This window comes from Lithobates pipiens, unplaced genomic scaffold, assembly GCF_037356315.1.
Source record: "Lithobates pipiens isolate NorthernLeopardFrog02 unplaced genomic scaffold, aLitPip1_a1.2 Scaffold_1, whole genome shotgun sequence".
In the NCBI taxonomy this organism is placed as follows: domain Eukaryota; kingdom Metazoa; phylum Chordata; class Amphibia; order Anura; family Ranidae; genus Lithobates; species Lithobates pipiens.
In genome coordinates, this window is record NW_027507685.1 from 50,632,795 (window position 1) to 50,921,152 (window position 288,358).

General features: G+C 44.5%; 1 protein-coding gene across 2 annotated transcripts; it reads right to left on the reverse strand.

The window, feature by feature from the left end:
• Positions 1-16,536: 16,536 nt before the first annotated feature.
• On the reverse strand, positions 16,537-196,359 carry STK26 (serine/threonine kinase 26). Of its 2 annotated transcripts, XM_077493977.1 has the most exons (12): positions 196,022-196,306; positions 140,095-140,209; positions 125,316-125,546; positions 90,747-90,803; positions 65,608-65,716; positions 65,360-65,517; positions 58,067-58,252; positions 51,207-51,349; positions 38,389-38,482; positions 35,052-35,114; positions 32,780-32,916; positions 16,537-22,857 (listed from the first exon to the last, which is right to left on the reverse strand). In XM_077493977.1, exons 2-12 carry the CDS (start codon positions 140,155-140,157, stop codon positions 22,836-22,838), a joined length of 1,263 nt encoding a protein of 420 aa, XP_077350103.1. In that variant the 5' UTR covers positions 140,158-140,209; positions 196,022-196,306; the 3' UTR covers positions 16,537-22,835. The 2 variants fall into 2 exon arrangements, with proteins under 2 accessions (XP_077350103.1, XP_077350104.1); XM_077493978.1 differs by lacking the exon at positions 140,095-140,209 and having other exon boundaries at positions 196,022-196,359.
• Positions 196,360-288,358: the final 91,999 nt, after the last annotated feature.

A 288,358-nucleotide genomic window follows, 5' to 3' on the forward strand; every position in this document is an offset into this window, starting at 1 on the left:
GTACTTCAATGTGGTATAGTTTTTACAGTATAAAAAAGTGCCGAAAATAAAATGTGAAAAACACTTTAGCATCAGGCACGAATAATGGCATTGCCATTAATTCAGAGCCAGAAGCATTAAAAAATGCCATATAAAAATGTAACAAAAAGCACTGCTGCTCAACACTGTACAAAAACACATGAAAGACATACAAATATAAAGTACCAAAAAAATAAAAGGTAACACTTTAGGGCATGAGGCATGAAAATGCCATATAAATTCTGCCTAACACTTTGCAAAAGATGCATTCAGAAGGCATTATGTGGTAACCTTACTACTCAACCACATAATGCCTTCAGAATGCATCTTTTGCAAAGTGTTAGGCAGAATTTATGGCATTATGCCTTTTGACCTAAAGTGTTGTTTATAAAGTAACACCACAAAAATGCTGGTCAACATACAACACTATGTATATGTAATCATTACATAGTGTTATTGTAGAATGTTGGTTGAGCAGTATTTTTGTGGTGTGTTACTTGTAATTGTAAGGTAAAACATACCTGTAAGGTAATAGTTTTCAAGGAAGGGAGGAACCAAGCCCAACAAAAGCACTGCTCAACACTGTGCAAAAAACGGCCAATACACTGAAGGCAGCCATCTCAACATAAATACAGCCCAACAAGAACAGGGCATGATTGCAAAAGGTTGGGGGCTTGTGTTACTCCATTGCAATGCTATATTTTAGCATTGCAATGGAGGAAGGTTGGCATATCGACATGCTCTGAAGTTAGGCTTGCTTTTTTTTTTGTCATAATGTTGCCAGCAACTGAGAAAAGCCTTTCAGATGGGGTTGATGTTGCAAGCGCAGACAAGTAACCCTTTCCCAGCATGGCCAAGATGGGAAACCTCTTCATTTTCATTTCAGCGAATTTTCTTCCTTTGGAATAGCCTGCTCACTGAAATACATGTGTATCATTCCTCACAACTTCACTGTGGATTTCTTGATCTTGGATGTGACCAGTCATGTCATCCTCGCCATTACTGTGGTGGTCATCTGAATCTGAAGAACCGAGCAAGTGTCTAACAGACACTTGCCTCTTCTCAGAAAATTTCATGTCTGCACTGGCTGACTGTTCCTCACATCGATCTTCCTCATATCTTTTCACTTCAAGAGCTTGGACCTTGAGGTGAACTTTTTTTTTTTTTTTTCAAATTCTTTTATTGAAAATAATAGGCATTCAAATACAATAATGCTGCATGGTAAAGTAATAATACAAGAAAATGAGCAAAACACAATCTTGACCATTAATTGCATATCACAAGCAGACTAATGGATAATACTGCAAAACAGTTTATGGAACAGCAAGGTAATGAAGATAATAGAGTCATAACTGAATAAAATGGTAGGAAAATGAGACAACGGTAACAGAGAGGGAAATGGTCCTCCATATCCCATAATAAGTCAGGAGAGATAGGAGGTTTTATGGAAGATAGGCTATAAACGATGTATATGTAGGAGAAAAAAAGAGAATGAACTTTTATACTGTCCTCTGCTGGCAGGAATTTTAGTTTGCGGAATCTGGGGTCCAGAGCTGCTGCAATAAGACATTTTCTCCACCATCATCCCTGAATTTAGTTTCCCCACTCCCATCTCGATGTCATCTCCTGTGCAGAAACACTTTGGAAAGCCTTGACTGCTGCTGTCTCGCAAATTGTGCTCTGTATGGATTTCTGGAGGCAATTTACCAGAGGAGGTAGAGCGCAAGCAGTCACATAGCACTCTCCACTCAAGAAAACAGTAGCACACTCAAAAGGCTTCAGGACTTGTTCCACTTCAAGTAAGCTCCACTGATCACGCTTTAAATCCAGAAAGCACTTCCCTCATGGTGTGACATCAGGATCTGAAAGAGTTGCAGGCACAGGCCACCTCTGTTCAAGCAGGCGGCTGATCATGTGTAAAGTACTGTTCCATCTTACGGATACATCATTTATTAGTGCATGCTCAGGGGTACCCATTTGTTGCTGCTTTGCTTTAAGCTTTATAGTGGCCAGCTCACTTTTTTTTTTAAATGTTCCACAAGGCACTTTGCAGCCCTCAGTGTCTTGCTGATCTGGGGATCCCTCAGGGTATGGTTGACAACTGCAATATATGACCAGCACACCTGAGAGAAGAGATGCCATGCTTTTCTTCCAAAATATGCAGAGCAGCGACATGGATAACTACATTTACATTGGCCATGGATATTTCAAACTTTTCAGTTGCTTTTTCCACCCAGTTAGCAATGTCTTCAGCTATGTGCCGATCTTCAAGTGGCATAGTGGTCAGATTGTACGATGTAAGATTCCAGTCTTCATTGATGAAGTGGCATGCGACACCCAAGTATGCCTCTGTGGCAATACTGATCTATGCGTCTGTGGTGAGAGCCATTTGATTTCACATCTTTGAGTGACGCTTTCAATCTTTCAAATTTCTCCTATTTCTTATCCATCAGCTTAGTGAAATGGGACCTGAAGGGAAATGTGTATCCTGGGTAAAATGTGTTGATCATCTCACAAAATCCTTGACCATCTACATTAGAAAGAGGTCTCATATCTTTTACAATCATGTTAAGTATGCTATTGGTATATGCAAACAGTGACATCCTTTTTATGAAAGAAGAGCTTCTGTACACAGCTTTGCCTCTTCCTGAGAAAAAAAAAAAAACACACAATAATAACATTTAGGAACCTGAACCCAATTTAACCAAACATGAAATCAATCTATGAATGCTCAATGCTAATAATGTACTTGTACTGTACTGTGTATTTCAAAGAGGGTACGGTAGTAAATCTCTGCAATAAATTATATTGTTTCCTGCTCTGCGTATTTTGGAAGAAAAGCATGGCATCTCTTCTCAGGTGTGCTGGTCATACATTGCAGTTAGTTGTCAATGTCAACCATGCCCTGAGGGATCCCCAGATCAGCAAGACACTGAGGGCTGCAGTGCAAAGTGCCTTGTGAAACATTTAAAAAAAACATGAGATGGCCACTAAAAAAAAGCAATTAGCAAAGCACAGGTGACAGCACACCAACAAATATGGGTACCCCTGAGCATGTACTAATAAAGATGTATCATCCGTAATTATTTACTAGCAGCCTATATTAATTAACCACAACACAATTGTAATAATAAATTACTCCCATTGTCTCTCAAAACTAAAAAAATACTACTTACAAAGATGGCTCGTCTGTTTGAGGTCGTAGAGTGCCAGGATGTTTTCTTCTGAGGTGCCCGTGCATCGCAGTAGTGCTGCCATGGTATGCCATTTCGGTTTTGCAGAGGGAACAAAGGACCATTTTATCATCTGTTTAAAGAATTCCCATACCTTTGAAAGTCATGGTGTGGCTTTTCGTGCTGCTCCGGAACTTTCCCCATTCCCAGGAGGAGGAGCAGCAGCAGCCGCCATTACCGCAATTTACCCACATCATGAGACGAGAGTGACGCGTCAATGTCTTTCACGCACGTCGACGTATTTTCATAGCAGACGTGGCGTGGCAGCTCTAATGCTGGGCATTTTCAGTTCCTCAGTCTCAATGCACAGAGGGAATGCTGGGCATTGCAGTTCCTCAGGCTTACTGCAAAAAGGGCATGTTGGGCACTGCACTTCCTCAGGCTTACTGCACAAAGGGCATGCTGGGCCTTGCAGTCCTCCAGCTCACTTTTAAAACCAAATGCAATGCCATAATCCAAAGCGGAGTGTCACCACCAAGGTCCCAGTACCACCTCCCACCCGCTCGACCACTAGAGGGATCTATACCCATGGAGCTATCGGGGAAAAGGGAACGTGAATACCCACCCCAGGTTTCCTCACCTTAGTGGCTGGTGCTGGCATTACCAGTAGTCTAGGCATCCTCTGCCCCAGACATCTCCCGCTGGAGGATTGTGGTGGGCCCGCCTTCCTGAGCCGCTTGCTGATGTCCAAAGTGTTTGCAGGCTCACCTGGCCCTCTCAAACTGCTGCTGGAACCAAAGCCGTGGCCCCGGCAGAAGTGCACACCACCACTGGACGTGAAGTCACTACACCCTCTAGTTCAGCTTCAAGCTCCCTCACTGGCCAAACAATGTGGGGAGGAAAGGTGCACCTCCAATGCCCCACCCTGGACAGAATGAAAGCGGGGCCCCTGAAGCTTCTTCCCCACGCTCAGGAGAAGCTGGTGTGGCTAAGCGGTGGACCAAACAGTACCTTCCCTAAGGCTCAGGGCTCTGCCAATGAAAAAATAGAGATAGGTAGAGCTTCTCCCCACAGTAAAAACTGGCTTCAACCTCCCCAGTTGATCAGCCCATCAGAGGAAACACCGAAACTAAGGGCCCAGTGGGGCAGGAGTGGCTTAAATATTGAAGCTAAGGCAGTGTTTCCTGTGAAGGGAGGAGCCAAGGTCTCAAAGGTGGCTGTCCTGAAAGAAGTTTAGGTAAAAGCATAGGAGGCCACTCCCACTATTAAAAATGTAAAAGCGCTAAATACAAATTCTGGGAATCGATCCAAACACTGTAAAAAAAAAATAGGATTTTTAAAACAGCTTACCTGTAAAATCCTTTTCTTTGATGTGCATCAGGGGACACAGAGCCATAATAACTATATGGATTATATCGGCATATCATGTGCTGGACACTGGCAGTCCCCTTAAGGTGTGGACTTCCCCCATATAACCCCTCCCACTACTGGGAGTCCTCAGTTTTGTAGCCAAGCAATATAAGTGTATAAGAAGAAGGGAGGAACCTCTGTGTCCCCTGATGTACATCAAAGAAAATGATTTTACAGGTAAAAGGTTTTAAAAATTCTATTTTCTTTTCTTACATCAGGGGACACAGCCATAGCAATAACTATATGGGATGTCCTATAGCAATGGCAACTGAAGGGGGGGGGGGGAGAACAAAACAAACAAAAAAAAAAAAAAAACAGGAGGCCAGAGTACACAAACTGCAGCATATGCTGTGCCCAAAGGCAATATCCTCATGACCTTTAATATCGATTTGATAAAGTCGGATAAACGTATGAACGGAAGATGAAGTCGCGGCCTTACAGGTCTGAGCCATGGGGGCCTGACATCACCCAAGAGGCACTAATCACCCTGGATGAGTGTGCTCTTAATATAAGAAGAATGGTCTTTAAGCTGAAGCTTGAGCAATCACTTTGACAAATCCATTTGGAAATAGTGGCTCTTGACGCCGCCTGTCCACATCTTTGACCCTCTGGCAGTCCAAACAAACCTGAGCGGTCGCCTTTAAATCGACTAATCGCTCTTACTACATCAAGAGAATGTAGTGCTTTCTCTTCCCCAGATAAGGGCTCTGGGGAGACAGAAGGAAGAATATCTTGGTTTAAATGAAAACCTGTTACCACTTTTGGTAACAATTCAGTATGAGGACATAAAACCACCTCATCCCTATACATGATAAAATATGGCTCTTACAAGACAGAGCCACTATTTCCGATACTCTTGTAGCAGAAGAAATGGCAACCAGAAAAAATTATCTTTCTTGTTAAAAGAATCAAGGGAATTTCTCGTAATGTTCAAACGGCTGATTCAGCAAAGCCAATAAGACCAATCTTAAATCCCCAAGGATTTAGAGGTGCCTTGATAGGGGGAATAAACGTGTTACCCCCTGAATAAGCTACGCACCAAGAGTGGGAAGCAAGAGGCCATAGGAAAAACTCTTACAAAGGGCAGGATCTGGCTCTGAAAGAAGTCAAGACCTGCTTCATTTCAGATCCTATATGCAGGACATCGAGAATCCTGCCTATTGACATACTTCCTGGGGTACCAACCCTCGGATCCACAACAAGAAACCTATGCCTTCTAGACTCTAAAGTAAGTGATTCTGGAAGCCGGCTTCCTGGCATTAGGCAAAGTAGACACTACCAAAGGAGATCACCCACGATCTTTTATAGAGTGGGATTCAACAGTCAAACCTGTTAAATCTTTTGCCCCGTTAGGTAGGATGAAATACCAGACCTTGTACAAGAAGGCCTGGCTATAATGGCAGAGTCTGAAGGACTCCTACTGCCATCTTTATGATCTCAGTAAATTAAGGTCTTCTGGGAAGCGCTGGGGCCACCAGAATGGCCTCCTTTTGTTCTTGCTTAATCCTGCGGAGAAGGAAGTAGAAGTAGCAGAACTGGACTAAATGCATAGATCGGTGAAAACTGATCCCATAGGAAGACTAAAGCATCTGTTCTGCCTGCTAGCGGACCCCTTGTTCGACAAAGTTGTCGACCTCATTAATGAATCTGGATGTGAATGGGTCCATGTCTGGAATACTCCATCTGACATATTGCTAGGAAGATGTCGGGGTGCAGAGATCATTCTCCCAGAACTAATTGTTGGCGTCTCAAGTAGTGCGCCTGAAAAATTAGAATTGCCGATAGGCAAGGAATGTTGCGTTCTGCCAAAGCTAGAACATTATTCACCTCTTTTTGGGCTGAACGACCTCTTGTGCCTCCCCTGGTGATCGATGTAAGCCATGCTGTGGCCTTGTCAGACGGAATCCTGTCAGGACAGTCCTGTAGTCTGACCGCCAAGATTATAGGGCCAGATGTCCTGCCTAAAACTTCCCCAAGAAAAAAACCAAAAAAAAAAACCCCGTTGATTAGGCAAGGTTCTCTAACCTGGACCATCTTCCCTGGACAGAATCTTCTTCCAGGGCAGAACCCCAGCCTAGAAGGCTGGCATCTGTTAACACCTTCCAGAATAAAGATTTTCCCTTTTGCTGGATAAAAAAAAAAAAACAACACCACCAATTTAGGCTCTGACCTATGTCGGGAGCCAAGCATATTGGAAACAAACAAGGCCTGAATCTTCTTTATTTCAGACCGAAAGGATGGTGTCTTGAAGCAGTCTAAGTAAAACTGCGCGTAAGGGACGGTCTTGAAGGAGGCCCCCTAAAAAGCTCCTGCACAGCCGAATGAAGGAATTTTTCTTTGTTTTGATAAGTTGAATTAATCCTACAATGGAAAAGATTCTCGTGTGGGGTAAGAATACCTTCTTCTGTATGGCATCTATAACCAGCACCGCCCCCCCCCCCCCCCCTCCCCAGGTACCATAATCTCCTTGATGGTTTTAAGGAATCTTCCTAGGTTGAGAATCCAACCTAGAGATTCAGATATTTACAGCTGAGATCAGACTCTGGTTTTAGACCTGAGACTGAATGATCTATTAAAACTAGATCTTCTAACAGGCTAGGACCACTATGCCTTGAGCCCTTAACCTGGCTAAAGAAGGTGCCAGAATCTTTCAGATCACTTGTGGTGCTGTGGCTAAGCCAAATGGCAGGCACACAACTGAAAAAAATTATATTTCAAACTGCAGAAATTTCTAGTAAGCGGGAAACTTTGGCACATGGAGATATGCAACGCCCCTCCTTGCAGGATGGACACAGCCGATCTTATTATTATTATTATTATTCAGGATTTATATAGCGCCAACAGTTTGCGCAGCGCTTTACAATATGAGGGCAGACAGTACACTTACAATACAAATCGATACAGGAGGGATCAGAGGGCCCTGCTTGTTAGAGCTTACAATCTAGAAGGGAGGGTCAAGTTGAAACAAAAGGTTTTAACTGTGGGGGATGAGCTGATGGAGAAAATGAAAATACAGTTAGGTGTGGGTGGGGTAGGCTTCTCTGAAGAGAAGTGTTTTCAGGGATCGTCTAAAAGCTAATAAAGTAGGAGATAAGCGGACAGATTGGGGTAGGGCATTCCATAGGATTGGGGAGGCTTTGGAAAAGTCATGGAGGCGAGTATGGGAGGAGGTAACGAGGGAGCTAGAGAGCAGGAGGTCTTGAGAGGAACGAAGAGGACGAGTAGGTTGGTATTTAGAGACTAAGCCAGTGATGTAGCTGGGGGCAGAGTTGTGGATGGCTTTGTATGTAATTGTTAGTATTTTGAATTTAATTCTTTGGCTGAGCGGAAGCCAGTGGAGGGATTGACAGAGAGGAGTAGCAGACAGCGAGCGATTGGTAAGGTGGATAAGTCTGGCAGCAGCATTCATAATGGATTGAAGAGGTGCTAGACTATGTAGAGGTAAGCCAATGAGAAGGGAGTTGCAGTAGTCAAGGCGAGAGATGACCAGCGAGTGAATTAAGAGCTTTGTTGTCTCATTGGTTAGAAAGGGGCATATTTTGGAGATGTTGCGGAGGTTGAGGCGGCAAGATTTGGACAGTGATTGGATGTGTTGCTTGAAGGAGAGTTCAGAGTCCAAGACTACACCTAGAATCTTGGCGTGAGGGGATGGGCTTATGGTTGAGCCATCAATTTTGACAGTGAGATCAGGGGAAGGGGCATATGGGGGAGGAAAAATTATAAGTTCGGTTTTGGATAGATTGATTTTGAGGAAGTGGTGTGACATCCAGACTGATATATCCGATAGTAAATTAGTGATACGTGAAGAGACAGAGGGAGTGAGCTGAGGGGTAGAGAGATAGATTTGGGTGTCGTCAGCATAGAGGTGGTATTGGAAGCCGTGGGAGGCTATCAGTTGACCCAGGGAGGAGGTATAGATTGAAAATAGGAGTGGTCCAAGGACAGAACCTTGGGGGACCCCAACAGAGAAAGGAAGAGGAGAGGAGGAAGTAGAGTTGTAAGAAACGCTAAAGGTGCGGTTGGATAAGTAGGAGGAGAACCATCGTAGAGTAAGGTCACGGAGACCAAAGGTGTGGAGTTTTTTGAGAAGGAGGGGGTGGTCAACTGTATCAAAGGCAGCAGAGAGATCCAGGAGGAGGAGTACAGAATAATGTCGATTGGTTTTGGCCGTTAGTAGATCGTTTGTTAGTTTTAGGAGAGCAGTTTCTGTGGAGTGTTGAGGACGAAATCCAGACTGAAGGGGATCAAGAAGGCTATTATCAGCGAGGTGGTCACTCAGTCGGTTGTAAACCAGACGTTCGAGTAGTTTGGATAAAAAGGGGAGCAAGGAGATGGGGCGTAGGTTGTTAGGATTGGATGGGTCCAGTGAGGGTTTTTTAAGTATGGGTTTGACAAGTGCATGTTTTAGAGAGTTGGGGAAGATGCCAGAAGAGAGGGAAAGATTGAAGATGTGAGTTAGAGAGTGTAGCAGAGTCAGAGGGTGAACGCAGCATTTGCGAGGGAACAGGATCCAGTGGGCAGGTGGTAAGGTGGACATTACCAAGTAGTTTAGCAACTTCGTCTATAGTGGTGGGGTTGAAAGAGGGAAGTAATGATTGTGACTGTGGGCATGATGTGTAAAGCGTGGAGGGTGTCAGAACAGTAGAAATCTCTGCGCGAATTGTATCAATCTTCTGTTTGAAGTGATTAGCAATCTCCTGGGCAGTGAGTGAGTTGGTGGGTGGAGGACGAAGTAGAGAGTTGAAAGTAGAGAAGAGTTGACAGGGACGGGATGATAGGTTGCTGATGAGAGTGATAAAATAGTTCTGCTTGGCAGAGAGGAGGCTAGAATTGTAGTTTTGGAGGGCAGATTTATATTGGTTAAAATCTCTGAGACTTGGTCTTACGCCACAAGCGCTCATGAGCATGACTACGTTTTTTCAGACTTCTAGTGACATCTGTTTGCCAAGGTTGAAGGGGTCGGGGCTTGATTCTGTGTGTAGTGAGGGGGGCCAGAGAGTCCAGAAGTGAAGTGTTGTAGACAGAAGTGGCTAGGTTGGTGCAGGATAGGGGTGAGATTTTGTCGTAGAGGCTGTCAATAGCAGAGTAGAGAAGAGAAGGCTTGAGATGACGTAGGTTTCTGCGGGTAACTTTAATGCGGTTGGAGGGAGAGGAGGTGAAGGAGAGGGAGAGAGTGAAACTAATGAGGTGGTGATCAGAGAGAGGGAATGGATAGTTAGAGAGGTTGCATGGAGTGCAAAGGTGAGAGAAAACGAGGTCAAGGATATTGCCTTCGGAGTGAGTAGGATCATGTATCCACTGTTTCAGGTCAAAGGAGGAGGTTAGGCTGAGAAGTTTGGAAGGAGCAGAGGTGTTAGTATTAATAGGGATGTTGAAGTCCCCGAGAATGATTGTGGGGATTTCAGAAGAAAGAAAGTAGGGTAGCCAGGCAGAGAAGTCATCAAGAAAAGTTGATACTGGTCCAGGGGGCCTGTAGATCACGGCTATTCTTAAAGAAATTGGTGTGAAGAGACGAATGCAGTGTGCTTCGAAAGAGGAGAGTGACAGAGAGGGAGGTGGCTGAAGTACCTGGAAGGTGCTATGTGGGGCTAGAAGGATTCCAACACCTCCTCCCTTATGTCCATTGGATCTGGGGGAGTGAGTCCAAAGAAGACCACCATGGGATAGGGCCGCAGAAGATGCAGTGTCTGATTTGTGGAGCCAGGTTTCAGTGATGGCGAGTAGGTTAAATGAGTTGGTGATAAAGATGTCATGTAGAGAGGTGAGTTTGTTGCAGACAGAGCGGGAGTTCCAAAGGGCACAAGAGAAAGGGAGTCTGGACTTGGGAAGAATAGAAATCGGAATTAAATTGTGTTGATTGCGGCTGCTGCCAGAGGGTGCAGGGTGATGGGTACAGTTTAGTGATGGAGGTCCAGGGTTTGGGGATATATCTCCAGAGTTTAGGAGAAGCAGGAGGCTGAGGGAGGCAATATGGGAGTGTGATTTATATGAAGGGACATGCCCCAGCGTCTTGGAGACTTTTAGTGTGTGTGGGTTTAGAATTAGCAGGAGTTGGTGGGTGCAGTAATAAGGAGAGGACAGAAGTGAGGGTGATACATATATGCTGTGGGGGGGAGAAGTGGGGTGGAGCTGAGATAATTTTAGTATAGAGGACAGAGCTGTCAGAAGGAGTGGTAGAGAATGCATGTTATGAGGAGAAAGTGCTAAAGTGTTAAACAAGGTCACCTGGTGTCTGTGCAGCGTTTTTCAAAGTATTTTCTTGTGTACCTTCGCTTTGTGCATTCGCTGAAGTGCAGAGTCAGAAGTGCTTCCACTTATTGAAATCCCCCACTTGGCGAAAGACCCCCAGTTGCAAAGGTGCCCCCAGCAATAGCTTCCCCCAAAGTAAAGCTTAGATTTATACTGATAGGGGTGGGGTGTGGGTGGATTTCAATTATCAATCAGGAGGCAATAAAGCTTGGATGGTTAACAGGGCTAAATTCTAACTTCAGAAACAGGCTAGCAAGAGGGATCTTATGAAAGGATCGGATGTTTAAGTGCCGATTCAGATCTCCAGAGATCTAGAATGGGTCTTACCTGTTTAGCTCTGGCACAGTAAAAGGTTTGAGCCAAAACCCCCTGTTCCACTAAGGGAATCTCCGATATCAGCAACTGGTAAACAGCTGATCCAGAGGCCAGAACGAGAAACTGCTTTTTCTCTGGATCCTTAGAAACACTCTGAGGAGACGGAAACTGTTGCATAAAGACTGCCGCATCTTGACATTGTTCTCGCCAGATTGAGAATCGCAGGATCTTTCCCCTCACCCAAATGAGTGGTGTTGCTCCTTCATAAGGTGGCTTTAGCATTCTGCTTTATGGGCTCTCTGCCCCCCAAGAACCTGGTGCTGCCCTTGGGAACTCTCTCCTGAACCTGAGGAATGAGACCATCGAAACTACCTAAAGGCAGATGCCCCAGGCATAGGAGAGGCCGCAAGAATAAAAAGGAGACATGTTTACCCTCCTTTTACTGGTAAAGAGAGCTTTACCCTTTTGGATGTACTTACCCACTCTAAATAGCCATACACCAGGAAGGGACACAAACTGGCTAAGGGTTTTCACAGTGCTTCAGCTGATCAATATTTCAGCCATGGACCTCTGCGAGAATGCACTGGTCCAAGTATAAGCCATGAGGCTTAAACAATCAAGTCCTTCATAGCATCTGTGAGACACAGTGCATCAAATACACCAGCCCATTGCCAGGCCTGCTGATCAGACAGAATTTCAGGTATCTCACCACCTGTTCCTTAACCCTTTGGAGTCAACTTTTTTCAATGCATTAGCATGACTCAAAATGTGCTCCACCAAAATAGTGTAGCAGACATTAATGGGTTAATGGACTGAGATACTCCAATTGGAGCAAGAACTACAAAAGACATCCGGTCTTTAAAAGGAAAATCCAACCTTAAATTTGCTGGATCCTTTATCAGTGCATTATCCACTGGACATGCGAGACTCTGCTCACTGAGGTGATTGCAGCATTAATAGCTGGAACCTCCATTTCTTCACAGTAATGTTCCCATTCAGAATACACAAGCTATGCATGAATAGGAAAAAAAGATCCCCAGGTGGGGGAGGCTCAAATGAACCCCATTAGAGGTAGATACCCCAAAAGCAGGCAACAAAAAAAGGGTTAGGTAAGGGAGTATACAAACACTTGACTCCCTACCCGTTAGGATACTCCTAAGAGGAAAGATAAGTATCTCCCACTATTTGGGAAGATCTACCTGATCCCAGCCTCCTGCACCTCAACAAAAGGGCCCTGAGGACTGGATGGGAATCTGCCATGTTTAGTCCTACTATGGAGAGATCTCATAGCCATATTTTTTTTTTTAAATGGTAGAAGAAAAAAAAAAAAAAAGTTTTGTATGATATATACAGGGACAGACGTGTTCTACCCTTGACGGCTCATTTGACTAGTCGTATACCTCTCAGGGGAGAATGACATGCTTTTGGAAGGATTTTTAGCTTGTTGTATATCATTAACCCCTAGAACAGTTCCTGGTCCCTTTGACACTCATAGCTTACAGCACAAAGCAAAGGCACTACCAGCAAAAGAACGTAACACTTGCCAGGCTATAGTACAGTACAAAAACTGCTATTAAGCCTAGCTATACAGTACAATGTTGTCAAAAGGGAAATGCCTGTGTCACCAAACCTGACCAGCCAACCTCTATGCTCTGTCCCTCCAATGCCAGGCAGCAGCTTCTCTCAGTGCACAAAACACTTCCTGCATGTGTGGCCGGTGTCTGAAGCCGTTAGCCATGCCCCCTCTTCCTTTTTAAAAAAAGGAACTGATTTTCCTGCGTGAGAATCCTGCAGCATGGCGGGGGGGGGGGGGGGGATCCTGCAGCATGGCGGGGGGGGGGATCCTCAGCTCTAGCGGCCGCGGTCTGCACAAAAAAAATCTATTTTTTTTTATAAAAAGAATAAGGCAGCTGGTCTGTCATCCAAATAAGAAAAAAATGCCAATCTGGGGGCCCAGGAAGACATCAGACCCCCCCCTCTCTCTTATCAGAGGGTTTGAGTCGGCTTGAAGGAGAGGAGAGAGAAAGCTTCTTCTGTTTCCAGCATCAGAATGGTGAGTGCGCAATACAGCCCCCAGTGGTGACACAGACATGACATCACAATACAAAGGAGAGATTCCTAAGAAAATCGTATCCTCTCAGCAGGGTTTTATCAGAGATAAAAAAAACAACAACAATCTTCACCCTTCACGGTAGGCTCCAAAACCTTAACGGAAACCTTCAGAAACCGGGGAACACTCAGGTTGACCCACTATCCTGGACCTGCGACAGGACCCTGCCAGTAAACTTTTATTGGCCTCGGACCAAAAAGTACTGGATCCCAGGGCCCAGCTCTCAAAGAGAAGCATTCACAAGCAAAACCTTGTTTTTTCGGATTACGAGGCCCGGGTACCATTCATTTAGCCCATTACAAAGACATCGCAATGGATCTGGACAAAATGGCTGGCTCTCATCAAGGATTACTGCCCGTGGAGCTCAGTACAACTCATCCTTACTTGTGCCAAACACCTTAGACGCTGGTGAAAAAACTGAGGACTCCCAGTATTGGGAGGGGTTATATGGGGGAAGTTCACGTCTTAAGGGGCGTGCCAGTGTCCAGCACCTGATACGCCAATATAACCCATATAGTTATTACTATGGCTCTGTGTCCCCTGATGTAAGAAATTTATATATATATATACATATATACATATATATATATATATATACACATACATATATACACACACACACATACTCGCACTGATGGTGTACAAAATAAAGTGAAAAATAAAATGACAAGCGCAGCTGCTGTACACAAGGTGCTATTCACTTGAACTAGTGCAAATAAATTATATATATATATATATATATAATATAGCGCTAGAAAATAATAAGTGAAATTGAAAAAGTTAATTAATAAAAGTGAAAGTCCATATAAAGTAACTGATGTGCTCCAATGTTTTCAAGATGTACCACAACACCCTCTCCTGGTTCCCCACTCCAAAAACACTTCCTGCCTCGAACGAGCATGGTGACATCACAGGGGAGCTCTGAGCTCTGCCCAGCATATTTCTTCACAGCTACTTTTACTTGCTAATCACTGGGGCTGGGCTCTCTTCCTATTTCTACAGTGTGCAATCAGATACAGTGGAAAGGCATCCAACATTTCAAATTTGATGCTTGTTTTTTTTAATTGGTGAAAAGACAATTCACACGGTAGCCCATTTGTAATTTATTGCTTGCATAACCCACATTGGAAGTCACAGCTTTCATTCCATTGGAGACACATAGATCTGTGCAGGGTTTCCCCATGGTAGTGGCTTACCCAGACATTGAACTCTATTCATGCAGGTTGGGGTCTAATCATGGGGTAAGAGTGCATTTGTTTATAACGGTTTATTTCTAATGCACCCAGGTGGCTAGAGGAGAGCGTGTTTACTGAATCAATTCAGAGTCAAACATGGGGAAAAAGAATGTCATAAGTCAGAGCCTTTCCTTGAAAAAGATAAAGTCAATCCATTCCCTGCACAATTTCATGCGGCTGCAAGCAAAATTACTGAGCAATCTGGGGTGGGGTAAAGCATAGACCACCGCCACAGTGGGCTGGGAAAGAAACCTCTGGTTAAGATTCAGCAAGCTGGTTTGGCACTTACATGGTGCTTACTCACTGGTCCCTGCAGCCAGAAAAGCCTGGAACACACTTAAATTATTTTAGTTTAACCTACTGGGTTGAACGGGAAAAAAACCCCCAAAAACAAAACAACTGTCAGCTCCGGTCAGAGCCGCTGTACTAACAATCCAATATTAGTACAGTGATCTCTCAGGAGCCAGCGGTTCTACGTTAGAGCGGCTGGCATACACATGGGCCGAAGGTCCACTGGATTTTATTAAACTGGCCAATGTTAGCCGGCGTTCAAGGATGTAGTGAGAAAAGTTAAGTATGGACTGCTGGGGACAGTAGAGGGCGAGGTGGAAGTGAAAAGAACTCACCATTTCAGGTGTAACCGATACACCCACTGGAACACACCTGAGTACTAGCCCCGGGTCAGCTCTGTGGTAAATTGGCAAAATAAGAAACGGCTGCACCCTCATGTAAAGTTTATTGGAATATCAAAAGATCCAAAATGACACCAGCAGTGGTCAAGGTAGACGCATTTCACACAACAGAAATGTGCTTAATGATTACCGCAGGGGGAGAAGTTTAACCTTTTCCTTTGACCTGCTTGAGTGACAGGAAGGGTCACTTTTAATAGATATTTACCAAATCACAACAAATGTATATCACCCAATTGCTACAATTATTTTTCTTAATATCTGTTTTACCATCTAATTGAAATATTCCAGCTTGAGGTTTACATTATTCAGCAGTGCCACTACTCAGTAGTTATATTACTGTCATGATTAAATGAATATATGTATTGAAATAAATATTTTAAACAATTTGTTAAAGACTGCAAATAAATCAGAAATTGAACCAAAATTTAGAACAAAGACGTGTGGTTAAAACTTGCTGTGCTTTTTCCAGCAGTAGTGTGTAAATGTCATATCCAACAGGGACATGCACCAAGGTAGAATGTAAAAAATAGTGTGACAATGTAACTTTACAAAAATATTTACAACTGGATTTGGTCAGTTCAATATCTACAAAGGAAATCGTTTTTTGGTATGTTATGTGAATAGAAACACAAACCCGAAAGTATTGTTTTCTCAAATGTGTCTGCAGAAGCGTTTTACGGCACCTGGAGCACACATGGCAATAATAATCACATATCCTGTGTTTTAGTAAGAGGACTGGTTGTTTCAAAGCTAAACTCAGTAAAATACATTAGACATTTAAGGCTTTACATAACCATTTGCAGGTCTTTTTGTTTTCTCCTTCTGATGTTCATCAGTCTCAATAGGTAGATGCATAACTATTATAAGGGACCCCATTTTCTAATCTGTCGGCTTCCTCGGCTGGGAGAGCAGCATGGACGTGATGCCTATAGTATGCAGAGAGTGGCACTGGGAGTCCATGATTATACTGCCTACTGCAGGTGGCATGCCCATGCTGTGTACAATGTGCTGCTAAGAGAAAGGTAATTAAAAAAGAAAAAAAAAAAAAGGCAGTGAGTTCCCCTGTAAAACATTCTGATGTTCTTAGGCAGCTTGTGGGGCAGACAGAACAGCAGGAGCCATCACCAGTGGCGGACCCCAGAAGAAGAGTTGGTTTGAGGCCACTCTGCATTACCATTGCACAGAGCTGCCAAATAAAACATGTCTATTTTGACAAAAAAAAATATGGCTTTAGAAAACACTTTAAGCTCAGATCTTTACCAATAAAATATGCAAGTACGTCATGGTAGTAGGCAGATGTTCTGTCCGCCAAGAAGAAAATATGACACAACAACCAGAATTTAAATATTTATTCTTAAACCATTTAAAATCCCCCTGAAATATTGAAATAAGCTTACTCTATTAACAGATTTACAAGAGTAATGACTACGAAGGATATAAGGGTACCACTGGATTTTTTTTTTCTACATTTTTTTCTCTCTGAAGTTCTTATAAAGCTTTCTGAGTGACTGTATTTACAACTTTTACTGCTTATATATTTATAAAAATATTTTATTTTTTAACCATAACATTGTTTTCAAAAACTATTTTCAGACTTTCTCAAGATATAAATTTGAAGCGAGTCTCAGAGAGCAGAAAACGCAAACAGAAAGGTTTCCTTAAAAATGAAAAAGAAAGGAATTAAAAGTGAACTCAATTCTGTAGGCACCACTAAATATGTTGCTTGCTCCTTGGCTTTAGCCAGTTACTAGTTTTCAAGTGTCCCCCTTAAAACAGGAATTCTGTTGAGGGGCATCTACCTACCCTGCAGTGGAAATAAGCATGCTGCAATTTGAAGCTTTTTTTTTCTACCATTACAGTACATCAAGTCTGTGCTTCCATTTCTGTACTGTTTTTATTTGCTAGACACAAGTTTAATAAACCTTACATATCAACGCAAACAAAAACACACAGGAAACCAGATGCTTTTCCTTCCATCCAGTTGCCGATTTAGTATTTCTCTCTTCTAGCTAGGTTGCTGACTGCACCTTAAAAAGAATGTTCTTGGTGCCACTGACAGAACGCTTTCACTGGTCAGCAACTGGCTGCATTAGCTGAAAGTCAACTGAGACAGAAGAACTATGGGGCCCGCATATTTTGAATTCTAAACCTGAACACCTAGATGATGGAAACAAATGGTAATAAGAACACCTCAAACTAGGCCGTGATCGTCTAATTATACAGAATGTTTGAAGCTCAAATCAGTGGGAAATCCATATGCTGCAGCTTTCAGCAAAAAAAAAAAAAAAAAATCATGGATGGATGATTATTGGCTAATTAGTTCTAAAACAATCTCCTCCTCCTGACAATTTGCCTGTAAAAGGAGTTCTGTCATCTGCTTCACAGAAACAGAAGCACCAACACTATTTCGAGATTTTGTTTTTTTTGTAAGCACCTACCCTCCTGCAACAATTTAAGGATGATCTAAGCAATGGTCTAGACAAGGAAATCCAGTCCCAGCATCAGTTCAGAGTAAAGCTCAAGCTACACTGGTAGGTGACAATCCAGGAAAGGCCCCATGGCATCATTGGCAAAAAGCTAAAGTGTGGCTAAGACATTGTGCTACCAGATCTTCACCACAAAAGCAGTCCATACACTGCCAGTTAAATAACCACCTCTTCAAGCAGCTATAAAACAGTCAATGGACACTGCAGCATGCTCATTTGCATCAGATACTGGCGGACGCATCGCTTTAAAACACAAATGTCTATTTTCAATAGAAAACCCTAAACACTGCAATGGCAATTAGATAAAATGTGGAGGTCACGCACCATTACATTATATATATTTGGCAGACAGGTTGGAGTCCATACGGTGCGTGAGAGACTGGCCATACATTACAGCTGAGAAATGGGAGGCCATAGTCTCTGGCACATATAGGTAAAGAGCCCGATCAACAAAAATGACTAAGGTTATTAGAAAAAATATTTAGGGCTCAAATCATAAAAATGCACACAAACATTATAATATTATAATATAACAAGAATACATATTATAATATTATAATTACACCACCTGAAAAGGAACAAAGTACATGCGGAAGCAAACATTTGCACTATTTATAATATATATATATACATACATGTACATGGGGTTTACTGAGGAACACCCCATCAAGCAGTACCATAAATACAGTTATCGACCATTTACAGTTCCGCCGGCTGTTTGGAAAGAGTTTTTCTGCTTTTTACTGCCAAAACATCAAGTCTTTTCATTACTTATAACTTAGTTAACTGTATATTAAATGGTAAATAGACTTAAAATACACTTTCACAGGAGTATAAATACATCATGGTGCTGATGGAGAAGGGTGGAAAAGAACAGGAAAAATGGAATATAATACAGAAGAGCATTGAATGCTGGGGGATGCTGGTGTAAACCATTGTCTATACACTGACAGAGTGAAGATCAGGTTTTAATGATAAATAATGTGGACATGTCACCCTCTAGAACACACAACACTGCAAGGGAAAGAAAAAAAAAAGAAGAAAAAAAAAAAAAAAAAAAAAACAAGTGTTTCGACACAGTCTTCTTTTTTCTGATATTGAGGTCTTGGTGTATTTTCAAGCAAAAGCTCCACCCACTCAATTTTAAATTCTGCAGCATTCCCTATATACCAGTGCAAATCTAGGTTTTCAGACAGATGGGTATGCAACATATATATTAGGAGAGCAATCCTCTTTCAGGGAATGAGTGGCCAATATGCAGTCATTCAGGTCTATAAACATTAGTAAAATCTATACACAACATACACTTACTGAGCTACCATGCCTACCGCCAACAACCCTTTAAAGCCTACTACTACATGCAGCCAAAGTCAATGCTGTATAAACTGTATGAAGCATCGGCTGTGTACAGTATAAAGCACTGTGTTTCGACAGCAGTATGGGAGCTTCCTGTCCCTGGAACAAAATAGAGTTGGGCTGGGTGCTGCTCAAACATTCACAGAAAGCATTGCATTTTATCAATGAATATAAGGCTTCCTCTAAATGGCTGATGTTGAGGTTGTATCATCACCCCGGCCTCTTCACCACCTTCGCCATTTAGAGAAGTCTTGTATTCATTAATAGAAATACAAGTCTTCCTCTGAATGGCTTGGCAGTGCTTTGCTCAACTCAATTTTGTTCTGGCAACAGATGGAAGTCTCCTTATTGCTGCTGGAAAACAGTGCTGTATACTGAATGTAGCTGATGCTAAAGGAAACAGTTCAGCCTAAACAAGTGAAAGCAAAGCTGAAATTAGGCTTTAACCTATGACTACTCTGCTGCTAAGTGCCACACAGCTATCTGTAAAGTAAAAATCCAAGCAGATCAAGGACTATATGTGGCATTCAAAGGCTTTTAGGAACTAGCATTAGAGCCCAAGGCACATTTGCACAAGTGCACTTATACTTTCAAAGCTAAATTTATACCTGGAAACCAATATTTCCGACGTTTACTTGCTGGCATACTGAATTGTGTGGGTGTCTTCGTACATCACGGAAAAAAACCCTCAGAATTTCTATAGCTAACTCTTAAGTCTGTTCTGTCCCTTTGCCCCAGTCTGTAAGCATGCATAGCTGCCAACTTGCCCTACACCCCCAATACTGTGGAAGTCATGTAAGCCCCCATATACCTGGAAGCCTTGCACCATTAGCGAGAGCACAGCAGTGTGAAAAATCCATGAGGGAGAGTGGCTTGGTAAGTATACATACCGGGATTTGGGCTACTATTGACAGTGTCTGACAGTTAAAGTGGTTGTAAAGGAATTTGTTTTTCTTTTTAAACACACATCTCCATACTTGCCTCCTCTTCTCGGGTCCCCCTGCTAGCTCCTCCTCTCTGTCCAGTGCCCTCAACGCCTAAACATTTTTTACCTTAATGGAAGGAAGACATTAAGGTAAAAAATGTTTAGGCTTTAGAACCACTTTAAGCAGAAGGGGCACCAAGATTACCATATGCGGTGTAATGGGAAGGAATTAAAACTGGTGGGATAAACAGTCTAGAAAACAAGTTCCACATTACCTAACCGCTCCCATTCATTCTGTTTCTGCCATCTTCCTAGCATAGTCTTCCGCTGCATAATCCCCCTAGTGCTGACATGGCTAGAAAATAAACTTAGACCAAGTGTTAAACAGGGGAGGGTGGGGGAAAAAAAAAAAAAAAGTCTCGTCGATAAAATCTGTCCTGCAGCATTGTGTCTGCCACAACATGACAAGTCCACTTTACAGCTCCTGCTCTCCTTATTATAGCACATATTATACATTGTCTTTCAACAGGCTGTCTTTCCTTTTTTTTTTTTTATTAAAGAAAAAAAAAAAAAGCCCTACATCACATTGCTGCAATGTACAGCAGGGACACTGTGGAAGCAAGAACTTAAATGTTAGACATCCTTGGTCTAACAGCAAAAAAAAAAAAAAAAAAAAAAAAAAGTACAAATAAAAATGTATTGCTTTCATTCTCTTTAAAGAAAACAGAAGATGCACAAAAAAGACCTTACAAATCAGAAAGTCTTGTCACATATTGGAGCAAAGCTGCTTATTGTACCTCCACTCCAGACAAGCAAATATTGCTGCTTTGCCAGTTACTGATTCCGGTCTCCAAATAGATGGACCAAGGTGGAATTAATCTAAAACAAATGATTTCTTACAAAAAAAAAAAAAAACACAGCAGATCTGCATTCAGATTTCAAGGCTTTGCGTTTGAAGGCGATAAATTCCAGCAAAATGTTTAGCATAAAGTGTATGACACGTAGTCCCGGACATAGCTGCTCAGTTTGTCCAGTGTGGTGATATGTTTTCTGTTTATAGAGGGTACCTGATAGCCACAAACAACGGAGGAAGAAATTGTAATAGCTACACCAAACAAGCATTAGAGAGCAGCATATACATTTACTGGGAACATCCCTGCTGAAGCTGTAAATTTGTTCAAACCTACATTCACACAGGCAACATATTTTTCAGTTTCTAACGAAATAAAATGCATTTTCAGTATAATTAAAGTGCATCTAAACCCAAGAACAAAAATGTAATATATTGCAACTCACTAGTAGATGACAGCTGCATTATTTTTCCCCTTACTCCTTTTCCTTGATGATCCTGCCACTAACACTTCCTGTCCTCCGCATACTATTTATGGTGGAGAAGAGTTGTCACCCTGCCCTCTTGATTTAGACCCACAAGCAACTCTACCTCCAACCTTTCATCATCATTACATGCATAGAGCACTGGAAAACCAACAAGTTTTGAGATTTTAGTTTGGTGTACAGAAGTTTCAAAAACTTGATTTCTATCAGGAACAGGTATTCTCCTGCACTTCCACAGGAAAAAAACAAACAAAAAAAAACTAGATTAAAATAACAAATACACCCATCGCCTTTAAGACTAGTAAGCTGCAATAAATATTAGCATTCATCTGGTTAAGATCATCTGGTTAAGATATACTTCAAGTACATAAAAAGGCTGCTTCCATTTTGTGCAGCTGACAGATACTCTCCATAAGGCATCTTGTACGCTATGGAGACTGTGGAGATGAAGTTCTGTGCCTCATAGCAAGCCGGAGAGAAGTTCTTGGTCATAGCTAGGGTTGAGCCTAGGCATGTTTGGACGCAGAGTTTATCACTGCTCATGTCCACCAGTATACCTTTCCTCTCAGTACAAGAGATTGAGAGAAATATAGCTAAGGGCTATGGACCACAAAGAAGTTTTGAGGCAATCATTTATGTATAGTGAATATTTGGGTCCTCAGTACTCACATCTACGCTAGGGCCTACAAAAAAGCCCCATACTGCCAGCTGTAAATTTGGTTTAATGCTTCAGAGAACTCTAGCAGAATGATTTCAGCAATGGGATGCCAGTGGGCAATTCAGCTAGCCAGCATTGGATCCATGCTTAAAATATAATTGGATGGACATTAGCTTTCAGTGGCACTTGCATCTACATTTCTACAACTTAATGGACAGATGACAGTGCATAGGACAATCTTAGCTGGCAAACACCTTTTGACTGCTGCTCAAAGGGCCATAAAGAACTTCTTCAAAGACTACACAGTGTCATAAGCAAATTGCTAGCTGTAAAGCAGCTCCAATGTGCCTTAGTGAAAGAGACCCGCTGTATACCACAAACATGCTCATCCACCAAGTAATGGCAGAAGTCACACACAAATAAAACAAAACAGACCAGTAGATTCAGTCAGTGAACAGTGCAACACAAACATACAACCACTTGCACATCTTCCTAGCCAAACTGTTACCCAACATGGGAAAAAAAATAAAAAAAAATTTAACAGCATTTCAACATTTACAGGATTAAACAAAAGATTAAAGTAGTAAAAGTTCAGTCTTTACAAAATAATTTCCTGAAAATATAAAAACCCATTTACACCATCACAAAAAAAAGAAATTAACAAAAAAAAGGGAAGAAAAATAGAAAACAAAATTGCTAAATGTTCTTTTCTTTCCAAACTGTCGATCATAGTCACATGGATGTGTATCGTGAAGATCCGAAAGGCACAAGGAGCTGAAAATGCTAAGCATGGCCAGGCGGTGAGTATACTGGGCGGGTGTCCCTCTGCCATTCTCATACAGCAGTGTCATGGTCTTAAAATGAGGATGATACTTAGGAGTCACCAACAGAATACCTAAAGGGGAAAAGGACAAACAAGTCAAATTGATAAAATGTGGGAGAGAGAGGGGGAGAGAGAGGGGGAGAGAGGGGGGGAGAGAGGGGGGGAGAGAGGGGGGGAGAGAGGGGGGAGAGAGGGGGGGAGAGAGGGGGGGAGAGAGGGGGGGAGAGAGGGGGGGAGAGAGGGGGGGAGAGAGGGGGGGAGAGAGGGGGGGAGAGAGGGGGGGAGAGAGGGGGAGAGAGGGGGGAGAGAGGGGGAGAGAGGGGGGGAGAGGGGGGGAGAGGGGGGGAGAGGGGGGGAGAGGGGGGGAGAGAGGGGGGGAGAGGGGGGGAGAGGGGGGAGAGGGGGGGAGAGGGGGAGAGAGGGAGGGGGGGAGAGTAAAGGTTTTAAAGAACCCAAGGAAGGGACCAAACTTTCAGCTGACTGTTAGGGGTAGCATGAAAGTGGAATGAACCATCTCTAAGAGTTTGATTTCGAGGTTGCACAAGGTTCATCAATTATTTCCTCAGCAGAGGAAAAAAAAAACTGCTTATTTTTCTACGTGATCGTCTGAGGTTAATGCCTCATTCTGTACCCACTGTTCCCTTGGTAAAGGGTTTGAGGTGGGGAAGGGGGACTAGTACGCTTCCTATCCCCTTGGATAGAGAATGTGATTAAAGCCGCTAATCTTCCTTTTAAGTCCTGCAGGGCAGAGGAAAATGCATCTTCAGTCACGTATACAGGGGCTGAAGTGTGAAAGCAGTGGTCCCAAAACTCACACTGGTTTGCCATATATCTGGTATCTCCGGAGTGGATGGCAGTACGGAGGAATATCTGGAGTTCCCAGCGCCTTGGGGTGGAACTTTTGGTGCCTTAGTAGTAAACGTGGAAGCCATAGTGCTAAGCACAAAAGCAGAGGTACTCTAATAGAAAGTACTATTTGCATAGTAGAAAAAAAAAAACAATGGCAGCATAAAGATTAATCTGATGCTAAAACACAATGTCTTTTGCTGTACTGGAAATGCCCGTGTACACCTCTCATGTGTTCAGCGCTCCTGTGTCGGACTGCTTATTCAGCTGCTCTGGTAAACACTTCATGATAAGGGTGTCAGCCTTATAGGACCTCTCAGGTGCAAGCCTGGTTGCCTGTGCGCTGTGTGGTTCCAAGAGGATGGAGAGTTCACACAGACTCGGAGGAGAGAAGACTAAAGCTGCCATGCGGCCTTTGTCCTCTCCCTTGAGAGAGGCTGGCTTCGCTGCATTATAAAGCAAGTAAAAAACAAAAGTTTTCTAGAAAAACCGCTCTGCATCCCTCGAGGGGGGTTCTTGTTTTGAGGCTATGTCACACTGCTCAAAGATTCACAGGGTGTGATGTAGCTTTTACTGTACATGCACCCTCAGCTCATCGGTTTCCCCATTTCGGGGGAGAGGAGATAAAAACCCCCTCCTGCTTAGGACACACCACGCTGTTGTAGCTGGACACAGAGCTGCTGAAAGGGTATGTGTATTCTTACTCCTTCTAGAGACTTTAAGGCATTACAATATTAGTATGAAAGAAAAGTCTAGGTGGACTATGCAGTTCCTTAGCCTTTTCTCTTAGCCTTTTCTCTTAGCCTTTTCTCTTAGCCTTTTCTCTTAGCCTTTTCTCTTAGCCTTTTCTCTTAGCCTTTTCTCTTAGCCTTTTCTCTTAGCCTTTTCTCTTAGCCTTTTCTCTTAGCCTTTTCTCTTAGCCTTTTCTCTTAGCCTTTTCTCTTAGGGCCGGTTCACACAGGGGGCGATGCGAGGCGACACGACTTGCCTCGCCGCGACCTCAGCGGCGACTTGCAAATGACTTCTGTATAGAAGTCAATGCAAGTCGCCCCGAGGTCGCCCAAAAGTAGTACAGGAACCTTTTTTGTGAGTCGGAGCGACTCGAGTCGCTCCTCTTAGAACGGTTCCATTGTACAGAACGGGGGCGACTTGTCAGGTCGCGGCACGGCAAGTCATGTCGCCTCGTGTCGCCCCCTGTGTGAACCGGCCCTTAGCCTTTTCTCGCTGCAGGATACTGCTGTAAACAGACAGATCTAAACTTCATCCATCACAGCGGGCAGCGTAGTTAAACCTTCAAAGACCGGGTCCCTTTTAATAGGGGTTCCACGCATTTGGACCTGTATAGCACCCCTCAGGAGAACTTTAGGTAATGCAAGGCCAAAAACAGTCCCGATTCCTAGGGTCCAGCTCTCAAAAAGAGAAGTGTTGCAGGCAAAACCTTGTTCTTCTATGCGAGGCCCAGGTACCATCCTGTGGCCGCAGTGGCCTAGATGGATCTAGTTGTGGAGGCTTTTTAAATCCAGCATGGATCCCTCCTGGAGCTCCTCAGAGCACATCTTCACTTCACCAACAACTTAGAAACTGGCCAAAAAAAGCCAAACAAACTGATGTGCTTCTGGAAGGAGGAGGGGGTTATATAGGGAGATAACTTCCTTGATTGTTCCTGAATGGAGGAGGGGTTGTATAGGGAGCGAACTTTCTTGATTGGGTACACCAGTGTCATTAAAACTTCATCCACCATGGCAGGTGGTAACTAGTGAAACTAAACCCACAAAAAAAACAGCAGTGCGTGGAAAAACCCCCACAAAACCACAAGGTATCCTCAATCCCCAAGTCCGTAGCCAACTGCGGTAGTAATGCAACAGTGTATTAACATAATAGTACTGCGTTTTTCGAAAAAAAAAAAAAAAACAGGAAAAAAAAAATTTTGGTTGCATATTCAATTGCAACTACACGGCTGCCTGCAAAACTTTGCTGCCAAAACAGGCATCAGCCGATGCACTGACGTCTACCTTGTAAAACTTGGTAAACGTATGGACAAACGACCAGGTTGACGCCTTACACACCTGAGCGACAGACGCTTGGTGTCGGACAGCCCAAGACGTTCCGATTGCCATTGTGGAGTGGGCCGTGACTGGAAAAGGGAGCACCTGCCCCCCCTTCAAGGGGTAGGCTTGTACTACTATCCACCTGGAAATGGCCAACGAGACCGACATGCCTTTCTTGGGACCATCTATCGAAATAAACAGTGAGTCTGACTTCCGAAAGGGAGCCGTGGCAGACAAATACACCTTCAGAGCTCTAACCATGTCCAAAGCGGAAAGGGCCACCTCTTTAGGGTGCTTCGGCTTAGGACACAGCGATGTTAATACAATGTCCTTATATATATGAAAAGCCGAGACCACCTTTGGTAGAAAGGACAGTTGCGGACAACGCCACCTTACCCCTGTGGATAACCAGATAGGGCAACTTACAGGACAAGGCTGCAAATTCCAAAACCCTCCTGGCCGAGGTGATGGCCACTAGAAAGACCACTTTCTGGGAAAGAGTCAAAAGGGGAATCTCCCCGACATTCTCAAATGGCAGTTTTTGAAGCGCCAACACCACCAGGTTCAAATCTCATGGGGGTAACTGTGGACGCACCGGAGGGACTACGTGTCGTACCCCCTGAACGAAGGTACTCACCAAGGAGTGTGATGCCAGGGGTCATTGGAAAAAGACAGCTAAAGTTGAGATTTGCCCTTTGATGGTGCTTAACGCCAATCTCTGGTCCACTCCCTGCTGGATAAACAGCAGGATCCTGGATATGGAAAAGGATCACGGATGCCATCCTTTCTCCTCACAGATGGAGATGTAGGCCTTCCAGGTACGATGGTATATTTTCCAAGAAGATTTCCATGCCCGCAACATAGTTGAAATCACCGAGCCAGACAGACCCCGGTTCCTCAACACCTGGCTCTCAATAGCCATGCCGTTAAAGCAAGAGATGGTAAAGCAGGATGGAAAATTGGACTTTGAGATAGGAGGTCCTCTCGCAATGGCAGTTGCCAGGGAGCGTCTGCCACCAGACGCACCAGGTCGGCGTACCAAGGACGCTGAGGCCAATCTGGGGCAACCAGTATTACTGGGATCCCCTCAGCTTCCACTCTGCGAAGCAGACGTGGCAACAGTTTCAGTGGAGGAAAGGCGTAAATCAGCTGGTACTGATCCCACGGAGCCACCAGCGAGTCTGCCCATGGATCTCTTGTCCTGGACACGAATCTTGGCACCTTCCGACTGAGACGGGAGGCCAGTAGATCCACATCTGGTGTTCCCCACTTCAGGCACAGCAGCTTGAATGTCTCCGGATGCAATGCCCAGTCTCCTGGGTCCAGCATCTGTCGACTCAGATAGTCCGCCTGCCAGTTCCCCACCCCCGGGATGTAAATGGCTGACAGGGCCGGTACGTGTTGCTCTGCCCACCGAAGTATGTGAGCAACCTCTCGAGCAGCGACTGAGCTTTTTCCCCCTTGGTGATTTACATACGCCAGTCGTGGCTTTGTCAGACTGTATCCTTATCGGACGCCCTTGAAGAAACTCACCGACCATGTGTGGAGACATAGCATGATTGCTCTCAACTTGAGCAGATTGATCAGCAACTGATTCTTTCGTCGACCAGAGGCCCGGAGCTGACTGAACCCCCATCACTCCACCCCAGCCGGATAGACTGGCGTCCGGAGTGATCACCGTCCATTTCAGAGGAACGAACGATTTTCCGGACTGAATCACTGGGGACCTCAACCACCAGATCAGAGAATACCTGACTGGCTGGCTCACCTGGATCTGTTGATCTAGGGACAACTGAGATTTGTCCCATTTTAACAAAATCTCCTTCAGCAGCACTCTGGTGTGGAACTGGGCCTAGGGAACTGCCTTGATGGAGGCTACCATGAGTCCCGGTACTCGCATGCAAAACCGGAGCGACGACCACTTGCGGTTCATCAGTAGTTTGACTGCGGATCTGAGAGTCTGTAATTTGTCTGAAGGGAGAAAAACTCCCGCTTCCCTGGAGTCCAACAGCAAACCTAGGTACTCCAGACGCTGGGTCGGTAGCCACCCAAATTCTTGCAGGGTCTGCATGGTGATAGCCACATCCTCCTCTAATTCTGAGGCGGAAGAAGCTCTCAGGAGGAGATAGTCTAGGTAGCCCACGATCGCGATCCCACGTGGTCTCAGCAACGCCAATACTGGAGCCAGAACTTTGGTAAAGACTCGGGGGGCTGATGCCAGACCAAAGGGAAGAGCCACAAATTGGTAATGGGCTTCCCCGACTGCAAAACGCAGACATTTTTGATGCTGAAGGCATATGGGTATGTGCAGGTATGCATCCTGGATGTCTAGAGGATGTCAAGGAGTCCCCTTGATGGAGTGCAGCGACTACTGAGCGAACTGATTCCATTCTGAACCTCTGCACTTTTACAAAGTGATTGAGGGCTTCCAAGTCCAAGATCGGACGTACCCCTTCCTTCTTGGGAACCACAGATTTGAGTAGAATCCCTGGAAGCATTCCGATTCCGGGACTGGTACAATCAACCCGTGATTCAGCAAATCCCTTAACGCCCACAACAGGGCCTCCTGGTGAACCGGGGATATGGGTATGCTGGAGGGGAAAAATCTGTTTGGCGGCCAAGAGAAACTATCTTGTAGCCTGTGGAAATCAGATCGCAGACCCATTTTTCAGATAACCGGGAGGACAACCGGGCTGCAAACTCCCAAAGGTGATCCCCCACCCGAGACATGGGCTTCATGCTGTAGCACTTTTATTCGCAGGCTTGCAGTTCCAGGGACGTTTTTAACCATCCGTGGGCATCCTGTCGGGCTGGGGACGTTTCGTCGAAGCTCTGGGCAGACAAAAAAGCCGCTTGTGAGCAGAAAAAAAGAGGGCCCTTGCCTACGGCGTGGCTCCTTAGCTTTCCTGGCCTGTGGTAGTAGTGTACTCTTACCACCAGTGGCATTTTTAATGTCATCCAACGAGGCTCCAAAGAGCCCTGGATAACAGAGGGAGAGTATACAGGGGCGCGTCACAGACGTACTTAAGGCCTTGCACTAGTTGGTCTGATAGTTCCACGCAGACAGGGGAGGCCTGTTGCTCTCCCAATTCGCGGTGCAAAAGTTTTGCCCACTCAGTCCGTGTCTGCAACACCAGTGCGGATGCCAGTACAGGTCGCACGGCTGACCCCACAACCGTAAACAAGGAACGAGCCACCACCTCAGCCTTCTTGTCCGTGGAATCCTTGAATGCAGGCATCCCCTCAAGCGGGATCGTGGTTACTTTATTTAACCTGGATACTGGGGGGTCCACGACCGGAGGAGCCAACTGGGGGGTCCACGACCGGAGGAGCCAACCATTTCTTGAGAAGGCTTTCCTCAAAGGGGTAACACACCGCCATGTATTTGGGGACCGAAAAGGTCTGTTGTGGGCAACCCCATTCCTTGTAAATGAACTTGTCAAAATAAGTCAGATACAGGAATACCTTAGATGAACGTGCTGGCTTGCGGGACCCAAAAGGGACAGGTACATCAGATGGATCCGCTGGCTCCTGGATCTTCAGGGTATCACGCACAGCTGTGATAAGTGCTCCAACAAGCACTTTGTCATGCACGGACCCAGACGTGGACTCATCCGCACTGTCCGAATGGTCTTGATCAGTGTCATCTGACAAGACAGAGCAGGGGTCACCGCCCTCAGCAGGATCCAATTCTGCGTCAGAGCTCTCCCCAGAGAACAGGGGGGGGCATGGGGCAGGGGCCGCTTTTTAGCATCTTTCTTCCCACGCACCACCTCTATCTTGGCAACGAATTGAGGACCGCCGTCAGTGTGTCCATAGGGGTCCGCAGGTGACCCGGTTGTAATTGCTTGGATTTCGGGGGAAGAAACACCAGTTTCTGAAGCCATGCTGACTATCCTGTCTGCCACCTGAAGGGGACTTCGGACAGTGACAGTCCCACCCTCCTCGCTGCCAATGACTGAGGGGTTCTAACCCGCCGGACTCACCACCCTAAGAAGTTCTGCGCTGTTTTACAGCAGTGCCTGTAGATCCCTAGCGCTCCCAGATGCAGAGGGACCAAAGCTGTGTCGGTGGCAGTCCGTCAGCATGATCTGTGAATGATCGCTGAGCGAACTGAAACATGTGCCCAGATTACACAGAAAGCCAGCTCTGTGATGACAAAACAGGAAGCTGAGGGCACAGGAGCTGCTAGAGCACAAAAAACGTGGTCCGGCTTCAAGAAAATGGCCGCCAGTGTTCTGAATAGGGAATCACCGGGAAAATGGCCGCCTTTAGCCCAGAAGCATGCTGTCCCTTGCCCACACTGAAAATGGCCGCCAGCCAGCGCCATGAGAGGCAGAAAGAAAACATGTGGCAGACACAGCGCTGCACCAACACAGGGGGGCAAACCTCACAGGCACCCTCTGGGATTAAAGCACACAGGACCCAGGCACCCCAGCACAGCCAGAACCCAGAGCACACACACACCGCTCAATACATGTACAGCCCCCCCCCCCCGTGAGGGGGGGAAAGGAGGAGAGTTAGGGACAGGGGAGAGAAGAGGGGGTGAAGGGGCCCCCGAATCGACCTACCAGGGAATGCCCAGCTGCTCAACCCTGCAGAGACCGGGAATGCTGTACTTACCAGTCCCGAAGAGCTGGGAGACATTCCATTGTAGCCAACTCCTGATCAGTACAGGAAAGTCTACTGGCCCGGTATACTGTGACACAGACATTAGTAGCCTAGTCATATGTATGCCCCGGAGCTTAAAAGCTCACCGACCACCTCTGGAGCCTAGGTATGTCGTGGCCTGCCGAGCTGTAGCTGCGACCTGCACGCGCTCGATGGCCGGACTGGGGAGACTACAAGGATAAGTGAACCAGCCTGTCACCCAGCCGGCTGTTGATAGAAGATCACAGGATCATTCATCCTGCGCAAAAAGCCAAGCTTCTGCATCAAAAAAACCCCGGACCTATGGGCCCGCAGTTCCTAGGTGCATCTCCTTCACTAGGCAAAATAAAACTGAGGCTGCTAGGGCAGACTGTGGGGATTGTAGCCTAGGGACCGCCCCCTGGGCAGAATTAAAAGTTCTGAAGTGTTGTATTACAACTTTGCCTAGTATTCTCCAGTGATAGTGCTAACAACCCATTTTGTTACAGAGAGGAGCTGTGTCGGTCGGTAAATATAAGAGAAATAACGTTTTTCCTGAAACTTCTCTTAAATTGAAGGTGCGTGTGTTGCACCACAATATGCAGTGCTTACAGAAAAAGTAGATGTACCACAATCAGGTGTCTGACACACTCAGGCACACGCACTGGGAGTAAGAATTTGTTGGTTTGTTTTTTGGAGTCTGAAAAAAAAGATGAACTCTCACAATCTCCATGAAAGCAGTGTCCACAAACAGGTAAGAGTTAGCTGTACAGTAGTTACCAGCCCACACTGAAAATCCAGTATTGTCCAGCTGTGATCTGCTGCTCATGTGCCATACAGCGGGTACTGCCCAGCCATCTTGGTTCTCTTCAGTTTGCTGCCTCCTTTGGCTGCAGACAGCCAGTTCCAGTGATGTGCTGGAACGGTCTATGGCCCCAAGCTCTGATCCCGCAGCCTCAGTGGGAGAAATTATGCAAGTATCTCTGGAGGCTAAAGGCCAGGTGCATGCTTATTCTGGCCTAGGCTGGAATGATGTGGCAAAGGGGGGCAGAACCAAAAGAAAATCAAAACATTTCCAGCAATTCTGCTTTGGGAGGGAGTGTTAAAAAAGAACTATTTAGGAGTTATTGAATTGATAAAAATGCACGACATGGCAATGAAACTACATAATTTCATTTTATCATCTTGAAGTAAGGCTCGGGTCGCACAGCCACGATTTGGGATCCGACTTGCAACACCCCAAGTCGCATGACATGTGAAAATCCACATCAGTCAATGAGAGCTGTCTTAGGCCCCCTTTCACACTGTGGGACCGCTATTTTCAGTGGTGCTTTACTAGTCAATTTTGCAGCGCTATTCAGCTGCTGGTGGGGCGCTTTTACTCCGCTAGCGGCCCAGAAAGGGTTGATTTAATTGGCAGGAGCGGTGTATATGTTGCTCCTTCACTGCTCCAAAGATGCTGCCAGCAGGACTTTTTTTAGCGTCCAGCCAGCGCGCAGTTCCAGTGCGAAAGCCCTCTGGGCTTTCACATTGGAGAGACAGCAGTGGCTCTTTCAGGGCGCTTTGCAGTCGCTATTTTAGCGGTGTAGCAACTGCAAAGCCCCCCAGTGTGAAAGGGGTCTTAATTAGCACTAATAAAGTCGCTCTGACTTTAGAAAAGGTTCTTATACTACTTCAAGGCGACGTCTAACTTGTGCCTAGAGACTTTAATGGAAGTCACCTCCAAGTCAGCTCCTCATCTATATTGATGTGATTTGGATCTGACATAACAGGACGATTACCCAGGCATTCTTGAAAGTCGCTTCAAAGTAGTACTTAAGTCACCAGTAAGTCACCCGACAAAGGTACGACTTTCAGGTCGCAATAGTGTGAACCAGGCCCAACAAAATGCATGAAGTTAAACGCCCTATCACGTTCCCCCCCCCCCCCCCCCATCTCTCCTCATAAACATTAAAGAGGAAGTAAACCCTAGTGTGTTTTGCTTCTTTATTTCCCTGCAAAGGTAAAGCATAATGGGCTACTATGGATTGCATAGTAGACCATTATATGTCACTTACCTGAAACTGAAGCCTGCAATGTCTCCGTTGTCCCCACTAGCAGGGAGTGTCCATCTTCGCCCCTCTTCCTTTTGGGGCCACGAACTACGGCTCTGTGACTGGCTGGAGTCGCAACGCCACTCATAGGCATACGTGGAGGAGCCAGTCACGGCATGACCCCTATTAGAAACAGCACCATATGCCCTTTCTAAAGGGCACATACACCGTAGTCATCAGCGTTTGCCTTTTTAGTAAATATAGTAAACCTCAGCGGTTTAGGAGATATTTCAAGCACTTACAGGTAAGCCTTAATATAGGCTTACCAGTAGGTAAAAGTGGTTGTATAACCACTTTAAGCACACAGATCAGACACATTGATACTGTTACAATTGCTCACATCTGTCTGTTGCTTTAGTTATTTTCAAAAATACTCACTTCTGGAATTTTTCCATAAGTTTCTTTACCATCTTGTCAGTAATTCCAGGATAAGTAGCTTCTGCCTGGTTCATACTCTTTTCTAATTCTTCAATGGCATTTTTCCTCACAACATTATTTCGGTCTTGCTGCTTAAGCTGTAAAAATAACATCCCTGGGTTAGACAAGAGGATTACTTATATTCAAGCAATGGATCATTTTTGCACTCAGGTTAATAATGTTCCCATACAATAGGCTGAGTGGGAAGTGGTTAAACTACAGGTGGCTCATCCCATATTAGTGGAGTTGTTTTAGACCCCCCCAAGAGTAAGTCAAGGCAACAGATAAAAGCCATCAATGAGGGGGGAGAGTTCCATCATAATTTGCAGTCAGATTAAGACTTTCACACAGTACGTTTTTGCGGACTTGAAGCATGTCAGATTATCCTGGGCAACCTCCTTTCTAATGCTCCAATGTGGGCGTGTAAACAAGGCAGCAATGGGCTCAGAGAGAAGAGATGACTCAAAACCAGAGAATGCCTTATTTGACTGGCATGAAGATGGGGACACGAACACCTTAGTGCAGGCTTAACAAACATTTAAGGTCTCTTATGGATCATATTCAATTAGTGAATCCGAGTTTTAGCAGTAAAATTGTTATGACTAACATTCAATGATTATTACTGTGTATAACCAATCTATAATGTACCTTATCATAATTACCTACTTGCCGACCCACTCACGGTAATTATACCGTGATCAGGAGGCAGCTGCAGGCACTGGTGTTACAGTGCCCTTTGGATACAACGGATCACAGCACTCGGCACAGTGGCCGGGGTATTACGTGATCACTGATTGTAATCAAGTTATCGTTGTGACCAAGGTAAACAAAAACAGCCATGAATGACTTCCATGGTTTTGCTTACTATTGTAATGCTGCGATTGGCCCACAGCGGTCACATGGTAACCGGGCCAACCACAGCACGCTTGACCATATGAGGACAATGAATTGCACTGGTGGCAATATGTAAAGTTAAAAAAAAAAAAAAAAAAAAGAACCAAAAAATACTTACTATGCCTTTTACTAAATACCTTAAACAGTCAACTTTACAAAAAGGGGTAATTTACAGAGTATTTGTATTGGCCGGGCATTTTTTTTGTTGTAAACATGTTATGCTTACCTGCTCTGCGCAACACTACTGCACAGAGTGGGCAGATGTTCATCATCTGGGGTAATCTGCAGCACTCCGGGCTACTTCTTTTCGCTGTACCATCATAGGAAAACACTTCCTATGGGGGTGCACCTGCAGGCTCACTAGACACACATACACCCACCATGTCTAGGACTTGCCCCCTGCTCTCAGGATTTGATTGAAAGCAGGAGAAGCCAATGGCTCCTGTTGCTGCCTCTGTTCTGTGAGAGGAAGGCCAGCATTGCTGCAGATGGGCACAGTGCTGAACCAAAATAGCAATCAAGAAAGAGTGGGTGGGGGGTGTGGTGAGGGAGCAATAGTGCCACTGGAATTTTTTTACCCTAAGGCTCCTTTCACATGAGCGCCACCACTAAGGGGAATCTCTCCGCTTTGCAAAGCAGACATGGAAACACAGTCGTGCTCTCCTCTATGGGACAATCGAATGGAAACGGACTGCTTGTCTCTTTCCATCTGATCTGGACAGATAGGGAATAGGACCACGAGCCGTCTGTTTTTGACAGACAGGATCGGATGGCGGCAGGTGCCACTTTTTTTCAAAGCAAAGAGATGAAATTTCCATCAGTTTTTCATCTTTTTTAAAACTGAAGAAAAATAAGGGCATTGATCCATTCCAAAAAATGCATGTTGACGGAAGTAAATGTAAACGGATGTAAATGGGTGATCATCCGTTTTTCCATAAAGATGCATCAATGTCAATTTTTCATCAACAGATGGATGAAAAACGGACCGCAAGTGTGAAAGGGGCCCTAAACTCTTCCCCACTTTAATTGAAACAGAGAAAATACAACTGGCAGGTACTGCTGAATAACGGTTAAATTATTCCATAGCTACAATAAATAGCATATTTATTCCCTCTTTTATTGTACCAAATCCACTATAAAAACCTGCAGTATTTTGTAGAGAATGCCAAAAGGGATTTACAAAAGATATATACACTATGCAGCATAAATGAATACAACTTAAATATATAAGCACGTAGGTGTTTTTATTAAAAAGCAGTGTTAATTGCGGTTGGCTCCCCTGCAGTTTGCATTTAGAATTATTCTTAATATTTTAACAGCCACAATATAAAAACCATACCTCAGCAAACACTGGGGCAATTATTACAGATAAAGAGCTCAGGGTTTTCACAAGTTCTTGATCCTGAAAGGCAAATGAAGAAAGCTTATACATGCATGTTATACAGTCAGATTTTTTTTTATTTTACTTAAGACATGACATGTGAGACACTAATCTTACATGTTGCACAGATTCCAGTAGATTTTTGGTACTTCCCAAAAATACTCTTCTTGGAGTCCATTGAGACAAGAATTCAGAAACGTGGGGTTTACTGCACCCTGCAGGTGGTTAGGACGCTGGCAAACCTTGTAAGCCAGCCCCCATATAACACCTTCTCTACCCAGCAGGCATTAGCAAAAACCCAAAGAAAAATGTTTTTATAGTGAGAAAAACAAACACACTCTCTCATCCATTAGGGGACACAAGAATTCAAAAGGGGGGGGGGGGGGGAGAGAAGGGAGGCGGGGGGTGAAGGAGCTCATCCCTACTTATCACCAAAGTCGAATGACTCTACTCAAAGGAATATAAAGCCTGAATCCGCAAGAGGCCGTGAAACCAAAACAAGTGCAAAATCACAACTACATAAAAAAGGTACAAATACAGCAACAATGTGAAAAAGTTAAGCGAAAAAAAGTCCCCAGAGGGAACTTTGGACAAAAACAGGTCTGCAAGAAAAGACCAGTTGATTTCTGAGTTAAGGCCCAAACCTTATATTGCCAACCTGTAGGATTTAGGGAAAGAGGGTTCCATGATAAAAAGGACTGAGGTTTATGGCCTTGCAAGCTAGAAACCAAGTGAAAATCACCACAGTGTAGATGATTCTATGAAGGACTTTCATCAAGGAACCTGGAACATCCTGCCCGCTGACAAGGAAGGGCATCACCAATGATGCTCTGGTTTATATCTGGTCTGGTCACAGAGAGTGTGCCGTAAATCAGTGACTTCATTCTACAGACCAACAAGGATAACAATACTAATCAAGTAAGGAGATATCTACAAGCAGTGTTCATTTGGGTTTTTATGCTGATTTACATGGGACAAAGTTGTGGGGGAGGGTTTACAACCACTTTAATTTATGATACCTCTTATATTAGGCTCCTGTCCCTTAAGCTATCCATCGATGCATGGGCACCTGGATACCTCCTCAGAATGTGTATAGCTCAAGAGAAAAAACAAAAAAACACAAATATAAAAATTGAAAAGGGGAGGTCTAAGGGGCAAGATTGAAAACAAGGCAGTAGTAGGTGCCTCGTTTACACCACATTGGGGGACAAGTGCAAGCACTACAGCACTGATACAAGTACACAACCCCATTCTGGCTTCCTGATGCACATAACCCTGCAAGGGTCTTCAGGAACAGGGTCTCTGGCACAGACAGAACACAGCAATGAACCTTTAAAGTACCCAGGAGCTACCTCCACCAGCTGCATTATGTGCCAAGGTGAGCACCTATAGCAGGATCCAGTGCATGGCAGCAACACCATAGGCCAGCTCGATATCTGTCAACCGCATGGGTCCAGGTATGGTCCCCAAAAGGCTTTGCCAAGGAGTCGATTTGAAAGCTGCATTAGGAGCCACAGTAGCTATAGCACCACAGGTACTATGGTGCTACTGTAGCTACTTTGCTATATTCTTGATAGAAGAATCATCTTTGTGGAATATCAGAGAGAGAACCCTCTATAGTAAGAAGGTAAACTCAGTAGAGACGAGAGGCATATCACCTAAGGGCACTAGCAAAAAAATAAATAGTTGGGAGTCGGTAGGGGTATATAGAAGTATGCCCCTTCAACTCTTTTTGCCAGTGTTTAATCATTACACCTGTTTTACATGCCCCCACCTTTAGGTGGATAATAGAGCCCATGACTTGTACAAAAAAAAACAACAGAAATAGACCTTTCAGCAAAGCTTAGGAAAGAGAGCTTAACCTAAGATATTAGCCAAATACTGAAGGTGGCAGTAAAACCCTACCGTTTCTGAATTCCTCAGACTCTGTGGATGAGAAAAATGAACTACTGACAAAAAGTAGGGGGATTTTAAAATGAGCAATCAGTAAAACCTTTGCGCAATTTCTCAGAGAATTAAACACCAACGGTGTCACATCATTCAGTATTAGTTTCAACCTGTAAAATGGGCACTGTCACACCAAAAACAGAAACCAGCAAAGTAATCTTAATACTGTATTAAATGTTTATGCAAACAGGTTCTCCTATCTGTGAGGTGAACTTTGGCTTAGAGTTGTACCACCCTGTTCAACTACATAAAAGTATATCTAAAGGAAATTCTAGATAGAAATTACACCACCTGTCGGCTTTTTACTGGCGCCTGTGTTTGTTAGGGAGATTCACCCTCTCTTTGTCCTGTTTACCATTATCATTGAAAATGAAAGGAAAGAAAATCCCAAAATTTGGGCTGTCACAAGAAAAGCAATAGAGGGGAAATCTGCAAATGGGGACACTAGTTCTGGTGACACTGTCCCCTTAAAAAAAAATTAAAAATGAAAAACGTATTTTAAGGAATGTAAACATCCCTTTTAATAGAAAAAAACATAGGACCTCTTTAATGTGAGATCTGGGGTCTAAAAGACCTTAGATCTCACATTTAGACTTACATGTAATAAAAAATAAAAAATAAGAAGTCCAATGGTATGGAGTCGAGTGGGGGGCATCATGCCTCTGAGGGGAAAAGATAGCCTCCGCCACTACCAACGGCTCCAGTAAGTGGCAGAGATGACCGGGACGCGGCGGGAGGGGGTTGGGGCACCTCTCCCGCCGCTGATAAGTGATCGCATGGTGAATACGCCACAGAGACCACTTTTACCTGAAAGCATACCGCCCACCGTTTTTAAAAATACTGGGGTTATGGTAGCTATCTGCTGCCATAACGCTATTCAACGGCAAAGTACTGCCGTATAACGACAGCAGGCGGTCCAGAACAGGTTAAGATCCTCAAAGCACAAGTCGGATCATCATGGTCCGACTTCAAATCAATTGGCTGAAAGTCGGATCAGTTAAGACGGCTCTCATTGGGGAACCTGAGATTTTAAATAGAAGCAGCGAAGCGCTGCTAAAAGCTAGCGCGGATAAACACGCATTAACGCCAATGCAAAAAGTTACTAAAATCTGGTTTTTACAGCTGCTTTTTAGCTAGTTTTTCTAATGCCATGCGTGCATGAGGACAGCTTGCTGGGGAAACATTATATTTGGCTCAAAAAAAAAAAAAAAAAAAACACACACACACACACACACACCAGGCTAAAGGTTTAATGCTACTTTAAATAAAAATCTAGAACACAACGTGTTTTATACATATGGACAACATTAAAGATAAAAAAAAAAAAAAAAAAAGGGATGACACTTACTGTACCATTCTGCAATTTTTTGGCGTCTGGCTTCTTCCGGACTGTGGTGAAGTTCCATTCAGGATGAGAATGGTTCTCTTTGTTGTTGGACTCTCTGCAAAAATCGGGATGGTCATATTTCTATAAAAGTTTCTATAAACAGAGGTACTTTTACATAAGACAATTACCATTTACATTACATTTACATCCTATGCTGAAATGTAGGCATTTCTGGAGATAGACTGAGCATTTCATATTCATGGCCTCTGGGAACCAGGGCAACAACAAAGCAATTATGATGAAAATATGAAACCCTCTCTAATAAAAAGGAAAAGGAGTACTTAAACATCTTATGGGTGAGTGACATAAGATGTTTATAACCAGGAGAACAGGGACAGTAAAACAACTTGGGCCGAACGTAGCAAAAGAAGAAAAAAAATTAAAATACTAATACATAAAAGTAGAACTATAGGCAAAACCTTTTTTTGGAGTAAGGGATGGTTATAACTAGGGTCAAAACGAATCGATTAATCGACAACTAATCGATTATGAAATTAATCGATTACTATTTTCATAATCGATCGGCAAGTAACCTAAAGGGGTTAAAAAAAAAAAAAACGAAAATTAGCCCTTTATAGTACAAAAAGAGCAAATAATCGCTACTGTAAATATTACTTTCACTGTTGCACAGTAAAAAAATGAACCCCTTTCAGTGGCGATTTGCTTTTTCTTGTACTATGAAGGGCCAATTTTTTTTTTTTAACCACATTATGTTACTAAATGTCTTAGATCTGGTTCTCACCCATGTGTTTAATGCTTTTTGCAGAAACGCACTACAGTTCATTTAACGTTCAAATCTTTTTTCAGCTGCTGGAAAGGGTCCAGGACCTTTTTCAATGCAAAACGGTGCTTGTTTGGTTCAATATACTTCAATGGAGAAGCTGTAGAAAAGCATGTAGTGCGTTTTTCCAGCAATTTTTTTTTTTTTTTTTTTTTTAAATCCTCCCAACAACAAATCGGCCAAAAAAAAAAGTTAAAAAAAAAAAAAATAAGCAAATGCAAATCGCAGCCAAATCATGTGTGCAAAAATCAACATGCACAGCAAAAAGCACTGCATAAATTTATCAAAAGCAAACTGCACAGGCGTGTACCGAGCCTTATGCTGGCCACACAGATCAATTTTCAGACAACATTCATGTGAAAAATCTTTGTACATTCGTTGAAAGAATCTATTAACCGATTAATCGAAACAATCGGCCAACTAATCGATTATAAAAATAATCGTTAGTTGCAGCCCTAGTTATATAACCTGTTTTTTTTGGCCATCCGTGTCCCTCTGGTGAGATTTACCTTCATTTCCTGTCCCATAGCCAAAACAGGAAGTGAGAGGAATGTCCTGGAAACTAAGATAACCTCTTGGAGGACAGGGAGAGGCAGTAGGGGCAAGTTAAGTGCAGACCAGAGGGAGAGTGAGGCTGATCAGCTAAGCTGCGGGACTGCTAGTGTCAGATTACAAGGGGAGGCTATGCAGAGTGACAGACACAAACTACAAAACATGACTGACAGTGTATGGGAGTAACTGAGTAGTGTGTGTGCGTGCGTTTGTTGCAGGTGGGCTGCGAATACCTGTGTATTGTATTGAGACCCCAGTTTGAGACCCCTGCTGTAGTGGTTCTAAAAAACTGATTTTTAAATACAGCTTACCTGTAAAATCCTTTTCTTTGAATACATCACAGGACACAGAGCAGTTATTCATGACCATCTTATACGCTACCTCTAGGTGATTGGACACTGGCAACCAATAGCAAGAAGGTTCCTCCCATATAACCCCTCCCATATGGAAATTACCTCAGTTTTGTAGCAAGCAATGAAGAGTCCCAGGAAAGAGGGGAGGGATCTCTGTGTCCCATGATGTATTCAAAGAAAAGTATTTTACAGCAGGGCTCGACAAAACCCGGGCGCCAGGTCGCATTGGCGACTAGAAATAGCGACCTCGCGCCTGGGGCAGCACAGCTGGGGGTATCCTGTCTCTGTGGACCCCCCCAGCGTGATCGCGTCGGGCCGTTCCGCCGGCGGCCGAAAATTTAGGCCGCGGCTTTGAGGCCTTCTGCGGTCCTATGATTCCTTATGGAATCTGGCGCCCTCTTGTGGTCGCCGTTGGTATGACAAACCAGCAATGTTAATGAAGCTTCCTCTGCCTGTTTTATATTACCTGCCTCTTCCCTTTATTTAGAACCCCCTAAACATTATATATATTTTTTATTCTAACACCCTAGAGAATAAAATGGTGGTTGTTGCAATACTGTCACACCGTATTTGTGCAGCGGACTTACAAGCGCACTTTTGTTGGGAAAAATAATTTAGTTAATAAAAAAATAAGACAACAGTAAAGTTAGCCCAATTATTTTTTATATTGTGAAAGATAATGTTACGCCGAGTAAATTGATACCCAACATGTCACGCTTCAAAATTGCACCCGCTCATGGAATGGCGACAAACTTTTACCCTTTAAAATCTCCATAGGCGACGTTTAAAAAAATTCTACAGGTTGCACGTTTTGAGTTACAGAGGAGGTCTGGGGCTAGAATTATTGCTTTCGCTCTACCGATCACGGCGCTACCTCCTATGTGTGGTTCGAACACCGATTTTATATGCGGGCAGGACAGGGCGCGTTTAAAAATTATTATTTTTTCTGCTTATTTTAACTTTTTTTTTCCCCACTGTTCTTTTAAAAAAAATGTTGTGTCACTTTTATTCTTATTACAAGGAATGTAAAAATCCCTTGTAATAGAAAAAGCATGACAGGTCCTCTTAAATATGAGATCTGGGGTCAGAGAGGCCTCGGATCTCATATTTACACTAAAATGCAATTGAAAAAAAAATTGTCATTTGAAAAAAATAAATAAAATGTCCCTCTAAGAGCTATGGGCAATGACTTGGAGACGGGGGGGGGGCGGCGACGGCGCTGCTATCTTCCCCTCACTCGTCTCCATGTCAGGCTAGGGACAGGTCCGGATCGCCGTCACGGACCTGGCTCCTAACTTTTTAAGCTGGCTCCTAGATTCCAAGCAAATTTGTCAACCCCTGTTTTACAGGCAAGATGTATTTAAAACACAGTTTTTCTTTATCATACATCACGGGACACAGAGCAGTTATACATGACTATCTGGGATGTCCTAAAGCAATGCACCTGAGGGGAGGGATACACAGTTTAGATAAGTCCCAACTGTCCTTTGGCTCTATAAGGCCGCCTGCAAAATGCTATGACCAAAGACTGTCTCTTCTCGAGATCGGTAAAATCTGGTGAATGTGTAATCTAAAGACTAAGCGGCTGCCCTGCAGACCTGAGCCATAGACACCGGTCAGTGCACTGCCCATGAAGCACTAACCCCTCTAGTGGAATGTGCTTTCAGGTCTCTCGGTGGAACCCTGTGCCTCAACTCATATGCCTGAATGATTGTTTGGCGAATCCACCTTGATATAGTTGAAGTTGTAGCTGCCTGTCCTTTAGGACCCTCAGGCAGAATAAATATAGAGTCAGTTTTCCTGAAAGGAGCTGACGCCCTTAAGTAGACTTTAATAGCCCGTACCACCATCCAGCGAGTGGAGTAACTTTTCTTTCTTAGACCCGGGATTTGGAAAAAAGGAGGGCAGAAAGATATCCTGATTAAAATGAAAATTGGAAACTACCTTTGGAAAAAAACTCCAGACGGCGCAAGACTGCCCTGTCCTGGTGCAGAATCAAGGTTCTCTGCATGAAAGGGCGTTTAGCGCAGACACTCTTCTCGCTGAAGATATGGCCACTAAGAAGACTAATTTCCTGGTCAATAGGACTAAAGTAATCTGCTTAATAGGCTCAAAAGGGTAGATACTGAAGGCCTGATAGTAACAAATTCAAGTCCCAGGGGCATAAGGGGGACTTAAAATCGGTAGTCTTAGGTGTGTCACTCCCTTAAAAGGTACGCACCAAGGAAAGAGCTGCAATTGGTCTTTGGAAAAAAAAAACAGATACGGCCGAAATCTGACCTTTAATTGTGCCCAATGCCAATCTTAAGCATACTTTTGCCTGAAGGAAAGCAAGGATCTTTCCAATTGTATACTTATGAGGGTTCCAACCTTTCCCTTCGCACCAGGAAATGTACGATTTCCAAACCCTGTAGTAAATGGCCCTGGAAACCGGTTTCCTAGCATTTATCAAAGTGGACAAGGCTGCACCTCTAACCCCGCGGTCCTTTAATATCCTGGCCTCAATAGCCAGGCCGTCAAATTCAGCGACCGTAAAGCAGGATGGAATATTGGTCCTTGGGACAATAGATCCAGGCGTAACGGAAGGAGCAACGGGTCAACTAGTGCCAATTTCACAATTTCCATGTACCAGGACCTCCTGGGCCAGGCTGGGGCCACCAGGATCACTGGTCTTAGTTCCTCCTGTATCCTGCGCAGCAGATAAGGCAGGATTTGGATCGGAGGAAAGGCATACAGCAGGGAATACTGGTGCCAAGGAGTCGCCAATGCATCTGTCCCGACTGGAAGAGGATCGTTGGTTCTGGACACAAATCTGTCCAGTTTGGCATTGAACCTGGATGCTAGGAGATCCACATATGGGGTCCCCCAATGCTGACAAATCTGGAGAAACACCTTGGGATAAAGGGACCATTCCCCTGGCAACAACTTTTGGCAACTTAAATAGTCCACCTTCCAGTTGTCTACCCTCGGTATGAATACCGCCGACAGAAACGGCACACGCCTCTCTGCCCATCTTAATATGTGATCCCCCTCTTTGAGCCGCTACGCTCCTGGTGGCCCCTTGGTGGTTGATATAAACGACCACTGTGGAATTGTCGGTTTGAACTCGGACTGGGGGACCCTGTAGCTTGGTCATCCAGAAATGCAGAGCTAGTCGGGCTGCCTGAATCTCCAAGAGATTGATGGGCCTCTCGGCTTGAGACCACTGTCCCTGGATCGATACTTCCCCCAGCACTGCTCCCCAGGCCAGGCGGCTGGCATCTGTGGTCACAACTTTCCAGGCCACTGGTGGAAAGAATTTTCCGACCTTTAAATTGCTGGTTTTTGACCACCAAGTTAGGCTCTGTAGAGTCTGTTGGGACAAGACCATAGGATGATCCAAAGTTAGATTGGTTTTGTTCCAGGCCCCTAAAATGTTGCTCTGGAACAACCTGGAGTGATATTGAGCATAAGGGACTGTGCTGAAAGATGAAACCATTTTGCCTAATAGCCTCATACAAAGGTGAACAGATGGTTTTTCTTCTCTTTTCACCCTCCGGACAAGCTCCACTATGGAGTTGATCCTTACAGGGAGGCAGAAATACCTTTTCTTGGACAGTGTCCAAGTTTAGGCCCAAGTACATTAATACTTGAGTGGGGTGAAGGTTTGATTGGTTTATATTCAGAATCCAGCCTAGGTGTTGCAAAATTTGTCTTTAAGATGTTTTGGACCAGGACAGGACGAGATCGATCCTTCAAAAAGATGATCGTCCAGATATCCTACCACAGCAATTCCCTGGGATCTTAGGACCGCCAATAAAGGGGCCAGAATTTTTGTGAAGACCCGAGGAGCCGTGGCTAAACCGAATGGCAATGCGACGAATAGAAAATGTCGCCCTTCTACCACGAAACGCAGAAACCGTTGATGCGGCATGCAGATGGGCACATGAAGGTATGCATCCTCGATATCTATGGACGCCAAGTAATCACCTTTAGGGATGTTACCACTAAGCGAGTTGATTTCACACGGAAACTTCGGACACTTAGAATCTTAAAAGGAGATTGAGACAGAGGATTTGACAGGGTTGGAACAACTTTGTACGGCTGACAGAGCAAAGGGTATAATATCAAAGCTATATGGGCTATTGATGCGGACCAGCTGGAAAGATACGCCGCCATATATAAACAAATGGGAAAGGGAATTGGGATCACAAAAAGGTAAAGAAATAATAAATAAAATATTGAAAATGACCCACTGCTCGGCAAGGGATAATAAAACAGCTGAGATGAACTACAAACTTATCTCCCTATGGTATAACACCCCGGATAAGGTATCTAAATACCAGCAAGGCGGGACCGCCGAGTGTTGGCGGGGCTGTGGAAAAACAGGTACCATGACACATATTTGGTGGGAGTGTGCCAAAATTAAACTATATTGGGAAAGGATCCTCCAAATGATCAAGGAAATAACTCAAACAGCATTGAAACCAGACCCCTGGATAGTACTCTTTCATGGCACGGAGGGTGGGGTTAAACAATATCAGGACACAATCATCCCGCATCTATTAAACGCTGCGAAAAAACTGATCCCTAAAAAATGGCGAGAGGTAGAGTGTCCAACAATATGGGAGTGGGTAGATGCGGTAGAAGAAATATACAATATGGAAAGCCTGTGTCTGAGAGAAGAAGAGGAAAGGGTAATATTTCTAAAAAAATGGAGAGGTTGGAAACAATTTAAGCGAGACTGGAGTTTCTCCGCACAATTAAGACCATAAAGACCAGGATATTAGGAGCAGGGATACTACTGACAAGGGGATAGGGGAGGGGGGGGGGGGGGTAGTATAACTTTAATATAATTTTAGTGAAATAATGGGAGTAAGATATAAGAATAGTTTTAAGAACATGAAATAAATGTTGTATAAATATTTTACATTTAATTATACAAGTAACAAGAAAACAGCCACAATGATGTGAGGATTAATTCCAAGAGACAACAATGAACGTCAAGTTGATTTATAGTCTCAGGTAAAGATTCGCTGATGTGGCAATAAAAAAAAAAAAAAAAAAAAAAAAAAAAAGAACAAAACAAAAGGAGATTGAGAGATTTGAGGTCCAAAATGGGCCTTACCACCCCATTTGGTTTCGGTACGGTGAACAGGTTTGAACCTTTCCCCGTGTGGGACCTTGATGATTACTCCCTGCTTTTGCAGATTCTCTAAGGCTAGGAGCAGACATTTCCTTTTCTCTGGTTCCGCCGAAACCCTTGAGCTCAAGAACCGAGTTGGAGGAAACTCCCAAAATTATCTTGTAACCTGACGTTATGAGGGAAATGACCCACTTGTTCTGAACCTGTTTTTCCCAAGCATCCAAAAACAGCCGAAGTCTTCCCCCTACCCGCAAGAGTGGGGGCGCCCCTTCACATGGTAGACTTGGAACTGGACTTGTTTGACCCTGGAATCCAGGGTTCTTTCTGACCCTGTGTTTTTTTAAAACCGTACTGCTGAGGCCATCGATACCGATTGGGAGAAGAACTAGATCCTAGAGCATGGGGAATCTTAAAAGGAGGGTCGCTTATGCTTCCTATTAACAGGGAGCAAAGCGCTTTTCCCACCTGAGATCTTTTGGATATACCTATCCAGATCTTTGCCAAACAGGCGTTTACCATGAAAGGGAAAAGCTGCAAGAAGCTTTTTGCATGGTGTTTCGGCCAACCAGTTTAGCCACAAGACCCTGCGCATATGCACAGACAGAAGTGCACAGCAAGATATCTGCTGGATAGCATCTTTTAATGCGTCTACTGCAAAGCATAAGGTACGAGGGAGCTCCGATAATTCCTCGGTAGCTTCTCCTTGACAAGGAAGGTTCCTGACAAATTTCTTAACATGATTTTTTAAGGACTAGCAGATGCAAATAACTGCCATCGCCGGCTGAACAGCTGAACCAGCTACTGTAAAGGAGGCCTTTAGCAAGGTTTCTAGCTTTTTAATCGTCCGGATCCTTAAATAAATACCTGGGCGTTATCCACCGGGTAGGTCAAATTTTTATTTACTGAAGAAATGGCGCCATCCACCAGAGGTGTACCCCACTTCTTGAATTTCTCCTCCATAGGATACAAGAGGGGAAAACTTTTTGGGGGCAAATATATCCTATCAGGATGATCCCAACCTGCAAAGATCACCTGATCTAGCAACGGATGCATAGGAAATGCCTGGTAACCCTGCTGAGGTCGAAGAGAACCCAAAGTAGAACAGGAGGGTCCAGTTTCCTGGACTGGGGGTAACCCAGCTCAAACCATCTGTCAGAGAATGGACAAACTATTTTTGGGAATGGGAGGCTGAGAATGGCTCGTCCGAGCTAGACTCTCCCGTTGAAGAGTCTTCAGCTTCTCCTTCTTCCCGATCCTTTGCGACCAGATCCTCCTCCCGCTCTGGGACTGGGTCCCCTGGTCCTGCCTGGTTATTAGAGTCCTGATGCTCAGATGACTCACCATCATGATCAGGCTCTGGAGAGGGAGATCTGTTAAGTTTTCTCCCTGCTTGTGTTACAGAGGCAATCATACCCGCTATTTTACCTTCAAGGCCAGATAAGGCAGATGCCAAATCACCAGTTGTGGCCACAATGCCTGACAAATGCAATGGCTCAGCCAAGCCAGAAGCCGCTGGACCTTCAGAGGAAACCCTGTATTGGTCTTGCTCCCTGTTCCTCTTTTCCTGGAAGACATTGCTTACAAGTATGGGAAGACAGCACTCCCTCTGAGCTTCTAAATGTAATCCAGTATACAGCAGCTATTACAGTTTTAACACTGTCCCCTTTAACCAGATGCAGCGGTATCCAAAAACCTGCAGACTCACGTGCCCAACAAGCTCCATGCCTCCACGCATAAACCAGGTAAACTGCCTCTTTTAAAAGGTTCCAAATGGTGCCATTAGATCCAAGCAGAAGGATCGTACAAGGAGAAATCACCTCAACGGCGCACACATACAACAGTACGTGCGCGGAAAATTTAAGAAAGATGAAATTACATATAAAGATATGCCTGACTAGTTTGATATTACACTTGGTCTCCTAATTTAGATTGTAGTTAATTCCTCTTTACTTGTTCCAAATAGATGAAAAGTGTATCGTTGCACGCGCATGCAGAAAACATTTAATCAATGATGGAGGTAAAAGTTCCTGGAAATATTGCAGCTGGAAAACAGTCCATACATCCATGGAAGGCCCAATATAAGTGTGGAGCGGTTAATAAGGTGCTTAATGACAGTTAGCAGGTAATATGTCCTTAATCAGAATAACACAAATGGTGCAAATACTAGTTTCCTTTTACCATTGTAAGCATTGTCACCATTAGCCTTATATCAATCACGTATGGCTATCCCAAATCTGGATAACCAGGGCCACCACAACAGGGCCACCACAACAGGGCCACCACAACAGGGCCACCAACCTGTGCAGTCCAACTATGAGAGACAACATGTGGAAACAAATCCAGACAATCACACTGATTTTTGAAAGAATTCATTTGCAAATTATGGTGTAAAATAAAGCATTTGGTCACCTACAAACAAGAACAATTTCTGTCTCTCACAGACCTACATCATCATCTTTAAGAGGCTCCTCTGTCCTCCACTCATTACCTGTATTAATGGCACCTGTTTGAGGTTTTCGACAGGTGTTTTATACTGATAACAAGTTCAAACAGTCATGCTCCAAACTCCACTATGGTAAAGGCTAAAGAGCCGAAGGACACCAGAAACAAAATTGTAGACCTGTACCAGGCTGGGAAGACTGAATCTGCAATAGGCAAGCAGCTTGGTGTGAAGAAATCAACTGTGAGAGCAATAATTAGAAAATGGAAGTAATAAAAGACCACTGAATCTCCCTCGATCTGGGGCTCCACGCAAGATCTCACCCCATGGTGTCAAAATGATCACAAGAACGGTGAGGAAGAATCCCAGAACCACACGGGGGATCTAGTGAATGACCTGCAGAGAGCTGGGACCAACTTAAAGGCTACCATCAGTAACACACTACACCACCAGGGACTCAGATTCTGCAGTGCCAAACGTGTCCCCCTGCTTAAGCCAGTACATGTCCAGGCCCATCTGAGGTTTGCTAGATGGTATTTGGATGATCCAGAAGAGAATTGGGAGAATGTCATATGGCCAGATGAAACCAAAGTAGAACGTTTGGTAGAAACCTAACTTGTTGTGTTTGGTGGAGAGAGAAAGCTGAGTTGCACCCAAAGAACACCATACCTACCTGTGAAGCATGGGGGTGGCAACATCATGCTTTGGGGCTGTTTCTCTGCAAAGGGAACAGGACGACTGATCAGTGTACATGAAAGAATGAATGGGGCCATGTATCATGAGATTTTGAGTGCAAACCTCCCACCAGCAAGGGCATTGAAGATGAAACATGGCTGGGTCTTTCAGCATGACAACGATCCAAAACACACCGCCCGGGCAACAAAGGAGCGGCTTAGCCAGTCTACAGATCTCAACCCCATAGGAAACCTTTGGAGGGAGTTGAAAGGCTGCGTTGCCCAGCGTCAGCCCCAAAACATCACTACTCTACAGGACAACTGCATGGAGGCAGGGCCGGCGCTACCACTAGGCGGACTAGGCAACCGCCTAGGGCGCACTGCCGCCTAGGGCGCCCGGCCGCTGGGTATTTTATTCCTGGCTGCCTTGCTGCAACTACTATGAATGTCAGTGCCATGTCTAGCAGAGGCGCCATCCGCCCTCCCCCTCGCCCCGCTCTGGCTTTCCACAGTGATCCTACTCTCTTCTGGTATCATCTCGCTCACGCAGTGTATCATCATGTGTCACTATTCAGACCAGTAACATACACCGCACTGCCTCTGTGTCTCAGGCAGAAGCCGCCCCCCTCCTCCCCTCCGCTCTCTGTCAGACTCAGTCCTCGCTCTGTGATGATGACACACACCAGCAGCCGCCCCCCTCCACTTCATTCCGATCATCCGATGGTCTATGAAAATAGTTATGCCACACAGGCAGGCACACTGCAGCCGCTCCCCCTCCCCCACCTGTCAGTCCGTCGGTCTGGGACATTTGCTAATAGCTATGATGAGTCTGCCTGACACACACACAGGCACAGTAGCAGCCGCTCCGCCCCTCCGCTCTCTGTCAGTCCTCCTCTGAAATTACACATGCCCTTTGATAGCACGGAGCCCCTGGTCCCGCCCCCCCGCAACGAATGATGGACAGGGATGGATGCAGGCAGCATGCATGCATCATGGGATACAGGCTACAGCATGACGGCGTCAGCGTGGCACCTGACGGCCGCTCTCTGGGCTTGGGGTCAGGTACGTGCAGCCTGGAACAGGTAGAGAAGAGGCACCGCACCACACGAGGCAGGTACACAGGCTAGCAAATACAGTGGAGTTGGTGCCAGCAACAGGTAAGTAAAAAACTGTTGCTTTCTCTCTGTTAGGGCCGGTTCACACAGCGAGGCGAGGCGACACGGCTCGCCTCGCCTCGCTCCCGCAAGTCGCCCCCGTTCTGTACAATGGAACCGTTCTGAGAGGAGCGACTCGAGTCGCTCCGACTCAGAAAAAAGGTTCCTGTACTACTTCGGGGCGACTTCGGGGGCGACTTGCATTGACTTCTATACAGAAGTCCTCTGCAAGTCGCCGCTGAGCTCCCCGCAGGTCGCGGCGAGGTAAGTCGGAGACGCCTCGCCGCGCCGCGTGAACCGGCCCTTACACCCCTTTCACACTGGGGCGTTTTTCAGGCGCTAGAGCGCTAAAAATAGCGTCTGCGTAGCGCCTGAAAAAAAACGCCCCTTTCACTCCAGTGTGAAAGCCGGAGGGCTTTCACACTGGAGTGGTGCGCTAGCAGGATGGTGAAAAAAGTCCTGCTAGCCACATCTTTGGAGCAGCGAAGGAGCGGTGTATTCACCGCTCCTAAAATGCTCCTACCCATCTAAATCAATGTTGCAGCGCGGCAATACCACCGGCAAAGCGCCACTGCAGCAGCGCTTTGCAGGCGGTTTTAACCCTTTTTCGGCCGCTAGCGGGGCAGTTTTAACCCCCGCATACCGCCGCTAAAACAACAGTAAAGCTCCGCTAAAAATAGCGGCGCTTTGCTGCTGAAGCCCACACCGCCCCAGTGTGAAAGGGGCCTTAATGTGAATGACATTATGTGAATGTGATGACCATGAAATGTAATTTTAAAATGTGAGTGTATATATATATCTATTATATTGACTGATCTGCCAAATGTTCCCCCAAGTCTGTAATTTATGGGCGCTGGTGAGGCGGAATTGTTGAGCGCTGGTGAAACGGTATTCTGGGGGTGGAGTCAGGGGCGGAGCCAATGGGGGCGGCAAAATGAGGTTTCGCCTAGGGTGCCAAAAATCCTTGCACCAGCCCTGCATGGAGGAATGTGCCAACATACCAGCAACAGTGTGCGACAACCTTATGAAGACTTACAGAAAACGTTTGACCTCTGTCATTGCCAACAAAGGATATATAACAAAGTATTGAGATGAACTTTTGATATTGACAAAATACTTATTTTCCACCATAATTTGCAAATCAATTATTTCAAAAATCAATGTGATTGTCTGGATTGGTTTCCACATTTTGTCTCTCATAGTTGAGGTGTACCTATGATGACAATTACAGGCCCCTCATATTTTTAAGTGGGATGCACAATTCGTGGCTGACTAAATACTTTTTTGCCCCACTGTATGTAATGGGGGCACCGACAGCAATAAAAACCTAATCCATCACCACTATATTCAAAAAGTTGTGACTTTATACTTTAAGTACAACGAATGGCAAAACTGGCGAGGGAATAGAACAGCTGTGAGGTTTTTACTGATGTATGTCCCCTGTTTTCCTGTTTATGCTTATCAAAAGGGAAAGTGAAAGAAATTTGTCCTAATAAGAGTAGAAGGGAAACCTAATGGGCACACGTGTTCTGGAGACTCTGGTAACAACCAGGGGATTCTCTCACTTTTGAGGAATTTCCTCTTTCCTGTTTTAACTATGGGACAAAAATGCCCAAAAAAAAAAAAAAAAAAAAAAAACTTTACATGGGTTGCTCTATCAGTTTTAAACAAAAATATATAATTATAGTTGTAATACTTACGTATCAGAATCATCAGAACCAGAATCACTATGACCCTCAGCCTTCCATCGTTTAAATCTGTCAATCAGCTCTGTTAGGTAAGATGTTCTCTTGGCATTTTTAACAATGAATTTGTGCTTAAGAAGTTCTTTGGCTGTAGGTCGCTGATGGAAAGAGAAAATAAAAAAGACTTAACCAATATTTCCTCTGCTACATTAAACAGAAATATGCTCAAAGGACGACAGATTTTGCACATACAATTTGAGTATATGATCACAGTAATTACTGATATACCCGAAAAAAAGTTATTCTTCCAAAATCATCATTCACACCTTGTGGCCAGGAAGCATTGCTCTGCTATAACTTGCATCCATATTTTATATGACTTATTTTAATCTGATGTGTCCCCTTGTGATGCTGGCTTCTGAAAGCTTAGAAATCTTCATCCGTCGCTCTCCCTCCCCACCCCGTAACATTCCTGTGCGTTGGGGTTAACTGAATATAGGGAGCTGTGACAGGCACTTGAGTGTCCAATTATGCCTGCCCAGATCTGCCATGCATAGAGAATGTGCTACAGTTTCATGTATAAAACATCTATGAATTAAAGAGGCAGAACATTCAATCACCCCATCCTTCACCCTTGGATTATTTTTCAGTCATAGAAGCTGTAGTACAGCTTCTATGAATGGCAGAGCTGGGTGGGCATAGTTAGGCACTCGAGTGACAGTCATAGCTCCCTTGGTTCTATTAATGCTTGCTGTGCCGGAAGATTATGCCGGCAGGGGTGTGTTGGATGGGGGGGCTCAGAGAATCCAGGAGCAGCACAAGGGACACAGATTACTAGTAGGTCTTCCTTGTGCCATTTTTTTTATTTTGTATAAACTTAGGCTTTAAAGTTTTACTTAATCCACAACAGTAAAATCAGTCTGTCTATGCAGCATAGCATGCTATACTCACTGTGGAACTCACAGGGTTAATCCTTGGGCATGTGCAGGTCAGTTTCAATGAAACTGTCAATGGGGGCTTCAATGAAAATATACAGAGCATCCAGGTATTCTGGTCAGCTTGGGTGCTTACAGTGAAAACAGGAGGGTTGGGCAATGGCATACTAAGTGGCAATTTTTTTTTTTTACACACATAATTTATTAAAAAGGTAAAAAAAAAAAAAGTAGAAAAAAAACCCTGCAATGGTTGCTCAAAGAGTAACAGCGCTAAAAGCTGAAAATTGGTCTGGGCGAGGGGCTGGGGGTTTAGGCGCCCAATAAGCAAGGTGAATGAGATAACACAAAGGAGGTGTGAGGAAGAAATTTGTGGAGGTGCAGATCCAGAAACCACCTGGAGGTTTAACCCCTGTGAGGTCCATCCAATGTTGAGGTTCTGGCATTTAAAAAAGTGTTAGCGGCCTTAGCAACACATTACTATAGGAAAAATGATCTGATTATCTGATAATGTATGATGCTCTTTAAACGCATCCCAATTTTGTGTTAAACCTTGCATAATCTTTAGTCCATCATATACGAAGCCATCGAAAACAGCAGGATTTAACATTTTTGACAAGCAACCTTTTTACACGCTTTAAAAGTACTTCTGCACAAAGTATTGGCTTGTGTGTGCCCAGTGATCACAAGCTGGGTTTGATGCACTGCTCTCACCTGCCCCCCTCCCTGATCCTTGTTGAGCTTTTCACTATGTTTGACTTGCCTTTAAAATTCTTTAATTGGAGTATAGTACAGGACTCACCATTCCATTAATCAAGGCCTGGGGTTTTATGCTACCATCTTCAGGTGAGGCCACTTACCATGAGCCAATACCATGGAGCAGGGATACATCCCCTCACAATCCCAACAATCCTTAATTTTTTAGCAAACAAGATATGCTATGGCAAACAGGAGGGTGGCTGGTGTCCTTCAATGTAGAGGACTGCACATGTTAATAGTACGGTATAAACACATGCTTCCATCAAAACCTTAAGACATCGCTAACCACAACTAAGGGGTGGATAGCACTGCAGACAATGCCAACAGGCCCAAAAGAAGGGAATCAGAATCCAAAACTCAGAGTGACTTGAGGCACCTTAAGGCCGAAGCGGCCATCAGCAAAGACCTAAACATATACAAGTATTATGGCTCTGCACATCTAATACAGCCCCCAGGAGCAGACACACGCCGACAGGACTCCCAGCGCAAGGGATACAGATGACAGCGAGGGTCTCCCTCCGGTTTGGAATCTTTACATTGCCTGTTAATGTGAGTGTTTTTAACCACCTGTGCATTAAATAAGAATTTTACAGTCTACACTCAGAGGCGCCTCTCTCTCATCTTTAAAGACCTAAACATGCCTTGCTGCACTGTGTAACCAAAAACAAAGGACTTTACAGGTTTATGGGTGGCCAGGGGTCTCTGAAAGACTAGGGCAAAACCTGACCCTTCAGGGTGCCCATAGACCAAGTGCTGATCCAGACAATACTGAGGAAGACAGGATGTGTCTAGGGTGAAAGTTTAACACCTTGCACCATGAGAAGTAGGCCTTCTAAGTATGATGACTGGACTTAAGTTTCAACAGCAAAGTCATCAGAGCTACTGACCATGAAGTAGGTTGGTAGACTGGCCCTTGAGACAGCAGGTCAGGTGTTAAAGGCCCCCCCAGGCGTATCAAGCCCATTTGGTCAAGTTTGGCATCACCGAGAAGTTTTGACCCTCCAAAAGCAGTCGAGGAAGACTGTAGGGAAGGTGTAGATTAGTGGAACCGATACCACAGGGTCACCAGCACATCCACTCCAAAAGGCCCTTGGATCACTGAGCCTGGCAATTAACCTGTCTACCTGTACTGAAAAGCATGTACCAATGGTTTCTTCACCCCCCAGTCAGAATTATGTCTGCTTTTCAAAGGCCCAAGCAGCTTTTGGTGCTGCCCCAAAGATTGATGCAAGTCACAGCTGTGATGTTATCTGATTGAACCCTTGGACATCTCTGAAGCTGGATGGTCCACCACATCAGGGATAGGAGAATGACCCTTAGTTTAAGAACGTTCATGGGAAATCAGCGCTCCCTTCACAGCCACATCCCTTGCACCATTTTCTATCCCAGGACTCCTCCCACAGCCTGACAGGCTGGCAACTGTCCAGGTTAACAGAAGAATTTCCAAATTCCAGCACAGGGCTCGTCAGCCACCAGGTCTGAGATATCCTGGCTTTGCCGACAGGCATATGGGCTGATCCAAGAATTAAGGGCATTTGTCCATTGCAGTAAGCACACTGAGCTGCAGAGGCACGAAGACTGGACGACCACCACCACCTCAAAAAGACTGCATGCACACATTAAAAATCTTCCTTTTTGTCTGATTTTGTGAGTAAAGGGTCCAGAGCATGAGCATGAAGGGTAAAAACCAATTGCTGAGGAAGTAACACTTTAGCCTGGTCTGTGTCCAAAACAAGGCCCAAGCGGTTAGTCAGAACAGAGACTTCTGGAGGTTGTTGGTGCAACTCATGCTCAGTCTAAAAGGAATATCATTTTTCAGTCAATGACACAGAATAGTTAGTAGATTGCTTTTGAATGTCTAATGTCAAGAGGGCCAGCCAACAATAGGCAACAGTAATAATTCTCTTAATACAACTGACAATGGCCACCTGTATTTCCTTACCAAGGCCAGCTTCTGCCAAGGCCTGCACATTCACCTGGTAAAACCTAGTGAATGGGCAGAGGACCAGATGGCCACCTTACGGACCAGGGAAAGCGACTCCTAATGTTGAAAAGACCACAAAGCACAAACACTTCTGGTAGAGTGATCCTTCATGGAAGAGACAGGAACTCTAACCTTTCAGGTCATTCACCAGAGTAACGATCTGCCTAATCGACCTGACATTTGTGAATATGGAGGCTGCCGTCCCTGTTTCAGACAGCATGAACAGGGAATTTGCTTGACAAATCGAGGCTGTGGCTGTAAAGTATACACGCACAGCCCTAACCACAATCAAGCAGTGGTGAGAAACCTCCTTAGGATGTTTTGGAGGCGGGCAAAAGGCAACTATTCCATGGATCAAATGAAACACCAACACCACCTTAAGCAGGAGGGAAATGTGGTCTCAATATAACCATGTCTTTTTGAAGCATTAGAAAAGACATCTTACAGATTAAAACTTCAAGATCAGACACCCCCCCCCAATCAACACGGTAGCCTTAAGAAAGGCAACCTTGTGTGAAAGAGGAAGAAAAATATCTTGAATTGGTTCAAGTGATGGTCAGCCAATGTCATCAGGCTGATTTCCCACAAATGTATTCTTTGTTCAGTCAGGACATTTCATGACCTGACTGAACAGAGAATAAAATCCAACCATGGAGTATTTCTTGGGATAAAGCTTTTCATTCTCACACCAAGCAAAATACACTTTCCAAGGGTGGTGGTAAACCCTAGAAGAGGGCTTTGTGGCTTTCAGTAAAGTGGGAATCATCAAGGGTCTCCCAAGGCCCCTGTCCACCTAGAGGCTTTGGTGTTGCACTAAAGCCTCCTAATAAGGAACTGTGCAACACACGTCCTGCGGCGAAAGGGCTGTACACCAAAATGGCATCCCCACACCAACACCTGCAATCTACCAGTCACATCTGTGCAGCAACATATATGCACAAATGGCACTCGTGCAATGGGCAGCTAGCTGCCCCTGTTCACTGAATCAGTGGAGTCACACCACCCTGTTACCAAAGAGGTTGGCGCATATCTCCAGCACTGACCAAAGAAACCACTGACTGCACCACAGGCAGGGGAAAGCACAATGGGAACCTTTAACAGTACACGTAGCAGAGCTAAAAATCAGCTTAATCTTCACCGCATTCCAATCGGGAATACCTTGCAGGGTCCTCAGGAACTGGGCACTGCGGCTGCACACCACAGCCTAGGACTTGTAAAACACCCCACGAGTTAACTGCTTGGCAAAATGAGCTCCACACATAGGACACAGTGCAAATTGCCCACAAACCTTCCCAGTTCTCCCACCAGGGTCTAGAAAGCAGTTTAAGTAGAAACCCAATGATTCATTCAGGAAAGGCTCTCAGCAGAGAGAGACAGACAGGTCCTACACTTAAGCCTAGTACACACTAATCTCATTTTCCTTCAATCCAGCAGGCTGAAAAAAAAAAAAAAAAAGAAAAAAAAAAAAAAAAAACTAAGCGCTCAGGACTCAGGAGGAGCCGCTGTACTAACAATCCAGTAGTAGTAGTGCTGTTTAGGAGATATTTACTGTATACTATGCCGATATCATTGGTGCATGTGCTCTAAAGAAACAGCCGCCCATGCCATTTCTTCAGGAACGTGTGCCGTGATCGGAGGCTCCCATGTGTGGCAGCAACGTCACACGGCTCCGGCCAGTCACACAGCCGCAGTCTGTGGCACCGAAACGAAGAGTGAAGATGGATGCAGCCTGCAGCGGGGATGACGTGGGCTCTGTTTGCAGGTAAGTGTCACATAATGTGCTAGAATGTGATGCATACTAGCACATTATGCCTTTACTTTGCAGGAAGCAAAAACCCACTAGGGTTTATTTCCTCTTTAAGCAACAGCTAAGAAGAAAGAAAACACACAATATAGTGTATACAATTGCTACACAAGTCATATTGTAATTAAAGGTTAATAAAATGACCTTTCATTTTCAGTCTACAGGGCTGTACATTTTTTTAAAATGCAATAAAGCAACCAGCAAGGGTTCTGTACATTTTTTACCGAATACTCCTGAAAAAACATAATTTATTGCTTGTGTAACAAGCTTACTTATTTTCCCAGAAAGTCTGTACCAAGATAGAAGTCAGATTTTGGACATCCCCTGGGACAAAAAATAATGATTTTTGGTGAGATAGTCCCAAAGGGAAATCACTTCTAAAAAGATTCAGACCCTGTGACTTCCCTCATTAGAGCCCTGCAGATGCAGCAGCTATCAAGTAACTCGTATTCACATTCAATTTGCATATGGACACAAAGGAGCCATTTCTTCAGAATAAATGTCAGTACTCTGGCAAAGTTTGTTAAAAATCCTTGAAACGTACATTGCTCAATTTGGAGGGTAATGTGTTCCTCAAAAGTGGCGTTACTCTATAAGGGTTTAAAATATCAATACCCCTACACTCCTTCATACCAGGAACATTTCATACAAGAAACAGCAGGCAACTGCTTGGGCACAGAAGGGAAGTCAACGTTTGTTTTAGGCAGCTGACAGAAATGGCCAATATCCCTCATGAATGGTGGCATTTTGTTTTTATTCAGCGCTGATAGTATTTGCAGGAACATTAAATATTTATCGTCTCTTCTAAAGTGGTAGAATTTTTTTTTTTTTTAACTTCTTACCATCAGGCTTATCTGTACAATAAATATATCTCTCAAGCATATACAATTTAGGAGATTTTACACATCGGCAATAGCTGATGACATCACCCGCACATGCCCAGTGATGCTCTGCTTGCAGGGCATACATTGTACTGTGAAATGCAGAGCGCCATGTCCTCCACATGCATGCAGCCCTGGCCATTCATACAACCGGAGCCCTTGAACCCGGAAGGCAGACCGGCTGAAGATGGAAGTACCAAGAGCTATGGCAGCGCTGCACTGGAGGGCTCTGTGTGCAGGCAAGTCAGTCATAATGTCCTAGGCATACTAGGACATTATGACTTAAACCAGCAGAGGCCTGACTTTTTTGTAGCGGTTTTATACTGCTTTAAGTGGAAAAGATTTTTTCTAGGAAATGTCACAAGCAGGTATGTTTTGCTCTTAGTGCCTCCTTTTTGACAAAGTATTGCATTAGGTGCAAGACTATTTGAGAGGTCCAACAATTGAACTTACCCCAACAAGTACGACCAGCAAATAATGAATTACTAAAATAAAACTTAAAAAAAAATACTTACAAATGAAGGATCTTTGTTGAGGCAGGAATCGACAAACTCTTTAAATGGTTTGCTAAAATCTCCCAATAAGGTGGGTGGGTTATTTTTAGGGATGAGAAACAGAACCCTCATCGGGTGCATATCGGAGTTTGGTGGTTCACCCTTTGCTAATTCGATTGCTGTTATGCCCAATGACCAAATATCAGCCTAAGAGAAAAATAACACATTTTACATTAGATTACACGCCAAAAAGGGAAAAATATTGTTATAGAGTGCATACGGTACTGTTTACTGCTCATTAAGTGTCCTAGTAACTTTAAAAGGGTGGCAGCTACACGTCCAACAGTTGGCACTGAAAACCGAGGGCCTTTAGACATTTGTTCATAATGCCAGTTTTCACTTAGTTGCCTATATAAGGCAAACACAGCCCCTACTATAGAGCAATATCTAATCATTAAGGATGAGATACTGATCATCATACAGCAGAGGATAGCTGCTGCTATCAGTGTAATCATACAGGTGTTTACTTTGTCAGATTCACTTTAGCTAGATTAACCAGCTCCGATTGTGTGTGAACACACTGAGATTAATATGGAATTTCAGTCAAAAGGATGGGGCAGGAAAGATTAGAACCTTTATTAGGTTTTTATTTCTGTGTGGTTGTTGGAGATGTCTCCTTTCCTCTTCACTGGGACAAAAGGGAAAATATTTGACAGGCATGTAACAGTAAGTCCTCATGCACACGGATTAACAAATGGGCTGTAAAGCTAGTACAGAAGCCAGGAAAAAATCAGCGTTAAAAAACGCGTTTTTAACCGTGTTTTGCATTAAATTCAATGCACGTTAAGCCGCTCTAGCTTTCAGCCGCATTTCTCTGTCTCTATTTAAAAATCAATGATTCCCTATGGGAGCACATTGGATTTGAATAGAAGTTGCACCAGAAGTCGGATTAAGATGATCCGACTTGCGCGCTGAGAATCTTGAAGAGGGAACCCCACAAAAATTTGAAACAAATTTGCATGAGGACCCCCCCCCCCGACAATACCAGACCCTTCGGTCTGGTATGGATCTTAAGGGGAACCCCCACACCGACTAAATCCATACCAGTCCCCCCACCGTCCTGGACCATACCAAGCCACATGCCCTCATCATGGGGGGTTGGTGCTTTGGGGCACAGAGACTGAGAAGACCGGGCCAACGCTAATAAAAGAGCTGGAAGAATATAGCGTTGGAGCCCTGCAGAAGGCACCAGAGAAGGGTCTGGTACCGTCTTGGGGGGGACTCACGCAATTTTTATTTTATTTTTTTCCAATTATTTGCAGGATTCCCCTTCAAGATTGATCTGACTTCTGGTACGACCTCTATTCAAATCAATGGCCCCCATAGGAAACCATTGATATTGAATAGACAAAAACGCCGGACGAGGCTTAACACAGCGTTAAGCCTCATTAATTCACGTTTAACACCTTTTGCTGACGTCTTTACAGCTCTAACGCTGAAGCCTCAGAATGCACCGGTCCTGGGTTTTGTTTACAGCTTAAAAACACCAGGTGGGCATGAAGCAATAGACTAACATGGACAGGTGTTTTTAAGCTGCAAAAATGCTGCAAAAAACGCTCAAAAAGTGGCTGTAAAAACATCCGTGTGCATGAGGCCTTAGCTTAAGAGACATCAACACACGTTACTTCTTCCATAAGAAGGCTAGAAAACAGATTCCTTAGTTGTGGTTGCCTACAATGCTGATCTACGCAGCTACAAAACAGTGACATGCAATGGTCTGCATTACAGTTAATATTTATATAAAAAAAGAGCATCTTTTCATACAATTCTTTCAATGGTGACTGACTGGGAGGAAATCACCTAAGGTCTTTAAAGCGGTTGTATAGTCCAATAAGGCTTAACTGTAGGTAAAAAGAATATCTGCTAAACCTGTACAGTTTAGGAGATATTCCCCATTCGCAATGAGCCACTGACTTCAGCGGCACATGCACACAGGTGATATGTACCATAGCAGCGATTGTCATTCTTTCAGTGCAGAAAAATACCAAACAATGGTCTAGTGTGAACAGGTTCTAACTGTATGAATTTACAGATCTACATAATCAAAAATTTTCAACACAATATCTGACTTCAGTGAAGAAACTTCTGATACATGAAGACTGCTCAGATATCATGTCATTGACCATTTTCTCATGCATGTAGTACCTATACAAATTGATATCCTTATGCAGTGGGGGAAATAGTCTATTATATTTTATTGCCGTCTGAACAGATAAACCACAACTTGAAGTACAGTTCCAATGCACAGAGAGAAGATAGAGCCACAAGCAAAACTGGAGGCTCAGGCCAATAATTAGCAAGATGCCCAGCATATCATTCCAGTGTCCTGAGAGAATTCTGTAATCACACTGCTCCTTCACAGGATGCCTGAAGGCAAGTCTGAAATATCTGTAAATGAGTATAAGACCAACTATAAGGGCTGAGTTATCTACTTTCAGAGTATAAACCATTATATCCAATTTCACAATTGTGTTTTTTGCATCATGTCTGATATTTAGAGCTTAAAATGTAGTAGTGTTTCAGGTCACTAGTATTTAATCTGCCCTTGCACTGACAGATGAGCACAACAATGAATCCATTGGCATGCTAATCTTCCAAGTGTAAGGGCCCATTAAACACATGGAGGGAAAAAAACTAAATAAAGAAAACTACCACAAGTGGCATTTCAGCCGGCCATTTCTCCTGCTCAGAAGGCATGACAGTCTTTGCATTTCTATAGCAATATGGGACAGGAATAGCCACCATTTACCTAGGGTGACCAGATGACAGAGCCTATACAGCAAATTTAAAGTGGAAGCCCACCCCCAATACTTAAATTCTCCCCTGCAATCATTAACGTGAGCCAATTTCAGCCTTATGCCTCAAAATGAAAAAAAAAAATCCCAGTTTTTCAACCTTTATTTTGCAGTATCCAGTTGCTCACATGATTTCAATTCTACTCCCTTTTGAGTCTAAAAGTAGCCAATGGGTGTGGTTACTGAAAGCTAGTGACATAACTTCCAGGGAGGGACAGTGTTCTTGTGTAGCCAGTGGGTGTACACAGGATGGGAGGAGCTGATCATAGGTTACTATCCAGTGTTCTCTCATCAGTAAGGATGCATTGTACATCCCGATTCATGAGAAAAAATAAAGCACCCATCCACACAGGCAGGGAAGGTCCAGTGCACATATAGTATACAGTATAGTATACAGTGTGACTAAGTGTAGCTGGAAGGGCCCTGGGGTCTCAGCTCACAGTTTACAATGATCACTATACACTAAAGGAACAGTGCAGGCAACCGCACTAAGGCTCTGTTTACACTAGTATGACTTGTCATGTGACTTTGGACACAAAGTTCTCCATCTGTCACTTCCAGAATAAAGAGATGGGAAGAACGTGCACTTCTCTCCATCCAAAAGTGACATTGATTGCTGCTTCTGAGATGTCCTGAGCCTCTGGGAACGCTGGGGGCCACCAGTGCAGCCAGACAGACCAGCTACCTCTCCCACCTGCAAGCAGTCAGTCTTCCCCAGGAGTGGATGAACAAACTATAATCCTACATGCGCCAACATATTTTATCCTGCAGGTTCCCATTTGTAATTTCTTTGGAATTAAAGTGCATATATGCTGCACTTAGATGATGCCTTTATTCTAGAGTCTCTTCTAGCTTGTTTTGAGCTGGCAGCCATTCGCAGTCAGCACCCCGAGATCACCAGTAGTCTTTGTCATATGAACTTCTTGGTATGGACCCCTGTGTTACAGAGCTTTAATTGCCCTCCCTCTTGCCAATCAGCTGATAGACAGCACATGACCACATGTATTTTGTCTCATCTAAGAACAACCAAAAACCTTTTCAGGAAGTGAAAGGCAGCGTAACAAATTCAGATAAAGGGAGATGGCATCAGTGAACAGGAAGAAGCCGATTGGGTAGCTTAGAAAGCCTTATTAAAACCAGACAATCAGCTAGCCAGAAAATGAATATCAAAGATCATATTTAACATAATAGGAAAAATATAAATTTTGACTGGACTTCCACTTTAAAGAGATTTGTCACCTGCCCATATCCCCAACTTAAGGTGATACTAACCAATCCATGTTCCAGACTGCCTTAGGCTACTTTCACAGAGGCGGTTTTCAGGCATTTTAGTGCTAGAAATAGCCTCTGAAAAGCACCTGAAAAGCTCCTCCCATTCATTGCAGTGTGTCTTTTCAAACTAGGGCGGCACGCTTGCAGGATGTTACGATAAGTCCTGCAATCAGCATCTTTGGGGCAGATTGGGAGCTCTGTAAATAGAGTTCCCACAACCCCCTCCCCCATAGCAATGAATGGGACACCAAGGAATGCATTAATGTATAAAATAGTTAGGCTTTACAACCACTTAATTACATGAATTACAGTAGTACAGTAGTGCTACACCCACAAAAGGTTGGCCCCGTCTATTAGGACATTCAGAATTTAATGGAAAGCAACATGTAAGGGCTCAAAAAGGAATATTGCATCACATCCAACAGCCAAATAGATTCGTAGTTGCAACTCGGTATTCCCATTCAAAAACAGGGTATCATTTTTGAAGCATCTCAAAATGAAGTATTGCAACCATGACATGTGCACAACCTCGATCAGCTGCCTTTGCAGCCTTAAGTGTTTTGTTATCCCAACACTTCATGTTCCTGCTGTACTTTTAGGAGAACATATCCTGTCCTCTTTGTATTGCTTCCTTTGTGTGAAATCCCTGGTGTCCCTGCCAGCCCCTCTGCTTTCCTTTTAGAAACTGATCACACCAAGTAAAACAAACCGTAGTCAGTTCTCTAGCTGTGCTGGGAACCAAGTCTGCTCTCCTCCAATGATCAGACCTAGCCTGACATGCTTCCCCTGCACAGACTTTCACTGGGAAGCTCAGTGTGCTGCTGCTGTCACCCTCTTCTGGTCTTGTAGCCCATTCCAGCCTTGTGTAGGTCTACAATCTTGTCCCTGACATACTTAGACAGCTCTTTGGTCTTGGCCATGGTGGAGAGTACCGCCGGTAGTAAAATGGCACTATTTTTTAGCGCTGCTTTGCCGTTGTTTTAGCGCCGGTTGTCGGCAGTGGGGGGCATTTTTACCCCCCTGCTAGCGGCCGAGAAAGGGTTAAAACCACCGCAAAGCGCTGCTGCAGCCTCACTTTGCTGGCGGCATAGCCAGGTTGCCCCATTCATTTCAATGGGCAGGAGTGGTATACACAACGCTCCTTAATCGCACCAAAGATGCTGCTAACACAACTTTTTGGCGTCCGGCCAGTGCACTGCTCAGCGGCTCTTTCAGGGCGCTATTTTTAGTGCTGTAGTACCTGCAAAGCGCTCCAGTGTGAAAGGGGTCTAAGTGTTCCTAATTTCAGCTCGTTACCTATATGGATGACACCTGGGAGTCAGAAATCTTGTTGACTGATAGAAGATCAAATACTTATTTTAACCCTTTCATGACTAAGCCTATTTTTGGAATTTGGTGTTTACAAGTTAAAATCCATATTTTTTGCTAGGAAATTACTTGGAACCCCCAAACATTATATATATTTTTTTAGCAGAGGCTCTAGAGAATAAAACGGCGATTGTTGCAATATTTTATGTCACACGGTATTTGCGCAGTGGTGTTTTAAACGCAACTTTTTGGGAAAAGGGACACTTTCATGAATAAAAAAAAAACAAAACAGTAAAATTAGCCCAATTTTTTTGCGAAATGTGAAAGATAATGTTACGCCGAGTAAATAGATACCAAACATGTCACACTTTATAATTGCGCGCACTTGTAGATTGACGACAAAGTACGGTACCTAAAAATCTCAATAGGCGACGCTTTAAAAATTTTTTACGGTTACCAGGTTAGCGTTACAGAGGAGGTCTACTGCTAGAATTATTGCTCTCGCTCTGACGATCGCGGCGATACCTCACATGTGTGACTTGAACACCGTTTACGTACGCGGGCGCGACTTCCGTATGCGTTTTCTTTGCTTCGCGAGCTCGCGGGGACGGCGGGCGCTTTGAAAATTTTTTTTTTATTTTTTTATTTATTTTATTTATTTTTAAATGACTAAATTGTTTAAAAAAAAAAAAAAAAATTTGATCACTTTTATTGCTGTCACAAGGAATGTAAACATCCCTTGTGACAGTAATAGGTGGTGACAGGTCCTCTTTATGGAGGGATCGGGGGTCTAAAAGACCCCCCACCCCTCCTTTACACTTCAATGTATTCAGATCGCCGAAAACGGCGATTCTGAATACCGGATATTTTTTTTAAAACCGGCGCCATTGGCAGCCGAGTAAACGGGAAGTGACGTCATGACGTCGCTTCCGTGTTTACGATGAGGAGACTGGAACGAAGCCGATTACGGCTTCGTTCCAGTTCCTCCCCAGCAGCCAGAGCCGACGGATGTTTAATCGGTGCTCCCGATCGAGCGGGAGCACCGGTAACAGCGGCGAGAGGCGGCGGGAGGGGGGGACGTCCCCTCCCGCTCCTCCGGCATAACAGCCGAGCGGCTTTTAGCCGCATCGGTTGTTATGCCTGGATAGCCAATCGCCTGCTGTAAAAAACGGTACCGGGATGATGCCTGCAGGTGCGGGCATCATCCCAGTATAACCCCCGGAAGCCGAGTACGCAGATGTGCGTACGCTCGGCGGGAAAGGGTTAATCATTAAAATGCAAATTTATAACTTTTTTTGAAATTAGATTTTCTGGGTGTTTGTTATCCCGTCTCACTGTTAAAATAAACCTAACATTAAAATTAGACTGGTCATTTGTCAGTGGATAGATTATATATATATATATATATATATATATATATATATATATATATATATATATATATATATATATATATATAAAAAATAAAAAAATCAGCAGGGTATCAAATACTTTTTTGTATTTACTTTTCTCCCCTCACTTTCTGGTCTCACTGGCTTTGCTGAGGCCACTGGCTACTGCTGCTATCAAAGCCAGTGACAAGTGAATGGAGCCAGGGCCGAGTACCGCTGTCCTTGTCAGAAACAGACAGCGAAGCTTAGGAGCAAGCCTGCATATGAGTCCACATGGAAAGTGGCTATGTGGGCACTCAGTGAAGTGGAAGAGCTAGCGGCAGTGGTGGGTGGCCTGAGAGGAGGTTCGGGGCTGCTCAGACAAGTATACATTTTTTTTTTTTTTTTACATTTACAATCACTGACTGGCCAAACAAGGCAGAACATCCAGTGCAATTATGCAAGGTTATGAAAAACAAATTTGAAGCTTAGGGACACCTCATTCTTACCTTGGAGTCATAAGCAGATTGTTGTATGACTTCAGGTGCCATCCAGAAAGGAGTACCTACAAAGGTGTTTCTTTTGATCTGCGTATCAGTTAGCTGTCCAGCAACACCAAAGTCAGCAAGTTTGACATCCCCTTGCTCAGACAGTAGGACATTGGCAGCTGGAAGATACAAAAGTAAATTAAGCCAGAATGTACCACAGCTGTAGTTAGGGGGTAGGTTGTTAATAAAAAAATGTTACTTGTGCAAACCTTTGATGTCCCTGTGAATTTTATTTTCTGAGTGCAGATAATCAAGACCTTTTAAGATTTCTCTCAACATGGTTGCAATCTGGAGTTCATCAAAAGGACCAACACGTAGCTGAAAGAGAACAGTTCATAAATAAATGTAAAAAAAAAAAAAAATTATATCATATACACACACACACATATATATATATATATATATATATATATACATATACACACACATATACATATATACATACATATATACATACATATACACACACTTTACAACTCAGAACAGCACAGCATTGCAGCCAAGAAGACTTTAGACAGGAGAACCCTTTAAAGTGGTTGTAACCCCAATGGGGGGGGGGGGGGGGGAAACACCCTGCAAGATAAAATGCACAATGAGCTAGTATGCATACTAGCTCATTATGAATTACTTACCTGAGAACGAAGCCCCTCTCGTCTCCCCCTCCGGCCGGCGACATCCATCCTGGAGGTTAGTTTCAGGTATCGCGGCACTGGCGCTGTGATTGGCTGGAGCCGCGATGACACTCCCACGCATGCGTGGGAACGGCACAGCACAACTGAAGTAACGGCACGTACGTGCCATTGCTTCAGCAGGCTTAAGTGTGCATGTGCCGCATTACATCAGCATGTGCAAATACAGCTCCATGCAGGTTTAGGAGAAATCCAGTTTAAAGTGGTTATAAACCCTTTACAACAACTTTAAAGCTAGCCACAGTTGTAACATTCACCTTTCTTAAAAACAAAAACACACAGCCTTTCTTCCTTTGAGACAGTAGGCCAAGGGTGTAGAAATCTGTATGCACCATTTCATAGGAAAGATATTGCTCTGGACATTATAGCAGCTGGCTCACCAACTGCTGCAAATTTTAGATGATGTCCAAACACAAGCCAAGTGGACGTACATAACTATATAAAACCATCGAGTGTAAAATCTTTCAGTGCTTACAGGTCAAATGTGTTCTCTCCATACAGCTATCCTATTAAAGAGGAACTAAAGTCTGCTCACATAATTTGTAATAAAAACCATCTTTGCCATTCTGAAGCTTCCCTCCAACCACTTTGCATATTTTATATATACTGTGATTTTGTACTTGTCAAATTTGATACAGAAATCTCCCTCCACGAGCCTGGCTGCATCCACTTTAACTGTGGGCGGCTGAAGCTGCTGCCTGTTAACTTTCTGGATTTACTCAGAGGCACACCTCCAGCTCTCATTGACCCGTTTGACCCTTGACTCTCATTGACCTCATTGAGTAAAAATGTTTTACTATCCAAAGTTAAAAAAAGGGCAGAAGATTTAATAGATGTTAAGATAAAAAAATAAAATAAAAATAAAAGACTGAAGTGCCACTTTAAATTGGTCATAAATGGATGGAAATTTGGTGGGTTCAGCAGGGAATGGCAGAATTTCGAATGATGTATGAGCAGGCTGGTTTTACTGGCAACAATGATCATTGTATGCGAATGACAGGGAAGGCTCCCCACTATCTGAATACAATACCACAGCGTGAAGGATTCCCCCACCCACCTCAAATGTTTGGATGGGTGAATCGTTCAACCGAAAGAAAAAAAAAATATCCATATATGGGCTGCCTTGGAGGCAAATTTGAACTACTGTACTAATATTCAGTTTTGTGCAACAAAGTACTGGATTTAGGTCTTCATATTTACAATACAGAAGGACATTATAAATGATTTTTACATCATACTTACCTGTACAATCCTTTAGAGTACATCATGGGACAAAGTCAGGCATTACCTGCTGGGTTATACTACATTAGGTGAATGGACCCTGGTAGACCAAAGGTCTTCAGACAGGAAGTATAACCCCTCCCACCAAGTAGGACACAATTGTGAAGTGGAACGAAATCTATTGGATATTTTAAACTTTTTTAGCAAATAAAAAACTGAAAAGTGGTGCGTGCAAAATTATTCAGCCCCTTTACTTTCAGTGCAGCAAACTCACTCCAGAAGTTCAGCGAGGATCTCTGAATGATCCAATGTTGTCCTAAATGACTGATGGTGATAAATAGAATCCACCTGTGTGTAATCAAGTCTCTGTATAAATGCACCTGCTCTGCGATAGTCTCAGACACACCAGGCAGGTCCGTAATACTGTTGTGGAGAAGTTTAAAGCCGATTTGGATACAAAAAGATTTCCCAAGCTTTAAACATCCCAAGGAGCACTGTGCAAGCGATCATTTTGAAATGGAAGGAGTATCAGACCACTGCAAATCTACCAAGACCTGGCCGTCCCTCTAAACTTTCAGCTCAGACAAGGAGAAGACTGATCAGAGATGCAGCCAAGAGGCCCATGATCACTCTGGATGAACTGCAGAGAACTACAGCTGAGGTGGGAGAGTCTGTCCATAGGACAACAATCAGTCGTACACTGCACAAATCTGGCCTTTATGGAAGAGTGGCAAGAAGAAAGCCATTTCTCAAAGATATCCATAAAAAGTCTCGTCTAAAGTTTGCCACAAACCACCTGGCAAACACACCAAACATGTGGAAGAAGGTGCTCTGGTCAGATGAAACCAAAATCAAACTTTTTGCCCACAATGCAAAACGATATGTTTGGCGTAAAAGCAACACAGCTCATCACCCTCAACACACCATCCCCACTGTCAAACATGGTGGTGGCACCATCATGGTTTGGGCCTGCTTTTCTTCAGCAGGGACAGGGAAGATTGCTAAAATTGAGGGGAAGATGGATGCAGCCAAATACAGGACCATTCTGGATGAAAACCTGTTGGAGTCTGCAAAAGACCTGAAACTGGGATGGAGATTTATCTTCCAACAAGACAATGATCCCAAACATACAGCAAAATCTACAAAGGAATGGTTCACAAATAAACGTATCCAGGTGTTAGAATGGCCAAGTCAAAGTCCAGACCTGAATCCAAAAGAGAATCTGTGGAAAGAGCTGAAAACTGCTGTTCACAAAACGCTCTCCATCCAACCTCACTGAGCTCGAGCTGTTTTGCAAGGAAGAATGGGCAAGAATTTCAATCTCTCGATGTGCAAAACTGATAAAGACATACCCCAAGCGACTTGCAGCTGTAATCGCAGCAAAAGGTGACTCTACAAAGTATTAACGCAAGGGGGCCCGAATAATTTTGCACGCCCCACTTTTCATTTTTTTATTAGTTAAAAAAGTTTCAAAAATCCAATAGATTTCATTCCACTTCACAATTGTGTCCCACTTGTTGGTGATTCTTCACAAAAAATAAAATTTTTATATCTTTATATTTGAAGCCTGAAATGTGGCAAAAGGATGAAAAGTTCAAGGGGGCGAATACTTTCGCAAGGCACTGTATGTGGGTTATAGGCCACCTTCAGGTGATGGACACTGGCACGCCCTAAGACAAAAAGTGCACTCCCTATATAACCCCTCCCACTACTGGGTGTACCTCCGTTTTGCAGCCAAGCAATTCACGTGTATACCAAAGGAGGGAGTAACCTCTGTGTCCCGTAATGTACTTCAAAGAAAAGGATTTTAAATGAGCGGTTATAACAATCCTATTTTCTTATCGTACATCACGGGACACAGAGCCATAGTAATTAATACGTGGGATGTCCCACAGCAATGGCAACTGAAGGGAGGGAGACAAAAGTAGGCAATATCCTCATGACCTTTTATATCAATTTGATAGAATCTGGTAAATGTATGGATTGAAGACCAAGTTGCGGCCTTGCAGATCTGAGCCACGGAGGCTTGGTGACGCACTGCCCAAGAAGCACTAACAGCCCTGGTGGAGTGCTCTTTAATATGAAAAAGAGGAATTTTCCCCTTTAAACCATAAACTTGAACAAGCACTTGACCAATTCATTTAGAAATAGTAGATTTTGACGCTGCCTGTTCTCTTTTAGGACCGTCTGGCAACACAAACAAAACATCTGTTTTACAAATCTGAGTGGTCACTTTCAAACAGACCTTGACGGCTCTCACCACATCAAGAGAATGTAGTGACCTCTCTTCCGCAGAACGAGGTTCTGGGAAAAATGAAGGCAGAATTTCCTGGTTTAAATGAAAACCTGACATTACCTTTGGTAGGAATTTAGGATGAGGCCGCAATTCAACCTTAATAATCAAAAGGCTCTTTACAAGAAAGAGCAGCCAACTGATACTCTTCTTGCAGAAGATATGGCAACCAAGAAAATTATTTTCCTCGTCAAGAGGACTAAGGGAATATCTTGTACTGGCTCAAAAGGCTGTTTTTGTAATGCAGACATGACTAAATTTAAGTCCTAAAGGTTCAGGGGTGGCCAAACTGGAGGATTAATCTGTGTAACCCTTTGAATAAAAGCTACGAACCAGAGTGTGAAGCGAGTGGTCATTGAAAAAAAAAACAAAAAAACAAAAACAAAAAACACAGATAAGGCAGACACCTGGCCTTCGATGGTACTCAAGGCCAACTTAATTTCTAATCCCATTTGTAGGAATTCAAGGATCCCGACATATTTCCTGGGGTGCCTTCTAGACTATGACTCTGGAGGCCCGTCTTCCTAGCATTAACCAAAGAAACTACTGAAGCCGACGGCCCACGGTCTTTCAGAATGTGGGTCTCAAACCGTTAAATTTAGCGTTTATAAGGCAAGATGGAATAACGGACCTTGCGAGAGGTCTGGCCTCAGTGGTAGGGTGCCCTACTGCCATCTTTATGATATTGGCAAACCAAGATCTCCTGGGCCACAAGAAACACCTTCTTGCTTGATCCCGCGAAGAAGGCGCAAAAGCAGCAGAAGGGAACAGGAGGGAATGCATAGATCCGTGAAAACTGATCCCATGGAAAAAAAATCAAGGCATCTGTTCTGTATGGCAATGTATCCCTTGTCCTACAAAGTTGTCGACCTGGACGCAAGCATCTGGAAGCCAGCGCCCCATCTTTGACCTATTGACAAAGATGTCAGGGTGAAGGGACCATTCTCCCAGGAACAATTGTTGGCGACTCAAGTAGTCTGCCTGTCAATTCTCTATTCCTGGAATGAAAATTGCAGATAGGCAAGGAATGTTTTCTGACCAAGATAGAATATGATTCACCTCTCTGGGCCGCACGACTTCTCGTGCTCCCTTGGTGATGGATACAGGCCACTGGTGCGGCATTGTCAGATTGGATCCAGACAGGACAATTGCATAGTCTGAGCATCCAGACCTTTAGGGCCAGGCGTACCGCCCAAATCTCTAGAATGATAGGCAAGGTCCTCTCTGATTTGGACCATTTCTCCTGGACAGATAATTCTTCCAGGATTGCTCCCAAGCCTAGGAGGCTGCCATCTGTTGTCGCCACCTTCCACGTGACTGGTGGAAAGGATTTTCCTTTTTTTAGATTCCTGGATATCAACCACCAATTGAGGCTCTGACGCACTTCGGGGGATAAACGCATTGGGAAGTCCAGAGCTTGGACCTTCTTGTTCCAAGTTGACAGAATACTACTCTGCAGCAGTCTTGAAACTGTACATAAGGAACAGCTTTGAAAGAAGCCTCCATCTTTCGTTATAACTTAATGCAAAGTCGAATGTTTTGACCAACTGAATCAGTTCTTTTATGGAACTGATCCTTTCCCGGGGCAAAAACACCTACTTCTGAACTGTATGATCAGCCTCAAGTACTGAAATCCCCTTGATGGTTTTAAGGAGGATTGCACTAGGTTGAAAATCCAACCAAGGTACTCTAGGTAGCTGACCGACTGATCTATCAAGAATAGATTGTCCAAGTAGGCTAGTATCGTTATACCTTGAGCCCTTAACCTGGCTAAAGGAGGAGCCAGAAGCTTTGTAAACATTTAAGGTGCAGTTGCTAGACCGAAAGGCAAAGCTACAAACTGAAAATGAAAACTTATCTGTTGGATCCTTTAACATATGAGCATTGTCTACTGGACAAGTCAGGTTTTTGTTTACAGAGGATATAGCAGCGTCAATTGCTGGAATTCCTCATTTCTTATAGAACCCTTCCTCCATAGGATAAAGTATTGAAAACTATTTTGGAGGGAAAACCTATTTGGGTGCTCCCACTCAGAATACACAAGCTTTTTTTTTTTTGCCATAAATGGATAGGAAAAGCATGAACAGATTGGGGAGGCTTTAGTGAACCCAAACCAGAAGTGGACCAATTCAGTGAGAGATTGTACAAATCACCTTTCCTGTGAACTCAACTCATTCAAGAGACATCAGCCTCTTCCTGGTCCTTTGAAAGAAATTTGTCATCAATTGCCCCTTGTTCCTCAGCATGAGGGTCCTGAGCAATGGACGGGGATCTGGTACGATTAGTCCCACTCTGAGATGCGATTAAAGCATACATTTTTTTTTCTACAAACTTAAAATGGTTGAAGAAAAAAACTCCTTAGTAATATACACAGGGGCTGCAGTGTTGAGAGCAGCTGCAACACTTGCCCCTCCTGATGGCTCACTCTGACCATCTTTTTTTTAGATGGTTCTTTCTAAGCTGCCGAGTGACTATAGTCCTTCTAAAGCCCTTTTTTGAGGTGTTTTTAACCCCCCTTCCGACAATAGCCCGATGCACAAAGCAGAGGTACTACCAGAAGGAATGCATCCACTGATTGAACAATAGTCCAGCTCCGCTGCTGCTATTAATGCTCAGCCTGATGCAGTAGTAGGTGTGTCAAAAGGAATGCCTGTGTTGCCAAAACCTCTTGCATGCCTCCTTTGCTCGTGTCCCTCCGCAGCTTGCAACAGCTACAATGGTGCCTTTAAAAACACCCCTTCTTGCGCTGGACATAAGAGGACGCCAGCGCCCCTGTCTACGGCGCGCTGACCAGTGAGCCATTCACGCTTTTTTTTTTTTCTTTTTAGTGCTCCTTCCTCAAGGAGAGGGGAAGAAAAAAAGCACAGGGGGCATCTGGTGGGGAGGTAAAACTCCCCAGACCTTCTGGAGGTCTGCTGCCAGCCAGAGGAAGAGAAAACCGCTGTTACCTGGACACTCGTGAGCTCTCTGAGAAGCAAGAGATGGTAAGTGCTTTATACAGCCACAGCGATGACATATAGGCATGACAACATTTACAAAATTAAAGGAGACATTCATAAGAAAAATCTTTAAAAATTTCTTCGAAAAATCCACTTTTCCTGCCGCAGGGTTTTCTGTGGTAAACAGACCCAATCTTCACCCTTCACGGTGGGTCCCGATAAACCTTTAGGAGCTGGGGATCCTTGAGGAAACCCACAATCCTGGACCTGCAATAACCCCACCGCCAGTAAAACTTTATGGCCATAATTAGGGGTGCACCGAATGGGTTTTTTGGTGCCCAAACAGATACCGAAAATGAAAAATACACTAGGCCGAAAACCAAAACCGATACCGAAACAGCACCAATACCGAAAATGACTGTTTTTAAAAAATATTTTCATGCCGGAGATGGTCAGAGACTGCAGGCACGGTGCCGGAGATGGTCAGAGACTGCAGGCACGGTGCCGGAGATGGTCAGAGACTGCAGGCACGGTGCCGGAGATGGTCAGAGACTGCCGGCACGGTGCCGGAGATGGTCAGAGACTGCCGGCACGGTGCCGGAGATGGTCAGAGACTGCCGGCACGGTGCCGGAGATGGTCAGAGACTGCCGGCACGGTGCCGGAGATGGTCAGAGACTGCCGGCACGGTGCCGGAGATGGTCAGAGACTGCCGGCACGGTGCCGGAGATGGTCAGAGACTGCCGGCACGGTGCCGGAGATGGTCAGAGACTGCAGGCACGGTGCCGGAGATGGTCAGAGACTGCAGGCACGGTGCCGGAGATGGTCAGAGACTGCAGGCACGGTGCCGGAGATGGTCAGAGACTGCAGGCACGGTGCCGGAGATGGTCAGAGACTGCAGGCACGGTGCCGGAGATGGTCAGAGACTGCAGGCACGGTGCAGGAGATGGTCAGAGACTGCAGGCACGGTGCAGGAGATGGTCAGAGACTGCAGGCACGGTGCAGGAGATGGTCAGAGACTGCAGGTATGGTGCAGGAGATCAAAGCAGCCTCACCAGTTCCCCTCAGATGCAGCCTGCCTGATCAAAAATACATGCACAGTGTTTTCCATGTATTCCAATGGCTGTAGTTCACAATATGCAGTCAGTTTCAGGTGCGGAAACTGACTGCATGGTGTGAACTAGAGCCATTGGAATACATGGAAAACACTGTGCATGCATTTTGTGCAAAAAAAATAAACACACACGGAACTGCATCTGGTGTGAACTGGCCCCAAGCAAGCTACCTGGTTCCGTTCCAACAGACTTCTATTGGGAATGCTCATATCGTTACCTCTACTAGCAATAACTTAACCCTTCCCCATTCTATCACATGGAGATAAAAACCTAGCTGGGTCAAAATCAAGATTTATTTTTTTATATGCTCAATAAAGGGAGTACAGCCTTTGTCCTGTGACCTGGTGTTATATAGCATGGCTACATTCACACAAGTGGCTAGAGGTAGATAGTTTCAGAGGCAAACAAATGACTTTTGGATGCAGCAGCACTGTGGGCACCAAAAACATGTGATTTAGCTGCGGACAAAACTCTGCAATGCTTGCCCTGGGCACACACTTTCCCCCTCATGCAGCTTGCCAGTCTCTAAATGCAGCCTTACCCATGCCCGGATCAGAGCGGTGATCTCCGTGTGTCACGGAGCTGTGCATTGAATTGCCCGGGCGGCTGCAGTAACAATGTCCCGCCTCCTGTAATCACGTCACGCTGATTCAATGTCCCGCCATTGGATCAGTGTACCATCTGTCACAGGAGGCGGGACATCGTTACTGCAGCCGCCCAGGCAATTCAATGCACAGCTCCGTGACACGCGGAGATCACCGCACTGTCGAGCGGGACGAAAGGAGGACAGAGGACTGGGGACGGGCAAGGAAAACGCCCGTGCAATGGGCGGCACCAGGGGACGGAGCCCCGCACAGGCCCCGCCCCCATTTTTGGCCCCATTATCGGCGAGATTTTCCTTTCGGCATTTTGCCGAAAACACCATTTACGGCCGATATGTTTCGGCGGCCGAAATTTCGGTGCATCCCTAGCCATAATACCAAAAAGTACTGGACCCCGAGGTCCAGCTCTCTAAAAAAGAGAAGAGTTTATAGGCAAGACCTCGTTTCTTCAGATAGGAGGCCCTGGTACCATTCAATTCGGCCAAAAAGACACTTTGAATGGATCTGGCTGCATGGCTAGCCCCAGCAAGGATTGCTCCAGTGGAGATAAGCACATCTTTACTCATGACCCACAACTCAGCACAGCACAATCTTTACTCGTGACCAACACCTTAGACACTGGCAAAAAACAAAACAAAAACAAAACAAAAAACTGAGGTACTCGTAGTGGGAGGGGTTATATAGGCAGTGTACTTTTTGTTGTAGGGCGTGCCAGTGTCCATCACCTGAAGGTGGCCTATAACCCACATAGTAACCACTACGGCTCTGTGTCCCCTGATGTACAATAAGCAAAGTCTCCCCTCTGGAGTAAGTCAACTACTACTGAGCAGACAGACTTCACCCGAAAGCATTGCATCAACAGATACTTGTTCAGGGGCCTCAGGTCTACAATGGACCTTGTGTCCCTGTTTGGTTTCTGAACCATAAACTGGTTCGAGTAAAACCCTGTGCCCCTTTTGGGTACCAGAACCTCTACAATCAGTCCTTGATGCACTAGATGTAGTGCCTGAAGCTATAAGTCTTTATGGAGGATCCAGGGAACGCTGGATCTTAGAAACCTCGGGGTGGGGGGGGTGGGGGGGTGCGTAACTCCAGCTTGTAACTGAGAATTGCGGTGACCCACTCGTCCTGAATTTGTTTTCCCAAATTTTAGCAAAGTGCAGAAACCTTCCCTCCACCCGATGGAGTGGAGGCAACCCCCTCAAAAAGGAGGGCCTGGTGCTGAGTTTAGAATTTTGGACCCAGGGCTTTTTCTGGTCCTGGCCTTGTGGCTTGCTCCTGGCTCTAGTGCCGTGTTGGTGGCGGAACCACCCTGACAATGAGACCTTTGAGGAAGCAGTCCCTAGGTTTAACTAGGGACGTTTGGTGCTTTTCTTCACAGGGAGTAGAGAATTCTTCCCTCTGAAAATCTTTGAATATATTTGTTTAAGTGATCACCGAATAAATGTTCCCCCTGAAACAGGAAACCTTCCAATAACTTTTTACAAGGAAGCTCGGCTGTCCAGTTCTTAAGCCATAAAAGTCTTTGCATATGTACATACAAGAGAGCCAGAAAAGAAACCCGCTGTATTGAATCCTTTAAAGCATCTACAGCAAAACAGCGCTCAAGGAATACCTGTCTTGCTTTCAGTTAGACCATCCTCCTGGTTAGGCCTATCAGGCCATTTGACTTGATCCTTTATGGACTGGCAAATACCAATTGCTGCAACAGATGTCTGAATAGCTGAACTGGCCAAAAAAAAAAAAAGGAAGCTTAATTCCAATTTGTCAACAGGGTCTTTGAGGCCCTGTGTGTTATCTACTGCACAAGTTAATTTCTTGTTTTAGAAAGACTGCTGCATCTATAGCTGGCCTGCTCCATTGGTTTACAAACTTTTAATCCATGGGATGTAAAAGGGAAGACCTTTTAGGAGGCAAAAGTGTCCTGTCAGGATGTTCCCAATCAGCATACACCACCTGTTCCAACAGGGGGTGTAGCGGGAAAGTCTGCGACCTGAAAAGGTCTCAGATCCCAAAGAGGAACAGGGGGCTCAGTCACCTCTGCAAGAGGAAACTTAAAGGCAGAACGAACCATTTTGGTCAAAGTCAGGATCAAAAGCCTCTGCAACTGAGAGGCAGACATCGACTGGATATCTTGTCCAGATTGCTCGGAAGCAGACTCATCTGCCGGGCACTCCACCGAATCCTGAGCTTTCAGCTCTTCCCCATCCTCAATCCATTCCTGCTCCAGACTAGGAGATTTCGGGGAGAGGGATCTATTGCGCTTTCTTCCACCCTATGGGATGGAGGCAATCATGCCTGCAATCCTGTGCTCTAACCGGCTAGAGCTGAGGACTGTTCATCCTAAGTGATAAAGGGTGAAGCAGCAGCTGAGTTGACCGCAAGCACAATACCAGATAAGCGCATCGGTTCAGATTGCCCGGCAGCCTTTGGTCTTTCAAGGGATACAACACTAGGGATATGACTAGAGTGTTCATCAGGACCTGAAGACATAAATGTGCCCTTCCCTATGGCGTTAGTCCCACTCCTCTTTTTGGAAGGCATTTAATGACTGCAAACAAAGTACTCGGGTGTAGTTAAAACACCTCAGAAGGGAGACCCTTTAACCACTTCAGCCCTGGCCTATAGTCATGACGCCCACAGATAGGATTTCCCATCCTGGGTGGGCTTCATATGATGTCCTCTGATTCCCGGCCGCCTCTCTCATCTGTGCAAGGTTTAATAAATCTCCAGCATGATGCCCTGCACTGGGGATATATTAACGAACATCTCCCCCTTGAAAAGCACAAGCGAACACTTTGCATAGCTGGTGGCTCTTCACTGAAGCAGTCACTGCATTTGCAGTGCCATCAGCTCAATAGTGTATTTTTAAGATAAAATTTGGGGGGATACAATAGACATGTTTTTCACCATATTGAAAGAAAAAAAGAAAAAGCGTAAAAAGTGAACATGATTTCAGTTTAAGCTGTGTTCCAAAAAAAGCCTTCTATGTAATCAAAATAACCAACACATTCTGACACTGCTGGATTTGGTCCAGGCATCTAGGTAACTATGACCTCTTAACACAAAAAACTAAATCAACCTGAGGCTTCATATTACTTTTCAGGATTTGTAAATTAGAAAACCTGGGTTCCCAGCAGGGTCAATAAAAATCAATGAGGTTAAAAAAAAAAAAAAAAAAAAAACCCACACGATGTTTCCATTTTAATTAATTTTAATCACTTAAGGACCGGAAGGATTTGCCCCCTTCCTGACCAGGGCATTTTTTGCGATATGGCACTGCGTCGCTTAACTGACAATTGCATGGTGATACGATGCTGTACCCAAACAAAATGTATGTCTCTTCCGCACAATAGCAAAATTCTTTTGGTGGTATTTGCTCACTTCTACGGGTTTTTATTATAAAAAAAAAAAAAAAATCGCAATAAGCCTATATCAATTTGTTTGCGCAAAAGTTTTAGCGTCTACAAAATAGGGGATTTATGGCTTTTTTTTACTAGTATTGGCGGTGATCAGCAATTTTTGGCGGCACTGCGACATTACGCCGAATAGATCGGACATTTGACACTTTTCTGGGACCGCCGACATTTATACAGCGATCAGTGTTAAAAATAGCCATGGATTACTGTATGTCACTGGCAGGGAAGGGGTTAACAGTAGGGGGAGATCAAGGGGTTAAGTGTTCCGTAGGGAGGAGTTTCTAACTGGGGGGGGGGACACTGCATGGATGAGCAGTTCCTAAACCATGCATGTTCCTCGCTGTTCCTGATCACCGGGAACAGATCCCTCTGTACTCCCCTGACAGAATAGGGATCTGTGTTTACACTGACAGATCCCCATTCTGTGTCTCTGGAGTGATTGCGGGTGGCCGGCGGACATTGCGGCCACCTATTCCTTATAAAGCGGCCGACATACAATGATGGCAGTTTGTGCAAGGGAGCCAACCTGCTGCAGTGCAACGGCTGGTCCAGAATATTATAGTGCGAGTGTGTGAGTGGCAGTACCAGGCAGATAATGTCTATATTAAGTAGAGGTATAGAAATGATGAGGTCTTTAAAAACTTAGAGCAGCACTCAAAGAGGGGAGCAATCTCTAGTAAAAGACAAAACAGAAGAAAAGCCGCATCTAAGCGCAGAATTAAAAATGTAATATCCCCAAAAAGGATTGACACAGGTTATAGGAATGAAGGGAGCATTTCACATGTTTTTAAGGCAGGTTATGCAACATCAGGAAGGTCCGCGTGTTATAGGTTTCTAGGAGTGTTGATATGCAGCAGCAGAAGATCCCAGGGTGACCAGCAGATGGATGCCACAAGCTCTGGAAGCACTGGTGGAGCAATTGCGCAGTCAGCGTGGAACATGAATCCCGGAAATGACAACCAGCATGGACCCCAAACCGGAAGTAGGTCATCAAAATGGGATGCGTTTCCGAACTGCTGATTGGTTCCTTCTTCAAGCCAATGACTTATAGCGGGAGTGGAGGAGGAGAATAGTGCATTATCCCAGGATTACAATATATTGTGCTTTGTGGACATAGATAGCGGCACAGAGAAGCGCAGGAAAACACAAGATGTACCCTTTACACAGGGAGGGAAAAAGTATAACAAGACAAAGCAGGACATCAGAAAATAGGCACACACACTGGGACCTTCCCGATGTCGGATCATCTGCCTTAAAAACATGTGAAATGCTCCCTTCATTCTTATATCCTGTAAGTGTTTTTAATCCTTATTGGGGATATTAAAAATATTAATTCTGCACTTAGAGGCGCCTTTTCTTCTGTTTGTTGGAAGTTAATAAAATGCTTTTGGAGTAAAAAATCTAAAGACAATTTAATTTTTAAAATACATTAATTTAGTTGATTAGTTATGTAGCATAGCATGAGACTGTACATTCTGCAATATTTACATTTTTGTAAACTCAGTCAATGAATGCAAGCAGAGATAACATGCTCTGCATTGATGCATTCACCCAATTTCACAGTAGCCATGAAGGTAAATCAAAGTTAAGTAATATTCCTTAATCCCATTGCTTTGCAAATCTATGTGCACTACAAACTGACTGAATCAGTTCCAATATCGCTGTTTTACAAACCTGATAGCTTATTCTAAATTGGAAAATTTAATTTTGTTTGCAAATTTTAATGTTTCTAACTACAAGAATGAGTCCTTACATTTAAAGCAGGGGTTGACAAATTTGCTTTGAATTTAGGAGCCAGTTAAAAAAGTTAGGAGCCAGTTTTTTTTTCAGCTCCCGGGGTAGAGGTCGACCGATATATCGGCCGATATTTGCCGTTTTTTAAATAATCGGCATCGGCCGATTTGTGCTGATAAAAAGCCGATTTAGAACTACAGCGGGACTTTGAAATGACTTCTGTATAGAAGTCAGTCTAAGTTGCCTGAGTCGTCATAGCAACCCTTTCCTCCACTCTGGGCAGGCTGCCAAGAAAAGAACAGAAAGATACAATGTTTACACTTGAATGAATTAAGTCATCTCAGTGTGTAGAAGTTCTCAGTTTAACCATTTAAAGACTAAATCTTTTCTGACTTGTTGCTTACAAGTAAAAAATCCTGTATTTTCTGCCAGAAAATCACTTAGACCCCCCCAAAAATGATATATATTTTTTTAGCAGAGATCCTAGGGAATAAAATAGCGGTTGTTGCAATATTTTATGTCACACGGCATTTGCACAGAGGTCTTTCAAATGCATTTTTTTGGGAAAAAAATACACCATTTAAAAAATAAAAATAAAATAAACAGTAAAGTTAGCCCATTTTTTTTTTTGGTCCAAAAGTTTTGACTACCTGTTTTTATTTAATATATATATATATATATATATATATATATATATATATATATATATATATATATATATATATATATATATATATATATATATATATTTTTTTTTTTAAATCTAAATCATACATACAAGTAAACTGATTGGAGGTTTGTTTTGTTTAATAAATGTTTAAGTGTAAGAAAGTTTCTGTATCACGTATGAAGGCCGCTTTCACACTGGAGCGGGCAGGCGTTGATGGTAAAACGCAAGTTTTAGCGGCTCTTTACCATCATTTTAGCGGTGCTATTTGGCTGCTAGTGGGGCACATATAACCCAGCTAGCGGCCAAGGAAGAGGTTAAATGCGCCCATGAAGCACCGCTGCCAAATCTCATTGCATGCGCTTCGGCAGTGGTGCCCATTCATATCAATGGGCAGGAGTGGTGGATGAGCGGTATACACCACTCCAAACGTGCTGCTTGCAGGACTTTTTTTTAAGATCCTGCCAGCGCATCGCCTCAGTGTGAAAGCACTCTGTCTTTCACACAGACTGCAGGGGAGCCATTTTACAGGCACTTTACAGGCGCTATTTTTAGCCCAAAAGCGCCTTAAAATGCCCCAGTGGGAAAGGAGTGTTAGATCAAGGGGGATTAAAAATAAATAAATAAAATAAAATCGGCCTAACATATCGGCCCAAAAAAATCGGCATCGTATATCGGCTATCGGCCGCCATGATTTCTAAATATCGGCATCGGCCAGAGAAAAACCCATATCGGTCGACCTCTATCCCGGGGTAAGGCCACTCATTTTCACCCCCTATCCCTAACTCACAATGGAGCACCCAGTCAATAACTCCATTGAAACGCTGTTACATCAGGGGTATGGGCTGACCAGAAAGAGTAAGGCTAGCAACAGATGGAACTGGCTGGCACTGCCAGGTGGCACTGGTTGCCACTGGAAGGCACGTGGAACTGCCAGATGGCGATGGCAGGTGGCCCTGGTTTGGAGATGGCAGGTGGCCCTGGTTTGGCGATGGCAGGTGGCCCTGGTTTGGCGATGGCAGGTGGCCCTGGTTTGGCGATGGCAGGTGGCCCTGGTTTGGCGACGACACTAGTTGTCACTGGCAGATGGCACTGGTTGGTGGTGGCATTGGTAGGTGGCACTGGTTGGTGGTTGCAGGTGGTATTGATTGGCGGTGGCACTGGTTGGCACTAGTTGGCACTAGCAGGTGGCACTGGTTGGTGGTTGCAGGTGGTATTGATTGGCGGTGGCACTGGTTGGCGGTGGCACTGATTGGCGGTGGCACTGATTGGCGGTGGCACTGATTGGCGGTGGCACTGATTGGCGGTGGCACTGATTGGCGGTGGCACTGATTGGCGGTGGCACTGATTGGCGGTGGCACTGATTGGCGGTGGCACTGATTGGCGGTGGCACTGATTGGCGGTGGCACGTGGCGCTGGCTGGCGGCAGGTGGCGCTGGTTGGCGGCAGGTGGCGCTGGCTGGCGGCAGGTGGCGCTGGTTGGCGGCAGGTGGCGCTGGCTGGCGGCAGGTGGCGCTGGCTGGCGGCAGGTGGCGCTGGCTGGCGGCAGGTGGCGCTGGCTGGCGGCAGGTGGCGCTGGCTGGCGGCAGGTGGCGCTGGCTGGCGGCAGGTGGCGCTGGCTGGCGGCAGGTGGCGCTGGCTGGCGGCAGGTGGAGCTGGCTGGCGGCAGGTGGCGCTGGTTGGCGGCAGGTGGCGCTGGTTGGTGCTGGCAGGTTTCACATGGAGCACTCTGTTACTGAAATGTAACAGAGGAGCTGGCGGGACCCTGCCGGGGTGTGAAACTGACAAGTAACAGAGGTGGATATGTCAGATTTCAGCCTGATGTCGGGGTGGGCGGGACCCGGCCAGGTCCCGCCCACCCCAACATCAGGCTGACAGATCCTCCTCTCTCCATTGCGTGTCAGTTTCACACACAGCGCGGTGCTGCAGAGTGTGAAGGAGGGAGGAGGACGGCAGTCAGTGTTAATGCTGCTGCATGTCTGGGGCATCGATAGTGAGTGGGCTGGTGGCAGCTTAGGCGCCAGGTCGCGATTTCTGGTCGCATTGGCGACCTGGCGCCTGGGGTTTGTCGAGCCCTGATTTAAAGAGCTCCTGTATTTTCAGATCCATCATGGCAGCTCCTGTTAGCGGGCATCCACTCACCTGCTGACACCACATCCCACACCTTGTTGTGTCATCCCATTAAAGTGAATGGGACTGTCTGAGTCAATGGGTCAGAGGAGGAGCCACTGCAGGACAGAGATGACCGTTGCTCTTTAAGTTACTTAAAATAGAGAGTTGATTTAAAACAAGCTTTTTTAACTAGTGATTTAAATCAAATCCACCCTGCCTTCCAGAACTAGTGTCCCCATTGAAAGATTTCCCCTCTATTACTTGTGTGAGGACAACCCAAAATTTGGGATTCTTTTACTTTCAATGATAATGGTACACAGGACAAATAGAGAGGGTGAATCTCCTTAACAGGGACACAGACAGCACTAAAAACTGACAGGTGTTTTAATCCATCTCCCCTTTATCCCAAAACTTTAAAAAAAAATTGCCTTTAGGTATACTTTAAGGACAAAAAAAAAAAAAATTACCAGCTTCAATGCACGATGGGGAACTAAGGCAGATAGAAGGGAAATTATTAAACACAATAGGGAGACCTCACAAATGTGATTGAGACCACAAGTGACCCCCCTGTAAGCAAAATCTCACTTAAATTTACCTAAAACAAAAAAGTTTAGGTGAGCTGCAGAAATAGGCTAACCACGTTGGGAAATGTAGCATGACAGTGATAGTCTTCTATATAAAATATATAGAAAGACTTTTGTTTTGAACTTAGTCTTTCCTGGCTTAGATGAGCACATAAAAAAGCAGGCTTATGTTCAATAAAGATTTCCATACACCAAAGGACTGTAAGGCAGGAAATGACGGCTATCGCCTTTCAAGAAGAAAAACCTGACACATAAAGGCAGTCCTGGTGTGAAAGAGGCTCTTTATTACACACAGGTAGGGCTGGCCTAGCCTCCAAAAATAGACACCCTGTAAACTATAAACCTCAATAAGTTTCCTTTCCAGTCTTTAAACACAGCAACTGGCAAGGCCTTACTGGAAGAAGCATGGAACAAACGCATAATGCTGTCTTACAGCCCTCTTTCAAACCAAACAAGCCTACTTTATGCTCTGACTTTTTAGGTACGGAAAGCAAAAGCTGCAGAAAAGCTGCTTTGTATTGCATTTAAACTGCTTAGCATTTCCTGTTCACAGAGAAGCACTGCTATGGGCTTTGATGAAACGCCATGACTCAGTGCAGCATCAGTTAGAACAGAAGTATTTTGCTATAAACAAGCACATGGTGCGTTCATATAGGTGTCAGCTACGTTATCTGAACAGCCACGTTTCTCCAGTTTAAGCCTCTATACTATAAACACAGAAGGCACACGTGCTAACTACATTACAACGCTAAATAAAGTCCTAAAAACTATAGATTTTGGACAGCAACACCCCATGCTGGAGCCAAAAGTGATTTTACATTATACAAGAGCTTGAAATATTCTCAACTATGTAGATGCTAAACACGTACTTACAAAATGAGGGATTTTTGAGGTGTCAATGTGTGACTACATGCATTACGACCACAATCAATGATCTGAAATTGCATAGCTTATTTATATCCAGAAATGGTGGAAATTCCCTTTTGTACAGAACAGGAAAGGAGGATTAAGGAACATTAGGCCCCGTCCACTTCACATGATGCCCATCACTAGGGATTTGCACAAAGCCATACAATTCAATCTGATATAGAAAAGAGCATTCCTAATCAAACAATCCTCCGAAATGTAGACTAAAGCACCATACAGATGAACCGGTTCAAAAAAGAGGGCCAACATTTGGCCTGTGTGTGTCAGTTTAGCAGGCTTCGGTCGGATGTGCATGCTGGAAAACCAGCAGCCGTCAAATTACCGATCAGCCTTCTCAGCCAATGGCAGAGAGTGCTGACCAGAGTGTTGTCAGAATACAACAGCTCATCGGGGGAGATCGATGTACTAACTTCAGATGGTTAGTACAGCGCCTCCGACTGGAGCCGAGATTTGTTATGTTTTTTTACGGAAAAAAAAGCATGTAGCATGTACCAGGCTTAAAGGAGTTGTAAACACAAGGTTTTTCACCTTAATGCATTGTATGCATGAAGGGGAAAAACCTCCTGTTAAGCAGCAGCCCACTAGAGCCTCCCTTTTTCTTACCAAAACCCGGTCTTTCAAGCGACAGGACGAGCACACCAGCGCCAGTCGTCTCGAGTTCTGATTGGATAGATAGAAGCAGGAGCCATTGGCTGCGCTGCTATCAAATCCAATGATGCGGGAGGTGGGGGGCAGGGCTGAGTCCTGCTGTGTGTCAATGGACTCAGCATGTATAGGGGAATATATCACAGGGCAATGCAGTGTAGCACCTACCAAGCATGACCCATTTAAAGCGGAGGTCCACACTAAAGTGGACCTTCCGCTCATTGGAATCCTCCCCCCCTCCGGCGCCACAATTGGCACCTTTCAGGGGGGAGGGGGGTGCAGGTATCTGTACAGTACAGGTATCTGCACCCACTTCAGGGATAGCTCTCTGCGGAAAGGGGCGTAAATTACGCCCCTTTCCGAAAGTCCCCCGCTGCCTGCTGGGAAACAGATCCCAGAGGCAGCGGGTCCATCCTTATTGCACAGCGCGACTCGCGCATGCGCAGTAGGGAACCAGGAAATGAAGCCGAAAGGCTCCACTTCCTGATTCCCATACCCAAGATGGCTGCGGCAGCACCCGAGAGACGATCGAGAGATCGGCTTCGGGTGCCGACATCGAGGGCGCGCTGGACAGGTAAGTGTCACTATTTTAAAAGTCAGCAGCTGCAGTATTTGAAAAAAAGCTTTAAAAAAATAAAAATAAAACGCGGACTCCCTCTTTAAGTGAATGAAACTGCTCAGCAAATGCCCTGCCACCTTGTGCAGTACATCAAACAAACAGAGTTAAAGCAGGCAGAATTATTTTGCTTCCTCCAACCACCTGCTTTAACCCCTTAGATCACAAAGAAGCATGCAGTTGAAGGGTGCTTGCAGTGGCCGCATTTACTTAAATGGGTTGCTATTGGCAGGTGACAGCACCCAACTAAAGCAACAAAGGAGTTTAAATTCCTGCTGTCTCATGTGTACTCCAGTTGCTGCTGCCTCAGCAGCTGAAGGGGGTATGGATTGGGGGCAATAAAATTGCAAAGAAACCGCAGGGTTTTACTATCCCAAACTTTAAGGGTCAATGAGTCCCAGTGCTCTGTGCGATCTCATGTGAGTCGCACTGCAAATCACATGCAGTATGATGAGATTTCAGCCAGATAGTATGGCTGATTTTGCATTGCATTCAGGCCAAAACTTGCACAGGAGCCTTTTTCTGCTCCGCACCAGAATCGTGTGATCCGATTCATGTCCAAACTGACAGGTCGCACTGCGATATGCAAACGGATTTGGTGGTATCATTATCTTTCTATTGACACTCCTAGCAGGTCGCATAGTGCAGTGCGAACGGCCTTGCGAGCCCGATGCGATGCTGGAACCCGCAATGGATTCACTGCATTGGTGCGAACGGGGCCTTAAAGGTGCTGCTGCCAAATGCAAAAAAAGGGCTCATTCACAAGAGCATAAGGCACTGCTGTCCCCTAAAAGGTGATTAAGGTATTTGACAGGTTAAACAAATGGATTGCCATGCAATGCGAAATGGTAGTACAGAAATTAGAGGTTTAAATCAAGTGTGCAGGAGACACTGTGCCTGGTGATCTTTGACTTCTCCCATATTATTCAGGTAGAGCTCCACCTCTTTAACCACTTGGCGCCCAAGGTAAGTCATCGGCTTTGTGGCGTTATATCTGAATGCCTGAGGCTACAGACATCAGATATCTGCATTTTCAGCAGACGATTCCCTGCACCATAAGAGCGATCATATCGGCTGTTCCGCCGATTGATCATTCTTACGGGGAGGCGGGAGGGGACGCCCCCCCCCCCCTCCAGTGCTTCTACCGACTCACCGCTTCCATCGGTGAGTCGGACATGGAATCCGCCGGCCCCCGGATAATGATCATAGAGATTTCCAGTGGACCAGATGGTCGCTGAGTCTCTATGATCGTTCGGAGGCCCGGCGCGATGTTATGACATCAGGCACGGCCTCTGCATTCAAAATAATGGTGCCGCCTCGGCTGGGAAGCCATGATCTTTTTTTTTTTTCATTTATTTATTTAATTTTAGGCTTCCCAGCCTAGAGGTGAGATGTGAGGTTTTATTGACCCCATATCTCACTGTAAATAGGTCTGATCATGCCATATTCCTATTACAAGGACTTTCTTTTAAAGTGTCAAACTAAAAAAAAATAAAAAAGTAAAATTGACAAAAAATTTTTTTTTAAATTAAAGCACCTCTGTCCCCATGAGCTCGTACGCAGAAGCGAACGCAAGTCCCGCCCACATATAAAAACGGTGTTCAAACCACACATGTGAGGTATCGCCGCAAACGTTACAGCAAGAGCAATAATTCTAGCCCTAGACCTCCTCGGTAACTCAAAACATGTAACCAGTAAAAAAATTGAAAGCGTCGCCTATGGGGATTTTTAAATACCAAAGTTTGGCGCCATGCCACGAGCATGTGCAATTTTGAAGCGTGACATGTTGGGTATTTACTCGGCGTATCTTCATCTTTCACATTATGCAAAAAAATTGGGCTAACTTTACTGTTTTGTTTTTTTTTGAAGCATGAAACTTTTTTCTGAAAATACTGTGCGAGATAAAAAGTTGCAACGACCGCCATTGTATTCTCTAGGGTCTTTGCTAAAAAAACATATATAGTGTTTGGGGGTTCTATGTAATTTTCTAACAAAAAAAATTATGAATTCTACATGTATGAGAGAAATGTCAGAATTGGCCTGGATGCGAAGTGGTTAAAGTTGCCTACTGCCGCAATCATGTGTTTATGTAGAGGGGCAAAGCACACATTTCACATTTATGCAACATGGATATGCAGACAGTACTATGGAAGGAACAGTCATTTTGCTAAACCGATTATCCTTGAAAATGTCAGAATGAAAGCGATTATAGGTACACATAGTGTTGGGTCTACAACAAAAGCCAGCAGCAGCATTTTCAGCAAGAAAAAAAAATGTGTGACTGTTGTATCTAGTACTACACTAACCAAACCATCGTTTAAGCATATCTAAAGACTTTTTTGTTGCTTTGGATAAAGTGTGGAGGAGTTAGAACTCTTGTCAGGTTTGTATCAGTATTTATGACCCTGCTGGGGCAATTCACTTTATTTGTCCTGCTAACCATTGTCAGATACAAAGTGGCGGCTAAAATCCAAAATTTTGACCCGTTACAAGAAAAGGAAATTTACAAAATTTCCCATGATTTACCTGTTCTGTTAACAGAATTTCTCACTTTAGAGGGAGAATAATAATAATAATAATAATAATAATAATAAAACAAAAAAACAAACGCACTACTCTCTGCTTTATCCAATACTGGCTTTATACTTAAGACAACCCTTTGACTTCCTTAAATCCCAACTCCAGGAGCTATAAAATTACCCCTTGCAGTGGGGCTCATTTTAATTCTGAGGAACACAGAAAAGCAGATTTACAAATCCCATTTTTCTCTCCTCCCCTCTGGTAGATTGGTCTCTGCAATGTCTTCTCCCTCATGCTCCACCGGTCTAATGGCACGTTGTCATCAAGGCTATTGCAGGAGCCAATAGCCCTGCATTGAATTGGATTGGCATACGCCCATTGAAATTGATTTTTATAGTTACAGTGTTGGGCTTTAAATTTGCTGGAGGACAACACTAGCTAGGTGATTTGATTGCCCAAGCACAGACCATCATATGCATAATATACCAGAGATCAAGAAAGTATAAAATTTACATATCTAAAGAAAAATCCTCAGCTACACAGCCAGCAGATATGAGATGGCCGTAGGGTTGGTCATGCACACATTTTCTAATTCTAATGAAATCTACTAGATTCTTCCAGCCATGCATGGATAGATAAATCGCCTACTGCGATTACTGTATTCTGACAGCTGGCACTGGCAGAATACCCAAACAGCTATATCTGGACTGGATGTAGCTGCTGTTCAGCTGACAATTTTCTGCACGCCGCCTTCAATTATTCAACTGAAAGAATTTTGCTTGATCCGATTTTGGGTGGAACTCCGCATTAAGAGAGTTCAGACATTGTAACAATATTTTTATCAGATGCAGACAAAGTTGCCACAATATTGATCTGGGTATATCAGGATACTAAAAATGTCCAGTACCAGATGCAAAAAAGCCACAGGTACACATTTAGTGAACATTCAACACAGCAATATTGTCATGATTAACACCACAAAAACACAACTGTCATTGCATTTTTTAAAATAAATTCTAACGGAAACAAAAAAAATAAAAATAAAAGTTTTATACCAACATGTTGGGGCATCAGCATTTCCTGATTTAAAAGCATAAGCTGCTGGTGAAACAAAGTTATGAAGCCACGAGTATGAAACTAACATTTTTAGCCCACCTGTACATTTAGAAGACTGATTAGTAAAGATTAGGAGTTGAAGGAAATGCAGTTCAACCGGAAAGTATCCACAGTGCTTCACTTCTTCCACATTTTGAAAGACGCTTGTTTGAAATCGCTGCAAATTTAATAAAAAAATAAAATAAAATCATAAGAACATAAGTATTCACAGCCTTTGGTCAATACTTTGTTGAAGCACCTTTGGCACCAATTACAACTTCAAGTCTTTTTGAGCATGATGCTACAAGCACACCTATTTTGGGCAGTTTCTCCCATTCTTCTTTGCAGGACCCCTAAAGCTCCATCAGATTGGAAGAGGAATGATGGTGCGCAGCCATTTTTCAGATTTCTCCAGAGATGTTCAATCAGGTTCAAGTCTAGGCCAATCAAGGACATTCACAGAATTGTCTCATAGCCACTCCTTTGTTATTTTGGCTGTGTGCCTAGGGTCCTTGTTCTGTTGGGAGATTAACCTTTGTCCTAGTATGAGGCCCAGAGCGCTCTGGAGCAGGTTTTAATCTTTCCGTCAATCCTGACAAGTCTCCTAGTTCCTGCCACTGAAAAACATCCCCACAGCATGATGCTGCTATAACCATGCTTCATTGTAAGGATGTTATTGGCCAAGTGATGAGCGATGCCTGGTTTCCTCGAGACATGACGCTTGCCATTCAGACCAAAGAGTTCAATCTTGATTTCATCAGACCAGAGAATTTGTTTCTCACATTCTAAGATTCCTTCGGGTGGCTTTTGGCAAACTCCAGGCGGGCTGTCATATACCTTTTACTGAAGAGTGACTTCTGTCTGGCCACTTTACCATACAGGCCGGATTGGTGGAGTGCTGAAGAGATGGTTATTCTTCTGGAAGGTTCTCCCCTCTCCACAGAGAAATGCTGGAGCTCTGTCAGAGTGACCATCAGGTTTTTGGTCACCTCCATGACTAAGGCCCTTTTCCCCCCGATTGCTCAGTTTGGCCGGGCAGCCCACTCTAGGAATAGTCCTGGTGGCTCCAAACCTTTTCCATTTACAGATGGAGGCCACTGTGCACATTGAGACCTACAATGCTGCAGAAATGTTTCCGTACCCTTCCCCAGATTTGTGCCTCAATACAATCCTGTCTCGGAAGCTTACAGACAATTCCTTGGACTTCATAGCTTGGTTTGTGCTCTGACATGCACTGTTAACTGTATAGACAGGTGTGTTGCTTTACAAATCATGTTCAATCAACTGAATTTACCACAGGTGGACTCCAATCAAGTTGTAGAAACATCAAGGATGATCAGTGGAAACAGGATGCACCTGAGCTCAATTTTCAGTGACACGGCAAAGGCTGTGAATACTTATTTTTTTCAAATAAATTTTCAAAGATTTCAAGCAAACTTCTTCCAAGTTGTCATTATGGAGTATTTGTAGAATTTTAATAAAAATGTTATTCATTTTGGAATAAGTCTGTAAGATAACAAAATGTGGACAAAGTAAAGCACTGTGAATACTTTCCAGATGCATTTCTTAAAGTATTTGGACACAAAACTACAAAAACAGTCTAACAAAGCAAAAGTTATTACCAATTAGAATACCAAATTTTCTTTTTAAAAAGAAAGGTTTAGTACCTTTAGCCAAATGGTATATTCTGCAGCCATGTGACTGCACAGCCTCTGTACTTCTCTTCCAACAGCAGGGGGCGCGTATGCATTGTGGGCAGGCAGGGCATGACATCACACAGCTGGAAAGTGTGTTCCTTGTGTGTGCGCTGCAGCTTTGACAGTGAGACTCTAAGGGGAGCGTGGCCGCTAAAATAATTAAGGACGATTCAGGTACAGTGTCCTGCATCTCCCAGCAGTAATTCAAGGGAAATCGGCAGAGCAGGGCTGGGTGGGTCATAGTGCCTGTAGGAGATACAGGCACACCATAAGTTGGCACGATGTCCTGCATCTCTTAGAAGCATTAGAAGATGCAAACTGACCACTCCAGCATTGAAGGGGAACTGAGGATCACCAGGATTATAAACAGATAAAAATAAATACACACTTTATTAGGAACTAGGTGCATATCCTGCACATATGGAAACCTTGCTTTTGTTTAAAGTTTCAATCATTTGATTTCCATTATACTTACCAAGTCTAGCGCAGAGCCTCCACCTAAATATTCCATAATGATCCATAGTTTTGTGCCCTAGAAGAGAAGAACTTGTTAAGTTTCATGTCTGAAAAAAGAAAAAAAAAAAAAAAAAAAAAAAAAACTATTGCATTAAAAAAGTAAATACTTGTGCCAAGTTTTTATTGCTGTCCATGACAGTGTTACAATATTTCACATCACTTCAAGTCTCTGCAACAAGCTTTATATGAAACACAGCAAGAACCTTTTCACAATCAGCTGCAGGGGGCACGTTAGCGGTAAAGCTCGTTATAGGTGCACTTTTCCACCGCTAGCGAGACACTTTCAACCGCTGTTAGCGGCCGAAGGGTTAAAAGTGCCAGTGTTGAGGCTCTGCCGAAGTGCTTTGCAGGCACTTTGGCAGCACTGCCCGTTAATTTCAATGTGCAGGTGTTTTGGGAGCGGTGTATAGACTGCTCTTGCACCACCCCAAAGATGCTGCATGCAGAACTTTTTCTAACGTTCAGCAAGCGAATAGTTTTGTAGTCTGTGTGCCCCAGAGAGATTACTCATCACTTCAGGCATCTGACAGAAAGAACGCTCCCCTTGTGGGGACACAAACAAAAACCTGACAAATGTTCTAACTTCTAACCCTTCCTCACTCTGAAAACTCCAAAAACCGGGTTTGACTTGACCAAAAAAAAAAAAAAAATAGGATTTTTATTACAACTTACCAGTAAAAAATCCTTTTCTTGGAGTACGTCATGGAACACAGAATATTAATTACTTAATGGGTTATAGGCCGCCTTCAGGTGTTGACACTGGTTATACCCAATCAAGGAAGTTCACTCCCTATATAACCCCTCCTTCCTTCCTTCCTTCCAGGAGCACATCAGTTTTTGTAGCAAAGCAATATACTTAATCCCAAAAGAGGGGTGGGACCTCTGTGTCCCATGATTTACTTCAAGAAAAGGTTTTTTTTTTTTTTTACAGGTAATCGGTAATAAAAATCCTATTTTCTTTATCGTACATTTTGGGACAGAGAGCCTTAATTACTTAACGGGACGTCCCATAGCAAGGCTACTTGAGGGGAGTGGGAGACAACCAGCAGGGTACCCACAGACTTGAGGGCTTATACTGCTGCCTGCAGTACACTGTGCCCGAACGCGATATCCTCATACCCAATTACATCCACCTGATAAAATCTTGTGAATGTATGCACTGAAGTTGCAGCCTTGCAGATCTGAGCCATGGAGGCCTGGTGACGCACTGCCCAAGAAGCACTAACCGACCTGGTAGAGTGTGCCTTAACTTGAAACGGGGGAATCTTACCCCTTAAACCATAAGTTTGAACTATCACTTGCTGAATCCATTTAGTGACAGTGGATTTCAATGCTGCCTGTCCTTTCTTAGGACCCTCTGGCAGAATAAACAAGACCTCAGTCTTTCGAATCTGAGCAGTTGTCAGATTTTCACTGCTCTCACTGCTCATTTTCACTGCTCTCACCACATTAGGCCAATGTAGCGACTTCTTCCCTGGAACATGGTTTTGAAAAAAGCGATGGCAGGACAATATCTTGTAGGGGTGCAATGGATCTTCACCGATTCGTGATCCGAAGGGGTCACCCTGCTCGGATCGGCACATGCCGCGATCTCGGCCTTCGGAAAGGCCACGGCTTTGGCCTAGCCCCGAAGCGGCGCCCATCTTTCTACACCCAGGCCGTATACAATATGATCGCTCTGACGGAGCGATCACTTGTAAACAAACTGGTGTCATGACGCCGGTTCCTCTCTCCCCTCTCTGTACTAATCTGTACAGGGGAGAGATCGGATGGAAGCAGCAATTTCCAGCCATACCCTGCGATGCCCATCCATACCCAGCCAATATTACAGTGGGGGAGATTGTGGATATTACAGTGGGGACTATATGGTAGTGGAATTTTCACAGGTTTTTGCAAATTAAATTATTTGCTGATCCGAAAAATGATCTGAGACTCTGATCCGAGGAACGATCCGACCAGTGAGTTTTTTGATCCGTTGCATCCCTAATATCTTGGTTCAGGTAAAACCTGAAACCACTTTTCATAAAGTCTGGATGAGGGCCTACCACTCTGTCCTCATGACAAATCAAATATGGCTCTTTACAAGAAAGAGCAGCCAATTCAGAAACCCTCCTTGCTGAGTATATAGCAACCAAAAATACCAACTTCCTTGTCTGGACTAGGGGAATATGTTGTATTAGTTCAAATGGCTGTTTTTTGTAACAGACAACAGTTCAAGCCCCAAGGGTTCAAGGGAGGGTTGTCGGGCAGAATAAGCCACGTCACCCCTTGTTTAAACCCCCGGACTAAATAACGAGTAGCAAGTGGTCTTTTGACATAAGAGCGATAAAGCTGAGACGTGACCTTTAATAGTACTCAAGGCCAATTTCTAAACCTCTTTGTAGAAAGGCAAGAATTCTGCCTATGATATATCTTCGAGGGTGCCAACCCTTGGATTCACAGCAGGAAACGTAAGCCCTCCAGACTCTAATATTTAGTTCTGGAAGCTGGCTTCCTTGCACTAATCAGGGTAGAGATAACTGACCTGGAAAGCCCACGCCTTCAGAATGTGGGTTTCAATAGCCAAGCCGTTAAATTTAGAGACCGTAAGGTAGGATGGAATATCGGTCCCTGTGAGAGCAGATCTGGCTGTAGTGGGAGGGACCATTGGCCTTCCACTGCCATCTTTACGATTTATGCATGCCTTGACCTTCTGGGCCATGCTGATGCCACCAGAATTAACAACTTTCTTACCAGCTTGATCCTGCAAAGAAGTTAAGGCAGCAACTGCATAGGGGGGAATGCACAGATCAGTGAGAACTGATCCCATGGGGTCACCAACACATCCGTTCCACATGCAAATGGATCCCTTGTTCCGGCCACAAAGTTGACTAACTTCATGTTGAACCTGGACGCTAGAAGATCTACGTGCGGAGTCCCCCATCCTTGGCAAACAGCCTGAAATATGTCAGGGTGAAGAGACCATTCCCCTGGGAATAACTGCTGGCGACTTAAGTAATCCACCTGCCAATTCTCTACTCCAGGAATGAAGACTGACGAAAGGCATGGAACATTCCTTTCTGGCCAAGTTAGAATATGGTTCTCTCTGCGCTCACAGACTTTTTTTGTACTTTTTTTTATTATTCTTCATCACATAAAGGATACACTTGCAAACATAGTACAAAAACAATTTCTTATACATTTATCAAAACATCTCTTATGTCTTTTACTGTAAATGTATCCTCTCTCCTCTCCTCCTCCTATGCTACAAACATTAAACCAATAGTACCGATTTCCATGATGAAGAAAGGTTTTTTTTTATAGTTTCCTGTTCTTAACAACTTTACATAATTACACTTTTGCACAGTCCAAAGTAAGATTCAGAAGCCTAAGCCAGCCTATTTAACCCTTCCCCGGTATCCCATCTGGATAGAGATCTCGGTCCATCCATCTGCCCCATTCTTTTATTTTCTTACATTCTCTCAAATACTCAGCACATCGTTGGGATATTCTCATGTATCCATAAGGTCAGTCCACCTCCTCCAAATCTTCATGAATTTACCCGCACATCCTCTGGCCGCATATGCGAGTTTGTAAACCGGTAATATCTGGTTAGTGTTTTCCACTGGTTCAAAGGAACTGGTGTGGAGTGTATCCACTGCATAACAACCATTATCCTAGCGTAATATAACAAAAGGCGAAGGAATTGTTTGATATGTGCCCAAGTCCACATCCTCAAAGACCGCCAAGATACACCACTTTGGGCTGCAGATATTGGGTAGGTCAAAGTTAGTCCCAATAAATTAAGTTACTTGTGACCAAAATGGTCGTATCCTTTTGCAGGCCCAAAGCATGTGGAGCAAGTCACCTGTATGTCTGTCAGTCTATTACACATTTGTGACAGGTAGGGCTGTTTATTTTCTGCATATGAAGAAGCCGCAGAGGGGTGTAGTAGACTATGAAAGATATGCAGCTGTATCATTTTATATTTAGCAGAGTAGTGACAATGTACGCATTCATAAGTTTCTCCCAGTTAACATCGGAAAGATCCGGTATATCTGACCACCAGTGATTTTTTTTAAAGGCTGTAGCTGACTAGAGTCGTGTTTCCCTAATAATTTATAATACCCAGAGATCAGGCCTGCATGTTCAGGATGTAGTAGTGCTTCCTCTAGTGGAGAGTTTTGAAAAGATACATTTCGCAGTCCCAGCTAAGCCATAGCTGCATGTTTTAAATTGCAGGTATCTGAAGTGCCAAGTGGCTGGCACCCCAAACTCAGCTCGTAGTATTGAAAAAGGATTTAAAATCCCCCTGGTCATATAGCTGGTGTATATATTTCAAATCCTTCAGAGCCCAAGAGGAAGCATCAGGTAGGTCCAAAAAGTGAGGGAGAGTGGGGTTACACCACACGGGGTGATTGGGGGACAGACGGCGTGTTCCCTGCACTCAGCCGGAGACAGCGTCCATATTTCTCTAGAGAAACCTTATGTATGTGCCCTCTACATTCCTAGTTCTTCGAAAGATTAAATTGAGGGCCTCGTAGGAGGAAAGAATAGCTGCTTCTGCAGCAGCGTTTTCAATCTGGCGGAACCACCATCAATGTATGTAGACAAGCTGTGATGCAAAATAATAAAGTCAAGTTTGGCAGCGCCAGTCCCCCCTGAGCTGTAGATAACTGCTGTGTTTTTAAAGCTATTCTGGGGTGCTTGGGAAACCATAAGAAAGTCGATAGTAGAGAGTCAATTTCTTGGAAGATCTTTTTAGTGACATACTGGGCTATTCGCAAGAAAATATAAGAATTTAGGCAAAAAATACCATTTTAACCAGTTCCTGACCAGCGCACGACGATGTACGTCGGCAGAATGGCATGGGCAGGCAAACAGGTACGTCCAGTTGAATTTTCCGCCCTGCCATCGCGTGTGCGCAGCCAGTGGCACATGCCGGTCGGGGCCCCCGTGACTTCCAGTGATTGGAGCAGAGATCAGTGTTCACTAGCACACAGCCCAGTCCCCCACAGTTAGTAACACGCCCCTAGGACACACCTAACCTACACTACCACCCCCTGGTTAACCCCTTCACTGCCAGTGTCATTTACACAGGAATCAGGGCATTTGTATAGCACTGATTGCAATAAAAATCGCTGATTGCCGCCATTACTAGTAAAAAAATTTTTTTTTATAAAAATGCCATAAAACTAGCCCCCATTTTGTAAACGCTATAAATTTTGCGCAAACCAATCAATCATTTATTGCGATTTTTTTACCAAAAATATGTAGAAGAATACGCATCGCCTAAACTGAGGAAAAAATGTTTTATATATATTTTTGGGGGATATTATAGCAAAAAGTAAAAAATAAAGATTTTTTCCAAAATTGTCACTTGTTTATAACGCAAAAAATAAAAACCGCTGGGGTGATCAAATACCACCAAAAGAAAGCTATTTGTGGGGGGTGGGATTACGTCAATTTTGTTTGGGAGCCACGTCGCACGACCGGGCAATTTTCAGTTAAAGCGACGCAGTGCCGAATTGCAAAAAGTGGTCTGGTCATTGGCCTGCAAAATGGACCGGTCTGAAAGTGGTTAAATAAGTTTACCCTACCCATCAGCATCAATGGCAGGTTTGCCAAACTCATTTTGCTTTTAAAGGAGTCTATACACGGTAATAGATTGTTCGCAATATAGGTGGAAATCGGTAATTGTATCACGATTCCTAGATATTTGAACCTAGAGGTCATCTGCAGAGGGCAATCCGAGGGTAGATCAAATGATAGAGCATGGTCAACTGAGCAAACGTTCGATTTAGTCCAATTTATTTTAAGGCCTGAGAATTTACTAAATTCACCAATTATCCGAAGCATAAAAGGGATCGTGACTTGGGGGTTAGATAGATACAACAGCATATCATCCGCATAGAGTGATATGCATTCTTCTAGGGTGCCAATTTTCATACATTGCATATCTAATGATGCTCTGAGTAATCTGGCTATGGGTTCTATAGCGAGCATGAATAATAGTGGTGATAGTGGGCATCCCTGTCGAGTACCTCTGTGTATAGCAAATGATTTAGAGATTATTCCATTAATTCTGATACGGGCAATAGGCTGGTTATACAATATGGTGATCCAAGAAAATGTCTTCCAAATCCGAATTTCTCTAATATATAGAAAAGACAGGGCCATTCAACAGAAACAAATGCTTTGTGAGCATTGAGAGAGACACCACTGCTCTGGGGACTGATAAGTTGTTGGGAGCTTGAAGATTGGTGAACAGTCTACGTATGTTACTATACATAGATCTGCCCGGAATGAAACCGGTCTGATCTGAACTTATCAATGTTGTAATTACAGAGTTTATGCGGGAGGCTAAAATTTGTTAGTACTTTTAAATCTGTATTAATGAGATTGGCCTATAAGATTCACAATAAAGGGGGTCCTTGTTGGGCTTAGGTGATCAATACTATTTAGAGCCTCTTTCATAGAGGGAAGGCTGTTCTGCGTGAAAATAGTGGAATAAAGTTTGTGTAGTCGCGATATCATGGCCTCCATGTTCCATATACCATTCAATAGGGAGACCATCAGGTCCTGGGGTCTTACGTTTACCAAAAGTTTTTATGGCCTATTCTATTTCCTCTGTGGAGCAGTTTCCTCCAGAGCTAGTTGTTCCTCTAGGAGAGTGGGAAAGGTAATAAAATCTACATATTCATACGCGCTGACAGACTTTTGGTGCCCCTTTGGTGATTGCTATAAGCCACAGCTGTGGCATTGCCGGATTGAATCCTGACAGGACAATCCCGCCGTAACCTGAAAGTCCAGGCCTTTAGAGCCAGACGTACTGCCCAAATCTCTAGGATATTGATGGGCAAGATCCTTTTGGTTCTTGACCACTGTCCCTGTACAGTTGTCTTTTCTAGTACTGCTCCCCAGCCTGAAAGGCTGGCATCTGTCGTTACCACTTTCCAGATGACTGGTCTGAAGGATTTTCCTTTCAGCGGTTTCTGGGTTAGTAACCAAGTCAGGCTTTGGGACACTCTTGGGGACTGCTGCATTGGCAAGTCTAAAGCTTGATTTTTTTTTTGTTTCAAGCATACAGGATACGGTTTTGCAACAGTCTTGAATGGAACTGCTTCGAAAGAAGCCACCATGGCTCCTAGCAACCTCATGCAAAGTTGAATGGAGGGATCACAGTTTGACCTGACCATCCGCACCAGCTCTCTCAGCTTTTTTAGCAGTATTAACGAAGATTTCTTTAGGTTGAGAATCCAACCCAACTCTTCAGATAATTGGTTGTAGTGCGTACGATTTGCTCCAAATGAGCCACCGACTGATTAGTAATAGATCATCTAGGTACACTACGACTGTGCTGCCCTGTGCCCTTAACCTGGCTAGAGGTGGAGACAGCACTTTGGTGAACACCTGGGGTGCTGTGGCCAGCCCAAAGGGCAGGGCCACAAATGGGAAATGCTGCTGTTCTAACTCGAACCCGCAGAAACTTATGATGAGCTGGAAATATAGGGACATGCAGATACGAATCCCTGATCTCCATTGATGCCAGTTTCCTCCTAGATGGATAGAAACTACTGACCTGAGTCTCCATGCGAAAGCAGTGGATCTTCAGGAACGTATTTAGATTTCTTAGATCTAGAATGAGTCTGACATCTCCATTTGGTTTCGGTACCATAAAAAATAAATAAAAATAAAGTAAAAGTTTGAATAAAACCCCAAATCTTGCTCTTTTGTGGGGATCTGTATGATCACCCCTTGAGATATTAATCGGTCTAGCGCCCGAAACAGATTGTCTTTTCTCTAGATCCTTGGGAACGCTTGACCTCAGGAAGCAAGACTATGGAAAGTCCCGAAATTCCAGCTTGTACCCCAGAGTTACCGTCGAGAGGACCCATCTGTCCTGAATTTCTTATTTCCAGACTTCTGAAAACTGCAGAATTCTTCCCCCCCATCTTGGTAAGAGGGGTTGCCTCTGTGACGAGGCTTTAGGATTCAACCCCAGGACTGCGTTTCACTGAGATTTTCCTTTTGAGTGATGGCAGAGGCCGTCGCCCCTGCCTAGAGGCATTTGTACTTTCTTTTGACTGATAGAAGTACTTTTCCCACTAGAAATTGTTTGGATATATTTGTCCAAGCCTTCTCCAAATAGTCGCTCCCATGAAAAGGGAGCCCAGTTAGGAAGTCTTTGCAGCTTTGTTCTTCAGCTGACCAAATTTTTTTTACCACAGGATTCTATGCATATGCATAAGCGTAAGGCCTAGTAAATAGAATCTTTAATAGCATCTATGGCAAAGCATAAGGCTTTTGGCAGTTCAGCCAAATCCTGAGCGTGTAGTCCATTATGTGTCACTTACCTGACACAGGAGCCCGCGAAGTCACCGCTGTCCCCTGTAGTCCACCGCATCCATCTTTTCGGGGAGTCTCGCTGCTCCGCCGCTGTCATTTGGCGAAGCCGCAATGATGTCACTGCGGTGCATGTGCACGGGAGACGCCACTGGCGGCATATCGCCGTTGACCGCGATGCGCTCAGCGTGCCGCTGTCTACCGCACATGCGCCGTAGACAGCGGTGCCTGTCTTTCGGCAAATATCTCCTAAACCGTGTAGGTTTAGGAGATATTTCTTGGACCTACAGGCAAGCCTTAATCTAGGCTTACCTGTAGGTCAAAGTGTGTTGTGAGGGTTTACAACCACTTTAATCGCTGAAAAAAGTCATGACATTTAAAGGTCAAATTCAGCCTAGTGCTGGGAAAAGGGTGTCATTCCTGTATCATGAATGCCAGTTTGCAACCCTCACATGTCTCACAGCTCGTATCCTTGTGCTGTAGACTGCTTGTTTTCTCCTCGACAGCCGAGGAGAGAGAGTGTCACAGCTGTGTTGTGTTTGTTTTTAGCCTGCCGTGCATCCTCATGGACGTTCACGGCATCGCGCTTAGGCCCCTCCCTCTGAGAAAAAATTCTGCCCCTCTTTACTTTTAAAAAGTTACCATGCTTGTGCATGGCGTTTTCAGGTCCACCAACCCAACCGGGGGGGGGGGGGGGGGGGGGGGGGGGGTTGGGGTGTAGTGAGCAGGGACCCAGCCAACAGAACAGCAGGCACGGCAGTGAAATCAGCCACAGTTAAAACAATTAGCGGTATTAGTGGGACCTCTGCGGCGGGGGCTTAATGTAAGGGGGGGGGGGTACAACGCTGCTGTCCCCTTAACCCTCTGGTCCCATCAGGGGGAGAAAAAAACATTGCAGATTTCCTTTACCTTGAAAGTCTCCCTCTACAGCTGCTGCACCAGAGAAAGACTGAGCTTTAGAGTTAAGACAACAAAGTATGTGCATCGACTCCCTTGAGTGGAGAAGGCATGACAACATTTTCTCCCTAATGGAAGAAATACATAGGTGTTTTTAAATACCAAAAGTTTCTTTCCTTACCTTATCGCCACAGGATTTTCTGAATTAACAGACAATCCAGTCTTCACCCATCACGGCGGGCTGCGTTTAGCAAAATTTCAAGGCCCGGGTCGCTAAACCGGGGTTCGAATTCCCTTGGACTTGTAAAAACACCCCATCAGGAAGCTTTAGGTAATGTAGCAAGACCTAAGCCCTGGGTTCCTGGGGTCTAGCCCTACAAAGAGGCATTACAGGCAAAACCTTGTGCGGATACAAGGCCCCGGGTACCATCCTTTTAGGCCTTCGTGGCACTTTGGATGGGTATGGTCTTTATGGAGGCTATTTAAATCCAGCATGGATCCCTCCAGTGGAGCTCCTCAGAGCACATCTTGAATCGTGACCAACACCTTAGACACTGGCAAAAAAAAAAAACTGATGGGCTTATATAGAAAGTGAACTTCCTTGATTGGGTATAACCAATGTCAGCACCTGAAGGTGGCCTATAACCCATACATTAAGGCTCTGTGTCCCATGATGTACGATAAAGAAAAAAGGATTTTTGTACCCACAGTAAAATCCATTTCTCCGAGATCGACGGACACAGCACCTCCTTAATCTTGACCATTAGGTTATATTAAACTTGGCTACACCCCATGGGCCATCCTCAGTCAGTATGTAAACCCCTCCCTGCGCCATGTATTCAGTTTAGTAGCAAGCAGTAATATAAGTATCAAAAACTCCATAGAGGGGTGGGTGTTCCATCACTATGACCAAGATTAAGGAGGTGCTATGTCCGTCCATGAACCAAGGAGAATATTGGATTTTTGTACTCACCGTAAAATCAATTTCTCAGAGTTCAACTGACACAGCGCCTCAATCTCGACCATTGGGACGTCCAAAAGCAGTGCCAAAGAAAAATGAGGGGAGGGGAAAACAGCCCAAGGCTAAACACAAGAGCCTTAAGCGGATTTGCTGGAGCCCCATCTGAAAAATAAAAATTTGAAGAAAAAACCCCCCCTCAAGAGGGCACCCCCTCCCCACGAACAGCCTGCAAAACCTTGCACCAAAAAGAAGCATCCGCAGAGGCAAAAATATCTACCTTTATAGAAATTAGTGAAGGTATGCACCCGACGACCAAGTGTCCGCCTTGTAAACCTGTGATATTGATGCTAGATGATGGAAGGCGCAAAAAGTACTAAGCGCTGAGTAGAATGTGCCATTACAGGGAAAAAGGAGGAACCTGACCTTTAATAGAATAGGGGACTTTGCAAGAATTTTATTGGGAAAAGGAGAATTGGGGCCCCCTGAAGCGGATGAACTCTGCCCCCCCCCTTTTGGTACAAAAAGGCTGAATACGTGGATCCACTTGACACTCACAAAGGAGGTCCACGAAGCTGGAAACCAGCAAAGATTGCGCCCCCCACCCCAGTTATGGATGAGGGCAGACCTTCATGCTGAGGGGGTCTTTTCTGCGGGATTGGAGAAGTTAGTGCTAGACTTAGACCAAGATTGCTTGGAACTTCCTAAGGAAGACTTGAGAGATCTGTTTTCCTTGTCCGCAGTCCCGGGAGCCTGGAAGAATGTGTTGGCTGAGAAGGAAGGCTCACGTTTAAAAAGGGGAAGGGGCCTTGTAGACTGTGGCAGGAACGTACTGTTCCCCCTGTGACACCCTTAATGTCATCCAGGGTAGCCCCAAACAAGCGATCACCTTGAAAGGGCAGAGCTTTCTTTGAGGCTTGGTCTGCAGACCAGTTTGACAGCCACAGCACGCATCTAATCACTACCACTGAAGCAGAGAGTCTGGACAGCATGGGAGCCTCCATTTTTAAAGTCTCCTGCACTACAGTAACAGGTGCATTCACCAGCGGTTTTCCCCTTTGCTGCTGCGGCCAGTCGCTATCGGACAGATCAGACTCTGATTAGACAGATGAGACAGACTGAGCAGAAGACAGAGGATGCTTTCTGCCAGGCCTTTGAATGCACGCCACTTGCACCCGAGATACTAGGGACTCTACGGCCACCGTCAGCACAGCAACAGGAAGCTGGGGTTCCGAGTGACCACGCGCCCGCAAGAGGGGATCAGTGGGAGAGATTCAACACAAAGGCTCCATGGAATAAGGGAGGCCATGCAGCACAAAATAACTTTTGGCACTGCTCTAGACCTCCCCCTACTAGGGTGCTTGCTGGTAAACAGAAGGGGGGTCCCCTATATTAGAGATAGAGATATCTATCAGGAGGAAGATCAGGGGACCCCAGAAGTTCTGTAAATCACATGATCCGCTCGGCCTGTCTCTGCACAGCTCTGTCTCCAGCATCGATCCAGACTAAAGGAAAAATGGCTGCCGTGACATCATGAACTGCACCAACATGGCTGCCGGCCAAAGACCAAGCAGACTAATGGAAAATGCCCACCAAATGCTGGCAGATCTCAGAGTCCACAGAAGCCTCCGCTGCGCCCTGTGCATTGGGTCAGCCACCGAAACAAACAGCGAGTCTGACTTCAGAAAGGGAGCAGTGGCAGACAAATACACCTTAAGAGCCCGAAACACGTCCAAAGCGTGAAGGGCCACTCCGTTAGGGTGTTTCGGCTTAGGACACAGATAGCAACACAAAGTCCTCAATAATATGAAAAGCAGAGACCGCTTTTGGCAGACAGTTGCGGACGCAACACCACCTTATCCTTGTGGATAACCAGATAAGGCGACTTGCAAGACAAGGCCGCCAGTTCCAAAACCCTTCTGGCCGGTGTGATGGCCACTAGAAAGGCCACTTTCTGGGAAAGAGTCAACAGGGGACTCTCCCTGATATTTTCAAACTGCGGTTTTTGAAGCGCCGATAACACCAAGTTCAAATCAAAAATGGGTAACAGTGGACGCACTGGAGGGACTACATGTCACACCCCCTGAGCAAAGGTACTCACTAATGAGTGAGACGCCAGAGGTCGCTGAAAAAAAAAAAAAAAAAGGCTGATATTTGCCCCTTAATGGTGCTTCACGCCAATTTCTGGTCTACTCCTTGCTGAAGAAACCGCAAGATCTTGGATATAGAAAAGGAGAGTGGATGCCATCCCTTCTCACACATGGAGATGTAAGCTTTCCAGGTACGAGGATATATCTTCCGAGAAGATGATTTCCGTGACCTCAACATAGTTGGGATCTCCGAGTCCGACAGACCCCAGTTCCTCATCAGCTGGCTCAATAGCCATGCCGTTAAAGCCAGCGATGGTAAAGCAGGATGGAGAATCGGACCTTGGGACAGAAGGTCCTCTCGTAACAGCAGTCGCCATGGGGCGTCAACCAGGTGCACTAGGTCTGCGTACCAAGGACGCTGAGGCCAATCTGGGGCGACCAGAATCACTGGGATCCACTCGACTTTCACTCTGTGGAGTAGACGTGGTAACAATTTCAGTGGAGGAAAGGCATAGATCAGCTGGTACTGATACCACGGAGCCAAAAGCGCGGCTGTCGCGTCTGCCCACGGATCTCTTTCCTGGAAATAAACCTCGGTACCTTCCAATTGAGACGGAAGGCCAGAAGATCCATGTCTGGTGTGCCCCACCTCAGGCACAGTAGCCTGAATACCTCCGGATGCAACACCGATTCTCCTGGGTCCAGCATCTGGCAACACAGATAGCCCACTTGCCTGTTCTCCACTCCCGGGATGTAAGTGGCCGACAAGACCTATGCGTGTTGCTCTGCCCACCGAAGTACGTGAGCGACCTCCCGTGCGATGGCTGAGCTTCTTGTTCCCCTTGGTGATTGACGTATGCCACAGCCGTGGCGTTGTCTGACTGGATCCTGATCGGACGCCCCTGAAGTCTCATCGACCATGTGGAAAGGCACAGCCTTCGCTCTTAGCTCGAGCAGATTGATCAGCAACTTGGATTCTTCCACCGACCAGACACCCTGAGCCGACTGAACCCCCCATCATTCCATCCTAGCCGGATAGGCTGGCGGGCGTTGTGATCACGGTCCACTTCAGAGGTAGGAACGGCTTCCCGGACTGAATAGCCGGGGAACTCAGCCACCAGTTCATATTTATACTCCTAGGGAACAAACGCGAAACTGAAGCATTAAGGTAGTTGGAGGCGTTGAGTATCAGCATGCCAACCAACTGCCCTGCAGGCAGAAGCATAACCCAGTTGTGTCAGAACTTGTTCTGACACAAAGTGGATGCAAAACTAATTCATGAAATTTGAGCTGTGCACATACATCTGTAGTGTTTTTCCTTTCTCGTCAAAGCACTATGTCCTGCTCTGTTCTTCTGTTATCAGCCTGATAACTTTTGACAAGTTCTCCAAGAAGGGAGTGTGCCGGGGAGGTTGCTATAGATTAGCAGACTATTAAACTATTCAGACACGCCCTGCATGTGTGGGGAGGCTGTGTGTGCACCTTTCCTCCAATCAGCTGTCCCACAGTGTATAGCAATAATCCACTCCTACAGATTAATTAGGAAGCGAAAAATCTAACAGGACGTGCACTTTATGAACCGTATACAAAAAGGTGAAGACAGTAGATATACATGTAAAACTTACATAGGGATATTTATTTCATCTCTGTATCATCTGAGGCGGTTCACTTCACTGGGTATATATGTGAGGGTTTACATCCACTTTAATGATTAACCTGTTCCCATCCATAACATGTGCAGTGGCAAAAGGGTGGGCTGCAAGATGCACATATGCGTCACTTGGTAGCTGATGTTTCTCTGCTGAATGGCACTCCCAGCACAAGAGTCCAAGCTGTCCAACATAGCTCAGTCCCCAATAATGATCGACAGCTGGCAGAACCGTCTCCTGATCATGTAACCATTGTGAAAGCCAATCACAGTGGTTATATAATTGTTGATCTTATTCAACCCCAGGCATACAGGCCCTGTTAAGGGATGCTGTCGCTGGGCAGGAAGAGGTTAAAAAAAGTTTTGGCTGCAGTTGGGCCGATTTATAACTTGCTCTGGGATGGCGTCAGAGAGGCACACTGCAAAGACGACTCTTCTGCTTCTGATATACAAAGCGTAGTATACGCAATGCCACATTACAACAGTAAATGGAAAAATACTACCCTTCCCCTCAACTATCTGTCCCAGTGACCATCGCAGAGGCCTGCATCTCTCCACACTGCAAAGGTGAGTGAGAAAATACCATGGACCACGTCTTAAATTTTCTGTCAGCTGTTATAGATGCTGACCACGGTCATTTAGCCCAGAGAACTGCTGCAGAAGCAAGCACATGCTGCCAGCAATGGGTTTGGCCTGGCACTCAGTTCTGTTAGTACACTTTGTATACCAGTGACATTTGTACCCAAGATAAATAAGGAAATATTTTAGACAGAAAAACGTTTCTATATTTAGCAATTTCAACATTTGTCACAATCAAGCCTTTGTAGGAACATGTATTTTTCCAAATTATAGGGCTGTCTGTAGTTGTCCACAAGTGACAGCTAATGAATTTGACGGCTAGTGATTACAAGAGTGTTACGCAGCCCCATCACACTATTTCCAAATACACTACTGCAGAATAGCAGAGCTGGAGAAATCCAAAGTTAGCCATCGCCTAACAGTCATTTAAAGGGATTGTAAAGAGATTTATTATTATTTATTTTTTTAATGTTATACTTACCTCCACTGTGCAGCTCGTTTTGCACAGAGTGGCCCTGAACCTGGTCTTCTGGGGTCCCTCGGTGGCTGTCTCTGCTTCCCCCGCAAGTACTTCTCACGTTCATGCGAGCTCCCTCGCATGGTGAGAAGCTATAGCTGCTCACTATCACTCGGCCCCACCCCCCCGGTGGGCCGCATCGTTGGATGTGATTGACAGCAGCACGAGCCAATGGCTGCGCTGCTTTCAATCCATCCACTCCAGCCAATCAACAGCCAGGCTGAGCAGCGAAGGGGATGTCAGAGGCGAGCGCGGAACTTTTGAGGGGTTAGGTAGAAACGGGGGGAGGGGGGGGCGCCTGCACTGTCAGATGTTTTTTCACCTTAAATTTTTTTTTATTTTTTTTAACCTTCACAACCCCTTTAAGGAAAGCATACACATTTCATTAACCCATAAAAGCTGTTTGGGGGGGGGGGGGGGACATAATGTGAATGTCAGGTGGGCCCATCCATTAATGTTTTTAATTTTAGAGAATGCCAATGGGTAAGGGTTTAGAACTGCAAGGGCACACAAAAAAAAAACAAGTGTTAAATAATTAGAGCAGCAGTGGCTACTTTATTCATTAAACATACTGAGTTACTGAAGTTTTTTTGCTTTGCTTTCAACATACCGTATCTGCAATGAATTGCAGATGGAGACTACCAGGATCTAGATCTTACTCTGAATGGTTTAAGGTTATCAGTGGTGTACCCCAAGGTTCAGTGCTGGGACCATTTATAAATGATATAGGGTCTGGGATCAAAAATAGGATTTTTGTACTCACCGTAAAATCCTTTTCTCTGTAATTCACCAACCAACACAGCTCCTAACAAAATGGGTTGTTAGCCCTATCACTGGAGATTACTAGGCAAAGTAATACAACACTTCAGAACTTTTAGTTCCGCCCAGGGGGCGGACCCTTATGGCAAGCACAAAAATCCTATTTTCTCTTATATTCCCCGACCGACACAGCTCCTCTCTAACAAAATGGGACGTCCCCAAGCAGTGCCAAACGAGGGGTGGGAAAAATAGCATTAAAAACTTCATCCACCATGGCAGGTGGATGAACTAAACCCACAAAAAAAAAAAACAAAAAAAAAAAAAAACAGCAGTGCGTGGAAAAAAAAAACACCACAAAACCACAGGGTATCCTCAACAGGAGTGATCCCCAAGACCGCAGTCAAATGCAACAGTGCAATAACATAACAGTACTGCGTTTTTTCGAAAAACCAGGAAAAATTATCAGCTGCATATTCGATTGCTACTACACGGCCGCCTGCAAAACTTTGCGGCCAAAACAGGCATCAGTCTGTGCACTGACGTCTACCTTGTAAAACTTAGTAAACGTATGGACAGGTGACCAGGTCACCGCCTTACACACCTGAGCGACTGACGCTTGGTGTCGGACGGCCTAAGACGTTCCGATTGCCCTTGTGGAGTGGGCCGTGACCGGAAAGGGGGGCACCTGCCCCTTCAAGGAGTAGGCTTGTACTACGATCTGTCTGATGCACCTGAAAAACGGTGGCCGACGAGACCGCCATGCCTTTGTTGGGACCAGCTACTGAAACAATGAGTGACTTCCGAAAGGGAGCCGTGGCAGACAAATACACCTTCAGAGCCCTAACCACATCCAAAGCGTGAAGGGCCACCTCTTTAGGGTGCTTTGGCTTAGGACACAGTGATGGTAATACAATGTCCTCATTGATATGAAAAGCCGAGACCACCTTCGGTTGAAAGGACGGTTGCGGACGCAACACCACCTTATCCCTGTGGATAACCAGATAGGGCGACTTGCAGGACAAGGCCGCCAATTCCGAAACCCTCCTGGCTGAGGTGATGGCCACTAGAAAGACCACTTTCTGGGAAAGAGTCAAAAGGAGAATCTCCCTGATATTCTCAAACAGCGGTTTTTGAAGCGCCGACAACACCAGGATCAAATTCCATGGGGGTAGTGGTGGACACACGGGAGGGACTACGTGTTGTACCCCCTGAACAAAGGTACTCACTAAGGAGTGCGATGCCAGGGGTCGTTGGAAAAAGACAGTCAAGACTGAGATTTGCCCTTTGATGGTGCTTAATGCCAATCTCTGGTCCACTCCCTGCTGGAGAAACAGCAGGATCCTGGATATGGAAAAGGATCGCAGATGCCATCCTTTCTCCTCACACATGGAGATGTAGGCCTTCCAGGTACGATGGTATATCTTCCGAGAAGATTTCCGTGGATTCAACATAGTTGGAATCACTGAGTCCGACAGACCCCGGTTCCTCAACACCTGGCTCTCAATAGCCATGCCGTTAAAGCCAGCGATGGGAAAGCAGGATGGAAAATTGGACCTTGAAATGGTAGGTCCTCTCGCACCGGCAGTCGCCAGGGAGCGTCTGCCACCAGACGCACCAGGTCTGTGTACCAAGGACGCTGAGGCCAATCTGCAGCAACTAGTATTACTGGGATCCCCTCGGCTTCCACTCTGCGAAGCAGATGTGGCAACAGTTTCAGTGGAGGAAAGGCGTAAATCAGCTAGTACTGATCCCACGGAGCCACCAGCGTATCCGCCCACGGATCTCTTGTCCTGGACACGAATCTTGGCATCTCCAAGCTGCACCTCCAAATACAGAAAGGTTTCTTTGCAGTAAGAGCTGTGAAAAATGTGGAACAGATCCCCACCAGCGGTGGTTCTGGTAAGCTCAGTATATTGCTTTAAGAAAGGCCTGGATTATTCCCTAAATGTGCATAACATTTATAGGTAAAGTTGATCCGGGGAAAATCATGGTTCGGCGGGGGGGGGGGGGGGGGGGGGGATTTGCTGTAGCAAATTGGATCATGCTCTGCTGGGGTTTTTCACCTACCTCTGAATCGACTGTGGGTATAGAATTGGGTATATGGGATTGTATGATTTTTTTTGTGGTTGAACTGGATGGATTTGTGTTTTTTCAACCTATGTAATTACAAGGAGGCTAGGTTTCAGCAGAGCTGAGTGCTCTGACAGAATGGTATTTCTCCTTTCTAAATCTGTCTAGAGTAAAGAATCAAGACTGGTGCTCTGCTTTTGCTCATATGGTTAGCTTGTGAATGGAAGCTGGAGGGTTCATTTTAGTGCACTGCACTCATCTACAATTTATGAGGATCGCACTTCGATTCTGCTACCTGGAAATTATTCCAACACCACAGATGATCACTAAACTAACGTTTTTTTTAAATGAAAGAAACCCAAATAACCAAATCAGCCTTAGAACCTGGCAGACTAACCACTAGCATTGGTGTTCTTTACAATGTACAAATGCCCTGCTACATTCTTACACCAGCAGTGGTGGGGGGACACCAACGGTCCTTTTGCACACATTGCAGACCCATTCACACCTTTGCATGGGTCTGCAGAGTATTCCTTTATTAACACACTAGTCTGCAGAATATAGTTCAAGCTGCCACATAGGAAAAATTATCTATACAGGAAATGGAGAGTTTCATGCAGTAAAATGCATGCATTTTACGGCAGGGAAATTAAAAGGTTAAAATCTGACAGGGTTTATGAAAAAAGCTGCTTGGTCAAAAAATTAAAAAGACGCAATATAAAAAAAAAAACACACAGATGTAGTGCTGTATGGACTCACCTGAGCGTATCGTATTCAGGCAGAAAGTTGCACAATTTTACAGCGATTATGTACAGGTCAAAAGGTCACCAATGTAAAACAGCAGAAAAACACCTGTAATCTGCCTATAAAGAAGCTCATATTCTTTGAGCTTCAGCCATTTTGGTTCAGGTGGCAGAATGCTCAGATGTAAACACGGGCCATTTAAAGCGGTAGTAAACCCGCAAATTTTTTATTTTTTTTTCTTTAAACCTGCAAAGCAAAAGGCATAATGAGCTAGTATGCACCGCATACTAGCTCATTATGAAATACTTACCTTAGAACGAGGCCCCGACATCTGGCCCGATCCACGCCGAGGGAGCTGACATGCTCCCTCGGCGTCTCTTCCGGGTATCGCGGCTCCGGCGCTGTGAGTGGCAGAAGCCGCGATATCGTCACTCCCGCGCTTGCGCACGGGAGATTTCAGTCCGGCCGGACGAGCGCTGCCGGATTTTCATGGCGAGAACCCCCTTGTGCGCATGCGCCGCTGCAGTCAGCTGCGCATACCGAGGGGAATATCTCCTAAACCGTACAGGTTTAGGAGATATTTTTTTTTACCTACAGGTAAGCCTTATTATAGGCTTTCCTGTAGGTAAAAGTTAAAAAATTGACCATACAACCACTTTAAATGAATGAGATTTTTCTTTTCGTGCATTTTGGAACGTTTGAGATGAGCCTTTACGAGCGGAAAACACTCAGGTGTGAATGGGCCCTTAGTCCCGTTCACACTTGGCTATTTGAAATATGACAGAATATCTGCAATTCCGCCTGCAATTCAAAATTGTGCATTTAGGAGCCATTTTTCTTAACCACTTCGCGCCCAGGCCAGTTCTGACATTTCTCTCCTACATGTAAAATTTTTTGCTAGAAAATTACATAGAAGCCCCAAACATATATTTTTTTTTAGCAAAGACCCTAGAGAATACAATGGTGGTCGTTGCAACTTTTTATTTCGCACGGTATTTGCGCAGCAATTTTTCGAACATGTTTTTTTCGGGGGGAAAAGACAGTTTAATGCTATAAAAAAAAAAAAAAAACACGAATCAGTAAAGTTAGCCCATTTTTTTTTTCATAATGTGAAAGAGGAGCATACGCTGAGTAAATAGATACCCAACATGTCATGCTTCAAAATTGCACCAAACTTTGGTATTTAAAAATCCCCATAGGTGACGCTTTACATTTTTTTTACTGGTTACATGTTTTGGGTTACTGAGGAGGCCTAGAGCTAGAATTATTGCTCTCGCTCTAACGTTCGCAGCGATACCTCACGTGTGGTTTGAACACCGTTTTCATATGTGGGCGGGACTTACGTATGCGTTCGCTTCTGTGTACGAGCTCACGGGAACAGGGGCGCTTGACTTTTTTTTTGTTAATTTTTTTTTTTTGTTTGACACTTAAAAAAATAAATTTAAAAAAAAATTGATGACTTTTATTCCTATTACAAGGAATGTAAACATCCCTTGTAATAGGAATATGGCACGATCGGACATATTTACAGTGAGATATGGGGTCAATAAGAACCCATATCTCACCTCTAGGCTGGGAAGAAAAAAAAAAAAAAAAAAAACGATCCTGGCTTCCTAGGCAGATCGGCGCCGTTAATTTGAATACAGAGGCCGGGCGTGACGTCATAACATCGCGCCCGGCCTCCGAACGATCATAGCGACTCCGGGGACAATCAGGTCCGCCGGAAATCTCTATGGTAACTTGCGGGGGCCGGCGGATCCTGTGACCGACTCCCGTTGGAAGCAGTGAGTTGGTACAAGCGTCCCCTCCCGCCGCCCGTAAGAACGATCAAGCAGTGGAACAGCCGCTATGATCGTTCTTATGGTGCAGGGAATCGCCGGCTGAAAACGCAGAATATCTGAATGATGTCCGTGGCCTCAGGCATTCAGATATAACCACCGAAAGCCCATGACGTCAATAGACGTCGTATGGGCGCCAAGTGGTTAAAGGCACCGCAAACAGTGCAATTTTGCAACGATTGATGCATGACGCAGTTGCAGCAGAATGCGCTTTTAGAAAATCATGAAGCTCATCACCCAAAAAAAAAAAAAAAGGAGCTGCTTTTGGGTGATAATGCATATGGCAGCCAACTGAAGTGAACAGGCTGCCCTATGCGCAACATGCGGAAACACATGTAAATCACACTTTAAAAAGTCATAAGCGGGAACGCTAGTTTAATGTCTGTTTTTTCATGCTGTATGCAACCATTTGGTCATGGAAGTCCATATGTTGCCTTCTGAATGCTTTGAAACTATCCATGACGCTCAAGGAAGATAGTCAAAAATTATAGGGCTACTGCAGGTGATACATAGTTTCTCTTTTAAAGGCCAAGACCCCATAAACACTTAGATTTTCTGCAGACTGTCTTCAGATTTACCAAAGCCATATAATATGAGGTCAAACCTTAAAAGTCTCTATTTGTATGCAATCAGGCAGGCCCTTGTACTATATAGTTTTGGTAAATCTAAAAAGACAAAAATCTGCATAAAATCTAAGTGTGTATGGGGCTTAAAGTGGTTGTAAACCCTTACAACCCACTTTGACCTACAGGTAAGCCTAGATTAAGGCTTACCTGTAGGTCCAAGAAATATCTCCTAAACCTATACGGTTTAGGAGATATATTTACCTGAAGACAGACACTGCTGTCTTCAGGTAAATATCGAGTGATGTCATCGCTGCTCCGGTGAATCACAGCGCCGGAGCAGCGAGACCCACCAAGAAGATGGACACTCGGAACTACAGGGGACAGTGGTGACTTCCCTGGCTCCTGTGTCAGGTAAGTGACACATAATGGGCTACTATGCGATGCACAGTAGTCCATTATGCTTTACCTTTGCAGGGAATGAAAGAGGAAGTAAACCCATCAGGGTTTACTTCCTCTTTAAAGTTCATTTCCCCCCCCCCCCCCCCCCCAAAGTACAGCTTCCCCATGTACCAGTACGCCATTAATATACCTCTGAACAGTTCTAAATACTCGCGTGGATAGTAAATACCTGAAATATATACCGTATATACTCGAGTATAGGCCGACCCGAATATAAGCCGAGGCCCCCAATTTACCCCCAAAAAAACTGGCAAACTTATTGACTCGTGTATAAGCCAAGGGTGAGACATGCCTGTCCATCCCTGTGTGTGTGTCCGTCCATCCCTGTGTGTCCGTCCATCCCTGTGTGTCCGTCCATCCATCCCTGTGTGTGTGTGTCTCCATCCATCCATCCATCCCTGTGTGTGTGTGTCTCCATCCATCCATCCATCCCTGTGTGTGTGTGTCTCCATCCATCCATCCCTGTGTGTGTGTGTCTCCATCCGTGTGTGTGTGTGTGTGTGTGTGTGTCTCCATCCGTGTGTGTGTGTGTGTGTGTGTGTGTGTGTGTGTGTGTGTGTGTGTGTGTGTGTGTGTGTGTGTGTGTGTGTGTGTGTGTGTGTGTCCAGCCTACCTTTGTCCCGAGCCTCCGTCCCGTGCCTTGCCTCCTTGCCTCCTTGCCTCCGTCCCGTGCCTTGCCTCCTTGCATCCGTCCCGTGTCGTGCCTTGCCTTGCCCCCGTCCCGTGCCGTGCCGTGCCTTGCCTTGCCTCCGTCCCGTGCCCTCTTCGTCGGCGGCCATTGTAAAGTTCAAAAGCTGCGCCGCCGCCTTCGCCTGTGATAGGCGGAACACTGAATTTCCCAGCAGCCTGTGTTCCGCCTATCACAGACGTCGTATCATCCTCGTCCGTAGTACGAGGATGATACGATGTCCGTGATAGGCGGAACACAGGCTGCTGGGAAATTCAGTGTTCCGCCTATCACAGGCGAAGGCGGAGCCGGAGGCGCGGCTTTTGAATAGAATGGCCGCTGTCTGTCTGCTCGACACGCTGATCGAGCGGGCAGACAGCGATGACTCGAGTATAAGCCGAGGGGGGCACTTTCAGCCTCAAAAAAGAGGCTGAAAATCTCGGCTTATACTCGAGTATATACGGTAATGAAAATTGCAGCTGCTGTACACAAAGCACTCTTCACTTGAAATCATACAACAAAAATTAAAGCGCAAGCAACAGTGCAAAAATATCAAATTATCCAATGTGAAAACAATCAAAGATCATGTTAATGAATATTGCAAAACGTCCCAATAACAGTGTTCTTGTGCTCCAAACTTTCACTCTGTGGTGTGACACACGCCCCTCCTGTGTCCCCACTTACAAGATATAATGGAGCCCTAACTTTTCAGTCTAAAGGTCACACAAGCTGAAATTGGGCAAGGAATGATGGCTCAAAGAGGTCCAATGGAGATCTCCCTCAGCGTGGTTATCAATGGTTGAGATTCACCGAAAATGAAAAAAAGCCATTAGTGACGTTCTATATAACTGGTGTTTTATTATGCAAAAAAATAGTGTTTGTTCTTAAATGACAAGATACCGATGTAAAATAGGCATATATACACAATGCAGGGATTCGCATCCAGTGTTCGTTCCACCAAAACCGGAAGTGACGTAGTTTGGACTTAGCACTGGTGTCTTGTAAGTACAAACTCCTTCTCCACTGAACCTCTTGAGCCGTCATTCCTTGTCATATTTCAGCTTGTATGACCCTTAGACTGAAAAGCTAGGGATCCATTATATCTGGTGAGTAGGAACACAGGAGAGGGGTGTGTGTGTGGTGTGTGTGTGTGTGTGTGTGTGTGTGTGTGTGTGTGTGTGTGTGTGTGTGTGTGTGTGTGTGTGTGTGTGTGTCCACGGAGTGAAAGTTTGGAGCACAAGAGCACTTTTATTGGGACATTTTGCTATATTCATTAACATGATTTTTGATCAATTGTTTTCACGTTGGACAATTTCTATTCAATATTAATTCTTGAACTATTGTGAGCGCTGTAATTATTTTCCCTAATAGTCTCCTCCTCTGGAAACACTGCGCCAGCCCATAAATTCTCACTTCCACTGCCGGACCTCAGTTATTCCAGCGGGGAGACACTGTGCAGGGACCAGGCCGGTCAGTCAGGGAGGCTGTGGCCAATTTTTGTCAAGAATCCTGTTAAAAAAAAAAAAAAAAAAAAAAAAAAAAAGCAGGGGCTTCCTAAGGAGAAAGTGGGTTCAGATTCCTGCATTTAAAAAAAAAAAAGGTCTAGTGCACTCCCAGGGTTGTATCCTGAACTTTGAAGTGACAGTTTTCTTTCCTGTTTTTTTGCTTATACATCAGAAAGCTATAGAAAAAAAACGAAATCTATGCATAGCTCTAAAAAGGAAGTGTGCCTCCTGTAGGGACATATTAGGGGAATCTTGGACAAAGGTGTTGTGCAGAGACTGTATAGACTCCCTTGTTAAGGAAAGGGAATCTGAACAGGAGTCAGGACTAGCAGCTTCAGTCAGAGCTCTCGAAAACCTCCAGATATAAAATTATCCCTGGATGAGGTAGAGGACCTCCTAAAGGCAATTTATACAACCCTTGGTATCCAGGCGGATAAAAAGCCCCTGACCGTTCATGACCAAATGTACTTGGGTTTGGGGGGGGACAAAAGTTTTTCCGGTACATGAGGTATTGATGGAAACAGTTAAAAAGGAGTGGCAAGATCCTGAAAGAAAGCCCTTCTTCTCTAGATCCCTAAAGAAAAGATTCCCATTTACAGAAGACCCGGCATCCATTTGGAATAAAAGACCCAAATTGTATGCCGCCTTCTCCCACGTCTCCAGACACACGGCTCTGGTGTTTGAAGACATGGGGGCCTTGGCAGATGTTATGGACAAAAGGATTGACTGCTTAAAAAAAAAAAAAAACATGGGACTCAGCTATTGGCAATTTAAATCCAGAAATGGTAATTACATTAGTGGCTCACAATTTAGAGGACTGGCTCTCACAGATCCAACATATTGAGGCAGGCACACATAAGGAAACCATTCTGTCTTCCTTCACTACAATGCTGCGAGGTATTGCTTACATAGCAGACACCTCTTCAGAGTCTGTCCGCATGTCAGGCAGAACAGCAGCTCTAGCCAATTCGGCCAGGAGGGCCCTCAGGCTAAAAACCTGGCCAGGGGATAGCGCCTCCAACGTGAAAATTGTGTGGCATACTTTTGACGGGTGACCTACTTTTTGGCCCAGGGCTAGAGACTATTATAGACCGCACAGCGGACAGGAAAAAAAATAAATAAATAAAAACTTTCCTCTTAAGCGGAAAACCCCTGTACAAACAAAAAAGGGTTTTCGTCCGCAAAGGCGCAGGGACACCAAAACCAGGAGGGGAAAAAAATCTGGCCCCAAAAAGGCAGGGGCAGAGGGACGATTTTTCGCCCTCCTGACCAGCCCCATAAAACCCAGTGACATTCCAAGTGGCCTTCCTCCCAAAGTGGGAGGCAATATCCCCCAATCATCTTATTCTAGGGGTAATAAGGCGATACCTCCTGGAATTCTCAAGACCACCACCACAAAGATTCCTCGTCACGCATTTACGTGTCACATGCATGGCAAAGGCCGAGACCTTGCTGGAAGCACTGAGGGAATTAGAAAATCAGGATGTCATTCACAGAGTCCCAAAAGCGGAAGAGGGAAGGGGGTTTTATTCTCATTTTTGTAGTTAAAAAAACCCTCAGGAAAATTCAGATTAATTCTGAATTTAAAGCCCCTGAACAAGTCAGTAGCATACAAAAGATTCCATATGGAGTCAATCTTTACAGTAAGGGCTCTACTAACCAGCAACTGTTTTATGGTATCTTTGGACCTAAGGGACGCGTATTTACACGTCCCTATAGCGGAGGCCTCGCAGAGGTTTCTACTCCTTGCTATAGACCTAGGGGGAGAAACAGTACACCTTCAGTTTCAGGCCCTGCCATTCGGGCTATCCTCGTTACCCCGCATTTTTACCAAGGTCCTGGCAGAAGCCATGGCCTTTCTTCGGCTCCAGGGGATATCAATAATCGCCTACCTGGACGACCTGCTCTTATTTTCAGTGTCGCCAATACAGTTAGCCAAGGATCTCGAACTAACAAAAAGGGTCCTTACAGACCTGGAGTGGCTACTGAATTAGGAGAAGTCCAGCCCGATCCCATCGCAACAGATCACGTATCTAGGATTCCTGTTGGGCTCAAAACTGTTGAGAGTTTTTCTACCAATAGAGAAGGTGCAAAAGCTGGACAGAGCGGTGGCCTCTCAAGATCAACCAGCTGTTTTCCATAAGGTTTTTAATGTCAGTATTGGGTCTACTTACATCTACCCTCCCAGCAGTGCAGAGGGCGGGATTACACTTTCGTCCTCTACAGATCTTCATTCTAGGTGTGTGGGACCACAGTCAAGAGGCTCTAGACACCCTAGTACATGTTCCACACCAAGTAAAGAGATCCCTCTGGTGGAGGAAAGTGACAAACCTGTCGCAAGGACATCTGGGGCTCATCCCAGTTTCTCGGGTAGTTACCATAGATGCAAGTGGCAAGGGCTGGGGAGCACATTTGGGGTCCCTTCTAGCTCAGGGCATATGGAAAGACGGCGAGCTGTCTCGGTCGTCCAATTGGAAAGAACCAAGGGCAGTTGGACTAGCCCTCAGGTCTTTCAAAAAACTCCTGGGCCACAACATTCAGGTGCGGTCGGACAACTTGTCAGCAGTGGCCTACTTAAGCAGGGTGGCACGAGAAGCAGAGCCCTGTTGACTTTAGCAACAGACATCCTGAGCTGGGCCGAGACCTGCACTCTAACTCTCAGCAGTTTTCCTGAGAGGAGAAAAGAACGCGATAGACTTTCTCAGCCGAAAGAGTGAGCGATGGCGACTGGATCCTCAACCAGGAGATCTTCAATCCCATAATAAAGAGATGGGGGTGCTTCCAGAAGTGGATCTTTTCGTGTCCAAAAGCAACGCAAAAACCCCCCGTTTTTTCTCCCTGAGAAAAGGAGAGGGAGCTTTAGGGGTGGGCGCCTTGAACCAGCGGTGTTGTTGCCAGAAGTTCTGAGAGAGTTTCAAATGGAAAACACGTCTCTGATTCTGGTGGCAACGCATTGGCCCAAGAGGGCATGGTTCTCAATACTAAAACAGTTGGCTGTAGAACCTGCCTTATTCTTGACCCCTCGGGAGGATCTCCTCTCTCAGGGGCCAGTCCTCTGTCCACGAGTACACCAGTGGAAGGTAACAGCCTGGCTACTGAGGGGGGTATATTAAAAGCTAAGGGTTTTTCAGAGAGGCTAGTTTCCACCCTCCTTGACAGTAGGAACAAGGAAACACCCAGATCTATGAGGTGGTCTGGCTACGTTTCAATAAATGGTGCATAGAAAGCTCTCAGTACGGAGCTCCTCCACAGTGTTGGAATTTTTGCAGTGTGGGGCAGACAAGGACTTATCCATTAGTACCCACAAAAGGTCAAGCGTCAGCCCTCAGTGTTTATTTAGAAGAACATCTGGCTGCCAACCCGTGGGTAGTCAGATTCTTTAGGGCTCTGGCTAGACAGAGACCGGTCCAGGGTCTACCCTTTCCCAGGTGCGATTTATCTTTAGGATTACAAAGCTTAACGGGAGCCCCCTTTGAGGCTTTAGAATAATGTTTACTAAAGGAGCTTACTTTGAAGACAGTTTTTCTGGTAGCGGTAACAACTGCCAGGAGGATCAGTGAGATTGAGGCATTATCAGTCAGATCACCCTTTTGCGTTATTTTCCCAGACCGGATAGTTTTTTTAAGACCGATTCGGCCTTTTTGCCGAAAGTGGCATCTGGCTTTAATAGAAGCCAGGAAGTAGTCTTACCCTCATTTTGTCCCAATCCCTCCGGAGAGAAGGAATTGAAATTTCATTATTTAGATGTATCCTACACTATCTAGAGCTGACCAAGGCATTTAGAAGGTCAGACTGCTTTGTTTTCCGGGGCCAGAAAAGGATGCAGGGCATCCTGACGCACTATCGCTAGATGGCTCAGAGTAGCCATCGAGCAGGCCTATTCAGTTGCAGGGAAAGAAATCCCAGTGGGTATTAAAGCACACTCTACCAGAGCTATGGCAGCCTCTCAAGCAGAAAGAACGGGAGCAATGCCAGAACAGCAACATGGTCCAGCTACTTTACTTTTGTAAAACACTACAGAGTGGACCAGGTGTCGGCAGATGAGCAGGCCTTTGGGCGAAAGGGTGGAACTACAGCTTGCAAAACCTAACTGGTAAGTGCGCGTTTATCCTCTCATAGTGGCTGTCCTGAAAGACGATTAGGGAAAATTAGTTACGCTTACCGGTAACGTCTTTCCCAGTAGTCTTTCAGGACAGCCCTAGTTACCCACCCAAAAATTGGGGGGTCTTATAAAGGACCAGAACGCAGCAGGATAATGGAATCTGACAGCATGTTATTGTGTTTTTTTGTCTCCCCAGCTGGCCGGAGGTAATAGCGATATAAACTGAGGTTCGGTAGGGGAAGTGAGAATTTATGGGCTGGCGCACTGTTTCTAGAGGAGGAGACTCTTAGTGGTGGTCCTGAAAGACTACTGGAAAAGACATTACCGGTAAGCGTAGCTCTAATTTTTGTTGCTTTAATATACCTCTGTTGCAGAAAAGAAAGTTGGGCCTATATTCTGAAGGTGGCTTCATCTCTGCTTTCTTCTATATCCTTCCTTGTAGGACGGAAGAGCAGATAGTAGGATGAGAAAGATCTTCAGCAGCTGGCCTCATTTAAAAATACCCTGTTTGTGTCCTTCTCCAAGAGATCGTTTCCACCCACTACCTTGGTTCAGCCCAGTGCTTTCTAAAACAAGTAATGAGGGAGGCGTGGTCCTGAGATGTAAAACAAACCCTATTCTGAGATGCAGTAAGGTAGTACATGATGGGATACAAAGTTTCCCGGATTGTCACATGCCACAGGAAGTCAAGGCTCAGAAGGCATATTTGACATTTTGAAGAGAGGGTGTAGATTCAAGGCTGCCATGGGACTAGGTAAGTGAGAGATAAGCACATTAAGATAGCTTGGGCAGAAGAGACATTATAAAGGCTTCTATACAAGTATAAATTGTAATTACATGTATAATATTTATTCTGTGTCAATGTCCTGCATGAGCCTCATATCCCCAGATGACGTTAGAGAGAAATGCGTTTTAGAGGTGCCTTGCTCATGATGTTATTCCGCAAGTCCGCCTGACCGCTTGGACGTGCTGTTTGTAACACATGCTGTGCATTTCCTTAAAGATTGCAAGTGCGATTCTCATTTTATTAAAGTCTTGGTAAAATACTACACTATGTGGATTTTCCGCTGTACTTTAACTTCCTCCATGGCGTCTATCTTGGCTTAGGAGATCGTGGAACCTTTGCATGCAAGATCATGGTGCATATGGCTGCTATGCCGCAAGGCATCTAATGATCTCCTTGTGGGATCAGAGCAGCTGGTAAGGAGTTTGTTTAACCACTTCAGCCCCGGAAGATTTTAACCCCTTCCTGACCAGAGCACTTTTTGCGGTTCAGCACTGCGTCGCTTTAACGGACAATTGTGCAACATTGCGCCCAAACAAAATTGATGTCCTTTCCCCCCGCCCCCACAAATAGGAGCTTTTGTTGGTATTTATTCACCCCTTTTGTTTTTATTTTTTGCATTATAAACCAAAAAAGCTTGACAATTTTGAAAAAGAAAAAGCAATTTTTTTACTTTGCTATAAGAAATATCCCCAAAAATGTATAAAAAAAATAAATTTTTGCCAAGATATATTCTACATATTTGAGAGAATTTTTTTTGTAATAAGCATATATTGGTTTGTGCAAAAGTTATAGCGTCTACAAGATAGGGAATAGGTTTATGGCGTTTTTATTCTTTTTTTTATTTGTAATGGTGGCAAGCTGTGATTTTTATCATGATTGAAACATTATGGCGGACACACCATTTTTGGACCACTGCTATTTATACAGCGATCAGTGCTATAAAAATGCACTGATTACGGTGTAAATGACAATGGCAGGGACGGGATTAAACACTAGGGGGTGATCAAGGGGTTCAGTGTGTCCTAGAGTGTGATTCCAACTGTGGAGGGATGGGCTACCACTCACATGACAGTGATCACTGCTCCCGATGACAGGGAGCAGTGATCTGTCATGTCACTAGTCAGAATCGGGAAATGCCCTGTTTACTGCATCTCCCCGTTCTGTGGCACGATCGTCAGGACTCCAGCAGACTGAGTCCACGGGCCCGGTGTAGCCCATTAAAGGGGACATACAGGTACGCCCATCTGCCCACCACTGCCATTGTGCTGACATATCGGCGTGCAGCTGTCGGCAAGTGGTTAATAGCTTGTGTGGATTTATTTTGGGAGAACTTTCTTCAGTGGTACAAAGTTATCATTCCTTCACAGGGTAAAACTATTCAGATTTAAAAAATTTTTTTTTAAACCTGAGCACTCTGAGATAGATAGAGAATAAAATATATATATATATATATACACACATACACACACACACACACACACACACACACATATATATATACATATATACACACACACACACACATATACATACACACACACATATATATATATATACACACTTTTTGCACAATTTATACATTTATATGGACTTTATTTGCACAGATATGATTTAATTTTTTTATTTTTTGTGATTAACTTATACCTAGCACAAGGATAGCACATTTAATTGGTTGGAGCATCTATTATGAAAAGTGGAATTCTGCTTAAAAAGATTAACTTATCTTTTAAAGTGAAACCGCACTCTACCAATCAAAATTGACTATTTGTAAACCTTATGCTGCTAGCATTAGTAAATAGGAAATTATATCATATTTACTTTTTTTAAACTTTGTTTTTTTACATTTGTTCAGTTACTTCTTGGTTTCTTGCCTAGGCAAGTGTCATACATACGGGAGTCTTCAGGAGAGGAGGATGGATGTTCTCACCTTAGCCCATGCATGCAGGACAGTGCTCTAAGGGCAGATGAATTCCATAAAGTAAAATGCTGCATGGATCATCTTACTCAGGATGGCCATGGCCAGAAATGCTAGGGAGTGTTTTTTGAAGAGATTTCTCAACAAAATAAATCCTAAAGACATGCATGGATGGAGGGGGTTTGCTTTGAATATTAAAAATAAATGAAATGGTGTTTTTGCTTTGTGGTGCTCAGATGCAGTGTAGTTTCACGCTAAACAGGTATTCATGGGCAACTACACAGAGGCTGTTACCACCAGGCAATTCCATCATTCCCAGAAATAGAAATGCAAAAAACAAAAATAAAAAAAAAAACCCTGACAAAATAAAAGTTGCTTAACTCTGAAGAAATGGCTGCACTCCAAGATCCATCAAAATTCTTATTCAATAATGAACATCCCAAGTGTTACAGACAGTTCAAATGTTAGACGGGTTTTACATACCAAGGTAATGAATAAGCGCACCTGCAAGTATGTGAAACGCATCTATCATTTGAACGGTCTAAGACCCCTTTTACACCACACCGCCCATAGCGTCGGCGGTAAAACGCCGCTATTTTTAGCGGTGTTTTACCGCTGGATTTGAGGCGCATTTCTACCGCTAGCGGGGCGCTTTTACCCCCACTAGCAGCAGAGAAAGGGTTAAAACCGCCAGCAATAGCAGCGTTTTGCCGGTGATATTACAGCACTGCCCCATTGATTTCAATGGGGAGCAGCGGTGGAGGAGCGGTTAAAACACCGCTCCTTCACCGGTCCAATGAAGCTGCTGGCAGGACTTTTCCCTGACGTCCTTCCAGCGCAACGCTGTAGTGTTAAAGTCCTCGAGCTTTCACACTACAGACAATGGTGCAGCTTTTTTAGGGTGGAGTGCAGGCGCTATTTCTAACGCTATAGTGCCTGCAAAACGCCCTGGTGTGAAAGGGTCTAACACTTGGGATGCTCATTATTAAATAAGAACTGTGAACTTGGAACTTGGTGCAGCCATTTCTTCGTATGCGGAGGCACTTACGTATAGCATTAGGCTTCCTGTCTCACCTAGAGCAGCGAGTTCTTGTGTTTGGATAAAAGTCACTTAGCCAACACAAGATGCCTAAACAAACCCATTCCCCCTTGATTTTGCGAAGCAAATGGTATCGTCAAACCCCAAGCACAACCTACCTCTGCTACCCCTCCACCAACAATGCAAAGTGCATCCCTTATCAATTTTTTGACTTTAACACTTAAAAGTGGAATGATTGGGGGGGGGGGGGGGGAGGGGTGCGTGTGCCGGAACTGACTTCAAAAACAAGAAGCTGGGTGACAAAATGTAGGAACTGCAGGGCACATGAACCCATTTATTGTAGGGATCAGCCCATCTCAGATCATTACCAACAGACTGACAGCAGCTTGCTACCAAAGGACCATTCTTTCTCCAATAAATTGGACAAATCTTGGGATGAAATGGAATACACCTTAACCACCTTCAGACCGGACCATTTTGCTGGTCAATGACCAGAGGTCTTTTTACAATTTGGCACTGCGCTGCTTTAACTGGTAATTGCGCGGTCATGCAATGTTGTACCCAAACAAAATTTGCGTCCTTTTCTTCCCACAAATAGAGCTTTCTTTTGATGGTATTTGATTGCCTCTGCGATTTTTATTTTTTGCGATATAAACGTAAAAAGACCGCAAATTTTGAAAAAAAAATGATATTTTCTACTTTTTGTTATTAGAAAAATCCAATAAACTCAATTTTAGTCATACATTTAGGCCAAAATGTAGTCAGCCACATGTCTTTGGTAAAAAAAAAAGTCAATAATTGTATATTTATTGGTTTGCGCATAAGTTGTCACATCTACAAACTAAGGTACGTTTTCTGGAATTTACGCAGCTTTTAGTTTACGACTGCCTATCTCATTTCTTGAGGTGCTAAAATGGCAGGGCAGTACAAAACCCCCCCAAATGACCCCATTTTGGAAAGTAGACACCCTAAGGAAATTGATAAGTGGCATGTTGAGCCCATTGAATATTTTATTTTTTTGCCTCAAGCGATTGAATGACAAAAAAAAATTTTTTTTTTTTTTTTTTTACACAAAGTTGTCACTAAATGATATATTGCTCACGCATGCTATGGGCATATGTGAAATGACACCCCAAAATAAATTCTGCTGCTTCTCCTGAGTACGGGGATACCACATATGTGGGACTTTTTGGGAGCCTAGCCGCGTACGGGGCCCCGAAAACCAAGCACCGCCTTCAGGCTTTCTAAGGGCGTTACAGTTTTGAAGGCCATAAAATGCCAAGATGGCACAAACCCCCCCCCAAATGACCCCATTTTGGAAAGTAGACACCCCTAAATTTAGGGGTACACTAGTGAGACTAGGTAATAAATGGCGGGTGCCCTGAAACTATAAAAAAAATAACTAACCAACCAGCGTCACCTGTAACAGTTATATGGTGATCACTGGTGAAAGGGTTAACTAGGGGGCAATCAGGGGGCTTTATGCGGTAGTATATGGGGGTCCCTGGCGCTATAAAAAGCTGCGGCGAACCTAAATACCTACCTGCCTAACTAGCGTCACCTGTGACACTAATACAGTGATCAGAAAAACGATCGCTTATTAGGCTGGGTTCACACTGGAGCGATGCGGGAACGCCACGAATCCGCGGCGGGTTCCCGCATCACATGCCTCCCGGCGGCAGTTCACACTGCCCTATGCGAACTGCTGGGGGTGTCAGTGAAATGTTAATGACACCCCCAGATCAGTTCGCATATCGCAGTGCGATCTGCAAACTCTGATCGCATGGTGTGAACACCCATGCGATCCGATTCTGCTGCGGACCAAAAAAAGGGTCCCGTGCGAGTTTGCGGCGGGTGCGACACGAATTCAGCCATACTATCTGTATGGCTGAACTCGAATCGCACAGAGATCGGATGTGATTTGCACTGCAGTGCGGTGCGAATCACATTCGTTCTCATAAACCGCTGCAATGTGAACCCAGCCTTAGTGACACTGGCGACGGGGGGGTGATCACGGGGTTAAACCTTTATTGGGGGGGTTAGGGGGGCACATTAGAACTAAAGGGGGCTAACCCTAACTGCCCTAACAGTTATTACAGTCACAAATGACACCAATGCAAAAAAAAAAAAAAAAAAAGCAATTGGTGTCACTGTGACTGGGGGGGCAGGGGTAATTGGGGGGTAAAGGGGGGTAAAGGGGGGGTGTGAGTGTGCCTGGCATGTTCTACTGTATGTGTGGTGTGTTGGTGCAACTCACCGAACCTCTCTCCTCGGTGCCGGAACGAAAAATACCGACACGGAGGAGAGAATACATCACTTCCTCTCCTGTGTTTACATTACAGGAGAGGAAGTGATGTCACGGGACATTTTCATTCGTCGGGAGCGATCGCGAGGGGGTGGCAATGAATGAATGGCCGTCCCCTCGTCCGGGATCGCTCCCGAACGAATACCGACCGCCGCAGGCACCGGGCGGGGGCCCGATCGGGCCCCCGACCGGCGGGCAGGCAAGGACGTACATGTAAGCCCTTATGCCTGCCCGTGCCATTCTGTCGACGTACATCGTCGTGCGGCGGTCGGCAAGTGGTTAAGGATGACCACTTACTAAAATGTATTGGCTACAACAGGATGCATTGAGGCCTTTTCTTTGACAGCTAATGAAAATGAAGGTTCATCTTTACAAAATAATCTTGCCATGTTTTATAAATCAGACCCTTTGGACAATTATTCACTTCTAAGAAGTGAGTTTGGTGGGCTCCATGCCGTAGTCACATAGGAAAATTTAGATAGCCTCTTGCTTACAGACATGTAGTAATGTTTAAAAATACCCATGGGAGGCATTTAACCAGATTCCAGGACCCCACTATCACAAGCCGAGAAAGTTGGGCCTCGTGAAATAAACAGCATCAGATGGAAACATTGATTACTTCAAAATTGCACAACTCCTGAGATAAACAGTACCATCTATTATTAGAGATCACAGCACATCACCTATTGTGAGAAGATTGTTAGTCTACTTTGTACTATATAAAAGAGGCACAGTAACCCTTCTGCACCATCATGTACCTTGAGATAGGATCCATAGTACTTTGTCACATAAGGGCTGTCACACTGACTAAGAACGGTTATTTCTTGTTGTATATCTTCTATTTCATCCTCTGCTTCTTCCAGATCTATAATTTTTATAGCAACCACATGCTGAGTCCGGTTATCAATACCCTTAAAAACTTCTCCAAAGGACCCCTTTCCAATGCGTTCCAGTTTTGTGAACAACTCTTCTGGATCAGCCCGGTGGTTCTAGGAGGGGGGGAAACAAAAATCAGAGTTAAAAACGTAAGATTTTTTAATGGGCTCAGATATTACATCACAATTTCTACACAAGTCTAAAGCATAGCATAAGCTGCATCTTGGTTTAGAGAAAATTGCTGTTGTGTTAACAGTCTCCCCCAAGGGCTGAAGGATACTGCAGGCAGCCCAGAGGAACCTTCGAGCAACATATGAATGTGACCCACTAAAACAAATTGGCCTTGGTAAGGGTTAAGGGCCAATCTGTATCCAATCAGGTAGCCTCTTATGTTACATAGCTGTTGACTGGATTTATTGCGCCCCCCCCCTTCAAATAGGTGCAGTATCTCAACCACTACCCTGTGTCACTCTATTCTCCGCCCCCTACCCACCTCCAAGCAATACTGCTGCTCTTTGTCCCTACCCACCTACTAAGAAAAAAATAAAAATCTTGCAGCAACCATATGAAATGAGGTAGTGTGGTATATGGAACTTACAGTATGGTATACAGAATGAGACCGTACACAATAGGGAAGGCACAGCATGGCATATCGGATGAGGTGGTGTGTAATAGGAAGTGTACAGCATTCATAAGGAAGGTGGGCAGTGTGGAATAATGAACAGCATTGGATACTGCGTCTAACACACACTTGTGTCCCTTTAGTTAGGCTTTGTCCCATTCACACCTGCAGTGAAAACACACAGTTGAACACTGCTGTCACTCGCAAACCAGGGCAGTGTCACACTTAAGCTGGATACACACTGCAAGTCTCTCCCCTTGCCAGGATACACTGATCAGCACTCGCAGCCAATGGTCAGATGCTGGTTTTCCACCATGCCACTTAAACAAAAGCTTGTCGTTAGATAGGCATCTGTCAGACAGACTTACAAACTGACCGAAAGTCAGCCAGTTCCAGCTGAAACGGATGATTTTCTGACCGTGTACACTACTGGAATCCTCTGCGGACTTTCTATTTGATGACGTCATCAACCTTATCTGCAATCATCTGTCCCAGTGAATCACCACTGGCTGGAGGTCTGAAAATGGAAAAACTTACCTGGGGGCAAACATTGTCCTTGTGTGGAATTTATAAATAAAATCCAAGCTTCAATTTTTTTTTTTTTTTTTTTTTTTTTTTTTTTAAAGGGGGCGGTTTCCCTGAAATTTTAAGAAGATACAGTACTCTAGTGGCAGCTAGGCAAGGGAATTGACACAGATGCTCAAGGGAGATTCTGAGAAAAGCAAATCTCATAAGAGGTCTTTTCATGACATTCTGAATCTTCAGTGTTCCCCGGATCTTGCCTTTGCATAAGCCCCTTGGGTGGAAGGGGGTGTGTATGGTAGGTACATTATTTTTTATTTTGGGGGTGGGGTATGGATCTTATATGTTGATATAAGGTTGACTTAAAGAGGAATGGAACTTGTGCAACTATGCCAAAAAACAAAAAGGGTGACAGTGTGCAAAGGACTGGCCAACACTATTGGCAGTTAAAGTGATTGTAAAGGTTTTTTTAAACAGGTTATACTTACCTGCTCTCTGTAAGGGTTTTACACAGAACTGCCCCAATCCTCCTTTTCTGGGGTCCCCCGTGGCACTCCAGGCTCCTCCCTGCCCCCACAGACAGTCGCTTCCCATTGGGGGGGGGGGCACTCAAGAGTCCTGCTGCTGCGTCCACTGACATGACAGAATGCATTGAGGCGAAAAACCTTGACACTTTCGAACTCCTTTAACTTTTCCCCATTACTGACCTACCCTGCCAAGAACTTAGAAACTGAAAGTAACCAAGATTGGTTGTCTTGGACAAATGCCATATTTTCTTTTATGCATTTTTAAAGCCTAATAAAGATAATAGATTTGCACTATCATTTCAAAACCTCCGGAATGTTTTAACTTATCCTAAAGTATAGAATTAAAAGAAAAAAATATAATATATAAATTGATGAGTTTGCATGTAAAATATTAAAGCATTTACTTCTGGCTTGCTGAACAGGAAAAAACTGCATTCCATATGCCACCAGACTAATCCCATAATCCTTAGCAACTGATTATCTAAAAGTGACTGCACATGTGAAGCACTGGACCACATATCACTTTTTTCAAAGTATCAAATATTGAAAAAGAGGCCCTATCTCAATAGAAAATATGGTCAAATGCCAGAAGTCTGGTGAATTAATGCCATGGAGATTGATACAAAAGCACAGCGCATAACAGGGTCTGACCCCTGCTGTCAACCACAGAGACAACACAGTATAAAGCTTGTGCAGGTCAAGAGAGGTCAGAAGTAAAGTTGATGAAATGAAAGCACATTTAGCAGCTAATGTCTGCCTTAAAAATACCTTTATAGAGCATATGCAAGGTTTACAGCGGCATGACAAAGGCCACAAACACTTAGGCTCGGTTCACACAGGGGCGACTTGTCCAGGCGACTTCGCCGCCTGACAAGTCGCGCCCCGTTCTGTACTACGGAACCGTTCTAATAGGAGCGACTCAAGTCGCTCCGACTTAGAAAAAAGGTTCCTGTACTACTTTTGCGGCAACTTCGGGCGACTTGCATTGACTTCTATACAGAAGTCGTTTTGCAAGTCGCCGCTGAGGTCGCGGCGCTGCAAGTCGTGCCGCCTACTGTGTGAACCGAGCCTTAGGCCCCTTTCACCAAACCGCGACTTTAAAGTCACACGATTTTGCGGCCGCAATTTCAGGGAATGCCTGTGTAACTCGCATCAAAGTCGGACCAAAGTAGTACAGGGACTACTTTGAAGTCGCACAGATATGAACGGTACTCCTTGGAAAACACAGGGTATGACTTGTCATATGACTTTGCAGTCCCAAGTTGCAGGACAAGTCGCACAAGTGTGAAAGGGGCCTTAATAGATTTATGTATGCTACTCTGTATAAGGAAATATTTTCTCTAAATAAAAAAGGACACAAGCCTGCCTACACAGTTTTATATGTGTAACATCTGCGTTGTGATCTCCAGTTTCTCCTTTATATTTGTTTCTGTACAGGGTTTATTCACACTAGAAGAAACGCTGATCGCACCGCTGCTGGTCAGCGCTGGGAGGATACAGTGTCAAAGCATTGATGCCAGTGTGTCAGTTTACGTTTTTGTTACAACCTTATCAAAATGTTACAAGTGACATTTAATGAATTTCATATTCTCTCCACCGGAGGGGGGGGGGGGGGGGGGGGGGGGGAGGAGGAGAACTTTTCCCCTTTACCTACCAGCACATCTCAACGCAAATGGTGCAAATGAGTCTCAGTTGTGTCCCATCTGCCCAGCTTAAATTTAGACAGACTGGTCGGCAAGCAGTCAACCACTCTACAAGGACTAACCAAGTTGGTCTAAGACAGTGTTGATCAACTTCAGTCCTCAAGGCGCCCCAACAGGTAGGCCCCTTTCACACGGGGGCGGGGGCGGGAGCGACGTCTGCGGTAAAGCGCTGCTATTTTTAGCGGCGGTCTGCGGCCGCTAGCAGGGCTGTTTTAACCCCCGCTAGCAGACGAAAAAGGGTTAAAAACACCCGCAACTTTGCCACACTGCCCCATTGATTTCAATAGGTAGGAGCGGTGAATACAACGCTCCAAAGATACGGCTAGCAGGACTTTTTTCACCGTCCTGCTAGCACACCACTTCAGTGTGAGGGGCCGTTTTCAGGCGCTATTTTTAGCGCTGTAGCGCCTCAAAACCGCCCCAGTGTGAAAGGGGCCGTAATGTTTTCAGGATTTCCCTCAGATAAAACAGCTGTGGTAATTACTAAGGCAGTGAAACTGATCAAATCACCTGTGGAAAATAATGGAAAGCCTGAAAACCTGACCTGCTGGGGCACCTTGAGGACTGGAGTTGAGAAACCCTGGTCTAAGATCAGAAAGTAGCAGTAAAACATGACAATACATCCAGGAGCTATCCTCATATTATACCACACAAACGTACCTACAGGTCCCTATACAGCACATGTATGGCACACTACACTATTTTGTACACAGGAACACCGACACTATACAAAAAGAAACCAGTACAAAATGCACAGGCTTTTATTTTGCCATAATTATTATTACATGTAGATTGGAAAAACAAAAGCAGCATGTGACTGGTTTCATTCAGACTAACAGCTGAACTACCAATAGCTTAGTGTGCCATGATAAAGATGCTCAGTGTCCAGTCCAAAGAAAAAAAGCTGTTGGAATAGCATTTTCTAAATTTCATGAATTACCATACTTGCATGGAATGTCATTACTATTAGCAACTTAAAAAGTGCATCTAAACCCACAAACAAATTAGAACATAATGCAGCTTATCAATCCTTGGATGAGGTGGCTGTATTTAAGGCCTCATTCACATGGGGCAATTACAGCCGTGCCATGTGCAGGGCCAAGTTTTACCACCATGGGGATATAAGGTGTTGTGTGCAAGCCCTGTGCCAGTGTTCTGTCAAAAGAGCCAACTCATCAAAACCTCCAACCACGTCAACAGTGGCAGCATGTACACTACGGTACAGGACAAGTTGCCTGTGTTAACAGACCACCAGGTAAAGCGGAAAAAATTTGGTCAGGTTGTTTGTTATTAGCACAGGCAGACTAACAATATTTACTCATATTGTCTATCGTAGTGTATATGCAATCTGTGTTCTGTCAAAGCAGATAGTCATCGAAATCTGCAATTACTGCTGCTGGAGTCAAGATTTTGGCATAACACTGGCAGTCCCATTGTTGTCTATTGGGACACAGCCGCTGCTCCAAAAGTGTAATATGTGACACTTTAAAAAGCCTTTACAGTTTATCAGTTTAGAGTTAAATGTGAGCTACGGCACCAGAATTGCTCATTCTGATGTTTACACTGCATGTGTGAGATATTGCCACGTTTACATATATACGTGCCAAACCTATGTAAGCTTTTGCAGCACAGGGAGATGGCTGGACCCTGGGGTTTCACATACCTGGTGACTACTACAATGTTGTGGAGGACTCTCTTGCACCTCCTGTCCAACAATCCAGAAGGTAGAGAGAGTGAGGGCACAGAGTGGCTTGAGTGCCAGAGTAGCTAGCTGAAGTCCACTCTTAGGGGGTTGAATCTGGGGTGGGGGGGTCCTAATAAGATACTGAAGCAGCTTGGCACCTGAGCAGGAGATGGTAGCAGAGCCGGTATGCAGGCAGCCGGGTAAACAAGGGACCAAGTCAGCAGACAGAGCAAGTCCAGGAAGCAGGCCAAGGTCATTAACAGTCAGGCAGCACAGCACAGAATCAGCAGGCAAAGAAGAGTCCAGTAAACAGGCCGAGGCCAGAGAGATCATGTGAGCAAGGTTAATGCAGGAGCAAAGGCAGGTTCAATGAATCAGGTTACAGGAATACAGGTACAAGCTGAAGACCATTTGGCAACTGCTCATGGCGACAGGCCAGTTTAAATAGGCAACTGTACGCACGCCGATTCGGATGTGCACATAATGAACTGCATACATCGCCTCTTTGCCTAGAAGTATTAGCATGTGAGCAATGCACACGAATATGAGGATAAGCCCGCACTGGTTTTCTAGTGCTGGCAATCTGGTATACCTTACACAAGGTGAGTTTGGGGACAATCGCACACATCATATTGGGACACAGAAGCTACGCACATGTAGTGTCCCAACTGATGTGAATGGGACTACCCTCATCGGGATGCATGGAACACCTGTGCACTCACGTGCAGGCAGATACGACCCTGATGTGATCGCCCGTGTGAATGAGGCCTTTTCACCTGGTGCTAATGCCATTATGACACTTCCTTTTCCAAGAGCACCATACTGACTGTAATGTGTGCAAAGAGGAAGTGTGAGGACTACACAAAACCACCCCCCCCCCTTTTTTCATTAATTTCCAAAACATGGGCAGTGTTATATAGTCTACAGAGGTAACCTGTAGATGGTTGATAAGACAGCTTCAGCTAAGGCTCCATTAAGGCTGCATTCACACCTGAGCGTAGCTTTTCAAGCATTTTTTGCTGCGTTTTTTACCGCGATTCGCGGCGTTTTTTTTACCGCGTTTTGTCGTGAATTTGTGCAGGGCAAAAGGTCACCAATGTTAAAGAAAAACACCCAAATCAGCCCGATTCGCGCGACAAAAAAGGGTCCGGAAGTTGTTTGAGCTTCAGGCGTAGGGCTTCAGGCGACTTGGAGTGGAGATGTGAACCATCTCCATTGAGAATAATGGATTTTTTTCCCCTCCAGCGTTTTGTAGCTTCAGGCGTCAAGCTACAAAACGCTCAGGTGTGAATGGGGTCTTACACTACATGTAGCAGGAACTAGCGTTCGCACTCACAATTTTATGTGTGCAATTTCACATGTCACGCATGAGCTAGCCCATTGAGTTCAATGGGCTGCCCAAAAGAAGCTGACAATTTTGGGTGAAAAATCTTCGCGATTTTAAAAAGGTGCGATCTGCCACAATAGCAACGAGATTCTGACACGCAACAATCGCAGCAAAATTGCACCACATTTAATAAACCATTTAAAATGAATGGCACCCAAACGTGCATTACACGCTCTTAAGTAATTGCCATGCATTTGGATCCTGTCGACTATTCCAAATCACCGAGTGTGAATGGGGCCTAAAATTGCACATTCCACAGGAAAACAGGAGATCAGTGGATTTTTTTTTACAGAACTTGTATCGATTTGATAGGTGCAAAAAAAAACAAAAAAAAAAACAAAGCACTTTCAAATGGCACATTTAACTGTTTGCCATCTGGGGCAATTTTTTAATTTTCATATACATGTTAACCACTTCTATACAGGGCACTCACACCCTTCCTGTTCAGGCCAATTTTCAGCACTGTTGCACTTTGAATGACAATTGCACTGTCATGCAATGCTGTACCCAAACAAAAATTACTTTTAGACAGTTTACACTTTTTTTCCCTCATTTAACTTTAGTGCTATCAAAAGGCGCAAACAAGACCCTGTGTGATAGCTTTGGACAATGACAGATCTCTAAAGAGTGCATCAGGGGTCTATTAGACCCCCAATATCCCCCCTGCCCTTTAAGACATGATCAGACGCTTCCCTGGCTCTAACGGACAGGGAAACGGCACTGAAACCAGAAGGAACAAAAGCCTCATTGCTTCCAGCTTCAATCACAGAGGAGATAAGGGAATGGATGTTCCATCTCTTCTGGGAAGCGGACCCAACTGCTTACAATGATCACTGGGGTGGCAGCAGGAGGGGATAGACTCCACAGCACTGTAAAAGTGGCAAAGCAGCTGTAAAAGCCCTCTTTTACGTGAAAGCTGATCGCCAGCTCTGGAAAAATAAGGATAGCAGGATCATGGCTGTAGCTCCAACCCTGGTATAACATGCTGTCCAGGACATTTATGTTTGCTGGACAGCAAATAGAGCAAAAAGGAAATGCTCATGGTTGGGGTTTCTTATAGCACAGGGATTAAAAGAAAAACAAACTGCGCCACAAGAGTGAAATCCATCTATAACCTAAAAACATAGCACAAATAAAGGGTGTGTGTGGTGTGTGTGTGTGTGTGTGTGTGGTGTGTGTGTGTGGTGTGTGTGTGTGGTGTGTGTGTGTGGTGTGTGTGTGTGTGTGTGGTGTGTGTGTGTGGTGTGTGTGTGTGGTGTGTGTGTGTGTGGTGTGTGTGTGTGTGGTGTGTGTGTGGTGTGTGTGTGTGGTGTGTGCGTGTGGTGTGTGCGTGTGGTGTGTGCGTGTGGTGTGTGTGTGTGTGTGGTGTGTGTGTGTGTGGTGTGTGTGGTTCTATACCTCAAAAAAAGCTCACACTAGAAAAAAAATACCATAAATAAAAATACAATGCTGTTTTTTTCTTCTTCTGAAAATGTGAGTTGCAACAAGCATGCAAATCAGAAGTTCTGACTTTACTGGCTGTCAAACTGGGAGCAACGGCTGTGTCTGAATGAATGGGACTGCCTGAACACCAATGCAGACCATTTGTGCAGGGAATCACAGCCTTCGAATGGGTATTAATGCAGACTTTTGGGTATTAATGCAGAAAAGTACACTTTTGTCAACAAGGCCCAAGACTGCCCACCACAATCAGTCATGCTTGCTTCATCTATATCAGGGGTGTCCAAACTACGGCCCTCCAGTTGTTCAGGAACTACAATCCCCATCATGCCTAGTCATGTCTTTGAATGTCAGAGTTTTACAATGCCTCATGGGATGTGTAGTTCTGCAACAGCTGGAGGGCCGTAGTTTGGACACCCCTGATCTATATCAAGCATTCTTAAAGTTCTGTAGGCACATTTAAAGCAGAACTCTGGGCAACTTTTTTTGTGCCCATGCATGTGGGGCTGTGCTTGCACTGCATTGGTTAGCGGTTAGTTTTTGTCTAGGGCAGCCTTTCTCAACCTTTTCAACAATGGGGAACCCTTAACATAACTTTTCGGTCTCAGGGAACCCCTGCTAATTACGACTATATCTACAACTCATGATACATTACTGTGATGGTCAGTGGGAAGAATTACCCCCTTACAGATGGTGTCAGTGGGAACTTATCTGAGAAGCATAAACTGCTCATTGCTCAAGAAACCCTTGGCAACCTCTGGAGGAACCCTGGTTGAGAAACCCTGGTCTAGGGGTTCCTAAAACAGAGATACAGTGGGGACAAAGTATTTGGACCCTCTTAAAATTTTTCAGTTATGTTGCAGCCATTTGCTAAAATATCATTTACGTTAATTTTTTTCCTCATTGAAACACTGACACACACACATACACACAGCACCCCATATTGACAGAAAGAAACAGAATTGTTGACATTTTTGCAGATTAAAAAAAAAAAACTGAAATATCACATGGTCCTTAGTATTCAGACCCTTTGCTCAGTATTTAGTAGAACCACCCTTTTGATCTAATACAGCCATGATTCTTTTTGGGAAAGATGCAACAAGTTTTTCAGACCTGATTTGGGAATCCTCTGCCATTCCTCCTTGCATATCCTCTCCAGTTCTGCCAGGTTGGACAGTAAACGTTGGTGGACAGCCATTTTTAGGTCTCTCCAGAGATGCTCAATTGGGTTTAAGTCAGGGCTCTGGCTGGGCCATTCAAGAACAAGCATGGAGTTGTTGTGAAGCCACTCCATTATTTTAGCTGTGTGCTTAGGGTCATTGTCTTGTTGTAAGGTAAACTTTCGGCCCAGTCTAAGGTCCTGAGCACTCTGGAGAAGTTTTTCGTCCAGGAAATCCCTATACTTGGCCACATTCATCTCGTCGTTCTGTCCCTGCACCTGAAAAACACCCCCACAGCATGATGCTGCCACCACCATGCTTCAAAGTTGGGACTGTATTGGACAGGTGATGAGCAGTGCCAAACATACCGCTTAGAATTGAGGTCAAAAAGTTCTATCTTGGTCATCAGACCAGAGATTATTATGTCTCACCATCTTGGAGTCCTTCGGGTGTGCTTTTTTTTTTTTTTTTTTAGTAAGCTCTATGCGGGCTTACATGTGTCTTGCACTGAGAGGCTTCCGTGGGGCCACTCTGCGATAAAGCTCAGACTGGTAGAGGGCTGCAGTGATGGTTGACTTTCTACAACTTTCGCCCATCTCCTGACTGCATCTCTGGAGCTCAGCCATAGTGATCTTTGTGCTCTTCTCCCCCGATAGAGCTGGCCGCCTGGCCAAACTGAGCTAAGAAGGGTTCTGGTCATCTCTAACGTCTTCCATTTAAGGATTATGGAGGCAATTGTGCTCTTAGGAACTTTAAGTGCAACAATCTTTTTTGTAACCTTGGCCAGATCTGTGCCTTGCCACAATTCTGTCTGAGCTCTTCAGGCAGTTCCTTTTACCTCATGATTCTCATTTGCTCACAGTGCATTTGACATGGTCTTGTATAGACGTGCGTGTGGCTTTCCTAATCAAGTCCAATCAGTATAATCAAACAGCTGGACTCAAATGAAGGCGTAGAACCATCTCAAGGATGATCAGAAGAAATGGACAAAACCCGAGTTAAATATACGAGTGTCACAGCAAAGGGTCTGAATACTTAGGACCATGTGATTTTTTTTTTTTTTTAATAAATCTGCAAAAATGTCAACTCTGTTTTTCTGTCAATTTGGGGTGCTGTGTGTACATTAAATGGAGGGAAAAAAAAAGTCAACTCAAATGATTTTAGCAAATGGTTGCAATATAACAAAGTGAAAAATATAAGGGGGCTAAATACTTTCCGTCCCATCTGCCCTGGTCTAGGAGTTCCTAAAGCAGAGATATACTCAAAGCTTCACTACAGGAATGCCTGTCCTCTTCCTGTGTCTAAACCTTGAGCGCTACAATTGTTAAAGTGGAGTTCCACCAGAAAAAAATAAAATAAAAATCAGCAGCTACAAATACTGCAGCTGCTGACTTAATATATGGACAATTACCTGCCCAGGGGGCCTGCGATTTCCTCACCCAAAGCCAATCTGTTCCTCAGCTCCCATGTCTTTGGTAAAGGAATCTGGAAGTGAAGCCTTTGCGGCTTCACAGCCTCGCTTCCCCTACTGCGCAAATCACGCTGCACGATCTCACTGGTATATGCGGTCTTCTGGGATCTGTGCGTATCCCAGAAGATGGGGGGGGGGGGGAGAGGTTGGGGGATTAGGGTCTGGACATTGCATAGATAGCCGCGGATACTGCGGCAATCTATGCCCGGAAGCAAATTCCTGGATTAAACAAATATCTGCATTATCAAAAACAAACTGCATAGGTGTGTACCGAGCCTTAGGTTGGCCACATGGATCCATTTTCCGATGAGAATATTCAGACAAAAAAATCTTTGTATATTTGCTGAATGAATGTTTGAAATGTTCACTTGTTTTTAACATTCTGTTTTTAAAATGAATGTAATTTCTGAATGAAAACCACATAAACTGTCTGAAAATTCCTTTGACCAAGAAGTTTTCTATTTACAAATTTTCCCATCACTGTGGTTGAAAATGAACATAGATTTAACCCCACTAACGATTAGAAAATCAAAAAAGCGTTCTTAAAATTAAATTTTTTTTTTTTGGAGGAAAACGTGGATCAAATTTTTTTTATTAAAATAAAAAAAACAGTCTGATATTTAACAGATTCACCCTTTAAAGTGGTTGTAAACCCTTACAACTCACTTTGACCTACAGGTAAGCCTAGATTAAGGCTTACCTGTAGGTCCAAGAAATATCTCCTAAACCTACACGGTTTAGGAGACATTTGCCGAAAGACAGGCACTGCTGTCTACGGCGCATGCACTGAGCGCGCCGCAGTCAAAAGCCGCGAGTGTCGGCTCCCGTGCGCATGCGCGGGAGTGGCGGCTTCGCCGAATGACAGCGAGACCCACCGAGAAGATGGAGGCTCCGGACTACAGGGGACAGCGGCGACTTCGCTGGCTCCTGTGTCAGGTAAGTGACACATAATGGGCTACTATGCGATGCACAGTAGTCCATTATGCTTTGCCTTTGCAGGGAATGAAAGAGGAAGTAAACTCATCAGGGTTTACTTCCTCTTTAAGTATATACAGTATATCTCTTCTAATAGTATATACAGTACATCTATTTTTTCTCAGCGTGGCTTAGATTTTTTTGCTCCCTAATTAGATCGTTGGTTATTTATATTTACCACTGCATAGAGAGATTTAAGAATAAATGTCTTTTTTTAATTTTACATATTAACTAAATTATACACCACACTAAGATTATTAACCGATTAAACAATCGGCCAACTAATAGACTATGGAAAAAATCGTTAGTTGCAGCCTTAGATCAGACTGCCCCCCCATTCACAAATCATGTTACAGGCAGTGCAATCAATGAAAATAGTAGGGATAACCTCTGCTGGAGATATTTTGTGATGAAAAATGCTTTTCTAGAGTCCAGACAAAACAAGGAATGCTTCAAACGGGTTGCATTGCTGAAAATATATATATATATATATATATATATATATATATATATATATATATATATATATATATATATATATATATATATATATATACACACACACACACACACACACATACATATATACATATACATATATACATACACATACATACATACACACAGGTTCGCAAACGGGCAGAGTTACTTCCTTATATTACCTCTGTTACTCACAAACTATTGCATCACTAACTCTCCAGAGATTTTAGTGTCTTTAAAGCGGCACCATACACAGCAACTGATCAAAAATATTCAAAGTCCCCACCCATATCCCCATACTTTACTGAGAAATCACTTAGAAAGCATCCCTTAACGTTACTTGCCCTGGTCCCCGTTGCGTAAGGGCAGATGATTAATGTAGCGTTTACTACTTGGAATCCACCTGCACTTAGGTCAGGCATGCACGTTGGAGGGTGTGCTTAGCTAAGAAAATCCTTCCTGCTCATCTGAAGATTTTTGGGATGTACAACATCAATTGCCTAGGCCTGGAAACCAGGAAGAAACTAAAGAAACTTTAAAAAGTTTCAACACAAGTAAATGATATAATTTCTTATTTACTAATGCTAGCAGCATAGGATTAAAATAGTTACCTGGCAGACAGATCTAAATCTTGCAAGATAGTAGATCTGGCAAGGCCACATAGCAACCTATCCGTTAAATCTGCAACAGAAAATGACAGCTGGAGCATGGAAGTTCGAATCTAATTGGTTCCTTTGGGACAACAAAGACAACTCATATTTAAGAAAAGTAGATACCACTCTGAATAACTGCTTTGAGATCTGTTTCAAGCAGATTTATAGTACAGTAAAACCTCGGATTGTGAGTAACGCAGTTTACAAGCTTTTGTTTTAATGTAATATTGACTCGATTTGCGAGCGGTCGTCTCACAAGACAAGCAGGATTCACGCCTCTGGGGGTGTGCAGTAACGCATGTGGCCAAAGGTGCAGGGGGCACCGGAAATACTCGGTCTCCTGAAGCGCCTGAAAAGAACTCAACATTTTATCATCAGTTTTCAAGTGCCTCAGTGTGAAAGGGCTCTTGAAGGAATCATACAAAGCCAAAAATTTAAAAAGGACTTTTTTTTAGTCAAAATATTGCATGTTAAAGGAGAACTTAATTTTTTGGACATGATTCATCTCCCGACAGGACAAAGTAAATGTACCCTGCATCTCTGCATCAGAGCCGCTAAACACCACAGTTACCAAGGAGTTGGTTGCTTTGATAATGAACACCTGTAATGCCAACATGCCTCATCTCTCAGTGCCGCTTCACACAGTTGTGTGAACCGGCACTCAGGCAGGGACTGCACGCGAAGGATTAAAACCTTGTTTTTAGTGCAGTCTCAACCCTAGTTTAAATTGTCCTCTCCTTTTTAGATCACCGGGAATTTTGACTGGTTAGCTTGAGATCACTGATTTAAGGACAGGTATTCAGCATATGTGTTAACCACTTGGCGACTGGCTCGTGTCAATATACATCGGCAAAGTGGCATGGGTGCGCAAAATCCCATATGGGTACATCGGCCCTGTAAAAGCCGCCGGTGATCACATGTCCGCTGCATGGCGTGCACGAGCATGTGTGTGTAAAAAACACAAATCCCTGAGCTTTCAGGGTGGAGGAGACATGTCGTTTCTTCCTAATAGGAATAATGACATGTCTCCCCTCTTACTCAGTTCTATCCCCATATAGTTAGAACACACTGAGCGAACACCCATTTAACCCCTTGATCACCCCCTAGCGTTAACTCCTTCCCTACAAGGAACATTTACACCGTAATCAGCGCATTTTTATAGCACTGATCGCTGTATAAATAATGGTCCCAAAAATGTGTAAAAAAATTTTAAAAAAAGTGTCCGATCTGTCCGCCACACTGTCACAAACAAAAAAAATATACGTTTGAGATTTTTTTTTTTTAACCTATATATAGTGGCCTAAACTGATGAAGAAATTTGTTTAAAAACATTTTTGGGGGTATAGCAAAAAGCAAATAGTTTTTTAAAATGCTTTTCCTGTTTATAGCACAAAAAATAAAAGCCACAGGGGTGATCAAATACCACCAAAAAGAAAAGAAAGCCATTTGTGGGGGAAAAAAAACAGTTGCAAATTTTGCTTGGTTACAGCATCGCATGACTGTGCAAGCGATGCAGTGCCAAACTGTAAGAAGTGCTCTGGTCAGGAAAGGGGTAAAACTTTCTGGGGCTGACGTGGTTAAAGTATTTGTTAGCCCAACATTTCACATTCCCGATATGATGAGCCTGCTGTACTGTGTACTTGTATGAGAAAGTATCCTTTTTTGTATTGCTTCCTTGTGTGAAATCCCCGATGTTCCTCCCAGCCCCTCTGATTTCCTATTAAAAACTGACCACACTAAGCAGAAGAACACACTGTGGTCAGCTCTCTAGCAACTGAGTGTGCCCTCCTCCAATAATTATAGTGCATCTCTGAGAATAGAGGGAATGTAAAAATAAATTATATATAATAATTTTTATTTTAAACTGAATGGGTTGTTCTACAAGGTGATCATTTACAATCACTTTAACTTATACTAATCACACGGGGTTGGGTAGAGGACCGCAGTTTTTCTTCTTAAAGAACACACAGCTATGCACATTAAAACTGTTCTGCTGCTAAGGGTGTGTCAGGGTCATACTGGATGTGTTTTATTTACCTTTAGCTTACAGCAGGCATTATCAGTTCTGAACAGACCAGTTTGCTTTGACACACCCTCCATTGCTGACCGCAGAGCCAGAATCGAAGCTTTAAAACGAAAGTCTTGTTCCTATCTAGAAAAATGTAAACATTTGGCATGAGCTTAGATATGACAGGCAGTACCATGTAATGTTGCTGCAGCATTGCAGTAACCACAAAAAAAAAAATAAAAAAAAAAAACAGCAGTCTCTGCTTCATTTTTCAGTACTTTGGTCATTTTAGGTTGGAACCAGAAAGGTAAAAAAATTGTAATAAACCTTTTAACCTCCTTAGCGGTATTCCCGAGTCTGTCTCGGGTTGGAATTTCGGAACCAAAAGCGGTAACCCTGAGCCAGACTCGAGATCGCATCGCAGGATCCAGGAAGAGCTTACTTACCTTGTCCCCTGCATCCTGCGATGTCTCCCTGCAATGTGAGCGGCTCATCCTCTGCTCCATTCATCACGGAGCCAGGCTACGTTCCCTGCAATCATTGCGACGCATGGGGAGGGGGAACGGCGCCAAATTCAAAAAGTGAAAAAACACTATACTGTAATCTTACAGATTACATTACTGTATGAAATTCCACATCCCTTTTGTCCATAGTGGTTTCTTCAGTGTCCTGCATGCAGTTTTAATATTATAAAAACTGTTCTTCCTGCCTGGAAACTGGAGATTGTCCATAGCAACCAAAACTGTCCCTTTACATCAAAAGTGGTTTTAGACCAGCTAGAAAACAGATAATAAATTAGAAATCTCTCGCAGAATTGAGCACGATTTGTGGGGAGATCCGCCATCAAACACTGAAAAGTAACAGTGAATTCTGCAACTGAGCAAATTTCAGTGTTTTTTTATTTGATTACATTGAATATTTTTTTATTCTTATATTTGGTATAAATTATAGTTATCATTTATGATTTCGTTTTTCAAACATTATTACACCCGGGATGTCTACTAGACTCTGGTTTGGACAGATTTTCCTAAGATTTACAGGCCTACAATATAAAACGCCAAATTTCCATACAAAATTGTACCGCTTTCAGCACCAAAAATCGAAAATAATCATACCGCCAGGGAGGTTAAGAGATCTGCTTTCACAATCACCATAGACAAAAACAGGACTTAACAGTTACCAGAGCTGCCCATTTATCAACTGATGTACATAACATATGTATGAACAAAAAAGAAACAGTCGGAAATATATATTGAGCTTTATGGGCTTTGTTCTTGTACAATGAGATAAAGCGGGGTCATACAATGTATACCGTGGCATTCAAAAGGGCTCAAAGCAGGTTGCCTACAGCATGCTATAGCAGACAATTTACAAGTTGCAATTAAACGAGAACCTGACATGCATTCTAAATTTGTCTACATGAAAGCGCTGGCTAAGAGTTGGTACAACATGGTTCTGTTCTTTTGCTAGGCAGAAAAGCTACTTTATCATTAATGGCTCAGCTTTGCTGAATTTGGGGCGAAGCACGAACACTATACAATACCCACCTACCACGTTTCCAAAAAAAAGTTTAGTGCTTGGCTGCAAAAGAGAATGGGAAGGGTCTAAACTAGTGATGGAGATTTCTTTTGAGCCCGAGTGCCCAAACTGCAACACAAAACCAACTTCATTTCCACGTGCCAACACTGCAATTAAACATAGCTGTAATCAGATCACTGCTCCTCATTATGACACAGCCCAATGATTTCTAATGTGTCCCATGTTTACCCCCAGACATCACAGCATACTTTCCTCTTACTGTTCCCGACGCAGACACCCAGCCACCAAGGTGATCGCCCACCCCAGGAGGTATTGTCCGTGTGCCTAGCACACATCTCTTCCTACACATCTGCAGCCACCATCACAGCCTCCTATTGGTTAAATCCCCAACCGGTGTTCAGCCTGCCAAACGTCAGCCAACCCCACAGCACTGCTTTGTTCCATCTAAACCCATCCCTGACCCCAGAGCCATGCAAGAGATGTAGTTCTATTGGGGGAGGTTGTTCAGAACCTTGTACTGAATGAAGCTTAGAAGAGCCATTTTTCAAAATCTTTGAATGCACCCTGGCTATAGTCTGACACAGCATTTTGCCACCTTCCTTAATTCCTTTAGCCTTGGTTCATACCTGCTCAGATTTGAAATCGTGCTACTTCAAGGCCACAGATCTTTGCGATTTAAAGCTACAATTTTATTGCAGCTTCTAAATTTCAATAGGAATCACAGAAAAGTAGTGCAAGAACCTTTCAAAGTCGATGCAATTTGAGTCACAATGATTGCAACAATTCCACTGCCGAAAATGGGGTGTAACTGGTCATGTGATTTTGAACTGTCAAATCGCATTGGTGTGAACGAGGGCTAATGCTGTACTCTTGCCACAGGTTTTAGAATGGGGCTGATGTTTGTATTTGTACGTTCCACAACATGTATGTTTACTACACTTATGTAATTTCATATATGCCAGGCTATGAAGGGAAGCTTTTTTTGTGAAATATCTATACCCCAAACTTTTATAGTTTTGGATAACATGGGGAAAAGGTTAGAGCTTGCTGGGTTTTACTGCCACCTGGGCTTTTTTCTGAGGACAAAAACGTTGAGGCTCCGTTCTCACAAATGTGACTTGTCACGTGAAGTAAAAAACCATGCATTTCAATGGTCACAGTTCTAATTGCTACAAGACTCCAAAAAAGGGTCCTGTACTAGTTTGATGCAACTGAGACTTGATTGACACAGAGTAATGAGTTGCACTAGTGGGAACGGATCCTTACTAGACAGTAAGTGAGGGAAACTCTGCAACAGGTAAAGATATATAGAATATATATATATATATAGAATAGAGCCATTTAAGCATTTAAAGTGTTACTAAACCCACAACAGTAAAATCAGTTTGCATATGCAGTAAAGCATGCTCTTTATACTTACGGTGGAACCTAAGGGGTTAATCCCTCTGCATTGTGTGAAAAGACTGTTTAATCTGGTCAACTCTGATCCTCCCCTTCCTCCACTGTCCCTAATCCAATGCCTGATAAGACAGAGCCTTTTGAGTCACTCTGCACATATGCTCAGTTTGGTGTGTACTGCTAGAGCTTGTTTTCTCAGGAGAGTGCATGTGATCAGCACAGGGCCAATCAGAACTGTCCAGAGGGTCAGAGGTCCTGCAGCCTCATAGGACAGCGAGTAGAAAGAAAAAAACTCCTCCAACAAGCTTTAACCAGATGCCGATAGAAGTCACAAGAGTGCTACATACTGAGAAAATATATTTAGCAGTATATATTTACTAAAATAATTGCATTTACATGGTTCTGTGTACTATGGGAGACCGGATATAGTGAATGCAGGCTATCGGTTTAGTAACACCTTAATTTTGCTTATGTTGCTGTTAAGCTGTTGCTCCTCACTTCCTATCTGATAAAAAGGTCATCACATAACAGAAGTTAAGTAATATCTCCATCCAACAGAGCATCCAACCGCAGTAAAATCTGACAGGGATTTCTGACCATTCCACACTATCCAAAATGTAATAAAATAGCTATAAATGCACTTTTACTTGGTTAAAGTATAACTAAAAAGGCAAAACTTTGTTTAGCTTTGGCTAGAGAGGAAAGGGATTAGAGTGCCTGTCAGGTTTTTATTGTTGTCTGCACTACATTATGGACACTCACCCACTCAATTTGTCCTGTTTACCTTCATCACTGAAAGGTAAAGAAAATCCCAGGTTTTGGCCTGTCCCCAGAACAGCAATAGCGGAAATCTGTGACAAGAGTTCCATTGGCCATGGGTGAAAAAACAGGGATTCCCCTCAGTTTGGAGAGCTTTTTTCCCTCACTTTCCATTTGGCTACGGGACAGAAAGTGAAGGGAAGTCTCACCAATGGGACACAGATGACAAAAAAAAAACTGATAGTGATTATAACCCTGTACAGGTTTTGCCTTTAGTTCTAATTTAGGCTCCATGCACACTGAAGGTGATAAACTGCAGTTTATTGCAGTTTGGGCGTTTTTTGTAAAAGCCCATAAACTCCACTCTATGTTAGCCTATGTGTCCATGCACACATGGACGTTTTTCAGCTTTAATGAGCAGTGGAGTTTATGGGCTTTTTTCTGAACGCCAGAAATTCGCGTTCAAAGTGCCGTTTTTCAGCGGCAAAAAACGACAAACGCTCATTAACGCTCATTAACGCTCATTAGTGTTCGGCATTCTATTTTTCAATGCATTGTGGGATTTTTGGAGTGTCCTCTGTGTATTTTTATAAAAAACGCCCATTAACGCTAACGCTGTAAAACGCTCATTAACGCTAGTATAAAACGCTGTTGAAAGCAGGTTTTTCAACCAGCGTTTTCTGCCAGCAATCTGGCGTCCAGAAATAGCTTTTTTGAGCTTCAGTGTGCATGGAGCCTTAAAGTTCACAGCTAAGCGAGACTGCATTGTTACTAATGCTAGTATGTTGCCCAGAGCCCACAAAAACAATTTTTTTTATGAATCCAAACACACACACACACCAGCAGAGAGCTACATTCACTTTAACCACCTGCTTACTGGGCACTTAAACCCCCCCCCTCTCCCCCCTCCTGTCCAGACCAATTTGCAGCACTGATGCACTTTGAATGACAATTGCGTGGTCATGCTAAACTGTTCCCAAATTAATCTATCATTTTTCCCCACAAATAGAGCTTTCTTTTGGTGGTATTTGATCACCTGTGGTTTTTATTAAAATTTTAAAAAGGTCGAATTTTTAAAAAATAATTTTTTTTTTTTAGATTTTTATAAAGTTTTAAAACTGGTAATTTTCCTCCATTGATGTACGCTGATGAGGCGGCACTGATGGGTACTGATTAGTGGCAGTGATGGGAGGCAATAATGGGCACTGAATGATTACACTGATAAGCAGCACTGCCAAGTGGCACTGATTGGCACCACTGGTGGGCATTGATAGGTGGCACTCATGGGCAATGGCAGGTGGCACTGGCAGGGAGTAGTGGTGGGCACAGATGAGGCAGAAGTGCCTCTTCCTCTACGGGAACGATGTCCCTTGCAGATAAGCCAGTGATCAGCTTTTTTTTTTTAAAAATTGATTACCGAGCTTTTGTTTACATCATGTGATCAGCTGTCATTGGTTGACAACTGATCATGTGGTAAGGGGTCAGGACCGGCCCCTTATTCGGATCAGTGATCACTAAGTCTCAGTGACTCGGTGATCAGAGCGAACGCAGGGAGCGTGCACAGGGGGGGCCGTCTCATGATGGCCTCCTGGAAATTCAGGTCCGCACTGTGGTAGTCATTCGGCTATAGGGGAAGTCAACTGGTTAATGAGTGAACAGTGTTATACCTAGGAGCTCGCATGTTTGTCAGTCTGCCTTTGCCTAGGCCCAATTTTAATCTAGACTAGATGTTTGAGTGCAGTAGACTGCATAATTTATTGCTGGTGGATATGGAATGAACAGGCTTCAATAATATAACGTCAACATAATGTACTGCTAAGTGTTTTGTGTAACGCACTGGGTAGGAGCTGTCAGAATGTTACAGCTGCAGCCTCAAATGTTTGGTGGACTGAAAACTTGCGCAAAAGTAGTGGTAGGTGAGAAAACCTTGAATGATTTCTGAAGAGCTTCCTTGAAAATATGCCACAGTGTTGGGTCTATCCTGTAGTAACGAATAGTTGATCTGGTTTGTTTATGTCACCTAGATAAAAACTAGAAGTGAGCTTCACTGTACACGTTATTAGAGTTAGAAACAGCAAAGAAATGCATCCCTACAAGTCTGAATGAGGTCTGCGCTTCTGTACTGTTAGCATTTGTAGTGACAGTCTGTGCCCAGCGACACAAAGACCCCCATGGTGTCACACATCCCAGGAGGCTGCCTAACCAGTGCAGTGAGAAGCAAACAGTGAGACATTAGGAAATCCCAGCTGGTTCCAAAATCCAAGATGGCAGCACCAGGGATCCAAAGCCCAGTGAAAAATTGCAGGGAAGACAGCACTGGACTCCATGGACTGGTAAGCAACTGTCAAAGTGAGCAGCTACAGTATTTGTATCTGCTGGCTTAACAACCCTAAGTGAAGTTCCTCTTTAGGTTTCATGCATATTGGACATTTTGCTGAATCTCACTTGACACTTGTAAACTTGTGTAAAGCATCTAGGAACGTCATGTGCTAGGGTGTTAATTTATTGGCCAGAATCAATTTTTTGGCCACTGAAATGCACACTTAGGAACATCAAGCGTTTGCCTAAACTAATGCCTAGGACGCACGGGCTGTGGGTTTTTATTCTGCTTCTAAACTCCTGTAAACACCTATTTGTGCATGGACACACAGGCTAACATGAAGCAGTGTTTAAGCGGAGGTCCACCCTAAAGTGGACCTCTGCTCATTGGAACCCTCCCCCCCTCCGGCGCCACAATTGGCACCTTTCGGGGGGTGCAGATACCTGTATAGTACAGGTATTCTGCACCCACTTCCGGGATAGCTCTCTGCGGAAAGGGGCGTATATTACGCCCCTTTCCGCAAGTGTCCCGCTGCCTGCTGGGAAACACAGATCCCAGAGGCAGCGGGGACCGTCCTTATTGCGCAGCGCGATTCGCGCATGCGCAGTAGGGAACCGGGAAATGAAGCCGAAAGGCTCCATTTCCTGATTCCCATACCCAAGATGGCGGCGGCAGCACCAGACATACGATCTACAGATCGGCTTCGGGTGCCGACATCGCGGGCGCGCTGGACAGGTAAGTGTCACTATTTTAAAAGTCAGCAGCTGCAGTATTTGTAGTTGCTGGCCTTAAAAAAAAAAAAAAAAAAAAAAAAAAAAACGCGGAGTCCCGGTGGACTCCCGCTTTAGGAGCAGCAGGGGGAAGAAAAAATAAAATAAACACACCACACAGCATGTACGAGGCCTTAGGCAGACACAAAACTCATTGAAATCATATTCGTCACTCCAGGTACTGAGAGAGTCAGACAGAAGGGTTCTATTGTTATAAATATAGTACAGGATACACCTATGACAAACACAAAAAGGCATGCATGTAACCAGAGAATCAGTTATATCCATTCTGATAATTTCCTGCTACTATGACAAATCCATACAGCCAATACTCCATTTTAAAAATACCTTTAAATGGACCCATGCACCCATACCCATGCAAGTGCACGTTAATGAATTTGACAAATGAAGGTCACAAACCAACAGTTTTAGGCTTTAAAAATAAGAATCAGGCTTGCTGCATCCACGGGCGAGGCTGTTTTGATCTCTTGTATCACGTCTGCTAGAGGTGCACCAAATGGAAATTTTACCAATACTATTAGCAATGTGTTTGGTCAGAGACAGCGGACGCGATACAAGAGCTGGCCAGAGACAGCGGACGCGATACAAGAGCTGGCCAGAGACAGCGGACGCGATACAAGAGCTGGCCAGAGACAGCGGACGCGATACAAGAGCTGGCCAGAGACAGCGGACGCGATACAAGAGCTGGCCAGAGACAGCGGACGCGATACAAGAGCTGGCCAGAGACAGCGGACGCGATACAAGAGCTGGCCAGAGACAGCGGACGCGATACAAGAGCTGGCCAGAGACAGCGGACGCGATACAAGAGCTGGCCAGAGACAGCGGACGCGATACAAGAGCTGGCCAGAGACAGCGGACGCGATACAAGAGCTGGCCAGAGACAGCGGACGCGATACAAGAGCTGGCCAGAGACAGCGGACGCGATACAAGAGCTGGCCAGAGACAGCGGACGCGATACAAGAGCTGGTCAGAGACCATTTTTCCTGACCTTTCTTGCACTAAAGGTGCCAATGGCCAACAATAAAATTCATATTAATTTAAATTGATATTAAAAAGTCGAATTATATATAAAAATAGAGATTTTTTAAAAACGTATTTTTGGTTTTGGCACCAAACTTTCCATTCGGTGTACCCCTAGTTTTAATGTCAAAGCTTGATTAAACAATAAGCTTAGGTTAAAAAAGTTGATTGGTTACTACAGCTGCACTAGATTCTGCATGCGCAGTTTTAGTATATCTCCCCCTTAGGCCGGGTTCACACCGCTGCGATGCGGGAACGCCGCGAATCCGCGGCGTTTTCCCGCATCGCACGACTCCCGCCGGCAGTTCACACTGCCCTATGCGAACGGCTGGGAGTGTCAATGATATGTTAATGACACCCCCAGATCCGATCGCATATCGCAGTGCGATCCGCCGACTCGCACAAGAATCGGATCGCATGGTGTGAACGCCCATGCGATCCGATTCTGTTGCGGACGAAAAAAAGGGTCCCGTGCGAGTTTGCTGCGGGACCGCTGCGAGTTCAGCCATACTATCTGTATGGCTGAACTCGCAGCGCTACGGAGATCGGATGTGATTTGCGGTGCGAATCACATCCGGATCTCCCCCCGCAGCAGTGTGAACCCAGCCTTAGGGTCCAATATGCCATCATGCTTAGAAGAGAGGATAACAACCTTATCAAACTTCTCCTTCACTCTCAAAACACATGGGGGTTAAGTCTTGGATCAGGCTGTGTTGCCCTATCTGCAGTTTAGTATGAGGAGAGACCTGGTTGTGTTGTCTGACTGAACACAAGAATGGCTACACAGAATTACAAATCTCTTGGCAGGTAAGATAGTTCACCTATGTGATTCAGCTGTGTAATTAGCATTCTTTGAGTTCTGCTTTAAAACCAATTTCATTTGGCATTCTTGTATGCACATTTCCATTCAAGATCTAGGGCTATTTTGTTTCCAAATTCTACATCAGCAATGACACTCTAGCTTGCACAATGACTTGGACTTATATGCTGCATACAGGTGTGGCTGTGTCATGTTAAATGGCAAAAAGAATTCGTACAATACAACTGGATAGACAACATTCTACAGTATTGTGTCACTCGCCTTATAATCAGGGCCTGGGCATAAACTTTACAGCAGTAATCAACTGTGTAGTATAAAGTAACACTAGAAATAAAGGCTAGATTTTTCAGGCACAGTGGATTCTGCCTTTATGAGGGTAGATTCAACCCGCCCTCCAAGAACACCAATCACAAAAAACATATCACCTGTGCAATTTTATCATTTTACCCTGGGTCTGTATAATTGTTTATGGTATAAATGACATGTGTAGCTTAAATGTGGGTGTGACTGTGCACACACCGATTATGGAACTTACACATCACCATCTAATGCAGTTTCTTAGGCCATGTTTATTGTAAATTCCACTGAAATTAGTATATAGTAAAGTACCAAGTACTGAATGTCAGTTTATACTGCATATGCATGTCAAGTACAACAAATAAATCATGCCAGAAATACATGTGTAGTAGTAATATTGTGTCACGTAATCTGCAGCTCTGAAAAGTTATGTCTGATTAACTTAAGAAAACAATTGTTCCAATTATAGGTCCCAGCAGGCATCATCAGCAATCACAGTCAAAAGCTCTAACATTCTCCATGCTGTTTGTATCTGTCCCCATCACTCTGATGACAGGAAGGGAGGAGAATCTGTTCAACAGGGACACTCACCACTATTTAAAAAAAAAATAATAATAAAAAAAATAGGATTTTTATAACAGCTTACCTGTAAAAGGCTTTTCTTTGGAAGTACATCACGGGACACACAGCCACAGCAAGTACTATGTGGGCTACAGTCCACCTTCAGGTGCTGGACACTGGTCTTTAAAAAGGAAGTTGCATCCCTATATAACCTCTCCCATACCAGGAGCATCTCAGTTTTGTAGCAAAGAAATACACGTGTATACTAGAAAGAGGGGTGAGACTTCTGTGTCCCATGTTGTACTTAAGAAAAGGATTTTACAAGTAAACTGTTAAAAAAAAAAATCCTATTTTCTTTAATCGTACATCACAAGACACAGAGCCATATTAATTACTGAAAGAAAATGTGGAGAGCTGCGCCAGTAGCACTATGTACTTAAACTAACTGCATAGATAAAAGTGAATGAAGGGTCAAATGGCATTGTTACAAAATAAATGTCTGTTTGCACGATAAGTGATCGCTTTTGGCATATAACAATCACAGAAATATGAGTAGGAAACAATCAATGTGAAATAAAAACTATTTTTGGAAATTAAAAATAAAAAATTAAAGTCCAATAAAATGTTCCAATGTAGCAGCGATTAGCAAGTCACCACCGTGAGTCCACACACAACTGTAGATCTGTGCCCGTCACCAGATAAGTGATGCGCTTACCACATATAAAAACAGTAACAGCCTTATTGGTATTAATCCGAAGCAGAGTGGTAGAACATCAAATCAAGGTTCTTGCATCCAGATAACCCTTAACGTAGGTATATGGCAATACCCCAGCCTTTAGAGCTTCAATGGTCACATGTATCACCGGTAACAATGTTGGCACTTTCCTTTGACTCTGACAACACCTTGCCTTTAGGAACATCCATATTAATTACTATGTGGTATGTCCCAGAGCAATGCCAACTGAGGGGAGGGAGACAACAAGAAGTAGGGCACCATGAGATCAGAGGACTTATACTGCTGCCTGCAGTATACTGCTCCCAAAGTCGACCGCCTCATGTCTTCTTACATCCACCTGATAGAAAGTAAATGTATGGATGGAATATCAAGATGTGGCCTTGCAGAATTGAGCCATGGAGCTCAATTCTGAGCATAAGGAACAAAACGACCTCAAATGAAGCCGCCCTCTTTCCCAACAACCTCATGCAAAGTTGAATAGAAGAATTCATTATTGCTTCGACTACCTAAATCAGTTCCTTTATGGCGCTGATCTTTGCCTGGGGCAAGAATACACTTTCCTGGGTGTACCTATGATCAGACCCAAGTATTTTAGCCTTCCTCATGGTTTTAAAGATTTCTCCCAGGTTGAGAATCCGACCTAGATATTCCAGGTAGTTTAGTGTTGAGAATATTTTTATTTGTACATTTCAAGACAAAACAATAAAACAGTAAACACCATGAGTTAAATGCAAGCAAAGAACAGTAGCAGAAATACATTTACGGGGGGGGGGGGGGTATTCCAGGTAGTTTAATGTGGCGACCATACCTTGGTCTAAGTGTGCTACCGACTGGACTACTAAGAACAGATCGTACAGGTAAACCATAATCATTAAACCATGAGCCCTTAATCTGGCTAGAAGAGGGCCAGAGCCTTTGTAAACACTCAAGGTGCAGTAGCTAGACAGGAAAGCAGAGCTGAAAAAGTAGATATTACTAGTGAGCGAGGAAATATGGCATGCATATGGAGGTATGCATCTTTGATGTCAATTGATGTCAGAAGTTCTCCATCTTGTAGGATGGAGATAAAAAAAAAAAAAAAAAAAAAAAAGTTGTTATATTCAGGAAGTGAACTTAGATTTAACCAAACCCCAACTTCTGCTCTTACATGGGGCCACCATGATCACTTTTTACCAAAAGATGGTTCAATGGTTGAGAGAAAGACTTTTCTCTGGATCCTTAGGAATGTTTGATCTGAGAAAACGAGGAGACTGGAACTCTAGTTTGTATGGGAGCCATTGAGGAAATCCCCCATTCGTCTTGACACTCTTCCTGCCAGATCATTGAGCACTGCAGAAGAATTCCCCCTATTGAGCATGCGGGGGCACCTCATAAGGAGGCTTCAGTATCTTGTAGGTTTCCTCCACCAAGAGCCATTTTGTCCCTGGGGATAATCCTGAGGATTACCTTATGAACCCGACGGCAGAAGCGGTCATGACTGCCTGGAGGCTGATGCCCCTGGCACAGGAGAAGGAGCTTTAAAACTAAAATACATTTACTCCTTTTCTTAAATGGCAAAAAGGGGTACTTTTTCCATTAGAGTTTGGATGTATTATCCAAAACATCCCTAAATAGCTGTTTCACCGCAAAAAGGAAGACTAGCCAGGAGCTTCTGCATGGCACTTAGCAAATGGCGCAAGGCCTGAAGGATAGAATCTCTCATAGCAACTATTGCAAACAAAGTTGCCAGATCCAGGGCCTGCTGAGCAAGATAACCTTGAACACCTGTTTAAACTGGTCTCTCAACGATTAAGCAATTACTGTCAGCGCAGGCTGAGACAAAAGTGTGTTTTTTTTGTTTTGTTTTCCAATAGGAATTCCAAGTTTTTAGCCGTTGGATCCCTAAGCATGTGAGCATTATCTGCCAGACAAGTCAAACTCTTATTCACAGTGAATTTTTTTGCACCATAGGATAAAGTGAAAACTTTTGAGGGAAAATAATGCTCATCTGGGTGATCCTCTCAGATACAAAAAAAAAGATTTTCCAACAACGAATGGACAGGAAAAAAGGCATGCGCTGCTAGAGGCTTTAGTGAACCCAAACACTCAGTTAAGGGTACATAAATGTGGAGCGAACCATTCAAGAAATTGCACCATCAATCCTCAGCATTTGACACCTCAGAAGAGGAGTCATCAACCTCAGCACGGTCCCCTGAGGGAATTCATAGTCTCCTGTCCCTCGTTCCTCGGTTTGAGGGTCCTGGGTAATGGAAGAGAACCTGTCGCATTCTGACCCACACTGGGACCACCTCTGGAGCTGAGGTATCAGTGGCTGGCCTAGCGCGGAGCTGCGACCTGCACACGCTCGATGGCCAGGCTGGAGAGACTACAAGGATAAGGGTATCCAGCCTCTCACCCAGGCGGCTGTTGATAGATCCTGTGATCCATCATCTCGCGCAAAAAGCCAAACTTCTGCAGGAGAAAAAAAAAAAAAAAAAAGAAGACGGACCGATGGGCCTGTCAGGGTTCCTAGGTCCTCCTTCACTAGGCAAAAAAAGAAAGAAAAAAAAAAAAAAAAAACACTGATGACTGCATGGCGGGCTGTGGGGTTGTTACCGAAGGGACTGCCCCTTGGGCGGAACTGGAAAGTTCTGTGTTTTACATAACATGTAATGCCTAGTATTCTCATAAAGGTGGCGTAACAACCCAATGGCTAAGAGAGGAGCTGTGTCGGTCGGTAAATATAAGAGAAAAGATCTTTTTAGTCAAACAGGGGCTACAGTGTTGAAAACAGTTGCAAACATTTCATGACCTGATGCTCACTGACCAGCCAACCCCTCTCAAGGGAGGATGTCATTTGTAGAGATTAGTAGGCTTTCCAGAGCTTGAAGGAGACCCTCTTAGCTCTTTTTTGGGGGTGTTTCAACCCCCCCCCCTTCTGACCTTAGCCCGATTCACAAAGCAGAGGTACTACCAGAAGAAAATCGCATCCACTGCTTGAGCAATAGTTCAGGCACAGCCGCTATTAACGCCTAGCCTGATGCAAATAGAAAATGTGTCAAATAGGAAATGCCCCGTGTAGCCAACCTCTTGCATTCATGCTCCTCTTTGCTCTTATGTCTCTGCGACAATTTTGCAGCCAGCACAAATGGAGTATTTTTTATTTATTGTTAGAAAACACACTCCCACGTTTGAGGAGGCCAATGCCACACACTAAGCCCTGCCCCCACAGTCGCATCACCCCCTCCTTTCTCTTTATAAATAAATGCAAGCTTGTGAGTGAGGTGTGGCGTGGAGGAGACCTGGAAGCCGCCGTCGCCGTGTAGGGGAGGTGAAAGAAAACGGCATTGCCGATAGTTTTTATTTCTCCCTTATACTCATCCTCTTGAAGAGGGGGAGAGTTCAGCCCAGGTGGAGGTGTCTGGAGGAAGCAGCCCCCCAAACCTACTGGAGATCTGCCTGCTAGCTGGAGGGGAAAAGTCTGCTGCTTCTGTGACACAGCGTGATCTCTGAGCAAAGCATGAGAAGGTACGTGTTCTATACAGCCCCCAGTGATGACACTTAGGCATATTTACTTTAAACAGGAGATATTTCATAAGAAAATAAAAAAAAAATCCTTAGAAAACCCCACTTACCCTTTCTCACTGCAGGGTTTTCTGTGGTAAAACCAACAGACCCAATCTTCACCCTTCACGGTGAGTTCTGTTAAACCTTCAGGAACCGGGGACCCTCGGGGAACACACAATCCTGGACCGGTCATCCCGCTAGTAAAACTTTATGGCCTTAATACCAAAAGTCCTGGATCCTGGGGTCCAGATCTCTAAAGAGAAAAAAGAGTTTACAAGCAAAACCTAGTTTCTTCGGATACAAGGCCCGGGCACCATTCAAATTTGGTCTAAAAGACACTGAATGGATCCGGCTGCATAGCTAGCCCCAGCAAGGATTGCTTCAGTGGAGCTCAGCACAGCACATCTTCACTCGTGACCAACACCTTAGACACTGGCTAAAAAACTGAGACGCTCCCAGTATGGGAGGGGTTATATAGGGAGGCAACTTCCTGTTTAGGGTGTGCCAGTGTCCAGCACCTGAAGGTGGACTATAACTCGCATATTAATTACTATTGACTCTGTGTCCTGTGATGTACGATTAAATATCAATTTTTTCCGGACTTCTAAAAGCAGTGGTTCTCAACCCTGTCCTCAAGTCTCCCTCTGTCCCTCCAAGAAATTCCCAAAACATGAGCTGTCAGGTGGAACTTGAGGACAGGGTTGAGAGCCACCATTCTAAAGGACAATTAGTAAAAGTAATGTAGTGTTGATGGTGCAACAAAGAGGAACTTCACTTCCCCTTTACATTCTTCCCTTTTTACCTCGACAGCTGGGTTATCAATGCAGCATTGGCTAGTTATAGGCCATCACCCTGTCTCAGATCTCAGAGTCCCATGCTGCTATCTTTTCCTCTGACATCAGGAAGCCAGCTGTCTCCTCTGTTCATTGAGTAGACTCCCAGCACTTCCCTGGTGCATGCACAGCATGGCATCGATTGACCTGAAGACTACTTGTATCCATAACCTAACTTGTCATGCACAGCTCAGGCTACAAATGGCACCTCTCAGACAAGGGTAGGAAAACAATGCACTGGGCCATATGAGCCCTCTATAAATGTTATATGCACTTTCAAGCCTGGAGATTCCAGGATACAACAGGCAGCTTTACAGTAATAGCTCTGGCAATACTATCTGTAAATATGCAAAGGTTTAGGCTGTATTCACACCTGAGCGTTTGCATGCAGAAAGTCACACGTTAATAGCGATTTTTACCACAATTTTGCACAGGTTAAAAGGTTACCAATGTAAAAGAAAACTGGCTGTAATCTGCCCAAAAAAAAGCTCATGTACTTTGAGCTTCAGCTGTTTTGCATCAGGCTACAAAATGCTCAGATGTGAAAAGAGGTAATTTAAATGAATGGGATTTTTCTTGTTGGGTTTTTTCTGGCGTTTAACAAACTGAAAATGCTCAGGTGTGAATGCAGCCTAAATACACAAAACACGTAAAATTAACAAAGGAAATAAATTATGTAATAACAGCCAAAATAATGTTTTTTTTTTTTTTTACAAACACCAATGTATGAATTATTTTCCTGTTTAAACGTGTTTCTTTCTGTATAATTTAAAACAAATCTATATTACCCTAGGCAGTTTCTTCAGCCTTTCTACAAGCTTATGAATAGTCTATGCAAATCAGCCTCAAGACAACTTTTTCATCCGTGTGCTAGTCCGCAAAAGCTATACTGTAGCTTCAAGCACACTGTTCTAGGACAGTTTTGCAAATGACATACTGTGGTTTTCCCCCGAAAATGAGCCTGGGTCTTATATAAATTTTGGCAACCAAAAAACACCTTATGGCTTATTTTAAGGGTAGGGCTTGCCATTTAATGTTCTCCCCCCCCCCCCCCACCACCGCCTGTCAGAAGTCCCCAGTGTAAACATAGTAAAAGTGGTTGTATAATGCCATTACAGCATTATATAAAAGTTGTGCGTTTCTGTAATCAAATTGTGTCAAATACCCTCTTATAGCGCTTCCGTGACCTGGCTGAGCCGTCTTCCCGATCCGAGCACTGCAGAGGGAGGGAGGACCCCGCCCCCCCCCCCCAAGATCACCCACTGACAGCTGGAAGAGGCGAGCAGCGGGTGATCAGCTGAGCACCACACGGTGCTTCTATGGCCTCTGAGCCGTCTTCCCCGCTTAGAGCGCTGCGGGGGGGGGGGTGTGAAAGCCACCCGTGGACAGCTGGGAGAACAGGAGGAAAGCAGCGAGCACTGCTGTACCACAGGTATCCAACACATTGATTACTGAAACACACACCTTTTACATTACATACTACTGTAAGAGGATTCTAGTAGTTTACAACCACTTAAAAACTGGGGCATATATTACAGCCCACCCTGAATAGCACAGGTGTTATTTTTAGGGTGGGTCTAACTTTTGGGGAAACACTGTACAACATGTAAAAACACAGGAAAACGTTTACCCATCATTTTCACAAAACCAGGACTGTAAACTACTTCCTGCCCAAGGTACATCATACAACGTCCTGGACTTTGTGGGGGTATATCTGAAAGATGCCTGCAGCTACAGGCATAATTCAGATATCGGCTTTTTCAGCCGGTGATTCTGGGACTCGCCCTCTTTATAGTCCGAGGCACAGCAGTGGCGCTATTGGCTCCCACTGCTGTCAAAGTCAGTTAACCAATCAGGAAAGGGGGGGCAGGGCCAAACCGCAGCTCAGCGTCTGAATGGACACAGCTGCAGCTCAGGTACACCCATAACAAGCTGCTTGCTGTGGGTGCACTAAACAAGGGAGGGGCCAGGACTGCCGAAGAGGGAGCCCGGAAGAGTAGGATCTGGGCTGCTCTGTGCTAATCCATTGCAGCAGAGAAGTATACAAAAAATAAAAAAAGTTTACTCTAAAAATACCAAGACTTTACAATCACTTTAAGATTCTCTTCAATTCTAATAAGAGCGGTTTACAATCTTAAACTGCACCTCCCTCCAGGATTCGCCAATCATAATGCAGATACTTTACCACCCCTGTGCTATCAGGCATCTTCCGTCAGCGTAAACAAGGCCAAGGATAAATCCAAGGGGAAAAAACAAGCTTGGCTTACCAACTAGCCCATAGACAACCAATTAAACCTGTCTACCAGGCATTAAAAAGCAGGGGTTTAGTCCCACATTTGCAAATGCATGCGCAAGCCAGAACCTCATCATGTCACCCCAGTACCTGTGGTACCCAACACTAATAAGTGTCCCCACAGTGGAGGCACATGCATTCTGATGGCAAGGTGAGAGCAGGTGGACTGAAGAGGAGCCTTTAAGAGGTGGCTCCCCTTCAGTCCACCTGCTCTCACCTATCAGAATGCATGTGCCTCCACTGTGGGGACACTTATATGTTAGTGTTAGGTTCCACAGATACCAGGGTGCCATGACGAGGCCCTGTGGCTTACGCATGCATTTGCAAAATGTGTGCAGACTAAACCCCTGCTTTTTAATGCCTGGTAGACAGGTTTAATTGGTTGTCTATGGGCTAGTTGGTAAGCCAAGCTTGTTTTTTCCCCTTGGATTTATCCTTGGCCTTGTTTATACCGGTTAGCCTTCCAATGCTTCTTACAGTGATAGCCAGCTATAGATGGGGGCCAGTGGTGTCTTTTTGTATGTTCCATTGGTGGTCTATTTAGAGGCTGCTTTAGAGTAGGCTTGATAGTGGACTCAAACTCTAACACATAGGCATAGAGATAGTTTTTCTAGTGCTTGAGGAAAGTGGTTAAAGATGGGAGTAATGGAGATGGGCTCAGGAGGGGGTGATGGGAAAGGTGTGGAGCTGCAGATAGGAAGGAATTACTCTTGGTGAGATCCAAAAGACCCAGCTGCAGTTGATTACCGTGAACCCACATTAAAGGAGTACAGCTGGGAAACGAGAGCAAAACATATGTTCGGGATCTGCCCCGAACCGTAGACTGGCACTTGGCTCAGCCTCTCAGAGAGCTGCTGAAAGCCTGAGCCAGCCACTCCCCTCTACAGCCCAGGACTCCAGTGAAAGCGCAGGGGGGGCATAGCAGAGAGTGGTGACCAACAGTCATCAGCTCTCTGCACATGGAGCTCTGAAAACAGTGATCAGCGGTGTTTGAGCGCTCAGTTCTCAGTCTTCAAGTCGCAGGGAGACAGATGTAGCAACGGACCAATGCTGCATTCACCCTAGACAAGTAGGTTTTCAGGGGAAAAAATAAAAGATCCCATACTTCTTTTAAAGGAATACTGTCAGAAGAGAAACAGAGGTTTTTCATTACTGACCTATCCATAAACACTTATTACTTGGCTGTCACTGATCCTGCAGTTGAAATCGTTTATCGACCTGGAAAAAGTATGTATAGAAACCTGACTTATGATTTGTACACAAAGCAGAACTTCGCCCTAGGAAGTCCTGCTTTTAGGAAAATGCACATAAAAACTATGAGCAAGCGCAATTGACTGCAGGTGTGTTTTTATGTGCATTGCAATGTGAATGGGACCTGAAGGGGGGGGGGGGGGACGACACCCATCAAGCTCAAACTTTCCCATGATTGCCATTTGTAACAACCTAAAACTGTTCTTGATTATAGCGAACCACAAATACTGTGAAACATATCAAACTTTTTTTTGTTTGCAAAAAAAACATGAAGGGAACATTTCCTTAAAAACAGAAGTGTCAATCTCCAAACGTCAGATGGGTTGAGGAAAGTTTTGGTGGGTTATGCTGCCATACAATACACATGGGTCTACACATCATTGGAACCTCACACTTGTGTGGAGACCTGTGCAGGTGAAAAATGCAACTCTTTGCAAGTGCACACCGAAAACTATTTTTCTATCAGCTCAGTTCTCACTAACACAGCTGTCAGCTGCAGGGCAGTGGTGTGAAAAACTGCAACTTAATTTTTCTGCACTGCTCCACAGATAAAAGCAGTTCGACTCATCAAAAGTGCAAAAAATAAAATAAATAAATCCTAATGCAGCAGGAGGAGAATGAACTACTTCAAGTCCAGGCCAATTTTGACATCTCTCATACATGTAAAAATAGCAATTTATTGGCTAGAAAATTACTTGGAAACCCCAAACAGGCCCCTGAGAATTGCAATATCAAATGCAAATTTTCAGGAAAAAATAAAATAAAAATTACTTTCATGAATTTTAGGGGAAACGAGCAAAACCCAATACCCAGTTTTTTCTTAAAATATAAAAGACAATGTTACGAAGTGTAAATGGTGCTACTTTAAAGGAAAAACTTTGGTTTTGGATAGAGTGGAGCAAGATTAGAACCCCTATCAGATTTTATTGCAGTTTACCATCATCACTGAAAATGTTAAAAAAAATAATAATTTTGGGTAGTCCCCAGAAAATATCATTTTTTTTATACACGATTTATATAGCGCCAACAGTTTACGCAGCGTTTTACAATGTAGAGGGGGAACACCACAATTACAGTACAGTTCAATACAGAAGGGCACTGCTCATAGAGCTTACATTTTAAAAATGGAAGGGTGGGGGTACAAAAAAGGTAATAGATGCGGGGAATGATTTGATGGGGGTGGCTCGGGGACAGTTAGGCTTCCATGAATAAGCGAATTTTTAGGAATCTCCTAAAGGTGGACAGATTAGGGGCTGATCGGACATTCCAGGGCAGGGAGTTCCAGAGGATGGGAGAGGCTCTGGAGAAGTCCTGAAGGCAGGCATGGGTGGTGGTAACAAGAGCAGGAGGTCCTGATTTGGGTGATATCGGCAGATGAGGTTGGTGATGTAGCTGGGGGAGATGGCCTTGTGTGCTATGGTTAGCATTTTGAATTTTATACGGTGGGGTAGGGGAAGCCAGTGAAAGGATTGTCAGAAAGGAGCAGCAGTCACGGATAGGTTAGCGAGGTGTATTAGTCCAATGGGAAATATTTAAATGGGGACACTGGTTCTGCTGACGCAGGAATTCTCTCCTTCCTGTTTGGCTATGGCACAGGAAATGTCTATAAATATATACATACATACACACTTTAAGACTATGTATGCCGTAGAATGGCAACAAACTACAGTACTTAAAAACAGGAGGTCTGGAGCTAGAATTCTCACGACAATGCCTCACATAAGTGGTGGGGATACCACTTACATTTGTGTATGAGTGTGGGGGGGGGGGGGGGTGCTTTAAAAGCTTCCGAACCACCCCACTTATTTACTAGGGTAGGGTGACCCAGGTGCGCAAATTCACGTGTGTACACACATGATTTCGTGCATGCGGTTTAGGGGGCGCCAACACGCCACTACCGCTATGATTGGACACAGAGTCAACAAACAGGTCCAGCGGCCGTCCCGACCCGCCAATCATTCGCAGGACAGACAGAGCGGCCGTGAACCAATGTAAATAAAGTACACCACTGCCATCAGGGAGGAAAAGATAGTTTTTCAGCTAAGCTGAATCACAATCCATTCTCCTCCAGTGAATCCACTTCCCACAGTCAGAACATCCTCCCAGGGAACACAATTAACCCCTGGATCACCCCTGTAATTAACCCCTTCCCTGCTAGTGTATTTATAAATCATTTAGCACTGATCACCATTGGTGTCACTGGTCCCAAAAAGTGTCACTTAGCCCAGGTTCACAGTGAGCTGTGGGAATGAAGCCTTGCAAGTTCAGCTGAACTCACACGATTTCACTCATGCCAATCCCAATTTCGGGAGGGGGAACTGTCAGTTGAAGCGGTGCAGTGCTGAAGTGGTCAAGTTATTTTTCTTAAATTTTATTGGTATCACAAGGGATGAACACCTCATGTGAAAGCAGGGGACGTGACATCGAATCAAAACTGCTGGGGGGAAAAAAGCCAACGGTAACTAAAGACTCGTCGTTTCCAGTTTGTCACAGAGTGGGAAGAACAATGAAGTTCCTCTTACTCTGAGCAGTAGTATCTGACCGGGGGACGGCAGAGCCTGGTTAAAGTGGTGGGCAACAGCCGAACCACCTTCCGCCACTTTCACAAGTGACCAAGCAGCTGATCAATCACTCCAATTGCTTTTACTTTGTAGGGAATCTGGCTGAACAAAATTACATCTCCGTCATTACTGCTGCGATGATCAAGATCCCGCATGAAGACGTATGAATTTCATACTACGGATCAAAATAGGGGGAATAAAATTAAAAAATAAATAAAAAACATAGTGGGAATGCTTCAGCAGTCCCACTATGTTATTCTTTTTACATTTTATTCCGTACATTTATTTTGGCTCTGCGCAACTTCAGCCATACTTTCAGCTATTAAAAACATTAAACTTTTTAAAATGTTCGGCTCTTGTAATAATTGGAGGCTGCTTTGGCAGCTCCAATTACCGGACTTCAAGACCGGGGAGACCCACTGACAGCTCAAAGCCTGAAAGTATCAGTTTCAGGTATTGGTGCATTTACATGAGTACCGATACTTGAGCAAATACTCGGTATCGGCACCAATACTAGTATCGGTGCAACCCTAGTTTTTACCTGTGAACCTGCTCACAATGAGCAAACAGCCCACTTCTGAGCACACACACAGTGTTTGCAAAAGCCTGTAGAAAATAGTGATCCAAATTAGAACCGATCAGCTACATCTTGATAAGGCGCTCTCAAAAGTGGCTTTCCATTTACTCATTAACAGAGGCAGATATTGTTACAATTATTATGTTACCAACCAGAACATATAAAAGCTTGGCCTTGTCACGACAGACTGCAAAATAACGTCAAAGCTATAAAACATAAAAAAAAGTTTGTTTTGCAGGAATAGATTATGTTGGACCTGCAACATAACGTGAACAAACCCTCACTTTATTACTTGGTAATAAAATGAAAGCATTGAGCGAGTTGTCACACCCATGCCTACGATCACTAGGTTTTCTACATACTGGAAAAAAAAAAAAAAAAAAAAAAAGACTCCTGTACGCAGATTCAATCTGTGATTTGTAGGGTATGTCAGGCTAGGTTGGGCACGCAATCGCACTCCAACAAGACATGGTGGGAAAAGTAACTAGTGCTGCAGAAAGCTGTGCAGAACTGCAAGAGTGGTTCTGTTCAACATGGTAAATGAATAGAGGTGAGGCAGGCTAGAATGACAGATTTCCAAACCTGTCTGATCCCTCAAACAGCCTTCAGGCAACGAGAGGGCCCAGAGACATTACAACTGCCATTTAAGACCAAAATAGCAGGATCAGGCAACAGTTCTCATGTATATAGGTAGCCTAAAGTAACAAAAACATATGTAAAATTCTTCATTGACAGCATGCACATGCCAGGGCAACATCACATGCAACAGTGGGGTAAACAGCCAGGGTAAATGAGCAGGACATGCAGCAGAGTGTGAAAAGACCACACTGCGCCTTGGCCAGAAACGCATAGCAGCTAGCCTTATAGTGGTTGTAAACCCTTACAAACCACTTTGACCTACAGGTAAGCCTAGATTAAGGCTTACCTGTAGGTCCAAGCAATATCTCCTAAACCTATATGGTTTAGGAGATATTTGCCCGAAAACGGGCACCGCTGTCTACGGCGCATGCGCCATAGACAGCGGCGCGCAGGCGCACTAAGCGAGGCATTCTCAGCGACGGAGCTGGCGCGCGTGTCGGCTCCCGTGTGCATGCGTGGGAGTGACGTCTTCGCCGAATGACCGCGGCGGAGCTGCGAGACCCCACCAACAAGATGGATGCGGCAGCCTACAGGGGACAGCGGCGACTTCGCTGGCTCCTGTGTCAGGTAAGTGACACATAATGGGCTACTATGCGATGCATAGTAGTCCATTATGCTTTGCAGGGAATGAAAGAGGAAGTAAACTCATCAGGGTTTACTTCCTCTTTATACAGCATCATTGGTCAGATCTGACAGCTGCCTCCAGGCTGCAAACTCCAGATAGATAGCTCTAGTCTGGTTGGATAGCTGGTTCTCTTTCAGTTTGGGACTGTGCTCGGACACTCCGCTGCATGTCCTGCTCACTTACCCTGGCTGTTTACAACCCGTTTCCTATGGCGTTGCCATGCTGTCAAACAGGAATTTTACAAGTGTGCTTTGTTTAACAAAAGGTTTTTTATGTGGTTTCACCAAATCAAGCACCCAGTTTGTTTTCTCACTAATAAAAAAATAAAAAAAATAAAAATATCGTAAACAAAATTCAGTTTATTTCGTTGCCCAATGTTGGCACACAGCCACCAGCCTATGCAAAATAAAATGACAAGCTGAGGGACACTGCAGCTGTATACACATCCAGTTACAAACGTTTGTAGAAACCCAATCTCCACATCTATATAAACTCACTAGATATCTCAAAGCTATAGGCATTAGCATGGACTCAGGGCCGGTACAAGGGGGTCACTGCTCTGGGCGGAGTGGGTAGGGGCGCCAAAACACTGGATCACCCTTTAGCTTAGTGTCGGTGTTGCTAAATTCTGTTCTAAAGCAGAGCTGAGAATGTGCTCATACCTCCTGCAGGCTACCACGCCCATTAAAATGTATAGCTTCGATACGTACACTGGGATTTTCGGGCTCTACATAGATGGGCCATCCGATCTGCCCAGACAGAAGGGGACAGACCCCTATATCCCCCACCCTTTGTCCTTACTCTCGAACCATTTCTTCAGAAACGGAGACTCAACCTGGACATCCACGGCGTACATACACCCAACAAGGAATACAAAATACACCGCCTTTGCGGATGACATCCTACTGTTCTTGACGCAACCATTAGTTACCTTACCCGTCCTATTCTCAGAACTCAAACAGTTCCAATTCGTTTCCAATCTCAAAATCAACTTCTCAAAATCCTTTGCACTTAACATCTCTCTACCTCACCACTTAGTAGACCATTGCAAACAAAAAACTTTCCCTTCAACTGGAAAGCAGGACTCTTACCTATTTAGGCATACAACTCCCCTCCAAGCTTTCAGACCTATACGTCAAAAACTATATATCCATTTTAAACAAATTAATTGATTTCAAACATTGGAATAACCCATCCTTCTCATGGTTTGGCAGGGCTAGGATACTAAAAACGCTTTACAGAGACCACTATATATCCTCCAAACAATCCCAATTCCTTCGTCTTTCTTCAAAACATATCAGCATGCTCCAGGTTACTACGAGGGATACATGAACCCGGAATTAATTTCAAACAACTCACCTTGTCAAAACATCTAGGAGACATAGGGCTCCCGAACCTTTGCAATTACTACAGATAGTGGACTGGAACATCCACTCACGACAAAGAGTGGGTTGCTTTGGAAACATCCTTCAAATCACTTTCCCTGGCCTCACTGCCATGGATGAACCCATACCATGTACCTTCAACTTTACTCACCCATCCACTTATAGGACCCACTCAAATGCTTCTGTAAAGCTTGCTCTCAGCTGAACTTATCTTCCATCCCAAGCCTGTTAACTTTGGTGAAACTAAACCTGGTTCTCCCTCCGGGAATGCTTAAACCCTTTCTTGCTGATAACTTCCCACAAGACCACATAAGAACCCAACAATTTTCACCAAGGGAAAATTCTCACTGCCACCAAAATCTCTACTCAAACAAGCAAACCGCCTATCTCTCCTTGAACATACACGCTACTTGCCCACTATCTGCAATCCTTGGACAAAGACTCCAAATGTTCAAGGCCACTCACTCCTTTCGAATCACTCTGCAACCAAGTAATCTCCCAACCCCACCTACTCTCCACCACACAACCTTTTCACAAACCAAACCTCAGAGCAATCCAGAATCTAGCTTGCCAAAAATGGGCAAAAAAGAGCTTTTCATTTCTCCCTTGGCAATGCAATGGGAGCAATCATTTCTAAATATACACATAGGATCAGGAAATGTCACTACACAAGAAAACTGTTTCAAAATTGCATCACAGTGGTATTGTACGCCAATCCTCTTACATATAAAGAAAAAAAAAAAAATAATCAACCGAGACATCCACAATCTGCTGGAGATGTCATGCAGAAGGAGGCGCTTTACTGCACATTTGGTGGTCATGCACCTCTATACAAACTTTTATGGAAAGAAGTACACAGAATCACTTCCCAAGTCTCCTCATATGACCTAGAATTCTCTTCAGCCCAATTCCTTTTACACCTCTCCCTTACCACACAATTGGGATTCAAGCAGTATATCCCTATCCCCAGTAAAAAGGCGAGGTACAGATTGAAGCTCAACAAGCTCTGTGAAATCTCCCCCGCATATGTGCAGTCATTTTGCGTGTACAAAGGCAAAGACTCCCAGCCCCAAAAATTGTCTGGGAGTTGGCATTCCCACTCCTCCAAAAAGGAGTATCACATTTACATGGACAATTACTATACCAGTTTGCCCCTTTTACGCCACCTATATCTGAAAAATACTTTGGCCTGCAGTACAGCAAGGAAAAACAGAAAGGTCTTCCCACAGAGTCTAGTCCGACAACCTTGGCTGTGAAGTGGAGGGATAGGAAAGATGTGTACATCATGTCCACCATCCATGAGGACACCTCGGTGGAACTTTGCAGAAGACACGGTCCCGTTCGAAAGCCTTCCTGTATCAACGAGTACAATTCATGGGGGTGGTGGAGGACTTAAATGCTCAAATGTTGCAGTTAGAGCTGTAGGATAAATCCTTAAGACTCAAAATCACAATTGTTTACCCTTCCCAACCTTCAAAAACAGCATCTCACAATCTTTCTAAAAAGTGCAGAGCGCTCACAGCTGGAAAAAATCCAGGCAGCCTACCTTTTATTACAACACACTAATAAGTAGAGACAAATTATCTTTTCTTTTATCAAAAGGAAAGGACTTTGGTGTGTAGATGGAGGTTTAACCATTTAAAGATCAAACCTTTTCTGATATTTGTTGCTTACAGATAAAAATTATTTTCTGCTAGAAAATTACTTGGAACACCCAAACATGATTTTTTTTTTTAGCAGAGATCCCAGAGAATAAAATTGTGGTTGTTGCAATATTTTATGTCACACCGTATTTGTGCAGCGGTTTTTCAAAATGTGTTTTTTTTTTTTTTTTTTTAAAACAACCACTTTAATAAAAAATTGAAAGAAACAGTAATGTTACCCCAATCTTTTTTGTATAATGTGAAAGATTTTACACTATGAGCATCATGAGAGAATCGTGATGTATTCCAAGCAAAAAATAAAAAAAAATTGCGATTCTCATTTTAGCCAGAATCGTGCAGCTCTAGTTGCAGCCATATTAACACGAAAATCACTCTTCTGGTATAAAAGTCACCATTTACTTTTTTCATTTGGCCATGTATAATTCTTTCATCATCTACCAAAAATCAACAGAAAAACCCAACACCTTCCTCAAATTTATTGAAGACATAGTCACTGCTCTGGTATCCACCGCAGAAAGCATTCGCTCCAATTGTGTCAGCACATGAGCGCCATTTTCCTGACCATATTCCACCATCAGTATCCGGAAGACGGCAAAAACAGTTAGGTGTGCACCAAAAGAGTTAGGAAAGAATAAAATATATATATATATATATATATATATATATATGCTACGCTTCCAGACTATACACTACGTGTATGTAATAACCAAAGTGCATGAATACATGTGCAAATCATACAGTGGTAAACACTGATGCTACCGAGTATATAAGCGACAGTAGTACAACAAATGTATACAAAATATTATGAAAAATTCCTTATGATAAAAAAACAAGAACAAATAGTTATATAAAGTGCTAACGTGTGGTTAATACTTATACCAGTTGATAGTGTCCATAGGATCATATACAAGAGGTTGATTCCCTGATTAATTTAAAACATAGAAAGTGCTCATGTGAGCACGTGTGACATCCAGTTGTCAGTTTTGAAGTCAATTCAGGAACTGCTGTGAGGGCGATACAAAGCAAGCCACAGTGTTCACACTTAGAGGTGCTCCCCCCTAGGTAATAAACACTCACCTCAGAGCGTGTGACTTTGCATTTTAAGCTTAGTCAATACACCTCTGGGCTCTGCAGTATTACCGGAATCCTGGACCAGTCAGTGCAAAACCTTGGTTTAATGTTGTTTCAACAGTTTATTCATCACAATAAAACCCCCATATGCAGTGATAAATATAAAAAAAATTATATGGTTAGGGAGTAAAATCTTTAATAGTATATACAGTATATCTCTTCTGTCAATTATTCTCAGTGGATTAAAGGGTGAATCTGGTAAATATCAGACTGAGATGGAGATCAAATTTATATTATATTTATATACACAAATATATTTTTATTAAGGGGGAAAAAAAAAAAAACGATGACTGTTTGAAAATCTGCAAACAGTGTGTATGTATGTATGTATGTATGTATGTATGTATGTATGTATGTATGTATGTATGTATGTATGTATGTATGTATGTATGTATGTGTGTACCCACACACTACAAAAAACAATGTCACCCTAAAAAAAAAAAAAGCGATTTGTTCTTTTTGTACTATAAAGGGCTATTTTTTTTTTTTAATCCCAATATGTTACTGGCCGATCATTAAATCAATTACTATTCTCATAGTAGATTGACTGAAGGGATTTCCTCTCACTTCCCGTCTTGAAGAGACAGGAGGTAAAACAGAAATAGTCACAATGAGACACAACTGACAAAAAAAACAAACCACACACGACAAATAAATCCACCCTTACAGAATCCAAAATTTTGATTTTAGTTCTACTTCAATTCTTTCCTGTGAAGACTGACATTTAAAGGAAGCAGTAGAGAGCAGAAGTCAGCAGAACTGAAAGTTGTAAAATGCAAACCCCGAGTTAAGAATTTTAACACACCATTTGAGAAGATTTTGTTTATTGTGCTCAATGAGTTAGATGGGGAGAAAAACCCTCCACGCACACTACTTTAAGGAACCATTCACACCTGTGCAACTTGTCATCTGATTTTAGATATAAAAGTTGCATGACAAGACGCAAAGGTAAAAAAGGCACCTCTAAGTGCAGCGGTTAAAAGATTTATTACTGGCACAATGGTATTAAAAACACTTACAAGATAGTAAGATATCATAGGCCTATAATGATTTGTTCGCATGCGGATCACTGTAATCCTTGTCTGTGTGGGGGCAAGAGTGCCGTCCTGTAGCCGTCACAGTCCTTGGTAACGTGGATTGGCGAGGTGAAGATGTGACGAGGCAGCCCGGCTTCTTGAACTAAGCTGGTATACACGCAGCCGATGTGACATCAGGTGAAGGTGGTGGGTGGCAACATATTTTGGAGCATGCACAGCTTCAGACATTTAGAGGGGTCTTTCTTTTAGGACCCTCCAGAGCTGCTTCTTCTGTACAAAGTGCTGCCTTCAGTGCCATCTCTCCACTGCCAATAAGGACCGGATACCCAGCCTCAGGAGCGGTCTCATCTCTCCTTCCTTTCCGTATGACAAGTCGCAGCCCATTCTTTTAAATGGGACCTGTTCAAATCAGTGCAACTTAAAGTGGCGACTTTGAAAGGGTGCCTGCACTACTTTTATGCAACTTAGAATCAGAGTGAATAAAGTCAGATCAAAGCTGCACTGGAAATCATGCAATTTTGGAGTGGCGCTATTGTTAATGGAGCCTAAGGAAGGGTTAGGACCTCTCAACTTTATGTTGTCACGTTCCCATTTGGGCAATTTTATCCAACATTATATAGGAGGAAAGTTAAAGTGAAAATAGGATTTTTGTACTCACGTAAAATCCTTCTGATGTTCATTGATGGACATAGCATCTTCATCTTGACCTTAGGGTTATATCGCCACCTTTAGCGGCACTCACACTCAAAATGGCACCAAAACAGAGGAAAAAAATAAAAAATAGTGGACCACCAACCGCCCAGCGCAGGACCCAGAGGACCCCCTGGCTAGGTACATGCTTCGCACCCCCATATGCCCAGTCACACAACTGCCCCTTATAATGGGGTGGAGGGGAAGTTGCAGGGAGAGAAGAAAGAGCGACAGAGACCCCCTAATCGACCTCCCAGGGAATGCCCAGCTGCCTAAACAGGTGGAACCATATTTACTACTCCTGCGGGGACTGCTGGACACACTCCACAGAAAGACCCATCACCCGAGCAGTACGGGGTGGCTGTTGGCCACGGCACACTGACTCAGGAGTAGCCTGGTCATATGTGCGCCCTGGAGCATATAACTCACCGGCTGCCCCTGGACCAGAACGGGGCCTGTCGCGGCTGACACAGCGCGTAGCTAAGGTCTGCACGCGCTCGATAGCCATGCTGGGGAGACTACCAGGATCTATATTATCCAGCCCGTCACCCAGCCCGGCTGGTGGTTGTAGATCACAGGAACCAAAAACAGCCAAAAAAATATAAAAAATGCCAAGGACCATTGGTCCCCACAGGGAGCCAGGCCCTTCTAGACTAGGCAGAAAAAAAAAAAACTGAGCTGCTGGAAGCAGAGTGAGGAGTTATAGCCAGTAGGACCACCCCTGGGCTGTGCTTTTTTTTATGTGTTCTGCCTAGTCCTCTCCTGAAGGTGGCGATATAACCCTAAGGTCAAGATTTAAGTACTCTGTCCATCAATGAACGAAAGAAACACACAGTAAATATAATCTGTAATATTACAAAAGTACTGTATCAAATAATCTCATCCCCCTTCTGTCCCCTAAGGCTTTGTCCAATGCCCTGCCTGCAGTTGTATTTTAAAACAAAAGAGAAATACCATGAGAACACATGGGGAGCAACACCACATCCTAGTTGAGTGAGGAAGACTATGGCTCCATGCACACTGAAGCTCAAAAAAGCTTTTTCTGGACGCCAGATTGCTGGCAGAAAACGCTGGTTGAAAAACTTGCTTTCAACAGCGTTTTGTATTAGCGTTTATTAGCGTTTTCAATAAAAAATACACAGAGGACACTCCAAAAATCCCACAGTACATTCTAAACTCCCACAATGCATTGAAGAAATAGAATGCCGAACAATAATTAACGCGCATTTATGAGCGTTTATCAGCGCTTGTCGTTTTTTGGCGGTGAAAAAACGGCACTTTGAACGCGAATTTCTGGCGTTCAGAAAAAGCCCATAAACTCCACTGCTCATTAAAGCTGAAAAACGTCCATGTGTGCATGGACACATAGGCTAACAGAGTGGAGTTTATGGGCTTTTACAAAAAACGCCCAAACTCCAATAAACTGCAGTTTATCAGCTCCAGTGTGCATGGAGCCTTAGCCCTAATCCGGATAGTATTGCTGTCTGCCCATAAGCCAGACTCCCCCATATGGGCTTTACCTAGGTCTAATTTTTCATAAAGTAGCAGACATTAAAATGCATTGAAAAATTAGCCAATATTTATATTCATTTAGGAGGTACCAGCCCTGCACTAAGAATAGAATATGACTACCCTAGCTCAAGGGTGCTTCCTTATTTACCAAAAAATAATAAAAAAAAAAAAAAAAAAAAGTACTCTTAACAGTGAGCAAAGAAAAACACTGGCTTGCAGTATAATCCTAAATCAATCTAAGCAAACATTGGGATGGGGCACACCATCATGGGCAATTTGTAAGCCGCAAAAACACACAGGACCTCTGTCTACAAAAGTCTACATAATGCAACATTCACTTTGGGAAAAGAAAAACCGTACTGAGCAAAAACAGCACTAAAAATAGAAAATCTTTACAATTACAAGGCAAAAAAAAAAAAAAAAAAAAAAGAGAAGGATAGCCAATTATTGGTAGTGTAAGCTCCTGTCTCCTAAAATTTCAACCACATAGTTATAAAAACATAGCACACAGACCTTACTGTGAGGAGAGTAAAGTGTGTATAACACTGATTAAAACTGAAGGAAAATTTTAAATGCATGCATGCATTGTATAAGAAGATAAAAAACCTGTGTGCTTATCCTTATACATGCATACAATACAGAACCAGCATTCATGGCAGTGACCAGACTAGTCAAAAACTTGTGAGAGGGATGGTAACAGGATCAGTCTGAAAATGATAGCGGTTTTCGGGGGACTGGTAATCCCAACCGCAACACGTGGGAGCAAAGGTCCTTCGGTTTAAAAAGGCAAGTATTCCTCCGTATTGGTTCAAGTAAAAATAAAAACGCAACATATTGCGCATTAGCCGAGGTGTGGGGACATTGTGGTCTAAGATGCCAAGTGCTGGGCTTAGGCTCCATGCATACACAAAAAAAAAAAATAAAAAAAAAATAAAAAAATTTTTTTTAAAAAAATCTACACGCGTTTTTTTTTTTCTCCTGCCTCCAGAAGCACTTCTATTGTGTTCTATGTGTCTTTGCACATTATGACTACTACAGTCGTTTTCTGTCAGGGACGTTCAGAGGCAGGAGAAAAAAAAAACCTTCTCCATCGTATTTTCTGGAGAAGTTTAGGAGCTGTAAAAAAGTCACTCTCCTAAACTCCTCTCATCTGAACATCAATTTTCAACTTTTTTTTAGAAAGCGTGTTGTCACTGAACATAATTTCCTGGCTTTTTTTTTTTAGAGGGAAGTGTAGTGCAAAAAACGCCTATGAACAAAATGCTCTTAAACTCTCAGACTCACCTAAACTTTGTACAATATGCTTTCAATGAGTCTTTTATGCCATGTTTTTAAGCTAAAAATGTGCTCCCAATGTGCATGGAGCATTAAAGCAGAGTTCCAGGCTTTTTGTGTTTATTAAAAGTCAGCCGCTACAAAAAAAAAAAATAAATAAAAAAAAAAAAAAAGTATAGTTGCTGACTTTTGACACTTACCTGTTCCACGGTCCAGCGAAATGGGGTGTCGCTCCTCTCCCCCGGCGCCTACATTGCCACTCTGAGCACCCGGCTGTGACAGATTTCAGCTTCACGGCCCGGCATGCAGAAGTTTTTTTTTTTACCTATAGGGGCACGTTATACTATAATTTGCAGCTTGCTATTGGGGCACTCTAAAGGCAGGAGGAGCCAGAAGCATCAGTGGCGGACCCCAGAAGAGAAGAATCAGAGCTGGTCTGTGCAAAACACAGGGGCAGGCAAGTATAAGGCTCGGTTCACACCAGACGCGGCACGACTTGCCGCGCCGCGACCTGCCGCGACCTCAGCGGCGACTTGCAAAATGACTTCTGTATAGAAGTCAATGCAAGTCACCCGAGGTCGCCGCAAAAGTAGTACAGGAACCTTTTTTCTAAGTCGGAGCGACTCGAGTCGCTCCTACTAGAACGGTTCCGTAGTACAGAACGGGGGCGACTTGTCAGGTCGCGGCAAGTCGTGCCGCGTCTGGTGTGAACCGAGCCTAACAGGATTTGTTTAAAAAAAAAAATAATAATAAATTACTTTAAAGACTGTGCAGGGAAGATCAGCATGTGAACCCAGAGAAGGTGGAGGCTGGTAGACTGGAGGTAATATAAAGCTTTCTATTACATTTAAAGTAAACTTTTACATGGAGGCAAGCCACATTACGTGGGGGCAGGGCACATTACATGCGCCCCAGCGTGAAAGGGGGTCTAAATAAAAAATGTGAACAAAATTATCTTTTTTTCCCATATAGAGCTTTCTTTTGGTGGTATTTAATCACCACTGTTTTTTATTTATGCGACATAAGTGGAAAAAAAGAGCGAACATTTTGAAAAAAAAAAAAAAAACCCCACACTTTAAGTTTCTATGATAAAATTTTGCAAACAAGTCATTTTTGTTCATAAATTTGGGCCAAAATTTATACTGCTATATCTCTTTGGTAAAAATAACCCAAATTAGCGGATATTATGTAGTCTCTTTGAAAGTTATACAAGCTATGGTGCAAATCATTGAAAATTGATCACATCTGATCACATCTGATGCACTGACGGCCTATCATTTCTTGCAGCTCTGAAATGTCAGGAAATTTTAAATACCCCCCAAATGACTCCTTTTTGAAAAGTAGACAGTCCAAGGTATTTATGAGGCATGGGGAGTTTTTTGAAGTTGAAAAAGAATTTTTATTTTTTTTTACAAAATTGTCATAAGTCATCTCTCATACACAGCATATGCATACTTCCAATTACACCCCAAAATACATTCTGCAACTCTTCCCCGAGTATGGCGATACCACGCGTGGAACTTTTACACAGGCTGGCCACACAGAGGTCCAACATGCAGGGAGCACCGTCAGGGGTTCTAGAAGCATAAATGACACCTCTAATTTCCTAACGACCCATTACATTTGTAAAGGCCCTGGAGCACCAAGACAGTATAAATTACCCACAAAATGACCCCATTTTGGAAAGCAAACACCCCAACGTATATTCTATGAGGCATGAGTCTTTTGAACAGTTCATTTTTTTTCCCACAAGTCTTCAGAAAACGTGGAAAGAGAATGAAATTTTTTTTATTTATTTTTTTACACACAAAGTGGTCAGTTTATAAGATATTTTTAATTAAAAGCATTTACATAGCAGATGGGCTGGGACAGGTACTCAGATGGGGTACTCAGATGGGGTGGGATGGGTGATGACAGGTCCTCTTTATTGGGGGGGTAATCAGTGTGTGTTTGGTGTACAGTAGGCGGTAACGAGATGTTACTGCAATCAGTGTGTGAGGAGGAGAACACGGTAACATCTCGTTACCGCGGTTTGTATACATTCTGTGACCGGCTGTGATTGGACACAGCCGGTCAGGTGGTAAAGAGCCAATTTCGCCATCACTAATCTATAGCCTTCGTTCCATGGAGACTGAAGGTTTAAAAATTTAACTCAATATACCCCCGCTTTACAAGCAATTATTAGCAGGACATTTTTGGGAATGTATAACTGAATAGGAAGATTAAATTTTATGGTCAATTATTGAATGTACTTATATTTGAGATTTTTTTTTTTGTACTTTAGCTCAGTATGTGTATAGGTCTATTTAAACTGTGGTGACACTGGCTAAATAGGGGTTAACTGCACAGCTTGATCATTTTTAGCCTGTTGATCCTGATGTGTCGATACTATTTGCCTGAGCCACCATGGAAAGATATGGAATGGTTAAAGTTATAGAGTGAGTGTATTTTACAGACACACACATCAACTACTGAAGAGGGTGAGGTGCATCACGGCAGGTGCAAAGCAATCAGGCCTTCACAGGGGCCGTATATAGAAAAGGGATATACATCTGGTTGCCATGTTGTGTAGCCACCCCCTGTGATGAAATCTGAAAGATGCAATACGTCTAGCATGGTTACACTGCAAGCGGAAGTGATGCACTGGAGGTGGCCACGAGTTCCGGTTGTGGTGAGCAATTGAGGCTAGCGCTGTTCACTACTGTCTGTCGACACTTAGAGTGCCTTGCAAAAGTATTCACCCTCTTTAGCCTTTTTCATGTTTTGTTGCCTCACAACCTGGAATTAACATGGATTGAGGATTTTCACCAATTTACAGAACATGCCCACAACTTTGAAGATTTTTTTTTTATTACTACTGTGAAGCAAACAAATAAGACAAAATAACAGAAATAGTCAATGGGCATAACTATGCACTCCCCTAAAGTCAATACTTTGTAGAGCCACCTTTTGCAGCCATCACAGCTCCAATTAACTTTGGATAAGTCTCTATGAGCTTACCACATCTTACCACCAGGATTTTTGCCCACTCTTCCTTACAAAACTGCTCCAGCTCCTTCAAGTTGGATGGTTTGCGCTTGTGAACAGCAATCTTTAAGTCTGACCACAGATTTTCTATTGGATTGAGGTCTGGGCTTTGACAAGACCATTCCAACACATTTACATGTTTCCACTTAAACAACTCAAGTGTTGCTCTAGCAACCGGGCCGACGCCAGTGGGACACTGGCTCCCCCTCCTGCCCGAGGCCCCCTCCCCACGCTGACGCCAGCGGGGATCCCGGAGCAGAAAAGAGGAGTCCAGGCAGATCATGCACCACCCAGGGGAACTGCAAAAAAAAGGTATTTCCCACAAAACAATCACACGGAGACACACTGCACCCCACACTGGCACAATTCCTACAAAACAAATTACATAATTCAATAAGGATGGATTTTAAGATGCTTGTTATGTCAAAACACTGACCCCTGACCTGACGGGGAGGGGGAGAAGACAGAGGACACAGGGGGTGGATAAATGACACAGCAGAAGCACTATGCAATCTATCATGCTTTAAAAAGGAAAAATGATTTTTGTTCTTTTTTTTAGGGTTACAACCACTTTAAGATCATTGTACATATCTTAAATAGACATCCCCAAAAATAAGCCCTAGTGTGTTTTTGGTTGCCAAAATATATACAAGACCCCAGCTCATGTTCAGGGAAACATGGTATGTACAGATCCACAGCAGAGACTGGAGTAACTCCGCAGTTACCCAAGGTCTCTGTGCTGCCTCTCTGATTAATGCCCTCCTTCCTCGGTCTGCGAGTTTTGGTGTACAGCCATCTCTAGGCACGTTTGCTGTTGTGCCATGTCCTTACCATTTGGTTATATTTGATAGTGCTCCTAGGGATCAAAGATTTAATTTTTTTTTATAATAACCTAACCCTGGCTTGTACTTCAACAACATTATCCCTTACTGGTTTGGAGAGTTCCCTGGTCTTTATGGCAGTGTTTGGTTAGTGGTGCCTCTTGCTTAGGTGTTGCAAAAAAAAAAAAAAAAAAAAAAAAAGGGTGTGTATATGTAATGACAGATCATGCGACACTTACACTGCACACAGGTGAACATCATTTCACCAATTATGTAACTTTGGAAGGTAATTGGGGGTGAATACATACGCACGTGCCAATCAGTTTTTTTATTTCTGAAAAATAGTTTTATGTATATTTTTCTAATTTTACATCACCAGCTTAGACTATTGTGTTCTGATCCATCACATTATTTCAGATAAAAAAATAAATAAAATAAAAACACACTGAACTAAAGGCTGTAATGCAACAAAATATGTAAAAAGCCAAGGGGTTGAATATTTTTGCAAGGCACTGTACTTCACAAGATGAGCTTATTCATTTCTTTATTTTGTGAGTGGCATTAATAAAAAGTTGATTTTGCAACACCACTGGAGGCAGTTTTTTTTCTTCCTTTGTGTTATGGTGGTTTATGGGTGAGATGGAGGAGTGACGTAATGTTCTGGTAAGTTTACTTCTTGGAGGGGGTGTCACCTTTTTCACAAGAAGTGATTTATGGAAATACCTTGTGGGCTTTTTTACATTTCGGCACTTTCACCGAGTTTTATAAGGACTTTTTTTCTGGACTCTGCACATCAGTGGTGTTATAGTATCGTGTGTCAGTGCCGCTTTAAAGTGGACTCACTCGTATCTTAAAGTGTTTTTTTAAAAGTATGACTAAAAGGCAAAACTTGGTAGCATTTTCGATACAATGTTGGAGAATTAGGAACACTTGTCAGTTGGGTTGTCCACAGAAAAGTAATAGAGTGGAAATCTTCCAATGGGGACACTAGTTCTGTTGACCTGGGGGGTCCCCAAGCAATTTACTTAATTTGAAGGCATTTCCTCACTTCCTGCTGTTTTGGCTATGTTTGGACAGGAAGTAAACCTGCAAAGCAAAAGGCATAATGAGCTAGTATGCACCGCATACTAGCTCATTATGAAATACTTACCTTAGAACGAGGCCCCGACATCTGGCCCGATCCACGCCGAGGGAGCTGACATGCTGCCTCTGCGTTTCTTCCGGGTATCCGGATATCGCGGCTCCTGCCACTCACAGCGCCGGAGCCGCGATATCGTCACTCCCGCGCGGGAGATTTCATTCCGGCCGGCCACTGACGGATTTTCAGGCCGAGAATCCCCTTGTGCGCATGCGCCGCTGCAGTCAGCGGCGCATACCGAGGGGAATATCTCCTAAACCGTAAAGGTTTAGGAGATATTTTTTTTACCTACAGGTAAGCCTTATTATAGGCTTTCCTGCAGGTAAAAGTTAAAAAAATAGAGTATACCACCACTTTAAAAATAAGTGCCTATTACGGGTTTAAAATCCAGTAATACACGATCTCACCCTGGTCTGCACATGCAGAAGCCAATCTGCTGACAGCCATAAAGCGGAATTGAACCCTCCTTTTGCAAATGTGATCAGGTTATGACTCCAGTCATTAGATGGTTTGCCAGTTTGGTTGAGAAAACAAGCAAAATGTGACAGTTAGCAATCCCAGCATTCCAGGAATGTAACTTTCTTGAAACTGTTAAACTACTGGGTTTAGTTCCACTTTGATTTCATCAGGCATTCAGGATGATCAGGGGCTCTGTGCTTCAGCAAATTGGCAGCTCCAAACAGGAGCATTGCTGGAGGCAATTTACAGTGCACACTAATTTTAATAGTAATCAATGTGCAATGTATGTGAATTGCTAAAGAAAAAAATAAACAAAAAACACAACATTTATCACATTATGGGTAAAGTTGTGCTTTAAAGCTGGCCATACACTAGTAGATTTTCACACACAAAACACAATAATTCTTTGTATATTAGAAGACTTGACAAATGTCATTTAAAAAGTACAACATTTTGTTTGCTTTTAAGATTTGGGTTTTGGAACGAATAAACGTTACCAAACGAAAACCATATACACTTATGCTTTGCATAATCTTACTAATATAAGCCAATGTAATACATATCCATGAAAAAAAATGTAGCAGGGAGGGTAGGAATTATTGCGGTGCCAGAACGGTTCAATGACAAGTAGTTTGAACCAAATTGTATTACAAAATATTATAAAAATAGCACAAAGACAATTCATGTTGAAAATCAAGATACACAGCAAGCACATTAAATATACGAATACGACTGGCCAAGATGGCATTAGCCAAATTAGCGTGCCGGTCAGGTCTTCCCTACACGTTTTGCTAAATGAATTGTTCCCTTGCTTTTTGGCGCAATTCTGATCTTTGTATGATGCCTTTTGTTTGACATTCTCTTGGCCTATTTTCCCTCCCATACCTTTTTGTTCTGGCTTTTCCCCGCCCTCTCATGATCCATTTAACATCCTTAGGATCCACATGAACATATTTTGGGTCAAGTTTCCTTAAAGCGGTTGTATACTCAAATTTTACCTACAGGTAAGCCTATAAGGCGCCTGTACAGTTTAGGAGATATTCCCTATGCATGCAGCTTCTGGACATCAGCAGCATATGTGCTCTGAATGCCCCAGCTGAAGGTCCAGCAGCGTTGCAGGACCTTGCCGGGAAGAAAACTCCTGCGCGCATGCGTGACATCGTGGCTCCAGAGCCGCGAACCCGGGAAAGACGCGCCAAGGGCAAGATGTCAGCTCCCTTGGCGTGGACCGGGCACCAATACGGGGGGCTTCGTTCTGAGGTAAGTATTTGATAATGAGCTAGTATGTGCTGCATACTAGATTATACCTTTGCTGGGTTTTGTTTTTTTTCCCTTTTTTAATCTGCAGGTTCACTATCACTTTAATGCGATTTATGCATGCCATCTCCTTAGCCCCATTGCCCCCCCCCCCCTTTATCCATTCCTGCTGTCCTATTTCCATCTCTCCGCCCTGCGCTCCTGGATGGGGCGATGCGTGGGGGGATTGCCTCTTTGGGTGGCATTCCAGTCACTACCCGTGGCTGTATGGGCAAACTAGGGTTTGCTGCCAATGACACCGGGCCCACCCACTGGCCGCTCCCCGCTGTCCATTTCCAGCCCATGACATCTGCCTATACTCTCTACCCATCCTTTCATGAGGAATTCCTCTGTCCTTTTTCTTCCAATTGGACACTATGTCAGCTTAAATCCGCACTCGTCATTCACAGCGCATGAATCTGTCCGTGCAGTGTCACGCTAGGCGGCTGGCTGGCTTTGGTGGTTGCGCAGGTGCAGTGGCCGTTTATCGTCTGCTCCCGGTTGGTGAAGTCAGACACGGACCAGGTGGGGGGTATTTAAGCAGACCTCACCAGCAATCCATCGTTGGCTTCCACTACAAAGGATGCTCAGAACATTATTCAGTCATTGATATGAGAAATGTGGAGATTCGCACAGATCTACATCAGTAGGCTTTACAATTCCGAAAAACAATGCATTGGAGTACAGGATTAGCCCAAGTGCATTACAAATCCAAAAAAAGTTGGACAACCATGTAAAATCGACATAAAACCAGGATGCAATGATTTGCAAATCTCAAACCCATATTTTAGTCACAATAGAAAATAGAAATATCAAATGTTTAAACTGAAAAAAATGTACCATTTTAAGAAAAAAAAGGTAAATGTGAAATTGATGGCAGCAACACATCTCAAAAAAATTGGGCTATGGCAACAAAAAGCTGGTGGACTAGGTGGTACTAAGTAACCAAGTCGCTTAATTAGCAACAAATCAGTAACATTATTGGGTACAAAGAGCAAAAGCTGCATCTAAAAATGGTCGAACAATTTTGCATTGTTGGTGTCAGTGGGAGGAATAGAGTCTCATCATTGGTGTCAGTAAAGTGCCTAACATATCAGTAAGAATAGGCCACTAAGCAGGGTGAATATTAAAAAAAAAAAAAAAAGAAAACTGACTTAAAATCTGTTTGATTTTTTTTTTTTATCAATTATATTTTAATAAAAATGCCTTTGGAGTAAAAATATAAAGATAGTTTTCCATTTAAGATAATTTTGTTTATTTAGCATGAAATGGAGCTTAGTTATGTAGCATGCGGCTATATAAATTCTGCAAAATGTAAATTTTTAGTAAACTCATTCAATGAATCCAAGCTGAGAACATGCACTGCATTCATACAATTTCACAGTAACCATGAGATAGAAGTTCGGGAAAATTCCTTTATCCCATTGTTTTGCAAATCTATGTACACTACAAATTGTATGATTGAATCGGTTCAGATATCGCTGTTTTGCTAACCTAACAGCTTATTCCAAATGGGAAACATTCATTTTGTTTGCAAATATTAAAAGATTCTATCAACAAGTATAAGTCCTTACATTTAGCACCTGTCAGAGATCCATCATGGAAGCGCAGTTAGCGGGCATCCACTCACCTGCTGCAGCAACATCCCTCACCTTGCTGTGTCACTGCCACATAACCAGCTGCCCCATTAAAGTGAATGGGACTGTCGGCAAGTCAACAGTGGGTCAGAGGAGGAGCTGCTGTGGGACAGAGATGACCGTTGCTCTTCAAAAGTTAGGATTTAAATCTATTTGATTTATATGAAATCCACCCTGCCCCCAAGGGACAGATGAAAGCAAGCAAGGGACATTTGGCCCAGTTTGAAGACAACTGGTAAGGTGCCTTGCAAAAGTATTCACCCCCCTGGCATCAACATGGATTGTTTGAGGATTTGCATAATTTACAGAACAAGCCAACTTTTTTTATTATTGTGAATCAAATAGGACAAAATAGCATAAACCATCAATGTGCACAACTAGAACTGCACAATTAATCGTCAAGAATCGTTATTGAGATCTTGACTAAAGTGTTTCACAATTCTTTCTATGCAAATAATTCTCTCTGCTCTTCTGAAGCCCCAGCCATCAAAAGAAAGGAAGAGAAACAGGGCAGTGTGCCAAGAATCAAAACATTCTTTTTTAGTTGACCTTAAGTATAAACATTGTAACAATTTGTCAATAAAATAGACTGTGGGTAAGTGAAAAAAGTTTAACCACTAAACCTTTTCCAGACATTTGTTGGTTTCAAGTTATTTTTTTTGCTAGAAAATTACTTAGAACCCCCAAGCACATACACCCACTTTTTATTATTTTTTTTTTTTTTTAAAGTAGACACCCTAGAGAATAAAATGGTGGTTGTTGCAATATTTTATGTCACGCTGTATTTGCGCAGCGGTCTTTCAAATGCAACATTCTTAAAAATTACTTGAATATAAAAAAAAAAAAAAAAAAGAAAAAAAAAAAAAACAGACCAGTAAAGTTAGCGCTTTTTTGTATAATATGAAAAAATTTAAGTCGCAAGAATTGAGAGAGAATTGTGATCTTTTTATTCTAAGCAAAAAATAAATAAAAAATGTGTGATTCTCATTTTGGCCAGAATCGTGCAGCTCTACCAGAATGTCAGGAATTTTATTTTCTGCTGAATGAAGATGCACCAACCAGAACCATCAATGTTATATACACCAGGACAAATGCAACCTAAATATAATCAAATACATGAACAAAACGACTAAAGTCAGGCATTTAAAATACTAACAAAAGTAGTAAAAAAAAAAAAAAAAAAAAAAAAAAAAAACAGATATGCACCTCTCCAGGTCTAATGTCCCTGAAATCATGGGAAGCAATGAGAAGCTTAAAGATACGTGGGTGAATCTCACTGAGGAGCAGTGATCAGGGACAGAGCAGTGAATATTTTAGGTCCACGTATTTCAAAATTTTGGGAATTCATCATCAATAGTGACTTCACTGTTTTATAACTAGGGCCCAAAGTGTATAGTTAGTAACCAAGTGTACACTGTGGAACTTGGCAGCGCAACACCTGCCAAGTACTCCCCTTTGAAGCCTATGGATATACAGCCTTCTAGACACTGCTCTATTCTACTGAGAAAACCACAGCAGTCAAAACACTTGTATAAACCATACAGCAGCCATTTAACCACCTCAATACCAGACACTTTCACCCCCTTCCTGCCCAGGTTAATTTTCAGATTTCTGCGATGTCACTTTTAAATTATTCAGTCATGCAACACCGCACCCTGTTTTTAAACAGATCGTGCTTTCTTTTGGTGATATTTAACCTCCACTGGTTTATGCCCCCCCAGCACGTGTCCAGCCCTCCAATCTACATGCGGACGTATGGATTTCAATACCTTTTTTTTCCCCAGCACGCGATTACAGCCAGAGGCAGGACGAGGGCAACCTGACCGGCCGGGGGATGGCTGTGGGTGCACCGTTTGCTGCCCTCCCCAAAAAACACCAACCGCCACTGATAGATTTTGAAGTTGTCATTTTGTCAAAACTATTTTTTTTTTTTTTTTTTTTTTTTTTTTTTACACAAGTTGCCATTTTAACAAGTTATTTCTAACACACAGCATAGTTCGAATCACAAACCAAAATATATTCTGGTACTCCTGAATATAGCGATACCACAAGACTAGTAGAAACACCCACAAAGTGACCACATTTTATAGAGTAGACATCCCAAGGTATTTTTAAGGGGTGTGGCGAGTCTTAACCACTTTCAGACTGGACCATTTTGCTGGCCAAAGACCAGACCACTTTTTGCGATTCGGCACTGCGTTGCTTTAACCGACAATTGCGCGGTCATGCGACGAGGCTCCCAAACAAAATTGACGTTCTTTTTTTTCCCACAAATAGAGCTCACTTTTGATCACCCCTGCGTTTTTTATTTTTTGCGCTATAAAGAAAAATAGAGCGACAGTTTAAAAAAAAAATGCATTATTTTTTACTATAATAAATATCTCCCAAAAATATAAAAAAAAATTCCCTCAGTTTAGGCCGGGGGGGGGGGGGGGGGGGGGGAAATCGCAATAAGCGATTGATTGGTTTGCGCAAAAGTTATTGAGTTTACAAAATAGAGAATAGTTTTATGGCATTTTTATTAATAATTTTTTTTTTACTAGTAATGGCGATCAGCGATTTTTATTGTGACTGCGACATTATGGCGGACACAGCAGACATTTTTGACACATTTTTGGGACCATTGTCATTTATACAGCAATCACTGCTATATAAATGCAGTGATTCCTGTGTAAATTACACTGGCAGTGAAGGTGTTAACCAGTGGGTGGCAGTGTAGGGGTTAAGTGTTCCTATGGGTGTGTTACTAACTGTTGGGGGCTGGGCTTTCATTTAGTGAACACTGATCTCTGCTCCAATCACATGGAGCAGAGATCAACGTCACTAGTTGCTAGGCAGAACGGGGAGATGCTGTTTACAACGGCATCTCTCCGTTCAGCCGCCCGTGAGACGATTGCGGGTATGCCCACGGCAATCGAGTCCGCGGGACCCGCGACCGGACTTGCAGGGATCCCGCCCAGCACGCAAGTGCACCGCCGGCAGCGCGCTCGCGATGGCAGGGCGGCAGTAAAGATATACGTACCTGTACGCCAATATGCCTGCCCGTGCCATTCTGCCAACGTACATTGGCGTGTGCTGGTCGGGAACTGGTTAAAGACTGCATTTTATTGTCACAAGTTTTTTGAAAATTATGAAATGGTCAGCAAACAGGCATAGGATCAGTCCAGGCCACAGGCAGAAATGTGGTCAATATAAACAGGTTAGTACAAGCAGCGGGGACACTAGAGTGACAGCGGTGGTCAGGGACGCAGAGGGAACACAAGAGCGGACACACGAGGAGCAGACAGCAGTGAGCAGTGACACTGACTGGCTTGTACTGGTCTGGCGGTGATCAAAGAAAAAGGCTGGTGGCATTGGCAGTGATATCAGAGCAGCCAGCCATTGTATATGATCACCGCTACAGTAGTACAATGTCAACATAGTGACACTGCACTTGCTCTGGTGACCGTATGTAAACGTGATAAAAATAATACTTTACACAGATTACTTATTACGGTGATGATCATGGTATAGGCAATCAGTAACATTACAGGTTATTCATGAAACATTTGTTTACTACTGTGAATGGTCACAGCTATAACATTACAGGTGCTGTGACCAATCACACAACACCATAGCAAGCAAACCATGAATGAGAGACTTGTTTACTACCTGCAACTGTTTGCCGTGATTGGTCACAGCAATCCCATGGTACCAGGGCTGCTCACAGTGGCCTGTTACTGTAAATAAGGTATCCACTGTGACATAGTAATCACAGATCACGGCCCAAGCTACTGGGATTTACTTAAATTAGATTATATTCTATTCTTTTTCACAATATGCTCAAACATTTTTTTTCATGCGTTAACAGATCTAAATTAAAGTGGTTGTAAACCCTTACAAACCACTTTGACCTACAGGTAAGCCTAGATTAAGGCTTACCTGTAGGTCCAAGCAATATCTCCTAAACCTACACGGTTTAGGAGATATTTGCCCGAAAACGGGCACCGCTGTCTACGGCACATGCGCCGTAGACAGCGGCGCGCAGGCGCACTGAGCGCGTCATTTCCAAGAATGGAGCTGCCGCGCATGTCGACTCCCATGCTCGGGAGTGACGTCATCGAGGCTTCGCCGAATGACAGCGGCGGAGCTGCGAGACGCCACCAGCAAGATGGATGCGGCAGACTACAGGGGACAGCGGCGACTTCGCTGGCTCCTGTGTCAGGTAAGTGACACATAATGGGCTACTATGCGATGCATAGTAGTCCATTATGCTTTGCCTTTGCAGGGAATGAAAGAGGAAGTAAACCCATCAGGGTTTACTTCCTCTTTAAGGACAAATGTACCTTTAGTACCCTCCCCCCAAATACAACCTGCCTGGTAAAATGCTCATCTTCCTTACTGTTGCAGCAATCTTTTTTGTGTGGTCCTGCCCAGCACCCCACAGCCTGCGTGGTGAAGGTGCCCCAGCAAAGATTTCTGCAATGGAGCAGAAAAAGTATTTTACAAGACAGGCTTCATTAAAGGAGTATGGGGGGGTTAAGGGGCACCAGTATTAAAAAGGTGCGTGCGAGAGAGCACAAAGGCAGGGTTGGACCCGGGATCCATGTCTGAATGGACACAGAGCTGCAGCTTGGCTCGGGTGCCTTCCATAGCAGACTGCTTGCTCTGGAGGCACTCAAAAGAAGAGGGGCCAGGAGAGCCAAAGAGGGACCCAAGAAGAGGAGGATCTGGGCTGCTTGTGTAAATCCACTGCACAGAGCAGGAAAGTATAACTTTTTTTTTCCTATAAAAACAAACAAGACTTTACAATCACTGTAAGGCTTTATAACCACTTTAATACTTCCCGTCCTAGAGTGAACATGCTGCTGCAAAGATACAGAAGATACAGAAGAGTGAGTGAGCGTTGCCACCCTAGGAAAGAAGTGTTACCAGCAGTGAAAGAAAGAATAAAAAAAATAAAAAACAAACGCAGGAAAACATCTACATTCTGGCAAGCTGCAATATGTAACATTTTTGTTCTTTGGTTTAAATACGCTTTATCGAGATCCTGTCAAAAAAAAAAAAAAAAAAAAAAATGTATATACATACATACATACATACATACATACATACATACATACATACATACATACATACATACATACATACATACATACATACATACATACATACATACATACATACATACATACATACATACATACATACATACATACATACATACATACATACATACATACATACATACATACATACGTTTTGCGTTTGTGGCTATATGACTGACAGGGAAGAGACATTTAATTTTGGCACACACTGACGTTAACCATATTTTCTAAGTCACATGCTTTATGCGTCTGCAGCATACAAATTCCAACAATATGTTTATCATACAGAACAAAACACTGACATAAGTATTACAAATATGTAAAATTAACACTGATAACAAAAAGGACAAGCAGGACTCTCAAGGGTATTTGCCTGGTAGAGTTAAGAAGATGAATCTTTGTAATGCAGAGCTGTAATACTGCAGTGTTATGAATTTGCCAAGTTATCAGATGTTGAGGAAGCGCGAGAGTTGTGCAGTTCACACCGTGATGCTTTTAGCATGTTACCACAGCACCCTAGTCAGGAAGAACTTTCATTTAATCCCTGGTTTCCACACAAAGGGCAAAGAGCAAAAAGAAGGGAAATAACATTTACAGTAATCAGAGTACATCTCCATGGCAGAAAAGAGGACACAGCCTTGCATTCTTTGAGTTTAGTTCATTTAGAGAGTCAGACATACTTAACCTCTACCAGCAATTGGCATCACAGTCAGAGGTCTTACCAAACCATGGCTGAAACGTTACAGTAGGCTGTGATGAAATCTGATGCTCCCTAACAGTTATAATCTTGATTTAAAAATGAAAAAGGACCATAGACAAAACAATTATGCATTTGTAAACTCCTTATTTATTCATACATCTACACTGCAAATCCAAAAATTGTTTCCACAGTTAAGGTGACAAAAAAAATAAAATAGAGATTAGATATAGATATATCTCCAAAAAGCTGATACTGCAGATGTGCCATTTAATTTCTGAATTATGACCTTGACACACAAGAACAAAATCAGGTAATCCAACCCTGCGGCTGAGCAAACGTTTCTATACCTTCACACTGCAACTATGTAGGCCTGACTGTACATAGAAACAAACTTGCACCCTACATTGCTGTAGTAGAACCAAAAATTAAACTACACCAAGTAATTATACTCAAAGCTTCCAACTTTAAAGGGAATAAAAAAAAAATAAAAAAAAAAAATAAAAAGGAGAGAAAAAAAAGCAACACTTTTTTTTCGCTTAAAACTTCTTCTAGTCAATTTCATAGGACCGGTTCAGGAACTTCCATAAAGGATTAGAAGGCATTTTGCATATTAAAAAAGCATTCAGCACTCAAAACCACCACTCAAGGTTATAAATACAGGGTGGAAAATGACCTTAACACATGCACAAGAACCCAGTAATATAATATTGTGACAAGATTCCACAGGGAGTTGCAAATGAATCTTTTACTAAAGATTTCAGATAACAGAAAAAGCACACGAAGATACTCTTACAGTATTACCACCTACATCAGAAACCTGCAACACTTGCACATGACATACTCTTGGAAATGCAAATTGCCATAACATTTGTCATGAACCTGAAGCAGAAACAAAGTAGTAACTAAAAAAAAAAAAAAAACAACACCTGCAAGGCAATTGCATTCTAGCACTTTTTTTTTTTTTTTTTAAATAAACACAAAGACTAATAAACTTACCTTAGAACAATGCTCCCGCAGTGTGCCCATCACCACTGAGGGAGCTGACATGTTCCTTCTGCGTTTCTTCCTGGATCACTGGCTCCATCGCCGTGATTGGCCGGAGCTACGATGACGTCATTCGCGCAAGAGCCCTTTATTCCAGCAGGATATGCCGGACCTGCAGAGCACGTGCCCCGCTGACGTCAGCAGCTGCATTCAGGGTCATTAAAAATCACCAAGCCAGAAATACAACCGCTTTCAGCCCCAATTCACGCCAGTACAACTTGTCATGCGATTTGACAGTTCCAAATTGCAGAACAAGTCGCACACCATTGCTGGCAATGGAACTGTTCATATTGCTGCAATTCATGTCACAGCAATTATGGGGAAAAAAAAAAAATCCTGCACTACTTTGACGCTTTAATTGCGACTTGCATAGACTTCCGTTAAACGCTTCCCGACCGCTGCATGACAATATATAATCGGCAGAATGGCACAGGTGGGTCCCCTTTGAGAAGTGGTGATGCAGGAGCCGCGTTCTCTACGACCATGGGTCCCGCGGACTCAGTGCCTGCCGGGTGCCCGCGATCGTGTCATGGAGAGGATGCCTTTATAAACAAGGCATTTGTCCATTCTGCCTTGTGACATGACGGATCGCTGCTCCCCGTCATGTGTGTTGAAGCCCAGCCGCCCCCCCATTCAGAATCAGTCCCCAGGACACACTTAACCCCTTCATCACCCTCTAGTAGTTAACCACTTCACTGCCATTTACACAGTAATCAGTGCATTTTTATAGCACTCACTGTATAAAATGACAATGGCCCCAAAATAGTGTCTGATGTGTCTGCCATAATGTCACAGTCACGATCAATATTGCACATTGCCCCCATTACTAATAATAAAAAAATACATAAAAATGCCATAAAACTATCCCCTATTTTGTAGGCGCTATAAATTTTGTGCAAACCAATCAATATACACTTATTGCGATTTTTTTATCAAAAATATATAGAAGAATACATATCAGCTTAAACTGAGGGGAAATAAAATTGTTTTACATAGATATTTTTGGGGGATATAGCAAAAAAAAAAAAAAAAAAGTTTTTTTCAAAATTGTCACCCTTTTGTTTATAGCACAAAAAAAAAAAAAAAAACGCAGAGGTGATCAAATAGCTCTATTTGTGTGGGAAAAGGACATCAACTTTGTTTGGGTTGAACGTCGTACAACAGCGCAATTGTCAGTTAAAGCAATGCAGTGCTGAATCGCAAAAAGTGGTTTGGTGAAGGGGGCAAATCCTTCCGGGGCTGAAGTGGTTAATTTAAGTCACAAGCCCCAAAGTCAGTAGAAATCGCACTGATGAGCGGCTTTGAAAACAAGCTGATGTCGCATGATTTCAAAGCCACACAGGTGTGAACTAGGGCTAAAACATGTAAATATGATATACTTTCCCATCTATTTACTAATGCTAGCCATCTTAGTTCCCTTACACATGAGGTGGGCTCAGTTGGAGTACCTGCTCAGCAGGGAATCTGTTCGCCAATCCCCGCTAAGCAGGGGGATGGCTGGTCTGTACCTGCTCTCTATGGGTGGTCAGGTGGAAAAAGGACCTCCTGCTCATTAATCCCCATTTGCCATCTGATCCACCAGATGGATGGGTAATGGATCCCCGTCTGTTTTTAGCAGACAGGTTAGGACTTGTTTGGGTGTCAGACATGTCTGATGACACCTGACACTCCATAGGAGGAGACTGGAGGGTCCAATCAGGTCCATCTGAAAAACTGACAGGCGGACAAAACCAGTCCACCCATGTGAAGGGGACTTGCAGTCTAATGATTCTTAGGCTGCTTTTACACTGGGGTGTTAGCAATAAAGCAGTGCTACGTTAAGCAGCACTTGTTTTAGCGGCGCTATTCAGTCGGTAGCAGGGTGCTTTTAACCACCGCTAACAGCCGGAAAAGGGTTAAAACCATCCGCAAAGTGCCACTGCTCATTGATTTCAATGGACTGGGGCGCTCCTATAGCATTGCAAAGATGCTGCTTGGAGGACTTTACTGTCTTGCAAGTGCACTACTCCAGTGTGAAAGCACTCAGGCTTTAACACTGGAGTGAGAGGCTCTTTACGTGCACTATTTTTAGTGCTAGAGCACCTCAATGTGAAAGCAGTCTTAGTCTGGCCTCCTGAAAAGCTTGGTTCTGTTGCTTACAGAACAAATAACGAAAACATCCATCTACACATGGCAATATCAGGATTATGGCATCTACAATCAGCCAACTGAAATACAGTTCCCAAATGCAGTTGGTTGCTCGATTAGCCAAAATCAAATTACTGTATAAACACGTGTCTGCAGGGATCATGGATTCTCACAAATATTGTTAAACAGCAAATGTATCCAAACTGCATATTGGGGGATGAGTCTACCTAGCCAACACAAGGATAATACAAACTGGCCAGGGGGTCCAATGCTTCTCCACATTATCCAAAAAAAAAAAAAAAAAAAAGCGGCAGGGAAAAAGAAAAAAGGCGTTGCATACACAAATAACTTACAGTGGAAGTTCACCTTTACAGAAAATCTGGGTGCCCTCCCCATCCCGCAACCCCCCCCCCCCCCCAGTCCCACTGTACTAAAGTCCCATGATTTCCCGGCTGTCAGACACTGGGAAGTCCCTTCATCATTAGGGGATTTGAAATTCCCATGGCTTGCTCTCCTCAGCGCTGTTAGGGCAGCATAGACAAATTCTGATTGACCAGCGTTGTCCATGTGACAGTGCTGGCCAATTAAAATGCTTCTTGTCCATACATGCAGAGCATTACGGATAGGCGATTAGGATTTTAAAATCTCAGACCGGTGAAGTGTCGTCGTGGTGTCTGACAGCAGGGGCTCACGGGACTGTGGTACAGTACGCAAGTTTTGGGGAGTTTTATACACCTTGCGGATTCACGTGCAGAAAAAAAATGCACACAATACTAGTGCTGTGGTGTGAACAGGACACAGGTAAAGCGATTTTCTTTTGTGCGTGTTCATGCAGAATGTGTGCAGAAAAGCTTGCGTCTCTGTACATGGTGTGAATGAGGCCTTAGAGAACAAGCAGCCGTGACAGTCATTCACAACATGCCTTGAACAGAACAGTTTTGGGAAAATAAAATTGATGGATTTAGTTCCCCTTTAACCACTTTCAGACCGGACCATTTTGCTGGTAAATGACCAGAGGTCTTTTTACACTTTGGCACTGCGCTGCTTTAACTGGTAATTGCGCGGTCATGCAATGTTGTACCCAAACAAAATTTGCGTCCTTTTCTTCCCACAAATAGAGCTTTCTTTTGATGGTATTTGATTGCCTCTGCGATTTTTATTTTTTGCGATATAAACGTAAAAAGACCGCAAATTTTGAAAAAAAATGATATTTTCTACTTTTTGTTATTAGAAAAATCCAATAAACTCAATTTTAGTCATACATTTAGGACAAAATGTATTCAGCCACATGTCTTTGGTAAAAAAAAAGTCAATAATTGTATATTTATTGGTTTGCGCAAAAGTTGTCACATCTACAAACTAAGGTACGTTTTCTGGAATTTACGCAGCTTTTAGTTTACGACTGCCTATCTCATTTCTTGAGGTGCTAAAATGACAGGGCAGTACAAAACCCCCCCAAATGACCCCATTTTGGAAAGTAGACCCCCTAAGGAAATTGATAAGAGGCATGTTGAGCCCATTGAATATTTTATTTTTTTGCCTCAAGCGATTGAATAATGACAAAAAAAAAATTTTTTTTTTTTTTTTACACAAAGTTGTCACTAAATGATATATTGCTCACACATGCTATGGGCGTATGTGAAATGACACCCCAAAATAAATTCTGCTGCTTCTCCTGAGTACGGGGATACCACATATGTGGGACTTTTTGGGAGCCTAGCCGCGTACAGGGCCCCGAAAACCAAGCACCGCCTTCAGGCTTTCTAAGGGCGTAAATTTTTGATTTCACGCCTCACTACCTATTACAGTTTTGAAGGCCATAAAATGCCAAGATGGCACAAAACCCCCACAAATGACCCCATTTTAGAAAGTAGACACCCCAAGCTATTTGCTGAGAGGCATGTTGAGTCCATGGAATATTTTATATTTTGCCACAAGTTGCGGGAAAATTACAAACTTTTTTTTTTTTTTTTTTTTTTTCACAAAGTTGTCACTAAATGATATATTGCTCATGCATGCCATGGGCATATGTGAAATGACACCCCAAAATAAATTCTGCTGCTTCTCCTGAGTACGGGGATACCACATATGTGGGACTTTTTGGGAGCCTAGCCGCGTACGGGGCCCCGAAAACCAAGCACCGCCTTCAGGCTTTCTAAGGGCGTAATTTTTTGAGTTCACTTCTCACTACCTATTACAGTTTTGAAGGCCATAAAATGCCAAGATGGCACAAAACCCCCACAAATGACCCCATTTTAGAAAGTAGACACCCCAAGCTATTTGCTGAGAGGCATGTTGAGTCCATGGAATATTTTATATTTTGCCACAAGTTGCGGGAAAATTACAAACTTTTTTTTTTTTTCACAAAGTTGTCACTAAATGATATATTGCTCACGCATGCCATGGGCATATGTGAAATGACACCCCAAAATAAATTCTGCTGCTTCTCCTGAGTACGGGGATACCACATATGTGGGACTTTTTGGGAGCCTAGCCGCGTACGGGGCCCCAAAAACCAAGCACCGCCTTCAGGCTTTCTAAGGGCGTTACAGTTTTGAAGGCCATAAAATGCCAAGATGGCACAAACCCCCCCCCCCAAATGACCCCATTTTAGAAAGTAGACACCCCTAAATTTAGGGGTACACTAGTGAGACTAGGTAATAAATGGCGGGTGCCCTGAAACTATAAAAAAATAACTAACCAACCAGCGTCACCTGTAACAGTTATATGGTGATCACTGGTGAAAGGGTTAACTAGGGGGCAATCAGGGGGCTTTATGCGGTAGTATATGGGGGTCCCTGGCGCTATAAAAAGCTGCGGCGAACCTAAATACCTACCTGCCTAACTAGCGTCACCTGTGACACTAATACAGCGATCAGAAAAACGATCGCTTATTAGGCTGGGTTCACACTGGAGCGATGCGGGAACGCCACGAATGCGCGGCGGGTTCCCGCATCGCATGCCTCCCGGCGGCAGTTCACACTGCCCTATGCGAACTGCTGGGAGTGTCAGTGAAATGTTAATGACACCCCCAGATCAGTTCGCATATCGCAGTGCGATCTGCAAACTTGGATCGCATGGTGTGAACACCCATGCGATCCGATTCTGCTGCGGACCAAAAAAAGGGTCCCGTGCGAGTTTGCGGCGGGTGCGGCGGGTGCGACACGAATTCAGCCATACTATCTGTATAGCTGAACTCGAATCGCACAGAGATCGGATGTGATTTGCACTGCAGTGCGGTGCGAATCACATCCGTTCTCATAAACCGCTGCAATGTGAACCCAGCCTTAGTGACACTGGCGACGGGGGGTGATCACGGGGTTAAACCTTTATTGGGGGGGTTAGGGGGGTACCTTAGAACTAAAGGGGGCTAACCCTAACTGCCCTAACAGTTATTAGTCACAAATGACACCTGCCGGGTGATCAGGGGGTTAAACCTTTATTAGGTAATAAATGGCGGGTGCCCTGAAACTATAAAAAAATAACTAACCAACCAGCGTCACCTGTAACAGTTATATGGTGATCACTGGTGAAAGGGTTAACTAGGGGGCAATCAGGGGGCTTTATGCGGTAGTATATGGGGGTCCCTAGCGCTATAAAAAGCTGCGGCGAACCTAAATACCTACCTGCCTAACTAGCGTCACCTGTGACACTAATACGGCGATCAGAAAAATGATCGCTTATTAGGCTGGGTTCACACTGGAGCGATGCGGAAACGCCGCGAATCCGCGGCGGGTTCCCGCATCGCATGCCTCCCGGCGGCAGTTCACACTGCCCTATGCGAACTGCTGGGAGTGTCAGTGAAATGTTACTGACACCCCCAGATCAGTTCGCATATCGCAGTGCGATCTGCAAACTCGGATCGCATGGTGTGAACACCCATGCGATCCGATTCTGCTGCGGGCCAAAAAAAGGGTCCCGTGCGAATTTGCGGCGGGTGCGGCGGGTGTGGCGGGTGCGGCGGGTGCGGCGAATGGCTGAACTCGAATCGCACAGAGATCGGATGTGATTTGCACTGCAGTGCGGTGCGAATCACATTCGTTCTCATAAACCGCTGCAATGTGAACCCAGCCTTAGTGACACTGGCGACGGGGGGTGATCACGGGGTTAAACCTTTATTGGGGGGGTTAGGGGGGTACATTAGAACTAAAGGGGGCTAACCCTAACTGCCCTAACAGTTATTACAGTCACAAATGACACCAATGCAAAAAAAAAAAAAAAAAAAAAAAAAAATGACATTGGTGTCACTGTGACTGGGGGGCAGGGGTAATTGGGGGGGTGATCGGGGGGTAAAGGGGGGGTGTGAGTGTGCCTGGCATGTTCTACTGTGTGTGGGATGTGTTGGTGCAACTCACTGATCCGCTCTCCTCCGTGTCGGAACGAAAAATACCGACACGGAGGAGAGAATACATCACTTCCTCTCCTGTGTTTACATTACAGGAGAGGAAGTGATGTCACCGGGGATTTCCATTCGTCGGGAGCGATCGCGAGGGGGTGGCCATGAATGAATGGCCGTCCCCTCGTCCGGGATCGCTCCCGAACGAAAACCGACCGCCGCAGGCACCGGGCGGGGGCCCGATCGGGCCCCCGACCCGCGGGAGGCAAAACACGTACATCTACGTGCTTATGCCTGCCCGTGCCATTCTGATGACGTAGATCGGCGTTAGGCGGTCGGCAAGTGGTTAACCCTTCCCTACTCCATCTAAAAACAAAACATTTTGGCTACACATACACTTTAACCATTTGCCGATATACATCAGCAAAGTGGCACAGGTGCATGCTGCCGACGGCACTCCCGCAGACTATGTCCGCCAGTGGCCTGCGATCATGGCACAGAGGCAGAATGGGGAGGTGCCTATGTAAACAAGGCATTTTCCTGTTCTGCTTAGCAACATGACAGGTATCTACTGCTCCCAGTGATCTGTCATGTTCTAGTGAGCCCATCCGCCCCTACAGTTAGAACATGCTGAGGGAACAGTTAACCCCTTGATCACCCCCTAGTGTATAATCCCTTACCTACCAGCGAAAATTACACATAATCAATGCATTTTTGTTTATAGCACTGATCGCTGTATAAATGCCAATGGTTCCAAAAGTGTCCGATCTGTCGACCGCAAGGACGCAGTTATGATATAAAAAAATAAAAAAGCCATAAATCTTTCCCCTATTTTGTGGGCATGATAACTTGCACAAGCCAATCAATATACGCTTATTGCGATTTTTTTTTCCAAAAACATGAATACATATAAACAGTGGAAGAATTTGTTTTTTTCTATTTTTTGGGGGGGATATTTATTGTAGTAAATGTAAAAAAATTACTTTTTTTGACAAATTACTATGTCACTTTTTTTATAGCGAAAAAATAAAAACCGCAGAGGTGATCAAATACCACCGAAAGAAAGCTCTATGGGGGGGTCAATTTGTTTGGGCACAGCGTCGCACGACCGTGCAAATGTCAGTTAAAACGGCGTAGTGTTGTTAAGAAAAAAAAAAAAGGACTTGTCCTTCCGGGGCTGAAGTGGTTAAAGAAGAATTCCGGTCAAAACTTTTTCCCATGCAGTGGGGCTGAGCCTGCACTGCCTGGGTTAACTGCTCATTTTTGCTTAGGGGTGAGGAGAGCGGTGATATACTTACCCAATCCGCCCCCTGAAATAAGTAGAAGACTGACAACCCCATCTGCCACTCTGCTCTCCCCTCCACCATGTAGACACACAAGTCCTGCAACATAACTGACTTGTGCTGCCTCCCCCTCTTCCATTCTGAGCGCTGCTGTAAAAGGGACAGAAAGAGGCCGATACCACATCAAGTACTTAAAAGGGGTTGTAAAACCCTTGTGTTTTTACATCTTAATGCATTCTATGCATTAAGGTGAAAAAAAACACCTGGCAGTCACCCATGCCTTTGGCAGGTATGCGCTGTCCCTCTCTCCACAGGGTCCCGGCTCTTGATTGATAACAGCGCATCCATTGGCTCCCACTGCTGTCAATCAAATCCAATGACACGGGCACAGAGTCCGGCATTCGTGTCTGGACTCGGGCTCGCGCCAGCAAGGTAATCCCCTCAGGAGAGATAGTTTAACCTAGGGGGTTATCTGATGCAGGGAGGAGCCGCCAGGGGACCCCAGAAGAGGATGTTTGGGGCCACTCTGTGCAAAATGAGGCACAGTGGAGAAAAGTATGACTTTTTTTTAAAGCGCAAACGATCCTTTAGGCTGGGTTCACACTGGAACCGGCTGTGGATCGCACAAGAACTATGTACGCTCCTGTTCCCCGTTTCAGGGATGAATCAGGGCCGAATCTATGCCTGAATTTGACCCTGAAACTGAGCCAAAGATGCAGTCACTCTGCAGCGGAGATGTGTGAACCCGCTCCATATGGAGCCAGTCACATTCTCCTGCTATGCGAATTGGATGCGGGGAAACCCCACACCAATAGGTGTGGGCCCGACCTAGTAATCACTTTAAACTCCTTGCAATACATTACAGGTATTTATAAGGTGCAGACCCCTTTGTCCTCAACCAGTTTACAATGTAAGGTCCCTATGGCCAATGTATACATACTAGGGCTAATTTACGAAGGAGCCAAAAAAACAGCATGGAGTGTGGGAGGAAACTCATGCAAGCACAGAGAGAACATGCAGAGCGACAGGCCAGGAGTCCGGGGCAGACCATGGCAGAGTCAGGGGCAGGCTGCGGAGGTGGCAACGGCCTGTGCATTGTGGGTGTATGGGTGCCGATAACCCCACCCCCCCCCCCCCCCCTCCTCGCCACTTTTCGCACCAATGCTCGGAGCCAAGCGGACACAGGAGGCACAACTACAGAAGGGTAGGGGAGCGGAGCAGAGCCCCGCCACACGAGTGGTCAGTGCCGATGGACCGGACGCGCAAGGGTTACTGAAGCGACAGCCAGGGGACACACCTGGCTGCATTTGATGGGCAGTGAGGCTCAGTATTTGTTTGCGCACCGCCAAACATTTTGATCACCAGCCGCCACTGATTGGCAGATTGAGCGACAGGCCAGGAGTCGGTGGCAGGCTGAGGGAGGTGGCACGGTCAGTGGCAGGCTGAGGGAGGTGGCACGGTCAGTGGCAGGCTGAGGGAGGTGGCACGGTCAGTGGCAGGCTGAGGGAGGTGGCACGGTCAGTGGCAGGCTGAGGGAGGTGGCACGGTCAGTGGCAGGCTGAACTCAAGCTAGAAGTGAAGGATCCCTGAGCCCGTACAAAGGTCCCCCTGGCAGTACACACGTATTTCCTCCTTTCCATACACTCACAATGACACACATATCCTGTCACCACACGCACACACTGACATGCCATTACACACAATGCACAGGACACAACAATACAGCAGGCCGCCCACTCACCTGCATCCCGGGCACTTGCACGGCTACCGGGGAATGAGCCATGGCGGCGGTGAGGCCTCCTGCTCCGGTGCTGTGCTGTAGCGGAGGAGGACTGTCCTGGAAAGCTAGGCCCGAGCGGCTGACGAGACGAGGCTGGGCTGCTAGGCTGTCACTATCCGGCTGTGAGCATGTCTCGGTGAGTGTCAGGGACCGGAGGGGCTCGGAGAGCTCAGCAGGCGAGCGGCGCCATATTGGGAGAGGACGGGAGGCTGCGGCAGCTTCTTGTGCGCAGGGTGGAGCCCAACTAAAGCCGGTCACATGGTAGGCCGTTGACGTTCGACGCTCCGCCTTCACCAGGACGGGTCCCGCCCAGTATGTGAGGTAAAGGTGAAGGTGGCGTGAGCGCGCCGTTGCTGGGGCTGGAGGACGTGCTGGGAGTTCAGAGTCTGAGAGGAAAGCCTCCACGCCTGTAATAATGCTGAAACACACCCAAGATAAGGTGTAACTCACAGGAAAAACTTTTCTTTTTCATTTTGGAAGTTAGAACTCCTGTCAGACCAAAACAGGAAATCCCTCCTAATTTTTGGAAACCCGGTGTGTCCCCATTGGAAGATTTTCCCTCCTTTCCTGTTCTGGTGACAACCCAAAACCTAAATTCTTTCACTTTTGGTGATAACAGTAAACAGAGAGGGTGAATCTCCTAACAGGGACACAGAAAGCAATCAAAACCTGATAGGGGGCTCGAATCGGTCTCCACTCCATCCAAAACTAAAACAAATTTACCTCTAGTTGTCCTTCAGATCCTTCACTTCTTGAATTTTGGCCTAAGATCAAGTATAGTATCTGTTCCTATCATTTTTGGCAAGAGAATTCTGGTTCCCCCTCCCAGCTGGGAGTACTGGTTAGTAATTCTCCATGTAATAAGATGGGAGGGATCCTTCTCTTCCCAGGCTGAACTTGGCCTGATTTACACCTTGATGGAACTAAACCCATCAAGTTATGTGGGGGAATTGCCAACTGTCACATTGGTTCTGCTCTCAACCAAACTATCAAATCATCCAATGGCTGGCCTCCTAACTGATCACATGTGTAGCACCATGACAGTTGAAGATTAAACAGAGGCAAAGATGGCCACTTCCATGGCTAAAACCGATAGAAGGCTTTAGTTCCTCTTTAGGCTCAGTGCACACTGCTACAACTTGGGCAGGCGACTTTGAAGCAACTTCAGGGAATGCCTGTGTTATCTTCCTGTAACGTCGGATCCAAATCACATCAATGATGATCCGACTTGGATGCGACTTCCATTTAATTCTATAACCTGAAATCGCACAGAAGTCGGACCAAAGTAGCGCAGGAACCTTTTCCAAAGTCAGACGGATACAAGTATGACCAGTTAAAGTGGTTGTAAAGCCTAAACATTTTTTACCTGAATGGTATTAACCCTTTGGTGCTGGCCACACTCAAATACGTGACCCGTTGGCGCTGAGGGGCCACCTATTTGCGTGAATTACTGTCCATACAGGTGTGCCGAAAGCATGTGCGCTCTCGCCACAGTTACCAGCACCTAACCAGATCGTTTTTGGACCACGTGACAGCCAATCACGGCGGTCACATGCTCTTAAGTCCCGGCCTACCTCCTGGCATCATAAACCTCTTAAAGGGCCGGGGGGCTCTAGCGTTAAGGGATTTAGATGAAAAAGGTTTTGGTGTCAGCGCCCCCCCCCCCCCCCATCCCTTTTACTTACCTGAGCACTGATTCAATCCATCGCCATGCACATCTGCAGCTCCTCTCTCCCCTCACTTCCAGATCTCGCTAGCTTTGCTAGGGCACCAGAGCCATTGGCAACTTTGAAAACTACCCATACATATGTTTAGTTGATACTTTAAAAAAATGTTGTTCATTGTAAACTAGCCATTCCACTATATGAATTGAATCGTGTAACTGCTCTTAATACTTATATAAATAATAATAAATATAAAATGTAGAAGCCTTTTTTTTGCCTTCTCCTCATTATTGAGGATATTATAATTAATTTATTTATTTTATTCTTATATGATTTATATTATTATCATAACCACAATTATAAATTAAAATAATTTTAATAATCTTCTCTCCTACAACTCCTTATTAATAAAATATACTTATATCACTGTCCAGACTCACCTCCATCTGTGCCCCCCTTTGCTGAGCGGCCCACACTGGTTGCGGGGTGACACACACCTCTAACACACTGAGGCGGATGCTTCGTGCATTTGAGGGTTGATCTGGCTAGGGGTAAGCGTTTTTTTTTGGAACTTTTGGATGGAAAAGCTCAATGATATATTATGTACTTTGCAATGGATTGTGTGATATTAATGAATACCACTTATTGTTATTAATTTTTCTTTTTTGATATCATTGTAATTATTAGCTTGTACATCCCCTGAGGAAGCGAATGCGAAACATGTCGGGATGAATTGTTGCAAGTACCTCAACTTTATATATGCAGGACCCCTTAAACAATATGTAAATTGTTAATACTGCACCGTTTGTGCTATTTTAATTGTATTAATAAACTATATTGTTCTTATTAAATACATTTCTTTACATAAATAAATCTTTTTTCTTTGTATAAATTATACAGAAGCACTGTAAAAATCCCATGCCCATATTCTTTTCATTTCTAACAAACTATATATATATACGTCAGATTCTTTCACTACTAGAACCATTTTCTGAATTTTTTGCACGCGTGAAAATGCACATTTTAGGCCAACCTCGCAAACGTTACATATTTTCTAAAAGAAACCCCATAGAATAAAATGGTGGTAGTTGCCATATTTTCAGTACAAAATACACTAAAAGTTACTACAAATACAATTTATTACCCACATTGTAAAATATAAAAGATGAGGTTGTGATTAGGGATGAGCCGAACAGCCCCCCCCCCCCCCCCCCCCCGGTTTGCACCAGAACTTTCGAATGGACCGAAAATTCGTGCGAACTTTATAACCCCATTGAAGTCTATGGGACTCGAACATTCTAAATAAAAAGTGCTAATTTTAATGGCTAATAAGCAAGATGTTGTCATAAAAAGGGTTTGGGGAACCGCCTTCTGCCCCAGGGGAAATGGGTCAAAACTACCGTTTTTTTTGGGAGCACTGAATTTAATGACGATTAAAGTGAAAAAAAAAGTGAAATATTCCTTTAAATATAGTGCCTGGGGGGCGTCTATAGTATGCCTGTGAATTGGCACGTTTCCCGTGTTTAGAACAGTCCCTGCACAAAATGACATTTAACGGAAAATAAGTCATTTAAAACTGCTTGCGGTTTTAATGTCATGTCTGGTTCCAGAAATACGGATGAAAATCATTGAGAAAAAAATGGCATGGGTAGCACCCCCCCCCCCTGACCCACCCATCACCAGCCCCTTTGGGTCTTGTACGGATATTAAGGGGAACACCGTACCTAAATTAATAAAAGGAAAGGCGTGGGGCCCTCAGGCCCTATATACTCAGAACAGCAGTATACAGGCGGTGCAAACAAGACAGGGACTGTGTAGGTTTCTTGTGTTAAGTAGAATCTGTTTGTAATTTTGAACTGGTACATTTTTAATGTGTAGCTCCAATCAAAAAATCTATTTTTAAGCTTTTTGGAAAATACAGGGAAGGGTTATCACCCCTGTGTAATTTTTTTGGCCATCCGTCTTTTTTCATCTCACTTCCTGTTGTCTCCTTCCGTTTGCAAGTAGGAGACGTTTGTAAGTTGGATTTTTGAAAGTAGGGGCCTCCCCTATATGCTCTACAGAAATGTGGGCCTAAGGTGTTGGTGTTGCCACAACACTGTAAGCCCTCAAAGTGACTCTTGGTGGGCGCTGGAGCACCCTGCTGTGAACAATTCTATATCAAGAATTGTAATTACATGCCATTGTTGAACAGTGGTAGAAAAATTAAGGCCTTTGGTGGTTGTGGTGGTGGTGCTGGTGCCACAACACCACTCACAGTTACTCTCGGTGGGCGCAGGAACGGGCCCTGCTCTGAAATATTATATCAAGAATTGTAATTAGATGCCCCTGTTAAACAGGGGCTGAAAAATTGGGCCTTAGGCACTGGTGCTGGTGCCACAACACTGCAACCTCTCCCATATACTCTAGTTGGAGTGCAGGAATGAACCCTGCTGCAAAGCATTGCATCAAAAATTGTATTACATGCCCCTGTTAAACAGGGGCTAAAAAATTTGGCCCTAGACACTAGTGCTGGTGCCACGACACTGCAACCTCTCCCATATACTCTAGTTGGAGTGCAGGAATGACCCCTGCTGCAAAGCATTGCATCCAAAATTGTAATTACACGCCCCTGTTAAACAAGGGCTGAAAAATTGGGCTGGTAGGCGTCACCCAGAACTAAAAATGTTAAAATGTTCTTCCAAGCTATCAGCAGGATCATTGAGGAGGAAGAGGATAGTCAGTCAACATAACAGGACAGTCACTCAGCATCAGCATAGGCAGTCTTGAAGGGATGTGACATTTCAAAAAAAAAATACGGTTACATCAGCTTCAGGTGCTTGGTAGCTGGTGGTGATCCAAGACTTATTCATCTTTATGAAGGTCAGTCGATCAACCGAGTCGGTGGACAGGCACACCCTGTGATCGGTTACAAAGCCTCCAGCAGCACTGAAGGTGCGTTCCGAAAGAAAGCATGTGTTCGACTCGAACACCAAGCTCATCCCTAGTTGTGATGAATGCATACTAGAGCTGCACAATGAATCGTTAAGAATCAAAATCGCAATCTTTTTCTCTTCCCGGTCTTCAAAACAGCATGTCATGATTCTCTCTAACAAGTGCAGAGAGTTCTCACAGCTGCATATGCAGTATAGGTACAAACAATCAATGTAAGTTTACTTCCAGTTTAAAATGACACTAAACGATATTCCCTTTTTTTAAATAATCCAAACACTTCCACTTCTTAAAGAGGAACTGCAGTCTGCTCACATAATTCATAATAAAAAAAACAAGACATTTTTTCATACTTACCGTAATTTTCTTTTCCTGGTGCCTATCCACGGCAGCATACCTGTGACAAGCTCCACCTTGGCTCCTCCCTACGGGCTAGTAAAAATTATTTAGAAAAAAAAAAAGGATTAGTGCACTTCCAGCATTCTATGTAATATAGTATACAGAGGGTGGGATTATATGTTGCCATGGATAGGCACCAAGAAAAGAAAATTACGATAAGTATGAAAAAATTTTCTGTTTTCCTGGTGCCTCCATGGCCGCTAGGGATGAACTGAGCGTTCGAGTCAAGCCCATGTTCCACTCGAACACCGGCTGTTCCACTCAGAACATTACCGTTCACACCAAATTCGAGTGGGGCTCACGGCCCATAATGCACTCCGGCATCGCAGTGCATTGCTGGCTGATGATTGGCCAAGCATGCACTATGACTCGCATGCTTGGCAAATCACAGAGCATCAGTGAAGAGAGCCATAATTGGCCATAGGCAGGATGCTTATAGCCAATTATGGCTCAGGGGGTTTAATACACGCCCACACTATATAAAGCTTGAGTACTGTGTTGCGGCTTATAGAGAGATATAGACCTAGAGACAGTGTCTTAATTTCCTTTGAAGCTATTGCAATTATAATGTATTGTGCCCCCTGCACAGTGTACACCTGAAGCTACCCCAATTGCTGGTGTTGTTCTGGTCCTATACCACAGGCAGCTGCAGCAGTTACAGTCAGTGTATTGTGCCACCTGCACAGTGTACACCTGAAGCTACCCCAATTGCTGGTGTTGTTCTGGTCCTATACCACAGGCAACTGCAGCAGTTACAGTCGGTGTATTGTGCCACTTGCACAGTGTACACCTAAAGCTACCCCAATTGCTGGTGTTCTTGTCCTATACTGCAGGCAGCTGCAGCAGTTACAGTCAGTGTATTGTGCCACCTGCACAGTGTACACCTCAAGCTACCCCAATTGCTCGTGTTGTTCTGGTCCTATACCAACAGGTAGCTGCAGCAGTTACAGTCGGTGTATTGTGCCACCTGCACAGTGTACACCTGAAGCTACCCCAATTGCTGATGTTGTTCTGGTCCTATACCACAGGCAGCTGCAGCAGTTACAGTCGGTGCATTGTGCCACCTGCACAGTGTACACCTGAAGCTACCCCAATTGCTGGTGTTGTTCTGGTCCTATACCACAGGCAGCTGCAGCAGTTACAGTCAGTGTATTGTGCCACCTGCACAGTGTACACCTGAAGCTACCCCAATTACTGATGTTGTTCTGGTCCTATACCACAGGCAGCTGCAGCAGTTACAGTCGGTGTATTGTGCCACCTGCACAGTGTACACCTGAAGCTACCCCAATTGCTCATGTTGTTCTGGTCCTATACCACAGGCAGCTGTAGAAGTTACAGTCGGTGTATTATGCCACTTGCACAGTGTACATCTGAATCTACCCCAATTGCTGGTGTTCTGGTCCTATACCACAGGCAGCTGCAGCAGTTACAGTCGGTGTATTGTGCCACCTGCACAGTGTACACCTGAAGCTACCCCAATTGCTAATGTTGTTCTGGTCCTATACCACAGGCAGCTGCAGCAGTTACAGTCGGTGTATTGTGCCACCTGCACAGTGTATACCTGAAGCTACCCCAATTGCTCGTGTTGTTCTGGTCCTATACTGCAGGCAGCTGCAGCAGTTACAGTCGGTGTATTGTGCCACCTGCACAGTGTGCACCTAAAGCTAACCCAATTGCTGGTGTTCTTCAGATCCTATACCACAGGCAGGTAGCTGCAGTAATTACAGTCGGTGTATTGTGCCACCTATGTTCTGCTGAACCTATACCGCAGGCAGCTCTAGTAATTATAGTTGGTGTATTGTGTCATCTGCACAGTGTACACCTAAATTTACCCCAATTTCTGGTGTTCTTCTGATCCTTTAACGAAGGCAGCTCCAGTAATTACAGTTGGTGTATTGTGTCATCTGCACAGTGTGCACCTAAAGCTACCCCAATTGCTGGTGTTCTGCTGATCCTATACCGCAGGCAGCTTCAGTAGTTACAGTCGGTGTATTGTGCCAGCTGCACAGTGTGCACATAAAGCTACCCCAATTGCTGGTGTTCTGCTGATCCTATACCAACAGGCAGCTGCAGCAGTTACAGTCGGTGTATTGTGCCACCTGCACAGTGTACACCTGAAGCTACCCCAATTGCTGGTGTTGTTCTGGTCCTATACCACAGGCAGCTACAGCAGTTACAGTCGGTGTATTATGCCACTTGCACAGTGTACATCTGAATCTACCCCAATTGCTGGTGTTCTGGTCCTATACCACAGGCAGCTGCAGCAGTTACAGTCGGTGTATTGTGCCACCTGCACAGTGTACACCTGAAGCTACCCCAATTGCTGGTGTTGTTCTGGTCCTATACCACAGGCAGCTGCAGCAGTTACAGTTGGTGTATTGTGCCATCTGCACAGTGTACACCTGAAGCTACCCCAACTGCTCTTGTTGTTCTGGTCCTATACCAACAGGCAGCTGCAGCAGTTACAGTCGGTGTATTGTGCCACCTGCACAGTGTATACCTGAAGCTACCCCAATTGCTCGTGTTGTTCTGGTCCTATACTGCAGGCAGCTGCAGCAGTTACAGTCGGTGTATTGTGCCACCTGCACAGTGTGCACCTAAAGCTAACCCAATTGCTGGTGTTCTTCAGATCCTATACCACAGGCAGGTAGCTGCAGTAATTACAGTCGGTGTATTGTGCCACCTATGTTCTGCTGAACCTATACCGCAGGCAGCTCTAGTAATTATAGTTGGTGTATTGTGTCATCTGCACAGTGTGCACCTAAATTTACCCCAATTTCTGGTGTTCTGCTGATCCTATACCGCAGGCAGCTTCAGTAGTTACAGTCGGTGTATTGTGCCACCTGCACAGTGTGCACATAAAGCTACCCCAATTGCTGGTGTTCTGCTGATCCTATACCACAGGCAGCTGCAGTAATTACAGTCGGTGTACTGTGTCATCTGCTCAGTGTGCATCTAAAGCTACCCCAATTGCTGGTGTTCTTCAGATCCTATACCACAGGCAGGTAGCTGCAGTAATTACAGTCAGTGTTCTGTGTCATCTGCTCAGTGTACACCTAAAGCTACCCCAATTGCTGGTGTTCTCATCTCCCTGCAGGCCATTAGTATGTCTGGTAGGCCAACAAGGAGTGGCAGACAGTCACGAGCCAATAAAAGAGGGCAAGCAGGCTCTGTGTCTAGAGGCAACAGTGCTGGTCGTGGATGCGGTGCATCCTCATCAGCACGTGGCCATGGGACACGCTTGTCCTTATTTTCGGCAGCTGGACGTGTTGAGCCACAACATGCCGAATACTTGGAAGAGTGGATGACCAAGCCATCCTCATCCTCCTCATCCTCTCTCACCCAGGCTCAGGGTACTGGCAAAGCAGCTGCCAACGCGGCCTCTTCCCTCGTCTCAATGGCATCAGTCACTCCTTCCCTAGACCCACCATGTCCTCCTGAAGAGTCCCCTGAACTGTTTGAGCACAGAGTTGGGTACATGCTCCAGGAGGATGCCCAGCGTTTTGAAGGCTCTTACGATGATACCCAGCTAGAGGACATATGTTGACCTGTCATGCAGTTCGTTGGCAAGCATACCTTAAAGACCCACACCGCAGAACAAAGCAGACCTCTCCTTGCTCCTCATCAGCTGGGATCTCCAACCCCACTATACCTTCAGTCCTCTCTGAAACCTGAACTGAGAGGAATGAAGGTGTAGAACTAGGTGTGTCACAGCCAAGTACTTGCGGGCAATCTGCTAGCGGTACAACTACATCCGATTGTACCAGGCAAATTTCTCTGCCCCAGCTGCTGGACCATCGAAAGAAGTTCACTCCCACCCATCCACATGCCCAGCGGTTGAATGCTAGCTTGGCTAAATTGCTAGCACTTCAACCGCTGCCTTTTCATTTGGTAGACTTGGCTCCCTAAGGTGCATATTACCGCTGACTCATGGTCAAGCAGGCATGGACAGGGACATTACCTATCTTTCACAGTGCATTGGGTGACTCTTCTGGCAGCTGGGAAGGATGCAGGACAAGGTGCAGTAGTATTGGAGGTTGTTCCATCACCACACCAAAATGCTACTACTGGTGATTGTGACATACCTCTCTCCTCCACCCCCTCTTCTTCTTCCTCCATGGCCTCTTTCTGTGCTTTGTCCTCGGAACCAGCGGTGCTCCGTAGGCGTTCAAGGGGCTACGCAAGTACACAGGCAAAAAGATGTCAATGCCGTGCTTGCGCTGGTGTGCTTGGGGGACAGGAGCCACACTGGGGCAGATATTTTGCTCTGCAAGGGCAGGCTGAGAGGTGGTTGACACCACGCCAGCTTAAGCCAGGAATGGTGGTTTGCGACAATGGTACCAATCTCCTCTCCACCCTCTGAGAAGGACAGCTGAACCATGTGCCCTGTGTGGCTCACATCCTTAACTTGGTGGTGCAGCAGTTCTTGGGCAGGTACCCAGGCTTACAGGATGTCCTGAGGCAGGCCAGGAAAGTCTGAACGCATTTCCACCAGTCATATATTGCCAGTGCCCGGCTGGCTTACCTCCAAAAGGAATTGAATCTGCCCAAGAACCACCTAATCTGAGACATGCCCACCAGGTGGAACTCAACGTTGGCCATGCTGCAGCGGCTCCACATGCAGCAGAGGGCCATCAATGAGTACCTGTGCGACTACGGCACCAGGACAGAGTCAGGGGAGCTCGGATTTTTCTCACCACTGGCGATGATCAGGGATGCATGCACTGTCCTGTCACCATTTGAGGGGGCCACGAGGATGGTGAGCAGTGACAGTGCATGCATCAGTGACACTGTACCTCTTGTCCATCTGCTGGAGCACACACTGCGTGGAATAATGGACAGGACACTTGAGGCAGGAAGAGGACTTCCTTGCCTCTCAAGGCCCCCTTTATCCAAACAGTGTTCCTGCTGGCCTGCCGATCACACAGGAAGAGGACGAGGAGGAGGAGTATCGTGTCAGCATGGAGGTGGAGCCTGGCACTCAGCAGCAGTCATTTAGGGATGATTTACAGTCCCAAGAAACCTGTGGACTTGTACGTGGCTGGGAGGAGGTGGCTGCGGATCATGTCGTCCTTAGTGACCCAGAGGACTCCGGACCGAATGCCTCAGCTAACCTATGCTGCATGGCCTCCCTGATCCTGCAAAGCCTGCGGAAGGATCCTCATATTCAGTGGATCAAGAAGAGGGATCATTACTGGCTGGCAACTCTCCTTGATCCATGGTACAAGGGTAAGGTTGCGGACCTTATCTTGCCGTCGCAGAGGGAGCAGAGGATGAGACATCTTCGTGAGTTCTTGCAGAAAGGTCTGTGCAACGCGTTCCCAGAGACTGGGAGGTTACAAATTCCTGGTCCTGCACAACGTGTTGCTGAGGCTTTGGTCAGTCACAGAAGGACCGGTGGAGAAGGTCAGACAATTTTTTAGTCTGCAGTCCCAAGGTATGATCGGTTCCAGCAACCATTGCTAGCATCTGATTTACATGGTGCAGGAATACCTAGGGGCAAGATCAGACTTGGACACCTTTCCCACCGAAAATCCATGGGGTTACTGGGTCTTGAGGATGGATCACTGGCCAGAGCTTGCACAGTACAATACAATTGAGCTACTGGCCTGTCCTGCATCCAGTGTTCTTTCGGAATGCACATTCAGTGCTGCTGCTGGAGGCTTTGTAACCGATCCCAGGGTGTGTCTGTCCACCGACTCGGTTGATCAACTGACCTTCATAAAGATGAATCAGTCTTAGATGACCACCAGCTACCAAGAAACCTGAAGCTGATGTAACCAATTTTTTTTTTTAAATGTCACATCCCTTCAAGACTGCCTATGCTGATGTTGAGTGACTATCCTGTTATGCTGACTGACTATCCTTTTCCTCCTCAATGATCCTGCTGTTAGCGTGGAAGAACATTTTTGGTTCTTGGCACCGCCACCAGTGGCTAAAGCCCAATTTTTCAGCCCCTGTTTAACAGGGGCATGTAATTACAATTTTTGATGCAATACTTTGCAGCAGGGTTCATTCCTGCAGTCAAACTAGAGTATCTGTGAGGGGTTGCAGTGTCGTGGCACCAGCACCAGTGCCTAAGGCACAATTTTTCAGCCCCTGCTTAACAGGGGCGTGTAATTAAAATTTTTGATGCAATACTTTGCAGCAGGGCTCATTCCTGCGCTCCAACTAGAGTGTATCTGTGAGGGGTTGCAGTGTCATGGGACCAGCACCAGTGCCTAAGGCACAATTTTTCAGCCCCGTTTAACAGGGGCCTGTAATTACAATTTTTGATCCAATACTTTGCAGCAGGGCTCATTCCTACTCTTCAACTAGAGTTTCTATGAGGTGTTGCAGTGTTGTGGCACCAGTGCCTAAGGCCCAATTTTTCTGCCCCTGTTCAACAGGTGCATGTAATTACAATTCTTGATATAATATTTCAGAGCAGGGCCCATTCCAGCGCCCACCAAGAGTAACTGAGGACTTACAGTGTTATTGCACCAGCACCACCACCACCAAAGACCCAATTTTTCTACCACTGTTCAACAATGGCATGTAATTACAAATCTTGATAGAATCGTTCACAGCAGGGCGTTCCAGCGCCCACCAAGAGTCACTTTGAGGGCTTACAGTGTTGTGGCAACACCAACACCTTAGGCCCACATTTCTGCAGAACATATAGAGCAGGCCCCTACTTTCAAACATCCAACTTACAAACGTCTCCTACTTGCAAATGGAAGGAGACAACAGGAAGTGAGATGAAAAAAGACGGATGGCAAAAAAAAATTATACAGGGGTGATAACCCTTCCCTAAGTTTTCCATAAAGCTTAAACATGGATTTTTTGACTGGAGTTACACTTTAAAAATGTACCAGTTCAAAATTACAAACGGATTCTACTTAACACAAGAAACCTACACAGTCCCTGTCTTGTTTGCACCGTTTGTATACTGCTGTTCTGAGTATATAAGGCCTGGGGGCCCCACGCCTTTCCTTTTTTTAATTTGGGTAGGGGGTTCCCCTTAATATCAAAGGGGCTGGTAATGGGTAGGGGGGCTACCCATGCCATTTTTCTCATTGATTTTCATCCATATTGCCGGAACCTGTCATTACATTAAAACTGCAAGCAGGGGGGCGTGACCGGAAGCCGAGCTGGAAGGAAACTTTGTGTGAGAGCTCTCCTCCAGCCCACCGCTACACAGGCAGAAATAGGGGGATATCACACCGATCCATGTGGAGATTGCGCACCACTAGATCCTCCTTAGCCCGAGGATCATCCCAAGCACCGCCAGGCACCGCTCCGTCCTTCAGGGACTATTTTAAGCCGCCTGGAATGTCACCGGGCGGCCCTGCCTCCCGACACCGTGCCTCCACGCACAAGATGCAGGGAGAACAGGCCGCAGCCCAATCTCTGCCGCAGCACACCCAATGCACAGCAGCCTTCCCCCGGCTGCTGAGAACAGCGTCAGACCCGGGAGTCTTAGATACAGGGTGCTTCTCCCCCTCCCCGTAGATGCTACGGAGGACTTTCCTGCTCTTCCGGACCCTCCACATCACAGGGATGCCCCAGCACCCTCCATGAGCGGGGAGCATTATCAAGCTGCCTGACAGGCCTCGGCCCTCCCCAAAGCCCAAAGGCCATCGTGCTCCAGGGACCTCAGCCTTACCAGGGACCGCACGGCAACCCCCCTCTCCTATGCCCAGGTGAAGCAAGCCCACACACAGCACCTGAGGGACAACTTGCTGCCTTGACCCCTCACCACATTCCCCCCACGCCACCTCCTGGACTGAGCCCTGGGACCCCCGCCATCTTGGCCTCCTTCACATACTCAGGAGCCTCTGAAAAGGGGTTTGGCCCTTACCCACTGCCTTCCCAACTACTTCCAGGACAGAGACCTACCCCCCCGGCAGTCCTAACTACAAGCCATCCCAACAAAGGATGACTTCAAGCAGCTTATAGCTGGTGTGAAGGCCACTTGCCGCGCTGAAATCCAGACCCTGCATGCCGGCCACAAACACCTAGCTGATAGGGTGGAAATGGTGGAGGAATAAATAAAATAGACTAAACTGGCAGTTCATCGCACTCAGATACAGGGCTCGGACCACCGCCTCATGTTACGAGATATGCAGCGCCACGTGGAGGACCTTAACAATAGAGGCCACAGGAATAACATCAGTGTATGAGGTTTACCTGAAAAAGAAGGGGCGGAGGACTTGCAGGCCTCACTACAGACACTGTTCAATAAGATGCTGGGCGAGGACCCGGACAAGCACATAGAGATGAACAGAGCTCACTGCGCCCTCCGACCCAAAGGCTCTGCTTCGAAACCAAGAGACGTCATCTGTAGAGTGCACTCCTACCCGCTCAAAGAGGACATTATGCGTAAATCCCACTCCATTCGCAATCTAGCCTTTGACAACTCCCCAGTACAGGTCTACCCAGACTTATCCTGGATTATGCTCCAAAAGCGTAGACTGCTGCAACCACTCCTACGCACCCTACAGGAAAATAACATGATCTACAGATGGGGTTTCTCCTTCAGCCTGACGGCTAAACCCCCGCGGGAAATCTGCTGTCCTGCGCTATCCGGAAGACTTGGATTCCTTTTGTGACACCTTGGGCATACCTGTCCCCCAACTATCTGAATGGGACCTGGTAGCAACCCCCCCCCCCCCCCACCGCCGGTAGTCTGGCAGAAAATCCCATCCACTAAATGCCACAGGGGGCCGGAGCCTGACCGCAGATCGCCTAAACACAAAATGAACTGATCCCCCCTGTGGATGCCTACTTGGCACCTGTTGGCACTTTACACCCTTTTCCCCCCTTTTTTTTCTCTCTCCCCTTTTGGCTGCAGGCCCGGACGGGCTGTACCACACTTCAACTGATCCCTAAACCGCTTTCACATCCCACTCAGCGGGAATCCTTTTTTTCTGGTCCCCCCCCCCCCCCAGATTGCCTAAGCCTTATTAATGTTCTTTCATCACAGGCTGGCCTAGGTTGAGTCCCCGGACAGATCGGCTCCCAGGTTACTGACCCCCCCCCCCCCCCCCCCCCCCCGTGGTTTACCACCTGTTGGTTCCTCTTTAGATTAGGAGGTTCCAGTGCCTCCCTGACCTGAACTTTCCAGATCACCTGGTCGGGGAGTCCAATAGGAACCGCATAGGCCCAGTGTCCCTTAGGGACATCTGGACCTAGCTGATGTTATTATCAGTTGTTGTATTCAGTTATGTTCACGTTTTCACTTTCTTCCTTCTCTCTAGATCTTCTCCTTCCTCCATGCCTCAGACGGACCTTTGCCAGCGGTCTCCAAGGCCGCCAGCCCTCCTCCCGTGGCTGCCGCACCCCCGGACGCAGATACACCTCCAGCAGACCCAGTATGACTGATGATCACTCCCCACTTGACTATGGCTAAGATTTTTGTCACTGAATGTACACGGACTAAACTCCAACAAAAAAAGGCACTTGGCGCTCCGAGAGTTCAGACAATCAGGGGCGGACATTGTGATGGTGCAGGAAACACACTTCAACAAGGGAGACTCCTTCATGTTCGCTTCCAGACACTTCACCCAGATCTATCAGGCCTTCAACCCACGCAAAAGAGCAGGGGTAGCTATACTCTTTAAAAAGGGAACCCCCTTCACCTGCATTAAAACATACCTAGATCCGCGAGGCCACTTTATTATCCTCCAAGGTCTATGGCAAACACAAGCCATGACCCTATGTGCCCTTTACGCCCCTAACACCCACCAACACTGGTTTCTGACTGGGGTCTTTGCCCGCCTCTTCAAAACATCTCATGAGCTTCTGGCGATGGGGGGGGGGACTTTAACCTTACTCAATCCGCATCCTGTGACCGCCTTGTAGCGAACCCCCAGGCATTGCAAACCAGAGCCCTGCGGGACTCTAAGTTGTTCCGCCAGATCACCAGAAGATATGCCCTTTTTGATGCCTGGCAGACTCTGCACCCGAGGGACCGCCAGTACACTTTCTATTCAGCTCCCCACCACACACATTCGCGTATTGACCATCTCTTTGTAAATAATAACATCTGGTGCATCAGGAGAGCTATGATGTAATCGGTATTGCTGAAACTTGGCTTCATTCCTTACATGACTGGGCTATTAATATTCCTGGCTATGCACTCTTTCGGAAAGACAGAGTAAAAAGGAAAGGTGGAGGGGGTCTGTCTGTATGTGAGAAATGATCTCAAAGCGAGTGAGAAAGAGGACCTGGTGGAGTGGAGTGTGATGAGTCTGAGGCATTATGGGTGGAACTGCATACAGATGTGCATAGTTCAAAGTTAATCATTGGAGTTTGTTATAGACCACCCAATGTTAATGAGGAGGTGGAGACTCAGCTCCTTGCACAGATAGAAAGGGCTGCAAGGGCTGGGACAGTGATAATAATGGGGGATTTTAACTACCCAGAAATAGACTGGGGTAATGGCACTGCTGGGACAGTTAAAGGGCAAAAATTTGTAAACCTATTACAGGACAATTTTATGGTCCAGTTTATTGAGGCCCCAACTAGGAATGATGCTCTGTTGGACCTGGTAATCTCAAACCATGCAGAACATATTACTAATGTTCAGATAAAGGAACATCTGGGTAGCAGTGACCATAACATGATTTCATTTGATGTTAGCTGTAAGCAAAAATCACATACGGGAAAGATAAAAACACTTAATTTCAAGAGTAGCAAATTTTCCAAGGGTGAGGGCTGCTCTCCAGGACTTAGACTGGGAGAGAATATTGGCACCATTGGGCACAGAACAGAAATGGGAATTCTTCAAAAAGACTGTTTGTGATCTCACGGCAAAGTATATTCCCATGGGCAATACGTTTAAAAGGTTAAAAATAAAACCGATGTGGCTCACGGCCAAAGTTAAAAAAGCTATAAACTATAAAAAAGAGCTTTCAAAAAATATAAAAATGAAGGAACGCTAGTGTCATTTAAATGTTACAAGGAATATAACAGAATATGTAAAAAGGAAATCAAGGATGCAAAAATTCAAAATGAAAGACAGATTGCAAAAGATAGTAGGACAAACCCCAAAAAATTCTTCAAATATATTAATAGTAAAAAGGTTAAGTCTGAGCATGTAGGCCCTTTGCAAAATAATCTGGAGTGGGTGACTGGGGACAAAGAGAAGGCTAACTTATTAAATACTTTCTTCAGCTCTGTGTATACAAAGGAGCATGGGAGAGCTCATGTCCATAATGGGGGTGGTACTGAATCCAAATCCACAATGGCTCATAAGTGATATGGTCCAGAAATATTTGGACAGAATAAAGGTGGATAAAGCACCTGGACCTGATGGCATCCACCCACGGATCCTAAAAGAATTGAGCTCTGTAATTTCAAAGCCATTGTATCAAATTTTTAGGGACTCATTAATGACAGGAATAGTACCACTGGATTGGCGCAGGGCCAATGTGGTGCCTATATTTAAAAAGGGAAAAAAGTCTTTACCAAGTAATTATAGACCCGTTAGTTTAACTTCTATAGTTGGAAAGATTCTGGAGGGATTAATAAAAGACCACATAGACGAGTTCTTGCAGGAAAAAAATATTTTGAGCAACAGACAGCATGGATTCATGAAAGACAGAAGTTGTCAGACAAACCTGATTTCTTTTTATGAGGTGGTAAGTAAAACCTTGGACAGAGGGGTGGCGGTGGACGTGATATATTTGGATTTTGCAAAAGCGTTCGATACAGTTCCGCACACACGGCTCATGTGTAAGGTAAAGTCTACAGGTTTGGAAACATCAGTTTGTAGATGGATAGAAAACTGGCTAAAAGGCAGAATTCAGAGAGTAGTGGTTAATGATTCTTACTCTGAATGGTCTAAGGTTATCAGTGGTGTACCCCAAGGTTCAGTGCTGGGACCCTTGCTTTTTAATATCTTTATAAATGATATTGGGTCTGGGATCAAAAGTAACATTTCCGTCTTTGCAGATGACACCAAGCTATGCAGTGAAATAACGTCCTTACAGGATGTCACCAATTTACAAGCCGACCTCAATGCTCTGTCTAATTGGGCGACTGTGGCAGATGAGGTTTAATGTTGAGAAATGTAGAGTTATGCACTTGGGGGCTAAGAATATGCATGCATCATACACGCTAGGGGGAGGACAACTGGGGGAATCCATAGTGGAGAAGGATATGGGGGTTTTGGTAGATCATAAGCTCAATAATAGCATGCAATGCCAAGCTGCGGTTTCCAAAGCGAGCAAAGTCCTTTCCTGTATTAAGAGAGGTATGTACTCCAGAGAGAGAGATATCATTTTGCCCCTGTTCAGATCATTAGTAAGACCTCATCTGGAATATGCCATTTAGTTTTGGGCACCAGTTCTCAAAAAGGATATCGGGGAACTGGAGAAAGTGCAGAGAAGGGCAACCAAACTTATAAGAGGCATGGAGGAACTCAGCTATGAGGAAAGATTAGAGGAACTGAATTTATTCACTCTTGATAAGAGGAGATTAAGGGGGGATTTTATCAACATGTACAAATATATAAGGGGTCCATATAGGGAACTTGGTGTCGAGTTTTTCACTTTACAGTCAACAAAGAGGACAAGGGGGCACTCTTTACGTCTAGAGGAGAAGAGATTTCATCTCCAAATACGGAAAGGTTTCTTCACAGTAAGAGCTGTGAAAATGTGGAATAGACTCCCTGCAGAGGTGGTTATGGCCAGCTCAGTGGATTGCTTTAAGAAAGGCCTGGATTATTTCCTAAAGGTACATAATATAACTGGGTACTAAAATTTATAGGTAAAGTTGATCCGGGAAAAATCTGATTGCCTCTCGGGGGGATCAGGAAGGAATTTTTTCCCCTGCTTTAGCAAATTGGATCATGCTCTGCTGGGGTTTTTTGCCTTCCTCTGGATCAACTGTGGGTATAGAATTGGGTATATGGGCTGGTATGATATTTATTATATATATATTTTTTTTGGGTTGAACTGGATGGACTTGTGTCTTTTTTCAACCTGACTAACTATGTAACTATGTAACATGCTGAGGGCCACCAAATCCGCACAAATACTCCCCATCTCCTGGTCAGACCATGCCCCTATTACTCCGACATTGGACATAGGTCCACCTCTCCGCAGGCCGTGCAGTTGGCGGTTAAACAACTTCCTCCTGCAGCATATCCCTGCCAAAGCGGAATTGGAGTCTACCTTACAATACTACTTTGTTGAAAATGATACCCCAGACATCTCACTCTCCACGTTATGGACATAAAGCGGTCATTCGTGGCTGGTGCCTCGCTCTCTCCCTTTGAGGAGGGATGCCAGGGCCACCAAGTTATTGGCTGAGAAACAGCTGAGGACCCTTGAGGCCCGGCTCAAAAAGTCTCCATCTATACCACTTCTTAAACAAATCATCCAGATACGAACGATGCTTCGGGACCTCGCGCTGGGCTCGGTGGAAAAAGCACTCATCCGCCTAAAACAACTCGATTATGACAAGGGCAATAAATCACAGTCACTGCTGGCCAGGAAGCTGGCAGATCAAGCCCACGCTTCCACTCCGAGCCAAATTAGAAACAGAAGAGGTGACCTTTTATCTCACCCTCAGGACATAGCGAATGCGTTCGCCAACTTTTACACAGACCTGTACAATAAACCGGAAATACCTCACAACCATCCATCCCCTGACCTGGCTGACCGCATAACCCAATACCTAGAAAGAACCGGACTGCCTCGACTACAGGACACGGACCGCCAGGAAATAAACGCCCCTATCACTACGGAAGAACTGTCAGCGACCGTAAAAGCTGCCCCGGCCCACAAATCTCCTGGGCCAGACGGGCTACCATATGAGTACTATAAGGCCCTTTTGCCTCTCCTGAGCCCTCATATGACCAAACTGTTCAACGCCTTTCTCCAACAAACCCCTATTCCGAGCAAGATGCAGGGTTCATTTATATCCCTCATTCCAAAACCAGATAAGGACCTAGCCTCCTGTGCCAGCTACAGGCCTATAGCCCTATTGAACTCGGATTTAAATATATTTACTAAAATCAACCCGACTAAATGCAATCCTTCCCTCCCTGATACACAAGGACCAGGTGGGCTTTGTCCCTATGAGACAAGCAGGAGACAACACCAGAAAAACTATTGACCTCATTGAGGTACCTAACAGAGATAACTTGGAATCTCTGGTTTTGAGCCTAGATGCGGAAAAGGTGTTTGACCGCCTAAGCTGGCCCATTATGACAGCTACTTTACGCCACATGGGCTTTAGGGGACCCTTCTTACGAGCCGTACAGAACCTTTACACCACCTGCTCCTCGCAAGTCAAAAGCCCCTTCGCCACGTCATCAACCTTCCCAATTGCTAATGGCACACGCCAGGGATGTCCACTCTCCCCTCTGCTATTCGCATTGTGTGTAGAACCCCTGGCGGCGGCCATTAGGGGTAACTCGGACATTCAGGGGATCTCGGTCAGGGGCAGGGAATTTTAAATATCTCTATTTGCCGACGACATTATCCTCATCTTGACCCGGCCTAGGATCTCCCTGCCCAATCTCCATGCAGAACTAGATCGTTATGGGGAACTCTCGGGCTATAAAACGAACACATCCAAATCGTGGCCCTCCCGATTAACACAGTAAAAGATGAGCTTAATCATCTGCAATCCACATTCCCCTATAAGTGGGAGAGCACTTCCCTTAAATACTTGGGGGTCTCTAAAACTCCGTCCTTCAATACCCTATACCAAGCCAATTTCCCCCCCTCTATCGGGCGATCAGGGAACTTATTCAAAAATGGAAAGCCCATCATATCTCGCTTTTAGGGCGGATTGCGTCCATTAAAATGGTGGTTCTCCTGAAATTCCTTTATTTGTTCCAGGCGCTGCCCATTCCGATCCCATACACGCACCTACGTAAACTTCAGAGGGACACGTTGAAGTTTGTTTGGAACTTTAAAAAGCATAGGATACCCTGCTCCGTTATGACAGCCTTGCGCTCAGACGGTGGCTTGGCCTTCCCTAACTTTGTTCGGTACTATCAAGCGGCCCAACTGCGCGCAATAGTCTCATGGTTCCCTCAGAGATCTTACAATAAGTGGTCGAAGATATAAAAAATTTGGCTGGCCCCAGTACACCCAAACAGTCTTCTATGGAGTACAAACGTGGAGGTGGACCCACGGCCAGTTATTGGGGTCGATGGCCCAGCTTAGCCAGCTTTGGCGCAAACTCTCCCGTGAGTGTAAGCTTAAATCAGAGTGTTCCCTGATGAATTCCTTTCTTTGCAACCCCAAAATACCTTCTAGTCTAACCCACCAGATGTCCTGGCCCTGGGCCTCACAAAGCTTGTTCCACTTGGGCCACATAGTGGACCCCAGAACGTATAGACTGCTGACTTTCTCAGAGCTCCAAGCCAAGCATGAACTCCCCCGACAGACGTTCTACAGTTACCTACAAATTAGACATTTCGCCCAGACTATAGTTCCACACCTCCAATTCTCCCCACCCTCCCCATTTGAACAGATCATACTAGAGGGGCGTAACCATAGAGGATTGATCTCAGACATATACTGGATCCTAAACGTGCACCAATTCCCTACGAGAGGCAAACATGCATATATGATACGATGGGAGAGAGAGCTGGGAGAGGAGCTTCCACTGGAGGCGTGGCAGGCGGTGTGGAGACAAGCAGCCAAAACCTCCTTGTGTACCCTCTACAAAGAGAACTCATACAAAATTCTCCTCTTTTGGTACCAGACCCCAGCCGTACTCCATAAAATATACCCCTCCACCTCTGATCGATGCTGGTGCTGCCAGCAGGACAGAGGCTCTCTCTTCCATATCTATTGGACATGCCGTCTCATAGCTCCATTCTGGAACCTGACCCAACAGCTACTTACCCGCCTCTTTGGGGTGCCAATACCAATGACCCCTAAATTTTTCTTATTCGGCCTTTCTAAACCATGTAAGAAACTCCTTAGACACGTCCTTACAGCAGCCCGTTGCCTGATAGCTCTTAACTGGAAGAGCCAGTTGACTCCATCCGAAGAGGCCCTATATTCCAGGATTAAGGACGTAGAACTAATGGAAAAAATTACAGCTAGAATACGGGACAGGCTGGAGGAACATGACTTGGTTTGGGAGAGGTGGCAGCGAGGACTAATGGCGAGCCTGTTCTGGAATGGAACCGAAGACCCCTGGCTATCTACTACCTTACTTTTTTCTATCTTTCTTTCTTTCTCTTTTACTACTGCAGACTATCTCTGCATCGCTCTCAGTTTAGCAAACTGGTCATATATATGTATGTATATGGATATGCAAGTGAGTATATGGTTACTGGTTTATAATGCCACCTGTCACGGAATGTACCGTTAGCTAATCTGAGAAAGACATTGGACGAACATTTGAATCGATGTTATATATACCATATCCAATCTTGACCTTGCAATGCATAGAAGGCGTATTGTTCCTGTCTTAATGTACTGTCAATTTTTTTTTTAAATGACCAATAAAAAACGTTAATTGAAAAAAAAAAAAAAACGCAAGCAGTTTTAAATAACTTGAATGTAATTTTGTGCAGGGACTGTTCAAAACACATGCCACTTCACAGGCATACTATAGACACCCTCCAGGCACGATATGTAAATGAATATTTCAGTTTTTTTTTTCACTTTAAGCGTCATTAAAATCAGTGCTCCCGAAAAAACAGCAATTTTTAAAACTTTTTTTTGCATTGATACATGTCCCCTGGGGCAGGAGCCAGGTCCCTAAACCCTTTTTAGGACAATAACTTGCATATTAGCCTTTAAAATTAGCAACAGATAGGATACTAGCAGAGATAGTAGAGGAAGAGGAGAACTTGGGGATGAATCCATGTACCGTTCTAAGTTCCACTCTATCTGAGTACAACAAATAATATTATTATCTTCTGATCCCAGAGCCTTAAAGAGGAGGGCCGGTTATACAAAAAAAAAAAAAAAAGTCAGCAGCTGCAAACACTGCAGCTGCTGACTTAATCAACACACTCACCTGTCCAGGGTGCCCGCGATGTCGGCCGCCCGAGGCCGACCCGTCCCTCGGCTCTCGGGTCCCGGTGCTGCCATTCCTTGTAAGGAAAACAGGCAGTGGAGTCTTACGGCTTCACTGCCCGTTTCCTACTGCGCATGCGCGAGTCCCGCAGCTACTGCGCATGCGCGAGTCCCGCAGCGCTTTCTGAATGGGACGCGCTGTGTTCTGGAACACACAGTTCCCAGAACACAGCGCGACTCATTACCCAGAAGACGCCGCGACGAAGACAGAAGACAGAAGATCTCCGCGGAGGAGGAAGAGGAAGATTAGGAGAAAGTGCCTAGCAACAGGCATTTCTGGTAAGTAAAAAAAAAAAATTTTTTTCCATTTTTTTTTTTTTATATTTTTTTGTAATTTTTTATATTTTTTTTGTTTTCAGGGTGGCCCTCCACTTTAAGTTCTGATACTCGCCAGCCCTATGCCATCGCCACAAAGAAAAATTGTTCCAAAAGGCTGTTTGGATAAGGAATTCCAGAGTGATAGAGAAAAATTTGTTTTAATGGGTGGGCTTATCTTCTTGACTGTCTTAAAGAATTTGATTATTAAAGGATCTTCGGCCCATCTCTTGCTGTCACAGCAGAGATTGCCACCAGCTGTACCTTTAACCACTTCAATACCGAGCACTTAAACACCTTCCTGCCCAGACCAATTTTGAGCTTTCAGCGCTGTCTCACTTTGAATGACAATTGCGCGGTCATGCTACACTTTACCCAAATTAAATTTGTATCATTTTTTTTCCCACAAATAGAGCTTTCTTTTGGTGGTATTTGATCACCTCTACGGTTTTTATTTTTTGCTAAATAAAAAAAGACCGAAAATTTAAAAAAAAAATTTTTTTTGTTTCAGTTTCAAAACTTTGTAAATAAGTAAGTTTTCTCCTTCACTGATGGGCACTGATGGGGCTACACTGACGGGCACTGATGGGCACCGATGAGGTGGCACCAATGAAGTGGCACTGATGAGGTGGCATTGATGGACACTGATATGTGGCACTGATAGGCAACACTGATGGGCACTGATAGGCGGCACTGATAGGTGGCACAAATTGGCACTGATAGCTGGCACGGATTGGCATGGATATGCAGTACATGGATGGGCGGCACAGATGGGCATGGATAGGCGGCACAGATGGGCATGGATGGGCACTGATAGGCGGCAGAGATTAGCAATGATAGGCAGCATTGTATTGTATTAACTGTACTGATGGATGCCAATCAGTGCCAAACAATAATGCATGTCAATCAGTGATGCCCATTGTGGCCACTGATTGGCATCCATTGTGGGCACTGATGAATCCCTGGTGGTCTAGGGTGGCATACCTTTTGCTGGGCATCCCTGGTGGTCTGGTGGCGTCCTTGGTGGTCCAGTGTGGGCATCCTGGCGGGGGGGCTGCACTGATAATTGATCAGCACAGACCCCCCCTGTCAGAGGAGCAGCCGATTGGCTCTCCTCTACTCGCGTCTGACAGACGCGAGTGAGGAAAAGCCGATCACTGGCTCTTCCTATTTACACTGTGATCAGCCGTGATTGGACACGGCTGATCACGTGGTAAAGAGTCTCCGACGGAGACTCTTTACCAAGATCGTAGTTGCCGGGTGTCAGACTGACACCCCGCAACAACGATTGCCGCGATGCGCGCCCCCCGGGGGCATGCAGCGGCTCAAAATCCTGATCACGTCATATGACGTCCGGTCAGGATTTTGAAACCACTTTGCCGCTGTGTTTCTGTTATAGGGCGGGCGGCAAGTGGTTAATTTGCTTAATCCTAATCTTAAATCAAGGTCTACTTGCAGGAAGTCAAGGAGTTGGGAAGAAGAGGGTACATCAGGATTGAAGTTTTGCCCTTCTCAAAAGATTTAAACTCATTCCAAACCTTAAACTTATTCCAAACCTTGTTACACGTATTGTTCATTGAAGGCTCCTGTGCTTTGAGCAGAGTTGAAATAACTCGGGAGGAACATCCTAATGATTGAAGCCTCCGTTTTAACATTCTAATGTAAAGGTTCAATCTGTGAGGATTCTGACGAGTGTGATGCCTCGAGCCAGAAGAAAGGGTATCAGAGGAATATTTACCGGAGGTTGGACACTGGATATTCCAAGTCTCAAGAGAATGAGGTAGGAGACCTAAATTAGATTGCAAGCCCAAGGACTTGACAGGGCATCTACTGCTTCTACCCAAGGGTGAGGTAGATGTGAAATAAACCTCCCCAGCTTGGTATTGCTTGCTGTATCAAAAGGATGCAGTTCAGGAAAGGTCCACTGGCCCAAAATCCAACTGAATAACTTTGTTTGTAGGGACCATTTGTTGGGATCCAGGAATCCTTGGGATAGGTGATCGGTATCTGTGTTTAAGTGGGCTAGAAGATAAACTACACTTAGGTCCTTCAGATCCCCTCTGCCTAAATGAAAATGGGTTCCACTTCCCTTAGTAAGGAACTGTTCTTGGTTTCGCCTTGGTGATGTATGTATGATATTGCAGCTCTGTTGTCTATCTGAATCAGAACTGATTTATCATTGATCCAAGAGAGCAAATGCTGTCGATGCGAGATAAGCCACCTGGATTTCCAGGATATTTGCAATGATGTCTGCTGTATTGAATGTCCATCTCTCTTGAACCAACATCTGATTGCAATGTGTCTCCTAGCCTATTGCATTGGCGTCTGTGGTAACTGTGGTCCAGAAGGCATGCCTTAATGGACGTGGCTTTACGGGCATCTCCCTCTTTGTCCACTAATACAGACCCCTGTGCATCAAACTTGTTTTATATATGGACTGGGATAAACGGTTTGCTACATTGCTTCAGGAATTCTAGCTAAAAGAGGCCTGAGGTATCCATGTGTCCATGGGACCATCTGGATACAAAAAGACAAAAATCCCTATTAAGTTGCGTTAGCTCAAGGCTGTTATGTAGGACCATGCCCTCACTCTCCTTACTTTCTAAATAACTGCCCACACTTTCTGAAGTGGGAGGGACACCATCCCCTTTGCAGTGTTGAATAAGGCGCCTAAACTGGAGAAAGGATGACTGGCTTGATGATTTACCATCCAGCCGTATCTTGATAGTGTAGACCACAGCATCCATCTGTGTTTCACTAGTTGGGCTGGATCTTTTGATAAAAGGAAGATGTCATCTGGTTAGTGATAAGAACTGAGACCCAGTTCTCATAAAGAAGCTTGGATAGTGATCCGAGCCCTTGCGAGGGCTCTGAGGGAAGTGCAGGGCCAAAGGCTCTGGAGATGTAGATGGGCCTGGTCGACTGAAAATCTCAGATACTTCTGTACCAGTTGTAGTATGGGTGTGTGCAAGTAAGCATCCCTGAATCCCCAGGTACACTTAATTCTGCAGTTCCGGGGAATCTAATCTGACTTTCCTCCTGTGCAGGGCCGTCTTTAAGGCAGGGCAAAAGGGACAGCTGCCCTAGGCCCTGTCATTGTTGTGGGGCCCATAGCAGCTGGCTCATACTTGCCAACTATCCCAGTTTAAATTCCCTTGTCCCTTGAAATGTTAGTCCCGTGCTGTGTCTTGATATCTCAGTGTGAATTGCCGCTACTAATGGTGCCCAGCTCTGCCCTATTGTTGTGTAAAGATGATTCACCTGCAGACTGTGTGTTTACACGTAAATAACCGTCATTCATATGTAAATATCAGCAGCATTCATATGTAAATAGCTGCATCTGGATATGTGAATAAAGGTGGCATTCATATGTATATCATGCCCCCTGCAGTGTGGAAATGATATGCTGTAACCTCTAGCAACCAATCAGTGAGCAGTATTACTGTACAGTAATCTCTAGCAACCAATCAACATGCATAAATCGTGCTGTAACATCTAGTAACTACTCAGTAAGTGTAAGCTGTAATGTGTGCTGTAACCTCTACCAACCAGTCAGTAAGCGGTAGTTATACACTGTAATCTCTGGCAACCAATCGCAATCGCTGCCTGATCTGATACAATAAACTGATTTTAAGTCTAGCTGCTAATTATTGTATGTCTCCTAGCAGGTGGAGAGCGAAACTGTATTGGGGGGAAGGGGGGCCACAAGAAAACGTTTACCCAGGGTCCAATCACTATTAAAGACGGCCCTGCTCCTGTGACGTGGGCTTTCTGTAACCTTTCTACAAACAGCGATTTAGGCTGCTTTCACACTGCAGCGGGAGCGGCGTCGGCGGTAAAGTGCCGCTATTTTTAGCGGCGCTTTACTGTCGTTTTAGCGGCGGTGTGCGGGCGCTAGCGGGGTGGTTTTAACCCCGCTAGCGGCCGAAAAGGGGTTAAACCCACCCGCAAAGCGCCGCTGTAGCGGCGCTTTGGCGGCGGTATTGCCGCGGTGTCCCATTGATTTCAATGGGTAGGAGCGGTTTAGGAGCGGTGAATACACCGCTCCTTCACCGCTGCAAAGATGTGGCTAGCAGGACTTTTTTCACCGTCCTGCCAGCGCATCACTCCAGTGTGAAAGCCCTCCGGCTTTCACACTGGAGTTAAAGGGGCCGGTTTTTTTCAGGCGTTACACAGGCGCTATTTTTAGCGCTGTAACGCCTGAATACCGCCCCAGTGTGAAAACAGCCTTACCATCAAAGAAAGGGTATTATATACTAATATTGTTTTGACACAGCGTCAGCTGCCCGTAGTTCTGACCACGATACCCATATGGCAGTGGCGTAACTAGAACCCTCAGGGCCCTGATGCAAGAAACCATGGAGGACCCCCCCCCCCCGACCTCCGGACCAAAGCTCTTTTCGCCGAGCCCGATGGCAGAACACCAGGGCCTGGTCCCAATTGGGTGGCTGCATATAAAAGGAACCGATTTCTCCATTTCCCCCTGCTTCTCTTCCTCTCCCACCCACAGACATTCAGTGGCTACAGGAGGAAAATGGAGAGATCGGTTCCTTTATGTCGGTGTTTCACAATCTTTTTCCAGTCAGGGCACCCTTGAAGTATACCCCTAGGTGAATGGGGCTGCACTGCAACCCCCCCCCCCCCTTCAACTGTGTGCATTGCATGCAGTTGCAGCATAGTGATGATGCATTTAAGGGGTTAAAACAGGTGGTCAGTACGCAACATTTTGCCTCTCTACCGGCTGTCAAATGCCTCTGAAAAGCGATCTGAGCATGGATCGCTTTTTGTAGGAACCGCATACACACACACACACACACACACACACACACACACACACACATACACATACACACATATAAACCAGTGGCAGTGGGTGCTCAAAATTGTTTAGGGGGACACAAGCAAACTTACAAATTCAGAAAAAAAAAACCATCAATTACAGCCACTGTGCCCATCATTTGCAGCCACTGTACCATCAAACGCCACCACTGTGTCATCAAATGCTGCCACTGTGCCCAAACTCTGCCGCTGTGCCCATCAAATGCTGCCACTGTGCCCAAATTCTGCCGCTGTGCCCATCAAATGCTGCCAGTGTGCCCATCAAATCGCGCCAGTGTGCCCATCAAATGCTGCCAGTGTGCCCATCAAGCTCTGCCACTGTACCATCAAATGCCACCACTGTGCCATCAAATGCCACCACTGTGCCATCAAATGCCACCACTGTGCTCATCAAATTCCTCCACTGTGCTCATAAAATGCCGCCACTGTGCTCATCAAATGCCGCTACTGTGCCCATCAAATGCTGCCACTATGAATCCCCACCGCCCGCTCGCCATCTGCCCAGCCCTTACCCTGTCTTCGTGGAGCAGCAGGTGGCGGCCACGAGCGGGGTCCTCCATGTGTCTCCTGCCATCCTCATCTCCCGTCCTCTCCTCCTGATAGGCGTCCAATAGCTGCACCTATCGTTTTAGCCAATCGGGTGACGGGTAATAGACCTACACACCTGATTGGTGGAGAGGCGGTTCAGTGTTAGGGAAGTGAATATTAATTTACTTTTCTAACACACCTGGGTGGACTGTGAGCATCATGCATGGTGCTCGCAGTTCACCTATTTTGAAGCCTATTAGAGCCTATGGCTCTAATCAGGTGCTTCAAAAACACCCCCCCGCCTTTGTAATTCAGGCGCCTCAAAAGGGACCAGACACCTATATATGGTGGTGGCAGTGGTGGTCATGGATAGATTCATGCTATGCTATGCATGAATCTATCCATTGGTCATAGAGGGGGTGGCTGGAGAGAGAGGGGGCAGCACCTGTGCGCCCTTTTGGACGCACCGCCACTGATAAACACATGCACATTCACATACATAAATATGCATACATGCACACTCACACATACATATATGAACACACACACACCCACCCACATGCATGCACACATATAAATACAAATACAGGAGTAGTAAAAAAAAAACGGCAGTGCTTTACCTTGGCTCTTCCTGCCGGGTACTGCACTGTAGGGGGAGACAAAGAGCACACACTGTGCTTTCACTTTAGCCTAATGTGAGGAGCTCCCCGCACAGTGCAGATTACAGTTCGGCTGATGATCGAGGAGCTCCTCTCAGCCTCCCCTCCTATCAAAGAGTACAGGGGCCCTCAAGTGCCCCCTGCAGCAAGGGGGACAGTCACCATGGCGATCTCGGCGACTCCTATAATTCCGCCACTGCCATATGGCTATCAGGAGTAGTGACATTGATCTTGCAAAGTAACGAATTGTATGCATCGCCATCTCACCAGTGAAGTCTGCTGAGAGCCATATTTTGTCCAAAGCCTTGACTATATTTTCCCAAGGAACATTTTGATGAATCACCGTTTCCATGTTTTTGGTCCACGCCCACAGGGCTTTGAATACAAATAAGGCAGTTGCTGATTTCCAGGCGTTTACCTGCCATTTGGAAAGCTCCTTTAGGCTGGGTTCACACTGCTGCGGGGGGGGGGGGGATCCGGATGTGATTCGCACCGCAAATCACATCCGATCTCCGTAGCGATGCGAGTTCAGCCATACAGATAGTATGGCTGAATTCGCAGCGCTCCCGCAGCAAACTCGCACGGGACCCTTTTTTTGGTCCGCAACAGAATCGGATCGCATGGGGGTTCACACCATGCGATCCGATTCCTGTGCGAGTCGGCAGATCGCACTGCGATATGCGGACGGATCTGGGGGTGTCATTAACATAACATTGACACTCCCAGCCGTCCGCATAGGGCAGTGTGAACTGCCGGCGGGAGGTGTGCGATGCGGGAAAACGCCGCGGATTCGCAGCGTTCCCGCATCGCAGCGGTGTGAACCCGGCCTTATGTATCTCAGCCTTGTATGCCAGAAGAAGTCCAAGCGGACATCAAGGCAACATAAACAAACCTATGAAGGCCCCAACCAGGGCACACCATCCATATCAGAATACCATGCAAGCAGTGAGGGTTCATCCGTGAAAAGTCATAGTTCTTCATATTCACCAACTCTCAAATCTCTAAATGCCGAGCATGCAGGGTCATCCCATTACCAGCCAATTGGTCTGCAAAAGCTGTCTATGCAGCAGACAGTCATGGGGTTAACAGGTAAGCTGTCCTACTCAAATATGGATAGGGGATACATAGCATAACTAGAAACAGCAGTTCCATTGCAGCAATTAGCTCACTCTCCTCCAGAGAAGTTAAAGTGGAGGGCCACCCTGAAAACAAAAAAATATTAAAAATTACAAAAAAATATAAAAAACAAATGCGATATGCGGACGGATCTGGGGGTGTCATTAACATAACATTGACACTCCCAGCCGTCCGCATAGGGCAGTGTGAACTGCCGGCGGGAGTAATGCGATGCGGGAAAACGCCGCGGATTCGCGGCGTTCCCGCATCGCAGCGGTGTGAACCCGGCCTTAAGTTGGGCCTATTCATCTGTCTAAAGGATCCTCAGCTGAGGCTGAATTATCGATTGGTGTGATGACATACTTTGTTATAATGAACCACTGCCGCGTGTACTTCTGGCAGAGCGTCTGGCATTGGACAATCTTTTTCTGACTGTGGATAAAGTTTTCCTAGGCAATTGAGAGGAAAAAACATTATTTTTCTTTTTTCCTTTCCTCTTCAACAATGTCTCTGATATCATCCATCAAAGTAAGCCTATATTTCCACTATTGTGACCTGAAAGTCGCACAATTTTGCCACGATTTTGATGCGACTTGAAACAATGCCTGTGTATTCTTGAGGTCTATGGACCTCAAGTCGCATCGAAGTGGGACCAAAGTAGTGCAGGGACTACTCTGAAGTCGCTACAACTTGAAATCGCACAGATAAATGGTACTCATTAGAAATCATGGAGTACAACTTGTCATGCGACTTTGCAGTCCCAAGTCCCATGACAAGTCGCACTAGTGGAAACCGAGCGGAAAGAATTAAACCTGCTTCTTTAGAAATGGGAAGTACATCTTTTGACTACTCAGATGTAGTGTCGTCTTTCTCCCAGAAAATAGCTGGCTTTACAGGCTGGACTAGGAAAAAGTTTAAGTCTGAAGGCCGAGCTCTTCTGAGGTAGCCTCAGATGGCCCCCCATCATCCAGATGTCTAGGAGGGATACTTGCTGCGTGGTGAGAGGATTTTCTCATGGATGGGCCAGGAAGAGTTAAAGAGGAGGGTCGGTTATACGAAAAAAACACTGCAGCTGCTGACTTAATCAACACACTCACCTGTCCAGGGCGCCCGCGATGTCGGCCGCCCGAGGCCGACCCGTCCCTCGGCCCTCGGCTCTCGGGTCCCGGCGCCGCCATTCCTTGGAAGGGAAACAGGCAGTGGAGTCTTACGGCTTCACTGCCCGTTTCCTACTGCGCATGCGCGAGTCCCGCAGCTACTGCGCATGCGCGAGTCCCGCAGCGCTTTCTGAATGGGACGCGCTGTGTTCTGGAACACACAGTTCCCAGAACACAGCGCGACGCCATTACCCAGAAGACGCCGCGACGAAGACAGAAGACAGAAGATCTCCGCGGAGGAGGAAGAGGAAGATTAGGAGAAAGTGCCTAGCAACAGGCATTTCTGGTAAGTAAAAAAAAAAATTTCAAATTTTTGGTTTTTTATATTTTTTTGTAATTTTTAATATTTTTTTGTTTTCAGGGTGGCCCTCCACTTTAACTTCTCTGGAGGAGAGTGAGCTAATTGCTGCAATGGAACTGCTGTTTCTAGTTATGCTATGTATCCCCTATCCATATTTGAGTAGGACAGCTTACCTGTTAACCCCATGACTGTCTGCTGCATAGACAGCTTTTACAGACCAATTGGCTGGTAATGGGATGACCCTGCATGCTCGGCATTTAGAGATTTGAGAGTTGGTGAATATGAAGAACTATGACTTTTCACGGATGAACCCTCACTGCTTGCATGGTATTCTGATATGGATGGTGTGCCCTGGTTGGGGCCTTCATAGGTTTGTTTATGTTGCCTTGATGTCCGCTTGGACTTCTTCTGGCATACAAGGCTGAGATACATAAGGCTGGGTTCACACCGCTGCGATGCGGGAACGCCGCGAATCCGCGGCGTTTTCCCGCATCGCACACCTCCCGCCGGCAGTTCACACTGCCCTATGCGGACGGCTGGGAGTGTCAATGTTATGTTAATGACACCCCCAGATCCGTCCGCATATCGCAGTGCGATCTGCCGACTCGCACAGGAATCGGATCGCATGGTGTGAACCCCCATGCGATCCGATTCTGTTGCGGACCAAAAAAAGGGTCCCGTGCGAGTTTGCTGCGGGAGCGATGCGAATTCAGCCATACTATCTGTATGGCTGAACTCGCATCGCTACGGAGATCGGATGTGATTTGCGGTGCGAATCACATCCGGATCTCCCCCCGCAGCAGTGTGAACCCAGCCTGAATGTACCAGCATAAGTGCTCTTTTTTTTTTTCTCTCACCTGGATGACGGTCCCTACCTTAAATATTGGAGAGGGTCTTGTTCAGGTGCTATACTGCTTATTTTAGGCAACAGACAGAAACAGCAGCTAGAGAAAGATAAAGTAGTTAGTGACTGGTATTTCAGCTCGAGCAAGGGAACATTATTCCCAAGTAAAGAAAAAGAAAGAAAAAAAAATAAAAATAAAAAATTTGCCTCTATTTAAGATGGCCACCACGACCTCAGACCAGACCATGCATGCGCGGCCAGTGGCATTAGGACCTATGCGGCCTGCCCGACTCAACCAAGCCTACTGAGCTGGCTCCTGTTGTCCACGCATGCGCAGAGCAGGCAGGAAAACGCTGAGGGACTCAGAAAAGCCAATGCGAGGTGCGCACCGCCCACTATAGTAACCAGGAATGAAGGTACAATATCACAAGGAGGGGAAGGTGATGGAGGAGGAAGAAAGCAAAAAAGAGATAGAGGAATGCAATGAAAGGAAAGCGAGAGAGAATGGATGACAGGAGGGAGAAATGGAAGGGTAAGGCTAAGACCCTTTTCACACTGAGGTGTTTTTCAGGTGCTTTTGGGCTAAAAATAGCACATGTAAAGCGTCTGAAAACGGCTCCCCTGCAGTCTCAGTGGGAAAGCCGGAAGCAATGCGCTGGCAGGACATTAAGAAAAACGCCTGCAAGCAGCATCTTTGGAGCCGTGAAAGAGCCACTCCTAAACCGCTCCTGCCCATTGAAATCCAAGAAGTCCTCTGGCTAGAAGAGGAGGAATAATGGGCATGTCTTGACCTCTTTGAAGAGAAAAGTGTGAATGCTCACTGAATCCTGTCCACCTGATATCTGTCAGCACTTAATTATCTATTCCCTGCTTGTAACTCCTTATTGGCCTTAGAAAACCTGCTACATGCTGCAATCTTCTCCTCAAAATATTCAGCTAACAGTGAAAGGCCACAGAAACCTCCTCTTTTGCAGAGCTAAAAGAAGTGAAAGTATATCCAATAAATTCAATCACTAAAATCTCATATAAACTTTGTAGCGATATGGACTGTTACCAGAAAGCTTCGTATACACATATGTGATATCGCTGCAAGGAGGTGGAGAATTTATTTTAGGTTGTTCTTTGGGGGTAGGTTATGGTAGTAACAAGAAATATACAGCTAAATTTAAAAAATATATTAGTAGTCAGAGTCTGGATACTGGATTGAACGAGACCCCCCACCCCTAGCGACCTGAGGTGTGCCATGATCGCCCGTGAGAGTATGCTAATAAGAGGGCAAAGAGACACCAACTAGGTACAGTAAGTGACTTTAATGAAAGCAACATGATAACACTAATCCAACAGAATGGTAAAAGCTTGTTTAACCTCCACGTGGGGATCCGGAATGTACCTGCTGTAACAAGATGACTGCCAGCGACCCATGTACTTGATGACATGGGAAGGGACCCCCTGTTTAGATGCCACAGAAGCCGCCCCAATCCTAAAGGAGTGACCCGAGAACTGTCTAGGGTTAAACCCCATCCTACCCAACAAAATCCTGACGTGGGAAATGAACTGACTGGAGGAGAGGCCTAGAGAAGGGAAGGAAAGCAACGGGCCATCGAGAGGGGCTGCCGAGAATAAGCATGTGAGCTGATCCAACACCTCCACCGGACACCAAGCAGTGTTGGTACTGTAGAAATTTATGACAAAACCTTGCCCCACCTGGCGGTTCTTGTTGTTGGGGAGCTGTAAAGAGAAATGGTCTGGAAACCTGGTGAGGTTACCCTTGCGGAGAACTGGAGCGTGGAGTCCGGCTCGGGAGACCTCCCCAGGTCTGAGGAACCCGAAGAAACAGAGGTATACCGCTGCCTTCAGGACCAAACTGGGACCCAACACAAAGGGTGACAGGGATCATAAATCGGCCAGCCCTCGGGAAACATCTGCCTGGAAATAGGCAGGCGCGTGACAGCAGGCCTCCCCTGAGTCTTCTGGATACCCTTAAGCAACGCCCTGATAGGATGAGCCGCAAAAAAAAGACGGTGATTCAGGATGGAGCAGGGAAAAGAAATGCTGGACACCAGAAAGATACAATTTGATGGTGTTGTAGGATAATGCCAACCTGTCATGACAATAAGCCATGAAAGCCAGCATATACTTCCCACTATACCCCCTGGAACAGGGAAAAAGGGATGAAAAGCTACAGAAACACCTCCACGCTGTCATGTATGCCTTGAGCGTGTTCCTGGACAAAGATGCATTGATAAGGCAGGCCGCTTGCGCCTCGAGAGCGTTTAATCCAACTTCAGCTGGGCAAATGGCGGAACTGGCAGGCCCCTCTGATCTGCCTCTGGATGCTGTGAAAAGAAAAGCTGAAAATCAGCTCTGGATAAAGCATCAGCTGCCCAGTTATAGACCCCACTGATGAACTCTCCCTGGAAGTGGAAATTTAACTTGAGATCTAACCATGTCAACCTGCGCATAAATGCCATGATCAAGAGTGACCCAGATCTCCCCCTGTTGATAATCTCAGCGGTGGCCATGTTGTCCGTGAAAAAAATGACAGTCTGCACGGACCATGAGGGTCCCCAGGTGCAAGCCGCTGCCACGACGGGAAAAATCTCAAACAGAGCGGAAGTCCGGTAAAAACCTGGGAATCTCCGACACCTCCAACGGCCAAGGGCCTGCGAGCCATCGGTCCCCGAAAATAACAGAGAAAACTACAGACGTGGCAGCATCTGAAAAAACCCTGTGGGAGGCTGTAGTGGGAGAATGAATGAACATGGAAATCCCATTCCACTCACACAGGAACTGATCCCACATCAGAAGATCCGCCCTGGCATCGGCCTGCAACCGCAGCCCTGAATCAGCATCCTGGAAGAGTGGAAGGAGAGCCAGGAGTCGGGAGACAAAAGACCTGCCCTGAGGAATGACCCTCATGGCGAAATTGAGCATGCCTAACAGAGACTGAAGCACCCTCTTAGAGCACACTGGGGATCTAACCAACTTTTGAATGACCCCGCGGATCCTAACTAATTTGTCCTGTGGCAAACTGGCTATCATGCGGACAGTGTCCAAGGTGATCCCTAGAAAAGTGATCACCGTGGAATTTTTGTGGGTAGCCAAGGGAAAGTTCAGATCTCTGAACAACTCAGAGAGAGTGGCGAGATCTTTGGGTTGCTGCGCCGGGTTCTCTAGTAGCAAGAAGTCATCCAAATAATGGATGACCTTGCCGCACCCCAACTGCGACGAGAGAACCCAATTGAGTGCTGAGGCAAAGGTTAAACAGCCAGGGGCTGCTCTTGGAGCCGAACGTCAGCTTGGTGGCAAAGTAAAACTGATCGCGCCATTTGAACCCATGCCACTGCCAGAGAGATGGTTTGATGGGGAGGAGCTTGAAGGCATCAGATATATCAGCCTTAGACAACCATGCGCCCCTGCCTAACTGTAAAATATGCTGAACAGCCGAATCCACTGAAGCGTATTGCAGACAGAACTCCTCAGAAGGTATAAGTGAATTTAAACTAGGAATAGGCAATGAATGAGGAGCCGACAGATCGTAAATCAACCGGTATTTCTTTGAAAATTTGCCTTTGACCACACCAATGGGGCTCACCCTCCACATGCTGAAAGGTGGGGACAGAAAAGGCCCAATAACAAACCCCTTTGACAGCTCATCTTGTAACAACATATTCACCAAGCCAGCATTGGAGGTAGCAGAGACCAAATTGGCACATAAATGGGAATGCAACGGAAAGGTAATCAGGCCCGTGTGGAAACCCTCCAAAAACCCATCCACCAAAAACCGCTTAAGAACCGGGGAAGGGTGGCGACTTAACCAAAACTCCAACCTGGGGACATTGACCCGGCTCTGTCAGGATGCCTCGGTTGGTTTGATAGGACAAGCGGTTTTGGGATGGGCCCTAAAATAATTGGCACATACATGCAGCAGCCTACATTGGTTGAAATTACAGGTGGTATAGTTGAAATTATTGCAAAGCTGGGCCTTGCCCAGCAAAAGGATAGGTCTGCTGAGTTTGTCAAATAGACCTGAAGGCCCTGAGGAGGGACCGCTGGACCCTGGCCTGTTGGCCCCAGAAGCCCCGGGTGATCCAGGTTGGGACACCAGTTAGCGGTGTGGGCAGCCGATTGACAGTTGGCACATGTTGGAGATTTCTGATTGGCAAAATGCCTGCAGAATAGCTCCGTGTCAAGGTTGCTCCAGCAAGTGACCAACTGGAACTGGGCCCATGTGGCCGCGACTTTAGATGAAAAAGACTTGTGGTAATCGTAAAAGGCGGAACCGCCGTACTTGTGGGCCAAATCTACCACCTTGTGCAGATAAAGGTCCAGCTCCTCCCTCCTGCTAGGACTAACAGCGCAGATGACATCTCTGAAGATACCAAATGCAAAGACAAACTCGGCAACACTTAGCTTGCGGTTAAGCTTGGGATCACGGGTTCTAAGGACCACCGAGACCTCCCCGCAAGCATAAGCTTTGTTCTCCACCACGTCCTGTGATGCAATGAGCAGGGATGCCAGATTAATGTCCTTCCCCTCCAAGCTATCTTTCTTGAGATTGGCTGGAATGAAATGGGCAGGAGAAACCAAAGGCAACATGGCAAATGTAGAAGGAACCATCAGAGGTAATGTCCCACTGGTATTACCTGCAGAGGAACCGGATGGCCCAGGAGCTGAGGCAGCTGCCGGAACTTCCACATTGGCTGGATGGGCCTCCAGCACCTCCATTCTGTCCTGCAGCAGCTGGACAGAAGTAGAGAGGGTATTCAAAACCGCGTGGATCTGCGTCAGCGAGGTGACCAGTGATGCATGTTCTGCACTGGTGACAGGCTGCGAAGGGACTGGAAAGAGGAGTCTGAATAACTCAGCTTTCCTGGCTGTGGGCGGGAAAGGAATGCCCCTACAACAGAGCTCCGCAATGAGCTTGGGTATAGTCCAGTTTCTCAGGGATGGAGTGCTGCCGTGCTCCGAGCCCCTAGCCGGAGTAGATGGAATAAACACACACTCGTCACTCTCCGAGACATGCGACATGATCCAATCTGTGGAAAAAAACAACGATAAGTCAACACTGCCCTGACCCGTACCGCCCTAACCTCTCTAATAACATGGTGAGTGGTGCTGACAATACAAGGACAGACGCATGAGATACTAATGACCGTGACCCCCTGCATGAGTGTAGCGCGAGCCCGAGCAACCTGTGGCGCTGCACAGTAATTAAAAACGAACACTCAGGGCTGATACCTACAGACCGTGGTAGGCAGACAAATAGGAATGTACGTGATGTGCAACGTATGACGTATGAATGTACAGGCGAGAAGATTGCAGATACAATCAATTAAAAATGAAAACCTCAGCCTGTACGGATCCGTAGACGTGACAGATCCTAGCATGTAAACCCCCTAACTAAAGCCTACGAAAGCTAACAGAACCCACCTTGAACGTTCCTGAATGAAGAGGAATCCACCTGTAACACCACAACGAATGCCCTAGATGATAATAACAGATGCAAGCTGGAATCAACCTATGACGTTCTGACCCAAGAAACCACCTGACCAAAGTGGAACGTGCTCTTTAGTGGGAGAACAAAAGGGATGCCCCTATGGAGGGAACCACCCCGAGCACCTGCACCGTGACGTGGAAACAAGTGCTGACCCGTGGTCACCCAGCTGGGACTAACAAACGCTTTACCCCCACAACTCCAGCTCCATGGTGGAGGGTGTGAGGCGAACCTGGCCGTGTGCGCCCTGTCCATCTGCCTGGGAACCAGGACCAAGATTCAGTACCGCAGACCCTATTAGACGCGTGAACCCAGACCACCTAACAGTGTCCGTGACTACCTGAACATGGTCCTCCAGTGAGAGATGAGCGGCAGCCCGAAATGAGGGGCTAGACGTGACCACTCAGCTGAGGAACAACCAGCTTGAGGCAAGTGGTGCTGCCAGTGAGGACCTGCAGCCACTGGCGAGAACTGAGCACAGTACCCCGCCTGGCAGGCCCCGACTCAGGTGCAGTGCCCCCCCTTGACATAACCCAAGTGGGCCATGATGGCAGCCCATGTGCGGCTGAAGTGGCCACCTGGCTGAGGGACTACCTGACGATGACCGTGCGACTACTTGCACCTAGGTGCCCGTGCCCCCCCCCCCCAGTAGAACAATGAAAATAAATTATACGGCTACTGAGCCCCCCCCCACCCTTACGCATCAAACAATACCTACCTGGATGAAAACGCAGCAACCTTGGATAACCTGTAGAGAAAAGAGCACCCTGTGTGTGGGGTGGTGGCAGAAATGAAAACCAAACAGCAAGTTGATGAATGTACAAATAACCAACGAACCCCCCCCTGAAACCCACCAAAGCAGCAACTGCCCCCCCAAATAATACCAACCCCCCCCAGACACCAGCCAAAAGATAAACAATGCCCTGCCATGAGCCACCGCCAGCAACCCCCCCAGAACCTGCCCCAGCCACCCCTGAAAAAAACCCTTGCAAGAAACCCCCCAACCCCAGACCTACCTGACCGAAATGCTGAAAGCACCAAGGCACTCCGACTGGTGCACCAAGGGGAGAAAGGAGCGCCCAGACTGCTGGACACCACGCAAATGAACGGACGACACCGCGGATGCCGATGCAGACAGCGCCCTGACCTAAACCGGAAGTGACCGACCGCCTAACATGTGACCCGGAAATGAAGCCACAACTCGGAACTGCAACTGACGAGCATAGAGGAGGAGGAGATGGAGATTATGAAGCCCCACACTCCTCCTACAAATGCAGGCTGGCCAATAACCAGCCTTCTAACATATTTTTTTATTATTTTATGCAAATTTTCCTTTGATAATAATAAAAAAAAGCAGGAGATATCCATTACTATTTACCACCAAATGAAAGCCCAATTAGTCCTGAAAGATACAAGGTATAATTCACCTGGATGCACAAAGTAGTTGTGATGACATGTGTAGTTTTACTAACACATGTCAAAGTTGCAAAATGGTGCTTCAGCATTAGGTTTGTTTTACCCTTAGGCCCCTTTCACACTGGGGCAGGAGCGTCATCGGCGATAAAGCGGCACTATTTTTAGCGCCGCTTTACCGTCGTTTTAGCGGCGGTATTCGGCTGCTAGCGGGTGGTTTTACCCCTGCTAGTGGTCGAAAAAGGGTTAAAACCGCTTGCAAACGATTTGTGTAGCCATGGTGCCCCATTAATTTCAATGGTAGTAGGAGCTCCTTCTCCACTCCAAAGATGCTGCTAGCAGGACTTTTTTCACCGTCCTGCTAGCACACTGCTCCAGTGTGAAAGCCCTCCGGCTTTCACACTGGAGTGAAAGGGGCCGTTTTTTTTCAGGCGCTATACAGGTGCTATTTTTAGCGCCTGAAAACCACCTCAGTGTGAAAGGGGCCTTAGGCCTAAAGGGGTTAAGGTGACAACCGTCTCCCAGTTGAGGTCCTGTGTTGTTGCTCTGTCACATGTCCCCCTGGTAGAAATTACAAGTGACCATGCTAGTGTACGTTATACAGAGATGGTTCACTGTTGTCACTATGAGCAAACTGGTTCAGAGTAATGATGCTTGGTTGATGTTGTGGCATGTATATGTAAACAGAAAGTGATTAAATGAATCTGGTGGAGACCAGCAGCAATGGGATATTAATTAAGGATGAAAATTGGTGAAAATGTTATTTTGTAGAAAAAACATGGCAACTGCTTATGACAGATAGTGATTTAGAAAACGAAAAGTCTTCCAGATGGGGTTTAGGTCTGCTTCGTCAATTGCCTTTTTTTCTAACCTTAACAATGGCTGACTGTTGGCTCTGTGCATGGGTACTCTGAACTGAAATACAATCATTTCAAATATCATACATGAAAACTAATGGAATATTTCCTAACTGGCTCTTATTTTTTAATGCAACTTGAAAAAAATTGGTTCAACAGAACTCCGCACATTTTGAATTTTCATTTTTTTTTCAGCCTAAACAATAGATTGGAGATGGTGTGGACACCCCTAAGGCATATTATTCTGCGATATATGATGATGATTGCTCAGACCTATGACTATTTCAAATCTTTGTCCATTTACAGGCACAGTCAGACAATCTGAGTGTTTATATTTCTGACAGACAGTACTGGTAGACAGAGATGCCTGAGGGTGGTTGAATCATGTCTGCACGTCTGACGCATTCTCAGGTCTAGGAAAAGTTTCACTGTTGAGATCTTTTCATACATTTCTTTTTATACATCTCTAATGTTTTCCCGTTATTAAAAAAAATAAACACTTCGCATGAATCAATGATACTCACATCAACTTTAGCAAATAGCTTTGCATGGGTGGGGAACATACAGTACATATTTTGGTCAAAATACAAACTAATACCCTCAATTTTTGTGCTGTTGGCTTGTACTGAGGAAACATGAAGATTCCTGCTGCTGACCAATTCATCTAAAAATACTAGCTGCCTGGTATAAATATTGTTTTTGTCACCAATCCTAAACAAGAATGCAAAACAAGAGTACTGCATTTCCTTTAACTTCACATGCTACATGCTTTTTCCTGGTCCATGACGTAAAGTATTAAAGTGGTAGTAAAGGTGTTTTTTATTTTTTTAATTTATACCTACAGGTAAGCCTATAATAAGGCTTAAAGGTAAAAAATAGTGTAGCGCTTCTTAAGTGATAAGTGTCATCAACATGTGTTAAGAAAATGATCATATAACAAAGATCATATAAATAGTGTAAATGGGCAAAATAAAAGTCCAGAAAATGGGTATAGGCTTCCGTAGTAAAGCTGGCACGAAGATGGTTGAACCATATCAAAGTAAGAGGGAAATCCTACTAAACGGATATGTCCATGTACATCAGCTTGTCTGGAAACATTAGGGAAAGTAGATAGATACTTCTTACCAACTCTGTTGGACTCACACAGTCGTATGACAGTTGAGTCAGTAAAGCTTGGGGTCACAATCTGGGACCGAGGGGTGGATCGAGGAAGGTCCGTCAAACTTGTGAGGAAACTCCAAAAGACTGTATGCCAATGATGAATCTCACCGGTAGGACTTCAGGACAGTTTGGCAATCCAGCTCGGATACGGCCACCACACACCGATACTCCAAATACCCCAAGATGGAGGGGAAGAGAATTTGGGGGTTTTAAACCAAAAAAGAAAAAAAGAAAAAGCTCCACATGGTGCGGGTCAGACGGTAAAAAAAGTAATTTATTTAAAAGTCAAAAAAATAACTAATGACTTAGTGATCACAAAGCAATGGAGTAAAAGTAAAAATAAAAGCAATGTAGGGTGCCAACAGCTAGCCCGACGCGTTTCGACACATATGTCTTCAACAGGGCCCCTGTTGAAGACATATGTGTCGAAACGCGTCGGGCTAGCTGTTGGCACCCTACATTGCTTTTATTTTTACTTTTACTCCATTGCTTTGTGATCACTAAGTCATTAGTTATTTTTTTGACTTTTAAATAAATTACTTTTTTTACCGTCTGACCCGCACCATGTGGAGCTTTTTCTTTTTTTCTTTTTTGGTTTAAAACCCCCAAATTCTCTTCCCCTCCATCTTGGGGTATTTGGAGTATCGGTGTGTGGTGGCCGTATCCGAGCTGGATTGCCAAACTGTCCTGAAGTCCTACCGGTGAGATTCATCATTGGCATACAGTCTTTTGGAGTTTCCTCACAAGTTTGACGGACCTTCCTCGATCCACCCCTCGGTCCCAGATTGTGACCCCAAGCTTTACTGACTCAACTGTCATACGACTGTGTGAGTCCAACAGAGTTGGTAAGAAGTATCTATCTACTTTCCCTAATGTTTCCAGACAAGCTGATGTACATGGACATATCCGTTTAGTAGGATTTCCCTCTTACTTTGATATGGTTCAACCATCTTCGTGCCAGCTTTACTACGGAAGCCTATACCCATTTTCTGGACTTTTATTTTGCCCATTTACACTATTTATATGATCTTTGTTATATGATCATTTTCTTAACACATGTTGATGACACTTATCACTTAAGAAGCGCTACACTATTTTTTACCTTTTTGCCTGTTGAACTTTGTTTGTTTTGGTGTTGGCTGCTGTGCTCTTTGTGCATATTTGATTTTTAGCGCAGTGTTTTCCCCCTATTTTTACTATAATAAGGCTTACCTGTAGGTACAGTAAATATCTTCTAAACTTGCACCGTTTAGGAGATATTTACTTTAGCAGTGCCAGCGATTTCATTAGCGCATTCACACTGCGCTCTCAAAGGCCCAGAAATACTCACCTCCATGTTTCAGTGATGAGATGGTTACATCCCTCACTGGCCTCTGTCATCTTATCCTCGACCATTTCCAGGTGTCTGGTTTTCAGCCTCTTTATTGGCCCATGGGAGGAAGACTCTCATTCACTTGCACACATGAGTCACTCCGGTGCATACACAGCTCAGTGTACATTTACCCTAGGTTTACATCTATGCGGCTGTGGTTGATGCATTTTTTCTGGCTCATTTTGCAGTATGTTTTTGCATGCAGTTTTCATGCGTTTTTTCCCTCTTTAACAAATTGTAAATAGCTGGTTGTTAGGAGCGGACCTGGTAGCTGGCCGCCGTGTCCTTAACAGCCAACCCAGCATGCACCGGACGATGATGTCACGGGGGAGGTGTGACGTTGCTGGGTGGCCCCACCCCTTAGCTATTTAAGAACTGTCCAACGGTAAAGCAGGCAGATGGTGGTAGCCTACGGTGCGAGCAAAGCTTTTTTTTTATTTTCTGGGTCGGTGGTGGACATTTTTTCAATTTAAAAAAAAATAAAGGACTTGTGTTGTGTGTTTACTCACTTTTTTGGTGAATGGGTAGGGGTATGTACCCCATACTTATTCGTATAGGGGGGGCCGGGATCTGGGGGCCCCTGGTTAAAGGAGGCTTCCACATTCTAATAATCCCCCTGCCCGAAGACCCCCCACAACCACCGGCCAGGGTTGTAGGGAAGAGACCCTTGTCCCATCAACATGGGGACAAGGTGTTTTGGGGTGTTGAAGGCATGTGCCCTGGTATGGTGCAGGAGGGGGCACTTGCTCAGGATAAGGGTCTGGATTTTGGAGGGGACCCCACACCACACCTGATGGGCCTGGTATGGATTGGGGAGGAACCTGAAGCAGTTTTTTTTTCATTGCCGGCAATTTTTGTTTTTAAATTCAGCTGTCAGCAGGGAACCATGCTGATGGCTGATGACTCATTGGTTGCTATACACAGTTTGTTATGGGGAGGGAGAAAAAAAAGCAAAACACATGTAAAAACGCTTTAAAAAACGCAAAACACTTGTGTTTTTGGTGTTGGTCCATTGAAGTCTATTACATGCAAAACGCAATCTGCTGCAGGAATAAAAGTTCCTGACCCTTTCCACAGACGCAGCGGCTTAACAACACATAGATGTGAGCGTATAACATAGGAAATTATATTAAATGGACTGTGATTTGCTTCTGCAAACTTCAAAAGGCACTAAAAAACACATGGGTGTGAATCTAGGGTTAGTGAAATACTGTGAGCAGACAGTGTTTATTATTTCAAAAGACATATAGCAATAAACAGCTGCCTACTCGCAGTTTTTTAATACTTATGGCCATACACACGATCGGAAATTCCGCCAGCAAAAGTCCGATGTGAGCTTTTGGTCAGAAATTCTGACCATGTGTATGCTCCATCGGACTTTGCTGGCAGAAATTCTGCCAGCAAAAGATTGAGAGCAGGTTCTCAGTTTTTTCGACGGAAAAATTTTCGATCGGAAATTCCAATCGTCTGTAGCAATTTCCGACGCGCAAAATTCCTACACATGCTTGGAAACAATTTAAGGCATGCTCGGAAGCATTGAACTTCATTTTCTCGGCTTGTCGTAGTGTTGTACGTTACCGCGTTCTTGACGGTCCAAAGTTCAGGGAACTTTTGTGTGACTGCATGTATGCAAGCCAAGCTTGAGCGGAATTCTGTCGGAAAACCCATCCACGATCTTTTCCGACTCGTGTGTATGGGCATACGCTTTAGTCTCGTTTTAAGATGCCTACCAGCTTAAAGAGTACAGGAGGCAATACGATGTGTTTCAGCATCATCCAACAATAATTAAGGTGGATCTCCACCCAACCGCCCAACTTTTTTTCTTTTTTTTTTTACCCCTTCTTACTGGGAGGTGGTATCTGCTCATCTCAGGTACTCTCACCCATCCAGAGGATCCAGCATTGTCCCACTGAGATCCTATTATGTCCTGCCACTGTTCTGTCCAACACCACCATGTTCTTTCTGACAACATTGAGAGGCCCATAACTTTTACGGGTTCAGTGGACAATGAGGTGCCTCCTGGGGTATGTGACATGCATATACCAGGAGGCACAGGGGGCGGTGCGCTTGTCATTTACCTAGGCAAATGATGTGCACTGGGGGATGAGGTCAGACAATTTTCCAAAAACAAACAAATAAAAAAACAACACAGCACTATACATTCAGAGGATGGGAGGAAGGGTGTAGTGGAGGGAACTTGTTTAAGTGGGTGAAGATACACTTTAAAGCCTCCCATTTTGTATTTCTTTAATGGGCTGTTTCTGAATTCAGGTATTGGGTTGTAGGTTTGGAACATAAAAAACTGGGAATATAATTTTAGTAAATTAATGCATGCATTTCGATTTATTTATTTTTTAGGGCTCATACAAACAGAACATTTTTACAGCTGCTGACGTTTTTTGTTAACTGCCTCTAAATACCCCTCAATGTTAGCCTATGTGTCCATGCACGCATAAACTGTCAGAGGCGTTTGGAGGCATAAGGGCCAGTTCACACCAGATGCAGTTCCATGCAGTTCCGTGCAGTTCCGTTTTTTCTGCACCAATACAGTCAGTTCCGGTCAGTTTCTGCACCAGAAACTGACCGGAAACTGACTGCATGGTGTGAACTAGAGCCATTGGATTACATGGAAAACACTGTGCATGCATTTTTAGTACAGAAAAAAAAGCACACAGAGCTGCGTCTGGTGTGAACTGGTCCTAAGTGTTTAGGTTTAGGGGTAGTAGAAAAAAAACGACAGCCTGTGCTTCCAGGAGTTGTAAAAACGAGCTGTAAAAGCAAGAAACGCCCCTAAAGGCTGCTAAACACTATAACAAGCTGTTAGCTGCGTTTGGTGTTTTTAGGCATTTTTACATTATAGGGAGTGTTTTTGATGAAAAAACGCCTAAAAGCGCTAACGCCAAACGCCAGAAATACATGTAAAAACAAGGGAAATTTGCAATAACGCTAATGTAAAAACTTTGAAAAATTGGTGTTTTTAGCACTACTGTAGCGCTGACGTTTTTAAAACGTCCGGTGTGCATGAGCCCTTAGGGTTTCACATGCAGATCACAGACCACACTGCTGAAATGATTGCTGTTTATATGTATATACAGACATTCTATTTTATATGGATATCTGTAGTTGTGTGTGTCTTTTTTTTATGTTTTCGGTTTGCATTTCCTCTTCTTGCTGCTGCTAAGAGCACAGCTAACCAACCCCCCTTACTCATATAAGCTGTAACATTGTCATATACTAAAGTATCTGTAGGTCGTTTAAGCTACAATGAAACAGCTGTCACAGTCTGACCAATAGAGACTAATTTTTGCTCAACACCTGTATGCATGTTTACACCAATTATTGCCGAATCAGAGACGAAGACCTCTTTTCACCTTCCTTCCTGTCTCTCACTGACAGTTGGTTCACACTGACATATCATATGCTGTGAGCTCATTTTCTCATTTACTAGCATCAAACTGCTTTTTATGTCTAACCTCAAGATTAAGTGCTAACCTCAGTCTTTGATGCAGACAGTCTCCAGTCTCACCTAATAGCCTGATTTCCTTAGGATTGTTCTACTAGCTTCCCCCTCCCCATAACAAAAACCTATGTTGGTAAGCAACCATTGTTCCGTCAAATTGTAAAATTCACATCTTTACAGCTGAAGTCAAAAGAAGCAATTACGTATTCTTTAGGGGGTTGATGGTTTTTACAGTTGAGCCATCGGTAATGGAGTACTATTAAATATTTACAGTTGCATGTTAAAGGAAAAATGAATAGTAAGTACACTAGCTGAATATAATATCTTTCCCAGATAGCCTTTTGGAAGTACTGCTGTATGGGTTTAGAAAGGTAACTGAATCATTTATAGCACAGATATCAGTGATGTGCCATGTACAAAACACATACCAATTATTACTTTTTACAACACGTTTGCCAGCCTCAGAATCAAAGAGCAGGCTTAAACATGAGCACTTTGTTCTCTACTAGTAAACGAAATTTAGATGCGACTGCGTTATATCAATTTTTTAATTGCTTTAGTACAGCTTTTTATTTTAATTTTTTAATTAGCTTACTCTGACAGTAGCAGATCTATGAGAATTGTGAAATAAAATTAAAGCGGCGTTCCACCAAGAAATGGAACTTCCGCTAATCGGATTCCCTTCGGTGTCACATTTGGCACCTTTCAGGGGGAGGGGGGAGCAGATACCTGTCAAATCCAGGTATTTGCTCCCACTTCTGATGAAAGAGCACCGCACATTGTGCGGTGAACTATGTTATGTCCACCCCCCGCTGTCTTCTGGGAGACACACAGGTCCCAGAAGACAGTAGGGACCATTCAGAGCATGCAGTGCGACTCACGAATGCGCAGTAGGGAGCCAGGAGTGAAGCCAAAAGTCTTCACTGCCTGGTTCCCTTACCAGGAATGGAGGCAGCAGCACCCATGAGTCAATTCGAAGATAGGCTTCGGGTGCTGACACGAGACGCTGTTAAACATGTGTTCAGAGACAGTTGGACACTTTTTTCAACTGCCCCTGAACTCATTCAATGTTATCCTATGTGTCCATGTACACAGTCTAGTTTTTTGGCGTTTTTAGGCAGTTGCGTTTAAGCTTGTTTTTCCAGAAGCAAAGAAAAATGAGTTCAGACACAAAAGTTTTCCACGTTTCAGACGCCAAAAACGCGGCTAAATGCGGCACTGGAGTTTTAGTTTAGAAGCGTTTTTAAAGGTGCCCTATTTTTTTTACATTAAAAATCTCAAAAGTGATGGCAAATGATGAAAAACCATTGAATAAATATTTTAAACAATTGTAATTGCTTGCAATGATTCATAGACCATTTATATACCCTAATGAGCCCATGATCCAATTCAATACACCACTAGCAAATCTGAAGTATAATTGGAATTTGACCCATATGTTGTTAGATTTGAACAAGCAACTTTTGGCAGGTGACGTGGCAAATGGACAATCCACAACTTGTGACAGGTGACATGGCAAGTGGACAATCCACAACTTGTGGCAGGTGATGTGGCAAGCGGACAATCCACAACTTGTGGCAGGTGACGTGGCAAACGGACAATCCACAACTTGTGGCAGGTGACGTGGCAAGTGACGTGGCAAATGACAATCCACAACTTGTGGCAAGTGACGTGGCAGGTGACTTGGCAAGTGGCATGGCAAGTGGACAATCCACAACTTGTTGCAAGTGACGTGGCAGGTGATGTGGCAAGTGACATGGCAAGTGGACAATCCACAAGTTGTGGCAGGTGACATAGTTACATAGTTACATAGTCAGGTTGAAAAAAGACACAAATCCATCCAGTTCAACCACAAAAAATAAAAATAAAAAAAATAATATCATGCAATCCCATATACCCAATTCTATACCCACAGTTGATCCAGAAGAAGGCGAAAAACCCCAGCAGAGGGGTTCAATTTGATCCAATTTACTAAAACAGGGGAAAAAATTGCTTCCTGATCCCCCAAGAGGCAATCAGATTTTCCCAGATCAACTTTACCTATAAATGTTAGTACCCATTTATATTATGTACGACGTGGCAAGTGGCATGGCAAGTGGACAATCCACAACTTGTGGCAGGTTATTCTCTGCTGCAGAAAAGTGCTTGACATTTTCTGACCTGACTTTGGGGCCCCATATCCAATACACCACTAGCATTGCTGTTATCCAAAGTATAATTGGAATTTGACCCATATGTTCTTATATTTGAACAAGCAACTTTTGGCAGGTGATGTGGCAAGAGAACAATCTACAACTTGTGGAAGGTGATGTGGCAAGTGTACAATCCACAACTTGTGGCAGGTGACGTGGCAAGTGACATGGCAGGTGACGTGGCAAGTGGCGTGGCAAGTGTACAATCCACAACTTGTGGCAAGTGACGTGGCAGGTGACGTGGCAAGTGGACAATCCACAACTTGTGACAGGTCATGTGGCAAGTGATGTGGCAAGTGGCATGGCAAGTGGACAATCCACAACTTGTGGCAGGTCATTCTCTGCTACAGAAAAGTGCTTGACATTTTCCTACCTGACTTTGGGGCCCTGTATCTTGTGGCCACTTGGTGCTAGGAACCTCACATCTTGTGGCAGGTGACGTGGCAAGTGGACAATTCAAAACTTGTGGGTGACAAGTGGACAATCCACAACTTGTGGCAGGTGACGGGGCAAGTGATGTGGCAGGTGATGTGGCAAGTGGACAATCCACAACTTGTGGCAGGTGACGTGGAAAGTGACGTGGCAAGTGGACATTCCACAACTTGTGGCAGGTGACGTGGCAAGTGGAAAATCTGCAACGTGTGGCAAGTGACAATCCGTAACTTGTGGCAGGTGATTTGGCAAGTGACACGCTAAATACAAGTACACTGCTGCTCTCTCAGCTGCTGATGCTCACACAATGGTCTTGAACGATCAATTTTCAATAGCTTTTACAACACATTTTTGTCTTGCTTAACAATTTGAATACCAGCTATGATAGTTTCACTGACAATTACTCAGTCATGCAATAGTGTAGCCTGATTAATTTCATGTGATTTTTTGAGACATGTAGGGCTTTCCTTTTAGTATTTTTTTATAATTTTTTATAATTTTTTTTTCAACAAGTTTTTATTGAAAAGTATGTATAACATAACAAAGCAACGTGATGTAAAGTTGCGGACGCAGCCGCTGCTTAAAGTTAGAAGGTGATACAGCATATACAATCAGATGCAGGTAGAAAGCTATTATATCTATACATGGTTCAATTTGTAAGTCAATAGACGTTGCAATTATAATGGAGTATTGCGTCAGTATTTTACCATCAATCTGTCTTAGGTGTCAGGTGTAGGTATTAAGATGAGGGGGCTAATTTCCTAGGCTGGGTGTGAAATCATAGATTATAGGAGTGTCTTTGTGGAACTAAATGTGGGAAGGCTAAGGGATGGGGAAAGAGGGGAGATCAGGTATGTCTGAAAGCCTCAGGAAGGTGTTTCAAATTGTGGTTGTGTATGGAGGTTGTATATGAAGTAGCTGCAGATGAGGGGAGATGTGAGGTAAAGAGATTTGGAAAAGGAGAAGTAGGAAATGGTTTCCTCAGATTATTCTTTTCTCTACCATAGCTTTCGTTGCTCATTTATGTGACGGAGCTTTTATATTCGTTTGTCGTGGTAAAATATTGTGTAGCAAGAGTGTTTGGAGTTGGGATTTTATGGTTCTCAGAGCAGCGTAGGGGAGGGAGGATGTGCCCGTAGAGGTGTCTTGAAGTGGGTTAAGAGGAACGTTGAGATCTCCGCCCAGGGTGAGAGTGTCTTCTGGAAATTCAGTGAGAGCTGCAGTGATGTTGCGGAAAAATTTTACCTGATGAGAGTTCGGGGCATAAATGTTTGCTAGTGTGATCATTCTGCTGAAAAGTGTTCCTTTAAGAAAGAGGTATCGGCCGTCTACATCAGTTATCTTGTCTGTAAGTTGAAAAGGGCAGTTTTTCCCTATAAGTATTGAGACTCCCTTCGATTTGGATGTTTGGGTGGTTGCATGGAACGCAGTAGGGTGGTAATGGTTTTGAAGCTTTGGCGTCGAGTCGGTGCGAAAAGTATGTCTGCTTTGTTTTGTTGCATAGTGAGCAGGAGTTGGGAACGTCGTTCTGGAATGTTAAGTCCTCGCATATTAAGGGAGATGATCTTGACAGGGAGTTTGTCAACAGTATTAGGGGTGGGGGCCATTATTATTGAGGTAAAGAGGGTTCCTAAGTCTTAGTTTGTGGAGTTTCCGAGAGCAATGGTAGAGCTGAGGATGAGATCTATGTTAAGAGCAAAAATCAGAGGATTGACATAATTGCTACGGGTTCAGAGTGTAGTCAATTATTTTGATATGTGGATTAAGGGATGAGGGTATTGGGGTTCAAAGGGTCAGGTGTGGGGTGGGTCAGGGCAAGTTCCAGCGACAGGTGAGAACTTGCTGACTTGTCCAAATAGGGAATAGTCAGCAAGTGTGGAGTAGCCAAAAAAAAAGTCAGTGGTGTATAGACAAGGTATTTACGTATGTGAAGTTAACATGAGAGCTTACCACTGTGTGGGAAGTGGTTTGTCGTGTGAGAAAGGAGTCAATGAGATGGGCCGACAGACGGGCAGCCATAGAGGGCTTATGTGGACGAGTGTGGGGATCAAATGATTAGTTTGAAGTGTGGAAATGCAGACAGCGGGATTGGTCCCGTGTGTTCTAAGAATCGTGTGTTTCTTGAAAGGGAGTCAATTTCCAGCCAATACGCATGATATTTAGTATTATCCAAGGACAGTCCCTGTGGGACCGGAGTTTTAGTTTTGTTAAGGAGTGGTGTCTGAGGGGGTCAATAGTGTAGGCCAACAGTAGATCAATCATGCATACATAAGTACACAGGCGTGTGTTTATGAGATCCAATCATTTGAAATCATTGTCGGTGAAGTAAACAAGAGTGCGTCAACATCACAACAAGTTTTTTAAAACAACTTTTAACAATCGGGAACAACGTAAAGTTATAAGGTAACAAGATAATGAAAACTGAGGATTACTAGATGGTGTCCAAGGTTCAAGAGTATCAAGTCTTTGGGGTAAAGTGGAGCATGCATTTCAAATCAAGCCATCCTCATGTCGGGTTACAGGTATTAGGAGGAGGGCAACTCAGTTAAACGTTGTGGGAAATGAAGGTATTGGGTGTCGGAGAGGTATGGTATAGCTAGACAGCAAGGGAGCATGTCTTATATCGCCAATATGGACCTCAGCAGAGGAGATTGCGGAGGTGTCTGGGTAATGTTAACAGGTGACGCTAAAGGATATCAATCAAGGCATATAATAGATAGCAGATAGGATATCTTGTTAGGGGATGCAGCATCAGTAAGGGCCCGGTCAGAATGTGAAGTATCATGGCATGTTAAGAAATAAATGGTAAAAAGTAAGAGGACAGGTGGGGGTGAGAGAAACACAAATTGCACAAAATTCACATAGCCTCACCTTGGTGGATGTTTGGAGTGTGCGTCCTTATAGCGACAATCTAAGATTATGCAAAAACCTTTATACCTTAACCATGAGGGAGTCAGTATTGAGCAGTGCAGGAAGTTTCAGTTCAGGACTACATTCGGTTAGCATAGGTTGAGTTTGTAGTCGCTAGGCGTCATGTTCGTGTGAATTTTGAAATGAGGATAGCAACAGGAAGTCGATCATATATTAGTAGACGACTGTCTTGTGTTCAAGCTGTATTAATAGAAATGTGAGAGATTAAAAAAAAAAAAAGATATGTGCAATGTGTTTGCAGGGCTTTAGTCCATCCTGGGAGGGCACATGTCTCTTTTATCAGTGTATGGAAAAAATTGCTGAAAATAAAATAATAATTAATTAATAATTAATAATAAAATATTTGGCAGAAGTCATGCAGTTCTTCTGGGACTCTCAAGAGGGTATTGTGGCCTTTATGGGATGCAGACAGGCCGAACGGGAACTTCCAGCGGTATTGGATTCCCTTCGCCCGCAGGACATCTATCAGGGGGTGTAGATCCTTACGGTGCTGAAGCGTGATGGCTTGAGAGATCCTGGTAGATGTGTATGGTGTGACCCTCATATTCCAGTGGTGCTTTGGTTCGGGCTTTCCGAAGGACTTGTTCCTTGGTTTTGAAATCATTCAGGCAGCAAACGATATCCCTCGGGGGATCAGTGTCTCTGTGTCTGCTGCTACAAGTGAAAAATCTCCTAAACGGCACACGTTTAGGAGATATTTCCACTACCAATAGGTAAGCTTTATTCTAGGCTTAACTATAGGTAAAATTTATCAAAAGGGGTTTATAACCACTTTAAGTATGCATTCTTAACTCAAAAAGTACATTCTATTGCTCTTAGCCTCTTCCAAATCTCAAAATTTATTTTTTGATTGTGTGATCTGTCTTCTTCCTGTTAGAGGGTGGCTATGTTTGTTCTTCATTGTCCCACTGTATGTAGGAACATAGCCAACCTCTTTTGCTCACTTGCCCCATACACATGATCGGAAATTCCACCAGCAAAAGTCTGATGTGAGCTTTTGGTCTTAAATTCTGACTGTGTGTATGCTCCATCGGACTTTCCCGCCAGCAAAAGATTGGGAGCGGGTTCTCAATTTTTCGGTCAGAAAAAGTTCTGATTGGAAATTCCAATTGTCTGTACAAGTTCTACAAAGAAAATGAGGAGAAAATCTCTTCAATGGCATCCAAGATAGCAGTAAAAGCCCAAGGGGGTTATAACCCTATCCATTTTGCTTAAAAATACACTTTAGAAAACCTTAAACAAGTTTAAAAAATTATTTGGATAAATGGCTCTACATTTTTATTGTGTCACCGCTAGTAACCATGGCTTTTGGATGCACAATTGGCCAATTTGCTATAAAATGCTTTGTGTGTCTCTGCCCAAAGTCTTAGATAAAAAAAAACTTCTTTGATTTGTAGTGGAAGATATGATATGCAAGTACCTTTACCTACTGTAAAACTAGTCAGTTCCCTAGTAAAATGTTCTTTTTGGCCTACTTCACTGTATTCCAACTGTCTCTCTGCAGCCTACATGACATGTACAGTAGATTCCAACTCTATGCCAAGTTGACAACAATACAAATATATAAATATTGCTGCTTTGTTTGTAATATTCTGAAATATAGATTGGTATACATTATTTTTTGAGCTACGTGCGATCAGATTACCAGATGCTATGTACGTTGGAGGTCATTTTATATTATGGATTTTGCTTCGACAATGTCACTTCACAAAGTCAGCCTGTGGTTTGATTAAATTATTTTCTCCTTTCTTCCACCATTCACTTCAGTGTGATAAATAAACTAACTTATTTTCAAACTGTGGGTAACAGGAGCTCTCAGGGCTTTGATATCGTAAAAGTTAATGAGGTTGTGGTACCAGTTACTTTAAATGGGTATGAAATGCTTTAATGATAGCGTACGTGAAGTAAATGAAGGATTGGGTCTCCAGCTTGCATCAAAGTATATTAACTGGTTTGGAGTAGCCGACAACAATCATTTCAGATAAACTTGGCAGAACTTTGGGCTATAATCGGCTTAGATGGATTTAGGAGTATGACTTGATGAAGCTGGAGAGATTACGGCCACTACTTTTGCTTCTAACCAGCACTTACTCAAACTAAGAAGAGGATCGGTTTTACTTATGCATCTCTCTGTTAAAAGGTAGATGTAGTTTTATTTTCATTTCTATACAGAAACTGTGCAGTTTGGTTGCAAGAGGCAGAACAATCCCTTCCAAACAAATTACATACTTGCAAGGAATTTCTGCCATGCCTCACTGTTTCCTGCAGACACTGCTGTACTGCTTTCCGGCCCTTCGGTGAACAAACTACCTTCTACTATAGACAAATATTTTACATTTTGACTCATATGTCCAGAGCACCTGCTGCCATTTTTCTGCACCCCAGTTCCTATGTTTTCATGTGTAGTTGAGTTGCTTAGCCTTGTTTCCACATTGGAGGTATGACATTTTGTCTGCAATTCTTCCTTGAAGACCATTTCTGGCCAGACTTCTCTGAACAGTAGATGAGTGTACCTGGGTCCCATTGGCTTCCACCAATTCTGTGCTGATGCCACTGATGGCACTGCTGGACATCTTCAGATGAAAGAAGCAAGCATGATGTGCCTTTTATCTGCTGCATTATGTTTCCTTGGCCAACCACTGCATCTACAGTCCTCGACATTTCCGCTTCTTTGTGTTTCTTCAAAACAGCTTAAAAAACACACCTTAAAACCCCAGTCTGTATTGAAATTTTTCCCTAGAAGAGACCTTGCTTATGCAGTATACATACCTTGTGTCTTATTGCTGTGCTCAGTCTTGCCATGCTATATGACCTGTGACATGAAATGGTCTCCCACAAGAGTTTGTCTGTTCCTCACCCAGTTTTGAGCCTCCTACACAGCTGTTCAATTTTATCACTGTGTTTCAGTCTACATATGAAATTGATGATCATTAGATCCCGCTTGGTATAATTGATTATACGGCGGTACTTTGAAGTGGAATATCATTGTTATGCCAGCAGCTAATTGTCATAACCCCGGTATCCACTTCTTCAGTGGGAGGTCCGCTTTCACATAAAAGTAGTCTCTGGGGCATATTTGCCAGCAAAATCACTTTTATCGGTGGCGGGATAGGGCCCCCCTCCCGCCGCTCTCCGGTGCCCTCCACTTACCAAAGCCGCCGGTAGTGACAGAGATGCCCCCCGCATGTCTCCAAACAATTGCAGGGCGGAAGCAACGTCAAAATGTCACTTGTGCCCATAGCTCCTAAAGGGACATTTTTTTTTCAAACAACTTTCTTTTTTTTTTTATTGCATTTTAGTGTAAATATGAGATCTGAGGTCTTTTTGAGGGTATTATTTCAGGAGCAATAGGTACAGTTGTGCTCATAATATGATTTCTTGGCCATCTTTCAAAGACTACGAATAATAGCACAAAAACTTTTCTTTCACTCATGGTTAGTGTTTGGCTGAAGCCATTTATTATCAATCAACTGTGTACTCTTTTTAAATCATAATGACAACAGAAACTACCCAAATGACCCTGATCAAAAGTTTACATACCCTAGTTCTTAATACTGTGTATTGCCACCTTTAACATCAATGAGCTTGAAGTCTTTTGTGGTATTTACGGATGAGGCTCATTATCTTCTCAGATGGTAAAACTGCCCATTCCTCTTGTCAAAAAGCCTCCAGTTCCTGTAAATTCTTGGGCTGTCTTACATGAACTGCACCTTTGAGATCTCCCCAGTGGCTCACTGATATTGATGTCAGGAGACTGAGATGGTCACTCCAGAACCTTCACTTTATTCTGCTGTAGCCAATGACAGCTTGATTTGGCCTTGTGTTTTGGATCATTGTCATTTTGGAATGTCCAAGTATGTCCCATGAGCAGCTTCCTGGCTGATGAATGCAAATGTTCCTCCAGTATTTTTTTATAACATACTGCATTCATCTTGCCATCAATTTTTCACCAAATTTCCTGTGCTTTTGTAGCTCACACATCCCCAAAACATCAGTGATCCACCTCTGTGTTTTACAGTTGGAATGGTGTACCTTTCATCATAGGCCTTGTTGATTTTTCAAATGGAGCATTTATGGTTGTGGCCAAAAAGCAAAATTTTGGTCTTATTACGCCAAATGAATTTGTACCAGAAGATTTGAGGCTTGTCTCTGTGCTGTTTGGCGTATTGTAAGTGGGATACTTTGTGGCATTTGCGTAGTAATGGCTTTCTTCTGGTGACTCGACCATGCAGCCCATCTTTCTTCAAGTGCCTCCTTATTGTGCATCTTGAAACAGCCATACTACATGTTTTCAGAGAGTACTGTATTTAACCTGAAGTTATTTGTGGGTTTTTCTTTGCATCCCGAACAAATTTCCTGGCAGTTGTGGCTGAAATTTTAGTTGGTCTACCTGACCGTGGTTTGGTTTCAACAGAACCCCTCATTTTTCACTTCCTGTTTAGAGTTTGAACACTACTGATTGGCATTCTCAATTCCTTGGATATGTTTTTATATCCCTTTCCTGATTTTTACAGTTCAACTACCTTTTCTCGCAGATCCTTTGACAATTAATTTGCTTTCCCCATGACTCAGAATCCAGAAACGTCAGTGCAGCACAGGATGGAAGGTGCAAGGGTCTGTCAGGAGTCCAGAAACTCATTGACCTTTTATACACACACACACTAATTACAAGCAAACAGATCACAGGTGAGGATGGTTACCTTTAATAGCCATTCAAACCCTTTTGTGTCAACTTGTGTGCATGTTATCAGGCCAAAATCACCAGGGTATGTAAACTTTTTATCAGGGTAATTTGAGTAGTTTCTGTTGTCATTATGATTTAAAAAGTGTAAACAAAGTTGATTGATAATAAATGGCTTCAGCCAAACACTAACCATGAGTGAAAGAATAATTTTTCGTGTTATCATTCATATTCTCTGAAAAATGGCCAAGAAATCATAAATTCTGCCAGGGTATGTAAACTTATGAGCACAACTGTAGCCTGCTTCCATCTGGAGTAATACTGTTGGCTGCTGCTGTTGTGCCACTCCTGTCACCATTGTCTGACGTGGCTGATCCTGTTTTAAGATGATGCATGCTGTTGGGCTATTGCCCCTCTGTCCACACACTGGTTCTGATTATCTCAAATGGCTGCAGATCACTTGCCCAGCTACTTCTGCTTCAACAGGTGTGGCTTCTTTGAGCTGCTGATGGAGGGAAGAAGAAAAATGTATCTACCCCGGGCATGTCCAGTAACATGCCCAGTAACAAGAGAGTTGTAGGAAAAGGAGTTAGAGGAGCCGTGATTTAAACCTGGTGATCCAATGGGCACTCCCCTACAAGTAGAATGCCTGTAATTTATCCTCTGGGAAAGCAGTGAGCCAATCAGATTTTGGGTTTAAGTCTTGTGGCCCTGGTGAATTTATGTACAAATTCACAGGGTATAATTTTTTTTAAACCATATTATACTGCATGGTAGTTGAACTATGGCCAGCAGGCTTAGGGGGTCTAATATAAGGTCTTAGATGGATTTGATTAAACAAGTCCTTTCACTATAAAATGGGGGAAAAAAGCAGTCACAGTGTTGGTGAAATTAAAACTGGTATAGGGAAAGCATAGGGAAAGCTGACAAACTCTATAGGTAGAAATTAGGTCCAGTTAGGACACTGTATTTTATTTTTGATCTCTAGCTCTTTGGGAAATCAACCTATTTTCTGCCTTTTTGTGCTTATTATTAGGGGCTTTCTTTGTATTTTGTGGCTAGTTTGAGGTCAGCAGTCACTCTTAGCTGCTATTCAATCAACAGCAAGCTTTTTTTTGCAAGGCTTCTCTTTTAAAAAATAACTTTTGTTTCAGGTGGTGGTATTGAGAAATTTTCATGTAATTTATTTAATTTGGGGGTATATTCTATTATTTATTTTTCTCCAAAAACTTTTTATTAAGGGTAAAAAATATATTGCAAAAGTTAGAAGACAATAAAATGAAAAATGCAACATCAGAATAATATTGAGACACTTTAACACAAAACAAACACATGTTAACGGTAACCCTTGGTTCAAACTGCTGTGACTTGTCATGTGACAAAGTCGCATGGCAGGTCGAGCCCCATTAACGGCAATGGAAGAATTCTAATCGGTGTGACTCAAGTTCCTCTGGCTAATGCTACATACACACGATCAGACTATCCGGCGGACTTGGTCAAAAAAACGGCGTGGGGGCCCCCCCAAAGTCCATATAAGATAAGCTGTCTAATAAATTATTTTAAAAACTTGTGTTGTTTATTTATTTACACTTTTTTCACCAGGTGAATAGGTAGGGGTACATGGTACCCCAATACTCATTCACATAGGGTGGGGGGCCGGTATCTCCCGGATTCCGATAAGCCCCCCGCCTGCAGACCCCGACAAGCAATGGCCAGGGTTGTCGGGAAGAGGTCCTTGTCCTCAACAACATGGGGATGCTTTGGGGTGGGGGGGCCGCCCATGTTGAGGGCACGCAGCCTGGTACGGCTCAGGAGGGGGAGCGCTCGCTCGTCCCCACCCCCTTTCCTGACCGGCCAGGCTACGTGCTCGGATAAGGGTCTGAAATGGACTTGGGGGGGACCCCCACACCGTTTTTTTGGCGTAGGGCTTCCCCTTTAAGTCCATACCAGGTGACGGGGTCAGGGAGGTGTCAATCTTGCCGATGGAGGCAGCGACATTGACTTCCTGCGCTAGTCCCGTTTACCTGGAGCCACGTTCAAAATGAACAGACTTTTCTCCGTGTGTGGGCAAGTCCGTTCATTTCAAAAGTCTGGCGGACTCCCGCCATAGTCCGGCAGATTGTCCGCCCGGAAAAGTCAGGTCGTGTGTGGGCAGGTCGTTCGGAAAGTCCGGTGGACCTCCACTGCGAAGTCCGAAGGGTTATCTGCTGGACTAAGTCCGCCGGATAGTCCGATCGTGTGTATGCGGCATTAGAAAAATGGTTCTTGCACTACTTCTGGGCAACTTCAACACGACTTACATTGACTTCTTGCCTTCCCCCACCCTCTGCTGCCTCCCCAACCCCCATTTTTATCTTCTTTTTTTTCTCTCTCCCCCTTTTATAGGACAAGTAGATTATAGATGCCTATTTTTGATAGATTTTGGGACCCTCTCCACGCCTTTGTTTTTTGATTTTTGGGGATGCCATTGGAGAAAGGTAGGAAGGACGTATTAATGCCCATAGGGTGTGTTTTTGTTAAATGTCTATATACATTGTTTAATTTTTATTATTGTTTTTTTTTTTTCCTGAAAGGTATTTACATTCAGATGTTTGTTGTTTCTAAGGTCCATTACTTTTCAATCCATTTTGCAATGTCATTTATTAGTTAAAGTGGAGGGCCACCCTGAAAAAAAAAAATATAAAAAATTACAAAAAAATCTTAAAAAAAAATGAAAAAAAAAATTTTTTTTTACTTACCAGAAATGCCTGTTGCTAGGCACATAATCCTAATCTTCCTCTTCCTCCTCCGCGGAGATCTTCCGGTCTTCTCTCCTCGTCGCGTTGTCTTCTGGGTAATGGGTTGCGCTGTGTTCTGGGAACTGTGTGTTCCAGAACACAGCACGTCCCATTCACAAAGTGCTGCGCGACTCGCGCATGCGCAGTAGGAAACGGGCAGTGAAGCCGTAAGGCTCTACTGCCTGTTTCCCTTAGAAGGAATGGAGGCGCCGGGACCCGAGAGCCGAGGGACGGGTCGGCCTCGGGCAGCCGACATCGCGGGCGCCCTGGACAGGTAAGTGTGCTTATTAAGTCAGCAGCTGCAGTGTTTGCAGCTGCTGACTTTTTTTTTTTTTTTTAAATGGCCCTCTTCTTTAAGTATTATATTTTTTTCTGTCCAGATGATATCATGTGACCAAGAGGTCTTTTTCTATTTTGTCATGGAAAGTTTATGGCCTTAATTCAAAATTTAAAGCGGTTGCATACCCACTGCAAAAGGCATAATGAGCTAGTATGCACCACATACTAGCTTATTATGAAATACTTACCCTAGAACGAGGCGTCAGTATCTCACCTGGTCCACGCCTAGGGAGATGACATGTTGCCTCAGCGTGTCTTCTGGGTATAGCGGGTCCAGTGCTGTGAATGGCTGGAGACCCAATGTCGGCACCCCGCTCATTCACGCGGGAGACTTCTTTCCGGCAAGGTCCGGCATCTGTCGGGCTTTCAGCCGAGAATCCCCTGTGTGCATGCGCCGCTGCAGTCAGTGGCTCATTGCAAGGGGAATGTCTCCTAAACCTGTATTTTTTTTACCTACAGGTAAGCCTTATTATAGGTAAAAGTAAAAAAATAGACTATACAACCACTTTAAGAGAGCATTGTTATTTAAAGTGGAAGTAAACTCCCCTATCGTTTTCAGCCAAGGAATCTGCCATCTTTGCCTCTGTTTAACCTTCAACTGCTATGGTGCTGCACATGTGATTCGTTATGACACCAGCCATTGGATGGTTTGATAGTTTGGCTGAGAGCACAGCCAATGTGCAGTTAGCATTCCCGGCATGCCTTTTTTTTTTACTGTTTAAATCCATGGGTTTACTTCCACTTTAAGTATTTGAAAAGCTATCTTCCACATATAGTGTTATTTCAAGAAACTCCCCTTATGGGGAGCGAGCTTTTGGCCCTTAAGAAGCCTTGGGTACAGATGGCTTACCATGCTACATATTCCACATTTTCTAGAGGGGTTTCGATATTAATTAGAAGATCTTTACCGTGCATGGCGGAAGATGTATTCTCTGACCCCCAGGGTAAATATGTTTTGGCTGTGTTTCTTCTGTGGGGCCAGAGATATATAAGTCATAGTTTCATAGTTTCATAGTTAGTAAGGTTGAATAAAGACACCGGTCCATCCAGTTCAACCTGAGTGAGTGTCTACAATTATCCCTATCCCTGTACATTGCACACCCACATCTTTCCCTACCCTCAAAGAGCCCACAATCCAAGGTCCCCATACTTATACTAGGGCCAATTTTGGACAGAAGCCAATTAACCTACCTGCGTGTCTTTGGATTGTGGGAGGAAACCGGAGTACCTGGAGGAAACCCACGCAGGCACAGGGAGAACATGCAAACTCCGGGCAGGTAGTGTCGTGGTTGGGATTTGAACCAGTGACCCTTCTTACTGCTAGGTGATAGTGCTAACCACTACACCACTGTGCTGCCCTTGTCAGTGTGTATATACCACCTCCTTTTGTGGGGACCCCCCTATATAGTCTTGTGGAAAAAATTTATTTGTATGGTCCAGCTAAGCTACTGATAATGGGCGACTTTAACCGGTTCCCAACCGCCGCACGCCAATGTTTGTCGGCATAATGGCACGGGTGGGCAAATGGGTGTACCTGTATGTCCCGCCCTCCCCGTGGGCTTGGGGGGGCACGATCACCCCCCGTGCCTACGGCAGTTGGGTTTGTTAGGGGAGTGATCATTCTACAGGGCCAGACCAATGATTTATGGTCTGGACCTGGTGATCACTCCTAACGAATGAAAACCTTCCCCTGCCTGTGTTAGCCCTTGTACACACGGTCGGACATTCCGACGGAAATGTCCGATCGGACCGTGGGTGGGCTCCATCGGACTGTTTCTGTCGGACTATCCGACCAACAAAGTTTTAGAGCTGGGCTATAAAACTTTCCGACAACATGACCCGATCGGACTTTGTAAGATTGTGTGTAGAGAATTCCGATCGGACAAAGTGCCACGCATGCTCAGATCAAATTCCTAGACCAAAGCTATTGGCTACTAGCCTGAACGTAGTCCCGTCGTAACGAAATAACGTCATCACGTTCCGAACGATTTTCCAACAACTTTGTCTAACCGTGTGTATGCAACACCAGTTTTGGACAAAATCCGTCAGACAAAATCGACGGATTTTGTTGTCGGAATGTCCGACCGTGTGTACCCTGAGTTGCACCAACAGTACACTAACACCAGTACACATAGGTACACTTGCCCCTCCTCGATTACCCCCAATCGCCCCCCCCCAAGTTAACCCTTTCACTCCCTGTCACTGTATCACCAATTGCAGTTTTCAGATTTTTCACTAATCACTGTATTGGTGTCATTTGTGACTGAAATAAGTGTTAGGGCAGTTAGTAGTAGTCCCCGTTAGGTCTAGGTTACCCCTAAACCCCCCTAATAAAGGTTTAACCCCTTGATTGCTCCCTAGTTAACCCTTTCACCTCCTATCATCAGTGTCACTAATCGATCGCCGTATTTGTGTCACTGATGACGCTAGTTAGCCAGTTAGGTGATTAGTTTCACTGTCAGGTTTTTATAACATCAGGTACCCTCATATATACTACCTAATAAAAGTTTTAACCCCCTGGTTAACCCTTTCACCCCCTGTCGCCAATGTCCCCAATCGATCGCCGTATTTGTGACGGTAGTTAGCCAGTTCGTTTCACTGTCAGGTTTTTATAGCCTCGGGTACCCCTATATATTACCTAATAAAAGTTTTAACCCCCTGATTGACCCCTAGTTAACCCTTTCACCCCCTTTCACCAGTGATCTCCGTATTAGTCTTATAGGTGACGCTGGTTAGTTCATTTGTTTTTTATAGCATCAGGGCACCCGCTGTATATTACCCAATAAAGATTTAACCCCCTGATCGCCCAGCGAGTTTGAAAGCATCAGTCAGGGTCTGCATCACCCCAGGCAGTGTCAGATTAGTGCCAGTAGGGCTAACACCCACGCACGCACCATACACCTCTCTTAGTGGTATAGTGTCTGAACAGATCAATATCTGATCTGATCAGATCTATACTAGTGTCCCCAGCAGTTTAGGGTTCCTAAAAACACAGTGTTAGCGTGATCAGCCCAGATACCTACTAGCACCTGCGTTTAGCCCCTCTGCCCAGCCTAGCCCACTCAAGTGCAGTATCAATCGATCACTGTCACTTACAAAACACAACACACATAACTGCAGCGTTCAGAGCGGATCCCTGTGAACGCTAACAGTTTTTTTGGTAGCGTTTGAATCAGTCGCTGACAGTCAGGAGCTTTTTTACCTGTGAGTCTCACTTGTGTACCAGTAAATTTAGAGACCAATATGTCAAATCGAAGGTACACTAGTGAAGAGGCCTACACGTTTCTGAGCACGACAGATAGTGAAGAGGAAGTCACTAATCTGTCAGATTCAGGCTCAGAATACAATCCTGTAGACAGCAGTGGCACCCTGACAGATAGCTCTGACGATGGAGTTGTGGTCCCTGCCAAGGTCAGGCGTACCAGACCCTTTTCTTCTACTGTCGTTGAGGTGCAAGAACCACAGGGCTCTCATATGGAGCAAAGAGCCAGTACTAGTGCCACTCATCTGGTGAACTGGCAAGCATCAGCGGCCTAGTACACCCTGGTCGTAGTCAAGCGAGCACTGCAGTAACACGTGATGACGTGGCAAATCCCAAAAGTGCAGTTCAAGCTGGTGCGGTAGCTATCACAACTAGTGTCCCGCAGCCACCAAGAAGACAAAGACAGGCCCGTCGAGCCCCTAGTGCCCTTCCTGCTGCATTTGCCAATACTAATTGTGAACCCACCACTTCTGCAGCACCCGCACTTCCCTCATTCACTGGCCAACCCGGAATTTAGGTGGAAACAGTTGATTTTACGTCACTTGATTTTTATTCGCTGTTTTTCACGGAAGATCTCTATAGATCTATTGTAGATCAAAGCAATTTGTATGCTGGCCAATTCATCGCAGCTAATCCCCATTTTACCCTTGCCAGAGATTGGAAACCAATTATGGTTTCTGAATTTAAGACCTTTCTGGGTCTCTCCCTCTTCATGGGCATTACTAAAAAGAGTGAGTTGTGTATTGGTCCATTGACCCAATTCACCATATGCCCGTGTTCTCTGCCTCTATGGCCGAGGCATGATATGAACAGATCTTGCGGTTCATGCACTTCAATGAAAATGAACTCTGTCATCCTGGGGGGATCCTGGATACGATCGGTGAAGCTTTCTGGCCGTTTGTCTTTCAAACAGTATCTTCCCAGCAAGCGTGCCAGATATGGGGTCAAGATGTATAAGCTCCGTGACAGGGCCGCAAGCTATACATATAGTTTTATGGTTTACGAGGAAAGAGATAGTCACGTGGAGCTGGAGAACTGCCCAGATTACATAGGGAGCGCTGGTAAGATTGTGTGGGACTTGGTGTCACCCTTATTCGGAAAGAGGTACCACTTATATGTGGACAATTATTACATGAGCGTGTCACTTTTTAGTCACTTGTTTGATCATGGAATTGGCACATGTGGCACCGTGTGATCTAATCGCTGGAGCTGCTTACCCCAGCGACTTGTAGATTTCCATCTTAGGCTGGGGAAGAGAGCCTGCTTGAAGTATAATAATTTGCTCACTGTGAAGTGGAGGGATAATCGGAATGTTTTCATTCTGCCCTCCCTTCACGCAGACAAGACGATCCAAATTCCTATGGTGACTGGTGGAGAAACCCCTCTGTGTCCACATATATAACCATAATATGGGAGGGGTGGACCTTAACGACCAGTTGTTGGCGCCATACCTAATTTCCATAAGGCCAGACGCTGGTACAAAAAAGTGTCTGTATATTTATTTCAATTGGCTCTGCTGAACACTTTTATGCTATACAAAGCTTCTGTCAGGGCTGGCTTAGCCTTTCCTTCTCTGGGCTGGCTGCTCAGCTGTTGGCTAATTGCCAGCTCTCATCTCTCTCCACAGTTACCCAGCTGTTCCTGATCCTGCTCGTCTGACCTGCCTACATTAAAAAGCTGTCCAGCTCACTTCACCTCTGCTTTTGCCTTGGTCACATAACAAGAAACCATCTCCTGCGTACCTGTTTAAAGACTGGCTTGCTGACATCCCTTCTGTCTCCTTATCCTGCTTGCTGTTCCTCCACTTGGATCCTTGACTTCTGGCCTGGCTGATTAACGGATCTGGTTATTGAACTCTGGCCTGGCTGACTACTCGATTCGGTTACTGGACTCTGGCTATGCTTTGACTACGCTTATTCTATTTACCTTTTTATTATTATTTAATAAACAAGTGTGATTTAATTGTCTCCGTCTGATTCATGATTTCTGACAGCTTCAGGACGAACTAGATTATTACTTAAATTCCAGGAAGAGATCATCACAGCCCTTCTGTTTCCAGACGTTGCTGTGGCCCAACTTCCCAATGCAAATACAGTAAGCCGGCTGCATGCAAGGCATATATTTTTTAGGCACAGATTTCATTAACAAATGTTTTATTTTTACAATGTTTTATTGTATTTGCTTTACAGGTATCGTAAGTCTTACTGGTATACTATAATGTTACTTTGTTTTATTGTTAACCATCATTTGCTTAGCAGGTACACCATTCAGCTGCAGCACTGATTTATTTATCTTGACAGCAACAACGTTTGCTCCCACTATAAGTAAATCAGCGTCTCCAGCGCTGTAGGAGGTGATTTCACCACCACAGTTAAAAAAATGGTGCATGTATGCCCATCATTATAAGTGGGTGGATGAAGGGTGGTATTCTAATGGTGGGCATACCCACTGATCAATCTCTTTTTTTTTGTTCAGCCAACGGGCTGCATGAAAAAAAGAACATTACAATGTATGCCCAACAAGGACCAGCAACATACTGGTATGTTGCTGGAATTTGAATGGCTATACCAGAATGATGCCTGCAGGTTTAGGTATCATCTTGGTATCATTCTTTTCAGCCAGTGGTCGGCTTTCATGTAAAAGCAATCCAAGTGGATAATTAGTGTCTAGACTGCTTTTTATAAGCAGTGAGAGGGAATGTCCCCCCCCCCCCCATCTTCCATGGTTTTCTCGGGCTCTCTTGTCTCAACAGGGAACCCGAGAATTCAGCTGGTGATTCCGCCAGCTGACCATAGAGTTGATGAGAGACCAAAATGGCTGCAATCATCTCTATGGCCTAAGAAACCGGACGCTACAAGCATTTCATAACTTAGGTTTCGCTGGATATAAACAGCGCCATTGGGAAATTGGCAAAGCATTTTATCACACCGATCTTGGTGTGGTCAGATGCTTTGAGGGCAGAGGAGAGATCTAGGATCTAATAGACCTACATTTTTTCAATAAAGAGTACCTATCACTACCTATTGCTATCATAGGGGATGTTTACATTCCCTGAGATAACAATAAAAATGATAAAAAATAAATAAATGAAAGGAACAGTTTAAAAATATAATAAAAAAGCAAAATAAACAATAAAAAAAAAAAGCACCCTGTCCCCCCGTGCTCACGAGCAAAGGCTTTACGCAAGTGTCGGTCTGGTGTCATATGTAAACAGCAATTGCATCATGCATGTGAGGTATCATGAATGTGAGGTAGCACTGCAAAGATCAGATTGAGGGCAGTCATTTTAGCAGTAGACCTCTTCTGTAAATCTAAAATGGTAACCTGTAAAGGCTTTTAAAAATGTATTCAGTTTGTCGCCTCTGCACGTTTGTGCACAATTTTAAAATATGTCGTGTTTAGTATCCATGTACTCGACATACGATCGTCTTTTTTATTGCATCAAACATTTGGGCAATATAGTGTGTTTTAGTGCATTAAAATTTTAAAAAGTGTGTTTTTTCCAAAAAATACGCGTTTGAAAAATCACTGCACAAATACTGTGCAAAAAAGAAAAATGGCAAAATACCCACCATTTTAATCTGTAGGGCCTTTGCTTTAAACAAATATATAATGTTTTGGGGTTCAATTTTCTTGCAAACAAATAATATTTTTTCATTTAAACAGAAAGTGTTAGAAAGGGCTTTATCTTCAAGTGGTTAGAATAGTGGGTGATGTGGGACTTAAGCTTCTAAATGTTGTGCATAAAATGCCAGGACAGTTCAGACCCCCCCAAATGACCCCTTTTTGGAAAGTAGACACCCCAAGCTATTTGCTGATAGGCATGTTGAGTCCATGGAATATTTTTTATTTTGCAACAAGTTTTGGGAAAATTACACTTTTTTTTTGCACAATTTCACATATAACCATGAGATGTTTGAACAATATATATATAAATATATTTAGTGACAGCGTTGTGTAAAAAATTTTTTTTTCATTTTCCCGAAACTTGTGGCAAAATATAAAATATTCCATGGACTCCACATGCCTCTCAGTAAATAGCGTGAAGTGTCTTCTTTCCAAAATGGGGTCATTTGGGGGGGAGGGTTTTGTGCTATCTTGTCATTTCATGGCCTCCGAAACTGTGATAGGTAGTGAGTAAGTGAAATCATCATTTTACACCCTTATGCCGCTTACACACGATCGAATTGTCCGGCAAACAATGACTGCGCAATTACCAGTTAAAGCAGCACAGTGCCAAATTGTAAAAAGTGCTTCGGTCATTGAGCAGCCAAATCCTCCGGGGCTGAAGTGGTTAATGCTATACTTGATTCTATTTTGGATAGACCAATTCCTCCTAAAAATTTCTCTGTAGAGCTCTCTAATTGGACCCAGATGGTAGACTTGGTAGAAGCTTGGCGATGGAAAAATCCATGAGTTAGATCATATTCGTGTTTTTCGAACTCTTATAAGACCGCCTCCCGCATTGATTTAGCTTTTGTTAATTCGCCAACACTAGCGGATATGGTAGATGTTAAATATTTACTGAGTGGGCTATCTGACCATGCTCCGCTTATGCTTACACTTAGTATGCATTACCTTTGTGATGCAGCCCAGGGGAGATTGGGCACACATTGGATTTCACATCCAGATATAGCTAATAAAGTCTTGACCCTTCTAGTAGAGTATTGGGAGTTTAATACAGGGTCATCCACTTTGGCAATATTATCTATGGGATGCTTTTAAGGCCTATGCAAGAGGACAATATATATCCTCTATTAAAGCGGTCAATAAGTCTCAAATGAGTAAAGAATGACTCTGAAATTTATAGTAGAGGAAAAAACAGTTCAATATTTTGTGGATCCTTCAGAATTTAATTTTAATGCTTTACGCCATAGCAAATGGGTCCTACATTTGCATACGGCTAAGGCCATGAGGATGGACCTATATAAAAACAAACAGAAATGTTTTTAGCAGGGAGACTGTAATGGTTGTTTTTTGGCCATGATGGCTAAACATGAACAACCTAGTATTCAGATTTCGGAAATACGCACCTCCTCTGGAGATATGGTCTGTACACAGCCTAAAATTCTGGAGACCTTTCGGCAATTTTATCAGACATTATATACATCTCAGTTGCTTTCTGTTTTCCAGCCGACTGAGTTGGCGGAGTGGCTGGATTCAGCCACACTAGCCTGGTTAACAGATCATGAAGGGGAGATGCTAGTACGTAGTAGTAGTAGTATATAATATTGGAGGAAGTTCTTTCTGTCATTGGCTCCTTTACATTTGGGAAGTCACCGGGACCAGATAGCCTTCCTATTGAATTTTATAGGGCTTATGGAGAGCTATTAGCTCCTGTACTGGCATCTCTTTAAACTGATTGTCTGAAGGAGCGAGCCTTGACGGACTCAATGAGTCTTGCTCATATAGTTTTAATCTACAAGCATCCAAAAGATCCATCCTCTTGTGCTTCATATAGGCCTATTGCTCTTCTGAATGTAGATGTCAAGATTTTGACTAATTTAATCTCCCGACGACTAGAATCTTTGATGTTGAATATTATAGACTCAGATCAGAAGGGTTTTATGCCTGGCAGGGATACTGATGTGAATTTGAGGAGATTATATACTAATATTTATGCTTCACATCTTAATATAGGGTCTAGGGTCATTACTTCCTTGGGTATCAAGAAGGCTTTTGATACCCTGGAGTGGCCCTTCTTGTGGGAAGTACTCCTCAGAATGGGCTTTCCAATGGTATTCATAAAAATGGTTACAGGTCTTATATAGGAATCCCACAGCTGCAGTAAAAATGGGAGGAGGGTTTTCATCTCCCTTTTCACTATTTAGGGGAACTCGGCAGGGTTGCCCTCTCTCTCCAACCCTTTTTGCGATTGCTATGGATCCAGTGGGGGAGGCTCTACGCACTTCCCCCAATATTAAGGTATTGCGGATCGGTTGGTTGGAAGAGAGGGTAGCTTTGTATGCAGACAATCTTCTATTATTTTTAAATGATGATGGCCCCTCGCTACAAGGGGGCCTAGACATACTGGATTCATTTTCAACAGTTACAGGACAGAAGGTAAATTGGACTAAGTCATTGTTGTTTCCAATAGATATGAAGGCCTGTAGTACGGCTTTGAAGGATATTCCACTACAGTGGATATATAATTTCAAGTATCGAAGAGTTGTAATTTCCCATCAAGCTTCTGAATTTATGTCCCTTAATCTGACTCCAATTCTGTGACTATTGGGTCAAAATTTAAAGCATGGAAGTCTCTCCCATTTTCCCTATTGGGACGCATTAATCTTTTAAAAATGAAAATTATACCTAACTTTATGTATTTATTTAGACTTTCTCCACAATGGCTCCGTGTATCCTTTTTCACAAGATTAAATCAGCTGTGTTCATCTCTTTTATGGGGGGTCAAAAACCCCCAGGTATAAATTAACCGCTTGCCGACCGCCGCCTGTATATATACGTCGGCAGAATGACACAGCTGGGCAAAGTACCCGTACGTTACTTTGAATTTCCCGCCATGTGCGTGCCTGCCGCAAGCTCTGTGACCGTGCCCGCGGAACCCACGGACTCGATGTCCGCGGGTATACCCGCGATCGTGTCATGGAGCTGAAGAACGGGGAGATGCCGATGTAAACACAGCATCTTCCAGTTCTGCCTAGTGACAGGACACTGACAGTGAAATTTTTTACAGTAATCAATGCAATTGTATAGCATTGATCACTGTATTAATGCCAATGGTCCCATAAACGTGTCAAAATTGTCTGATGTGTCCGCCATAATGTCGCAGTCATGATAAAAATCACTGATCGCTGCCATTACTAATAAAAAAATAAAATAATAAAAATGCCATAAATCTATCCCCTATTTTGTAGACGCTATAACTTTTGCGCATACCAATCAATAAATGCTTATTGCGATTTTTTTTTTTTTACCAAAAATATGTAGAAGAATATGTATCGGCCTAAACTGAGGAAAAAAATTTTTTTTTATATATTTTTTGGGGATATTTATTATTGCAAAAAGTAAAAAATAATGCGTTTTTTTTCAAAATTGACGCTCTTTTTTGTTTATAGAGCAAAAAATAAAAACTGCAGAGGTGATCAAATACCACCAAAAGAAAGCTCTATTTGTGGGAAAAAAAGGACATCAATTTTGTTTGGGTACAACATCGCACAACCACACAATTGTCAGTTAAAGCAATGCAGTGCCGAATCGCAAAATGTGCTCTGGTCAGGAAGGGGGTAAATCCTTCCGGGACTGAAGTGGTTAAGTACCCTGATGCGCCCTTGTGAACAGGGAGGATTAGCTTTTCCGGATTTATACAAATATTTTTTGGCCACTCAGCTGGTTACGGCCGCATGGTGGCTAAGCCCAGATCTATATAACTCCTCCATTCGGTTGGAAGCAGCAGTGGTAGGTTCCACAGAAGCTTTTAAGGTATTTTTATCTATGGGCCCGTAGGGCACCTTCTCAGGTGAATATTCTTATGCTTAATACTATTCGAGCTTGGGAGGCTGGTATTAGCCTGGAGGTGGTTCGGAAGTGGTGTTGCATACACACGGTCGGACTAAGTTGTCGGAAATTCCGGTTGCCAAGAACGCGGTGATGTAAGCCGCGTATGACGGGACTAGAAAAGGGAAGTTCAGCACCATGTCCGGCACCCTTTGGGCTCCTTCTGCTGATCTCGTGTTTATTGCGTGTTAGTAGAAGTTTGGTTATAGACGATTCACTCTTTTCAGATTTGTGCTTCAGATTGTTACTGCTCTTCAGTTTTTGCTTGTCGGTGCGTATCTGCTTATCAGTGGGTGTAGTCAGTTAGCTTTTGTTGGTTATTGTGGACTATATCTTGGTATATAGTATGCTTTGATTTTCGTTGCTTATTGTCTGCTCGTTTCTGGTTTTCAGTTCGTTCTTTCAGGCCTTGCTGTTTATTGGTGCCTTCTGTTGTCCGTTCTGACCAGCCGACCGTTTTCAAGCCATGTTTCCTGTACATACTTGTCGTAGATTTTGTGCTGTGCAGGGGCTTGGTGTTGGGCTTTTAGCTTTGACACAAGCCCGGTCCATGAACAGGGCGAGGAGGAGTTTGTGGACCAAGAATTGGTTGCGCCAGCGTGACCAGTTCTCGCACATGCCTTTGCTTCGTGAGATCCGGGAGAATAATCCTGATGATTTCAGGAATTATCTCCGGATGACGGACCCCGTTTTTCACCATCTGCTGGCTTTGCAATCCCCTTATATCAGCAGGCAGGATACCTGCATGCGGCAAGCCATCACTCAGGAGCAGAGGCTCATCGCCACGTTTCGCTACTTGGCGACAGGGAGAAGTCTTCAGGACCTCAAGTTCTCGTCAGGCATCTCCCCCCAGGCTCTGGGAATCATTATTTCAGAGACCTGTTCTGCCATAATTCAGGTCCTGCAGAAGGACTATATGAAGGTAAGTTTTCTCCTTTAACATCACATTCTATTTAGTTAATGTTTGCTAATGTGTTGTATTTCTTTCCTCATTCCCTAATTACCATGATTGCAATATGCTCTAATTGATATGCTGTGCCCCTTTGTCCTCATGCATGCTGAAAGCTTTTCATGTTATTTATTTTTCCTTCATGCATTATTGCCTTCACTAACTTCCCCAGCATGCTCTTCAGGGCGCATAAACCTATAGCCTAGTCACTTAGCAATGTATTTTGTCAGTTCCATAGTATTGCTTTCCCCTAAACACCCCCTAAAATGAGTACAACTGTTATGTGTGTGCTTAAATTCATGCCAGAATTTTTTTTTTGGTTGGGCCAAACTCATTAGGAACCCCCCTCCCCCCCAACTGCTAGGTCAGCTGATAGCAATCCTCTATCTACTGACTTTGCCAAACCCAATACACACTATACCTACCTTTTTTTCTGGTCAGATTTATGTATGAATTCACCAAAGCATGTAGTGCAAGTGCCTGCCTCAATACTTTCAGATGTTACAGTTTAAAGTTTTTTTTTGCTCCTATTATTATCTTGATAGGTAATAGCAGAATGTCAAAATGTGCTTCTATTTGTTCCTTTTTTTTGTAGTATGACACTTCTTACCTGTCCGTTGGGCTACCAATAGTGTAAGTAAGGAGGGGCTGGACAAAGTATCACACATTATTTATGCATTCAGCTCTCAATGAAGTGGAGAGGGTTACCTGTCCAAAACATCCCCCTCCTAATTTTTTGCAATGGGCCATCAGATGGGGGGGGGGGGGGGGGTGAGTAATGTGATAAGGGGACCTTATACTTTAGGCTTTAAATACTCATTTCCAAAAATGTGGCCTTCAGCTCTCAATGAAGTGGAGAGGGTTACCTGTCCAAAACATCCCCCCCCCCCCAATTTTTTGCAATGGGCCATCGACTGGGGGGGGGGTGAGAAATCTGATAAGGGGACCTTATACTTTTGGCTTTAAATACTCATTTCCAAAAATGTTATACTAATCTTGGGCAAAAATGTTTGTGTCTAATCTACTTGCAACGTTGATGTGCAAAATTACTAATTTTTTTTCTTGTTTGACTCCACAGTTTCCTTCAACGCCACAGGAATGGCAGACTGTGGCCTCCCACTCTGCCAGCCGTTGGGACTTTCCCAATTGTGGAGGTGCTATTGATAGGAAACACGTCCGCATCGTCCTACCCCCCAACTCTGGGTCCTACTATTATAATTAAAAGTGTTATAATAGTATTGTGATGTAGGCGGTGGTGTCAGTGACCTATGACTTCCTGTATGTGGACGTGGGGAAAAATGGCCATATGTCGGATGGTGGAGTGTTCGCGCGGACGGAATTCTACTGGCGTCTCCAGAGTGGCAGTCTGGGCTTGCCACCTCCAGAGGAGAATGTAGAAGGACTCCCGTTCATTTTTGTCGCGGATGAGGCGTTTGGTCTGGCAAACCATCTGATGCGGCCTTTCCCGATGAGGACCCTCCCCCCGGATCAGAGGATCTTTAATGTGCGGCTGGCCAGAGCCAGAAGAGTCGTGGAGAACACTTTCGGGATAATGGCCAGCCGGTTCCACCTATTTTTGACTCCAATACACACGGCAGAATATAATCTAAATCACATTGTGCTTGCCTGCTGCGTTCTGCACAATTTTTTGAAAAAACATTCAGCAAACTATGTGGCCTCAGTTGGCCCTGATGCAGACTTGCTGGAAAATGTCAACCTCACGGCCCTTGAAGCTGCTCGTCCTGCCTTGCCCCCCCAAAGCGCCTGCAAGGTCAGAAACCAATACATGGAGTACTTTGTGGGTAGGGGGGCCATTGATATGCCAGACAATGTGGAGCCTTGAGTGGAGTGCGAATAAGTATTGCTTTTTGACAGCTGGTGACTGCTGGGTTGCATTTTTAGGTTCTTTTGGGGCTTTTTCTTGTAGCTTTTTAATACCCTTTTCTGACACTTTTTAAATAGTTTTTTTTTTTCTTTCCTTCCTTCAGCCTGCTAATTAAGGGGAGGGTTTAATTGGGCACAGGTGCTTGAGGTCTATATAAGTTTGGGTAGAACTCATTTGAGCCTGCTCATCTTGAGACCATGAGAACTCTGTCTAAGTGGAACTGGTCCAAATGGTGAGTTAAAAACCAGAGTTAGTGGAACTGGTCCAAGTGGTGAGTTAAAAACCAGAGTTAGTGGTGAGTTAAAAACCAGAGTTAGTGGAACTGATCCAAGTGGTGAATTAAAAACCAGAGTTAGTGGAACTGGTCCAAGTGGTGAGTTAAAAACCAGAGTTTATAACAGGAGGTTATAACAGGGGTCATAGTAGCTGTATAGTGTGAGTACCTGAGTGTTGTCTGAGTAGTGTGTGTGTGTATATCGTTAGGACTTGTGCATTGTGGGTGCACGCTGGTCTGTGAGTACCTGTGTACTGTCTTGTTGAGTATTAGTGTTAGGAAGCTAGTTGTTTGTAATTTGGACTGGGTATAATCTCTAATCCTCATTAAATTAATAGGTACGATGACTGGCGGGTGTGGAGAGGCGACTCGGTGTACATCTTGCGGCATGTATGCGTTCCTTGATCATCTGATCGAGGGTGAATACTGCTGTGCAAAATGTAAGCACATTGTTTCCCTGGAAGCCCAGGTTCTGAATCTGGGGAAGCAACTGTCAGCACTGAGAGGACCCTCCACCCTAAATGAGAGCCAGGAACATACACGGCAGGTGCCGGCAGGGGCCAGCACAGAGGTGGGTGGAGACAAAGAGGTGCAGGCACTAGCAGATAGTAGATGGGTGACAGTCGGGAAGGGTAGAGGGGCAAGTGCCAGGGAGGCCGATCCAGGGCTGGAGCATCCCAATAAGTACGCTCCATTGAGTGACACTGGTGATCCCAGTCAGGGACCATCACTGCTGGAGCTGAGGGATTCTCCTAGCTGCCAGGAGAAGAACTCCTCCAGTGAGAGTGGGGGGGGGGGGGGAGCGAAGGGAAAGGATTCTGGTGGTAGGGGACTCAATTCTTAGGAGGACAGAGAGGCCAATCTGTAACAACAACCTGAAGTGCCGAACTGTATGTTGTCTGCCGGGCGCTCGGGTTCGGCACATCACGGATCTGGTGGACAGATTACTGGGAGGGGCTGGGGAAGACCCAGCTGTCATGGTGCACGTTGGCACCAATGACAAAGTCAGAGGCAGATGGAGTGTCCAAAAGAATGATTTTAGGGACTTGGGAGCTAAATTGAGGAAAAGGACCTCCAAGGTAGTATTCTCAGGAATACTACCAGTACATCGAGCCACACCAGAAAGGAAGAGGGAGATTAGGAAAGTAAACAAGTGGCTCAAAAGCTGGTGTAGTAAGGAGGGGTTTGGGTTCCTGGAGGACTGGGACGACTTCTCAGTCGATAACCGGTACTATAGAAGGGACGGACTGCACATAAATGAGGAGGGTGCATATCAGCTGGGATTAAGGATGGCCAAAAAGTTAGAGGGGTTTTTAAACTAGGCAATGGGGGGGGGAGGATTCAGAGATAGAGATAGTCAGCGTGGAGCATATTCCAGAGGGTAATATTAGGGGCATTAGTGGTAGGGTAACGAAAGCACATAAACCCAAGGTAAATATAGTATAGTAGCAAGTCCTAGTTGTAATCTTGGAACACCCAAGAGGATAGTATGTGGCTGGTCAAAATATATTAATACATTAAAATGTTTGTTCACCGATGCCAGAAGTCTGCCAAGCAAAATAGGCGAGTTGGAAGCTCTGGTGCATCAGGAGAGCTATGATGTAATCGGTATTGCTGAAACTTGGCTTCATTCCTCATATGACTGGGCTATTAATATTCCTGGCTATGCACTCTTTCGGAAAGACAGAGTAAAAAGGAAAGGTGGAGGGGTCTGTCTGTATGTGAGAAGTGATCTCAAAGCGAGTGAGAGAGGACCTGGTGGACGGTGAGTGTGATGAGTCTGAGGCATTATGGGTGGAACTGCATACAGATGTGCGTAGTTCAAAGTTAATCATTGGAGTTTGTTATAGACCACCCAATGTTAATGAGGAGGTGGAGACTCAGCTCCTTGCACAGATAGAAAGGGCTGCAAGGGCTGGGACAGTGATAATATTGGGGGATTTTAACTACCCAGAAATAGACTGGGGTAATGGCACTGCTGGGACAGTTAAAGGGCAAAAATTTGTAAACCTATTACAGGACAATTTTATGGTCCAGTTTATTGAGGCCCCAACTAGGAATGATGCTCTGTTGGACCTGGTAATCTCAAACCATGCAGAATGTATTACTAATGTTCAGATAAAGGAACATCTAGGTAGCAGTGACCATAACATGATTTCATTTGATGTTAGCTGTAAGCAAAAATCACATACGGGAAAGATAAAAACACTTAATTTCAAGAGTAGCAAATTTTCCAAGGGTGAGGGCTGCTCTCCAGGACTTAGACTGGGAGAGAATATTGGCACCATTGGGCACAGAACAGAAATTGGAATTCTTCAAAAAGACTGTTTGTGATCTCACGGCAAAGTATATTCCCATGGGCAATACGTTTAAAAGGTTAAAAATAAAACCGATGTGGCTCACGGCCAAAGTTAAAAAAGCTATAAACTATAAAAAAGAGCTTTCAAAAAATATAAAAATGAAGGAACGCTAGTGTCATTTAAATGTTACAAGGAATATAACAGAATATGTAAAAAGGAAATCAAGGATGCAAAAATTCAAAATGAAAGACAGAGTGCAAAAGATAGTAGGACAAACCCCAAAAAATTCTTCATATATATTAATAGTAAAAAGGTTAAGTCTGAGCATGTAGGCCCTTTGCAAAATAATCTGGAGTGGGTGACTGGGGACAAAGAGAAGGCTAACTTAGTAAATACTTTCTTCAGCTCTGTGTATACAAAGGAGCATGGGGGAGCTCATGTCCATAATGACGCAGCCCCAAATCCACAATGGCTCAAAAGTGATATGGTCCAGAAATATTTGGACAGAATAAAGGTGGATAAAGCACCTGGACCTGATGGCATCCACCCACGGATCCTAAAAGAATTGAGCTCTGTAATTTCAAAGCCATTGTATCTAATTTTTAGAGACTCATTAATGACAGGAATAGTACCACTGGATTGGCGCGGGGCCAATGTGGTGCCTATATTTAAAAAGGGGAACAAAGTCTTTACCAAGTAATTATACACCCGTTAGTTTAACTTCTATAGTTGGGAAGATACTGGAGGGATTAATAAAAGACCACATAGACGAGTTCTTGCAGGAAAAAAAATATTTTGAGCAACAGACAGCATGGATTCATGAAAGACAGAAGTTGTCAGACAAACCTGATTTCTTTTTATGAGGTGGTAAGTAAAACCTTGGACAGAGGGGTGGCAGTAGACGTGATATACTTGGATTTTGCAAAAGCGTTCGATACAGTTCCGCACACATGGCTCATGTGTAAGGTATAGTCTACAGGTTTGGAAATATCAGTTTGTAAATGGATAGAAAACTGGCTAAAAGACAGAATTCAGAGAGTAGTGGTTAATGATTCTTACTCTGAATGGTCTTAGGTTATCAGTGGTGTACGCCAAGGTTCAGTGTTGGGACCCTTACTTTTTAATATCTTTATAAATGATATTGGGTCTGGGATCAAAAGTAACATTTCCGTCTTTGCAGATGACACCAAGCTATGCAGTGGAATAACGTCCTTACAGGATGTCTCCAATTTACAAGCCGACCTCAATGCTCTGTCTAATTGGGCGTCTATGTGGCAGATGAGGTTTAATGTTGAGAAATGTAAAGTTATGCACTTGGGGGCTAAGAATATGCATGCATCATACATGCTAAGGGGTGTACAACTGGGGGAATCCATAGTGGAGAAGGATCTGGGGGTTTTGGTAGATCATAAGCTCAATAATAGCATGCAATGCCAAGCTGCGGTTTCCAAAGCGAGCAAAGTCCTTTCCTGTATTAAGAGAGGTGTGTACTCCAGAGAGAGAGATATCATTTTGCCCCTGTTCAAATCATTAGTAAGACCTCATCTGGAATATGCAGTTCAGTTTTGGGCACCAGTTCTCAAAAAGGATATCGGTGAACTGGAGAAAGTGCAGAGAAGGGCAACCAAACTGATAAGAGGCATGGAGGAACTCAGCTATGAGGAAAGATTAGAGGAACTGAATTTATTCACTCTTGATAAGAGGAGATTAAGGGGGGATATGCTCAACATGTACAAATATATAAAGGGTCCATATAGTGAACTTGGTGTTGAGTTATTCACTTTACAGTCAACAAAGAGGACAAGGGGGCACTCTACGTCTAGAGGAAAAGAGGTTTCATCTCCAAATACGGAAAGGTTTCTTCACAGTAAGAGCTGTGGAAATGTGCAATAGACTCAGAGGTGGTTATGGCCAGCTCAGTGGATTGCTTTAAGAAAGGCCTGGATTATTTCCTGGATTATTTCCTAAGTGTGCACAATATAACTGGGTACTAACATTTATAGGTAAAGTTGATCCGGGAAAGTCTGATTGCCTCTTGGGGGATCAGGAAGGAATTTTTTCCCCTGCTTTAGCAAATTGGATCATGCTCTGCTGGGGTTTTTTGCCTTCCTCTGGATCAACTGTGGATATAGAATTGGGTATATGGGCTGGTATGATATTTATTATATATATATATATATATATATATATATATATATATTTTTTTTTTTTTTTTTTGTGGTTGAACTGGATGGACTTGTGTCTTTTTTCAACCTGACTAACTATGTAACTATGTAATGTCTGAGAGGCATTTTTTTAATACATTTTTCTTTGAAACTGCAATAATCTTTGTTTTTATTTACTGCTTGGCTTTGTTTTAGGTGTCTCCTAGGTTTTTTTGCTGTTTTTTTTGGCCCTTTTTCTACAACAGTGCAAACCCAGGTTCTGAGCAAGATGAAGTGACAGTCTCTTCTTCAGATAATCTTATTATGTTGTGGGTCTGCTATACACACACCTTATTTTTGTTGATAATGTATGTAGTGCATTACTGACAAAAATATTGCTCATTTTCAGCACCATGGCAGAAATATGTGGGGTCCTGAAAATGGCATGATTGGGGAAATTTAAACATCACTGTGGGTATTATTTACTAAGTCTGGGGTCACACTGCTGCGGCTACGAGAACCGGATGTGATTCGCACCGCATTGCAGTGCAAATCACATCCGATCTCTGTGCGATGCGAGTTCAGCCATACAGATAGTATGGCTGAATTCGCATTGCACCCGCCCCAAACTCGCACAGGACCCTTTTTTTGGTCCGCAGCAGAATCGGATCGCATGGTTGTTCACACCATGCGATCCGATTTCTGTCCGAGTTTGCAGATCACACTGCGATATGCGAACTGATCTGGGGGTGTCATTAACATTTCACTGACACTCCCAGCAGTTCGCATAGGGCAGTGTGAACTGCCGCCGGGAGGCATGCGATGCGGGAACCCGCTGCGGATTCGCGGCGTTCCCGCATCGCTGCAGTGTGAACCCAGCCTAAAGGCAAATCCACTATGCACTACAAGTGCACTGCAAAAGTGCACCTGAAACTGCACTTGGAGTGCAAAGTGGATTTGCCTTTAGTAAATAACACCCATTGCCACAGAAAACAACATCTTTACTCCAAATACTGCTTTTGCACATTGAAAAAGGAAGCCACACATTGTTGATAATTTAACTTTTTACTCAAAGCACATTCACATGTGCGCTTAGAAAAGGGTTTTACAACAAACCAACATATTTGGTGTATAGAAAACCTTATTTTGGGTAACATTTTTATAACTTGGTGTTTTTTTGTAAACAGGCATGTATCAAAGCATAACATACAGAACACAGTAACTTACAAAGTTCAACTTTGAAAAGTGAAGACAATATCAGACATGAGTATGTACAAACTGTGCTGATATTGCCTTCATCGGATGGGGTGTCACCCCTGTAAAAGCCAAATTTGGAAGATGCACACAAATTGAGAATCATAAAGTGGCCAGTTTCCTCCTGATCCCATGCCTAATGTCAACATGTGCTATCTCCCATCATGGGGTATAAATGTACGTGTTTTGGGGGTGCAACCCCTTCATCTCAGCCACTTTAGTAGCAAGGAAGGGGTTGCACCCACACATACATTGATCTCCTATGATGGGAGATAGCACATGTTGACACACTGTGTGCATCTTCCAAATTTGGCTTTTCTAAAAATATAAAAGTGTTTTTGAAAATTTAAAAACGATGCTAGCTAGTTTGGGTTGTTTCAGACTCTCCCCAAAACATCAGTGATATTCTTCATTTTTTGTTGAACATCATTGATGTTTTTCTGTATATTCTCTAAATCGCGATTGCACCCCATTATCTCCCCAATGAGGATCTGGGCACTTTCACTGGTAAAATGTGATTCTTCTTCCACAACATCCACATCACCTAAAAAAATATGCAGACATACATTGATTAGCTTATCTGAAGCTGTGGTCTCTGACACTCACCTGTTGTAGTGACAATTTCGCCAATTTCGACAATCTCTCCTTCCTCCTCCTCCTCTGCTTCTGGTGTTGGTATTTCCCCTTCTTTGAGAGGTGTGGGGTCCCTGGTGTCCTCAGACGTCCTGAGTATTCTCTCCCATATGAGAATGTAAAAAAGGAATACTTAGCATACAGAGGGAAGAAATAGGAATATGAAACATTGCTTGGAAGTGTCGTACAATTGTGTTTTTTGGCAGAGTTCAAAGGTGAAAACATTTTTTATTTATATTATTTTTAACACTTTCTAAAGCTGGAATACTTACCTGTAGTGTGAACAAATGTAGTCAAGTGCAATTTGGCAAAACATCATTTTGGGAGTGGGCTAACAAACAATGTTTATTACGAACGATTGAACCCATGAACATGAAAGTGGCCATTTTAAACTGTACAACATTAAATCAAAGCACATGGAGCAGTATGCAAGCAATAATAATAATATGAACACACGACAACTACTTACTTTTTTGAAGAACTCGCTTGATCCTTCTGTACTGATCGTGCTCCCTCAGTTTCAGGTCTGACCAGCGTTTTCTCAGTTGATCCTTGGATCGCTGTACCCCAAAATTCTTCTGAAGACTCTTCACAACTTTAGTCATGATCTTGGCCTTTCTGATATTTGGGTTTGGGTAAGGTCCATACTTCCCATCATAGTCATTCCTCTTTAATATGTCCACCATCTCCAACATCTCTCCAAAAGACATATTTGAGGCCTTAAATCTTCTCCTCTGGGATCGGGACATTTCAGGCTCCGGGCTTTCCTCGTCCTCCTCCTCGTTAGTGGAATTATTATTGCGCACCTGCTGTGTCTCCGCCATGTGCTCTCCCCACTGCACCGAAAGAGAAGGGGCGGGAATAGTCTAGAAAGAACGCCAGGGGCGGGCGGAGTTTCACGCATGCACACTGTATATAAAACGCAACACGCATGTGTCGTATGTACGATCTGTGAGCAGAGTGAGGAGCTGACGCGCCGATCGTGCAAACAAAGGTACAATTTTTAACTTGGTACATCACTAGCCTATACTGCTTCTATATAGGCCTATGTTGGGACAAGATTAGGAGAGTTTAGCATGGCATTATTATTAGGGTTTGTCTTGTGTTGTGTCTTGCAGACAAGATGGATCCCTTCCAGAAATCGCATTTTATGGGGCTATTCATTGATCTGCTCAGGGAGCTGCCCTGCCTGTGGCAGATGAACAACCCCTTTTATAATGACCTAAGAAAGAGGAAGGCAGCGCTGGAGAAACTGCTTGGTTTTGTAAAGACCATGGTCCCCATGGCAAACATGAGCTATATGAAGGCCAAAGTTGGTGCCCAGAGGAGTACATATCTCAGGGAGAGCAAGAAGTACCAGAATTCCCTGAGATCAGGAGATCCAGATGCCATTTATATCCCCAGGATGGTGTACTACGAGAGGCTGCATTTTCTGGCAGACCAGGGGGAACCCAGGCCACCAATCTACAGTCTTCCCTCAAGGCTTCCTTCACCCCCAGCTGAGGCTTTCAACGTCCAACCTGGGCCTTCCAGGCAGCAACATGTGGAGGGGCCCAGCTTGAGACAGGTATAGCATTGTTGAACATATTTCTTGTCGTACATTTAATGATGTTAACTAGATGTTATTATTGATCAGTAAGTTGTGATTTAACAAAGTGGTTTACATATCAATAGACAGTAGTGACCAAAAATGATTGGGACAAGAATGAAAAATGCTGGGCTCAGAATGATAGTCTGTTCTATTTGTTAACATTCAATTTACAACAGTCATGAGCACAAAATTGTGTGATTGATGACCAAAAAACTAAAACTATGTCCCATTTTCATACACAGGAAGACCTCAGCCGGGAGGAGACTGTGGCAAGGGGCAGCCAGGAGGTCGACCTTTGCCCTCCTCCTCCTCCTCCTGCCACAACTACAGGAGCCGAGCCACAGCCTGGAAGGAAGCCTGGAGGGAAGTGCCTAAGGAAGGCCAGAGAGGGATGGCCTGGGTTCAGTCTGGTCTGACAGAAGATGCAGCCTCTTGTAGGACCACAGCCTGGGGACATAGATGGCATCTGCTCTTCCTGATCTCTTGGACTTCTGGACCAGACTGCTCTCCCTGAGATATGTACTCCTCAGGCCACCAATTTTGCATTTTAAATTAGTTCATGTCTGCCCTGGGGGCCAAAGGCTTCGCCAAATTGACCAGTTTCTTCAAAGTTGCCTTCCTGTTAATTTGTTTGACACCTAAATAAAGGTTTTTTTGGTTGAAGAAATACTTGAAAAATTGAGTAAGCTGCGCTAAATCATAAACCCACATAAAATTCAATGAAGTAAAAAACATTAGACAAAATGTCAATAATAATGTGTAAATAGGGTATAGGATAATTGATCACAGTGAACAACGAAAAAATAAAAACAACAAAAAAATAAAAAACAAAATAGTGAACACCCAATGTATAATTATATAAACATTTCAATTCCAACAGAGTCCAATATAGATAAAATCGTCAAATCTTCTACTGTGTAGCAACTGCTTGATCCACCACCATACAGCCAAAATTACTCCTTACCAGAATTCCATGACCCCCCACTACAGAGGGTCACCAACAGCATGTAACAAGAGATATCTCCCACTTCAGAAGGGTCTCAGCTGTTCTCCTCCCTCCAGCGATATCATGACCAGGTTGTCAAACAAGTATCTTTAGTTATCTCCCATATATTAGGTCATATGTGCCAATTCCATGCAAAAGAAATGAAGCTCCAATAGTGTAAAACCTTTTAATATAACTCAAATATAAAAACGAAAATGCACTTACAAAGCACAAAGAAAAGATCAGCCTTAAGTCCGATGCGCCGGCCGGATGCAAACGGACAAACTTGTCGTTCCTGGGTACAATTCCTTCGTAAGGGGTGACGTCAGCGCATCGCTCAGCCCAAGAAGAAATACTTGCCTATGTGTTTTACGTCAAAAAGGACAGTTTATTTGTGAGTAGGCAGGTACATTTCAAAAATACAAAGTCAAATTAACCACTTGCCTACTGGGCACTTAAACACCCCTCCTGCCCAGACCAATTTTCAGCTTTCGGTGCTCTCACACTTTGAATGACAATTACTCAGTTATACAACACTGTACCCAAATAAATTTTTTTCATTTTTTCCCACAAATAGAGCTTTCTTTTGGTGGTATTTGATCACCTCTGGGCTTTTTATTTTTTGCGCTATAAATGAAAAAAGACCGAAAATTTTGAAAAAGAAAACGCATTTTTCTTTGTTTCTGTGATAAAATTATGCAAATTGTTCATTTTTCTTCATACATTTTGGCCACAATTTATACTGTTACATATCTTTGGTAAAAATAACCCAAATTAGTGGATATTATTTGGTCTTTGTGAAAGTTAGAGAGTCTACAAGCTATGGTGTGAATCATACAAAATTGATCACATCTGATGTACTGGTGGCCTATCTCATTTCTTGTGACCCGAACAAGCCAGGAAAGTACAAATACCCCCCAAATGACCCCTTTTTGGAAAGTAGACATTCTTCATTTTTATTTTTTTTACATTTTTTTCCACAAAATTGTCATTGTAATAAGTTATTTCTCTCACATGGCATGTGTATACCACAAATGACACCCCAAAATCAATTCTGCTACTCCTCCTGAGTATTATGATACCACATGTGTGAGACTTTTTCACAGTCTGGCCAGTTAGAGAGGCCCAACATGCAGGGATCACCGTCACATGTTCTAGGAGCATAAATTTCACATCTAAATTGTTGACTGCCTATTACACTTTTGAAGGATCTGGAGCACCAGCACAATGACACGTGGCACTGATGACAGATGGCACTGATACCTGGCACTGATGACACGTGACACTGATGTGGCACTGATGACAGATGGCACTAATACGGGGCACTGATGACACGTGACACTGATGACAGATGGCACTAATATGTGGCACTGATGACAGGTGGCACTTATACGTGGCACTGATGACAGATGGCACTAATACGTGACACTGATGACACGTGGCACTAATACGTGGCACTGATGACAGATGGCACTAATACGTGGCACTGATGACAGAATGACCTGTACAGTACAGGTATCTGCACCCACTTCCGGCGTAGATTCTGCAGAAGGTACGCCCCTTTCCACAGAATCTACGCCTCTTTCTGAAAGTCCCCCGCTGCCTGCTGGGAAACACACGGATCCCAGAGACAGCGGGGACCATCCTTATTGCGCAGCGCGACTCGCGCATGCACAGTAGGGAACCGGGAAATGAAGCCGAAAGGCTCCACTTCCTGATTCCCATACCAAAGATGGCGGTGGCAGCACCCGAGAGACGATCGAGAGATCGGCTTCGGGTGCCGACATCGCGGGCGCGCTGGGCGGGTAAGTGTCACTATTTTAAAAGTCAGCAGCTGCAGTATTTGTAGCTGCTGGCTTTTAAAAAAACAAACAAACGGCGGACTCCCGCTTTAATGATGATACAATTCACTTTGGAATTAATACTTAGGTCTGAGTGTCTGGATAAGCCTACCTCAAGACTGTACTCTCATCTTATTTTAATTTCTGTTTTGCCACTAGAGGGTCTTCGAGCTAGGTGGATGAGAGATATACCAGATCTGGGTATGGGGGATTGGAGTTGCGTGTGGGATTTCCCTCTGAGATCTCTGGTTTCATCGAGAGACCTATGATCCAATTTAAATTGGTACTAAGAGCATACATTACGCCCTATTGACCTCAAAAGATAAACCCTGGTTGCTCTTCTAAGTGCATGCTTGTGTGGAGCAACTCGGGGGGATTTCACTCGTATCTTTAGGACCTACCCACATATAGCTAATTTGTGGATGGAGGTTGTGGGTTTATTGAACTCTATCACCTCTGCTCCTTTACCGGTTTCAATGTCTGTTTGTTTGCTGGGTTTGGTATAGGCTATTATCCCTAAAGTGACTGAGCAAATATTTATTAATACAATATTATTCTATGTGTAGCACTAACCCCCGAAGGAGCTGCTGGTTACATTGGGCCTGCACTCTACCAAGAAACCCCACTAACTTGACTCAATCCCCTTGGCACAGCTGTGGTGCAATGTAATACAGTAAAATATAAAACAATGCAAAGTACCTGTATTATACCCGCAGGATCCACTGGCTTCACCTGGTGGAAAGAAACAGTATGCCACACAGCTGGATACTTAACCAGAAATATCTTTACTGCAAAATATTTACACAGGTGATTACAGGAGTTGTGAACAATTGTGTCATCCCAACGTAGGGCAACAGCACAATATATTTCAATATAATACAATGCAAAATGTAAATATATGTATAAACCTGGGAGCTCCTTCTGCTTTAAATGCTATACGTGAGGCCTCACTTAAAGTACTTTTATCCAAGGTCTTCTTTTCTTCGCTATCTAAAGTCACTCCTTTGTATTTGTAATCCAAAGTTCATGGAGGATTAAGCTGAAGTGCTCCTGATGTAACTCCAGTAACTTATTTACAAACGCATGAGGCGCCAAGGTAGATAGGCCTCAAGCCTGCTCAGTGTCAGTTGCTCTGCTCTGCCTCCGTGGAACCGCAGGTTCCAGTGAGGCCTGTATGTGAGTCTAACTGCTTGCAAAAATTAACAAACGATGGGCCGCAGCCCGCTCACCAACTGGATCAGAGTTCCGCGTGATCGCTTTGGTCTGGTGACTGTAGCTTGCCTTTACGTTAGCTGGGCCAGACACTCTGTATTGCTCCGCTGAGTCAATCCAGTTCTCCAATTCTCCGCTGAGTGTCTTTGGATCTTCTCAATCCGGCTACTGTCTTTCAGACTCCGTCAGGTCACCTCACAAATAAACAGGCTGGCACTTTGCGATGGCTGTCGGCTGCTGTCTCAGAGAAACCTCTCTACAGATCCACACAGGCAGGCAGCGTGGTCCCAAGGGATCTAAAATGGCCGCCTGGGTCCCTTTTATCCCGATCGTATTTTCCGACAACTTTGTCCAACCGTGTGTATGCAACACCAGTTTCGGACAAAATCCGTCTGAAAAAATCCAATGGATTTTGTTGTCGGAACGTCCGACCGCATGTACGGGGGCTTAGAATTGAGTACCCTCAGTTGTTTAAGGATAGATTAAGTATTTATCCGAAAACAGTGAATATTGTCTATTGAATATTGTCTAGTGAATATTGTTCACTCTGGCACCAATGGCAGTTTCAATGATAAACAAACAAATGGATGATTTTATAAGAGTTGATTTTCTTTTCTATTTTTTTCTCATTTGTTTGGCACATTTAGCTCAGGTTCACACTGAGCTGTGGGAATAAAGCCATGCGAGTTCACCTGAATTTCACTTCCGCATGTCAGTCCCGATTTCCGCTGAGATTTCACAAACATCTGTGGGGGTTTCTGCACAGATGTCAATGGGAATTGCACCTGGAAATTTGCGTAAATTAGTACAGAAACTACTTTTTGAAATCGGTGCACCACCGCAAGTGCGGTCTCGCACCGATTAGGATGGTGCCATTGCCAACAATTGCCGCCAATTTGACATGCGATTTGGCATGTCAAATCGCATGTCAAATCGCATGTTCAATTGCACCAGGGCTTAAAGTCCATTTTCCTCTGTCAGATTGAAGGTTATCTTTCCTTTTTTGGTATGACCATTCACTCTACAGGGATAAAAACATTTTTGTATCCACATATTCTTACTGCATTTTACTGTGCAATGTTGAAAAGTGTGCATCATACACAAATGCATATACCTGTGCACACAATTAAAATCTGTATGCTGCTTTCCCATTTGTCAACTGTGAAAAAGGATTTCTACTTATAAAGTACTTCTTTCTTCTTGTTTTGATTGCCTTTAAGTTAACCAACGCTAATAAAAAGTAACAAAGCTTCCGTTTGTACAAGTCCTGACAATTCACTTTAAAAAGTTATATAATTATAAGCCCCACAGGCACTGCAATATACCCTAGAAATAATATGATTTGTTCCATACCAGATGCATTGTCACTAGTCTTTACATGAAATTACTGTTGGTTAGGTGTATTTTACTAACCTACATCAAGAAACATTATGGATTATTATACCAAAAACAAAAACGTAAAAGTTAATTCAACTACTAATATTTACTAATATTTCTCAACTCTTTCTGTCTATTTGAGTCACGCAGTAAATGAAATAAGGCAACAGTATGACTGTAGGTGCACAGAACATGTCTATGAGGGCTCATTGCACAGTTCAAGCCGCAGTTCAAGCCGCCTGACAAGTCGCGTTCCTTTCTGTACTATGGGACCATTCTAAGGTTCCTGTACTACTTTTGGGGCGACTTCAGGCGACTTGCATTGGCCCCTATATAGAAGTAATTTTGCAAGCTGCTGCTGAAGTCGTGTGCAGGCCTCCTCTGTGAGTCGCGCTGCAAGTTGTGCTGCCCCCGTGTGAACCAGCTCTTAACCACATCAATACTGGGCACTTTTGCCCCATTCCTTCCCATACCAATTTTCAGCTTTCAGCGCTCTCGCACCTTCAGTAAGAATTGCCCGGTCATGCAACATTGTACCCAAATGAAATTTTTATCATTTTGTTTGCACAAATAGAGCTTTCTTTTGGTGGTATTTATTCACAACGTTTTACATTTTTTGTGGTATAAGCGAAAAAAGAGCGGAATATTTTCTTTATTCTATTTTAAAAGAAATCCATTAAAATCTAATTTTGTCATAAATTTAAGCCAAAATGTATTCTGCTACATGTTTTTGGTAAAAAAAATCCCATTAAGTGTATAATAATTGGTTTATGTGATCACGGACATATGTACGCAGGTGATCACGGACATATGTGTGCAAATGATCATTGGGACATGTGATATTACTGTTATATATGTGGGGGACATGTGTTTTGAGGATCATTACTATGTGGGGACATGTCTTTGGGGACATGTGTGTTTACTTGTGTTCACTGTGTATTTTACATTGTGTGGTGACACTAGGTTGGTGATCAGTGGGAAAAAGCTGTAAAAAACAGCTCATATTCACTGATCACCAGCCAGCTGCAGAGATCTGCTCTCCTCACCGACAACTTCCGTGTGAGGAGAGCCGATCGCCTAGCATCCGGCTGTTTGTTTACATCACATGATGGCCGTGATTGGATATGGCCGTCATGTGATCAGGAGGTCCAATCACAGAGCCCTCCTGCGGATCTAAGATGCGCTGTGAGCGGGTGACACGAGCGCATTGGGATTACGCCGCTGCGCAGGCACACGCATTTTGACACCCTATTGGCTCCGCCCCTAACCACCCCATTTACTCTGCCCATTTATACCCCACCTTTTTTATGACTGCTACCATTTTGGGTGTGGAGTCAGTCACTGGCATGCAGTGTATGTAGGAGCCTGGAGGTGGCGGTGGGTCACCAGCATGGAGCCCCTGACCGATGTGCTCTCTAGGCCGACACCTACCATGCCTATAGGTAGCGCTGGCCCTGTACAGGGGATATGTACACAGATAACTAAGGCACTGATCATCAGTACAGTCCCATCAGTGCCACCTGTCATTGCCCATTAGAGTTGCCTATCAGTGCCAACTATCAGTGCCACCTAGCAGTGCGGATGTATTTTCCTCCACTGATGTTTCCCTATACACGGGATCTGTGGCTCTCCAGCTAGGACTTAATCAGTGTGTGTCTGTGCCCAGGGCAAGTGTCAGGAGTTGGGCGGAAGACACTTCCGAGCCAGGCTGGTCAGTGTATTGTTCATAGAAGAGGAGCGCAGATCTTTCCCATACAAATGTAGTGCGGAACAGCTCCACCTAAAATCTGCTGCTTGCTCCAGTGCCTGAGCTGCGCCATCTCCATACTCCCTCCTCGTGTTTGTCTGTCCTGTCAGGCTGAGACACCTGGCTCTACCCGCAAGGCTGTTGTGATCTCCACACCAAAGAGCTGTGTACACAGTGGCCGGGGTTGAACCCTAGGTGGCAGTGCACCCTAGGTGGCTGCCTAATTTACCTATTGGTGGCACTGGCCCTGGTTGTCCCTAGAACAACAGGTAAGGACAAATTACTAGAGGTAATGGGGGCACCTGGTATGAGTTCCCCTCACTTAATGTTGCTTCTGGGAAAAGAATGAAGGAAAATTTCCCCAATATATGGAAGGGATTATTAACCACTTCAATAATGGACACTTTTACCCCCTTCCCGCCCAGGCCAATTTTAAGTTTTTAGCGCTGTTGCACTTTGAATGACAATTGCACAGTCATGTAACACTGTACCCAAACTGAATTTTAATCAATGTGTTCACACAAATGTAGCTTTCTTTTGGTTGTATTTAATCACTAATGGGTTTTTTATTTTTTGCTAATAAACTAAAAAAAGACTGAAAATTTTGAATAAAAAAATGTTTTTCTCCGTTCCTGTAAAAAAAATGTATTCTGCTACATTTCCTCTGTGAAAATAACCCAAATCAGTGTATATTATTTAGGCTGCGTGAAAGTTCTAAAGTCCACAAACTATGGCATTTATCTGAAAATTTAACAATCCTGATGTACTGGTGGCCTCAAATCTCATTTCTTGAGGCCCTAAAATGCCAGGACAGCAAAAATACCCCCCAATGACCCATTTTTGGAAAGTAATCCGGGAGGATGTCATATGATGTCCACCTGGATCGACGAGGTGTCATAAGCCATAAGCCGGGGGTAGGGATGAGCTTTGTGTTTGAGTCGAACATACGTTTGACTCGAACATCGGCTGTTCGCCCGTTCGGCGAATACCGAACGCTATGGGCCGTTCGCGACAAATTCGTGTGGCGCTCACGGCCCACAATGCACTGCACCATCGCAGTGCATTGCTGGCTCATGATTGGCCAAGCATGCACTGTGACCCCGCATGCTTGGCCAATCACTGCGCCGGCAGCGAGTAGAGTCATGATTGGCTACAGGCAGGATGCCTGTGGCCAATCATAGCTCAAGCTGTGTAGTACACACCCCACACTATATAAGGCCGCCAGCGCGGCGGCCTTGTGTAGTGTGTTGGCGTCTGTAGGAGTTAGTGGGTGTTCTCTGTGTACCTTCTACACAGTATACACCGTTCATTATCGGCCGATTTAGCGTTCTTCTCTTCTGTAATTGAGCTTTTGGCAATCTGCAGGAGTTTATGGGTGTTGTCTGCGTGCCCTGACCGCAGTATACACCATTATATCCACCTATATAGCTAGCTATATTGCTCTTCTGTAATAGAGCTTGCAGTCAGTTGTAGGAGATTGTGCGTGTTGTCTGCGTTCCCTGACCGCACTATACACCATTATATCCACCTATATAGCTAGCTATATTGCTCTTCTGTAATAGAGCTTGCAGTCAGTTGTAGGAGACTGTGCGTGTTGTCTGCGTGCCCTGACCGCACTATACACCATTATATCCACCTATATAGCTAGCTATATTGCTCTTCTGTAATAGAGCTTGCAGTCAGTTGTAGGAGATTGTGCGTGTTGTCTGTCTTGACTTGGTATAGTGTATGACCAAGCCCTCTTCATCTTCCTCATCCTCTCTCACCCAGGCCCAGGGTACTAGCAAAGCAGCTGCCAACGCATCGTCTTCCCTTGTCTCAATGTCATCATCAGTGACTCCTTCCCTAGACCCACCATGACTCTGAGGAGTCCCCTGAACTCTTTGATGCTCCAGGAGGATGCCCAGTGTTTTGTAGGCTCTGATGATGATACTCAGCTAGAGGAAGGCAGTAGCGTGAGCGCAGAGAGAGGGGATGCTCAAGAAGGACAGCAATCTGGCAGTCATGTTCCACAAGCTGCAGCATACTGCCAGCTTTGCTCCAGCGATGAAGAGGGAGGGGATGATCAGGGCACTGACTCCACGTGGGTGCCTGGTAGGAGAGAAGAGGAGGAGGCACATGTCCAAACGAGGCAGGATGCCCTTCGGGGGCCAGCTTAGGGGCAGCACACTGACTGAATCACACTGCAGAGCTCCGCCTGTGCAGGGCGCTGCCTCTGCACGTTATTCTAAAAGTTCTTTGGTGTGGGCCTTTTTTGAGACGAGTGCATCAGATCGCACCGCTGCTATTTGCAACATATGTCTCAAGAGTATCTCGCGTGGCCAAAACATCAGCCGCTTGGGCACCACATGCTTGACCAGACATATGTTGACCTGCCATGCAGCTCGTTGGCAAGCGTACCTCAAAGACCCACACCAAAGAACAAAGCGGACCTCTCTTTGCTCCTCATCAGCTGGGATCTCCAACCCCACTAGACCTTCAGTCCTCTCTGAAACCTGCTCTGAGAGGAATGAAGGTGTAGAATTAGGTGTGTCACAGCCAAGTGCTTCCGGGCACTCTGCTAGCAGTACACCCACGTCCGATTATAGCAGGCAAATTTCCCTGCCCCAGCTGCTGGACCGTCGAAAGAAGTTCACTCCCAGCCATCCACATGCCCAGCGGTTGAATGCTAGCTTGGCTAAATTGCTAGCACATCAACTGAGTGAGTTTGTACAATGTGCGGTTCCTCAGTGGCACGTCCCCAAACGCCACTTTTTCTCACGGAAGGCGATTCCGGCTCTCTACCGGCGTGTGGAAGGCAATGTCCTTGCCTCGCTGGACAGGGCGGTCAGCATATTACCACTGACTCATGGTCCAGCAGGCATGGACAGGGACGTTACCTGTCTTTCACGGCCCATTGGGTCACTCTTCTGGCAGCTGAGAAGGATGTAGGACAAGGTGCAGTAGTGTTGGAGGTTGTTCCGCCATCACGCCTCCAAAATGCTACTACTGGTTGTGACACACCTCTCTCCTCCACCCCCTCCTCTTCTTCTTCCTCCATGGCTTCTTCCAGTGCCCTGTCCTCAGAACCAGCGGTGCTCCGTAGGTGTTCAAGGGGCTACGCAAGTACGTAGGCAAAACGATGCCATGCCATGCTTGCACTGGTTTGTTTGGGGGACAGGAGCCACACTGGGGCAGATATTTTGTCAGCTCTACAGGGGCAGGTCGAGAGGTGGTTGATGCCACGCCAGCTTAAGCCAGGAATGGTGGTTTGCGACAATGGCACCAACCTCCTCTCCGCCCTCCAAAAGGGACAACTGACCCATGTGCCCTGTGTGGTTCACATCCTTAACCTGGTGGTGCAGCGGTTCTTGGGCAGGTACCCGGGCTTACAGGATGTCCTGAAGCAGGCCAGGAAAGTCTGTGTGCATTTCCGCTGATCATTTAATGCCTGTGCTTGGCTGGCTGAGCTACAAAAGGAATTGAACCTGCCCAAGAACCGCCTTATATGTGACATGCCCACCAGGTGGAACTCAACGTTGGCCATGCTGCAGCGGCTGCACACACAGCAGAGGGCCATCAATGAGTACCTGTGCGACTATGGCACCAGGACAGGGTCAGGGGAGCTCGGTTTTTTCTCACCATGCCAGTGGGGCATGATCAGGGATGCATGCACTGTCCTGTCACCGTTTGAGGAGGCCAGAAGGATAGTGAGCAGTGACAGTGCATGCATCAGTGGCACTGTACCTCTTGTCCACCTGTTGGAGCATACGCTGCGTGGAATAATGGACAGGGCACTTAGAGGCAGAACAGAGGCAGGAAGAGGAGGACTTCCTTGCCTCTTAAGGCCCCATTTATCCAGACAGTGTTCCTGCTGTCCCACCCATCACACAGGAAGAGGACGAGGAGGAGGAGGATGATTGTGTCAGCATGGAGGTGGAGGCTGGCACTCAGCATCAGCAGCAGCAGCAGTCTTGTAGGGATGATTTATAGTCCCAAGAAACCCGTGGACTTGTACGTGGCTGAGAGGAGGTAGCTGCGGATCATGTTGTCCTTAGTGACCCAGAGGACTCCGGACCGAATGCCTCAGCTAACCTACGTTGCATGGCCTCCCTGATCCTGCAAAGCCTGCGGAAGGATCCTTGTAATCTTCGGATCAAGGAGAGGGACCATTACTGGCTGGCCACTCTCCTTGATCCACGGTACAAGGGTAAGGTTGCCGACCTTATCTTGCCATCGCAGAGGGAGCAGAGGATGAGACATCTCCGGGAGGCCTTGCAGAAAGGTCTGTGCAACGCGTTCCCAGAGACTGGGAGGCTACAAACTCCTGGTCCTGGACAACGTGTTGCTGAGGCATCGTTTAGAAGGAGCAGTGGAGAAGGTGGCCGTCTGACCGATGCGTTCAGACAATTTTTTAGTCCGCAGCCCCAAGGTATGATC

Coding starts and splice junctions, on each gene's coding strand:
- STK26 (XM_077493977.1), bottom strand. CDS start 140,157: ATGGAGGGTGTGTCAAAGCAAACTGGTCTGTTCAGAACTGATAATGCC. Junction 58,253..65,359: donor AATCTGCTTATGACTCCAAG/GTAAGAATGAGG, acceptor TTTTTCTCTTAG/GCTGATATTTGGTCATTGGG. Junction 32,917..35,051: donor TTGCCCCAGTGTTTGCTGAG/GTATGGTTTTTA, acceptor TTATTTTTACAG/CTTAAGCAGCAAGACCGAAA.